Genomic DNA, 288,358 nt, shown 5'->3' on the forward strand with positions numbered 1-288,358 from the left:
AAAAGACTACCTCATTCCCAAAAGAGTGAGTGGGAAAATGCAAGGTCCTGGAGAGAGTAACTATCACAACAATGGTGAACGACAGCCCTGCAACAACACCCGCGCTTTGTGCCACTTCAATACAAATAAAGGAGGTTAACTGCCAAATATCTTCTGAGATGGATTTCTCTCTTGCAGGCAAGACACAAAGTAAATGAAGCTGCCAGATGCACATAGGGTTGTGCTGGTTTTTTTTGAGAGAGGACAAGCACACACACACATGCACACACCCTCCTAAGGCCTCATATCAAAGCATTTTCCCACCATTCTCTGTTGATTTAATGGCATCATTTCTCCAGCGAACAATAGGAACACAGCAGAAGGGGAAAACAATTATGTTTGAGAAAGCAAAAGCAAGAGCTCTGGGGTCAGAGAGAAAAACAGATACACAGCCCTGGAGTCCCAGTCTTTCCTTGCTGTTTCCTCTGCAGAAATGGCTCTTTGAGCCACGCCATCCACAAGAGCCAGGGCTGGGCCTCTGTGCCTACAGCTGAAAAGCAGAACGACCACACCAGGCTATTGCACTAGTGCAGGGGCAGAACAGTTTTTTTAAGTATCCTGAGTATCAGGGTAGGCTGGCAGAGCCTACAGGAACATCATTATTGATTGCTAGATTTCTTTCTTACTAATCTTGCTCAATCCCTTGTCCAGACACTGCATGCAGTCCTTATCCATCCTCCTCAAGGTAATGTGGAAACACCAAGAGGGAGGATCATGCAGCTGAGTCACTGAGCAGTGTTGATGCAGCAATGTGCAAACCTGATTTTTTTTCTCTGGAAATCTGCTGTTTAATCATCAGCAGAGAAAAGTGCTAAAATTTCCAGTACTGGTGCCCCCCCCAGAGAAAAATCTCCCTGTCCCCCCAGAAAAATTCCCCCATCTACAGACATCACTAAAGACCAGAGTCCACACTCCTTCCCAACAAGATTCAAAGCAAACCAGTGTTCACTACACTTCAGTTTAGGGTTAAGAAGCATTTAGTAATACTGTGAAGAGGTCAAACTACAAACCCTCTTGTGCCATGAATCCCCACTGCTCAGAGAGTACCTCCCAGCTGGGACCCAACATCTGCCACCAAGGGAGGCCACAGCTCTCCCACGTGTGACAGGAAGGCAAACCTGCCAGGTGACCTGAGGACATTCCTCACTCTTGTATTCAAGAGATGACACCTTTATTTATCCCTTTATTTCTCCAAAATGATATTTCACTAAGTCAGGGTGGTAGAGCAGCCTCCTAGGAACAGGCAGCTCCCCTGTTTGCTATGGATTACCAAGACATGAGCTCCCACTTGTCTCCCTACAGATCCAGGCCCCACATGGTGTGATCTGACTCCAGGAACACAGACCAGAGAAGCCACAGACATTTACCTACTGAGATGAACAACTTCTGCAGTGACCAAATGGAGGGCTCCTGGTTTGACTCATGGTGACAGCCCTGACCCACTGCCCATGGATGCTTTACTCCATGGGGGAACCTCTTATAAGGTGAGGTAGAGGTAAGCATCCAAAATTCTGCCAAAACTGAGCAATAAACCTTGATTTACCATCTGCACCCTGAGCTTGAGCTCATCTCTGAGCAGCAACAAGTCAGGCTCACACAGATGCCCTGGGTGAAGAAGAGGCTCAGGACAAGATCACCCCATTGCACCTATGCCACCCTCCCCAGCAGAGCCTGGCAGGAGCCCAGCGGGGCTGATGCAGTGGAAAACCAGGACAAAGACCTGCATTTCTTTTTTTTTTCCATGTGAATTGGAAAACTTCTCCCTTCCTATCCTGACTGTGAGGCATGGGAAACGAAAGAAAGCGCTTAAACCAGCAAAACAACAATTTACGGGATAAAAAAGATTTTGTTACTTTGTCTGTCTTGCACTTTGTTTACATGAATGAGAGCCAGTTATCCAGACTGGGAACAATACGCCGAATTAAACCTCTGAAACCCACTACATAAATATGCCAAAGGTATCACTAATCCTATCACAGATTTAAAAGTTAGATCATTATTTTCATTTACCATCTCAGCAGAAAATTTGTGACAAGAAACTGCTGATGAACGAGTTCAAGTCCTTCCAGCAAATTCAGCTTCCTTGGAGCTTTTCTAAACGCACTTTTGACTCTTTCATCCCCCTCTTAAGACATTTAGGAGGCATCCCTGTAGTTTGGCTATAACCTACCCAGGCTGGCACTTCTCTTTCCTCAGCATTACATGCTAATAAACACTTATACCATCCTTGGTACCCGAGGATCCTTTGTGGAGCAGTGGTTTGGGATCAGCAGCTCGTGCCTGGCTCCCTGCGGTTGGGGCAGGCCCTGCCACCCTCACTCCAAACCACACTGCTGTGCTTTCCATCCACAAAATGAATAGAATACAGTCCAGTGTTGACACCAGTGAATTAATAACCTTTAATGAGAGTAATAACTTGAAGGAACTCTCTGTTTACTCAGTGCTAAGTGCAGCCTGACTAGTCCACTGCTCTGCCTGCAGCGCTGGAAACAATTCAGTCAGGACACGAGGAGCATCTTGCATGCAGCAACTGCCCTCAAGACAGTTTTCTAGCACTCACAGGCAAAAAGAGGTGCATATCCTCACCAGTGCCAGCTGGTAAGGCACGGCCAGCCCAGCAGCCTTCTTGCTTTGCAGGGAAAAATGCTGGCCACTCATCTTGAAGGCCAGAGAAAAAGTGGAGCAGTACATCTTGGACATGGCTCAAGAGAGATCACAAGCTGCCACTGCAAACCTCTACTCAATCTTTTGTCTTTCCTTCACCAATTCTGAGCTTAAGCCCCAGCCCCAAAGGCAAAGCCATAGAGTCTTTCAATCTTCTTGGGTTAAGAAAAACAAAATGATCACTTCTGTTGTGGTTAGTTGCAATTTCCCTTGCTTTATTGCTATCTGTTTACCCAGCCTTTCTAAGAAAGAAACAGGCAGATGAAGGAAAGACAAATGACTGGGAAAACACTCCCCATTTCTAGGACTAGGCACAGTTTGTTGCAGAAGACAGTGAAACAATCAAAAGTGTGGGTGTTTATAAGATACAATACCAATACTATTGATTTAACTCATTTGTTTCAGGAAAAGTGACCAAAAAGTAGAGGAGGGAGGAAGAGGTTAGATCCCTGGGGCATTTGTCCTCTCATCCTTACTTCCAAGGTGGTGGATCGTTAACCAAAGGGATTTGAATTCATCTTCTCTGGAGGCTCCTTCACCTGCTTACGTTGCTACAGAGGGCAAAAAGCACCAGTTTGCTACCAGCCCACACTCACCTATGTGAAAAGCTACCCAAAGGGGAAAAGTGCTTGGCCTGGCAGCCAGGTGGAAAGGGCAGGGAGCAGTGATTAGCTCCAGCTCAGCCTTCAGCAGGGACATCTGTCCCAGCCACCTGGGTCAGCTGCTAAGCAGGTCATACACTGCAGAAACTGCAGACAAAAAACACAGAGACAAGAACTTGCAGGCTCTCAAGCACTGTTCAGGCCATCTAACTCCTTCATCATGGCATTCAAGAAATGTACACTCCAAATTTCCTCTCCATTTTGAGTAACACCTGCCTGAAATTTCCATGTGGGACATGCCAACTTATGCTTCTACAAATTCCCTCTCCTGAAGGGCAAAGCAAGTGCAGAAAACTGTTTCAAAGACATAGAAAACAAACTGAACCAATAGGACCCTCTCAGCAACAAAATAATGCATTTAATTTTCCCTACCCATGATTATCAATCCTTATCCAGAGTTCTTTGGATGCAGTGCTCCAGCACATTTCACCCACGTCCTTTTGTGCATAGCTCAGAGTAGCATATCAAAGGGGCATTCGAGGCTGAGTGTTGGGTGTTGGTATAGAACAGCAGAACTTAAATCCCTGTCAGGAGCCCTTAGTGAGGACCAGGGAACCCATCCCTAGCTGGGTGCAGGCAGATGTAATGGGGGATAGAGGGAGTGGAAGGAAAGATCAGGCAAGAAAAATTCCTTTGACTACTGTATCCCCCATTGCCACATCATCCTCCTTGCCCTGGGCTGGCTGGTGTGCTCACGCAGGGCAGCACCACACAGAGACCATGCTCAGGTGCTGGAAACATCATCTCAGGACAGCACAGTGCTCAGGAGCTCTGCCTCTCTGCTACTGTAAGGACCAACATCAAACTGCACACTCAGTTTGGGCAATGCTTGGTTAAGTTTATTCTGCAAACCTGAAAAAGGCTACTGTGTGTTAAACATTCCAGAGATTTTGCAAAAGTCCACTTTCTTCATTTGCCCTTCATCACAGGCAGCCTTTTCAGCCAAAGCACATGACTCCAGCGATGGGGCTGATAATCTAAGCCTTGGCAAAGATACACACTCAGCACTCACTGATGCTCACACTGGTTTCACCAAAATGTATTTTTCCCTTAACGCAGCTCTCTGCACCCAGACCTCTGCTTGCCACCTTGGCCATCACCCTTTGCAGATTTTCTGCCCTGTGTGAGGTGCCTGCAGGAACTTGCTCTCCTGGCTGACACGAGGTGCACTACCTTTCTCGCATGAGTCAGCAGGCAGCAACAGGAAAGCCGTTCTTTGTACTTGAAAAAGAATTAAGTGATTTTGAAGCAGTGGAATGTTTTGGACTAGTTAGCTGACCGACAGCATGAGCGCTTCAGAAGAGGCTGCATTATGAGAAGCAAACTTCAAAAGGAGAAGTGACAAGGCCAGAGTGTTTGTGGTGCCTGAGGAAGTAATTAGAATTTAAAAGGGACACAGATTGGACAAGTACACTAGGCTAAGAAAGATGAACTGCTGCCAAAAAAGTTTCTTTAGCTTTCCCAGTTCTCTCTAGCCTACATTAGAAATGCAGTTTCATGAGTATCTCTGTCTCAAAACAATTTTACAGAAAACCTTTGCAGTTGTTGAAAACATGAGAAAGATGCCACCATCAAAAGCTAGATACCTCCTGCTCCCATTTCTGTTTTCAGCTTATTAAATAGCTGTCTTGCTTTCATCATTCCCAAACAGGAGAGGGTTTCTGCAAACCCCTCAGAGATAAGACATTTCTTAGACAAGGGGTTTTGTATACAGCACAGTTTATCTTCCTTCATTGCAGGGTTGTTTTTTTTTGTTTTCTTCAAGCAAAAGCTTCAAAGGCTTGCAGGGTCAGTGAGCACTGATGTCTGCTCTGCTGGTGGGTGACCTGCCAAGTCAAGAGCACTGCTCCAACTGGAGAGGTGTGATGTTAGTCAGAGATCAAACTGCACACAGAACTCAATGGTTTCCAGTCACCAAGGATCATTGCTGAATTTCTGCTGCTTTGAGATCTCTGCTATGGAGGCTTTGAACTGGTGATTTGAAATGTGAGGCTGCAACAGCAAAGCCACAGCAGAAATGTCTGTTTTACTTTTCCACAAAAAGCTGAAGAAGCTCACAACAAACTCTGCATTTAGCCCCTTCCACCAGGAGGTATCAACACTTTGGGGAAAGCAAAGGCCAAAACTAGAGGTCTGCAATAAAATCCAAGGGCAGAAGAAGTGCAGCTTTGGAGTGAAGCCAAATTTGGTGCTCCACCAGGGCCCATTTCTTCCTAACAACTGTTCTCTACCTGAAGACATTAATGCCCATTTTCTTAAAACTTTTTCCCTTAGAGACTCAACAATTCATATTCAGACAGTGACAGAGACAACTAAAATGAGTCAACAGCTCTCCGAAGTCAGACAGAGCTCTGTTGTCTCACCAGGTGCAGGTGAGATATGGTGAGTCAGGTTGGAGGAATGAGCTTCAGCAGCAGCACCCGGCACAGCCAGTCGCTCCCGACCGCCCCATTCCCAGCTCGGTGGGTCACTGCAGTTCAGGCTCTCAAACTGCTCATCTGTCAAGTGGGTAAGGAAAAAAGATAGCTGGGAGTTTGGCAAGCTTAAACAGGCTTCCAGTAACACTCTGAGGAAGCTCACATGATGTCATAACATGAAGTATTTACTGAAAATTGTCTCAGCATTCAAATGTTCTTTATGTATTTAGATCAAGCTGTGTTGGATTCCATCTGCCTCACGCTTACGGGTGCAACCATAATCTCAAAGGAATAAAAGTTTTCACCCTATGATGTCACTTATGCCCACTAGTAGCATGGGGACTTTCTTTCCCAAGATCCTGACTCAATTTTGAGGAAAAAAGAAAATCTTTGTACAAATGCAGCTACCCCTCACAAGAAGGTCTAAAAAGGGTGCAATGTTTTGGGACATAGAGGTAGACTGGCAAAGCTTCTTGCTATGGAAGTGAAGACACTGCTTCAAAATTTGCTCATGGTATCAGTGGTACCATGTGTGGTATGAGCCTGGCCCATACAGAGGCAGCCATGTGGGTGTTTGAGCTATGAACCAAAGGCAATTGGACACACAGCTCCCCCTGCTCACCTCTGTAGTCAGTGCCAGGATTTGGGTGTCAGCTGAATGGGCTGAGCTGGTCTTCCTGGACTCCTGGACTTGCACTGGAAGTTGGAAGGTTGTGTTTAGAATATGAAAGGAACACCCTTTTGAGAGCACAGAAATGCTTAGAGGATACACTGTACTGCTGTGCAACCACCACATATCTACTGGAGCTGTACCTTCATCTCATATAGATCTATGCAGCCCCACTGAAGCTTATCTGAGCTTGAATTTAAGTCCAGAGAAGGATACTCTTTTATACAGAAACTCCAGGTTTATGCAGACACAAATGGACTGTGCAGAAATTTCCCAGTTCACATTAGATGCAGATGTCTAGCTCTGGGGATTGCAAAACACCAGAGAAAAACCAAGATGAAAGCGAAACAAGTGCAAGCTGCGCTTCATTGAAACAGGAAACCTCAAACCGCTCCATGTTCAATGGGAAGCCCAAACTTTGGGATTCTGTTTGTATTGAACAATAAATCCCACCAGGCCAGCAGAGCCCTCCTCAAGGGTGGGAGGGGCTGAGGACCAAAACCAAGCTGACATTGTGCAGCACCACAGGCAACCCCCCTGCACACAACACCAGCTCCTCTGGAGCTGCTCTCTCCCATTTTCCCCCATTTACCTAATTCCCTATACATACATGGATATATGTTATGCTAGTGTTCCTTGGGGTATGAGTCCCTCAGGCCTGGGAGCCTGGGTTTCCTGAGCACTACCATCACCACAAAGGCTGTTTTTGAACGGAAATACCAGCCAGGACCCAAGGAACTTTCCTGAAAAATACTTCTGTGCAGCTTCACTAAGAAAAAATAATAACTAAAAAATAAATTTTTAAAAAAATATTAAAAAATCACTATTCTGATGGGTCAGGATGCAGAAAAATCTTCTACTCATTGTGTGAGGGAATACCAGGATCAGACTTCTTCATGCCAGTGGAGTTCCCCTGGGTGACATTCATCAGGGCAGCTCCAGTGACTCCATCCCAGAGGGTGCTACAAAGCCCTGACAGCTCCTGTAAACTGCATTAGCAGACTGAGTTTATGGCTCTTTTGCCCAAAAAGCACAAAGCAGCTGGGAATTACCAGGGACAGCCACAAGACTGAAAACCAATGTTGAAAAACAAACAACACCCAAACCAAGAATCACAAGGCAACCTTGAACTTCTTTTTGGAAATATTAGGCAGGATGTCTTGCTGAGCTGATACATCTGGTTTCCAGAAGGACTTCATCTGGGAGCTGTGCTGGACTAAAACTTTTCAGGATGCCACAAGAAGTGGGAAACAAGGAGGCTGGGACAGACTTTCAGAAAAAAGAGGAGATGTAATTAGAGAGCCCCAAGGGGACAATTCCCATGGCTATCCCTGCTCTGCAAGGACTTGGACATAACTTGAAGCGAAGTTCTCTAGACCCTGCATGTACCAAGCACAGTGGGTGGGGATGTGAAGGCTGTGTTCAATTAATCTATTTCCCTAATCTATCACTTGCCCATCTTTTGGCAACTTGGAAGGGCAGACCTGTACGAATCACTGTTGTGACTGACTTGTTGATGGCCCTGGTCCAACTAAAGATGTCATGCACATGGCTACCTCCATCCCTTCACAGCACATCCTTGACTTCACCCTGAAGCAAGTCTGTAGTGGGTTCTGAGCCTGTGCTCAGGCTGGGGATGTCTCAGCAGCAGAGCAGGCAGGAGCATGCTTGTGCTTAGTCAGTTTAAAACCTCCCAAAGCATCCAACCCAGCTACAGAGAGGACAGAAGAGGAGCTTCTGAGATGTACACAGTGCTCATACCTAGCATATTTCACCTTCCAGTACAGGCAGGAAGCACGATCCAAATTTTAAATAGGACAAAAATACCTTTTCTTTCCCTTGTTACACAAAGTGTGGCTTAGGAGCACCAGCCAGGTGAAAAAAACAGCTGGTACCTGCACCAACACAGCCCACCCTGCACACTTCCCAATCAAACAGGCATTCCTTCTGCAAAAAGGGGAGAGCTGGGTCTCTTGCTTTGTATTTTGTCTCTTGCTTACCTAATAAAAAGATCATAAATCACAGCAGTTTCCAGGTCTTCATTATTGTCCTAGCAGCACTAACAAAGGCAAGAAGGCAAACTCAGCACGTACCCAGGGGACCTGGAAACACCCAGCCATTCCCAAAATAGGAGCAGCTTGGCGACTCACAGCTGGAGCACAGCTGGCCCCCCCTCTCAGCACTCTGCTCTCCCAGGCAGCTCTGCAAGCAGTGGGTCAGGAGGTGCATTCCTCCGACAAAAATACTATGAGAAAAAATGACCTAGAGGCAGCACCAGTCCGCTGCACAAGCCACTGGAGCTGCACTGGTCCCGTTCATCTGCAGGATGGTAGCAGGGCTCAGGGACCCCTGGGAACAAGGCTGCTTCTCACCACATCCCTGCAGAGTGCCTGGCACTGCCTGCAGCGCTTATGGGACGATGCTGCAGTGCCAAGAATGTGCTGAGATCCTGGTTGCATCAGGAAGAAGGGAGATGTGCAGCAGCACTCATTCAAAAAACAAAAAAACACACTGAAAAAAAGGCCTAAAATCAGCACAAACCCCAACAGCAATCAGCTCATTGCCATAGGAACAGGTTTAGTGTTATGGCAGCCAGACAACTGGGTCCTTCTGGTAACCTTGGGAAAATCATCAGCTTTTAATTACAAAACTGGGGGAACATCGGATATTAGTGTTTGTATTGCCACGTTACATCTTGGCTCTGGTTAAGGCTTCCCTTGGCTCCCAAGGTGCTGGAAGACAAACATGTATTTTCTTTTCATTTCAAGATAGCTGAAAGTCACAGCCTAAGCAATGATGAGAACTGTATGTGATTAGGAATAAATGAATAAAACATTCTTAAACAAACAAACAGAAATCCCCCGGCCTCAAATCCCCAACCAGGACCCTGAGGAGCCAGAGAAATGCAGCAGTGGTGGAAACCATTGAGCCAGCAAGCCTGAATCAATAGCTGGTGCTCCACAGCAGAGTGGATTCCCAGACAGCACCTATGAAACAGCCAACAGGGAACAGGGTCTGCATCAGCACAGAAATTTCTGGGTCTCAGCACAGCACAATGTGCAGGTTGATTTGCCCAGATGCAAGGCAAGATGCAGACTGACTGCTTTGAGCTCTGACAGATTTAGGTGACAGCCAGTTAGCCAGCCCTTTTTACCAGCAAGGTTAACAGCAGGGATCATCTGGCCTGAGCACCACATCCCACAGTCACACTCACAGCATGTGAAGGAGCCCTTTCCTTCATTCACTTCCCATTTCCTGCCCATTTCTTCCAGCAGCAAACTCCCTGTTCTCATAGGGTGTGTGGGATACATGGAGAGGAAAGGAGCAATCCCTCCCCTCTGTACTTCTCCCTTCCACTGTCTCTATTTCTCCATCCCACAGTATCAGGATCATGAACTGTTTCACCCTGCTCCTTCCAGGAAGGGGGAAGATGTGCAAGCACAGTCCTTCTGTTGAAAACCAGCTTTTCCAGAGAAAGCATGGACAGAATTAACAGCACCCGCAAGCAAGGCTGGACGTGCAGTTTGCACACACAAAAAAAATCAATCCAACTGTGCAGGGGGAACTGCATCCCCTGGGTAAATGGCACCCCCAGGCAACTTTGCTCATTAAGAGGAGATCAGCTTCCAGAGCAGGTGGAGGAAGGAGAGACCAGCACAATAAACGAAACCTCTCTGCTCTTTTTTTGTTATCCAGGAGGAAAGAGGATGGAAGGGAATGTGAGGAGGCTGAAAAACAAGCACTCAACCCTAAGCACAGAACCAGGCTGGGCTCAGCCCCACTGTACCACAGCACAGGCTGCTCCACTCCAAAGTGACCCCAGGAGCAGACCTGGTGCCCCCTCTCCCTTACCCTTATGCAAGTGAGACCAAAGTCACCTTGCTGCAGGCTGTAGCCAAGGCAAGCACCAGCCAGAATGGCCAGAACTGCACAGGCATCCCCCACCTTGGGTACTGCAGGGTGAATGCAACCAGACAGCTCAGCTTAGCTGTGAGCATTACAAATCTTCAAAGTTCTCTTGTGCAAGCTTCTCCTTCTGCCCTGAGCTCATGTGTGAGGTTTTGTAAAGAAGAAGAAAGCAAATTAGCCCAGCAGTTTGATGCCTCATCGATGGTTTCCTTGAACCAGCTCCTACTGATCACCTCACAGTCAAAACCTGGTGATCTGAGTCAACCACCAAGCCTGAGGACAGGAATGGGGCATGGGGGGAAGCCACCATCACTGGCCAAGATCTTCCAAGTGCTGGCCTTTCCTCGCAGGCTCCGCAGTGCTCCAGCCCTTCTGATTTATAAATACACTCGGTGCCAGATGAGTCAGCCCTGCTTCCCCTCAGGATTTACAGCCGGGACACGGGCAGTGGTGCAGGGGAAGGTGCAGGGAGTGGTTTTACACCATGTGAAAATAATGTCATTTGTTTTGCTGGGCACACTCACACCCTCCAGCAGGAACGCTCCAGCTGGAGAAGCAAAGCTGAGCACAGACCATCCTCCACGGCTGGCTGTGCAAGGCCCTTTGCAAGGTGCATCCCGCACAGAGCTACAGCAGACACGTGGATCCTGCCTGGCCAGGCCCTTCAGCAGCTTTCCACCAACACAGCTGTGGGTGTCAAAGACACTGACTCAATATACTGTCACTTAAAACAAAACTAATCTCTTCAGTTAAAAAAAGAATCATCCTGAAGATTTACTTTCCCTCTTCTCCTGAAAAAAAATCAGAGATTACCAGGCCTTTGGCTAAGAACAGCTTCACTGGAGGGGTGGAAACCTTGACAATGGTCACACTTAAGGAGTAACAGATGTTCCCTTCTTACTAAAAGTTCTTCCTTCCCAGCTGAACTCCAGTGTAGGAGACCTAATGTGCCAGATACTCTGGTGAGGAGCATCCTGGGGACATTTCCAGACCAGCAAAAGCAGAGAGCAGCCAAGGAGGACAGACGTGGCAAACACTGTGCTTGGCTGGACTGGAGTGTAACCTGGCCAGCAGCTCTGCCCACATCAACCATAGCTGGCCAGGGGTGGGAGCTCACCTTTTGTTCACAGTGCAGGAATGGAAAACAGCAGCTTGGGAGGGCCTGGGAAGTGACCAACCTGCCAAGAGAGACTTCATGCTGAAGCAAAAAAAATAAAGTGATTTTCCCCCAGCCAAGCAGAACTGCTAACGAAACCACCTTTCTGCATGACACATTTAACAGTGCTTCGAGGAAATCAGGGAGGCAGTAAACCCATTAGCACAGAAAATCCTCATCTTCCAGCCCTGGCAGCAGACTGTCAGCTCTAAAGACTTTCATCTGTAGAATAGCTTCAGAGCCACAAATTCACAGATACCTGGAGTGTTTCAAAAGCAGATCTAGCAGAATGGGATGGCTGTTCATCCATGCAGCTGTGCCATGTGTTAGAGGAACACAGGCCCTGCTCCAAGAAGCTGAAACTCCCATGGCTGACACAGATAGTGCCACTATGGAGAAGCATTGTAGGATGGCTTGCGTCAAATTAGTTTAAAAATTCCTCCTTCATTTCCGAGGCTGTATCAAACACTAGCATGTGTCAGGACTGGGCTAATGTGTGCTCCCAGATTAATGCATGCTCCCCTGAGGCTGTTGGCTTGCATGAGCGCACACTGCTGGCTCATGTTCATCTTGGTGGCTTTTGAAGAGGTGCATTCTAGTTGGTTGGCCCAGCACATTATCCCTGGAGTTATCCCTCCTCAAGGGTAGGACTTTGCCCTTCTTTCTGGAACTTCAGGACATCCCTGTTGGCTCATTCCTTCAGGCTAGTGAGGCCCTTCCTAACAGCAGCACAAACATCTGGTGCATCAGCCACCCCTCCTAGTTTGGTGTAACCTACAAAACTGCCCTGTCAACCAGGTCATTCATTAATGCAGATGGAGAAGTGACTGGCTTCCAGCTGGATTTTGTATCTCCAGTCACAATCCATTCAGCATGGCAGTTCAGCCAGTTTTTGCCTCAACTCACCATCCACTTCTTGGACTTGTACTTCACCAGTTTGCCTAAAAGGATGTTACAGGAGAGTGTTGAAATTAAATCAGTAAACACCGACTGCTCTCTCTTCGTTTACCAATCTTGTTGTTGGAGTTTTACACACATCAAGACTGTTACATGATAAGGTGTAATAAATTAAAGCAAACATTTTCCCAAGCTGTCTACTCATCACAACCCAAACATAAGTAGTAAGGTGTGTTTGGGGTTATTTAGAGCGAGCAACATTCTGTATCTGTGGGTTGTTTGTATTTCTGTTTAAGGATGAAAATACAGAGATAAGAATACCCATATATCATCAGACAGACAGAATCTGGTTCTCTCACCTGTATGTCTAGATGCTGCCTTAAAACAAACAACAGATGCAGTAGATAGATACTGTGCAGGCTCATTTTAATCAGCATTCACCTGCATTCAGTTTACAGCAGAAACATTGGCACTGTGTCAAGTTATATCACACCATTTTGGCAGCATCTGAATGCCTCCCACTAATGCATCAGACTTTCTCTCTTGGCCTTCCTTTTCATGGGGTTAGAAGAACATCTTGTTCAGAAGATTTGTATAGTGTATACAAAAATCATACAAACAGGTTGATGCTTCTTTGTTAAAGTCTTGGGCTCTTGGCCTCTTGCCTGAGCTTCATCCCAAGAGAACAATTCACTCCACATTAAAGCCTTGATCTGAGTTTCACCGATGGACAGGGTTGCTACAAGCAGACTGACCTATTCCAACCAGAGGAAGGAAGTCAGCTTGGAGAACTCCTGCTATACTGACAGCCCCACAATCTTTATCCCACTGTGGGAGCCACACACGAGCAGCTCCTGGTGACAAAAAAGAGACAAATAATTTCTGTCCTGATGTGCATGCAGGACTCACAAAATGGCTAAACACAGCTCACATGGCCTTCAAACATTCCCCCTAGGCAAGGGCCATTTCTCTACACTTGAAAGGCAGGAATTCAGGTGGGGCACAAACCACAGTCTTTTTTCTTCTTCAGCCTCAAAATTTAGCCAGTTCTTTACCTATCTGATGGCCCACCCCCTTGGACCATAACATCCCAGTCTGGGCACAGATTTGAGCTGGACAAGACCTTCGCCATGGCTGAGGACTCCCATGCATCCTAAGCCAGGAAATATCCAGTTTTCCATCCAGTGACAGGCTTTAGGACTGGGGCAAACATATATCTTTTTAATTTACAGCTGACAAAATCCTTGCTTTATGACAGTCAAAATACTTAATACAAACTTTTCTGTATGTTGTGGGTAGGAAGAGAGCTGAAAAAAAGCAAATCAGAATAGTTTACTCAGTGAAACACAGAAATTGCATTTGCCAGCACAAAGTTATTTTGACAGATCTTCTTTTTGTCTTTCCTGGTTTAACCCAGACTGACAAGTCCAGGGCCTAGTGTCCTTGAAGTCAGTGAGAGACTTTCATCAATATTCTTAGAATTTGGTTCCCAGATGGAAATAACACAGATTATGTATACAATCAGTCAAAAATGTAATTTAAGAAGCAGTTTTTCAGGTTGAAAATTGTATTTCAATTTCAATTTCAATATTATCATGATGGCCTTGGAGGGCTTGGACAGCTCCAGCTGACAGGCAGAGCATAAGAGGTCCTGTGGAAACAGGGACAGTAAATTCCCCAAAATGAGTTTATTTGTTGGCAAAGGCAGCACAATTCCCTTCTGATTTATTTCTACACTGAAAAAGACATTCAACAGCTTCCCAGCATTAAGACATTTTTCACCCCTCAGTCCAAGAAGGGTTTAGAGCTACTTATACCCAGTTACTGTACATTTCCACAACAGTGTGGAGCCTTGGCAGGCTTCTCAACCAGCTGGTGAGCCTCAAATCCACCAAAATGTGAGGAATAAAATATTTTTCCTCCCAAATATCTGAGCAGCTGTTTCTCAGGAAAGACACTGCCCACTTTCAATAAATCTGCAAAGCTTCTGGGCAGGAGGTAGACACTATCACTTTAACTTTGCTCAAAAAGACAGGGGTGTCTTCACCTCTCTAACATAATTTTAGGAGGGATTATTCCATATCACAGAGAATATTTATTGAGCTAAGATAAGCAGGTTTTCTAAAAATGCAAAAGAAATGTGTAAGGAACTGTTTTCTCTCTTGGTGTTGTAGTCCCCTCTGCATCTTTTCCAAAAATTCACTTTGGGAAACATCAGGGTTATTTCACAGACCCATAAACCTTCCAAGCAAGGAAACCATAGAGCTATGGAGACGCATGTGCTACTCTGTCCTCTTCCTTTTCCCTGCCTTTGGTTACACTGCTTCAGCCCTTCCTTGCACTCACAGTGGTGTCCCCCACGAGCTGATGACGAGCCACATCAATTCTCATTCAGGGGAAGATATATGCAGTAACAAAAGGATTTGTTTTTGTTTTGTGGGTGCTTTTCCCACCATCAGGCTGGCCAGATGAATTAGCTCAGAGGGTGGTCTGACTGACAGAGCCAGCACAGAGCAACCAGCAGCAGCCAGAGAAGAGCAGGTACTGCAGCTTTCCTTTCCAGGGCTTGAGAAGTGTTTAGCAACTCAGGTCCTCCACTCCACTTAGAAATCTCTCTCGGTTCAACCTGCCCTTAAGGCTCTAACTGGACTGGAAACTGTCAAGGTCAGACTCTCCTCCCACCACTTTTTATTTCATTTTTCTCCCTACCTCTGGCATCTTTTAATTCAAAACCACCCACACACCCAGTTCATGTGACAGCTCCATCCACTAACGTTTAACAGCTGACATTTTTCCCTAATCTGTTGATTCAGAAGCATGTTTTTATACACAGTAACACTCCAGAATATCAAACCCATTTCATGTGGGGAAGTCTCTCAGGAAGCCCATTGCTACCTGGCAGAAGGTCTCTTCTAGTTAATATGTGCCTGATGTTCATTGCTCAAAGACATGTTCAGCAAGTCCCAGTGCAGTGTCCTGATCACTGCCACAGTGTCCAAGGTACCCAGAGCATGCACTTCTCACTAAACCTGTACATACTGTGCCTTCCCTGTTATCTTCACTTACAAGCCAAAAAAGAAAGCCATCAAACCCCAACCAACCATAAAAAAATGCCCACAAAACCACCACAATCAGAACCTCCCCAGGACTTCCTCCTGGCTCTCAAACCAGCAGCAAGGATGCTCATCTGGATTCTCAGCACCAGCCAAGTGCCCGACAGCCAGTGGCCAAAGGACTGCTCCTGCTTTTCCAGGCAGCTTTTCCAGGAACGAGGCTCTTTGGCAGGGTGCACTCCTGTGCTGCCAATTCCCTCACACTGCCCAGAGCACACATGTGCACACCCAGGACGATGAACTGCTGCCCCTCCTTCCCAAGGACAGTGACACCAACTAGAGCATGCTCATGCCAAGAAGCAGGTTCTGCTGTTCTCTGCACAGCTGCCAGGCTAATGATGGCTTCTTTTCAGGGACAAGCTCCAAGCTCAGCTGCTGCTGCTGCCAAACCCTGTCACAGCAGATCAGCAAGCACAGGACTCTGCCAGGTGCTTCGGCTGCCTGCCCTCCTCCAGGAGCTTCTGCTCTGCACCCCTTCCCCACCACATGCTGATCCACATGATCCCACACGGGATCACAGTCATGCCATAGGAAGGTCAGAGGGTCTTTGGGCAGCTTTACAATGCTATCAGTGTCCAACACTTCTGGAGTCCCCTGCCCTGGGCATACAGGACACCCCTCTCTCCTGCCAGGCAGAGCCCCTTCCAGTCCAGCTGGGGGTTTGGGCCCCTACCTTGGCAAGGTATTTCCAAAGCTGTAAGGCCACTGTGGCCCAGGCTGGAGGGAAAGACAGGTAACCTGCAGTGCAAAAGGTTCAGACAGATGGCAAAAAAAAGGCCTAAGTTTCACCCTGAACAACCAGTATGAGGTACATGTGCATCCCAGGCTTCTTCTGTTTGCCACCTCATACAGATCTTCTACCTTCAGACCCCAAATGAGTTTCAGGTTCATGGAACACTTATTTACTTCTGCTGGGTTTGGATCAGGCCCCTCCTAGGTCAAAAAACCCAACAGTTAATGGACATGCGACATACATGGAGCTTCCTGCTTATTAGCAGGTCTCTCTGAGACAACACAATTTTCCACCCATGCATTAAGCCAGTCCAATACTGACATCAGCTCATTTCCATTGATCCTGATTACATAATAGTGACTTAATTCTCCACAGAATTGAATTTTCCATATGTTTGGATCTTTTGCAGTTGCTACAAGACTTCCTTTTTCCCTGCTGAATTTATAATTTATTATCTCTTTGTCCAATGCTCAAAAGGTATGGCCTTTGCTGCAAGCAGAAATTTCTACAGATATTTTTGGTTTTTTTGTTTCCTAATATGTTTATCATATCAACTTCCTTCCATCTAAGAGAACTCCATAACCATACTGCGGTATGGACACCCCTATAGCTTCAAGGACTGCCATCAATTCTGGAGTGAAGTTACATTAAGTTACAACATACATTAAGAGTAGCTAATAACCATTATGGCACCCAAGTCCTTTAGGTACATTTACTGCTATTTATAATTCATAAACATCAATCTTATGTGATCTGAATGTTGTCCAAAACCCCGTTAGTTGTAAAGGTTATAGTTTTATGGCTGCAGATGAAAATTCTCACTGCATGTGTCCCGCCCAGCAGAGAAGAATGTCTGTAAAACTATCACGGTCCCTCAGCAGCTTCACTCAAAAAACACCCGGTAACACCTCTGGTTCAGTCCATTTCCTGGAGGACTGGCGCCCACATTTCCAGTCTCTTTGAGAACAAGTATATTTCCAGAGCTACTCACAAGAAAATTATTCTCCTTTAACATTCATGTAATGCCACTGGGTAAAGCTATTAATTTTCACAATCTTCTTTTATAGCCAAGGCAGTTCTATGCACTCAAGACAGGAGTAAATTGGAACAAGGGAACATCAAAAAAAACATTTTAAATTATTTTATTGAAAAGACTGGGTAAAGACATAATCTAAAAGAAGGATCCCTGGGTTGAAGAAGTCTTTTCTGTAACAGGAGAGCCACTGCCCACAGTAAGACTATTAAAATATAAAATTAACCATCTGCTCCTTCATAGAAGGGAACCCCTTCTGCCTCTGCAGATCTTTGAAAATGGGTGTTAGTTCCTGGAAATGCATCAGCAAACCAAATCATCGTAATGGTATGTGCAAAGGGAAGCTGGAGAGGAAGAGAAGGATGTGATGACATCTGGGAGCTCTCAGCTCTCTCTACTGCAGGACAGACAGCAGGTGCCATCTCACTCCCACACAGCCCAGGATGAAAGCACCTGTGACCCTGCTCCTTTCTCCTTGAGGAAAGGGCCCAATCCTTCAGCCCTGTCCCACACCTGCCAGAGGTCAGTCCCTCACCTGCACACCCTGCCTGGTGGGGCTACCCTGGATGCATCCCCAGGAGCTGCAGGGAGCAGAGAGCCCTCCTGGCATGGCTAGTCCCTGGTGCCTACCTGAAGCTCAGCCAGTGCTTGGCCAGCACCTTACTGCCCTCCAGCCACACTCTCAACACTTTCTGTTTTCAAGCCTTGAGCTTCTCACCCCTCTCTAAGCACAACCTCTGCTCTCACTCTCACACCAGCCTGACAGATTGCACGGTGACACTACAGTGGGACAGCCACTGCCTGCTGAGTGCAGGTTGGCTGTGACCCAGAGCCAGGACAGCTCTGATTTGGTGGCAGCATGGAATGTGGGTAGCTGCATCCTCAGCACATCTCCTGATACAGACACACTGTCTCCAGCTCTCACATCACAGCACTGGCTGTTCTTTGGCGTCAGTGAAAATGGCTTTTTGTTTGCCATGCCAAGCAAGGAAACGATCTGATTCTTCCATGATATACATCCAATCTCAGTAATCTGATGTCCTTACACATCACACCCACAAGAGTAACAGAACCTTCCAGACCATGCAACAATCCTTAGAAGAACTGAGGCAAGTCACCTCACTGGGAATATTTTGCATTTAGATGCAGAGAATACCAGAGGATTCACACTCTCCAGACCACAGGATGAACTAGATGATGTAAAGGATCTTTTCTCTCTCTAGGAGGAGGTATGTCACCTCCAAACCTGCACAGCTTGGGCCACCTAATCAGACTCCTATTTTGTAACAGATTCTGTGACCAGGGCTATGAGACAGACCGGGTGAGTCCTGCTCCCAAGCATCACTGAAGGACCTGCACATCTTCAGCATCCCAAGTGAGCTCACTTGACAGAACTTTGCTAGCCAACCGACTGGTTCCCTGCCCCAGCACCCTGCTCCCATCACTGTCCAGACAGTCAAGTCAAGCCAGCAGAACCCTGTGAAAAGTCAAGAGCTGTCTGCTGCTGAGAAGGGGAACTAATGCCAGAGATGCAGGTGAGGAGGTGGGATCATGAGACTGAGGAGAAATAACTCCTCAGCCTCAGCAGAAACAAACTGTTAGCAGCATGATACTTCACAAGGCAACTGTGCAAAAGAAGCCCTCATCACCTCCTTCATGCAGCCACCAAAAAGAAACCAAGAAACATTCTTCAGGTAGAGACCCGTTTGTTCTTAGTCTACATGGGACAGTGGCACAGAACAAAATGAAGGTCAGGGGCTGGATGTAGCATAAAGCTGCAGAAATAATGAGCACCAATGACACTTTGCTTTCACACTGGGGACTGCCAGCAGCCCATTGTGTGGAGCCAGAAGTGTTTCACCACACCACCAGGACACTGGCCACGCCACACAGCTCTCACTCCACGCGGGTGTGAGCAGCAGGCGCAGAGACCCAGCCGTGCTCCAGCTGTGTTTGTTTGGCCAGCTGCAGTGCCACAAAACACAGCTGCATTGATCGGGGCCGGTCACCTGGCTCCAGATAAAAGCAGCTCAGTAGCAGGAATCTGGCCATCCCTGCTCTGGGATGCAACTGGAGCCAGCCCAGTGACCGAGCGGGGTCTGACCGCGGCCACCTTCTGATGCAGAGTGCTGTGAGAGGTGGCAAAGGGGAAGATGTGTCGAGGCAGGGTGAAGAGCGGGCAGCAGAGATGGATTATGGAGCCTGACTTGAGGCCAGGAGATCCCAATTTTCATCCTGGCTCCACCTCTGGCTTGAGCTGTGCTGCAGGAAGTCTTTCCCCTTCCTGCTTTGTCCACACTACTCATTATTCCTATCTAGGAATAGGAATGATCTTACCACACCCCCAGGAAAACTCTTGGCAACCAGTATCAGAAATGTTTTTTCTCTTCAGAAAAGCCTCCACACTTCATTTCAGATGTTTATGGTTTTCATTTTCACATAATATATTCTATGACTGATGTGTCAAAGCCATCATAGCCTAAATCTTCAGGTTTTATTCCTAAATGCACTATAAAGAATTGTTCCCTGCTACTGACTGAGTCATCTCCTCTAGATCAAAGCCTGTCCTGCTCAAACTGAAACAAAACAGTTTGGTATTTGACTCTTTCATCTAGAAGCCAGTTCTGTCTGTGCTAAGCAGCAACTCCCTTTCCATATTCAAAACAGAACATTTTCCCTCCTTCTGCCAGTGTGATGGCAGAGCAGGCCTGCACATTTGTGAATAACCAACAAAAAGCAACTGCATGAATGAGGAAAGGCAACTGTACAATCAATGGGTGAAAGAAAATTTGAAATTCCATCCCAGAATCTAGGATAAGCAAGAATTCCCAGGAGCACCATTTCATCAGAAGCTGGAAAGGCTTCAGCCTAGAGGATCAGAGAAGGTGAAGATGTCACTTGCTGAAGTATCTACAGATGATTTGGCTGCATTTTCATAAAGCATGTCTCCAGGGTGGTAGAATATCCTCATCTTTCATGGTCCAAATAACTAACACAGTCCAGACCCTGGTCTGGAGCAAGGATCAGCCACATCAGCACTATTAGCACCTGGAACTCTGAGCATGTCTGCTTGGCTAAGGAGCTGTCAGTTCTACATCCTTCTCTATAACAAATCAGCTTTAATTATATTGAATTCAAAGGCATCTTTATCAATTGCACCAGAAATACAGTTAAGTAATGTATCAGTAAAAACTGGTAAAACTTGCAGTCAATCCAGGGTAAATCTTAGACCCAGTCTGATCTTTGTGGTCAGCCCATTGACTATGCTGGAAAGACACCAGGAATTAATCTGGCCCTTCCCACCTCATCTAAACATGGGCCAACAGACATGCATGTTTATCAGGACAAACAAGAACATATGCTGGAAAAAAAGCATTTCCAATAAAAACCTCCATCCAGCATGGGAACAAAAGCAAACTGCAAAGATTTTGCAGCTAATCAGAATGTCAGAATGAAATTGTGTGATCAGGGTTAAACGTTAGAAGAATACCTTAAAGAAAGCATTGAAGCATTACCCAGACCTACACATTTTTTTAATGAAGACACCAAGCAGCCAAAGGTGTGACCTGGAAGTGGTACCCAACAGCCCACAGATCTTATTCTGGTTTTGGGGCAATGCCAGTTTCAAAGGGACAGCTAACAGCCTAAGCTAACCACAAGGATGGTCCATTTCATCCCCTGCACAGCACTAATAGGACACCCCATTTATGATCCTAAATCCCTCTCACACAAGTACTGTTCTCAGCACCCAGCTGTGCTCCTGTCAGTCCCCAAGGCTTTGGCATTCCTGTGGGAGCTGTAACTGACCATCACAAGAATACAAGACTGACCATAGCTGAAATGGTAGCAGCAGCAGATGAAAAAACAACCCAGCATATAAGCTTAGGGGATGCCATTATTTAGGCCAAAGAATTGCAGGAAGGCTGACGTAGCCAATCCAAAGAAACACGAATGTGAAATCCTGTGCTGTTTAACACAGATTTCCAGCCAGAGTCAAACCTTGCCTCTGGGTGCTGCCCCTCCAGTTCAGGCCTTCCTCTGGCTGGGCTGGACTCAGCAGGGGTCAAATGTCTGGATGAACCTGCCCTCCTTTCCTTCAGCACTCCAGGTGTTTCAACCTCAGCATCGCCCAGAGCTTGATGCCTTTATTTCTAAGCAGTATAATAAAACTGTCACTGCTCTTTTGGTTTAAGAGCTGCAGTGAACTATCAGAATTAAAAATAAATCATTTCGTTTTGGGGAATGCTGAGCCTCCTGGGTCTAGAAAGCATTTGTTTCTCTTCTCAGCCAGATGTGAGAATTCAGCCTTTAGGATAAAGTATGGGAATTTTGATTACCATTTCACTTTCCCCCCACTCTGCCAACTCCCACTTCAATTTCCAGAAATAGATCTCTTTTACACTCAGAGAGTATCTGTTTGAATAACCTGATAGGAAAACTACATTCACTGAAGTTAAGTAGCGCAGGATGCCAACAGGCACAGGCTTAAAGCATCCTCGCCAGGTCTGGCTTCACACATTGCCAGCTTACACTGGCTCAGTATAGACAAGAGCAACCCATATAAACCCATACAAATAGCCTCAATATTTTGGAATAGACAGGTGATTAAAGCAAGAGCTTTGAGCTGAGAGCGTGATGAGCTACCACAATCCAAGTGCTCAGATGACAGACCACATCAACAGTGTCTCCAGAGCTGTGGATCACAGTCAGAGACAGAATTACAGTTCCATATCCCAGAAATCAAGAGTATATTTTGGCATAATTAATACATTTTGTGATTGATTTAATGGTGAATTTTCCTAGACCTTGGAGTTCACACAGACTCAAACATAAGCCAAACCACACTTGGAGCACTGATAATTTTCTGACACGCTTTAATCAGTTACAGGGTCTGTACAGAACTGCATTTGGACAGCCAACACCAAACAAGTCAATAATTCCTTTCAACATCTGGAAAACAACCTAGTTTTCGAGAAGCATCATCTCATGAGCGGAACAATTTCAAAGCTCTAGCTATAGCAAATTAAACTGATGTGGCACGTAGGCAACTAGATAATATCATCAGCTAGAGTTGCTTATTAGAGAAAGGCAAGAGACACTGTGTGTATCCTGTAACATGATTAGTAGAGAGAAAATGGAATAAAGTTGAAGCAGTAATGAAAACCTGTGTTTATATAAAATAATACCATGCTTAACTCATGAGTAAATGATTTACAAGTGTTGCTTTGCCGAATAGTTTGGTAGCTGACTTCCGTTGAAACAAGACAGGCCATTGCTAGCAGAAACTGATTATATTATTAACTCATTAGTGCTATGATTACTTAAGTTATAGACAGAATCCAGTAACCCTTGATTAGGAGCATCATGGGATGTTTAGTCCTCATGTCTTCCTACAGCTTTCTCACAGCCTGGCCAACGGAGGTATTGCTGGATGACCTGGTGGGTGAAGGGTGAAGAAGCTGCTCTGCAGACATGACTCATTTATTCCAGAGGTCACTTTAAAAGCTTTTAGGGCTTTTAAGGTCACTGTGACCCCACACAGGCTCACCAACAACTACATTCAGCTCTGACAGCGCTGCTCAGAGGAACAAGAAATAAGTAAGTGTTGAGCACAAATACTTGTGTGGGAGAAAACCAAAAGCACCCAAAACTGTCACATGCACATTTCACTGGTGACTGCACAGCTCTGGGGCACCTGTGACCATCTTCCAACCAGACAGGTGAGGCTGATGAACTCCAAAAGCACCTGCAGGCCCAGCACTGGCTACACCTAGAGCCCCAGGCACCAAGCACAACGTGCTCCAGATGAGGTAAACAACCCACATGGACTGAAAAACGTCCAGGAGAAAAAGCACGTAGCCACCGTGCTGCCCAGCACATTCCAGACCCCTGCAGCAGTGGATGGTGAAGCCAGAGCCACCCTGCCCAGTGTGCCCCCAGCTGTCAGGCTTGAGGAGGAGGGCTCCTGACCCCTGGAAGCAGCCAGGCTTGCCTGCCTTTTCCTGGCACCTCCACTCAGAATTAGTTTATCCAACTTCACAAACAGTTCATATCTTAGCAAGAGAGATGCACCCCTGTGCATGTGTACTGAACTCCTGATAGGGACCAAAAACCTGGCTGTGGTTGGGTGATATGAATGCACATCCCACCCCTCTGCCCAGGTAACCACTGCAAGGTAAAGACAGCTCAGCTGCTTTGCTAACTGAGCTCAATTCGTCTGAGTGTTCTCCTCTTCTTCATCACATTTCAGCAGCTACCAAGATCAGGCAATCCTTTAGCAGATGTGGAACTGTACACTACAATCCAGCTCTCTGCCTGATGCTGCATTCCCCAGAGTCATGGAGAAGTCTGAAAAGCATGACAATAAAAAGAGCAGACTTTCCCACCGCTCAAGACTACGTGGCACATTTTTAGAGACTGCAGTAGAACACAAAAGATCCTTGAAGATGCTGGATTTATACAAAGGAGACAGGACATGCTCCCCAGCCAAGCAGCCTGGACAAAGCTGGTGATGGGATGGATGGAGCAGACGGCCTCCAGCTGTCACAAGCTGCTGCACAAGTCTGGGCTGGCCACATCTCTACTTTTAAAGTAAGCCCCAACTTCCAGACTTGTGATATTCTGCTACTACAAGTGTTGGCCCCCTAACTGCTGCAACCACATACCTGTTACCAGCAGGCACCAAAAAGTCTCTCTGCATTCTACTGATTTCAGCTCATTCACAGCAGGACCATCAGAAGTCAGAGCTGCTTGGCACAGGGACTGTCTGAACAAATACATGAGTTCCTTCCAGAGATGACAGTGCTACTGGAAGGCTCTGGGGCTGCAGCTGGCTTGGTTGCATTCCTCAGCAGAAGAAAGCCCCAAATTTCACACACACTTGTGGAGGACTTTCAGCAAAAGCCACTTGTGACATCATGTAACCTTGTGCAACTCAGGTTCTCTGAGCCAGCTCTTTCTTCTCAGCCTTAATACTTGTCATACTTTGCAGTGACAAATAGCAATGATGAGATCTGCAGAGCGACTTCGATCAGAGATCTCTTTGCAGATACCTTATCTCACAGGAGCTGCACACACACTTCCCCTCACCACCTGCCTGGGCTGGCTGCCTCAGAACATGGGCTGCAGGACAGAGATCCCCTCCTTGCAGCAGACCAAGACCTGCTCCCCATCTCACTCAGTCCAAGAGGGAAGGGCTCGAGCCACAACTTGAGCACGAACTGTAAGAATCTCCTGGCTCAGACCCACCTCTTTCGAAGTGCTGCTGCCAAAGTGTTATGCAAACTTCTTCAAAAAACATCCCAACTGCTTAGCAGTCCACCTCTATGCCCCAAACACAGTGCCAGCTTTGGAAAGCCTCATTAATTATTAGCAAGATCAGGAATCTAAAGATATTTTTTTAAAGATTCAGTCTCCTACAACACAAAGTAAAAAACCCATGTGCATCACACCAGTACTGGGGGCAGCTACTGCTCCTGATTATCTCTAGAGGAGATTCCTACACTCAGAAATAAGAAGCCCACAGGCTAAACTGCCAGCTAAGACTTGAGAATCCCTATTTCCCAGGCTTTTTCTAAGCTTTGTACTATATTTTTATCCTAAGCAGATCCTAAGTGTAAAAAAGAAAAAAAAAGAAAGAAATACATGAGAAAATCTTTATGCAACACAGAGCACAGTCCACCCAAGGAGGGGAAATACTTTTATTAAATTGCAAGAGGCCAAGTCTGTATGTTATGTGGGAGTTTCAGTCTGATCCCATAATTCTGAGATATTTACTTCCAGACAGAGCTGTTTACAACCAAAGACAACGTTGCCATGCTCCAAACCATCCTCAGGCTTGCTTTCTATGGAATTTTGCCCATGGAGAAAGCAATAGGTCAGTGCAGGGGCGGAGGGGAAATATATTTTAATAAGTCCTGGCCCTTGTCCTTTGAACTTCAGACTAACCCAGCACATTTCTCAGGCCTCCCTACCACAGCACCCCGACACACCACAGCTCCTCTGGATAGGGACACAGTCCCTCCCTGCAGCACAAACAGCCCTGCTCTCAGTTCCTCAAGCAAGGGCTGCTCTCCCAGCCCCAAGCCAAACCACTCTGGGGGGCTGCAGCCCTGGCTGTTCCCAAACCCAGAGCAAGGAGCCACGTTTGGAGTGAAGGCTCAGCCCTGCAGACGGGGTGCGGGCGGGAACAGTGCCAGCACCGCTCTGCTGGGCTTCGCCAGGGCCTCGGCTCCTCTGGCCACCCTCAGCAACTCCTGTTTGCTTTGGAGGCTTTTCCCTCCTAAAGCTCTGCTCCCTGATTCAAGTAAATTTAGTAATTTTATTTTTTAAAAGAATAAGAATGTCGGGTACCAGGAGATTGTGGCTTCCTACTGAACACTTCTGAACAGATTTTCTGTTTGTGAACTTCTACAGTCATTCCTCCAGTTCACACAAGGTTCTTAGCCATGCACTGCAGCACACAGCAAGAAGTTCCTGAATTTAACCCCTCTTCTTCACAAGGCAGCATCTTACAATGGAAATGCCCTCTCTCAGCTACTGCAGAGGAATTTGCCAGATCACTGACACTTCTTCCAATCCACCACCAACACAGCAGCTCCAGCCCAGAAAGTGGCTGTATGAACACCTGCACCAGCAGTTCCTTGGAACAAAGCCCCAACAGACATCTCTGACCCACAGAGCTGAGCTGACAAGCTGCAGCACAGACTGGACCAGTCTGTCTTGTCTGTTGACCCAAAAGAAAAGTACAAATGACTCAACTTCCAAGATGAAGTAAACAATAATATGCAGGTCATCAAACTGGCTGTGTGACTGTAGGATCCAAATTCATTTGTTGGGTCTGGATCTGTGGTTCAGCCAGACAGCTTCAAAGAGAACACCTATGCCCTGGGTCCACATGCTCTGCATCCCCTTTGATGATAGGTGCACCTCTTATTTTTGGTTCCCAAAGACGTCCCCTACAGCTCTGGGCTCTCTGGTTGCTATTGCCTGAAGATTCACTTCCCTGCCTTCCAGAGGGTACAGCAAATTAGAGTTTACAAAGACTTCTCAAAAGAACAGCATCCCTAATTTCCCTTGATCTAGGGAGGATGGTTCCAAGGACAGCACTGGCCATTGGTGAAGGACCTAAGGATTCAGGTCCTGAATTTGCCATGAAATTTTAAGGGATTCAATCAAGTCACTACATCCTTCCTATGTACTGTATGTTGAGATGGAAACATTGAGGAACAAGTACGCAGCTGAGCAGGTGTCCAGAATTCAGATTTTAAAGCCTGTGCTGCTTTGGTGCACAGCCTGGGTGACATGAGCTGCCCAGTTCCCTGCTTGCCCCCAGCCCACCCTTGCTGCTGGGAGTTGAATGCTCCAGCACAAGGCACTACAAGCATTTTTGCATAGACACTCCCTGTGCTCCTGGCTGTGGGCGTTCAATGAAAGCGATCAGTGAGAACCCAGGAACAATAAACTCATTCAGGCAGTGTCTCCAGTCCCCAGCCGGGCACACAGAGCCAGCTTCGAGGAGAGGTGAAGGTGTGGGGAGGGAGGGGAATGAGACTTGCTTACACACAAAGGTAAAGGAAGGGCTCCTGGCCTGTCTGGAGCATTCCAAAAGCAGATGCCCAAAGACTCAAAGCTTGTGAGCTAGCTTTTAACCTCTCTTTTTTTCATCTTCTTTTAGGAAGAAAGCTTCTCTCATGGCTTTAGGAGCAGGGTTCTTGGCAATTTCAGTAGTGACACAGCTGGGGCACAGACCCCAGAGCAGCAGGGCTGCAGGGGTACTGCTCCCCTGCCCTGCATGGATCCTGCCCCTTACTCTCAAGACATGGAGCCAGTCCCAGTGATTGTTCTGGGGGTAGCAAAAGGAGCACCCCAAAGCTGGCAGTTACACACACCTCCCAAGGACCATCACTACTCATGAAGTGGGGCTGAAGCCAGCGTCCCTACAGCCCATCTGCAGTGAGCCTGTTCTGCTGTGGAGAGCACTGGAGAGCCTTGTGTGCACGTAATACAACTCAGAGCATCCTCACGTGCCCTGCTAAAACAAGAAATGCAGCTGTGCTAGAAGATACAGAAGTACTATACTGGCACAGGTGGGATGGCTTGGAAGGGTGGGCATGGCAGATGTTTGAGACAGGCTGTGGTTTCAGTTGCAGAAAAAAGGCTTCATGTCCTCAAGCCCTGCAGAGTAAATAACTCTGCACTCCTGCTGCCTATTCCCCTACGGAGTCCTCTCCATTCTCCAATATCAACCAGGGGCCCTCTCGCACAAGTGAGAGTTACTGTGTAAGTTACGAGGTTGTGCATGACACTAATTTTCATCTGCATTTAAAAGAAGGCTCAGCCCGACAGCTGAAAGTTGTACTGGATTTGGCACAGAGCAGTACATTGCCCTGCTTTCTCCAGTTGCCACACCAAGACAATGAGTTAAACACAACAGCTGTGTGGACAATCAGCTGAGGAGAAACCACATATGTCTGCAGAGAGCCCAGATCTTGTTAATATGAATCAATCTATTTCCAACTCTAATTAATAACAGTTTATAAAGCACCTCAGATTGTTGCCAGGGCTCATGTCTTTCACTCACGTCTCCACTTTTCAGTCTAACCCCAAGCACATCCCTTTGTATGTGCAAGATCATGTGGAAAAGAACACGTGCCCTAGTCCTAAACAGACCCACCCCCTTTCCCCTCACAGTTAAAACACCTTAAACTTTGCAAGCAAACACTTCTTTCTACCAAGTCACCATTTTACTCCTTATCAACACTAACCTGTTGGCTTCTGTTAAGAAGACAACCTCTCCTGCATGGGCAAACAGTGTTCATATCCATGGGGAGAGCACTGCAAACACTTCCAAGGACCCTCTGACAAGGAATGTGAGCTTAAATCTTTGCTCAACAGAGATAGTAAAACATAAATGCCAAACACTGCTCTTTGAAGAGCTGGGCTGGAAGTTGCTCTAATTTCCATTACAGACCTCCAACACATTTAAAATGCAGTGATAATCTTACAGAACTCTCCAGGCTTATACCACTTGACATTTTAGACCATGAGCATAGGGCTGCATCACCCATGACTGCAGTGACAAGTCAGTCTGAGAGGACTTGAGAGAGATGGTGTGTAAATGAAGGTGTCACCAACACATCCCTCACTGGTAACTGCACCCAGCACCTCTTCCCCTCCCAGGGCCTGCAGATGGCTGGTCACACAGCAGCCAGCCATGTCTGATAAGCGTGGTAAAGAGCAGGCAAGAAGCCATAATGCCCCTAGAAGAGGAAGTACAAATCGGGACAGTTGCCATATTCAAAGGCAAAACACATGGGAAGGGGGAGAGAGCCCTCACAGGAAATAGAGGAGGAGCAAGAGCAAGAGACAGCAGCTCTGTCCTCATCACCATGCAGCTGTGGGTACAGTGACCACTCTTGGTCACCCCTGCTCTCTGCAGATCTCCCTCTTGTCCCTTTGGGCTGCTGGGTCTGTTGCTCTTTATGCCTCACACACACTCCCAATCACAGGGAGAAGGTGCTTTTTTAAACAGCATCTTCACCAACAGCAGACATTGTTTAGGGCAGCCTAGCAGAGAAAAACAAACCTCGTGCACATCAAGATTATCCTTCAGAATTTCAACAGCCTAAGAGGAGTCAAAAGGCAGTGCCCTCCTATGCAGCTGGCCTTCCAACCTCCTTTGCAGTGACTGGGAAAGGAAACCCATTCCCAGGAGAGTTTCACAATCTCTCCTTCACTTCCCACCACACAAGTCCAACAGCCTGAGTTCTTCCCACTCCATGGGTGCCACCCTGCCAACCACCAGCCCCATCCTCCCACCCCACCTGGCTCTGCACGCTCCACCCAACCAGATTCCTGTGGCTGCTTCACCTGCCATTGGGAGGTGACACTTGCACATGCCAGCTTAGAGTCGGGATTATTGCACATCCCTGCCCGTGTTTAAAATAAAGATGCTGCTGTCTGCTGATGCTTCCAAACTTAATTTTGTAAGTAATAGGACAGATCTTGCAGTCAAATTTGTTTTCACAAAACACCAATTCATTGCTCAACAGCCCTCTTTGAGTCCATCCACCTCTGTCATTCCAGGATTTCCCTGTCTAAGCACTCTGCCTGACTAGTGGCAAGGATGAAGACTTCCCATAGCAAGGCATCAACAAGTTAACCCCACCAGAACTGGCACAAATCCCCCATGCTTATTACTAACAACCCACTTGTCTGCCTTCTCAACCTGCTCCTAAGGCTCCCACGTCCCACATGTTATCCTCCAGCCCAGCCTTTCTCCCAGAGCTCCAGGTGAGTCCAGTCACCCCCACACTGGGCACACCTCCCACACACTGACCCAGCTGTGCCATCATCTGTGGCTGCCCCACAGGCTGGCGGTGCCTCATTACCACCCCCGCTCCCACACTCAGCACCAACACAAAAAAGCACTGGCAGGGCTCCGCGATCAGTTGCACTCGCTATTTATTCATCACACATGTGCAGAACATCCCCGCTGCTCTGAGGAAGCAGTGTGCATATTTAAAAAGACAATATACAAAACATAGCTGAATCTTAATGAATCTACTGCTTTGCTACTGGAACTGAATGGAACTGTGCAGACCCTGCCAGGATGGAAAAAAAAAAAAAAAACCAAACCCAAACCAACTACACAATATTTGATTTGTAATATAATCCTTAAGATCACTTTTGCAGTGTGTTATTATTGTGCTTATCAGGCCTATAAAGCACCAGTTGTAAGGAGGAAAAGGATCAAAATGCAACAGGCAGCACAGTGCCAGCCCTGTCAGAATGCTAAAGTTCTGCACAGTATAAAAAACACACAGTCCTGGCAAAAGTTAACTTCACACAGTATGATACCTCAACATATGGAGCCCCCACAAAAGCAGGATTAGGAAGTGAGCTATTAGCTCAAATGCATCTACTGAGGTCTAAGCAAACCTTTCTGGTCTGACAGTAATAAGTACAAACAGGATCTGGAAGAAATACATTTCTTTAGTACCAAGTTCCCCATTTAAATGGCCGAGTTCAGTGAGGAGGACAACAATCACAAGTCAAGTCACATTTCCTCTCAACAGGTAAAATTTACCGCAGATTTACTCCATGCTGCATGCTCCCTCCTGCGGGGGAGGTCTCTACACATCAGCAGGAGTAGAAATGACGGAGCACCCGCACACATCCGAGTGCTCCGTGCCCGGGCACCTCATCCCACCTCCTCCCCCCTCAGCTGGCAAGGAGACCTCATGTTTGAAAAGTATCCACATAGTGCCCGCAGCAGCACGGACCTGCGATGTGCCAGTCTGGGTGTTCGTGACCAAGCAGCATCACACAGGAAGCGCCAGAGCCATTGATTGAGGGGAAATAAATGGGCTGTGGGTGACAGCCAGCCCGGATGAGACCTGCCAGGGAGAAAGCCGGGAGCTGCTCACCTACCCTCCCTAACCACCAGAACTATTTGCGTTTAGAAAACAGGACACTCGATGCCTGTTCAGCCTGGGAGGGTGGGAAGTCCACGCAGATGGGCAGTTTAGGAGGAAAGACGGAGCGGGCAATGCCAGACAACCGAGCGGCTGCAGAAAACGCAACAAGGCGCTGCTTTTAAGCGGCAAGACACGGTCCTGATCTGCGGACCGGGTAAAACGTGAAATTTTCTCACATCTCCCTCCTTCCCTTCCTAGCGGGGCAGGCAGGCAGGGATTGACATCCCCGGATGGGACCTGCGCTCGCTGCCCCGCACCTTCCCCATCGCTCCCCTCACCCGGCCCCACTCGCGGGCACCGCTTCCCCTTCATCCCCCGAGCTGACTCCGGCCCCACTTGCGGGGACCCCGATCCCTGGCCCCACTCGCGGAGCTCAGCTCCCCAGAAGCCATTTCCCGTCCCCACTCTCCGTCCGCGGAGCGGGACCCGGCGGGACGGCCCCTCCCGGCCCCAGGCACTGCTCTCGGCCCCCACTCGCAGGGACCCCCTTCCCCGCAGCTGATGCCGGTCCCTCTCTCGGGAAACATCGCCTCGGGAGCTGACCCCACATCCACCGCCGCGTTCCCACACGGGGGACAGCACTCCCCGGGGCCCGTGTCAGCGGCTCTGTCACCCCCCAAGGACCGCTGTCCCCAGCGGTCCCCGAGCGCGGCAGCCGCGGGACAGGGACACGCCTGACCCCCTCTCCCCTCACCTTTGTACTTCTCCATGGCGATGAGCGCGGCCGCAGCCCAGCACTCCCGAGGGTCCGGCACACGACGCTGCCCGCGCTGGGCTCCGCTCCGCAGCCTCCAATTCCAGCAGCGCCGGCTGCCCCGGCCGGCCCGCCCCGCCTGCCCGCCCCGCCCCGGAGCCGCGGAGCCGGCCGGGATCGGGCTGTGGGCTGCGAGCGGCACCTGCCTCTGCTCCGGGAGCGGGGAGCTCCCGGCGGGGCCTCCCCGCGGGCCGGGCCCCTCAGCGGTCGGGCCCCTCAGCGGTCGGGCCCCTCGGCGGGCCGGGCCCCTCGGCGAAGCGCCGGGCTGGGGGCGGGAGAGGAGGACAGGGGGCGCTGGAATGAGGGGGCGGCTCCGGGGGATCCTCGGGGGTGCCCCGTGTTTCGGATGGTGAACTCTGGCTGCAGTGCCCGTTCGGAGAAAGGCCCTGGTTATCCCGGCATAGCCATGTGTGGTCCCGGTGCCATGAGCCCAGGCTGGAGCCTGCCGGACCCACCCCCTGCTCTGGGCTGGCAGGCTGGAAAGTTGGGCTCTGCTTCCACCCCTGGGGTAGCTGTATCCCGGAGCCACTGAATTTGCACTGAATTTGCGCTCTTCTTTCCAGTGATTTCATTAAGGCTTCCTCACAGGACCTGGCTCCTGGACAGAGCCAATCTCACAGGAGTATGTCCCTCTCCTTGGGTTGCAGTGACAGTTTTGCCTGATTTCTGCCATGGCAGCCAGAACTGTCATCTCCAAAGTGCACAAATGGAGAAGTGGGCATCCAGTCTGACCTCAATATGAGGCACAGGTGACAATCTGTCCTCAGGCTAAAGTTTTGGAGACACTGAAAGATTTTAATGTGTATATCAATAATGAGAAGACTGAAAGTAACAAAACAGCAACGTCTATGAGGGTTATAGGGGAAATACTCTCTTCAAAATTAACATTGGTGTGAGGACAAAGGAGCCATACCTGCCTATTACAGGGCCTTTATAGCAAGAGGTGAGGCTAAGGTGTGCAGTTCCACTGTTCCTGTGGAAAAATATGTAACCATTACCTAGAAAATGAACTTCTCTCCTTGGTACCTGTTAGATAAAGCCAACAGAAGGCTCACAGAATCTGTATTTCCCAGTTTTTGGACCTGTCAGCCCACGAACCATCCATGGTCCAAGGTAGCCTGCTTTTTGTAGGTCTCATGGTCAAGGTAGGTCACTGCTTTTTGTGTAGAAAAAACCCCAAGCCTCCAGCATATGGCCCTCCTTACATTTTCTGAAAATAGCCATAAGCAGGTTCTCTTGGCTCACATGGAAAGCAAGCAGCTAGGCTGGATGGAAGAGCACTGTCCTGACACTCCGTGGGTCCCTGTGTGCCCCTCCTGTCCCCACCCTCCCAGGCTTGGCGGGGTGACCCCTCTCAGAGGATCTCTGTGGAAGCAGAAAGTGACCTGTGTGAACTCTCCATACAAGAACAAGGTTGGATAAAGAGCTATTGCCACTCAAGGAAGCTGATGCTGGAGTATCTCTCACCTCTTGCCAGTGCATACCCACCACACAAAGAGACAGGCAAGCCAAGTGCCTGAACCATCAAATCCAGCAAGCAGATAACAGTCTGCAATAACTGGAGGAAAATAAATAAATATGCCTGCCATGTAGGAATACCTCTTTCAGAGATCTTCCCAGCATCTTCTTGGCTATAGCTTTCAAAATCTAGCAGGGTAAGCTTTGGTCTTACAAACCTTTGAGGTGTGCCTCTATCTTGAAGCAGATGAGCAGGCATTCTGAACTGAGCAAGGCTAATTAAGGATAATACCAGTTACACAAACTAATTAAAGATGATTTGAAAGATCAAAACATCAGATACCTGTGATTCCTGTCTCGAGGACCTAGAGCCTTCATATTCCCTGCTTGTCCCTTCCTTCCCCTCCCATGATAAGGATGCTCTGGAATTCCAGGACTGGTGGTTAGGCCCATGGCAATTGCTGGACAAGTGACAATGGGACAAATAATAATGCCAGAGGAATACAAGTTCTTCCTGTTTGCCCCCTTCCTCATGCAGTAGGAAGCACCTAAAGTACTTTGGAGTATTCTTTTTCAAACAGGTTGTTGTGTTCTGGGGTTTAATAAAACTGGGGAATACTCAGACCCTGCTTAGAATGAGGAATAAACGTTCCCAGTGTTGGTGCTGAAATCTAGATGTTTACCACTGTGCTCAAGCAGAACAAACATTTGCAAACTGGTTTTCCTGGTGGAGCTTCTTGAAGCCAATAAAAGAACACCCATCTACCTGTACACCCATGTATTGCTTACCTTTTTCCTTCTTATTATTAGTGATACTTATTAACAATGATGATTATTATCACTAATGATGACTCAGGTGTGAAAAGCCTGGAGGGCCAAGCTCATCTGGTTTAATTCCTTTTTTATGCAGCTGACATCCTATCCTTCACTGCACAGGTTCATACTATAGTTGACATGTTTTAATCCTTTTTTCCCTGCATATTCATGCTGTATTGATAGTCTGCCTGCTAGTGAAACTGGCACTTTTGGCTGAAGTTTTCCTGTACCATGCTGTGGCTTTCAGCTGATGTAATTCTGCTTCTCTGGACTTACTACCTTTAAGCTCTTTTGCTTCCTGTGAAACAGAACAGGAGTCAAGAATAAATTTAGAAGCCTAAACAAACTCTATAAACAATTACAATGATTTGCTCAATACTTTGTTTAGTAGCATGGTCCTGATCCTGTCTTTTCTCCCCTGGCAATGTCAAACACTTTTTTTTTTCTGTAATTACTAAGCAGTTGTACATTGTTTCATTAATGTTGTTGATTAATATTGGTTGTTACACCTACCTTTTGTATCAGCAAAGTCTTTATTATCTGTATTTTTCTAAATCTTTGCTATGACTTTCTTCTCTTAGCTTGCATTTATTTTGCTTTTTCCTTGTTTTAAGCGTGACTCAAAGTGGTGAAAGTTACTGACCTCTCTGTGGTGAAAGCCAGAGGGAACCCTGTCGTGAGAAATTGTGTGCAGGTGCCCAGAGAGGTTGTGCTTGAACTGTCAGGAAGAACCACACCTGACCTGGATAGTGCAGAGCTGCTCTCTGGGGTATTTCCTCCCAGATATTGCTCATTCCAGTTGCAGCAGTCCCTACTTCTTCCTTTTTTCAGGGAAGGTATTCCACCTGGCAGAACAAAAAGTGGAAATTTCCTCCACACTTGAATGTTGTTTCATGAGGCTTTTCTTTCTCTCTTCCCCATGCACTTATCAGTGCTGTAAAAACCGAGTTAAGGAGTTACTCAACAAGACCAAGTTCAGTCAGAGGTAGAGTTAACTTGGTTTTGTTAAGCTCCTGAAAGGTGGAAAGTTGTGTCAAATTCTCCACTTGTACAGGCACCTGGAGGACTAAGATGGCTTGGCAGACTGGGGTTAGCAGGGAGATCTTGGATCAGTGGTGTTGCACTTGTGTCCTCTTTTCTTCCAAATATCATCTGGGATACCTACTTAGATATAGGTGTATCAGTGGACAATTGTGGTCAAGCAGATCATCAGTCAAATCTCAGTTTTGAGCAGAGGTGGGTTTTGTGGCAGACCTGAGCTGAGATTAAAGCTGAGGTGTGTCCTACAAAATCCCAAGGAACAAGGAAGCCAAAGACTGCTTCACTCTGGAGTCCCTGGCTGCAGTACTGGGCTGTAATAATCTTAGGTGTGAGAATTCCTTTTGTCCATTTGTGGATTCCTCTGAACAGCAACACACAGGTCCCTGTGGACCTAGGGACAGCTGAGTCAGCAAAACAACACTGGTGTCTCTGACAGGGAGAAGTCTGTCCTTCCCCTGCTTCTGGCCAAATTCTCTCCCTAGTGCCATTTTCACTGGCAACTGGCAAGTTTCAGCAACTTCCACACTGAAATAACAGAAAACTAAAATGGCACGTTCATGTAACACCTGGGGAGGATGAGTTGGGTTGCAGAAGAGCCAGGCAGGACTGGGAGAGGACCAGGTAAATGGCAAGCACCTGCAGCTGGATGGAAGGAAGAGACCACTGAGCAGCTGGGAACACACAGCTGGGACCAGATAAAGCGATCATCAGACACAGCTCAGCTGTCTCTTTGAAAGTCCCCCCAGTCTTCCTTTTAGGTGGGAGTACTGGCAGGAGATCAGGATGTTTATGGAGCTCCCATCAATGTCTTTGAACCCTGATCAGCTGCATCCTGCTGGATTTCCAGATTTTCTGATTTAAGGGATGAAGGGAATGGTTGGTTTTGGGAATTTGAATGGAGTCCTCTGCTTATTCCACAAGGAGTTCTAAATAGCTAGACTCTGCTATTCATGTGATCAAACACTCTGCATCCCATGCTGAAACTCTGAGCCACCCAAGCCCTGAGAACATGATTTTCTGTGAAAGGATTGTGATAAATGGCATTGCTATATGGCTGAGTGCAGAAAAATGTTAAAGATCCTGGGCTACCCACTCAGGAGCATGAGCAGCAATCTTTCCCCAGAAGTAACCCCTGTGGGTGCCTTATAGCAGACCAGACCAGTTCCTTGGTTCCAGAAAGGCACTGGGAGCCTACCAGGGTTCCGTCAGTGAAAAAAAGGGCTGGAGGAAACAGAGAGGCAGACGGGTCACTAGGACAGCATGGTCATTCCAAGCAAAGCTGCTCACTAAAATAATCTGCTGGAGAGCATGAATCCTTCACCTCGGATGATTTGCAAGTATGCTGTCTATGGGTGCCTCTTTTGAGGTCTTTTTCCTTCCCTGTGAAGCATTTCATGATTCCAGCCATAAAAGAGGTGACCAAATTCTCCCCCAGCTGAAGCTGGCCTTAGACCACTGTGGCTCCACTGACTTCTGTCCAGCCATTTCTGACTTTCACCGATGAAAGGAAAGACAATTGACCCTAACATAAACAAAACCAGAGCTGTTTAGCTGTTCAGCTATACAAAAGCTTCATCACTGATACATTCCAGCAATGTTTTGGATTCTCTCAGACATTAACTGTTTCAAAAGAGTGTGGCTGGGAAGAGGGTGGCTGGAGGGAGGGGGGATTTCCCATTAAGGACAGCAGGACCAGATGTCTTTTTGATGAGCTCCTCTTGGCTTCCCATTCTTTAACATTTCCTTTTCAGTTGTCAAGTCCAAGCTGCTTGTAGGCCAAATTACAGGGAGTCCTAATAGCTCGAATTGTTTTCTTTCCCTTGACAGATAGAATACCTTCTTGTGGCCAAAGTATGAGGCATGCTGACCAGACAGTGTGCTCAACAGCCACAGCATTTGTTCCTCCTGAAGCTATTTCTTCCTTGTACTTTTTTACCACCCCAGACCCTCTTCCCACTTCAGAGAAGCCCCTCAGCTTTCCTTTGACAATGTCCAGTATCAGTTAAAGGAGTCCAAATCATTCTCTGTTCCCCTTCCCTGCAAACTCCACATGGGGATGCTCACACCAGCAGACCTCTCCCGTTATCAGTGCACTGTATTGCAGCTTGGAACCCTCCCAGGCACCACAGGACGGGCCCATCAGCTTCCCAAGAGTTTTTGATATAAAGTTCTGATGCATACTTAGCCCTGTGTGGTGGTGCATCATCCCCCCCAAACCCCCTGGCCTATGATCTCAGAAATGTTCTTTAGGTCTTGGCCTTGAGGAACAGCAGGGCTGAGCTCCTCTTGAACTTATCAGAAACATTGCTACCAGGAATTAGTTCTGTCTAATGAGCTTCTGTTTTTTACAAACAGCCTTGGAAACTTATTTTTCTTGCCTGAATAACAGCCCAAGTGGAACAGCATTTTTGTAATTGAACTTTCAAAGAAAGCCACTGACCTGAATTGCAGCCAGGATGGAATACTATGTGACTGAAATCTCTTGTGACCCTATAAACAGCAGTCCAAAGGGAGGCCCCCTGAGCTCTCCTGGAGCACTGTGGCTGCCCCAGCACCTCCCTTGTACTGGGGCCTCTCAGAGCCACAAACTCCCACATTTGCTGTTCTTGGAGGACCAGCACCAGACAAATCCTGGGCTGATACCCCCAAATCCTCGAAGGCTCACCTGTTCAGAAGATGCAAAGGCATCCAATACGAGTGCTTCCCTGAAATTGAGGGGAATTCTTCCCAGGGATACACCTTGCACAGACTCCTTTAGACCTCCGTGTGTGAATATGCCAGAGCAAATGCACTGGGAATGTTGCTCTCCTAGACTCTTAAGTACTTTAGATTTTTAGGTAAGCTAGGCCTGTGAGTTGTTGTGCTTACAGTAAATTCTATATGAATGCTTTTTAAATTGTTTAACTCGAGCTATAGATTAAGTGCTAAATTTAAATGCTTAATTCACTGTTGGTGAATTTTGGGGCTCAGTTTGGCAAGGGGGTCCACTGTGAACCTTGTGACTCAGGTGGAGGGTGCCCCTTATTCCTTTTTATCCTTACCCTTTCCTATCCTTATGCTTTCCCCAGCCCCTCCTCCCAGGCTCCACATGGATAATTTTGTAATTGATTTTTGTTTTAGATTAATTGACTTTAGATTTCAGTTCGCTTTTTCTCTGTGTACTTTAATCACCTAGAACTACTAGAGTAGACTTTGCCAGTGAATTTTGTTGCACTTTCTCTTCTGTATTAAACCTGCTTTTGCTGATGCCTTTGCTGGTGATTCTTTAAGTGACCAAAACACTCATTCATGACAACATAGTCCTATTTTTGAGGGGATAGGATATGAAATCATGGCTTTCAGCTGAATTAGGAACTTCATCCACTCTTACAGGTTTTACCAGTAAACCAGCATTGAGCAAAATCTCTCCCAATTTAGAAGAAAAAAATCTGTCTGGACTCTCAAGCCGTAGATGGAGGACTTGCCTGAACAGAGCTGAACTCTTGGCACCTTTCAGCACCAGGAAAACTTACCTGGGTGAGAAGAAAAACTAATTTTATCAAAATATGGGAAAACATTAATTTTTACATCTTGCTACATTTTCACTGGGATTTTTTAAGCCTCCCCCATCATCACTGCAAAATGTGGTCTGATGTCAGCTGTGAGCTTGCAGAAGGCTATTTATTCTGGCATTTTCCCAAAAAGTGTGTTTTTCAGTCTGCAGCTTTTCTTTAGGCATTAACCAGTTCTGTTCAGTGAAAGTGAAGGAGCAGAGCTTCTGTGGTCAGCACTGCTGAGGTGGGCAAGGAGAAAGAATGAGAACCTGTGGCCATACAGCACCAATAAACTGCAATTTGTTTCAGTGGAAGCTGAGCACTATGGAGGAGTCCAAGTTTCCTTTCTTTCCTGCTATAAATAGATGTTAGGGTATGCCAAACTACCTGCCAAAGTGGAATTAACTACCAGGTAATAAGCTTCACCCATGTCAGTTGAGTCTTCCACTTTTTTTTTTTTGTTCCTATGAAAAGAGATTTAATCAAGAATCAAGAAATCTGCCTTGGTAAATACGAAGAAATGCAGTTTCTCTTTTCACACATAGAGCTGTGGAGCTAAATTTCTCCTGCCTTCCTAACCATCATTAAGTATTCTGTTTAAATAGGCCAGCTTCATGCCATCTATAATGAAGTTATAGTGTATTGCTCTGTTATGAATGATGAAGCTGTTGTGTCCTACGGGGAGAAAAATCGCTGTAATCCAACTTTCCTTTTGAAAAGGCCTAATGTATCCACATGAGATCTTCTGGCAGAGACAACTGAGAGAATATAAATAGAAGCTTAAAAGAGGAAGGAGGGGAAGGGGAAAATAACTCCAACAGGGCTGAGTAGCTGAAATTCACAAGTTTAATAGGAAGATGGATGACTGAAGAGCCTGTTCTGTGACACAATTAGGACTTTATGTAGGCCTTTTTCAATTATTTGTAGCTGACAAAATATCACACAAAGGCTGTTTCACACTGCAGGCCAGGTGCCCAGAAATGGTTTTTTTGGAGGAGAGGAGTGACTGGGAGAGTGGCCCAGGACCATTAGGGCTGCCATCGGCTGCGCCAGGGAATGGCGTGTGTGTCACCTCGTGTACAAGTGGCAGGAGGGAGGAGTGCCCTGCAGTGCCTGAGGCCCCTGCACACTCAATGCAGCATCTGCCCATCCCCAGGGAGCAGAGAGCTGCAGCCACAACAGACTACATGGGGCAGGAGATGACTCTACAAGTGCACATGGTCCAGCCTGGACACACCTTTTTGGTCTCCCCGCAGACAGACACAGCAAGGGGACTTGTGGGTTCCTGCCACAGGACGAGGCTTCTGCTGATAGGCAATTCTCAGAACTGAAGCTATTTCAAGAGATCTTTCTTGTTCTGTCCTCTACTTGCTTCTCACTGGTCACCCACCAAGTACTTCTTGAAGTAGCCTGCAAGTGTTTGCACAGTGTTCACATCTTGAGAGGCATCAGTGCTGCAGCTGTGGGAGGTGACATAGCAGAGGACTGGTGGTGAACTGGTGACCCACAGCAGCTTCAGCATCTCACAAGAAACCTGCAGAACATCCTACCAAACTAAGACTTCAAGTGCCTTAAATTTGTTTTGGCTTACTCCATTCCACAGTGAGCTAATCTAATTAAAGGCATTTGGGGTGATGATTAGTAAATTTAGTTTATTTAAGTTTAGTTAATTTGGGGTGAACTTTTCTGGGTGTCCCCATGAGAAGTCAAATCCTGACATCTGCAGGGGGGTAAATTGTGCTTTGGTGAAACTTGCCACTGAGTGGCAATGCCTTCCCTCATCCCTTCCTTGTGTCAGCACTGGCAGTGGGTGGCTGCATGTCGAGGCTGACAGGCTTGCTGATATGATTTAATGTTACTCGCTTTTTCTTCCCAGGGTCGATTTTTCAGCCAGCTTTACCCCCCAGGTAATCTGCCTACCCTGGTGGTACCTCCATTTTCATTCAAACTGGCCAGGCCCAGGAAAATTCTCTGAAGGGTCCTCTACTGGGATTGCTCCCAAGGGAGAAAGCTCACAAATGTAATTTTCAGGAAGCTGAACAATTAGTTAGTTACGGAAAACCCAAACTTTGAGTGCCAAGAGGTCAGAACAACATCAGAGCATTGAAGCATTATGCTCTGGGCTGCCTAAGCACCATGGCAAACCAGTTATCATACAATCATTCATATGATCCAATATTTACTGGCCTCAGAAGAAGCTTATTTTCAATTACCTACTATTGTTTCACATACCTAGGTGGCAGGAGATTTTTTTTATTTTTGGAAAGGGAACAGTTAGAGAGAACAGCAATAGCTGAAACATAAAATAAAACACACACTTTAAAATCATTCAAAATATCAAACACTGTCTTTCCTCCTCCCACAGTATCTGTGGTCTTAAATGCATCATTGCGAGGGGAATTATTCATGTAGTCTCATCAATAAATCTTACTAAAGTCCTTTATATTGCAGCCCTCATTCATCTAGCAACTCCTCTGTAAATGGTAATTAGGGTAAGAGCTGAGATACCACAGAGTTTGCTCCTGGCAGTCATTGAACATCCCGAGTATATCAAGGCTGTAAAGCAGGCATTTCTCAGCAGCAGTTCATTCATTGTGAGCCCTGATTCAATTATTACCTTGTCTCCTGTTTCACAGCAAACACTTTGGTTCACATAAAGCCTCAGAGCCTGTGTCAATGAATTCCTTGAATGGAGTCAGCTGCATTTTGTCTCCTCTGCAGTATCTAGCCTAAATCCAGGAGAGGCAGCCAAGGGGGAGCCCTGTTTCCCTTTGGCAGCCTTGCTGGGCTATTCCTGCTGAGAGATCTGGTTCTACCATCGACTCTTCCCTCCACTGCCTGGAGCTGTGGGGGCTGGGATAGCCCAAATTATGGGAAATAGATGACTCCCAAGTGTGGAGACCCCAAGCAGCAAAATCAGCCTCCAAATCTGTCAGTCTGTTCCTGCCAGACCTGGGTCATCTTTCCATGTTTCTTCACTGGCTGCCCAGGGATGCACTAGAAATTTACATCCAGCCCCTTGCTCTTGCCAGCTTTGAAGGCTGGGAGTTCACTAAGAGGAACTCAACTCTGTAGAGATCATCTTCTCCTGACCTATGTCCAAAGGGTTCTGCCACAGTTTTAGCAAAGATATTATAATACAAAGCAAGTATGCCTGGCAGGGTTCTATCCCAACTGAACACCAACCTAGCACAGACCCTGCAGCTCTCAGGGCTGCACTGGCGTCCTCTGCCAGCAGAACAGCCATCTCCTCCAGAAGGTGCATGCTGAAGGTGGGGTTTAACCCATCCCTTTCCTGCCCCCTGGGGCAACAGCTGAAACACTCATGACTTTGCACAAATACCTGACTCCACAGTGTGACCCTCAAAAGTCTTGAAGACAGTGCTACCCTTCTAAACTGGCAGTCACAGAAGGTGTGGTGGTACTGCTGGAATTGAAGGGACAAAGGGAAAGCCACCAGCTGTCCTCTCTGCCATGGACATGAGACAGATTACATGACACATTGAGTGCAGTACCTTTGTCAGTTTACTGTGCTCTGCTTTTACTTCAAACACCACTTTTCTTCTGTGCCCACCCTGTTTTTCATGCCCAGCACAATTATTTTGGGAGGCTAACTCAAAGCAGGGAACTGACTCAGTTTAAAAAGATTTAAGAAAAAAACCCTTGACAACGCTGTGCAATGAAATAAAAAGTAAAAAAATGTTTTTTTAAGTGGGATCAGTTCCCGAATGTCACTGAGAGTGACCCCACAAGCAGTCATGCTGACATATCTGATGGCAGGAAAAAGCTGTGGGGGCGTGGGAATACCTTAAACTGGCTGAACAGCCACCCAGTGCTTTGTCTTATGAAATCCCAGCCTGAGGAGAGGCTGCGTTCTGCTGTTTTCCTGCTTCCCCTCTCTTCCTTTCCCCCCAAACCCTTGGGCCTCCCTCAGTGCCATGGCTACATCCAGCCTGGGATGTACATTTTAATCTGCAGTGTGTATATAAAAGAGCTGGAAGCAGTGGCTGTCTGAGACCCACCTGACCTTTGGATGTACAGCAAACTTCCTGTTCCAGGGCTGCCGGCTCTTTAATCTCCCAGCCTTTAAAAAATAAAAGTGAGCCTATGTGAAAAAATGCTTTGTAATGGGGACTCCTGGAACAACTTCTCTCTCTTGCCCTCTGACTGAGCCATAGAAAACAGTAAATATCTCTCCCAAGAGTCCTTTTTTTACAATAGAAAAATGTCAGGCAAAACTGAAGTTTCATTTCCCAGCCTTGGACTCCACAGCAGACAGGCACAAAAGCTAAAGGAAAAATAAAACAGCAAAGGAAAAAAAACCCCTCCACTCTTGTTAATTCAGAGTTTGGAGAGACTTTTGGTGGAGAATAAGCTTCTTTTGGTGGGGAGCAAGACATACTTGGGAACTGGGTCTCTCTTCTTGCAGGAGGAAGTGGTCTTGGGCTATACTTGACAGCAAATTAGCATTGACATTTGACTTGTTTTGATCTGAGTTATTTACAATGGTATTATCTGTGTATTTTTTACATGCTGTGAAGATTCCCATTGCCAGATGCCTCGGGATGGCTGTAGGATGCAGAGCATTCCACAGTCATTACTCAGAGGTCATAAACTTCACATTACTTGTGGGGAGGAGGGGAGCAGGGGGAAATGGGCTAACAATTAAAAAAAAAAAGAAAAAACAATCCTAGACTTAGATTTCAGTGGGCTTGTGTATTTAACTGGAGAGAAATTAAGAATGTGCTTGGCTGGGCTGGCACTGTCACACTGTGGGGCTGATGACTGGAATGGATGCTTCTGAATTGGCTCTACACAGAGAAGTGCAGTCAGAGATAATTTCCCCAATGCTCTGGTCTGGAGGAAGTGCAATGGAGCAACTGCTCCATAACACTGCCAGGTCAGTGATCCCCAGCAGGGGATTGCTGCTTGGGATCTTCAGAGCTTGGGCTGGCAGGACATGTCCCATGGCACTACACTGTGCTGCTCTTACAGGGAGGGAGCTGACTGCCAGAGAAAAAGTGACTCAAAAGGGAGACTTTGCATTTTGAGTTTTTTCTGTTTGGGAAAATTTCAAGGGAAGTTCCAAGGCCAAATCATCGACTTACACTTGTGTATTTTTAAGCAGGTACTTCATGCACAGACCTTCCTTACTTCCTAAAGGAGTGAAGATGCCCAGGGAGGTTAACAGGAGACGCCCAGAGGTGCAATCCAAAGAAAGGACACCTCTAGCTGCCACCAAGTTGTTTTGCTGGATTTGTTCAGAGAGAAGTTTCTCTTGTGCAAGTCACAGCACACACACAAGACCACAAAAATGCAGGCATGGCCTGGGCAGTGAATAGGGCAGATATGAGCCTTGCTAAAGCATAACTTCACAGTGGTATCAAATTCCCCAACTGTTGCTCTTCAAGCAAGAATCTGAGTCCTCATCTCATCTGAGACTCAATCATTAAACATCTCAACACAGTACATTGAAGTAAAACCCTGGGAAGCCTTACCTTTGTCACGAGAAAGAACCTGTGTAGAATATCAAGGTAGGGCAAGGAAGGGGGGAGAATCTCAGAGGGTTGAGGAGTGGGAAAGAGGATGGAGAACCCTGTATGTGCAGGGCATGGATCCTGGTGTTGCAGGGGCTTTCTGGAAGCTCAAGGACTGTGCAAGGTTTATACTGCATTGCATCCTCAGAGGTACTGTGTGCTGAAGTCTGCTGCCACGATGGTCTGCTGGACCCGAGGGGTTCAGCACATTATGGGTGTGATAAACACCCAATTTCCTTGGGTGGCATCATCCCCCACCTTCCACACCCACACCAAGGCTAGGCAGCTTGAAACTCCAGATGATTATCCAACACCTAACTTATAATAGAAAACATTTTCAAGATGGGAGCTAACATTTTATCTGAATTTGCAAAGATCAAGAAAGAAAACCATTTAGCCTTTGAAGCCTGACAAAACCAGCATGGTCTATTTGACCTTGCTGGTATCTCGGGTCATTTAAAACCACAGTTGACAACAAAACTATGTGGTTTGCATGAATACCTACTTCTAGTGGCTTAGCTACATGAGACCTTGTGACAATTTTCACACCTGTAGCTGTCTTGCTCTGATCACTCGTATCTCACCTCTGAGAGCTCTCTTTGTGAGAGCACATCCTAGTTTGTAGGAGAACTTTGTTATAACTTTGCAAAATGAAAAAGAAAAACCAAAATTAATGAGGCAACATGAATCCAGAAATTAAGAATAAAGCTCCAAACTTTATTCATTGACTTGAGTACAACAGTGATGCAGATTACAGTGGCACAGGAGTGCAATATGTGCTGTTTGCAGTATGACAGTGGAAACACTAATTGTACAGAACAGCAACCCAGCTCAACTTCTCATTATGCATATAAGCAGACTTACTGTACAGACAAGACATTGATTCACTTTTACAGAGACTCAGAAAAAGAGACAGATGAATGGAAAACAGGGACACCTCCCCAAAACGCTGGTTTATAACATGGAGGGAGGAGAAAAGAAAAATAAAATAATAAAAAAATCCTATTGCCCAAATCTACTGATTTAAAGGAAAGTATACCTTTAAAAAATTAGTTTCAGTTTCCAAAGCTTAAAAAAAGCCCCCAGCTGTAAGGCCCCCTTACAGGAAGAGTTGTCCACAACAACCAAGCCTCAGTGCTTGGACAGGGCCGCTCTGGGAGTGACACACCGAGCTCCTCACTGTGGGCACACACAGCAGCCAGAGGCTTCCCTGGCTCCAGGGGCACAGTGCCAGTGAGAGGCTCCACTGCTGCCAGTGGGTTTGCATCTGGGGGGGGAAGTGCATTCTGAAGGTGTTCAGTGACTAAAGCCCAGGCAAGTGTCCAGTGGGACCTGTCAAAGCATCCTAAGGGAGCTAGAGACTCAGCCTGGTAAGGCACCGCTGGGATTCCCATAGCTGCTTCTGCTGCTGAAATGCTGCATCTCCTGATGCCCAGGGCAGGGTCCTGTGGGCCTCAGCTCTGCAAGTCCTGGGAGCAACACAGTTCTGACTGTGGTGATCCTGACACAACAGGTCACCCTTTGCCTTCGGTCATCTCTTTTTTACCTCAAAAGAAAGACCACAGTGCACATGGAAGTATTACCTCTTCACAAAGAGGAGCATTTTTGAGCAACCCATTAGCAGAAATCTATTTCCCTGTTAGAAGCCCTTTGGGCAACAACTAATTTGTTTTGCATACAGGCAAACAACATTAATGGCCAATTACATTCCCACTTCCTGCACTGATGCTTACATTAAAATTAGTAACACTTCTGCAAATGTGGGCATTACATAGCTCCTGCCAGCAGAGTGAACTGAAAACTCAGTATCTTTGCATTGTGATTAATTTTTTTTTGTGTTGCTTCTTGTTTTATTAAGCACAGAAAAGGTGTGTGGGAGAAATCACAAGGCAAAACTCACCAGCCAGAGCAATGCTGTAGCCCACAGTGATAGGAGTGTTTCTACACTAAGCGAAAAAGGTGCATTGTGCTACTGTCACAGTGCTCAGGAGCTCTCTCCAGCTCTTCATTTTGCAGCAATGGGGTAAAAATGTACCACATATTGTCAAGACCAGCCCTTGCTAAGCATCTACCCTGAAGACTATGCTGGACTCTAGTGGGTGTGTTGACAGGGCCACAAAGCTTGACAGGGCACAAACCAGACCAGGACCTGGGAAGAACTGAATGGGGAAGGGGGCAGTGGAGACATCCTCCCTAAGCATGGAAAGATGAGGGGCATTTTGGACAGATTAGTTTAATTCTTGTTTCCTGCAAGTGTTTTATTGCACTGTCATTACCACTGACTGGTGTTCCTCAGTGCTGAAGGTAACATTCAGGATGTGGACATCCTCCTTCACAAACACATTCCAGAGGAAAGCAATGAATCATGGAGTGAGAGAAAGGGTGGTTTTTGTTTGTCTGCCCAACGAGACTATGGATCAAATATGCCAGCATCTCCTATTAAGTCAGGAGGAGCCAAGATAAATCATTCCCAGAAGATTTTAGAGCATGTTCATATTTTTACCATTCTGGGGCCTAATTTTCCTGTTGCTTGTTCTAACAGCTTCATACCATTAATTTCAGTGTGGGTGCTCACATGCTATGAACTCCAAATTGACTTCCCCACAGTTTGAGACAGGTACTACAGGCTCATGCCAGTGTTTTCCTCCAATTCTGCCAAACATCACCCTGGCAAGCCCTGGAGAATTCAAGTTTATGCCAGCCCTCCTCCTTCCCAGACCTTAACCCTTCTCTGTCCATCGATATTACCCTACCAGGAGACACGGGGATTGTGGAAAGGGATTCACTTCAAAACATGTATATATGTATTGCTACTTCAATGTAGCAAACTTTTCCAGAAGAGGCTGCTGCTGAACTCCCTTGAACAGCAGGACATCTGAACTGCTGGCTGAGAAAGGAATTCCCATCTACAACAGGAAAAGGGCAGCAAGCACTTCAGTGCCAGGCCCACAGACTATAGGACTTGGGAAGAGAGATGTCTTGACAGAAGTAAAAAACGCTACTGGGGCCACAGAGATGTCTTGTCTCACATAAAGCTACTGAGTTCTCCCAGCCTAACCTTTCACAGCACACTGCAGTACATCCACCACAATCCACAATCCACATTTAATGAGCTCCAAATAGGGAGGGTGTGTGCCACACATGCACCTGTGCTCAAGGATCTACATCTGTACATAACCCCGTGTGTACTTAATCCCATGTGTACAGGTGGGGTTATTCTGCAATGCTTTGACTGGGCCTTACTCTTATATCACTCCTAAAGCAGAAAAGGAGAAAAAAGAAGACAAAAGAAATCAGTTTTTAGTCCTCTTGGTAATGACATTCTGTTGACAGCATTGAAGGGATTGGATTTAATTAGAAGCTCAAACACTTTGCAGGAGTTAGAGAAACACAAGCATGTACTTAAGGCATATTCATAGAATCATAGAATGATTTGGGTTGGAAGGGACCTTTAAAGATCATCTAGTCCAACTCCTGACATGTCCCAAGGGAGTATCCAAGAGGGGAATTACTAAGAACTGCTACTCAATGGATACCAGGAGAATGATTAATTGCTTACAAAGAAAATTCCCCCTGGGGCTACATTGTGTTTTCATTAGGTGGGAAGACCAGATGAAGGAACAGAAAATATTGCAGTGACAATCACTAAGAGCCCACTGCAGAAATCCTCCCTCTTCCGTGGCTGGCTGCAACGTGGGTTTTGTGGACAGATGATCCCTTGGGTGTGTCTACATGTAGGTGGTTGAGAATTAACTGTAGGCATGAAACTGAAGCTGGGAAAACCCTTCATGTTCCCAGTCAGGAGGAATAAAGCAGTAGTAAGTCTAGTGTAAAGGGCTGTGAAGTGACTGACTGCTCCACACCAGTGAGATGGGAGCCAGCAGTGGCCCAAAAATCCAGTCAGAGATGTTTTTGCAACATCTAAGCTGGCTTCTCTTCATTCCTTCCCAAGTTTAAGCTGCAGTTTTAAATTCTCAGTTGATGAGGCAGATCCAAATTACCATGCCATTCTTCACAGGCTAAGAGGCCGAGTTGTTTTGTTTTGGGGGTTTTTTTTTTTTTTTTTTTTTTTTTTTTTTTTTTTTTTTTTTTTTTTTTTTTTTTTTTTTTTTTTTTTTTTTTGCATAGGAGGGAGAGGTAAGAAAACAACCTGGCTTAGTCATTTCTGAAATGACTGGGTAGTGTGTTCATAGGTGCTGTGAGAAGTTCAGTAGTAACCTAGAGATGGGGACACAAAAATGCAGATTGGCAGCTCACATCCATGAGAGAGCAACTCTTCAGGTCTAAAAAGGGTATGGTCAAGGCAACTTGAACTAAAAGACCTGTAATGCCTCATACTTTGAGTGTCTGTAGGATGTGTGAAGACAAAATGTGGAGAATTTTAATAATTTAAATGCATTAAAATTCAAATATGTGTCTCAAAGTTAAGCCACACCTTGCAGGTGACCAAACACTGAATTTCTAAGACCCTAGCAGTCACAAAATCTGTGAGTGTAAAACACTGCTGTTCTTTCACTGTATGGATTTGATTTCAGCAGTCACTCAAAAATGGATTTCAACCTGCCTGAGCCCCTGACTCTCCCATTTACTTCTCAGAGCTCCTCTAAGAACCTTTCAGATGTGTGTTCTGAAAAAGGAGGTGAAACCCTGATCCCTGCTGCAGCCTCGGAGCCACCCAGAGAGCTCACTCACTGTGTGTCACAGTGTCCCCAGGGACTTCTGTTGAGTAGGGATGGTGCCAGATCCTTGGTGGAATGTTCTGCAGCTTGTCCCACATCCCCTCAGCTCTAGGGACATGGAGCAGGTGCTGAGCCCTGGTCTGTCTCTCCCCTGCTGAATCTTCATCTCAGAAAGGAACCGCAGTGATCTGTCACAACAGGACTTCCTAAACCAGCAATGAAGAGGCAGGGTTTGGGCTGTCCTGCACAGTTTATGGTGAAATGTCATTTGGTGATGCAGAGAACTCAACACAGTGATACTGAATCTCAGAAGTACAAGGGACTGTTTCCTCTTCCTGACTTCAGATTTTAACACCAATGTCTCATACAACAGAAAATACAAAGGTTCTGATGTCTCCAGTGCCTGAAGGTTCTGCATTAAAAAGGAAACCTTGATATTCTTTGACAGACACAGAACCTAAAGGACCCTCTCCTATCAGGAGACAGGCTCATTAGTGCAGTTATGCATTGGCAGTTAAGCACCAAGGAAGAGAAAAAGCTGACCTGGCAGCCACAATGCATCCGTTCAATTACTTTGGTGCTCATGTCCTCCTCTGCATAGGACTTGCCCAGAAGCAGTTAAGGTATATACAGGCAGTTTTTCAAGCTGCAGCATATTGGAAGAAGACTGAAAGCAAGAAGGAGTTCAATGCAGCTCAGAAACTGTCTTGCATGATTACTCTGTCTTCAAAAACCAAGTCAGGCACAAAGGGAAATTAAAATAACCAAGGCTGGAGCTTTGATGCTTCAAGAGAGGAAAAAAAAAAAAAGTCTGTGCCCTCTTTTCCAAGCACAAGTGAAAACCTGCATTAACTAAAATGAGTGCTTGGCCCCATGCACTGTGCCATATTGACAACAGCTACTGCAGTTTAATCAAAAAGCCTCTATTGGCAGAGCTTGGCACCTTGATGGTACCTTTTAATTCAGAAACATTCCTCCCTAAGAGGGATGAATTTGCATGTTAGCTTGCAGAGAACCATCCTCCCTGCCGTTGTAAAATCCTACAACTCCAGTGCAGCCCGATGAGCTGTCCTAGTAATTACTAGCAGGGAGTTCGTCCTGAAATCTCTGGGTGCAAACCAGGGCACACTTAAAATAACATTTTCTCACTCTGTCACTCCCACCCCCATCCACCCACCTCCTGGAGTAAATTACAAGAAAACTGACTCTTCTCCATCATTCCCATTACTTAGGTGATCTTAAATTATTCAAAGGACTGGTTAAGCTCCAGCCTTATTAATTCAAGCAGAAAGTGTGGAAGAGAGAAGACTGACAACACACACACAGCAATTCACTTCTTATATCCTAGCAAATATTTACAAGGAGTCCATTTTCCAGAAATCCAAGTGGTGTGTCCTGCAGGTGAGCAGAGTGCCCACCACCACAGGCTGTGTTACACGAAGAAGACACCGTGTCAAAAGAGTGCCAAATAAGAAACAGTTGGGTGAAAGACTTAATGTGACCATGTGGATAAGTTACAAGGGGCTTCTCCTTCACTACAGACCTATGTCCCTCTCCATATATACACACATTAATACACACATACACACACACAGAGATAGATGGAGAGATATAAATACAGGTGTGCACACAGGCAAACACGCATACATATATATATATATATATTTATATATGTATATATTCTCTTCCAGTTCTTGGAGTGGTTACAACTACTTTAGTCTACAAGGCATCCTAAGGGCACTTCCTGGCTCTAGCAATAATGTCCATCATATTGTGGAGAGAAGTAAAGGGAATATCATTGAGGGAGAAGAACAGAACAGTTTCCTATCTTGTATAATATCAGGTAACAGGTTGGCACCTCTGAAAACTATCATTGCTGTTTCTGAGCTCAGATATTTTCTCCCTGCATTCCAGGAGGGCAAATGTTCATCTTGTTCAACTGCAGAGGTGCCACTATGTTGATTTTCCCTTTTTGGTGGATAAGTAGTTGCTTCCAAACAGTTTGGATTGTGTGGTACAATATTCTGCGCATCATTTGCTGTTGGTTTGTTTAAAGGGAGATTAAAAGAGTTTTGCTTTTTTCTTCATGTCGTTGCGTCTCCAGAGAGGTAACTTGTCAAACTCCTGTATCGTCATGCCAAATATTTCTTGAAAAACTTCAGGTGCTAAGTGACGCTTTAAAAAAAATTTAAAAAAAATTAAAAAAAGGAGGGGGAAAAAAAAAAGGAGAAAAGGCAATGGTCAGTCAAAGCCAGAGACACAACAGGAGGTTGGAATGCCTTAAGGATTTCATGTTGCTGTGTAAGAGTAATTGCTGGAAAAAATAATGCTTTGGCAATACACATATCCAAGTCCCCATGGACTTGGGTGCCCAAGGAGCCAATCAGGGAACTGTTTCATCTGCTGAATAAGCAAGAGACAGACAAATGATTGGTCTGAAGCCATCCAACAAGCAGTGACAGACCAAAGAGCAGGACCAGCTCCTGCACGCCCCTGTCCCAGGCTTTAGCAAGCCACCTCTGTGTACAGAAATCCAAACAGACCCTGGGTTTTCAGGAGTGCTCTGCAGAGGGGCTGCAGCTTGGCATGCTCCAAGTGCTGACAAGGAAGATGTCTGGCCAGGGTAACTGTTCAGCACACTTCTCTACTGCTGATGAAACACTTTTTGGTGCTGTCCTGTGCACAAGTTACTTCTTTACAGTGCACTGGATGGGGAGTCTCCCTGTGGCACTAATCTAGCACAGCATTGAATTCTGATTAGTGACCACATATCTAATAATAAAATGGGCATAAATCCAAATTGTTACCCATATTACCTGCATTTTTGTGTCTCCTTCCGTTCATCTTATCAGAAAGATTAACTGACAACAAACAACTTAAGCATCCCCAACATTCTACTGGGCTGCTTAAGTCTTCCTAATCCACAAAGTTGTAAACTATATTTGTTTGTTGGCAGAGATTTAGATCCTCTTATTTTTGGATATCAGACAGTCCTCAAAGTAAGTCACAGGACTCATGATGAGTTAAAGAAAGTTAAACTTTTGATCTTCAAGGATGGCTGACACTGACTTAGCTAAGACATGGTCCAAGATCAAACAAAGTATTGCTCCATTTCAATATGGATCTTATGAAACTTGTGCAATTTTGGGCTTTTATCAAATCTACAAATATATAATGAAAGGCCTGAAAACATAAGGGGACTGTGAGAAGCTCAGTCTATGAGCAGGGAGACAAAGATGTGGGAGATTGAGGGATGCAGTTGCTTCCTCCCAATGTCCGATTCCTCTTTCCCTGATTAGTGCTGAGAAATCTTCCCACATTTCTCAGGGCCCACATTTCAGTGTTTCAGCTTTCACAAACAACAAACAACTTCAGCAGGAAAGAGCATTTAGGAACTTGCTTCTCTTACCTCCAGCCTGGTTCTGTCTACATCTTTTAGTATTTTATTTCGCCCTCTGTTGGTCACCATGAGAATTTCATATGGAAAAATCTGTTAACAACGTATAAAAAGGGGGGGAAAGAGATATTTATATTTATAGTCTAAAGCAGAAAAAAATGTGTCTCATTTTCATAAACACACAAATATTTGTTTTATTTTTCAAAACAAGTATCAGTTGTTGGGGTTTTTTTCCTTATCTTTTTTTTTTTTTCCTAAAGTTGTATGGAAAACAAGGTGATCTGGACAGAACCAGAACTTGCTTATTATTGAACTACCTCATATTGTAAAGCCACAATTTTTATGGTGTATATACCACACCAGCTGGCTTTGTTCATGCAGAATCCTTTCTAGGCAATATATTTCCTCATCCATCAGTGTATAAATTTATTAAGGTAATTGCATTTGTCACTCATTGGTCTCAATAATGGTTGCCAGAATGTGGACAGCCCTAAGGACAGACAGTGAGTGGGCTTTAAAAACATAAAAATACATAAAAAAAAGCAGCATCCCTGAATAAGCAAGACATTAATTAGTGGGAGCCACTGCATTCAGTAGAATTTATCACATGGTCTTCCTTGCCTTTTGGAATAGTTAAAAAATTCAAACAACTAACAGAAAGAGTACTGCTTGGAAATTATTTCAGAAAATATTAAAATCAGTTTCTGGAATCACCCCTGGCAAATAAAACTCTGTTGTAAACTTTTCCTTCCCTTGGATAGACACTTCCATGCCTGGAACGACTTAGGAGAGCTCATGTTCTGTCTGCCAGAGCGTCTCCAGAGCCCTTCTCATTGCGTGTCTCTGCGGAGCAGGAAAGCAGCATTCCCAGAGCCCTCATCCAACCCCTGCTAATGTCAATGAAGTTTTTCTGGAAACTTCAGCGGCAACTGGCTCAGCCTTTACTGTCATTTATGGGTCTTGTCTTAGTTGCCCACTGGGAACAAGAGTTACACCACCAAAACTCTCCTGGAGAGAGCTGAGCTATTGTCAAATGCTATTAATTCCATTATTTCGGCAACAGAAGTTTGACTTAATCAACTTTTGCACAGTACTCAGCAATTAAGTTCATTCCATTGTTAACAATTATCCCAATGAACTTTAAAAAAATATAATAAATAACATTCAGGCATCAATGAACACACCATTGATTTTATTGTAAGCAATAATTTAAATAATGTGTGCTTACATACCAATTGTAAGATATGATTCTTATGAGATTCTGACATTGTCACAATTGTACAATTAGGTCTATACTTGGAATTACATTTTTTATGTTTGATACTAGAAATGGCTACCATAAACAGCATTATAGGAAACTAAAATGTAACTTTCCATATTTAAACAGGCAGAGTTTAAGTCAAGATCTACGGTCATAAGTACATTTTTATATTTAAATATTAACAACAAGGCATGTCTCAATGTGGGCTGGTAAGATGCACAAATTCTGTCCTTTCTGGAGAACCATTTGGTAATATCTGGTCATTCTTAGGATTATTAATTTTTATTTTTCATATGCTTCATGCTGACTCTGAATTGGCTTATTTTATTTTAGCAGGTGTAAGTTAATGTTGGAAAATTGACATGAACAAAAACTGCTAATTCACACATCCTGAGAGTTTGGCATCACCTTTATAAATAGCAACAGAAAGTGATCTATTATCTCAATAAACTTCCCATAAATTTTATAATTAAAATAGCCATTAATAAATAATAGATAAATTTTGTCATTAATAATACTGACAGAATTTGTCACCCAAAATAGCATCACAAATCATTGGGTACATCAACAGCAGTGGTGACTGTAAGAAGTTCTATTGCACTGAAAGAGAAATTATTTGGAGTACAAAGTAATATCTCAGGAGTCCCCACATTTTTATTTATATAATATATAAACCACATGTAACTGCACAGTGCACTGGGGTCTCAGCTTATAAAGCCAGGGTTATTGCCTTGTACAGTTTGCCTGGAGGTGACTTGGAAGCACAAGAAGCAATCTGGTTTGCAAAGTGAGCTCCTCACTTAACTGCAGAAATTCTGATCCCTGTAACTTTGGCAAAATCATGATTTCATGGAAGGTTCACCAGCAACAAATGTTAAGATTTAAAACACAGCCCTGGTTGAATTCCCTTTATATATTATATTCATTTTTGACTCAGGCATCTCTAGATATAGCTTTAAAAGCATTTTAATTTTTATCTTAAATTAAAATTAGCAGACATTGCCTCTTTTTCCAATAAATCTCCTGAAGAGTTTCTCATACTGGGAATTCAACTCTATGGACAGGTCTCAGGTAACCAGTGCTGAGAGCTAAGGAACAGATCCAGACAGACATGTAGGCATCTTAGTTCAAATCAAAGATTTTCCAAAATCTTTGGAATTAAGACAGCCTCACCAGTGTGTTGTGAGCCACAATATTCTGCAGCATTTTTTAAACTGGACAGGTCTGAGACCTTCCCATTGAGGTTGGCCTGGTGCTTTGACTGGTGAAAGCTGACAGAGAACCAGCTATGGAGCATCTTCCATAGCCGTCACTTTGTCCCTAGAAAAGCTTCCTTAACCCTGGAATCACAGCTGGGCTGCCCTCAGCCTGCCTGAGCACTAACACCTGCAGAACAAAGTCCAGAACAAAGGGACAGGTTTGGCACGTAAGGAGCAGGGACTGAGGTGACGTAAAGGAAAACAAGGGAACTAAGACATTTCCCATATTTTATCTGCATTTCACAGTAAAACCTTCAATGTCCTGAAGGAAAGTGAATAACATCTGCACTTGCCTTTGGCTCCAACATGTTAGGCATAGATACTCCTCTGTCCATTCTCATTCCAGGGACATGACCATCCGGGAGGGACTGCATCGGATACAGGTACACATCAGACACAAAGGTTACACACACAGAGGGTAAAGGCACTCAAGTAGTGGTGAAGACAAAGGTCAATTTTTTTCCCTGAGACTTCCTTCAAGTCTTAATTATTTGTCTTATTATTTCAATCATTGCCATGGCTACTGTTCACTCCTCCTCTGAGGCAGGCAGAGGGATCCTTCAGTCCTCTCAGCCACCATAGCTCCTGTCCCTGCTCAGGCTGGGGACAGCCCCTCACTGAGCTGACTTTCCAGCTTTCCAGGGGGACTTGGGAACCCCAAGAGAGTGGTGGGCCCTCTCCCACCCCAGTGACTAGGTGTTCTTCCCTAGTTCTTCCTTAGCGTTAATTCAGATCCCGCCCAACAGCACAGAAAGCACTCTTACACCTCTGGGCTTTCCTTCTTGTAATTTACTGTAACAGCTGAGGGATTTGTTTGGTTTTTTTTTTTGTCTCTACAATGGGAAATTTTTACTATGAACACAAACAGGGGTAGGGTAAAAAGGTGCTGTTTTGACACAGGTATTAAATCTAAGGAAGTAACATTTGGGGAACAATACATGGACAGCTCTGCTCCCCTCCCATAACCTTATTCTCTTTCCAATCATCATGATTTTGATATGTCATTAAAAAAAATTATCCAACTAATTAAACAATTTCTTAAATTGCCATTTCATATTGTGATTGTGCTGAGGAGCCAGGCAGACTCAAACCATTCTGAAAAAAACCCTGCAGGCAGTAATTGAAGTATAAAGGTTTCTATTTGCAAGCACACTTCTTTCTGGCTCATCTGCGATGGCAGCACTGTAGAAAAATTACTGACCAGCCATCTTGTCTGGAGAGCAAATTCCAGGGTGAAAATGAGGAGTTCAAAGCTCCTAGTATGAGAGAAAATTTCCTCTGGAAGAGACTTTCTATGTGTCTCTGGGGTCAGTGCTAGAGAGGCTGGAAATAAATCCACCCTCCCATGTCCAGAGAAGACCATTACAGATAACTCATACAGGAACAGACAGTGGATTTTACAGAGCAAGTCACAGAATGGGTGTGAGCTGTCTCAACTCGGTTCTGGGGAGGTAACAAGGAGGAATCCGAGGCTGTGCCTGTTTTTTGTTGATAAGGATCTACATTGGTGATTATGCTTAAACATGCAGGAAAATAAAAGCTATTGTCTTAAGAAACCCTTTCCTGTGGCAGAAATTCAGAGTTGAACAAGTAGCTGCTTTAGGTTCTGCTGTCAGTTGACTGATGAAAACCCGTACTCTACCTGGAAATCTGAAAAGCAAAAGAGAAATCTCATCAGCTTTAGAGTGTGGAAGGACAGGAATCAGTTACAATCTACCAGAGAATCCTTCTGTTTTCTGGTCTTCCTGATTTTTCCAAAATCACATCTGATTCTCTAAGGCCAGCAACATTAATTTTGGACTTAGTTTGTAGAGTCAAACTCTTTAAGTATCACAGTTATTTTCATTACCTCTTCAAACTTTCATAAATAATACTGTCAATTTTTATTTGGCACTGACTGGTACCACATCCAGCTGTAAGTCATAATGAAGATCATGAGCAGCAATGGGGATTAGAGGGCATAATCTCCCTTTCTTCACTGTGGCCCATTCTTTCAGACTGCACAGTGGATGGTAATTTTCAGAGAAATAAAACACGAAACTCACAGAAATCAGTTCATATTCCTGATAATGCACACGTTACTTGCTTTCCATTTGATCCAAAAAAAGTATGAACAAGGATCAGTTCCACATAACAGATTTAGCAAAATAAACCCAACATTTTTAACGGGTATTTGAAGTGCTTTGAGTTAATTGAGTTTGCCAGAGAAAATTAGAAAGTACTGAGCAAATACAAAGTAATCACATCCACAGCCTTAATGTAAAACAGCAGAAATGATCAAACATCACAGCATTTTTACATTTATTACTAATAGACAGTAAAAGTCTCCTCATCCTTACCTCTAACAGCACCACTCACATCCCCATAACTGTTGTACTGACCAAAGTCCGTAGAGACCGGCTGTAACAGGAAAAGAGGGACAGAACATAAATTCACAGTTCATGAGTTTACAAGCAGCTTGGTACATGGGGAGAAATAAATCACTTTAATTTTTTTATTTCCCCCTCAATTTTACAACATTTCTTGCACTGCTTTCTTATCTTTTTAACAAAGTAGTTTGTGGAAGGGGAAAATAGGTTTGGTCTGCCTTCAGGTGGTTTTATAAGAAACATTTATCAAACTGAAAACCCAAAACAATTGATATGGAAATAAATATGGATAATAAAAGCCACCTTTCATTTCTCAAAATCACCATCTTCTTACCCTATGAAGTCCATTTTTCCCATACCCAGGGAGAGAAGAGGTTTTGGAGGCTGAAGCATGTGCTGTGGAATGAGGAAGGGAAAATATTTTACTGGAAAAATCCCATGGAAACTAAGATACTAAAACACCTGAGGAATCACCTAGTACAAAACACACAGTTAAAAGAGCCAAACATACACACAACCATCTGAGACACACTGACTTTAAGAAACTCAGTTCCAAACTCAACACAAATTTCCCCACTTTCTGTAAGTTACAAACAGCTTTATCACACCATGGTGGCAGGCCATTAATAAGGGACACTGATTTTTCCAGGCTCAAAATCAAGGTGGTCTCCACTGGATTGAAAATAATGCTCACGGATCATCCATGGCATCAGCTTTGGCATCACCCCTGATTCCAAAAGGGAATTGATGACTACACTGATTATCCCTGCAAAGAGGGATGGACACATCTCAAATAAAGGAGTTCTCCAACTTGTTCTAAGATTAATAAAAAAAATATAAGCTCTGAGTTGGCAGGTAGACTCTGGCCCCATAAAAATTAAAGAGTGAGTGAGATTCACAGGAACCCTCTCCAAGGCCATCAAAGTAACACACATAAAACAGGGAACACAAGCAATCTTAGTTTGCCTGGCAGCTGCTCCAGTGGATGACTCCAGAGAGACTCATCTTGTCTCTTCTTGGCTCAAAGTACAGCTTCTGTATTACAATGGCTGGTGAATGAAGAGAGTAAAATAATACCCCCAGCCCTTCTCTGGAGATGTGAGTAGGCCACAGCTGTACATCAAAATGTGCAAGGAGGCAAAGAACCTAAGTCACCAATCTAAGTTAGCTTTAGTGCTTTTGCTTTGGAACAAAATACACCCAATTAAAATGTCAGCCCAGGTCAAAACACTGTCTGTGTTTGGAATATACAGCTCCACTGGTCAATAATGCTGGATTTCTGCCCCTGAGAGAAGAGACTAAACAGGGATATGAACCACCAGTGTAAGCAAAATGTGTTGTTGTAATTTAATAACCCAGGCTATTAGTGTGTGTGTGATGTCATAGTCACGGAACATTTCCCCCCACTCCTCATCTATATTAAAGCAGCTCTCTCCTCAAAATTGCCTGAAAATCCTCAGCCTCATATTTTTTCTAATTAAGAAACAACCACAACAGTCCTCCCCTCACCAAAACCAGGTGATGAATCAGGCCACTCTTTCAGGGCAGATCACCACATACATACACACATATCAAGCAGTCTTCCCAGCTGTCTCTCTTCTGGGACCACTGCTTGGTATGTGTATCTGTGGTGTTTACTCCCCACTGTTCATGATTAGCTTTATTTCCTCCATGAATTACCTGGAGAATCGTAACGACTGGCAGAAAGGGCTGACCTACCGCGACTCTCCTTTTCCATCTCTTCCTTCAATATTAACTGTCCCAGACCAGAGTTGAGCTACAAATGGCAATTAAAAAAACATATCAATAAAATAATGCTGACCAAGACAGTGGTAGGAATTGCTTACAGAAAGCAAAGGGACACTTTTTGGATGCTGTTCAGAAACAGCATGAGGACAAGCTTATAACCACCTTCATGAGCTGCTCCTCCTGCAGCTGCCGGCGTCTCTGCAGCTCCTCATCATCTTCCTCCCTTCCACTTGATCTGCGTCTCATGTCAGCTCCTGCTTCCACAAAACCACAGCACAGAGAGAGCTTTGTGCATCAGTTCAACTGCAGCTCAAAGATTTCAATGCTAGTCAAAGTCCTGGTCAGTTGGATTTGCTGAATAAACTAAGCAGTATTTTCTCACAAAGTCAAAAGACTTTTTCAAAACTCCTTTTTAATAAAACTCACGTAAGTAGCCTGCCCTATGGTTATCAGGCTTGTTATAAACTAAACAAGAACTTAAACTACACATGAGTTCCAAAACAAGCAATGGTCCTGGATACAGAAGTCATGATTCACCATAATAGAGAAAAGTGCTTATGTTGCTGGTTCCAGAAACACAAGGTTTAGTAACACCAGCAACTGGATCACAGCTGAAATCCTCAATTCTGATTTACATTTACACTTTTATCTAGACTCAGAGAAGTAAATCTGAACTAACATTTCAAATGGAAAGTTAAACTACATTAGTCTCCTAAATGAACACTTGTATTTGAAATAAACAAGGCTAACTGGTTCTAGTCTAAAACGGTTCTAGTCTAAAATGAAGTAAACTAATCTGATCCATTGTATTAAGCTAAAATATATTTAGGCACATGTGTTCTACATTTTAGTTCCTTAGCTTCTATTGAATATTTTTTATTTTCTTGATTATTCTTAAGAAATAATCCTGTCTGGATGCCAGGACAATTCCATGAATACATATGATGTGTCATTGCTGCAAGCATTTAGACAGCAGTTCTATTTTTTTCTGCACAGGGCTTTATATGATATAGTTATTTACCAACCCTGTGCTAGACAAACTCAGGGTTTAAAATATGTAGACATTTCAAGTATGTAGATGACACAGCTTCAAGTATGTTGATATTATTCCTGTGACTCAAGGACTCTACATGTTTGTCAGGTTGCAATCTCAACTAAAGGGCATTTTCAAAAAACTGCTGCTGCATGTGCAGCCCCTTCAGTTGTCTCTGAGCTCTCCCACCCTGTGTCTCCTCTCCCAGAACTTCTGAGAAAATCCCATTGTTATGGAAGCCATACATTCCCTCACAGAGACATGAAACTAGCAACACCCCAGTGCTTCGGACATGACTTCAGGAATGAACCTGGCTAGATCACTTATTTTATGCTGTAGGGGTCAATAAAAACACAACAGAGGAAAAAAAATACAAAGAAAAAAATTAAATTGATGATGCACATGGATTAAAGAAAAGAAAATAAGGTATGTGTAGTGCTACAACACAAAAGAATAATACAAAGTCTGTAGAAACAGTAACTCTGAAAATCAGGAATTATTTAGTCTGTTAATTGTTCCAATTCAGTTGTTGCTTCTTGCCATGAAATTAGTCATGTGGTGGGAAACAATCATGTTTTCTGTGGGTTTTTTTACTATTAGCTTAGATAAAAGATTAAATAGAGTAACTGAAAGAAGTCAGGACTGTGTGACACACCACACTTTTTAAGGTACTGCACTTGAGTTAAAAAAATTTGCTTATGGGTTAATATCTGTGTGATAAATCCCAAAAAAGACTTTTCTACTCAGTGCAATTCAAGAGTTTTAGATTCAGATACTCAGTGGTCTCCCCAGGAGAACTGCACTTTGGTGTGAGCATCTGGAGTGGACACCACCTCTCCTACACGTTTTTCCAGCTGTGCTGTTTGTGTCCCTTTGTCACCAGAACCTTCCGAGCCGCAGAGATGAAGGGTTTGTGTTTTCATACCTATGGCAGCCAGGGAGGGAGGGCCTGGCCAGTGGTCAGTCTCAATCTTTGGTATCTCGTTGGGTGCTGGTGCATGAGCTGCTGGGAACTTGGAGGACTTGATGATATCCTCGGAGGACTTGCTCTGTGCTGCCAAGGCAGCTGCATCTAGATGGTAATCAGGGAACTTAGCTATGTAATAATCTGGAGCAGCACAAAGGTCAGCCTTATTTTTGGCAAAATTTCATACTTTTCAAGAAGTTAGTTTTCAAAAGCAAACATTTTCATGTTTTGCTTTTTCAACTTCAGTTTGAAGCAGAGTAATGACTTTCTCTTGCCAGTAGATTAGAATCAAACCTTCCTCTCCTCCCACAACCCCACCCCAAAATAACCCCAAATCAGCTTTGGATTTTACTAGGATTTCATAGTGTAAGAATGATTAGGCAAGAGTGAGAAAATGCAGCCTAACAGTATTTGGGAATTTCTCCTAAGGACAGCTGTTTATTTATGAACTCAGATTTATGTACTAATAAGTTTTTCCCTCTAGGGGAAGCTAACTAATAGATCAGAGTAACAGTTCAAATTCTAACACTACTGATGCTAATTATTTCTTATTGTATCTGTGAAAAGCTGAAAAACAAAGAAGAAAAGAAACCTGAAACAAATATGTTTAACTAGGGATTTTTTTTCGTGCTGCATGCCCTTGCTTAGAACATGCAGTAGTAGTAAAAGCAGATATGAACTTATCAATAAACACTAAACTCCATTAAGATCAACTTGGCAGGGCAAGGCACTTACAAAGCAATGAACCTCACCAACAAAATAGCTTGGCAGTGGGGCTTCCACTTAAATTCCAGTTTTAAGCCAAAGCCTTGTAAAAGCATGTAAGGATGTGCATTATGGCTTTCTCTTCTTGACATTAAAAAATAATCTAATAGAATTCAGTGTACATTAAACGTAACCTTAACTACCTCTGAGCTGGAAAATGCTAGCTCAAATCACCTTTGCTTATATGAGGCTATTGTATCAGAAGCAACAGTTCCAGAATTTTCTTTCCTTTTTTTCTTTTTTTTTAAACAGAAAGACATCTTTTAACAAAGTGATGCACTGTGTTGCTCATCCAAGACATTCCAGGTAATTAAGCAACACCAGTGCTAGAAATCATTGGGAATTCTGAGCAGCTGATGACTGGAAAACTCTAAGTATAATTGCAGACATGGAGGAAGCTGGTCAGAGTTTACAAAAGCATGACTTCAAACAGTACTTACATATTAGAATTGGTGATGTCAGTGGTTAAACATTCACATGTTAATGGGAGGTGAGGAGATACATTAAAACCATAAAAATAAACAGAAACAATGTTAAGAGTTTTGTTTTTTTTCAAAATGAGCATATGGTTTGAAACTTAAAAAAGAAAGAGGGGAAAACCCTTATGTGACACCAGAGCAGTGGCAGCCTCACTATTCCCCTCTCTGTGACATCACACCAATGAGGGAACCAATTCAAACCTCTATGTGACACCAGAGCAGTGTAATGTGCAGTGCTCACTCCTGACTACAGAATGGACTTGTGGGCTTTCCTGTTCATCCCAGCTCAGTGGCTCTCAGCCAGCTGCTCATCTGAGCTCTGTAGTGCTGCTGATTTGCTACTTAACCCTAAATACATTTCACTGGATAAAACATCTGCAAAGGGATAAAAATTCAGAGTCTATAAATAGTGGAGTCATCCGTCTTTCACTGAGGTAAATAAATGCCATCTCTGATGCATATTTGTGTTCACAGCAGGGGAAGAGTGAACACCCTCCTTTATAATGCAGCTTCCCCTGTGGAACTAAAGACAGGCAAGGCTGTGGGCTTCTGCCATCATTGCCATTTCAGACTTGCTATGACAACACCAAAAAGCTTAGAGCACTAACACTGCTGTCCAACTCAGAACCCAGACACCTGGAAAAACAAGTACAGCAAACTACCTGAGCTGTATCACAGGGCTGAGAGTCAAATTAGCCCTGTCAGTGATAAGTCACCTATAATATCTTCACTAATTAAAGATTCCTCTTTAAAGCCACATTAAAGGTGCATTTGGAATTCCAGTCTGACTATAACATCTCCATCTTTTCTGTTGAAATAAATTATTGTACTGTATCTGTTTAAAATAAGGATATTTTGTGAAGTCCCTGTCAGAGATCAGGCTACTGTTAATCCATTTTAACATCACCAGTACCTGTACTCTTCAAATATATACCTAAAGAAGAGAAATGCTGGCAGTTGTCATAATGCAAAGAGCAAAATCTCAGCTAATGGCAGTTTTGCCATTAAGATCCACATGGCAAGATTAAACCATATCAATCCAAACAAAACATCAGGCTTTAAAACATAATCACTTTCCAGGACATGCAATTACAGCTGCTTCAAGCTTGGAAGCTACTAAATTTTTATGCTTACAAACTGAAAAGTGAATGCTTTTCACTAACTGCACACCTTTTAATTCAGCTGACACTCCAATTTTGAAATAAAAAGGGAAACATCATTTACCGTGTTGTTTGTAGATGGGTGGTTTCCTGTAAATGTTGACACCTTGATCTGTGATATTAAGAAACAGAAAAAACGTGAATGTAAAAACTACTTCAGTTGTAGAAAAAGATAACTCCACCACTAAAGCAATAGATAGACCAAATCAAGGATGTAGCACAAGAAAAAGCCAGAAAGCTATTTCTAGTATTATAGAAACTCAGATTATTTAAAGAAAAGAAAACATAAGAACAAGTGAAAAGTCAAAGACATGTGGTATGAAGTCCTTTGGAGCTGATTCTGTAACATGTGGATGCATCAACTCATGAACCATCAATTTTAAAGTGGAATAAAAGAGAAAAAATGTAAGCAGGCAAGACATTTCAATGGTGAAGATACAAGCCATTTGGGGAAAACTACCCCAAATAACTTTTGTGGAAAATTGTGCTTCAGTCAGAACAGCTCAATTTTCTTTCCAACTGACTGGCTGGATTGAACAGAGGAGAATGCAGTGAGCCTACAATACACTTCAAAATCCAGAGAACAAAATAGCAGCCTAGGACACTGCTTTGAACAGGCAACAACAGCCACACTTCAGTGAGTCAAAGGGATTCTTTATGCAGTGTTCACTGATATGCTACTAAATCTCAAACATAAGGACAGATTTTCTTTCTTTTTTTCTGTAATTTTTTCATACAAGGCCCACCATATTGCATATTGCCTATATTAATCAGAATAAAAACACTTCTCAGAACTCTAATGCAGTAAATCTATAGTATGTCTAAATTATACCATATTTTTCCAAATAATAATCTAACCCAGGAACCATTTTGTTCTAAACTACCTTCCCACCCCAGCCAACACTTCATGTATTCAGCACAGCTACAAATACAAAAGGTAATCCAAAATCAGCACTACAGTGCAAAAATGTGCCAAAATGTTATTAGAAGAGCAAACTGAGCTACAGGGAGCTAGAAAATTAATGTCAGAAACCTATTTTGCTACTTTATGCTGCCTGAAGAAAGTTTTCAGTTACATCAGAGTGAAAGATGAAAAGGAATTTCAGAAACACATGTGCTGTATCACAGATCCAATTAAAATGTTATAGGAGACATCTTTGCCTTTGGCATTAAGGAAAGTTAAACTTAAAATTGAGTTGCAACGGAGGCAAATCTTACTCTGCAGAGCCCTACATCCTTAAATAAAAAGGCAAACTCATTGCACACAAAGACTGTGGTATTCCATTCCTGTGTGGGATCTGTTATGGCCACTTGACCAGCAAACAGGTATGAACATTACAAGGGCAGTCATGCAGTCCTTTTGCGCACACGGACACCAGAAAGCTCCAGGGAGGATGGGAGCACAGCTCCTTCTGTGGCTGCATGGCTCCAGCTGGCCAGGAGAGCTCTCCCACCATGCTCCAGGTCATTTCTCACAGCTATTCATGCAATTAGGCTTGAGTTTAGGTGAGGCACCGAGAGCCAGGTGAGCTTAAGCGGTTAAAAGAGCTGACCTCAGCTGAGCCAGGTCACCCTGACTGCACAAACTGTTTATCTGCCAGACTGGAGGAGAGGAGGAAGGGCAGTAACCTCTGGCAGCGAGGAGGAACACTAGGCTGACAGGAATCTGAAAATAACTGGATAGAACAAGGCTTTCAGCTAGGACTGAAGCAGACAGATGCATGTTCAAACCCTAGGGACACACAGCCCATCCCATCAAAATCCAAGACAAATGGTCTTCTCAGACACTGGAAGAACTGTGGAGCTCACTTTGAAACAGAGACTGCCCTTTGTAGAAAGGACATCCTAAGGCACATGTATCCTTATGGGTCTGCAGGTCTCTGAGGACACCAAGCCATTGCACAAAACAAGAAACAACCTCACCTGCTTTAAAAAGAAAGGGGCACTAAACTAGAATTTTTGGGTTCAAGACTGAAACAAGTCACAACAATCTGAATGAACAACATACGTAATGGCTCACTGGCTGCCTCTTTTCTGCCTGTGAATCAGAACCAATTCCTCTAAAATTAGCAGAGCTATGCTGGTGCTCAGCTGGTGCAACTGGGAGAAAAATCAAGCCTCATACATAGCTCATATACAGCTCACAGGCCATCAACTGACCCTGAAAAATTAAGCATTCTAAGAGTAAAATGCCTGACCAAGAGAATAGGTAAAAATCACAATAAACCCTCACATTTCTTAAGGCACTACTCCTCTCAGCAAGCCCAGAAACAGTTCCAAACCCTGAGGGTGCAACCCATGGTAAACGGTGTGAAAGGATGGAGACAAGACAGAAGTTACAAAGGCTACATTCTACACTGTGACAGGACAGCGAGACACACACAGTGCCAGCTCCTACCTGGAACATGGAAATGTTTAGGGGCCTGAGCGTAAGTTGGAGTGAGAGGGCGACTGTCAGGCCGATAGGGGACAGGGGAGTTCCGACCGCTGGACGGCTCATTGCCTCCAATGAAAGAATGGAGAAAACAAAATGAGAAGAGGGAGAGCAATAAAAAAAAAATAATAAAAAAAAAATTTAAAAAAAGCAAGCCCAATCAAACCCAAGCAAAACTGGTGGAATCAAAACCTCCAGGGAGAAAAGAAGTTGAACCAAATGTATAAATACAAACAATAAGGAGAACTGGTAGTAACCCTGGTGACTTATTTTTCCCCCCTGATATTCCTGCAGAGACAAAAATTCATGTTCAGGCTGGAGTTGAGGTTTGAGCAGCTCAGACTCATTCTGACGGCATGCAGGCAGGAGCTGTGCGCTCGTAGCTGGTGATTAGATGGGCAGTATAGAAAAGAAGAATGGAAGGTTACTTGGCAATGATTTTTTAGTACAGAGATTGATACTTGGAATTAAAAGGCACAAACACGGAGCAGAGTAGTTGATAAGCAAACCCAAAGCAGATAGAAGCAGATGCTGGCAGTTACTACAGTTCACTAAACCAAAAGTGTACAGAAACCAGAAACAGAAAATAGCTGTTAGGTTGCTTGGCCCATATCAAAAATAATAACTATTCCTTACACACTCTTTCATTGGTTTAGGAAAATTCTGATATGGCAAAATAATTTGTAAAGCAGTTCACATCGTTCATGGTGTGCCAAATCTCTGTCAATGTAAATTTGGTTCTGTTGACAATACTTCACTGCTGATTTAGCAAATCTGAATCTTAATACCTGAAAACCTTAGTTCTAGCTTGCACACACAGTTTGTTCCATTTGTAGGATTACTCTTACTGTGACTCCCCTTTGACTCCTGACAATGCACCAGAGCAATCCAACCGTCCTGGAAGTTTCTGTGTTTTGTCAGGGAGTGAGGGCTGCTGCACAAGCACGATGGTGGATCCCAAGTAACAAGACTTAACAGCCAGATATTCATTCACATCTCTGTGTGTGTACCTCGAAAGAATGCAGCTGCCTCTTTCATTGTACCAGTCTTCAAACTAGAGCAAGCTCACACAAAGAAAAATCATCCACACAGGTGCTTATTTCACATGGGTGTGGGTGACCTTAGTGAAAAATAGGAAGCATCAAAGCCCTTCAGTTTTTTAAGGTATGCAGAAGGGCTTAAAAAACCCTAGAAATGTTGGCTAAGAAAGCAGGAGAAAAAAATGGAGGGCAGAGGAGGGAATGATAAAACAGAAGGGCTATAAAACGTAAGAAAAAAAAAATTTCAAAATTTCAGGCCTGTTTCCTATGTCTTGTTAGAGGACACAAAACCTTATTTTGCATGCTATTTATCTATTTGGTGTGGGGAAATAGGTGTGGGAGAAGGATAAAAAGTTTCATTTAGAATGTACACAAAAAATCCTCTTCTACTTTAACAGTCATCTGCCAATCTAAAAGGCACTAAAGGGGAAAAAAAATGCTCTTTACAAACCATGCTGAGATGTGCCCCAGAGGCCTCAGTCAGTATACAAGTTAACTCACTGCATATGAATGTTTTAAAAATTACATGCATCATTCAGGGGGACTGGCTGTACAGAATTTGTCCTGAAGAATGCATATGCAAAATTCTATATTTAAAACCTTGACATTTCAGCCCTAAGTGATGTGATGTTCTTTCAACCACATGAATTGATGGCAGTTTATTCTATTTTGGCTGCACTGATGCTGAGCTTCTGGCCAGGTAACAGTAAGGGCTAGGTTTGCTAACTCTGAAAAGCAGCATGAATGATTAGTTAAACATTATTGTTATATCTCAATCTATGGCCCTTCATTTTGCAATTCCAATATTGTGTTCTACTTCGCCACCCTTTGAGATACTGTGATGGTGAAACTTGTTTTTACTTATGTTTTTTGGTTCTACCAATAAATTATGAGTTACTTTTCAGCAAAATAATTGTTTTATTAAGAAAAAAACCTAATCAATATGTCTCAAGATACAGTTAGCTGTTTATAGAGAACATGTCACTCTTTTTGCTTTTTTGCTTCCTTTAGCAATTACACTCAGTGGAAGAGGGAAAAAAAAAAGGGATTTATTGACCTGTGGACTTGGCACAACAGGGGAGTCACAAATACATTTTACCTGTTGGGAACTGGTAGGCTAAATGTGTGTCTGTTCAATTTGCAGTGTTTCTTTGACCAACACTACAGATACAGGGAAGAATCCCTTCTTAGACCCCTCTCTACCTCTAGACACAACTAAGTGTGCTCACACCCATAAATGTATGCTGGTTGGTCTTGCATCTGGGACACAGATAATTTGTTTAGAGAGAACTGGAAATGTTGTATAATGCACTCTGTACCAGGCAGACAATTACTGTGGTATCATCCTGCACGTGATGCTTTACAGATGTCTCTGTTGGCTTGTATTTCCTGGGGTACCTAATGACTCCTGCTAGTAGTGAGAAATATCTCCCCTTTACACTTCCTAGGATGGCAGCCTCACTGCCTCCAACCTCTGCAAGAGGGAATGGTACATCTACTTAGAATCCCATTAGGCCGTCCCTGAGGAACTCACTCATGACGACGTTTAAGTGCTTGGGATGCAGCTGCAAAACCAGCCACAATTTACAGAAGCAGTGCCAACCTCTGCAGAATGTGCACACACACAGAGGAAAGCAGAGTTCTTGGCTGCCTGTACCTGTCTCCTCATGGCCAGCCTGCTTGCAACTTCACATAAAAACGCTTTAAATTTGGGTCCCTTGCCTGCACAGAAATGTCTCACTGTCTCAGATATACTGTAACTACTGTTAACTCCCCAAAGCAACAAGAGCACTCCAGTTCACCAACACTGCAGAAGGAACTAAATTCTCACGCCCTTGGCATGAAGTTGAATATGTCTCTGTGTAGGTGGGGGATGTTAAGAGATAATGGAACAAACTTAATCTAAAAATTAATCACTAGAGCACAGCAGAAGGGAAATTCAGAGGCTTTTTTTTCTTCTATTCTCTTTGCTCCATCAGGTAGCTGTTTTTTACAGTTGAATTTGTTAGGCAGGTTGCCCTAGCAGCCAGGAATAGAATTGCTTACCCACACACAGCCCACTGTAATGCAGGTCCCTGCTGTATTCTGAAGTGCTCACCACTGGGCTCACCGTGGGATTCACAAGCTGAGCTCACAGAATCGGGCCAAAAAACCCATATGCAACCAACACTCAGCCTTCTGTCAACTTGCAACCAACACTGAGCCTTCTGTCAGCTTCCAGTTTAGTTGCTCTGCTTCTGAGTAGACATAGGAAAACAAGCTCAACAGTACCTGAAACCCTTAACTCCTGTTCAGGTTTTGTCAAACTATCATTAATCTTCTTGTCCAGAAGTCTAGCCTTTATTTCACACACAAAACTGAAAATCATGAAAAAGCCAATACACAACTGTCTTTCAGAGCAGAACTTCCACCTGCATCCACAGAACCCTGGAAATAGTTACCAGGTACAGAAAGCATTTCATTTCAGACATGCCTCAGGGAAGGAAAGAGGGAACCTGTGAAAACCAAGGTCCAAATTCTCTATGAAGGTGGGTAGATTCCTCATGGGAAGGTCTGTGAGCAAAGAACTACACATTACTTTGAAACTCTTTTACATGGAAATCTTATGGGGGCTTTGCAATATTCTTGAATGCCTCTGAAAAATTCTAGGCATGCAAGATGAAATCCTGACTCTCAATGAGAGTTTTGTCTCTGATTTCAGAAGGGTCAGGGTTTCTTTCATTCGTGGACTTGTTTTGATTCTTTCATAGCAAAGACAGTACTTTATTGAGACAAGACCAAATTCAATGGAGAGTCCAAATTAGATTAAATGAAGTCTAAGCTGATGTATATTACACACTCTTCCAGCTTTTTCAACATATATGTTACATCAACAAACTCACTCTGAGCCGTGTTTAGTCCCTTTCACTCCTCCAATTTCTTTACTTTTGGCTGTGTCTATGAGGCTTAATCATTATGCTTCTTTAAGCCTTATGTTGTATGAAAACACACTGAAACTGGTCTAAATGTCCTCTTTTCTGGCTTGAGTATACAAAATAACATGGGTGTAACATGTCACATGATGCTTCAGTTATCTTGTTATTTCCCAGTTATGCTGCTGGGAAATCATGCCCCTTTACCAAAGCAGTTGAGATATGGTCTGTATTTTCTGACTCCTAAAGGGAAAAACCCCAGAAGTTACAGTTTTGTGAAATCTTTCTTACAAACCAACATCAAGTTCACCTTCCTGCTAAAAGTACAAGTGAGAAAGGCTGAGCCAGTAAAAAGATCACATGATGCCTCTTCTGTCACAGTGATAGGAATCTGAGCTTTCAGGAGTTTGGCTGAGTAATGACACATAAATTCTATCCAGGCCTTCAGAAAATTGAGGTTTCCTACATCTTTCACAACGCATCTGATAAAACTCATACCTCCCCCCACCTCCCGCCATCTACAGCGCTTGCAATCCCACTTGGCCTTTTCTACCAATAACTGAAAAATATACCTGATCTACATGCCAGGTGATTCTCTGAAATCTGAAAACAATAAGCATGGATTTCTAATAGTTCTTATCATTTATCTGTTGAAGAAGCTATTTTCTCAACAGAAAACAAATGAAAATGCCACTTGAAAGAGTGTGAGCATTAATTTGGATTTACAGCAAAGAAATGTTGAAATTGCAAGGGCTATGAATTAACTGCATGCTGAAATGAGCAGTATAGCTATTTTTAAGGGTCCCAATCTTTTAAGGTGAGATTATTTTTTTAATAGAAATATAGTAGAAAAGCGGACAGTGCAAATTATCAAGAATCATCTTAAAAAAGGCAAGAAAAAAATTAGCAGTGGTGATCCGAATGGTTAAAAAGCTATGATGTTGAGATCTACTACCATTTCTTGAAACTTCATGGCAACAGCTTTCTTGCAACTGCTTCTGATTATCTCCAGTTTATGAATATATACATTAATCAGTGGTGTCAGATTGGAATGCATTTTCAATTTACTCAATTTTCTCTTTTTGAGCTCTTGTAGGTGATATGAGCTATGACCTTCTCCCCCCAAACAGAAGAGATGGCCCAACCAAGTGCTCCAATAGAGCTCAGAGTAAATCCACATAGACAAAAAGCAAGAAACAGAACTAAAAGATTATTGAGCTAAATGAGTTCCTTGAGGGGACACAGTGAAAAAAGAATCCTCCTTCAAATCAAACCATGGAAAACAAAAGATTGAAAAAAAGACCAGATCCTCAAATAATGTAAATCCTCGCAGTGCTACTGCCTTCAGCAGAGCCTGCTGATTTGCACCATTTGAAGAGAGGCCTAGAGATTTTAATTTTATTTTGTTGGGCCCTAATTATTGCCAAGGTGAATAACAAAGATCAAGTTCCTTGTTGCCACTGATCTTTATCATCTCTTTTTTTTTCTTCTCCATATTTTGATCACCTTGTCCTCATTCAGGAAACTCTATAATCAGTTTTTTCACTGCATGTTTTAAGAATGTGGTAGTAATAATTAGATTTGATAAAATAGCTGCTGAAGGGATTGTTGAGTACTGCTTTAGAAAGAAGCTAAATTAGGCACATACAGGTTCTGGTTAATAAATGACAATGCCTTTCTGTGTTTTTCTACCAGGTAAATGCTTGGTGACTCTTCAGCTAGGGCCCTTAGAAATGACATATTTCCTCCAGAAAAAAGGACATTATGTCTATTCTAAACGTAGTTTTGAGTGCAACAGCACATTTCGAGGCATGCTCAGCTACACAGCCATAGGCAACCTCCCAGAGACACGCCTTCTCAGCTCTGCCAGAGCGCTAACAAATCTCCAGGCTGGAGGGTACTCCCTGGAGAGAGGCCTGGCTCCTTACCTTTGACATGGGGGATGAAGTGGTGTCGGAATGGGGAGTTGGGGCGGGAGTCATGGAGCACAGGGCCGCTGGTGCGCGGGGGTACCACGCGCTGCGCACCCAGAGCCAGCAGCTCTGCGGCAGCGGGGAGGCGGGGGACAGGACAGAACGGAGACAAAGAAAAGCAATAAGAGACAGGCAGGGAAGGAGGCTTCGAAGGAAGGAGAAAAAAAAAGGCATTGAACAATTAGGATTCTGGAAAGAAGGAAGGAAGGAGAAAGAAAACAAAACGGTTAAAGACGCACCAAAGGGCCCGTAAATGTTAAGACAAAGTTACAGGAAGCGTTAGAAGAGAGGCTTAGGTTTGAACCGCATGGCTAATTTAGCATAACATCATTGGCTTAATGAGCTTCTGACCAATGCCTTGCTACCAGAAAGTAGCCTGCCACCAGCATGCAAACATCACATTGACGCTCAATTAGTTAAGAAAGCAACTGGTTTGAAAAGTGCCTGACCAAAAAAATGTCAGTCAAGAGGCATGCAAGCTGTTTTCTATTGTTTTAAGACATTCCAAAAATGCTGCCAACATCAGCTAGGGCACCACGGGAGGAAAAGGCTGCAAACTTTTTCAGAATTTGTAGGAACTCAATTTTTGAAGAACCTTATGCTGACAACATCAGTACAACAGTACACTTCTCTCTCAAGGGCTAGCGGGGAGCAAAAGAGAAGTGATCTGGGGCCACTGGGTTTATTCAGAGAGAAATTATTCTTTTAAAATAACATGGTGAAAAGAAGTGTCATTAGGAGAAAAAAAAAAGTGTATTTGTGCTATTATTCAATAAACAATTACTGGAGGAAAATTATTAAAGTAGCTTTAACAGTTACCCCAAAACAGGGTAGGAAACATCAAATGATAAATTGTACAGAATTGCTTCTGTGTCATATGAGGATCAGTAACAGGTAAGCGCTAGATGAGATCGTCTGAACATAGGTAAGTTTGAACAAACATCTCTCCAGAAAATCCTTCAGGCTGTGGACTTTGGAAGATTTTACATTGGATCACAACTATAGCTTGAGCCCATCTGCCCATCACAAGAGTTAGATAAACAGAGATTGCTTCTGGGGAAAGTCTTTGAACACAGACTCAGTTACAGTTAAGTCTGGAATAGGGCCTGGATTTGTTCATATCCCTAAGACAGGAGATAAAAATGGAAAAATCTCCCCAGAATTGGAGAATCAAAGGAGAGAAGTTTGCAGCTTTTTCATGTTTTCAAGTATCTTTCAGTTTCAGTTGTAATCATCATCTTAAAACACAGTCATGTTGTCAGCACTAAGTATCAGACACAATTTGCTTCTGTCCCACCTCCCTTGGGTCCCTTAAATAAGGCATTCACTGACAGACACAATTGGAAGCTTTAACCCACCCCCACTAGGAAATGGGTACAGCATTCAAGTTCCACAGTGGTGGCTCTATTACAAATCTTTAATTTTAAAAATGCAGCTCCTATTGCATATGGGCTTTTGGCATCCCAACTGTTCAGCTGTAATCACCAAGGAAGATGAAACCATGAGATTGCATCACTTAATTTAAAAACAGATCACAAAGATTTAATTCATCACCATACACAATAAAATCAGTCTTGAAAATTCTTCAATGAATAGCATTTAGTGATACGTTTTTATGCAGTTTGGGTGTGGATGAATAATTCATTTTCATATCTTGCTTTTAGATACATAACCAGTAATTTTGATGGCACTGGGAACCTGAATGACCTGTACATTTTCTATATTGTACCTAGGACTTGTACATCACTGCTAAACCAGAAAGTAAAGTTTATATTTTCAAGTGCTCCCAGGCAATTGCCTATGGCTTTAATTAAAAAGATACCTTCTGAGTCCATGTTTTAAAAAAATTACTAGAAATTTAGAACACAGGGGTGCTTTGCTTCTGAATATGAGATTCTGTGTCTGCACCAAGCTTTAAAGAAATTTTTTACAAGGGACTAAAACTAAATTACTAACTTTTGTACAGTCAAGCCATAATTTTTGTTTCCAATATGTGATACTTTTCCCAAACTCCAGAATGAAGTTTTCAATTCACCGCTGCAAATTTTCGCTTGCTTTCAGAAACATATAAATATTTTAAAAAGAGCTGATTGGAAACAAAACCAGAAGATGCATATTAATGATGCAAGAAACAGCCTAGTGCAAAAGACTATGTCAATCCAGAACAAAAAACCAGGTAGAAAACAAGACATTTAAAATACACAACAATTTTTCAATCCTAAACTTCCATTTCTAAGAGAAAGAAGCGTGTCACTGCACCACTGAGTGGCATATTAAAGAAATAATATTTTTGCATGTGTTTGTAATGCAGTTGCCCTTACCAGGTCTGTGGAAATGCTGGGGGGAACGTGACATGGTGGGGGTGTAGCTGTGCCGACTGTAGACGGGAGAGTTGATGGAGCCCTGGCTGGTAGACCTGTGAATCATGCGGTCCCGAACGTCCTGGTAGCCCTGCAGGACAGAGGCATCCACTGATTAATGTAAATGCACAGAACACATTTTTAGCAGCACTTAACTTCCATGGATCTGAAGGCATCAGCAGAAGCGACTGAAATAGCAGCATCCCTTAAGCTTTCAAGCTACTTCATTAGCACTGCTCTCCAAGGATCTGCTCCAACCCATTTTTATAGTCAGAATTCAGTCTTGGAAAGTTCCAAATCCACCTGTAATTTCTATTAAACTATAATAATCCTAGATTTTCCCACATACCCTGACTCCAAAAAGGAAGCTGCATCCAGAGCATGTGTGTCCTGCAGTGTCCTACACAAGACACACGACCTGACCATCAGTGAGCTAACTTAGAGACCAGCAAGAATTCAATAGCTGCAGCACAGAACTGTCTGTGGCTAAATTCACCGTGTGTCACCAGCTGCATCAGCAGGCATTTATATCCAAACCAGATTCCCCATATGCATCTGAAAACATGACACCTTGTAGAGCAAAATTCAGTGTACTTGGACTCCTGAGGGTAAATAAAGCCAATAAAAGAAACAAACAAAAAACCTCAAAACAAACAACACCCTTATCCCCCCACTCCTCCATGAAGCAAACTAAGCCAGGACAAAGAGGAAAGGACTGATTAATGCATGAAGACTTACAAGAAATTTTATAGTCTCTTAATTTTTAACTAGTAGCAATAAGTACAACTTTTATGTTGCAAATAAGCAGCAGGACAATGCAATGATAATGGCTCTACAAGAGCATCTGTTGTATCCTGACAAATGACTTCCCAACTCTTTCATGTTATTATGATGTTCAAATTAACTCCGCTGGAACAGCAAAACCAAACCAGACCATAGTTATCTTTTCTTCAAGACAAAACTGCAAATGTTTCAGTAGCAAACATGGGTTATTATTCAGATGCTTAGAGCAGCATTTTATATCCTGTAAATCCTGCAGCTCTCGAGATCTGAATCTGCCTGTGCCACAAGGAGCAGGAATGTACCAGAAGTGACACCTGCTGGAAAAAGGGCTCTGCTTTATAGACAGCAAGAGGGAGGAGTGGCAGCTCCAGTTTCTGTACAATCTCTCAAGAAGAACTTCACGTTTTCTTCTTAGAAATATTTTTTGTTAAGTTTCAGCATTGAGAAAACATGCCTGTGTGGTAAACAGTTGGATCTGACTGACAACAAACCCAATGCCTGCACTGCCTTGAGGGAATGATTCTAATCACAGTAGGACACTGTCCCCAAATCTTCCACCGAACTTACTTCTGCAGAAGGGGTAGGTGATAATGTCCTTGGAGACTGCAAAGACATAAAAAATAAGGTTATGAAATATCATTGCATATGCTGGGCTAGAAAATGGTAATCTACACATTGCTGCAGATGTTCTGACGTATGACAATGTAAAGTGGCAATGCAGAAATTACTGAGGCCATTCTGGCACTGGAACCAGCTTTTTCCACATGGCTCAGGGACTGGTCTGTAAATCATTGATGTTTAAAGTTTCTGGGAGAATCTTTATAAGCATGATTAATTCAGTCAAGTATCATGCAAAATCATCTTAGTCATCTAATCATTGTGGTAATTAAAACACAGCTGTAAAGATCAAAATCAGAAAGAGTTATTAATTTAATAACCATGCCTGTCATGAAGAAATCCTTAAAATGGAAATCAAAGTAAATAAACTTAACTCAGAGTTTTGCATGGAAAATCAAAATGCAGAATATCTTTCAGGATGAAGCATCTTTTCCCTCCAACACACACACTGGCAAAAATTTGCTTCTCCCCAGGGCCTTACATTTCATACCCTTGCAAAGGAGCACGTAGTTGTCATCAGCATTTCTTTGATATGACCTCCTTTAGATCTCTGTGTTCCTCTATGGTTACGTAAGGAGAACAGACAGGAATTACAAGCATTTGTATTGAAAGAACTGCACAGAGGCCAGTGGGCAGAAATATGCACAATATTATGAAAAGTTTCTGTAACACAGATAGGGAAACTGAGGCAAGAAATACCTTTAGAAGAAACAAATTATTATGCATATGCTGATGTTTCAAACAAGAATAAAGGCTATGTGTAATTACCAGTTACGTGCTCTCCAACCACCAGACAATTTGAAGTTGGGAGATCAGGTTTTAATTATTTCCTTTGTGCACAAAACTCCAATATTATTTGTCATAATAAATTGGGAAAGAGATTATGCTTTTAATTAAGACCACAATTATAGACTGATATAGTTATTAAGATAATATCTCAGAACCAAAACTGCTGATTCTTGTCTAACTACTACACTAATGTACAGCAGCAGTAGTGTAAAATGCACAGAGTGTCTGGTAACAAAATATCCAGCTGGTAAATATCCATAAATTTTGGATTGAGAGATTATTCACTCTCATGGAGCTGGTGACACTGGGAATGCTAAGTATCCAAACAAAGGAGCAACATTTTTTATTGGATACAGGACATCTCCTTTCCATCTTTAGCAGCTTCCATAAAGCTGCTAAAGACTGCTTTTGCTACTTTCCATCAAAGCCTTGAAAGTCTTTTACATTCATATTTTCCTAATTCCTATCCTCTAACAGCAGCAGCTGTAAAAACCTTGCTCCACATGAAACATGCCATACACAGTGCTTTGGAACAACATTCTCTACAAAAACTGAGAGCTAACCTAAAACTTTCAATAGGAATGAAAAAAACACATGTTGTGACGTGCATTCCCATGTTTTTCTGCTAGCAATTCATGTGTTACTCTAAATAAATGCATTTCTATCATCTGCTGGGGTTACCTGGATGCTGAGGTAATGGCTATAGTGAAAGGCAGTCATAGGAATCTAAGACTGGGAAGGCAGCCCAGAAAATAGCATGCTGAATCCAGGTGTTTTTCCTTTCATGTACTTTTGCCCCATCACTAGCTGGCACCATCTCATTGCCTTTTGGGAAATGGAACCTCGCTCTGCAGCCAAGTCCCTGTTTTATCATGCACAGGTGAACTGTCAGATCTCAAACTCTGAGCCTGCCAAGGAACATTGGGTTCTCCAGGTATTTCAAAACCTGGTCTATCCCAGAAGGCCACACTATGATCAGTTTGAAACACACTGTACAGGCAACTGAGGAAATCACCTCCATTCCAAAACAGCAAGACAGTAGAAATACAGTGATAATTCCAGATGAGGAAGGGGAAGGGAAAGAGGAAAGGGAAGGGGAAGAGGGCTCATCAGACCAAGCTTTTTCTACTGTAATAGGCTCAGTTCTCTATTGCTTTGAAATCTGAGAGTCTGCTCTGATACCTGAAGTCACACAGATCACTCTGTCATCTGGGAAATTCCTCCTAAGTTTTACAGGTGTCATTCTGCAACGTAAGTTTCAGCATTTCACACTGATACCACTTTAGCTGTCTTTGAACTACCAGGTAGGATCCCTGCTCCATTTTGAAGCATGTTTCATGTTAGAAAATAAAATCCTTTTTTCATTTCATGTCTGCTCATTAAGTGAAAGGTGTTTCAGAGCATTTAGTGCTTTCAACAAACAGAATACTTGAAATAAAGGACATAAAGTGCTGCTTCTCGGTATATACCTAACAAAAGTTGGAGCTGCAAAAGGGCCACTTCATAAGGCTGCTGCTCCCAGGGCAGAAGCGACAGGTCCTGAAGAGCAGCTGGCGGTTTCTGTAACTTTCTCCGTGTGCAGCAGATTTCCGCTCAGCTCTGTGTCCAAGGCAGCCCGCGCTCCACGAGAGGGCGCCGGGAGCGCGCGGGACCGAGCGAGCGGGAGAGCGCCCGGGAGCGCGCCCGGCACCGGCAGCGCGGCCCCGCGGCTCTGCCCGCTGCCGTGCTGGGTTAAAATGGATCGATTTCTTGTAGCCCATTCCCTAGAATTACCTCTTGTGTCCACCTCTGGATTAACTTTTTATTGGGTTAACTTTGGTGCCTCTTGCGCATCTCCCCTTGTACACCCAAAATTCTTTCTTTGCTGAGACCAGTGATTTTTTTTTCTTTGTAAATCATGGTGAGGGGGCATGTCTAATCTACAATCATAAACTGAGGGTCACCTGCTATTTAACACCATCACATACACATCCCTTACAAAGAGAATGCAGGATAAATCACTGTCTGTACTACTAAACGTGCCACCTTCTTTGCTTTTTAAAGATGATGGGGACTGATGTACGTTTTACCAAGATTGCTGTCACTCCATTACCACAACACAAACACAGGGTAAGGGATCACTCCACCCCAATGGGCTTGTGTTCTCATTAGGGCAAGGGAAGGGACGAGAAACAGATACAAAGAGGTGAGGTAACTTGCCCAAGGTGACAGAAGTCAGCAGTAGCACTGGGTTAAAACCCAAGATCTTCTGAAAAGAAGGTGAGAGCCCCTTCTGTTTCCAGAACAAATTTCTGTAGTCACTAGAAATTAACTGAATTTAATACTGGTGATAATATGGTGTAAGAAAACCCTGAAGGCTTTTGCTTATTCCCAGAACAACCATAAAAAGCAGACAACTTACACCATATTGCTTTATCAGCTCCCAAAATACTGCTTTGTCGGTAAGAAGCTTCCCTTTAAGGATTAACATAAAGTTCACTTTCTCTGGTGAGATTAGTTCCCCCTGTGTAACTAACAAGAGACATGTTTGTAGCAGGTTTTGTGGAATGGGTCAGGCCTGTTGGAACTGGTCAGAGGTCACCACTCCATCTCAGTGGTTTTGAACCAGATGCCAGCTGGATTCACTACCAACATAAATTGGAGGGGAGAAATTCTGTAATGTTCTGACCTGTTAATCTCTTATTTTATTCCTGAACTGAATTTCCAATTCATGATTTAAAAACCTAACTCTATAAAACATTAAAGAACAAAGAAGAAAAAAATGATGCAGTTCTGACCTGCTGGAGGGCAGAACACTGATAAGAAAGTAGATTATCTGTCACACTGATCTGGTCATCTACAGACCACTGGTGCCTGAATGATTTACTGCAATTCTTTCTTCTTGAATTTATCTTCATACTCAATTCAGTTACAGTCAGTATGGTCGCTGAGATTGCAGTGGTAAATCCATTTCCACGTCCATTTAGATCTGCATTCAGGAAGTCTGATTCACAGACAGATGGTATTACATGACAAAACCTGCTTCACAGACTGCACTGGAATCATGTAAATAGTAATTGCAGCTATGGAAATTCACCTGAGAAACCTGGGGACCGACAATCTGAAAGATACCTTCACATGCAAGTTTACAAAAATAAATGACATAGCTTTTTCTTGTTGCTGCCTGATACAAGAATCCTTTCAAAACGTCAGCAGGTTAAAATGTGAGGCAGGTATTTCTATAACACAATAAACCTGCTTTCCCAGGTGGAAGAGCACTTCATCCTGACACAATTTTATCCAGTATGTCTGGCCAAGTGCTCTGGAGATATATATATATTTTCCTTCAGTATCTGTGCGATAAGTATCCTGCTGCTCTTAGTCCATAGACTATCATGGTATTCCTCCCATTCCCTTGTGAATATTGGTGCTCCACAGCACAGCAGCACACTGGCTTTTGCCTCACGTTCTGGACCTGGCCATTCCCAAAGATTAGGATATCCGTGGGAGTTATGAGGAAGCACACAGAGACAGCCTGCAAGCCTCTCCCCTGGTGTTAATGTAAGTGGCTAATCCTGCATTTCCGTGAGTGTTCCCAGTACCCCCAGATCAGACAGACACAAAGCAGAGTGAACAGCAGCAGCAACGACCTCCAGGAGTGCCAATGGGAAGCGAAGCAGGCTGTGGATGCAGTGCACAGTGGAATGAGGTGCTGGTGGGTCATTACCTCTCCAAGACTCTGTCTCTCCTGTCTGTCCTCGTAGGCGGAGGTGTAGAATGGCTCATAAGTAATTAGGTCTGGACGTTCAATGTCATAAATGGCCTTGACTTTGGGAATGGCTGCTAAATCCTTGTAATCAAGGATTTCATTGTCTACTTTTGCCTAAAGGTCAAAGACAGAAGATAAATTAACTTACACAAATGCACTGGCAATTTCTGTTGTATACAATTCATGATTTTGTGTATTTGTTGTCACACTGTTGCTATGGAAACCCCTTTTTGGCACCCTACACGTGGAGTGAATGCTTCTTGTTCCTCTCCAGCAGGCCTCCTCTGCAGCAGCTCACAGTGCTTTCTCTTCTTTTGGGGAAGAAAGAACATGGCATATATAGATCTAATTACAAAAGTTTTTTATCCCCAGTAATGAGCTGGAAACTTCAGCTCTGCCAATGACTCACTTTGTGGCCTCAGGCAAGTATTTTCACCTTTCTGCTCTTGTTTTCCCATATGTAAAATGGGTGAAAACATCAATTTAGTTTGCAGATTACAGAGATTACAAAAGGATTTCATGCTAAAGACCACAGACAGATACTCAATTTATAACTGTGCACACAAGAGGAAACAGAACTTATTGGAAGGGAATAAAAAGACAAGGAGGACTGTCAGGACTGGGTATCCAAACTCCCAAATAAAATAATTACATTGCATTCATCACTCATCCTATGCCCAAGCTTCTGACTAAGGCATCTGCTCCTTACCAACTACAGGGTGCAAACATGGACTATTTTTTCCACTAAGATTGCAAGGAGATCTTGACTAATTAAAAAATAGAAGTAGGAAATACATTCCCAAGTCAGCTGCACCCATTACAGGGAGATAGAAAGAGGCCTTACATTTAGTTTAGATAACTAACATCTTTCTTTACTTACAGTAAGACTTTAAATAAATCATCATACATTTTTACCTACCTTACATAAATACATTGATGACAAAAATGGAAAGAGGATATTCAAATTGTTTTTAAACACTTCTACAAGATACTTTATTCATAGTAGATTGCATAAGGAAACTTACATTCAGTTCTGTTCTTTCTGAGTGATAGCACCTAATAATTTCAGATTAATATGCATTTTCCTTTGCAAGCCCTTTAACAACCACTGGTCTTGGTGGTTCTTATGCAATGCCTTAAACTAGAAACAATACAAAACCTTTCTTGCTAGAGAAGCAAAATTTGAAATATTTAGGACATTCAGTCTCTACAAATAGACTCAAATCTCTTTAACTTTTAATTACCAGATACAAAAACATACCTTAAGCCATTTTAATTCTTACAATATCTATCTATAACAGTATATGTTATTTCTATAGTATTTTTATCACTTTGTTAATGAGGTGCAAATATGTCTGGATACTCTTAATCCAATATAAATTATTACAGATATTTTTGTAGACCCCAATCGAGGCTGCCATGTTGCTCTACAGATGGTGATTTGAGCAGCAATTAATTTTCATAAGCTACAGTTTATGAAGTTGATATTACCCACAGAATGGCAGTTCTCCAGGACATGCTTTGTCTTTTGATATCTGCAGTGTCAACACTTTTCATATATCAGCTTATTTTTGTGGTTGTTGAAATGCATAGAACTAGAGTTTAATTCAGGACGTGAGATTTGTAATTTTGTACATTTTTTCTGCCTTATTATAAATTTAACTGCAAAATTTCCGTGGTTTACTCTACATTTTCATCTATATAATCTCAAGGTAAAAGATAAAGATAAAACCAGTAATTTATCATTATGCCTAATAATGTTTTTTTCCTAAATTAAAAATACCTTTCCTTCACAATCAAAGAAATCTGATTTCTGACTTGGAAGGTGTTGGATCAGCCAGGCTTCTTTTAGTGTAGCTGACCCTGCTCCCCACATTTCCCAAGTGAAGAGAGAAGAACTCTCAAAAATTGTGTATCAAAGTGCACAGATCTCCTCACAAAATCCTTACAAAGTCAAATGACCCCTCTGCCCTCTGTCTCTCTTCACACCACCAAATGACATCAAAAGTTTTACTGTACCTTTCCCAAGAGAAATGTGACCTGGAAAAGGCCTACCCTGCTCTTGAAATCCTGTAGCTATAAAAGCTACATGGCCAAGCTTTTAACAATTTAAGCACTAAAATAAAGCATCAGTATAAAAGTGATTTATTTCAGCATGAGTGGTTCATGTGCAAGCAAAGACTCAGCACCTTATCCATCAGAAGGAATACTTACATAGATAGTGTGGCCTGGAGAGCCAGGTATACTGGAACCTGGTCTGGAATAAATGCTCTCTGATGATGTTCTTGTAGGCTGAAAAACAAAAGGGAACTTTTGAGAGCAATCTGAAGCCATTAATGCTGGCAATTTTAAGTGAAGAATTCTGCATACATCTTGAAAATAACTGAATTTAGGAAAAATGTCAACACAAATGCAAGCATTCTGGCAAATTCCACAATCTTGTGAGGCAAGTGGGGTTTTTTTGGGCTTTTTTGGTTTTTTTTTTTGGTAGAGGAAGGAGTGGTGTGAGAGGGGAAGAGGTTTTCTAAATCATACAGTGTAAAAGACTAGACTGACAACAATAATGAACAAAATCAAACAACACCTGCCAGAGACTCTGTAGAAGCCATACAAAGAACCATCCAGGATAGTCCTGCTGGTCTCTTTAGCAACACGTTAGTTCACAAACCACTGCAGGGATCAGCAGTCCAGCAGACAAAACTGTTGTGAGGAGCACAGCACACACGTTATCTCTTTCCAGGTGTTCAATCCCTGGATTTCCATCAGGAATGAAGTCAGCAGAACTGAATTCAGCTTTCCTAAGTAAAAGAACCTGAAATCCTTTGCTTGGAGCTGTTCCCTACATCTGCAGCACAACCAAGATGCAGTAAGGAAGTCAGATGTTGGTTGCAATGTCACGATTCCCCATATGCCAAATCCATGATGTTTAATGACAATAAAACACTCTTGTCCATACAAAGCCAGTGCTGCTACATTTATCAGACTTTCCAACACTTTTTCAGGACTAAATAGACACTAATGCCCTGGAGGAATTTCTGTGAGAGAAAACAAAACAACCGATGACCAAGATGTGGGGATCCTGAAAATCTGATGCATTTGAAAAGTATATTTGATCAAAAGTCACCCTGGTTATTTTGATGATTACTCCTAAATTTGGCACGCAGCAGATGCACAAAGGTAGTCAACCATATCCCAACTGCAACTGAGAAACCATGAACAATTTTTGCTCCTACCAAATCCCATCACAAAACTTCATGTCAGCACATGAATCTGATGACACCAGTGCAGTTGGATACTTCAAAGTCACTTGAAATCCTGGAAAGCAGTCCTTACCTCATCAGCTTGTGACATTAGGTCCCCTGGACTAAGGGACCTTCAGGCACATCTGGAGAGAAACGAGGCCTGACAGCCTGGCTCATTGTTTCTCAGGAAATATTGGAGTGAACACAAAAAGGCTACTGGACCTATCTTACCTCTCAGCATACATTTCCTGATGGAACCCTTCAAGTGACCCCAGAGACTTTCTACTTTTAAGTTCAAAGCCAGCGACACTATTGGAACCATCTGTATACAAAATGCTGAAGACTAGTCATGGATTATACAGCAAGCTTTCTCTGAACTTCACTTTTGAAAATCAAGTCACCACATTCAGGGAGGGTGAGAGAAGCAAAAGGCTTTGGGTATGTTCCACCAAAAAATGTAAGATTCAGATCAAACAGAGAGCAGATGTAGCTGTGGACTGACACAGTCACAAATCCTCTCCAGAGCATGTTTGAAAACACTTTCTCAGCTGGACCTTTACATGTTTCTTTTCTTTTCTCTCTGTAGCTGCAAATTCCTACATCTCAAAAGGGAACAGAAATTCCTCATCTGCCCTTAAGCTCCTCCCAAACCAAAAAACCCAACAACAAGCACTTGTTTCATGGAAATGTTACAAGAATTGAGCTGGAAAATCTGGCTGCTGTTGAGAAACACTTTATTCCCCCTTCCATTCTTTCATTTCACTCTGTTTGAGTGGAGACACATGTAACGTGTTGCTGCAGTTACTATGGAAAACAATTGTTTTCATTACAACATAGGGAACAGTATTAAGTACTTGAGGTACTATTAGGGGTGTCTCTGTTACCTCTGGTTTTTGGCAGACATACTTTGAGAGTTTTGTCTGCTCAATTTTCCCTGTTGTAGGAAAACAAGTGTTACAGGCAGTTATGGCTTATTCCCATCTGGCAGACCCTTTGGATCCTTTATAATTGCCTCAGAAAACAAGAAATTCTCAGTCCTCACTCCAGCTCCTTAGTTTCATCTCTTGGTGTCACTGCTGAAAAACCTTTCCATTTAAGGAAAAGTCACTTGTTTTTATCACTTCAGTGAATTTACTAAATAAAGTTAGACACCTTAAGAAGATTGTTTCAGCCATATCCTGGTAATAACTTTCTTAGGTGCTCCTAACCCCGGAGTACAGGAGGAATTGTCAGATGGACTGGCAAGTTGTAGCACCTGTTCTTCATTTCCTCACTGTGTTTCTGTTCCAAGTTCCTCTTCACTATCCCATTAACAAGGCCACGAGCCAGAAATGACACCCTTTAAACCAGTTTTCTATTTTCTGTTATTCTTTCTGTGTACATAAATTTTATCTTCTGCCTACTGCAAAGCTCCCCACTGCCTGGGCAGGACGTGCTGCTGCCAGCCACAGCCCAAGCACACTCTGCTCCTTTCCTGAGGAGCTGAATCCAAGCAGACCTGCTCCTCTAGCAGCTCCCAGTCCTGTACTTTGCTTATGTCTAAACATACCCCTGAACACAGTGCATGAAAAAGGACTCGTACATCTACTCTTACCCTTCCTGCCTCACTTTGCCCTATTTCTTATTTTGAGTTACACAGGCTGTTTCCATCACAGATGGCTCTTTCCTACCCTGCTTCTTCCCATATGGTCTGGAATCCTTCACAGCTTTGCACTTTCGCCTAAAGACAATTGCATTGCATTTAAGAACATTTATGCTGCTTGCTTTAACAAACATACACCAAAGACTCCTAGATAAAAGCTGCTCCTCTGGCATACTTTTAGTTGCTATGGTTGGCTCCTCTCCTAAGAGGCCAATAAAGGCTCCTGTTTGAAAATCTGTGACCTGGTATGGCTGTTATTAGATTGAATGTTACACTTTCATCCCTGACCCTGAGTAACACCATTGTGACTCTGTATCTTAAACAGGTGGCAGGAGACACTCTGGAGGTCAAGTTCTCTATAGATGTAACTGCACTGGGGTGTAAATTCCACCTTAGCGAGGAGCTGATCAGAGCACAGCTAAAACAGGAATATGGGCTGGCCTTGATGTATCCTTTAACACTGGAGATGACACGAGTGCATCTCTTTCACAGGTTATTTAAAGAAAACAGGTGAAGAAAGAGGACACAATCTTTAATATGAATGCAATAATTTGGAGGTATTTACTTCCATCACAATAATCCTGTGACAGACATTCTACACTCCCAGCAACAAAACAAGTTAAGCTGCCTCAATCCTTCTACAAAGAGATCTGAAAAAAAAATTATATGATTGTTCTTTTCCTTGAAAGGAATCAAATACAGCTTTTTATAAAGGCACCACTGTGTAGAGAAATGTAAAGGAAATTTCTATGAAGAGATAATTTATTTTTTTTTTCTTTTCTGGTGATACATGGCTTCTCCACATTTTCTGAGAGTAGGAGAATCATCTTTTTTTTTTCTTTCCTCTTCCACACAAATGGATGTAAAAGTAAATATATCAATATAGGATGTCTGCACCAAATACAAAAAGTCTATGAAATATATGAAAAAAAAATCAATAGAAATTCAGTCAAGAAAAATTCATGCATGTCATTAAAGGAGCCAAAGGAAAAAACAGATCACAAAGCATCTAAAGTACTTGCAAGGCTTCTCATATTTCCCACTTTATCACAGACTTCTTATTTTTATGTTTTTGTTCTTCATTCCATGCATTTACCTTCAACACAAAAGTTCTTTACCAGTTTCATTTGCAGATTGATGGAGATAATACCAACTGTCATGCTCATCCTCTAATTCTCACCGTGAATTGAGTGCTCAATTATTCTATCACCCATGCAGATACCCCAAACTGATTAACTTGATATTTCAGTATTAGACTACAAAGCTTAAGATGTTCATCTGCATTTACCCCTGTTTGTCATGTCATCATGCATGGTACACCATCTAAATAAATAACTTCTCAAAAAAAAAAAAAATAAAAAATCCCCGCTAGAGCCATTCACATCATCCCAGTGCTGCTACAATGTGGTGGCTCCGGCATTCTCAAGTACAGATGTTCAGCATCATGCTCTGTAAAAACTTACAGGTGCAGGCAACCAGATCAAAACTGATCCCAAGAACATCTGGCCAAATGGATGCACTATCGTTTTACAAAGGCATCGTCACCATTTACAGTACCTGCCTTAATTTTTTGATAGAGTTCATTATGCAAGGCGGTGATAATAGCTGCAGAAGAATGAATATGTTTTCACTTAATAACATTTAACATTATAGCATAAGAAAATTCTCTAAACCTCAGAAGCTACTTTAAGTGAAGCATATTTATAAATAAACTAATAGAAGATTAGGATGGAATTTCTTATACTGGGCAGACTTAGCAACAGTAAGGGATTTGACTTTCTCAGTACAACACTTTTTTCCCTGACTGCCTGCTCTATCAATTGCAAGGTTTTACAGTTGATTAGGATTTGGAACCAGGGCTCATAAAATATAGATTTCCTATGGATTTCCTTAATTTTCAATGGCTGACCAACAAAGTCCCTCAATGTCAGCATTCCTTGTGCCTCTCTGCTGTACCCTTCTCCTTACAAGGAGTTTCCTTCAAATGCATGCATTCCTTATTTGTCCACACTAAATATGCATCAAGACAAAACTAGTGAACAGGTTTAGTTCAAACTCACACAGACACAGATATTATTGGTTACAACTAATTTTTCTTTCCTTTCTGGACACAAAGGCCAGAAGGGAGAATGAATTTTCAGCACATAATCACTGAAGGTATGTTGGTACCCAACAAACTTCTACAATACTACTCATGCAAACTTAGCCTTCATCAAGAGTAAGTTAAGTGGGAAGAACAAGAAAATAAAGTGGGAAGTCCAGAACACACTGAATTCAACACAAGCTTTCAGAGAATTCAGAGGATTTCACCCTACTGTTTTCTAACTACCATTTTCATGTAGATTCAAGCCTTCGGCCCACTTTTATAACAACAGCAATGACAGTACTTTTGTGTCTACTCTGTAGAAAAAGACATGAAGCCAAAATCTGCCTTGAGTTACACTCTGTAGAATCACCATGTAAATCTAAACAGAATTTAATACTGACCAAATTTACACAAGAGGATATTCATCTGACCTTAAGCTATTTGTATCCTACACAGTCTACAAAGCAAGAAGGAGGACATAGCTTTATTTTAACATGGGCTGCTCCTATTTTGCCTTGCATATATTTCTAATACATTGATTAGGATTTGGGCTCTTAATCCTGAGGCTCCTGGATTTCAACACTGGAAACTCAGACTAATTTATGTTAAGCTGAATGCAAAAAGTCACTACACTGGCCTAAAAGATGAGTGAATGGTCCTACAGCTTGCTGTTCTCAGAGTCCATGATTTTATCCCATAAAGCCTAGGACTGAAGAGACACTGTTCTCCTTAGGAGCACTGCTAACACTTATTTATGCTGCATTTTCTTGATACACAGACCTGTAGCTAACAGCAAGAGGCGTTAAGTGCATTAAGTAACTAAACCATTGTGTAGGACAAAGGGTAAAGGGCTTGCATTAACCCCCACTGAATCACAGAATTAGATTCCACTGCCTAACCCCATCCTGCAGGCTGGATCTCCCACAGACACCCTGCCCTGGCTGACATTTGACTGCATCTACCCTGCAATGAGAGATGTGAAGGCTGCACAAACCAAAACCAAGGAAATCCAGTGGCATGGACTCTGCCTGCTGCCAGCCTGTGCCAGCCCTGCCCCAGCACCCTCTGACCTCATCACCAGGTGAAAACTACCTCAGGTGCACCTGCACAGCCACACATCCCATGGCAGACACCAACAAATAAACACTGCCCTGACAGAGAAGAAATGGAATTGGGTGGTGTTTGTAGGTGCAAAGCAAACTCATTAAAATCTGAAAGTAGAAAGCTACTCCAGAGCCAAGTGGACAGAGAGGACCTAGCAACTCACATGTGGCTGTGCACCAGACTAGAGAGGCAAATGCTTGCAGGCAGCACATAGAATATATCCAAACCTGGGATTTTTAAAACATTTTCTCAACTAAAGTATTCATGGATAGTTGGTCAATAGATATAAAAAAGGAAGTGACTTAACTGATGGCTTTTTTTTTTTTTCTTTCTAACAACCTAAGTCATTATTCATGGAAAACTATTTCTTTTTAATCATTACTTTAAAGTCAGATATTTTTCACCATTTTCATTTGCTCCATATTTGCACTCAAATTTTTTGTATCAGAAGGAAAACTTTCTGGAATACTGGAAGACCAATACTACAGCCCCCAAAAGCTCATCTGAATCTAAAATAAAGAAGTTAATTGTAAGCATTTCATTAAACAAAATAAAAAAAAATGTGAGAATTATCAAGCAACACTGAAACAAGTGATGCAAAATACAGCGTCAGTGCCCATGGTGGCAAGTGATAGCAGGAAAGCTGTGTGGCAGGAGTAGTAGCAAGCTCAGCAAATGACAGTAATGAAGAATCTTCTCAGTAAAGAAGATCATTATCAACACTATGAAAACACAACAGCAAACCTCTGCAGAGCGTGGCCTGCGCAGAACCAGACTCTTTGGATAAAAGAACTCAGATGAGGAATGCTGTCATGAAACACAAAAGGGAAAAATGAGTGAAAAGGAAAGCAGTTTCCCCAGTTCAGTGGTTAAGCTCTTTTTTTCAATCAAGTTATTATCATTTACTTGTGTTATGGTATCTGTTACTGACCGCTGCAGAATCATGAACAGCCAGACAGTTGTAAATAAACACCTAAACAATATATATTTTTATAACACTCATATGGTTGCTTTGTTTTCTGCTTGTTTTGTCTTTGTAAACTTCCACAAATATCCGTGGGGAAAAGATCTAAAGCAACCATTGCTTTTATGAACTCCCTCTCAGATCTTGACCAGCTCAAATGCTGGTTAGTTTATATCACAATTCAGTTACTGCGAGAAAACAGAACTTGCTGAAAGCTTCTGAAGTTACTTCAGTGATAAACAGGTTTTTGTTTTGCTTTCTTCCATAGGGAAAGAAAACCCAGCAAGCAAATAGGCAATGGCACTGGCTTTTTGCAGAACCACCAGAAAATCTAGGCCTGACTCTGAATAAAAAACTGAAATTCAGTCAAAGTATCAAAGATCCAGATTTAGTGCTGACATGCTCAAATAGCACATAGTTCCCCCCGTTTTGTTTGTTTCTGTACCTACCTGTTTGCTACTGCCTTCATTTGGGTCAACAGGATGAAGCACGTGTCAAAATCATCAAAGTGAATTCCAGCTGATTTAAGAATAAAGTTCTAACTTTGCACCAGAGTACACAGAGACTATCTATGATGTACCATAGGAGCTAAAAATGGTGCATCCCAGCCAGCTTCAGTATGGTGCACTTATCAATGCCTTTTAAGGACCTTTTAAACCTCTGCACCAAAGGTCTCCTCCAGGAGTGTGGTGCTGCTGGACAGCTGTGCTGTCACATTGCTCAGATGCTCCCTCAATTTGCCTTCTTCAGCTTCACTTCCTCTTCCTGCAAGAGCTCACTTGGGCAAAGCCCTGCAGGTGAGTAAATCCACTTACTTCGCTCACTTCAGTTAAAATTAGCTGAGGAGGGAGAATACTGACAAAAAGGGAGATACTTGAAGAGGACTACAGCCATTTCCATGGGGAGTGGAAACAAGCCAACTGACTTATAAGGTCAGCTGGAGAAGGCTAATAAGGACCACATTGTAGTCAGGAGTGCTTTGATAAAACTCCTGGGTCCAAGTGAAAGGGAGCTATTGTACTGCAACCAAGTACTATGAAGGCACAAGCATTCTGACACTTAAGCATGGCCAAAATACTGTCTTACATTCAAACTGTTAAATGAGGAAGAAAATCCAGTCTGGCATAATTTTCCATTTCCTTAGAAAAAGTCAGGACAGAACAATGTCAGAATGCTAGATGGTACCTGCACTGAGGTTTGGCCATTCTAGACCACATGCCCATCTAGGGCCAGTTATGTTTTTGCCCACACTAACATGAACTCTTCTCAACAGGAATTTATCTGCACATTACCTATGACAATAATAAATTCTCTGTGGGGGATGTTTTACAGACCAGTAGTAGAATAATACATTTATTACTAGAATAAATGCAAAAGGATGTGGCTTCCTGTGCATGAGACCCACACAGAATACAACCCACAGGATGTCTTAGGTATCTTCATACCAGTACCTCTTAGTTTCCTTATCTGAAAGACAATTTATTCATTTGCAGTCTCTAATATTCATATCCTGTTAAATTACCAAAATTCAAGAGACCAAAACTGAGACATCAAAAAGAGAAAATTGTCCAGAGGATGAATCAGTGAATAAGGGCTTAGAATTGCCTGGTTCATGCAAAAAGCCAGGCTCTAGCATTTATCAGTGCAGCATTATTGTCATAGAGGATTTGACACAGAAAGTTTGTCTGAATATGCTGATGTAACTCCAAGGGTAACTGTGGCTCTTTTTGGCATTAAATCAGGATAACTTTAGTTTGAGGCTTACTTGGATAGCAAAGAAAGAAGTGTTCATCTTTTCTAAATGCTGCAAATAACCACACAGAACAGGGGATAACTATAGAGCAATTACACAGATGTGCAAAACCACTAAAATATATGATAGCATTTGCCCTGTTCATATCTTCTCCTTAAGAATCTCTCTCACAACAATTGAGATATGAAATGAAGTGTCTTAGATACTTGGCCACGTCTGTATGTCAGTAAATGACACTATCTTTAAGGCAGTGCACTGAGACAGGTATGTGAAGGTGGTAAGCCTAAAAATCAGAGCAATACCTCTGAAGTGCCTCCACTGTATATTCTGCCAGAGTTGTGACAGCTATGTGAAAGAAACATGGAAAAAGTCACTCTTTTAAAAACAACATTCAATTATTGTGTGTGCAAAATGTACGGTGTGTCATTGAGCCATGAATTCAGCTTACCCGGAGCTTCTCTTCAGTCTTAGTGGATTGCTTACAGTCGGGATGCCAGACAGTGGAACCTGGGGGAGGAGAAACACATCTTCATTCAGAGCAAAGCAGATGACTTCTGCTCATGACAAGTCAGTTATTAAAGAAAATCTCTTCATTGCATCAGATGCTGAATCTGTATGAACTATGAAAGTAATTCAGATTAAAGTCTAGCTCATGGGAAATAAAAGGGAAACACAAAAAAATATTCAATTCCTTGGTATATCTACAGCAGCTTTGTCCTGAGGCTGCCAAAGCACTTTGCACACATTCTTAATTAAAACTCCAGCAGCCTCAAGCAGCAACAAGGTCAGTGAGCACCAGGTGGAGAGACTGAAAGAGGAAGGGTTCCTCTGGCAGGATGGAGGGTAAGAGCAAAGGAACTGGGCCACGGTTACCTGATCTGTTCTCCCCTTATGTACTGCCCTGCACATAAAAAGGAAGTTCTGATTGTAAGTCCATTGAGCAACAGGTGTCATACACAGTTACTGTAAAGTGCTACTCAGATCACATCTTCCCTCATGCAAAAGGAAAAGCAAAATTAAAACATTCACAGTGCAAAAGCCAGGACTGTGTGACCCACTGGCAGTGGGTGAGAGGCCAGGGTGGCAGCTGGTGCAAAGCTGCACATGGGAGAGCCTCTCCCTTGGTCCCAGCACACTGTACCTGCCATTGGCACACACAGCACTTCCACCTGGCATATTCCAGCTCTACATCCTACTAAAAAAGTCAAGTCCTCTGCTGCTTGTTTCCCAAAATATGAGATTCTTTCTTGTGCTGTGAAGTAGGAATATCCTGCTGTCCTCAAGGACTGAGCGATGTCAGGGGCAAGAAGCATTTCCATCCCATTTCAGCTGTCCTTTGAAACAGAATGTAAACTGTGGTCACTGCTGGAAAGCTGCTGGCAGGTATTGGCCAAGATAAATGGAGCAAAAACCGACACTGATTTTTAACACTGACTGCAGCTGCAGTCAAATTCATCCTTCATTCCAGTCACCACAAAGCCAATCCAGAGCCCTGGCCATCTGCAGGGGGGAACATCACCGCTTCACTCTGTCCACAAAGAAACCAAACAGAGCTAAGTCCAGGTCTCCTGCTGGTGACTATTAGCTCAAAAGCGGCCAGAGGAAACCCCACCCTCAGAGAACAGGAGAAGGATGGGTCAGGCCCCTGGAAACTTTCTTGTAACAAGCCCTTACACGGCTTGGTGCAGAAGATCAGCAGGAATCATTTCACTTCCCAGCAGTACACAGCAGAGTCATCATCAGGAGACAGGAGAGAACACTGTGACTCTGGAGCAAGGGTCTGAGGTGTTTGGCTGTGAGTCTAAGCCGAGGAAGAAGAAACTGTGCATTTGGCAGAGGGAAACCATCAGACAACAGGGAGAAGTGCACTGAGAGCCTTCTCTAAACAAACAGCAGCCTCAGAGCCAGGACCCCACAGAGCCTGCGAGATCAGGAGGGAGCCGTGCCCTGTCCATGCAGGAGGAAGAGAGTTCAGGTTGTAAGGCTGTAAGTTCATGTTAAAAGAAGTGATCTGAGTAGTACTCCTCTGAATATGACACCTATTGCTCAAGGGTGAACTAAGAAGATTTTAGTTTAAGTCTCAAGTCCAGCTGTGAGCTTCCTTCCTCAATGGCCCTGAAAAACATAATCCCTGTTCCTCTGTACCTCACTGTTAGATTAATGGCAGGAGATTATGATCTTAGGAGTCTTCCCAACCTTAACAATTCCATGATTCTTTTCTGTTAAACTTTCCCTACAATCAAAGAGAAAGCTATCACTGCATTTTGGGCAGTATTTATCACAAACTGGCACAATCTAGGGACACCCTGTGAAAATGCTGGAAATGAACAAGAAATGCAGGAACATGGATGTCATTTTCATGGTGAAACCTAGCTAAGGGTTGTGGGTTTCCTTTCACAAAATGATAAGAGATTTGAAAGATGCGATATTTAAAAATCAGGGCAGGCTTAAGTAGTTAAATGTACATATTTTTCATGATCTTGAACTCCAAACCTATGTTTTGTAGATACTATCCATCCAAACATGTCAATCTATTTTGAAATGCTTGCAAGGGTACAAATTCCCAAACTGCATCACTCCTCTCTTTTACTACTGGAAACAGTTCAGCAAATTGTGATTATTTCCATTCTTAATGTATGTTTGTTTGCTCACCTGGCAAACACCAACTAGCATGCTCATTTATTCAGCTTTATACTTTGCACATATCATTATTTCAACATCAGCATCCCTGTAAATACTGGGTAATCCTAGCTCAGCAACAGCCTTGTGAGGCAGCCCATAAAATAATGTATTACCAGGAAGCCAATGGGAAAGAGAAAGTTTTTGATGCTGCTTCTTTTTCATTTTCATGTGCTGGAGCAGTGCCAAGCCAGAGTGTTTCTGCTGGCATTGTTCCAACCATCCTTAACATAGAAAGCCCCAAGATAGCTTGTTTGTCCATGTTCTCCTTTTGCAGGTTTCCCACACATTTCTAATACAAGTTTCTACCACAGTCCTGCCAGGCTTCTCTATTATACAAAGCAATGCCAAGACAGTGTTTTCATATTCTAGGGAGAGGACAATTAGAAGTGAGATGGAAGCCACCTATTTTCATGTATTTTATCAACAATGTGATTTTTGTTCTAGCTTTATTGTTGTGGTGTTGTATTTCTATTTTGGAGAAATGCTTGGAATGCTGTTATTCTGCACCCTAGGGTCAGTGATTTGGATGGAGTCAGGATATGCTGTTCAACTGAGAGCTTTGCACAAGAAAGGCTTTTAGGTCCTCACACTTACAAGCACGCTGAATTCAGCAAGGAAAGCTTTGGCAGGACAGTCTGGAGCACACTCAGCAATTACATTATTTAGTCAGAAAACATCTTGTGAACAATAAAGCAATGCAATTTGAGGTGCTCCTCCCCTGAGACGGACTGAGCACAAGGAACATTGATTCATAACCACAGAAAGAGAAATGCACTAAGAAGAGAACAGCAGATCAAGCTGCTGCCAGGTTTCTCTCCTCTCCCCTTCCCTATCACCTGAACTTGTCCAGGACAAACTCCAGCCTAGTTTAAGTAGAAGTCATACCTTCTGTCATTGATCTGCAGAAATTTACACCAAAGCCTGCTCAATTAACCCAAAGTCCCACTCTCTGCTAGACTGGTGCAAATGACAGCAGTTGGAAATGGTTGTTATTAATTAACGATGGCAAAGGATGATCTGATGCTCATTTTGAACTTTGCCTGTACTTTATCATACCATCATGTGAGGAAACTAAGATTTGCCAGGTGCTTTCAAGTTAGTCTTTCCAATTTGCCATCAGGAAGCAGCACCTCCCACCCAGCCCTCTTCCAGCCTCTCCTTGCTCCTGCCAAGCAGAGCTGCTACACAACTTCACACTCTGTTCTGGGCACAGCTGGAATAAGATGACTGAGGTATAAGGTCAGGGAGAGATGAGAGAGAGGGACTGCAAGGAAGGACAAACCACAAAATAAAACAAGTTATCTTTAAAAGAATGCCTTAACAGTATTATCTTATTTTGGAACTCCTCCAGTAAGAACCTCTCTTCAGGATCTCAAGAAATGGCTGTGACCACACTTTTATAATTTTTTTGCTATTCTTCTACATTCCTTTCAAGTACATCAAGTTTTCTAATTTAAGTCCCATGTATAAAATCCCAACATGTGTCTGCCTTATTCATTTTTATTTCTGGCTTACATAAATGGGTATTATGCATCCTTCCACAAACAGTAATACTACAGCAAGTAATAAAATAACTTAATAATTATACCACCCTCTCAGAGAGTAGGTGGGAGTCAGATCAAAGATACAATCTTTCCAATCAAAGAAAAGAGCATACTCTTTCTTATGTGAAAAGATCATGAAAAAAACAATAATTGGGAGTGTGAGACTGTTAACAAGAAAAGGCAGATGAAAATAAACATACAAGAAATCGGTGACTAACGTAAGATATAAAAATTAACTACATAGGAATAAAAAGAGATGTGACCAGATAAAAGGGAAGTAGGCAAGGGAAATAAATATAATTAAGAACTGGAAGAGACACTCTGTCAATGTGCATGAGGAATGAGGTCTACATGGTTCAAAACAAATTCAGTGCAGCTTCTGAAGATCTTCCCTTGCCTTTTACAGTTTGGAATGTGGTCCAGAATAGCACAGAAACTGATCAGCAGAAATCAGGGGCAATCCCTTCACTTTGTCTGGTATCTCATGCACCACTCTGGGGCTAAACTATCCATGAGATGTCGAATTCAGAGGCAGCCTAATAAATTTCATTTTTTAGCAAGCACAGGCTGCCTCAGAGAGGGTGCAGAGTCCCTGCAAAGTCACAGTTATGGCCACCTAATAAAGCAAAAGGGTATCAAGTGAAAAAAATACAAGAACACTATTAAGGACAGGAGGACTATAGTCCTCCTTGGACATATTGCATGGGTTTATAAATTCTTGAGGTCTATGACAGAAAAATCACAATGTCTGATTTTCTTGTTTTGGAATGGAGACATCCTTACCTTGCAGATACATTTCTTCTCCTTCTGTGAACATTTGGTTGCATCTGCTGCATCGTGCACAGCTGGGATGATAATGCTTGTCACCTGCCTAAACAAAAACAAAGAAAGAACATTTTGGTGACAAATGCATTGAACTGCTTTCTGAGCACTCATTATTTGCTGACTGACCATTGCCCTTTTTCTTCTAGTTCACCTGTTTTGATACAGCAGTGCCCTCATGATGTGACAGCAGCACTGAGAATGTAAGCTCTGCCACGCTGCTTCAGCCCTGAGGTCTATCCTGCCCTCAACAGAGGCCAGCAGTGACTGCTTGGGAAAAACTCCATATGAGAAAAGACAACACAGAGCATCCCTTCCTCTTCACACCTTCCCATTCAAGTAATCAGCATCTTCCTGGATAGCAGCTACATCATAAGGTACCTGTTCTCCTTGATTTGACAAACATCCTCTTAAATTATCATCTACCTAACAGTCCAAGGCAATGAATGTCACACTGCAGTTAATTTGTGTAAACCTGCTGCCTCCTCGTTTTGCCAAACATCTTTTCTCAATTGCTCCATTGTTATGGAAGGATTTAGTCAATCAATGAGTTTTCAACTTGCCATTTCATTCCTTGGCCTTCTTCCCTACACTCCTGATATGGGTATTAGTATAGAGAGTTTTCTAGAGCCACTTGTGGGCCCATTAATTTAATTCCCAAATGCCTGACTTCAGAAGCTACACCAGCACAGACAGCCTGGGCTGAATTGGAACTACTGATGTAAAGGTCCTAAATACCCTAGATCCTGTTACCCAAATCCAAATCCACTGAGTCATACAGTCTCTTAAATACATTGATACCCATAATAAGTAAAGCTGATCAGATTTCAGGCCTCTGAGGACAGGAAAAATCAAGGCATAAATATTAATGCGATTTCTTCTCCTTAGGAGGCCAAAACAATCAATACATTAGCTTCCTCACATCATAAACTAAGCACAAAATGTCCACATCAGGCTTCTAAATAGAAAAATATTTAAAGCTAGAAAATGACCGTTCATAATGACAAGTAAAGAATTCTAAAATTCTTGCAATTTGTATCTAGCTTTCCAAACAAATTAACCTCAAGTCCTTTGTCACAAATATTCCCCATTCACTGAGATGCTATATGCATGAAATATCTGTTTACTCTATAGCTGACTTGTAAAATGTCATCAAAACCATCTCCTACCTCACTATACTATAAGACTGAAACGTTACTAAATCCAACCTTTCATTTTGTCTGTTGAGAAGAATAACAACATTTTTTTGGTTTGACATTCATTACAGAGGCTTTTTATTTAAACATATTTATATAAGAAGATGAAGTACATGGATTTAAGTACCTGACTACCAGAAGATCAGCTTTACCACCCAGCCCTTCTACAGGTGAATTTTCAGCATTCATTTTTAATAACTCCCATCCAGGAATTTCAGCAATACAAGGCCAGAGAAGAGGACTCAGTGTGATGTTAGTTTGGTTATACATTTCACTGTTCAGCTGCCAAAAGCCTGCACTTCTCCTAATCAGATCTTGTATTTACTGTTGATTCTTGCACTTCAGGGGCAAAATCCACCAAAGGGAGAGTAATGGGATTTAAAAATGCAGTTTTAGTAAAGCAGATTTAAAGCTATCAGGCAAAACAGGGTCTCTGTTAAAAGGGAAAATGAGGAGTCACTACAAAATATGTTCACTGGAAGAAGAAAAGCTAATGAGGGAGAAAACTGATGATTGACTTGCAGCAACAAAGCCAATATTAAACTAAGAAAGAAAATGAGTTAGTACTAATTTTCAGCCATTTTCATTACTGGCTGCCTTCTTCATCTCTGATTCTCCCTAGCAATTATTTAACCTCTGAGGCATTCCATTAGTTTCATTCAAGACTGGAATTTATAGGATAAAGAAATCCAGAATTCATCACATTATTATGCATAAACCTGTGGCTTCTCTAAAGTTTTGTCTTCCTGGAAAAACTTCGGATAAGCTACTATCAAGGGAATATAGCTCAAACCATGTACACTTGCCTCTTCCAAACACCCAAAGGGATCGATTTCAAGTTTATCAGGTTTCTCCCTGAGATTGAAACAACTGGCCAAATTTTAGCCTGGTGTGAGTGATGATGAATGAACACCACACCCCAGATAACACAACCCTGCAAGTCGAAGTGAGAACACACCCTGCATTGGAGAGGTTTTGGGGAAGTCACATACCAGAGCAGCTGCTCTTGTTAAACACTTCCAAAACAGTTTATTGAGTTTTCTGCCTCTGTAATATTTCTACAATTCATGAGTGGGATCCTTCCTACAGCAGATATTTGCTGGAAAACATTCTGAATCTCAAGTAATTCAGGAGTCATCTTGCTATGCCTGACTTGCTGTGATCATCTGGGAAAACAGTTGCTAAAAGTCATTTATAATGTAGGAGGACGAACATCTACAAGTCAATGAAATATTCACACTTTCTAGACATCAGCTTTTGCCCTTTCAGGGCTCCTAAACCCCCATTCAGTAAGTTCAGTGTGCAGCTTTCCAGGACCTCATGCTACTGTGCTGCACATTGAAAGGTTTGCATCTCAATCCTCATGGCAACAACAGGTAAAATTGATTAAGTGCACATTTGTTCCAAACATCCTTAAGTCAAGGTGAGAAAAGGTTAAAGGCTCTTCTCACTGTGCTGAATTCTCCTCACCCCTTCCAGGTCACATCCAGAAATCCTCTGCAGTTCTCAGTGCCATGCAGCTGCTGGGATCTGATCTATCATACTGCTTGTGGTCCCTTCTGAATGATTTCACTTTCGTTGTCAGGACTATCCAAACCATAAAGCACAAACTGTGACCCATATCTCAGAGTACTGTCCCTAAAATAATATGGCACAAGCTAAATTAATTGCTGTAAATACCTTGGTTTGCTTAGGTAGATGTACTAAAAGCAACCAAAATAATATTTAACATTTTTACTTCAAATTCTTAAATGGAATTGAATTAATTAACAGCAATTTATTGTCAAATGAAATATTAAACCTGTGTGTTGCTGTCACTGCCTATAAAGTCTCTGTTAAATTATCAGACTCTCGCATGTGCTTTAAAAGCAAAGAACATAAGTTATCAATTAATGACAACATACAACCTCTTCTAACTTGCCTATTTATCTTCTACCCACATTGAGAAATCTGAAATAGGTTCTCAGATAAAATCCCATTTAAGCACAGCAAACAGTAAGAATTAAATTTTAAAAAGCAGAAGTACATTCTCATTTACCAAATACTTCCAGAGCTTTAGATCTGCAGAGTGAAGAAACAGCGATCAAAGGAATTCTACAACCATAATTATAAATGTAGATAAATGAATGCTAAATTTGAGTAGCTTTCTATGGCTCTGCAAATCCCACTGATAACTGACTAATCAAAGATATAAGAGTTTTAGTTATTTTCTATATACTACAGACATATATATATATACTGTCCACAATATGCACATTATATGCATGAATGAAATAGATACATTATTTTAGATATTATTAAGGATCTATTTATTCTGGTAATTTCAAGACCTAAACTGGAATCAAGTCTGTATCAACACTGACCTTCAGTTTCCCAGTCTACAAAGCAAGTTAAATTACATTTAATGTCTTACATAAAATACTTTGGAGATACACTACCAAGGAAAACCATTATAGAAATGTATTCTTCATAACCAGTCTTAAAAATAAATTCATGTAATCACATCTCTAATGCTTGTGAAGGACAGCTGGAGGCTCAGTGAACAGGATTCATGGATGATGGACTACACAGGGAGCTGGATGTGTTTATTCTGCAGAGGACATGTCCCAAGTACCATGAGCAAAAGTATAAATTCTGTTACATATTATAACACCAACACCTATCACAATAGTTGACAATAAGAAACCACATTTTTCATACCAGATTTTTCATTGATCACCTTTTCAGACTCAGATGCTATAAATTTCCTGCCTTTTCCCAGCATGCTATTCTCCCAAATGACTTCAACTTGGATATGACAAATCCTCCTTAGCTAAGAGCCTCTGTGGACTGTTTAGAGAGCTTTGAAGGCTCCCTCTAATGGGGTGGGGTAGTGACCCTGCACAGTTGTCCAGAGTGAGAGAGATGGCACTGGGTTACACAGTGTGGGCACCCAGCTTAGAGACCTCTGCCAGTTTAAAAGGTAAACTAAAGGTAGGGAGATACTTGAAGCAGCATTCTGTGAGCTCCTGTACAAACTTCTCACCCTGCTGATGCTCCAGCCTACTCACAACATGCACTGTGCTCACCTGCCTTCACTTTATAAACTCTGCTTCTTTGGGGAGCTCCTGAGGACAAAAATGTACTGTCACTCCTAGCTGTCAGGGAAGGCAGTGGTGAATTATTCCAACCCAGGAGCTGCAAATACACCTGCAGACAAGCTGACACAACACGTACCAAAAGTGCAGCTGAAAAAGGACCTGCACTGAGCTCACGTCCAGCGCAAACCCTGGGGTAACAGCACTTCAAAAGCCAAGGACTGTATCTTCTGAGTCCAACCCCTCTGCCCCCACTTCCCACAAGACTAACTTCTATTCTCTGAGTGCTTGTAAAGCTCTAGGCTGATTAAATAAATGTTTTCCTCTTTGGTGAATGTGAGAGCTTAAGATTTCCTATTACTCATGCCTTCAGCTCTGTCCTTCCTTCCAGAACAACAGCGAACAAGAGCCAGAGAGAACAATAACAAGAATCCCGCTAGGAGAGCTCACATGCCAGTGGGTCTGGTAGAGGAAGAACTAATTACCTACAGACATGTTCTGCTGGCCAAAAGACACAATTAAGTGCATATTTGTTGTGTTACATTTGCACAGCTGCACTCATTCACTCTCCACTCAGAGATAACTTAGCAGTCACCTGACAGAGAGCTGTTAAACACGTAGAAAGCTTTACTTTTCTATTTAAATACTACGAAAACAATTATGGAGTTGAAAGAGTACATTTGAGAGTAAAAGCACTTTCCTTTTTTCCTTTTTTGTTTTAGTTTTTATGAGAAGTTACAATAGGCCCATTTGAGAGACAAACCTATCTGATATTTATTCCTACAATGACTCTGAGGAGAATGACTTGATTTCTTAACTTAAGGACTATGGAGAAGCACAAAGACTAATTCAGACTCATCTTTTAAACCCCTTAAGGAATGTAATGAACTGTAAAACAGGAACTGTGGCAGTAGCCTAGTATTTTCCAGGGAAGCTTTATTTTAATTACTTGCAGAGGTCACAAAACCTTCAACCCTGTTTGATGTTCGGTGTAACATCAAATTCCATTGTTTCCTTCTCTGCAGGCTTCTGTGATCTCATGAGTGGCTGGAACAGCATAAACACTGTGAAGACCAAATTTTGCTTCTAATAACATCCTGACCCAAACTGTCCACTCGTTTTTCCCAGGCTCTTATCTGTTGAGCAAGTGACTACAAATATCTGTGCTCAGAAAAAAAAAAAAAAAAGAAAAAAAAAAACAAAAGAAAAAAAAAAAGTAGTCTCTTTGCTTCCAAAGGATTTCAGAATCTACCATAAGTTTCTTTATTACTACCAATGGAAGGAAAGTGTAACAAGTTTTTTTAAAAATGAGCCCTTGTCTAATATGCATCTCTAAAATTTGGACCTTCTAAAGCTGTTTTTTACACTACTGTCACAGCACCTCAATAGAAGCAGCTCTCAGCACAGCCTCTGTCTCTGTTCAACCTGCGGGAGGATGGAGCAGCAGGAAGCAGAGCTCACACTGGCAGTTCCCAAGCTGATGGAGCCGTAACAGAAAAGTCTGGGGAAAAGTGGGAAATGGAGCGTGAGGCTGTGACTGTAAATGTGAGTGACAACATGCATGGAAGAGACCCTCTGAGCCCACCACTGATTGCTGTGCTGCCTTGGCTGAGACAAAACCCCAGCTGCCCTGCTGTTATGAACACTTGCACTGTTAATTCATGCCCAGTGTCTAATTTTATACAAAAATACTTCCCAGCATTACAACAGTGACTGACAAGGTCATGCTAGTGTATTCCCTAATGGATGGACTGTAATAAACTTTGTAACTTATTAATGTTAATTCTATCAACACACAGTATTGCCACACATCAGCTGCTGCTGATAGCAGTGCAAGTATTCACTGCAGGGAATACAGTTTTCCTTATAGCAAAGATGTGAGTAATCATTCAGGCTAAATCCCCAGCTGTGAAACTGCTCTACTGGCATGAAGAGGCAGCACTTGTGGCAGCTGAGTACCAACTGGACTTGCTTTAGCAAGGCCCTAGAAGTTACTTGTGATTGCACTGTCAGCTCTCCTTTGAGAGCTTTCCTGCAACACCCAAAGTTGAGTAATTTGCACACACAGGTGAGATGTTCAGCTATCAGTTATGGTCTTTATGGAGCTGTTCATTCTGACTTTACAGGGAAAATCTACCTATTGCTACACCAAAGCTGAGAATTCACGTTACCTACACAGTTAACAGCAGGTGAGTACAAAGAAGGGAATCCCACTCAAGAAATGCACCCACAGGAGCCCAAAGTGACTGGCTAGATTCTTATGGGCAGTACACAGGAACAAAGCAACTGCAAACACAGCTTTACTGCCAAATGCCAGGATTTCAGCACCATCTCTGTTAGGATCTTATGTTAGATTTAAGCACAAGAAACCTAATCCCACTAACTGAATAAGTAGTTAATCAGAAGTAATGTAGAAGAAATATATGCACTATATTTTATATTTTGTAAAGTTTCATTTGTATCTAATTATAATACAAATCTGTGAATTCACTGCCTTCATTACCCTTATTTTAGGTGCATATGAAGGCAAAATCCAGCACCCACCATTTCATTTTCTTTTAAGCCTCATTTATTGCAAAGATTATTTTTTAGATTGTTAACTCCTCAGCAGCAAGTATCTGACACAAATCCCTTCTCTATTTCTCAACAATGCTGGAACAGGTTCAGTTTATAAGTACAGGTGTGGGCTTTCTATATCTTCTGTAATCTTCAGGCTTCACAAAGCATTAGATAAGTAAATATTCCTTTATCTTGTATGCATTTTGTCCAGCATGATTTTTGACATGGAAAGATACTTCAGAAACTGAAGGAACTGCTTACAGTCACATTCATATTGCTGGATTAGTTTATAATTAGAATTAACCATCAAAGCTACTTTACAGTAACTCCACCATAGTGCCAAGGACCTTTTCAAACAGCCTGATGCTGGAACAACTGTAATTTTGACTCCAGCAGCCAGTAAAAAATCCTTTTTGTGTGAAGGATAGGTGTACTGAGCTGTAGGGAGTGCCCCATGTCTGCAGCACGGTGTGAAAGCCCCTCCAGCTCCAGCTTCCAGCTTGCTGAGAGCAGGGCAAAGCCCTTGGCATGGTTCAGTGCTGAATGCCAGCTCTGTGACACAAGTGAAGGGACAGCAGGGAGCCCCGGGAATGGATTTTGTACCGGATGCACACAATATCCAATCTTCCGCAACACCGGGAATCTCCAGCTTTCCAAGTCCTCCTTGTGTTTGCTTTCTTTAGGGGATGACAGAAGCACTGAGTTATCAGGAATATGGGAGTTGTGGAGTGAGACACGACCCTATTTCTCCTTTTAACTCTTCCCATGAAGTGACTGTTGGTCCCTCGACCCCTTCCTCTGGCTGGACCTCAAATTACAGAACTCTGTGTTTGTGCATTAGCAGGTCTCATCCACTGCAGCTGCATCTGCAGTGCTGCAACCACAGCTCCAAACAATGGGAACTAACTTGAACTGGAAAGAACTTCTTTAATTAGTAGAAATACAGCTGACTCCAACCTGCTGAAATTTAACTAGAAAAGTCAGTAACAAACCTCCTTTGTATCTTAAAAAAACTTTCTGAATTGTTTCTGAAACTGAATTGTTTCATAAATAAGAAAGTTTTGCACCTGATAGCAGATGATAAATACTGGACCTCATCCTAATATAAAAAGCTTTTTATCATTTTCAAAAATTAGCATATATCTCCAAACATGATTTGATTGCATGTATGGACAAACAGAAATAGAGAGCAGTGTTGGATATGTATATATAATTATACATGCATGTGGCATTTGGAAAGAACATACATATTCCTGGATCTTAAAGAAAGCATAAAAGGAAAATCAAACCATTTTTGAGACATTCTGCTGCAGGTCTCAATCATAAGAACTGAGATAATATTAACTAGAGAGGAAAAAAAGGCAATTACTAAGTCATTAAATTAGAAATAAATATAACTAATAGGACAGATAAATTTACCAAAGCAATAAGTAGGAACAGTATGTTTAAAGACAATAAAATCTTTACTACAGCATGATGTGAAAAAAAAACCAAACAGATCAGGCAAAATTCTCTTGTGATCTGTAGATGAAAAATGATGAAAATTGACACAAAAAAGGCAGGAGTATTCAGAATGTGTACTTTTAGGGTCTGTATTTGACAATCCAATTTCCTGTTTGATACTGTTTACTGAGCAAGATTTATTTTTTTTTTAATAGTGTTTTTCACAAATCAAAGTTTACAGATTATTCAAGACCTGAATAATTTGAACTCAAAGAGGCTTAGGAAAAGTGTAGCAAGGCATTGCTCAGACAGATGGCTCTGATAGCAGGGGAGGCTCTGCTGAGCCAGATACCTCAGAGATTACTTCCTTCAACCCACAGCATGAGGTACTGCTGGCCAAGATAAGAACACAAAACCTTCCCTGGTAAATCTGCTGGTGACTCACAGGCAGTGCTTGTTTAAGCCATCTAAACCAACCAAGTATGTTCTTAGAGACTGATGCAAAATGCCTGCAAATCCAGAAGGCAAGGCCCTGTGAGACTCAGAGCCATGTTCAACAGCAACTGACAGAGGCACTTGGGGAACATCATTAAAATCTCCCAGAAAAGGCTGTCACAGAGTACCTGAAAGGGCCTGCTCTTCTGATCATTTAATGTATACAATGAATATAAAGGAAAAGCAGAAAAACTTTTGTAACACCAGTGGGTGCATACACACGTATTTGAAGAAGGGAATTGAGTGGAGAGCCATCAGCACGAGGTGAGTCTTCAGCTGTGATCCTGAAGGACTCAGAGTCAAATCATTACTCAGATAAAGGCTTCAGAGGGGACTAGATCACAATGACAGGTGATTAAAAGCAGAGAAAGGATGTAATAGCAGGAAAGAGCAGGAGTTTTTCAATCCTACTGAAAACTCTGTGACATCAAAAAGCTGGAATTAGACAAATTTAACCTCAAAACAAGGTGAAGTTTCTAAAAAGCAAAGGTAATTTAAGCAGCATGAGGGAAAATTTTTGGCCTTGCGATTGTTCTGCAGTTTTCACGACTGGGTAATTTCCCAGAGGACAAGCTTTCATTTGGTTTCTAGGGAAAAGCTCTGATTTTGAAAAGAGAAGGTCAAGCAAGATTACTTTAGTAGAGTTTCTGACCTTAAAATTCATTCCAATGGGCATTACATAGAAAGAAAGACGATTTTACAGATGCATCAGGCAGCTCCTAGGGAGCACAGGTCACACTGGAAAGATTCCCAAGAGAGTTAAATCAGTTCACTGAGACCTGGCTTGGCTAAACAGCAGAATTCCTGGTATAGCAGGGCCCTGGCAGCTAGAAGGCAGCTTTGGCTGATCTGACTTTTGGCTCTCTGAGACATCTCAAGTGCAAGGCCAGGAGAGGTTCTGGGGTTGGGTAAATTGCATCAACCCCAAAATTGCTACTGATCCTGAGAGCTCAGTGCTGTGACAAGGCTCTGTGCCCTGGGGAAGGCTGGGAGAACAGCTCGAGGAAAAACTCATGTTAAACTGTTCAGTGGGCACATACAAACCACTTTCTGACTGGTGAAGACAGTGAGAGCTAGAGAGTTTAAGCAACTCACCTAGGACCCAAATTAATGCTTACAGCAGAGCCAGGCAGAGCAAAATTCTCAGAATCCCAGCCCCATACAGCACTAGACCTAAGTAACTGTAGCCAATTTTCTTGTTCATCTCACACAGATGAACAAGAAAATTGTTGCCTTTCCCGTTGTCTGTCAGAAGAATGATTCAGGAACGATGCAAGCTTTGGCATGTGATTCAGCAAAGCCTGGGCTCCATTCTGATATCTGCATTCACTTCACAGGGAGTGTCCCAAAAACAACAGAGAAACAAGAGTTGCAAGGGCCAAAGGAGGGGAGTAAGCAACTAAGCATGAGGTCAGACTCAGTACATCCATAGAAAACAACTAGAGAATACAAAACAAAAGTAGCCTGTAAGAAACAAAGTACACATGTAACATGCAATTTATTTTGTATCACAGAGACTGATGGATTGTTCTGATAGGGAAACATTTTATGTGGGAATTAAGCCAGGAGTATTTTTCTATTAGTGGCTAGAGCCTGCTCCTGTAGGAAACTGATCCTATTGCAACCAGTCTGATCTGATAATGCCTTAAAAAGTCTAAAGAATGTGTTTTTATCCTTGATTAACTGCAACACTACCCACTACCTTTGGAAATCTCTTACAGCAAGAGGTCACAGCAAACAGATGGCAACCTAGGGAAAGGACAAATTTACTTCTAATATTTTTCTTCCCAGTCACTCCACAGTCATCCATATCTGTTAAGAGCTTCTATTTGACAACATTCATTCTCAGAAATCTTTGTTTTGTAATTCTGGCCAAAGTACTTATGTTACACTAAATTTAAAATGGAAATAAGAAAGGACTTCAGGGTAACCAGGGGATTCTTACTGCAGAGAAATAGTTGACTCTTTTGACTCTTTTTCAAAAAGAATGACTTTGAATAAATGTCAGACCACCAACACGTACTCTGCTAGAAGCAGAGCCTTTTCTTTTTGGCAGAAATCCTTTTTTTTTTTTTTATCTTTTTCTATTTGTCAGTCTTCTAACTTCTGATAGACATGATTTCCAATTACAGCTGCAAAACTATGCAAGTACATTTTTGAATCCTTACTGGCAGGAATATCCAATCAAAGTATGCATGTTGGAGCCAAGACACAGTAGGGAATTTACTCCCTATCTTGTTTACTTCAGCTTCATATAAAAATCAAGATTTCTAATTACCACAGAAAAACTTTTCCCACATATTACTGTAGTGATGAACAGGAAAGAGCTGATGGACATAAAGCAGAAAGGTATATCTAACAACATTTGACACCATTTGATCTTCAACTGACTACAGCATCTCCATAATTTTGCCTCAACAGCAGTAGTTCAGGGATGATGGTGAGGTAATTCTGCTTAAAGTTTCTTACTGCTTCAGTTTTTACTCTCCTCACTCCTAGGAAAAGTTTCCAGCCAAGATGCCACTGCTTTACAGAACTCTTAGCAACAGCATATCCATCTTTAGGCATAACAAATCTTTCTGTCCAAATCCTACATGTAAAAGTCAATTTTTTAACATTTTAAATTATACTCAAATGATTTCCAAGAGTTATTTCCTTGACCTCTGCAAACCACAAAAAGAGTTTAAATGCCAGAGTTTGCTGGTGATGAAAAGATGCATCTTTTACTGTGTGCTATTTTTTCCTCTTAAAAAGGCTTGTAATACATGTCACACATCCCAGATAGCTATCCAAAGAGCTTTCAAACCTGTATGATCTTCTAATATAGCACGAGCATGTAATTAAAATCTACCCATCATGTACTTCAGGTGCTCATTTCAAACATTTCACCACCCATAAAATACTCCCATGATCATATTTCTCCATCTCTAAAACCACCTGCTCAATAAAGACAGGTGTTCATTCTGTGGACTTCAAAATCCCTAGAGATTCCAAACATATATTTTGGATTAGTATTTGTTTTTTTTAACCTTTTTTTTCCCCCCTCAGGAAAACACCCTGACAAAGCAGACAAAAGAGAGACTGAGTCCTCACAGAGTGAATGCTGAGCACAATACCCAGATGGAACCTGCTACAAGCAGGTGACAGCTACAGGCTTGCTCCAACAGGCTCCTCTCCACTTCTCAAGTTTCAAACATGTTATTGCTGCATTCTTCCCAACAATCATTTTTTATGGGAGATAGGTGTAAGTTCTACCCTTGCTTTCTAGAAGTCAGTTGTAAACTTTTCACTGATAGGAAGACTTAAAGCAGGACTTAAAAATGAAACATCAGAATCCTGAAAAAAATATTTCACCACTTAATCCATTTTTCATTGTGATCTCAGTCCAGGAGGAACAAAAAGTAACTGGCTGAAATAATTTCACATTGCTGCAGAGTGCACAGCTACATTCCACTGTCACCACGTCCCAGCTGCCAGTGGGGCTGCGATGCTGGAGGAACTTCTGGTTCAGTCTAAACACTTTGGTGCAGGGATCGTGATTAATTTTATCTCTCTTGTGGGTGATTTTGGCAGGTAGGACTAGCACAATGCAAAGGTTTAAAAGATGGATAGAAGAAGCAATGGTGGCTAGAAAATAAAAATAGACTATTATGTTTTCCCTAAAGTCTGCTCCCAGAGAACAAGATGTGTTCTGCAATACAACAACACAGTTATCTAACACAATGCACTCATCCAGGTAAGATATCCTTCTACTAAAAGCTTTTATGTGTTCTGTGCACATCTAAGACATGAAAAAGCTACTTATTTTGGCTGTTCCATGTTACTGGAATACCTGCAGTGGCTATTTGTCACAAAGGCTGTTGGTGGTGGCAATAAGCTTTGTGATCATATAAATGCCTCTATTGAAATATTTTTAAAAAATTTGATCAGACTGCTTAAGTTTTTTAGCAATATTTAGTACAAGAAATACACTAGAGAATTTTTAACTAAATCAACAATGTAGACAGTAAAGATGCTTTGCTAGGATATGTAGATCCTAATCAGCAACACTGTACTCACAAAAGCAATTTATAAAGATAAGCCATGACTTTATAAGCACCTGAGAGATTTCACAAATCCCTTTGTGGCAATAAGGAAGCTTTAATTGGTTATTTTTTCAAATTACTTGTTACAACCTGCTCTTATTATTCAGCATCTTTACATCCTTTTAACATTCCTCCCCTTCCTATTGATGTTCAAATTGACTGAAGGATGGTTTCCAAACCACTGCTGAGAAGTTAATGCCTTGTGATTATGCTGCCATAGCAACTAACTTCTGTTAGGGCTCTGTCAACTTCAGATACTTTTTTGTCATCTTTATAAATCAAGTCTTTCCCAATTACAGATACCCTTCCTGCCAAATTCAGTCTTTTGATTGGGGCCAGGGGATTCACTAAAATCCTGTTAGAAAGATTTTTACATCAAGCTATTTATATTATTTTTCTACAGGTATATTTATTCTAGATTTTGGATCTTGTGCCTGGTGTGGTGTTCTCAGTAATTACAGCAGGTTATTTTTCAGCATGGAAGGGTAATCTAAATAAAGTTAAATCTGTGCTGCTACTCAGCTACATAGGCAACCTGTCTCAACCACTTACCCGTATTCTGAGTTATTATTAAACTTTTAATTTCCCTGCGTTTATCCAAACAAACCCCACATTAAAAAAAAAAATAAAAATCAGCATTCCATATTAACTGATAAAACACATCTCTCAGCAAAAACGCAGGAAAACTAGAAACAAATGATAACCTTATTTCTATGCAAAAAAATCTCCAAAGTGATCAAAAGAGCCAAGAAACTCTATCAAGAATTATTTAAGATACAGAATCATATTGTTCCTCCACACAGCAGCAATCAGTTCAATCAGAAACAGCCCAAGCTCTGTGCCATTCTCCTCTCTTCCTGCCAGTTTAAAAATATGTGTAGCTGCACTCTCTTTATCTAAACCACAGAATTACACACAGCCTTTAAAAATAATCCTTTTTGGTGCACAGCAACAAAAGTACAAGTACCCTATTATGATCCCCCTGGCAAGCTATTCAGTCCCATCAGAAAGCTGCACCACCTTCCCTCCCCCAGGAAAGCCATGACCCTTTCCAGCTCAGCTCCAGTTTCACAGGAAGGGATTTACCTTCTCACAGGGGTTTTTCAGTCCAAGTCCATCTCCTCCTCAGCTCCGCTGAGGCTCGGGCAGGAGCACAGCGCTGGTTCTGCTCTCCCCGAACCGGCTCGGCTGTGCCTGGAGCTGCACCCAGCCCGGAGCCCTCCTCCTCCTCCTCCTCCTCCCTCAGCCCTCTCCTGCACACACCCACCAAAACCAGCAAATAACCCTCCCTGCACATTCAACCCACTCGGGCTGCGACTCGGCCATCCCATTCTGGAAAAGCAAAAGGGGAAGGACACCGACCCAGGCAGGGGCAGGAGAATTTCTCACCACTTTCGTGTGTCACTATTTGATGTCGACACAATTCACAACATTTTTCCCTTGGGGAGAGGCGTCTCCTGTCTATGAACTCGGCTCTCTCCTCCTCTGGAAGTTATTAAATATTACTTCCACAGCTTCTGAAGAATTTATACAGCCTCCTGGGTGTTAGTCTAGTTTTGTAGAAACACGTAGTTTATCTGAGACTGTATTGTAGCCCAATTCAGACTGATTTGGGCTAGCTCAAGCACTGGGGCCACTTCCCACGCTGGTACCTGTATCCTTTATCTTGTTTGCACATTTTGGAGTGAGAACATGCTGCAGTCACACTCTGGGAACACTGGATGAGTTTTCAATGTGCTCTGTGCTCTGACCCTATCTGATCTCTCCCAGGTGTTTTCTGTAATGAAAAAGGTCTTGTGCACCTGACTAAGAGGGCAAATGAACACAGCATGTGCTTCTGCTTTTGTTATCATTTACCTGGGACGTTCAAGCAACATGGTCACGTTTTCTCCTTTATTCTAAAGGCAGTAAAATTAAACACAAACAAAGCAAATCACAGAACAAATCATGCACCAGACTGTGCTGCTGCCTCTCATATGCTCTGTGGCCTTTTTCCCTGGATTATTGTGCTGTGTGTGACTGGGAGACACTGGTTGAGAGCAAAGTCTCTCCCAAGCCTGTAAGACACCTAAAGCACAAGATACTTAATGCTATAAAAACAGAATGGTACTGCATTCTTCAGGGATATTATTATCCACAACTTTAACATACCCCCAAACCTGTTTGGATCCATCCTATCATCAGTCTCTGGTTCATCAATTGCTTAATTTATAAAAGTGTTTGAACTTTTACTACACATCAATCTGTATTACCAGTACAGATCTCATCATTAAAATACAGTAAATTAAATATTTTGTGATACTTCCTGTATTACTGTTATGAAAACAGCCTTGCTAAATACTTCATTTGGCAGAAGAATATATGCTACTTTTTCATTTAACATTTCTGAACAGAATTGAAATAAATGTCAGTTTAAGAGCCACCTGGCTTCTCAATCTAGAAAGTGTTTTAAGAACACAGGACCAGATACGTGACTGTACTGAAGTACCTAACTATACTCTGTCCATGGATCTTTGCAGAGAAGAGTGATGTTTTCATCACATGAGCTATGAGTCCCCTTAAAATAGATTAGTTAAAAATGCAGGCTGCTGAGTGTCTCTGAAAGTCAATCAACTGAAGCATCTGAATGCTAATACTCACATGAGCAGAGCTGCTCACATGGGTGAGTGTTTGCAGGAGGCAACACTTCAACAACTTAGACAGGCATTGTTCAAATAATTCATTTACAGTTTGTATGGGAACCAGCAAGGTTGTTCTGTGATGATATTTGTTTATTTATTTAGTGTTTAGAACAGACTCACTCATCTCTAAAGAAACAGCAGAATCTCCCATGAATCCCTCACAGCACAGGTTTCTAAATCTAGCTCTGAAAACATCTGAAGAAACTTTCAGGCTCTTCTGGGTCACATTCTTTGCCTCTTAAATATGGATACAATTTTCTTAAACAAATGTAGCAGCTTTCACAATATGTTTGTTTTTCCCCTCCCCTAAGTACTGTTATTTCCTTCAAACTTCAGAAGTCAGGGTGTCTCAATTGAAATCTTGCAGAATTCGTTACAGCACAGATGAGACATCTTAAAATTCTGGCAATTAAATGAACAGTATTTACAAGTACTAAACTTCAGTGGTGTTAAGTACCACATCTTAAATTACTACTCCTCTTTAAAATCAGAAGAACCTCAGTATAAATTACTATATCACAAACATATTTAGAACTTGACCTGACCTTGCAGTCTGAAATCAAGGGAACCTTCTGGTGGCCTGGACTCTCTTCAGGTCCATCTGTGAAAATGGCACTGTGCCACTGCTTACAAGGTGGGGTGCAAGATTCAACAGTGCACAGGAAGCAAAACCAGCGCAGGCAGCAGCCCCTCAAACAGGAACTCGAGCTATGCACAGCCAGGAGAAATAACACAATAGCCTTTTTTTTTTTTTTTTTTTTTCCTCTCTCTGTCTCTCTGATGTTGTTACTCTTTTCTAGCATTTATGAAAAAATTTTGGAAAATTTTAACATTAATTTTGATAACTCTAAACCCCTGCTTTATAGCCTTTTTTTTTTTTTTTTTTTTTACAATTAATATTAAGTGAAAAGCATTATAAAAATAAATGTGTGGAATAGCAAGATGGTAAAGGCACTTGAGACACTGTCTCTAGATCATGAGATCAAATCCTCTTCATATCAGTTACAGCTGGAAAAGGAGAAAAATGTAAAAACTCTATCTTATTCCTGGACTTTTTGTATGATTTTATGCAAAATATCCACTTTTTCCTGCCCTTATGACTTTTTTGTGCAGAGATAAAAGAATATTTCCTAGCAGTAAGACATTTTAGATAAGCAAAGATGGAATACATGGATTCAGGCATGATCCACCATTCTCTGAAGTCAGCTGGAAGCTTCTCAATCATTTAACATATTTTGAATTAAGCCCTGGAGTAGTAATTATACTGTGTATGAAAAACACATTAGACAGAAATCATTTAGGTAGACATCTTTCAAATGGTTAAATACATGATCGAATTTACTTAGATTTATGGAGCTGCACATGTCTACACAGAAGTTTGCAGGTTTAGGATTAGATAGCATCTTTCAAGAGGCAAGCCCTGAAGCTATAAAAACCATTGCTCAGTGGAAAGTGTGTAGAAGTGCTCACTCTCACTATGCTGTTATTGCCTGCTAAAAACGGGGTTTTTTTACCAGAGTTAATGGGAAATGAGTAATTTTCATAACTAAAGATTCCTTTCTGCTAGAGATATCCAAGGAAGAGCACTGATCTCTGTTGCCTTGACAACATTTCCTGAAACACTCAAGCATTAAAGTATCCAGTACGCTCAAGAAAGTTGCAATATCTATTTCATATTGGACATTTAGCACATTTATTGTGTTGGCATGCCCTCATCTATCATCTGTGAGTATTTGTCACAGAAAGCAATGTGCCAAATAATACATCAGAAATATCTGAGCTGACTTAAATACACATGGTATTTTTCTTGACTATTTCCATGGCTACTGAAAGTTGTTACATCTATGGCCAAGAAAAAAAAAAAAAAAAAATTCTTCCCTGATTTGTGGATATTAGTAAAATAAGTCCTGTCTTCCTCCTAATGCATTCCTTAAATGAGCAAAGCGATCACCTCTACAGAGTGGCTGGAGGGAGTCCATCCTTGAATCTGAGAGTCTGAATCCAAACCTTGGCTTTTCTGGTGGGTTTTGTTGAGGGTGCTCCAGGGGCACCCTCTGAGGGTGCTTCTATAGCTGCTTCTGAGATGAAGACTCTTAGGTCCACATGAGGAGTGGCTGTTCATTGTAGGAGACTGAAAAATCTGACTTTCTCAGAGGGGCTAAAGCCATACTGAGGGACAAAATAAGCAGGAATTACAAGTCTGGAATGTTGCAAAGAATCCCAATTTCTCTTTAAATAAAAATAGATAAATAAGTGAAATAGGCTTTTAGTGGTAAAACAGGCAACATCAGCCTCTGTGAACACAAAGCTAACTTTCATGTTTTCATCTCCCTTCAGTTTTTCTACAGACTGCCTTAGATGTAATAAGAATAAGCAGAAAATAAAGCAGCACCAAAATGGCTTGCTGCTAATTCTTTCTGATCCATTAGAGGGAAGTGTTTGTACACAATGTGCCACAGAACTCCCTTCAATTGCTTCTAATAATTTCTTTGGATGAAGATGATGAGATAGCATACTCTGCTTCTGACATAATGAATTATTTTATTGACAAATAAAATGAGATCTACAGTTCATTGTATTTACTACAGGACATTTGCTATACAATCATTTTTATTCACAAAGGCAAAATATAAAGTGTTTTGGGTTTTTTTCTAACTGCATGTTAGTAGGTATAATTTGGGCTGGGCAGACATAACCTCTACCTAGACAATTCCTGTAAGTGTGCTACTTCACACCAAGAATATGGTTTCCTTGTCAAGGGGCAAACAGCAGGACAAGAGACAACCCACAAGATATAAATCATCAAAACCACCCAAATTTTCCAAAGCAACATTGCCAAAGAAAACAAAGAGGGAAGATAGTAATCCTTTCATGAGAATCTCAAGCTTCATCTAAATTAAACCTTCAGGTGAACTGAAAGGTTGTGGGTGATTTCCAGTACAGGATAAGGAGATTGTTAATTGTCCTGCCTCAAACAGGTCTGCAGCCCTCTCTGAGCTGTGGCATCCTGTTCTGTGAATTATCTCCTGTGGCTGCTTCCGACATCTCATCTCCGTTACTACCAGAGGATTTATGTCACGCTCTGACCCCATCCTTTAGACGACCTCTCCTGCCCAAAGGGGACACTTGTGCTGACACACAGTTTTCTCATGCTAGCTTTTGACTTACTAGTTCCTTGAGTCATTTTTAGAGACATTTTTAAACTGCCCCTTTGGAACTGCGCATCTCTGACAGCGACAAATCATGAAACAAGCCCACAGTTCCCATAAACTGCTCTGATTGTTGAGCAGTAGCTGCTCACCTGTATCTTCCAAACTTTTCCAGCACCACTTAAAAGACACTGAGTGTCTGAATGTCTCTCCTGCAGCTGCATTCCCAGCTGATACTCTGAGAACTTTTATCATGTTTTATCATGAATGGACTATCCAAGTTGCTAATACACACTGAAATTCAGTTAAGCCAGTGTCTGAATGGCCCCCCTGGCTACACAATGCTATTTTTTTTTGGTGAAAATTTCTAACGACTTGGCCAGGCTACACCTTACAGACAGCAGTCAGAGCAACACTATACAACTTCTATAGGCCTTTGAGGAGTTTGGCCTGTTATGTGCTAAGAACCACTGCTGCCCTCTGCTGCAGTATTTTGTGTTGTGTCTCTGATAACCAGTGAGAGCCATAAATATTCAAGTAAAATTTCTAGTCTTAACCAGAATTTAGCATGCTTAATGTTTCCATTACTGACAAGATCATTCAAAAGCTCTGTTTCTAATTCATCAGAAAAGTCTGATGCTGCAGGGGCCAGGTCAAATAGAAAAAACTATCTTTTTTATCTGATTTTGACTCTTAGAAGAGGAACACCCTTGCAAGAGTTTGGACATGCTTCCTTTATGCAGTAAATGCTGTCTCATCTTCTAATAAATAAATAATAATAATAAATAGCCATAGAAGTATAAGAACTATGAAGTGAGAAACTCACCTTGGGGCCAAAATGAGCACTAAGGTTCTGCCCTGGATACATCTCTGATAACTTGAACGTTATCTTAAATTATGATGGACAGCCAAGTTCCAGGTCAATTGAACTAATCTTTCCTTAGTCTCAGTTTATCCAGTTCTGATGGGATACAACTCATGATCCCTCAAACAACTGTTTCTTCACTGATGCTAGGAAGAGTAACATGAGTGCAACTTCGCTATATTCAACTATACAAAATGGTCCAGACAGAAATAGTTTATTTCTTCCCAGCTCTCCACAGACTCCAAAAGCCTCTCTTTTGTCATTTTCATCTGAATAGGTTGCATTGTTTGTAGGTGAGAGCAACTGTCATGTACCCCTAAAATAATTTTAAAACTATCTTATGTTTCTCAATCCCACAAATATAATTAATTCTCTCCTGCAGTGCTTCCTGCACAGCATTGCAAATACAGTGTCTCCAGTCCATAATGATAAATTGCAAAAACTCATCAGTAGACAGGAATAGATAAGCAGATGGTGGCAGGCCAGAAGAAGAAAGCCAGAGACACAGCCTTCATGCTCAGGGGACAACTCAGGCTGCTCTCAGTAATTATCTGTGCAAGTCTCCAAAGGAATTAGATACAGATTTCAAAGGAGGCAGGCTAAGAGTCTGGCTAATGAAGGAACTGTACATCCTTCCAGTGCATCCTTCAAAATGCACATGGTGTCCACACGAGCTCTGAGTCCCTCATGGTGACTGCTTCATATTCTGAATGCTGAACCAGAGAAACCTCCACAACTAAAACCACAATACCATTTTATGCCAAACCTGAAACTTCTTACAGTAGGGCTGACACAGTCTTACATTTGTAGTAGATGGGACACAAAGAAGGGAACCTGTAACACACATTCACTAGCAAATTCCAGCTGCTTTATTTTTTGTGATATTTTCAGGTTTATTTTCAGTCATTCAGTGAAAAACATACACTCCAGCTCCTGAGCTGAGCTCAAAGCTTAGGTTCTTTCCACTGAGCAGAGTCTCCTACAGGGACAAGAAATAAGTTTTGCTTCTCATATCTCACTGACAAAGAAGGTCCCCTGCATTTTGGTCCCCTAATTCAATAATGACACAGAGGAATCCATGCATCATTCAAGGATTCCAGCTCAAAGAGGACTAAACACAGCCATGAGAGATGGAGGCTGGTACTGACATCTCTAAAAAGATTTGTCTGGTTTCAATGAGAATGTTGAGGACTCCAGTAAGAGTCAGCAAAGGAGATTATTCAGATGGTTTCTGTCTTCTCATTTCTGAACACATAATTTACCTCTCCAGCACATTTCTCCCTCTCACCTTCTCAGCATCATTTAGATCATGTATAAATCTCACCTTGTAAGTTTCGACAAACTTATGGTTGCCAAACTCAAATTACTCAAATTACTTCTGTAAATGTATCAAATCTCACATAGAATAAGCAGAGCAACAGGCTTTGCAGATCACCATGAAAAGAGAAAAACAGAAACCACAGATCCATAGAAACTAGTCCAATTAATTCCATATCACACACTTTTCCTGATGACAGCAAAATGAAAACACTGAAAATAATTCTGAAAATCAGCAACTTTGTTCTAAAATCAGCAGGAAGCCTTTATATGAGAATTTTTGTATTCTCCACAGTTGCATGAGGACGTAATGGGTGGCTCAATTCTTCATAAACTCTACTTCACAAAACACCTACCTCTAGGACTTTCCCAGTAATGAACTGGTGACATGCTTCACACTTGACTCCAAAAAGAACTTGGTAGTCCTTCTCACAGTAAGGAGCACCATCTCTGAAAAAGAAAATTAACAAATTACAAACCACTTGTTATTAAACAGCATGACTTACACTCTTCCTTTGTCTTCAATTGGAACTCCTACACACAGACCCAGGTAAATGGGGAAGGTTCAAGGGAAACACTTTGTAGTATAAGAAACAAAAATCATATTTTCACTAATGACTCTTAGAATTATTCCTTAAATTTTCATCAAGAGAAGACATCCAGGACAAACCAGTGAAGTAAACCTCCTTCTTCAGAGCAGACTCTCTACACCTACAGGGGGTGGAGTTCCAGAGAATCAGTGTAACTGTTTCTGGGGGTGAGAGGAAATCACAGTCTATCACAGGCAGACAGTTTTTGTTCACTTCAGAAAAAAACCAAAACCTTTGGTAGGCTGCAAGACTATAAGCAGTTACTTTCAAGTGTAAGGTAACGTAGTACTTTAGTATGAAAAAGGAACATACAGTAAAAGTGGAAACACTAGGCAGCCTAGGAGCATTTCTCAGGCACTGGATTTTTTTTTTTTGAGAAATTACAGATGCTACCTCTTATAAATATTGTACACTCCCAAATGACAGGTTTGTGAAACATACACTGTTTCCTTATTTTTTTCTCTTTGCTAAATGCTTGAAGGGGAAAAAAGAAACTGTATCTTCATTTCCTCTTTTATCTTTTCCGTATTCTCTTCCTCTACACTTTCTTACACTTGAAACCCTCTTCATTAGTTTTTATATGGAGATGAGAAATACCATCAGGTCAATCACATCAACACATCTATTGCCTAGAAAAGGTAAGAAATGGACAAATTCCTACTTCTTTTTTCCTCCAAATCACGTGTTGGAAAGCAAAATGACACAATTCTTTATCTGCTACTACAGAAAACATATGCAACAATCCACCTAATTCTCTACAGGAATATGGAATTAGACCTCTTTCAGACTGGTATTAAATATAGACTAGTATCATTAAACATCACCTTTCAGTTGCACTTTGCAGTTCACTTTCCCAGCTCAGCTATCACTGGGAACAAAGACTTTGTTGTATATGAAAAGGTGGCTGAAACAGGATGTCCAGATGTGAATTTTACTGCAAGCAGTAAAAACTGCTAGCAGCTAAAACTGTGCCATGGCTTCAGAAGAGAAGCAGAGGTTACTCACTTGCTGATGTATTCCCCAGTTAGGACCTTCCCACAGGCCTTGCACTTAAAGCACCCCAGGTGCCACTGCTTATCCAGGGCTAGCAGTGCCTGTCCATTTTTGATGTCTCTTCCACAGCCAGCACAATCTGCAAACAAGCAAACAAACAGATGCATTTGTTGTCAGCTACTTGGTTCATTAACCTTAATTAACTGCCCACCTGTCACAACATTTGGTAGCCAAAGGGATGAAGTACACAGCAGTGCAAAGGTACATCTTCCTTTCCTTAAACCCTTCCTGGGTCCTGTACGGAGACTCAAATCTTTCTCATTACAGACATACTCAGTGGAAGAGGGAAAGTACATCTCCTGTTTTTCACGCTGTTTGTGATTCAAAGACCACCTGGCAAGCTCTGTACAAGTTTCAGATTCTGTCAGGAACGAGTTACAAGAAAGTCCTCGCTGCAGCAAGTTCCTTTTTTCTACAGCCATCAGTGTTTGTCGTTTTGCTTTCAGCGAGAAGCTGAGCGCTCACACGGAGCGAGCGAGGCCGAGCGAGCAGCACCGGGTTCGGCCCGTCCCCGTTGGGGGGCAGCAGAGCCCCGCCAGTGGCACAGCCAGAGCGGGGACAGCCCGGGACAGCCCGGGATAGGCCGGGACAGGCCGGGATAGGCCGGGACAGACGGGGACAGCCCGGGATAGGCCGGGACAGACTGGGGACAGCCCGGGATAGGCCGGGACAGCCCGGGATAGGCCGGGACAGACTGGGGACAGGCCGGGATAGGCCGGGACAGCCCGGGATAGGCCGGGACAGACGGGGACAGACCGGGATAGGCCTCCACAGACTGGGGACAGGCTGAGGACAGGCCGGGGACAGACCGGGATAGGCCGGGACAGACCGGGGACAGGCCGGGGACAGACCGGGACAGGCCGGGACAGACTGGGGACAGACTGGGGACATCCCGAGCACAGCCCGGGTACAGCCCAGGGCAGGGGTGACAGCCCTGTGGCTGTGGAGAGGGCAGGGCATTGTTGTCTTCCAGCCGCAGGTATGGCAAACTGGTCTCTAATCGGCAAAAGGGCCCTCACTCAGGAATTCTGGTACTTTCCTGGTAGTCGTTTCTCACTGCAGTCCTGGAGGAGCCTGATTTCCATGCTGATGGCAGAATGGAAACCAGAAGCCAGCAGCACTCTGTCCCAGAGGGTGCCATGATACCTCATGTTACATCAGAAATCTCTAGCTCAGCCCCAAGCTTCCATTCCTCTCCCCTTCAAACATAAAATACTCAAAAAGATTTCCCGTTAAGGGGCAGTCCAGCACATGGTAAGATCTGAAGAGACTGATGTGGCAGACAGCACTGAACTGCAAGGGTTGTGCTTCTGTGCCCAGCCTCAGGGGACAGAAGGACTGAGGGAGAGGAGGGCCTGGAAGCCCAGTGAAGTGGAAAGGGAATGCCCATCAGCTGAGGCACTCATGGAAACCACAGAGGAGACAGCCTGGAACAAAGGATTTTCCAGATATTACTATCCCCAGACTTGGTGTTCCTTTGGTGAATGCCTGAAACATCAACAAATAACGACAAATGGAGACAAACAGAACTGATTAATCTGAGCTCTTAAACCCTGGGCAGCAGGGAAAATATCACCCTGGCTCCAATGCTCAAGCTGACTGAGCAGGTACAGCCTGAAAATCTTCATCTCCTCATGGGTTTAAGCCCAGGCAACATCATGCCTTGCAAAAGGGCAAGTCCAAGTGTATTATCACAACTGATAATGAGAGCAGTCAGTCCTTCTGACTAAAGGGCATGACTTTTGTTTGTTGGAAAATGGGCCAAAAGAACCCCAAATATGTGCTGCCCTTTCCTGCTATCCAGGAATCCACCATTCGCATGTTCCTCTTCCTAGAGCATCCTCCTTCTCAAATCCCTTAAAAAAGGAGGGGAAGGGGACTAAGCATTGTGGTATCTTGTAACAAAATGTGAATCACAGACTTTTGACACAACTTGGACTTGAAAAGCAGCCCTGCGATGTCCTAATATCAGGACTTTGCTCTAGAGGACGTATGTTACAAGCTGAAATCATGAAGTGACAAGGAGTGACACCGTGTAATGTATCCCTCTGCTCTGCCATGACAGCTGAAGGCTCCATGCCAGTCTGTGATGACAGCAAAGGCTGGAACAGGTCACTGAGGGAGGCTCTGGAATTTCCAGCACAGGGCTGAGGAAGGGACAAACACGTGTCAGAGTGGCTTTGGCATGCTGATCTTGGTTTGGGGAGGATACTACATCATCTCTTGAGGTCCCTTGCAGCCCTCATTTTCTTAAGTTAAATCAGAAACCATGCAACATGACTTTGACTGTGAGAACAAATGAGATCCTTCCCCCAGTTCCAGCATGTGCTGAATTGCAGTTTTAAAAGAGCACCCATTTCTCAGCTCTCTAGCACTGCTGCTTCTTCCAGCAGCTTCCGCAGCCAACCTGGGGCCTGTCACACTGTGATGTATTCCCTGCTCTATTTTCCCTCAAAAAATCTGCTATATTTTCCGTGCTTCTTTTTTGTTTTTATCTGGGAAACATCAGTGAAGCTGAAATTTCCATGAAATTTCTTAGAAATTGAATCAATGAAGAGATTCTTTAAACAATTTGTGAGGCAATGGGAGCAGAGAAAATGCCTTACAAAAAAAGGTCTCCCTAGTGCAGCATCTTTATTGATGCCACAACCAGATACATGGGGGAAGTAGGGATCCGTGAAGTACTTCTAACTATTTAATTGCTTCTGTGTAAGCCAAAGTCACAGTAAGTCTGAGCACCAGATTTAGTATTATGCTCATGTTTAATACAAGGGGCTGGCAAGATCCATTTATTATTCTATAGCACCAATGACATCTACACTCTTTCTGGGTTCCTTGAAGTGTTTTGCTAAAGGAAATTAACATCATTTCCATTCTGCTAATAGAACAGACACAATGAATGTCTAGAATCAAAGTAAACTAATAGCCCAGTCCTGTTGTATTAGGTTGAGATGGCTTTTCAATAAATCTGATTTTAATTCTGGCAAAACTGTTTGGTATATACATGAAAAGCTAGCAATTATCATTATCTCCTAAAATAGAAATCAAATAGGGCTGGGCTGGGCTAAGAAAAGACCATTTGTTCATCCAAATTCTACAAATAAAAGCCATTATGATCTCAGGCCTGCATGAGGCACATTTAAGCCCCTGGCTGAATGTCATCAGCGTATGCAGGCAGGATCTCAGTATCACATTAAGCACAGTCTGTATCTGTCTAACCTATAACCAGCACATGCTGCAAATAAAAGGGCTGTGAGGTAAGAATAGTGGTCCACAACCATATGTCAGAGCAGACTGAAAAATCTGACAATCCTTCCCAAATTTGTGGACAATGGTTCCTACCATGGTATTCTCTGGCTTCATACCTGGGTCTAACAGACTGCAACCTTTGAATCTGAGCTTTCTTGCACTTTTTTTTTGCCATATAACCTGGATTCTCCCTTTCTGCCATTCCTTGCACATCACACATTCAGCAGTGCCAAGATAACAAAGAGGAGGAGGCAGACAGTGCAGTGTGCTGGTTAAAATTCAGAGTGAGCAGTACAGCTCCCCTATGCACTTAGATATGTGTCATATTTGACATGTCTGGGTACAGAAGAAAATGCCTGGACAAAAGGACTGTGCTGTGGAGTCATCCAGCCCAAAAGCATGGGAAAGTCGGGGGACAGGGCACACCACTGTAATATAAAGTATGATTTTGACCTCCACTCTCCAGCCACCTTTAGCAGCCCCACTAAAAGACGCAGGTCAGGCTGAGCTGCCACCCATGACACCTTGCTTGTAAAGATATGAGAAAATGTGTTTCCCTTTTTAGCACCTGCACCACCCCAGACATTCAGGAGTGAAGCACCCTGCACAGCAAGGCATTTGTCACTGTCTAAATAAAGCAGTGGATTTTCTGCCTTAGCCTCCCTCCCCTGCTCTCAGCCAATAGTGCACAGGTGAGCTCAGAGCTGATACAGCTGGATTAACCCTCAGCACACAGAGTAGGACTTCACCCACTCCCTTTTGGATTGCTTTAAAGATTTAATAACAAATACAGCTTTATCCCACGTTGTCTGCGCATCTCATATGATTTATGAAAGAGAAACCATCTCTATGTGGTTTTGGCCTAATAAAGAGGGTTATGCAAAAAAAAGTCATGTGAACGATACACCAATTCTGCTCCACACAGGGTTAGCTCTGTGAACAAAGCTAATACCAGTCTGATTTCATGATGAATAATTAAATCACCAAAGAGTTCATTTCAATCCTGATGGCCATCAGAAGCCCATATCTAATAGATAAAGTCTGAAGGTGCCACAACCCCCATGAGTCACAGGTATTCTGTACTCTTATTACACTCCTTTTGTAACTCTTTTCCCTCCTTATAAAACATTGATACGTGAGTTTTACAAAGATGGCACCAGCAGGCTTCTGCTCTGAAACAGGAAAAGCAGGGAAGAGCTGGGGGGGATTTTTGTTATTATTTTAATACTTAAAAGAAATTAAAAGTTTTCATGGACTTACACAGAAATACATTGTCAAACACAGTTGGACCTAAAGAGCAAGTGATTTGAAAGTGATGAAAGAGGCAAATATTATCACTGGAGTCAAGGTCAAGAAATCTCTTAAGTATAAATAGCTCTTAGTCACCTTGAAAAACAACTTATATCCCAGTAATTCTTCTGTGGCAATTTGAAGGTTGTGCAATTACAATTTCTCATAGAGGTAGGGAGACCAGAGTTCTTTCTCAATTACCCTTTAACCACAGATCAGGCAACACCTTCTAAAGCCTTGCATTAAAATTGAAAGGTTTGATGATATCATGCAGGCTTTTCCAGATCTTCAAGATATTTCTGTCAAAGCTAAAAATACAAACTCACTATGTTCACAGCATGACAAATGTTTTCAAAGTTTAAAGCATAGCCATTTGGTCACTGGGGCTGTGGCAAGGCCTGGAAGTCAGAGAAGGACGTACAATATTGGGAGGAATTGAATCTGAGCATGTAACTCAGGAATCTTCTGCCAAACCCCTACTCTTTGCCACTGCAAGGATGGGAAATGTTTGTCAGAACAAATTTGCTATTGCCCTTTTGCTGAAGGCAAAACAAACCCACATAGGCAGCCTTGTATTCCTGAAATCTAACAATGAGAGGCTGGGCACATACAATGGAGGGAAGTAAATTTCCCATGGGAAGTGCAGTATAGCTTTGACAGTTTATTATAAGTGGCAAGTTGGGAAAAACTGATATTTTCAAAACAAGTAGTTAAAGAAAATAAAACTATTTTAGTGATCAAGTAGGGAAAGAAATCCCAATGGCATGAACTGGCATTCTTTGCTTGCAGCACAAGTCCCTGGAAGCATCTGAGTGCCCAACACTGACTTGTCTTTTTAAGAAACACATTATTGTTCATCTTGGATGTATCATTAGACCAGTCACTAGAGCTGTCCCCCAGGGACCAGTATGGGGCTCAGTCCTCTTTAATATCTTTATTCATGATCTAAAATGTACCAGGGTAAGTTTATGTTGGACATCAGGAAGAATCTCCTCAGAGAAAGGGTGATCAGCCACTGGAATGGATGGCTCAGGGAGGTGCTGGAGTCGCCATCCCTGGAGCTGTTTAAGGAAAGCCTGGACGTGGTGCTCAGTGCCGTGGTCTGGTTGACACAGTGGTATTGGGGCATAAGCTGGACTCAATAATCTCACAGATCTTTTCCAACCTAAATGATTCTGTGATTACTGTAAATTGCTGTTTCATCACCTGATTTAATTTGAAGTGATTCAGAAGGTTGAATGCTCTTCCCCAACTCCATTTGGGTCTGTACTGATTTAAGCGTTTAACAGAGAAAGGCAATTCCTTATTTCCACATCTTTCTACTCCTCATTCCCAAAGGAGGCCAAACCAAATGACCTTCTGACAAACTACTCCTGCAAACTGTCCCTGAAAAAATCCTATCAGAAAGTTAACCTTTTTTCGCTTCATCAATCCCAGGTCCTTCTTCAACCCAATCTTTCACACAGGTATCTGAATTGAGAATAAGAGGGTGGATGAAAGAGCAAACATACTGCATACAATGAAAGAGAAGTGTTTTTAAATGTCCTATAAAAGATAAAGTTTTTGAGTTTCTTCCCATCCCAGCCCCCAGAGCCCCACCTGTAAAACTACTCTAAAGGATAAACCAGGGCCAGGTACATATGAGCTGAGGTCAGTCTTTTATACCATCATTTCTTTTACCACATTTCAGTACTCAGGTAGCTCCAGCTATTCAGTTACAAATCCCACTCACAGTAACCCAAGGGAATTGCACCATTATCTCAGAGCTTCATTGTTTAATACCCAGTTCATGGATAGCACATTGTGTCTCTTAATTTGCAGACTTTTTTGGATAATTTTCAACTGTTACTCTGGGAAAACAAGCAATTCCAACAGGGTGCAGACTCCCCAAAATAGAAATGAAACTTATGACATTCCTTTAGGAAGGTTTTTATGCCCAGATAACATATGGCACACTAAGATCTAACTAACAGCTAATTTGCTTTTCACATTCTTTTGTAGTGACCTCTGATTCCTGACTTAGTACCTGCAGGCTTTCTGAACATGACAATTCCCAGATACTCCTGTCCCTGGGGATCTCCTCTGTAATCCTGTTCTCCAAGCTAGTGATCCCTGCTCATGCAACACCCATTTACTGAGGAATTCCTTGCACCTCCCTCAGAACTTCCCTCAGAATTAGCTCTTGAGTAGCACTTCTCCAGTAAAACCCAAGGAGATGGATGTGTTTTGATTTCCAAGTTCAAGATGGGGTTACACTTAGGCAAATAAGAACTGATACATATTTAGTACTGTCCAATTTACTGTAACAGAAAAGCATCCAGAAGAAATGGGGAAACTGGACTGCAAACACCTTCCTGAAGAAGAGTTGTTTTCTGAAAGGAATTTTCTTATACAAAACTCATAAATCAGAAATTTCCTGCCCTGACACAACTATATTTTAAATACAGTTGCTGCTATCTTTATCACTCAGAAGTTAAGTTTCTAACAAAGCTTTTATACCTTCAGAGAAGGATCTAACACAATTTATAAAGTGGCATTAAAATACCAGTCCCTATAAACTAGGAAATAGCTGAGCAAATGGAGGCTATTTGAGTAATTTACCCATTTTTCTGAGTGAGGACATAAAGTGAGGACTAAAAGTAACCCTAGAAAGTAATTCAAATTATGAAAATGCCTCAAAAACAGCAAGCATGCTTCAAAAGAATAAATCATCTTGAAACAATCATACAAATTGGCCAGTATAATGAAAATAACTGCATATTCTTAGGCACAATCTAATGGCTTTTGCCAGAAAGGAACTCTGCTTGGGTTAGCATCATTTCTTTGAACTTTTATCATGTCATGAACATTGACTTGCTTCTTTTATTCTTAAAAGGGGGGACGGGGTAATGTGTGCTGTATTAAGTCATAAATGTAGCTGGCCTGCAAGATTATTACAACCAAACCTGGACTAAAGAAATGGAGTATTAAATAGTGACATTAAAAAAATAAAATATTTAATTAAATTTTATTTTTTAATTTTAATTTAATTTCTGAATTTAAAGTTTTAATTAAATTGAAGTTAAAAATGGGATCTGAAAACACAGGGAATAAACTTGGTTTCCTTTTTCTATTTATGAGCAAAATTAGGGTATATAATATGTGCTACTTAAAAAACTTCTAAGGTCATGGTGATCCAAAGTAACTGCTTTGAAGCTACAGACTCTTGAAAAATATAAATTCTAAAACTGAAATATATTTTAATGCATTTACATTCTTCATGTGTGCAGCAAACTTCTGAAAGTAAAAAAATATCCACAGATACTTTACGCACTCTAAATAAAATTGTTACTTTCATTCAAATAGAGTTTGACAACTCATTAGCAAAAACAGTTGTTAGGAAAAAAATAGAGGTTAAATAATATGATGACTTTATGCAGAGCTATATTAGTTTAAGTAGATGTGTACAGATATGAAGCACCCTCATGTTTATCAATTAGTATTTTATAATTAAAAATCTAAATGTAATCTAAGGTTACAATCAGTCAGTCTAATCATGGTTTCCTGGGTTATTGAACAAACCATGATTAAAATCAATGATTTAAATCACAGTGCTTGAAATCAATCAACAGTGATGTCCATAGTATGCTTTTATTCTATGGTAAATTTAAAAAAAAGAGATATATAGGACTATGTGTGCCCCTTCTGTCAAGTTCCCCAAATCCTCAACTGAATCTCCAGTAGCTAAACACAGGCTTGAATGCCCCAGAGATATTGGAGTGTTTCTGCTTATGTTAACAGACAAGCCAAAAATGAAATGAGAAAAAATTTGTGTTACAGCACGCAAGAAATATTAAACACTTCAGGCTGAAAATTTTTAAAATTTGAAATTTAAAAATGCAAGTACACAACCAAAATTGTTCAGCCTCTCTAAGTTCCCCAGGGCACTCACTGAAGTTATGGCTGTTGTGGGTGAATATTCCTTAAGACAAACTGAGTCCAGTGTCTCACACAAGGCCCATCTCTGTCTGTGCCAAGTACCCCTGTAGCTTTGACACAGTGTGAAATTGGAGAATATTTCCTAAGAATAAGCTCAAAATCACATGTTGGATGTTGCTCAATACCTTTTAAAGCCAAAAATCAATGCAGATATCTTGCTTAGCAACAGTCAGCCTTTCCCCTTCACTTTTAAATTATTTATGGAATTGAAGTTTTCCGAGAGCTCCAGAAAAAAATTATAAAGAACAAAACAGTGAAAAATTAGTCAAATGTGGCTGAACAGTTACAAATCCAAGCTGCAGACTTTTACCAAGAACTATGATTAAAAGGAATTTTGTATCCATTTTAGCTAACTTCAAATGGAGAAGTTTGTGATGCTTATACATCAGCTCTGACATTATTTCTGAATACTGGTAGCAATCACCTATATTTTTATCTAATGAAAGGACATTTATTTCCTGACTATGGGACTGCATTAAGAATTAAAGACCCTTTAAAGGAGGACTGCAAACTAAATTTGCTTCTCCATTTTGATGCTCTGTTGGTTCAAATATAAACTCACTTTCCTGCACTTTCTGGGCACTGAGGCAAAAGCTGACTCCTGTTTTTTCCTTCCCGCCTCCTTTTTCTTCAGCAGGTATGGTATGTTGGCTCTGCTTTACTTCACCATTACCAGAAGCTTGTTGGAAGTTTCAGTTATTTACTGGGAACTTTACTGCCTGCATCTTTTTGAAAGAGATAAGGCTATTGAATAATTAACAAAGATATCTTTTTTCCCCCACAAGTTCATTAAGCATTAAGCTTATTATTTATATCACAATAGAGCAAAGATCCCCAGTTGTGAGGCAAAATCCAACCCTGTTAAACTCTGTACTTGATAGGCATGAAAGCATTTGTCCTGAAGAGCTGACATTCTTTTGAGCCAGAACATAATGTGCAAAACAGACAAGGACAAACACACAAAACATGATGTGAAATCTCCACGTGGACGCCGGCTGGTTGGGGAACAGCTGCACCAAGGATTATTCATGCACATGGAACACTCTCTCGGTCAGTTTGAAAACTCTGGTCCACATCTTGGCTGTACTGTAATGCTCTTAACTCACTCTCTGAGAGGAGAGACTCTTAAAAAGAAAGGGAAGTTGAAATATCTTCCCTCTGCTCCTTTCCAAACTGTATCACTACTGGGTACCTCGGCATTTATAGGACACGAGGGTCTATTGCACTGAAAAGAAACAATGGTGAAAGTCTTCGTCAGCATTTTGGAAGATGAATTTTTCAACATGAAAACTCCTGTTAGGTGATTGTAATGCTCCCATTTCTTTTGGATAGGGAGGTTTGTCCCAGAAAACACCCTTTTCACTTGAAATGAAATTTCTTAGCTAGCTCATGTACATCACCAAAATGATCCAACCTTTCAGCAAAAAGATAATCAGAAATAGCTAAAGCTTCCAGACCAGCTCCCAGATAAGGAACCAACAGAGAAAGGGCTCAACCGCAAGTGGAAAATGACATAGCTTTCTTATTACTGAAGGGCTTTACTGTGGAGTGAATTTCTCAAGGGAAAAAAACCTCTTCTTGAGGAAGAGGGACTAAACTGCATTCAAAGACATGTAGCCTCCTCTGGATTTCAATGATGCCTGTGCCAGAAGAGTGCTGGCTCGAGTCCCTCAGCCTGCTGGCACCACCTCCTGTGCCTGTCCCAAATGAGGAGATCTCTGTACAGCTGCTCTGCTCTCTGCTGGACTTTTCACACCACCTCTTGTGCATTCAAGAAAAAGTGGAAGCCAATGTTGGATCTTTTAAAAATGAAGATATGACTAAACTGGAGACTTTTTTTTCAAAGTCTGCATCAGTTCATTTACCAGCTGCCATGGGGAGAATTCACTGATAAAATGCCCTAATGGAGGGCATTTTATGCAACTATGCAACTGCACCATTGCAGTTTTGCCCTAAATTTAGAAATAACAGGTGCCTGCACAACTGGTTTTCTGGAGAGACAATGTGGACCTTAAACACACTGTGTTACCCTGCAGCCAGAACACAGCAGAGAGCAGGAAGAACTCAAGACAGTACAAACCAGGCAATCGTACCAAATACAAAACCTGGACACTGTTTCAAACATAAGTAGCAATTACTGGGACACATTATTGAATTATTCCTTTATTGGGCCCCAAAGAAAAAAATATCATTTCTTTGACCGCATCTTGAAAACCCTGAACTATCCAAGGCATCAACACCTTGCTTTTAGTCAGTGTTATCTACTTGTCCCCTGTTTCTGTGCTACTCTACATCTGTCCCAGTCACTTTGCTTTATAGCTCACATGCCATTTATCAAGCTGTCATATGAAATAAAACAATGACAAAACCAAACACCACTCATTTCATTTGTCTGCAAAGTTATTTACAGGTATTTGTTATTAGATTTCCTGCTGACTGAATGAAAATCCCAAAGTTAGTGCACTGTGTATTTCTAGCAGTAGCCAAGGAACAGGATTGATTCAATTATAAATTATGATTACTCTACAGCAGCTGAATAATGAAGGAGACTTCTAAAAATTTAGAATAACAATGGAGTCACTGAATTGGTTCTTCAAGAAAATAGCTGTAATTTCAGGTAACATATGTGCAGTGTAAGAAATATTAATATAAATAAAGTAAATAAGTACTACGGACACAACTAATACTAAACAAAATAAATTAAAATTAATTATTTAGCATTTTCCCATCTGATTTTCATGGTGTGCACTACAATAGAGTGTAACAATATTCAGGTTCCTGTTATTAGAGATGTTAACCCCTGTACTTTTAGGCATTTGATTTTCCTTGAACTCATCCAAGCAAAGCTGTCAGTAAGTTTTCATTTTTGTGAAGTAATAGACACCGGAAAATGACATGTCAGTATTAATGCAGATGTTCTAGGATAGAAGGCTTCCTATTACATTACACAAACCAATCAAACCTGATATATTTGCAGTCTACTGAATTCCCTCAAACTTACTTTGTTTTAAGGAAAGTCTCCTCCAGTGACCTACTTGAAAGTAATCAGGGGAAGCTGACAGCAATACAGGACATAAAATAAATGCATAGTGTGAATCAGAGTCTCTCCTAAAAGAATATGTATTTTAAAAAAATCCTTTCAAATAATGGCAAAGCATTTGAAAAAAATTATGTATTAGCCAGCAGGAGAGACCTGGAAGTAATTTTAATTACTTTACACTAATTAAAATTAACTTTTTGGTGCCAGCAAGATACTGTTCTGTATCTAAGTCAACTTTTGCACAAAGCTAAAGTAGCAACTGGCATATCCTTGAAGAAAGAGGATTCTTCACTGATTTTTTTTTTAAATTTATTAGTTCTGAACTTATAAGCTGTTCTCATTTTTATTTGTCCATTTTGGAGAGTTTTGCACTAAAAGGACCTGAAACTCTATATGACACATTTCTACAAGTCTTTGTCCATAGCAGAACATGATGCACCAATGCACCATGGCAGATGCTGACAGATTTCAAAGCAGTGCACTCCAAGCTGTTGAGATCAGGAGCTCTCTTGCTGTGTGAACTGGCAAACCAGTTTGTCATCAGGACACAATTATGATTATAAACCCCAATAAATCTCATCACAAGTCCCACGAAATGTTGTTTTATAATCCTTGCTACCTATGACTTCAGTGTGGAAGCCATTCAAGTAGACACCATGGCTGTGGGGAAGTGACTATTGAGCTCTTTGACTTGCTAAGTATCAGACAAGTTTAACCTGTCATTTTCTAGGGGTATTCTGGCACCTGGAGTCAGGGATGTGGCAAGTGCCACACTGCTGGACAGGTGTGTCAGCTTTGGAGAGCCAGATCTAGATTTTTCTATGCTCTGGCATGCTTAAAAAAAGAATTTCAGTACTGTTCAAGGTCCCTGTGCCTTGTAGTTCCTTGCCAATTATGCCAATTGATATTATTGAAAATATCAATTTTCACATCCTTCCTCTGTCTCAGAAGGATTCTCTGGGTGCCTGAAGTCCCTCATAAATTTTTATGTTGCTTTTTAGGTCTTGTAAGCCATTTTGCAGGTTCCTAAATTCTTCATTAACTGATTAGGCCTGTGCATTTTCATCTGCAAATCTACAATTGTAGTGGCAAAGCATCACTTCTCAGACAGAGAGGCATGGAAACAAAAACTGTCTCTCATTTTCCCTTTGTCTAAGGGTTTGATTACATGTTCTCAGGCAAATCAGATAACCTGAGATTCATTTGACTCATCCACTGAGCACAAACATTATTTATCTTTGTCTTTCCATAGCACCTTATAATCCAAGGATCTCAAAGCCAAGTACCAGGAGAAAATACAGTTTCTCCCTGAAGGAAAACTACCCAGTGTCACAAGGAAAGCTGCAGCTGTTTTGATTTACAAACTACACTGGGTGAATGCTGAGTACAATCCAGCAGTCAGAGAAAGAAACCCCAAAGATTAAAAGAATTAACTACCAGAGGCAGAGATTAATATCAGTAATTTACAAATTACCTTTTAAAAGTGTTAAAACCCAACAGCAAGCCAACTTAACTTCCCTCCCAAACTTTCTTTATTCTCTATCTCTCCCTTTAATTTGCTTTCTGTGTCTTTTATAATGGTTTCCTGAGGTTCTGATCACACTATCATTGTGGCATCAGTCTACTGGAAGCATAATCCTGGAAATACCCCCTTTAAAAGATAATTTAATTGAATTCTTAAATAGGAGAAGAAAATTAATTTCCTCTGACTTCATCCTCTTTTGAATAGTTAAACTTATACAATCATACATTAAAGAAATAGAATCTACCAGCTTTGAAACCTCAAGTTTTATCATTAGGTACTTTTCTGGTGCCTATCAATGCAAAATTTAAAAACAAAAACTTTTAAAAAATCCAGTCACTGGGGAAAAGTCATTTTTTTTCACACTGAAATGTCTAAGTATCTCTTCCCATCTGTAGTAACAGGCACTTAATAAAGAGAAAAAAAACCAACACAGAAATTCCCAGAGATAGTTCACTTTTCTAAATGTGAAAAACAATAAAAACACCAAAGGACTGCATTATGCTAGTTTCAATCAGATGTTGATGAGCCAAGAGAAGTGAGAGGTTTCAGAAATGAGATGGCAACTTACTGCTTGATGCAGACAGTTCTCTTGGGCTGGAGGACATGGGCTGAGCACACATCTGACACAGACAGTCCCTTCCATTAAAGGTAACTCGATCTCCTGGTGGAAATGGACGCCTGGAAAGTTCAAGAGAAAAACATATTTTTGCAAAGGTTATGCCAGAAATTTTCCTCTGTTCCTCATGCCTTGAGTTTTCTGCCTTCCTCCAGCGCAATCAGTATTTTACAGAAACTCAGGCCAAATAGTTTCTGCAATGTGGCCTTGGCAAAGCCAGGCACTGGAAGAAATCCAATCCATGGATGCAAGCGGGGCAGAGGTTAGACTTGCCTTGTATTTTCATTTAAAAAAGATTATCAAACAAGTTTTATCTGAATAGCAGAGACAGTGGAATCTGCTAAGACACAACAGCTACATTTATGATGGTCTCAGTGTGATGTTGTGGATAGCAAATGATACAGAAGAGAACTCAAAGAATAGAACTGTTCTTGAGGCTGGTGAAGGAATGTGGTGCTAGTCACTCATAAATGTTAAGAATGTGTGTTAGGCAGAAGTTGACATTGCTGTTAACTCTTATTTGGTGCCTAAAGCAGAGGATAAGCAATATTTAGTAACTCCAAATTTTTAATAAGGGGCATTAGCTGCTGAGTGCAGACCCCTGCTACACCCCACCTCACTCCAAAACTGCTTAGCAAATGAGCAACTGCTGATTTCAACAACAACAAAAAAATGTTTCAGGTGTTGTTTCCTTTGCACAGTCATCTCTAAGTGGGCCAAAAATAAATCAGCAGCAATACTGAATTTCATTAGTCTATTTCAATGACTCATCTTTTGTTCATTCAACATAAAAAGACTGATGCAAGTCAATGTACAGAAAATTGATGTCACATTTCACACTGTCCCTGGGAAATAAAATGGCAACATACACATTTTATGATTACCAACATGCAGTAAACTCACACACTATTTAAAAACAGAAAACAATCAAAATGCTTCAGTAGAAAAGGGCTTGAAAAATGTACCAGGCTAAAGGACAGAGTCCTTCAACTACTCATCAGATGCAGGAGTTTAAAATGCCACCTCTCTGCCATCCACAGAGCTAAGCTAACTCCTTTTTACTTTCTGTAGAACTGAAGACTGGTTCTCTTACTGGGAACAAGAAAGAATATTTGGAAAGAGGGGGAACCCCAGCAGTCCCAAAGCCACCTGCTCGCATGTGATTGTTTGACTTGTCCTGAGAGCTCAAATGTAGCATCCAGAATTTTGTTTCACTTCTCCCACCAAGCTGGGCTGATCACCTGAACTCAACTCTACTCCATTATCTCCTTGTGTGTAAGCCTGACAATTCTTTCAAACATGAGGACAACTTTCTGAGAAGGGAACTACATGTAATACAAAAGCCGTGTCCCCCAAATAAATGAGCGGCATTTTCAAGACTTTTCAAGTCAGACTTTTTATAACAAAATAAATGCATCCTCAAGAGATGTCTTGAGACTTGTGTCTCATGGCAATACCTTTCCTTGTGTTTTCCTTGAACTGGGTTCCCACCACATTATTTGAAGGGGTGACTTACTTGCAGAGAGTACAGGCAAAGCAGCTGGGATGATAAGTTTTTCCCAGAGCTGTCACTACTTCGCCTTCCACGAACTCCCCACAGCCATTGCAGCGGGTGCCGTACATGCGCTGGTAGTCCAAGGTGCAGAGATATTCTCCATTCTTAATGAAAAAACCTCCTTGTGCCAGGTCACAGCCACACACTGGGAGAAAAAAACAAACCACAGAGATTAGGAAAATATCACTAGTAAGGATGTTAGCTGCTCAATTGTATCAGTAAAAGGGTGAAAAGCCAGTCAAGGATTTCTGTGACTTGGCAGTCTTTCCACTGTAAAATGTTTATTCACTCAAACCAGAACACATCACAACCAGGTGCCTGTTTTGCTTTGAGAAAATATTCAGAGTCCTACATTGGCATTTCTGGTCAATACAGAGACAGAAAGCAATCCTACTTCTAACAGCCAAACCCCATGAAGAGAAAGTGCCATGGGAGATTAAATTTCACATTGTGCCTTTAGCTTGGATTGAATAAAGAACTCAAAACTACCTATTTAGTGCTCCCCCATATCACCAAAAATTTATACCCAGCTGCTCCCAGGCACTTTGGTTTCTGGCACTCCTCCTGCTCCTCTGTATAGTGCTGTATCTGTGTAATTCAGTAAGAGAAACCACTCTTCACAGCAGTCTAGCACGTTAAATTAACTCTGCAATGAATTCCATCCTTCGTAAGATTCAAGTATATTCAGATCAAGTATCAGAAATATTGAATATCAGAGATTCTGAGTATTAAGGAAAAATAAATAAGCAGCATATTAGGTCCTTGCAGTTACAAAGTCCTTGAGAAATTAAAATATGAAATACAGAAAGATTATCAGGGAACTGGATTCAGTTCCTCTTTCTGCCACAAGTCCCAAGCACAATACTGTACCAAGCATTCACTCTCAGCCCTGTTAAAAGGGGCTAGTATCTCATCAGCTACCTGTCTTAAAAATTAAAATTGCAAGGAATTTGGGGCAGGAATTGAGAATTTCCTTTCTTTTTTCCAGCCTTGGAGGTCTAATGACTGCTACTGTAACAATAATTAATAGAACAACAATAAACAGTACCAAAATGCAGCTTAGAAGGAAAGCAGTATCAGTACCAGCATTTTTCCGGTTTCACATTTCTGCGTGGAACAGCGATAATATTCCATGTGCAAACAAATTACATTTCATGGTGGCATTAAATCCACAAGCAGCCAAAACTCAATTATCAGTGACTGAGGAGAATTACAAAGAACTACTGTTAAGGCTCTGTTAAAATGCTGCAAAATGTTCCAAGCTGGCTTTTTAGGTACACCTCCAGAAAAAAAACACTTTCAGTCCTTCTTTTTCTTCTATTGATCTCCATTTTTTTTTTAAATATTATATTCAGACTAACAGTAAAATATCCCATAAGGCAAAAAATACAAGTGACTTCTACACCACAGCACCTTAGAGCCCTCCGGGGTTGGGAACCAGATAGCAATTTTCCATGGAGGTCCAGAGGTGAAACCTCAGCCTACTTACAATAGGTTTGCTTCTCTAAGTTACTTTGGGCAGATCCTTACCATTAAACCACATAGAAATTGAGAATTCTGCTTTAATGTTTAAAAGATGCTTTAGAAGCTGCTAAATTTTATTAAGTGCTATGGAGTACTCATGTGTCTATGTGATTATTTAAATTGTAGTTTATGCAATTAATTAGTTGTATAAACATTGTATACAATTATTTAAATTTTAGTTTATACAATTAATTGTAATTTAGACCTTGTAGATTTAACATCCAAGTATATCTATTTTTCAGCCTCAAGCTGAAGGTGCTCAGTGTGCTTGGGGTTTGCCTCAGAAGCTGCATTTATGAGCTCTCTGGCTCTTTACTGTGAACCCCAGTTCTACCAAAGAGTCACTTTTTGAAGAATTCATTTGATCATTGTGGTTCCCTTTACCTGCCTAGGCAAGGATCTAATAAGCTGGGATGATCAAATGTAACTTTCAATACTACCTCTGTTCTAGCTTCTTCTGAAAGGCCAGATTCAGCATCATAAAGAGGTGGCAGATGATTGTTTGCAAAAACTACTACAAACTTGGAAGGAAAAGGTCCATGTGCTCACAGTTATTAGGCTCTACCCCCTTTGCATGCATGGCCACAGGGATTCAAGATGAAAGTGGGGGCTAAATATTTCACAGGTCTTTTACAGACAGCTATTGCTATTATCAAAAACAAGCTCCTTCTACTGCCCTTTTCCTTATGAAGTCTTCTTTCTTCCCAATCTCTAACTCATTTTGCAAATAACCCAGAATGTCTGAGTTAAATTCTGACACTGGCAATCCACGAATTCAGGCCCAAGCAGAAGTGCTCATGATGTGAGCCCCCAGCAGATTCATCATTTTTGGCATCCTCACAGCAGGAAGCACACACCAATCTGCAAGAATTAGAAAAGCCCTGGCAACCCCACATTACAATGGATTTTTGCAGTCAATTTAGCACATGTGTTCCTGTCCCTAATCACAGCTTTAAGCTACATGGGAAAAACAAGGGTCACCCAGACTGTTAACATCCATGGTTGCAAAAACGCTATTCCAGCTGGCTGCTTTCACTTTGAGTCAGAGATCAAACCAGAAAGGACAAACATGATTGTACCCACACTCGGTGTACAGTGTGGTGTGTAACAGGGAAGGGATTTGAACAGATCTTGTTTCTTACTTTTTTCTGCTTTTTACAACTGTGCATTAGTTGTGGCTCTGACAATGTATCCCCTCAAGCTGACACATATTGCCTCAGCACATATATATGACTGCTATAGGAAAACCACAAAAAGTAGGGACAAATTGAAATTGTCTTTTATTAAAAAGAAAGACCATATGCCCACCACTGTTCATGCCTCAAGGAGCAGAGGCAGTGAAGAGAAATCAGCTGTGAACTCTATATACGTACAGTGCATTCTAACTGTGTGATCTAAACAACTGCTGTGGAACACATATCATGTCACCAAAGAAAAATTTATACCTAAATGATGGCAGTTAAGCATAAACATGAAACTATTTTTTTCCTGTACTGATGGGGAAAATGACTTTGAAAGAATTGCTTTGTGGAGCCAATAGGGATGCACCAATCATGTTTGAGAAGGCAAAAAGCAAGAGATATTATCTAAACATCCCTCACAGAAATAGTTCTACAGAAGAAAAACATTTCCCCAAGATCCTTCCTGCTCAGTATGATTGAAAAGTTCTGTTTTACATGACCAAAACCCTCTTTCTGAAACAGGAGACACTGGGGAGCATTTCTGTTCCCTAAGGTACCACAAGCATAGAGACAAATAAGCCAGCTTTTTTTTTTTTTTAATGAAAAAGAGAAACCATTATCTTCAAAAGCTCTTGGAGGAACTCAGCCTTTCTCTGAGTCTGTATATCAAAGAATTTCATATTCCAAACAAACCATCCTGACTCTCTTGTGAATGGAATAAGCTGGAATACAGTTCTACCTCCCACTGTATGGAAAACACCCACTCTCTAGCTTTTTCTGTCTTTTACTCTCTGGAGCTGCTATTTTGCATTCTTGGAGCACAAAAAAATCAGAGATACTGTCAGAGCTTCTGTCAGCTCCCAAAACTACAGGGTCTGCTATGGAAACCTGGGATGCTCAAGACCAATCCAGTTCCCTGTGGACCCAAGGGACATCTGGACCATTCCCTTAAGCTGAGTTACTTCCATGCTTTAATGGTGACGACAAAAATGAAGAGATCTGAGTTTTCCAAAGAGAATGAAAGCAGGATTTGATCCTACTGAGCATTATTTAGGATTTCCTTATTGTCAGGGAGAGTTGAACTCCATGTTGATGTTAAGTAAAAATTGTCTCAGCACTGAAGAAAAAAAACCACAGGAGAGTCTATGAATCTGGGCTCTCAGTCTGCAGAAGTGAATACTATTCATTAAGAAAATTCTAATGATCTACTTTGTTACCCTGCATTAAATAAGGTGCAAATTCAATTTCCTGCTGGGGTTTTATTTCTTTCTTGTATTTTTTCAGCTTCATAGAATAATGGTGCTGTTTTCAAGCTTGGAAATAGTCATACAACAGTTATTCTTAGGACATAATGGGTCTCTTGTTTGAAGGTAGAAAGGAATTTGGAAATGTTTCCATTTATCACCTACATCCAAACAAATACACTGGGAAAATCTGTTTCTTTTTTATTCACGTAAGAGCTTAACAAATCCCATATTGATGAAAGCAAGGTTCAAGTTCTTATTAAAGTTTCTGCATTTCAAGTGAACCAATTCTCCCTCTGCCTTTTACTCCTCCTACCAACACTTTTCTTGATGGCGTAAATCATTTAAAGAAAAAGTATACATCCAAGCATCATCAGAAGAGCACATAAGAACAGTACATGTCAGAAGCTGTGCTGCAGCACTGCCCTGGCAGGGAGATTGCCAGGCACCAGTAAGAAATGCATCCAGCAGTTTGCAAAAGCTGTAACAGAGACCCCAATGACCATTTGTCACACTCCTGTCACTGGAGATGTTTTTCTCTCGTATGCTGATGACAGATGCATTTTGATTGAAGCTATTTGGAACCGTGTTCAACATTCCCAGTGGTTCTGGAATCTCTTCTCATTTCAGTAGATTGACTTTAGAAACAATGCTGGGAAGCCAAAGCACATAAATATGGAACAGATACAGGTGACCTTAAAACCTGCTTTGATAACTTGACATCAGGTAGAAGACAGGTTTAGCAGCTAAAACACCTCCTGAGCAAAAGACAAGATTGTATTTCTCCCCTCTTCTCCTAAACTGTTCTGAGATCCCCCTTGGGAAGCATCCTCTAGCCTCCAGTCAGGCCTTTCTCCTCTTTCCACCAAAACCCTGATGCTCCACTTCAAGCATCCTGCCTGCACCACTCCTGGGTGAGCTGTCATTGTGAAACAAGTAATTTTCAGTGGGGCACTTGCATGAAATCCCTGGGAATTTAGTGCAAGCATTCACTCAACTGAAACCAAAAGTGAATTCTGAGTCTCAGATGAGCTCAGTTTTAACTTGATCAACTTCCCAGTCAATGCCATGACCTTGTCTTCAGTCCTCCAACACTGGAGACACAAATAACGCTGCACTGGGAGTTGTTCCTGTCTGCACCTGACTTGCACAGATTTCAGTCTTTCTAGCAATCCCACAGCCAACAGCTCATACCTGAGCTCAACAGCAAGCACAGCAGCTGTATGTAGTGTAGCAATGTGACAGCTTCCCCACTTCCCCACTGAAATATCACTGATTTGTGCACCAGGATGGAAACCATGGCAGGAATCATTCAACCATTTAAAACACCTTTCACATTAAACTAAGCACGAGGTGGAGATCAAAGTCATTTACAGGTCTGTGGGAAATGAACCTTAAAGAAAAGGAAATCAGTGGAAAAATGTCAAAGTTTAGCCTCGGATCGCTTGACTGTAACTATCTAGAGGAAACATCTCTCTAAAAAGATTTTAAATAAGCAAACCAGGAATTTAAGGACAGAACAAACCCAAACCTCATCCAAGCCAGGCAAATGAAGGTTGCACAGACCACAAAGCCAAGAAACTTTCTGTATTCTTGTAAGGATGCTCTGCCCCACTCACCAGGCACCTGTTAAGCATCCTGCTGCTCCTCTACTTTCAAAGGGATGCAGTAGCTTTTTAAAATCTGACATGGCATCTGTCAGCATTCATCAGAATCAGCCAAGCAGTGCAATTAATTTCATTTCCAGTCAAATGTTTGGTCCCTGAAGAGACCTCAAGCCCAACTAAACTAAGGTTGGTATCAATCACTTGTCATTAATAGTATTCTAACCCCAACAGAAAAGTAAGAATCCACTTCAGAATGGGAAGAAATTGAACCTGAAGAGAAATGCCAGTAGGAATCACTGCAAGAACAGTCTTCAAGACACAGCAGCTAAGATTTGTAAATGCAGAAATGGCAATCAGTCTCACAGCTGCAACTGAGGTTTGATTTCACATCAAGCTACCTGAATGCATGAATTCACATCTGAACACCATTCCCTGGCATGGGAGAAATTTTAGCCTCTGCTAGCTTCCCCAAAACAACAGATTCCCATTTCTACCTGGATCTTGGTTCAGTGAATCAGAGCTTCTAGTGACCTCATGTAATTTTGTGATGCTCAGGAAGGAGCACGTTCCACCCACACGTGTTATCACATTCACACATCAGTTTTTCTTACAGAAGAATTTGTGAAAATGCAGAGATCTTTCAAACACTGCACTGGACATCTACTACAAGAATGGCCTCAGATTTAAACTTTCCATCCACTGACACTGAACTATTTATAGCACTACCCAGCAGCCTGTTTGCAGTCTCCTCCTGCTGCCGCTGAAGGAATCTGATGACAGATCAAAGGTCAAAGAACTAATGATTTAAAACACATTCCAACCTGTTGATATAGTGTCTGCTTACATGACCCTGACTTCTTTCCAGTTCAAAGTCAAAGGATTACAGAGCATCCCAAAATTTAAACTCAGGAAGCCTCCTCCTTCCCTGTCAGGCTCATTAACTACAGATGATGTAGCCTTTAAAAGTCATTACATAAAAAACCCAGACCTGTGCCTGGAACCTAAACATACCACAAAGGATTCTGCAAGTTAAGCTCAAGAAACATCTAACTGAAGAAAGAAAAATTACCACATTTATTCTGTAATTAAGAAACTGCTTTATGCTGTTTTATAACAATGTTTTAATAGAAGCTTTAATTTTTTTTCCTGTGGAATACTCTAGGTTTGTGGATGCTTCCTGGATGTCAAGACTTGGCATTATAATGCCTTATAATTAGCAAGGTTATTAACAGTAATTGCCTTTTGATATTTGGTATCACTATAGCATGTGAAATATTGTTAGACAGTAAAACATTTTCACCTGACCCTTATGCCACATAATTGCAGATGTCCCGTTCCTGGAAGTGTTCAAGGCCAGGCTGGACACGGCTTTGAGCAACCTGGTCTAGTGATTTGGCAACCTGGCACATGGCAGAGGGGCTGGAACTTTATGATTTTAAAGTCCCTTCCACCTCAAACAATTCCATCACATCATGTGATGGTGAGGACTAAAAATCTTAAGAACACCACTCATATTCTTACAGCAGGATTGCTTATCTAGGAGATTAAATTTTTGTTTAGTCTACATCACTATAAAAAACACTAAGTTTTCCAATTCATATTCAACATCATCAACAGGGACATTCTCTACTATTTGAAACACTCCTACCATAAACACTACACTATCTTGCTCAGATAATTCAACCAATCTCTACATGTACCAAAATCCATCTATGTAAACTTTCACATTGTTACTATGAAAGCTTAAAGCTTTTTCTGTTAAGCCATACAGTGTATTGAAACCAGTTTTTCCCTCTAACCCAAAAGATGAATCACAGGCTTAATAATAAAGCCTTATTATAGCAATTTTGCTAGCCTCAAAGTTTCCTCTGCTAGTACATGCAATAGGGTAAAATGAACTGTAATCAACTGACAATGGTAGAAAATTATCATTTGTATCAGATCACAATTTAAATTGAGATATTAAAATCTCTGCTCATGCACATAGTAATTTGGGGCCTGATCCCACACACATTTACATATGGAACAGCATTGCAGTGAGTAGTCTTAGTTTTTCCAGAGAAGTTATTCATGTACGTAGATGCTTGCAAGAAAAACTTTTACTTCTTCATAAGCCACTAATTAATTCTTGTTAATGACAATGTTTATTTGAGACAAACCCAATGTCTCCAGCTCAACCTCTTCATCTAACCTTCCCTCCTCACAGCCTGCTGCTTCCATTTCCTCATAAAGATTAACAATTTGGTATGGTAAGAGTGGTGTACTCCTGCTAAAACAGACCTTAAATTAAACTTATTTATTACACCTGGAGGAAATGCAGAATCCTATTAAATTTGCATTTGTAACACAAACCAGTGTAACTCCCTAGCAAGGAACTTTCTTATGAAACAGCCAAAGACAACTGCTCTGAATGGCATTCCTAGAGCTGCACTCCTAAATGTTCTTATCCATCCTCTGTCCATCATTCCCCTGTTAACTCCAGCTCCGAGTCAGCTGCTGCCTGCCTGAAATTCTTTGCCTATCGGGAGGATGGCAGAGCTCACCTTCCTGGGGACAGCCACACCATTTTCAGCTTTTTGTTTTCCTATCAGCTCTTCACAGGAGCCACAAATAGAACTGGCCAGCCCTGCCAGGCAGATAGGACACAGCAGCTGGAGACACATGGCTGTCCAAAGCAGAGTCCCAGCAAGCTCCAGCTTATCATGGGGGCATGGGAACACGTCAATCAGTGGAGGTTTTACTTGTCATCCTTGGCAGGAAGCAGTTCCTCTGTTCTTAGAAAGATTCCAGAGATGGACAGAGCACCAAACTCCTGGGGAGGACGATTGTCTGATCACATTACGTGACACATGAGCATGTCCTGAGCTGCCTGATGCACATGGAGATGTAAGGCACCGTGCTCCTGCAGTGCCACAGCCACCACTGACATGCATGCCAAGCAGTCATGGAGTGCCTGAGAGCCTCTGACACCACCCAGGGAAGCAGGACTAGAAGCATATCAAATACACTTAACAGTATGATGTAACATAAAGTTGAGAGCGTGGATGGCAATAATAAAAAGAAATGTCATACAGAGCAAAGAACAGGATCACACAGAAACTCTGTGACTATAGAACTCGTGTGACAGCCTTATCAGGAAATGGATTATTTTCACATCTTCTAAGTCTATGGGCAAAAGTTTAAACACTTTCAGCAGGTATGAAAACAGACAAGTGTGAGCTTGTTCAAGCTTTCACACTGTAGATGTGAGCTGCAGTCTTGAGAGCAAAGTTTAGTACACAAAAAAGAAGATAACCAAGCCACCTGTAGATGCAGCTGATATGTCCTGGTCCCAGTATCTGTTGGTTTTGCTGCCTAACAACATAGTTTATAAACAGAGGAGGGTCTAACTCCACCTCCTGTAGAGTTGCAGTCATGTCAAATTAAAAACCCATCAGACTAAGAGGGGGAAAGCCACTTACTTGAACAGCTGTGTCCCACTTGTATAAACCATATGGTCAGACAACATGCAGTATGAGTAAATAACTTCATGGCTTAAACAAAAAATGCACTCAAATAACAGAGGCTAACAATAAACAAAATCTGCAGTTCAGGTAGAAGAATCAAAACAGGACTTGAAGCAACCTCTCATACACACCCCTTTCCTTTCTGTGAAGACAAATGAACTCTTAAAAGATAACACTCATTTGCTGGCAAACCCAACTAATAAGGCACAGACTGAATGAGCAGCATGAGAAAAGTCTCTAACATTGAGCTCTGGCCTTCTCAGTTCAAACTGGATTTACTTTCCTTCATTTCCTTAACAAGCTAATGGTACAAATCATAGTTTCATTTCCCCCAGAGAGTTATTTCTATAGCCCTCCCTTCTCTGGTGATCTTCATGCAAGCACTCCTAAGGTCAATAATATTATAGAATCTTTAACTGTCATCAGCTTGGAAATATCTCTCAAAACAGAAGCCACAATAAGTTTAGACATTCCTCTAGGGAAGGAAAGAGCAAAAACACAAAAAGCATTCTAGTAAATCCAGTCTTGCAACAGAATAGTCAAAGAACAAAAGCAGCTTATGAGTAAGTAACTGAAACACAAGTGAAAGAAGAAACCAGACTTCAACCCTCCTAAAAAAAGCAAGATTAATGTGGTGCATTCATCAGGACAACAATTCCAAAGCCCTGCTCCATCTGCCTCCTCCTTTATCAGGAGGTCCTAAGGACCTGGCCTGAATTACTGCTCTCCTTCATGACTCAAAGGGTCTCAGGTGGCCTGATGCTGAAAATATCCTAATCCAGTGTCTCCTGTAAATTGAGACCACTACTCACTATGGACAGGAACAAGACAATAAACAAATAGTTGCTGGTTTTGAACTGCTTGGGGATTATATGGCATCAAGTCCTGCTTGAAATACAGCAGCTGTAATAGAGAAAGAGATACTCATTTCCCCAAGAATTCCAGTAACAGGGCAGACAGTGCTCCACTCTGCCCACTGGGATGGGCTGATGCCACTCCAGATGAAATATGTTAATATCTAGGAAAAAGGGAAGCATTTTTTTTTTAGTTATCTAGCTGTATTTAACTAAAAACCACAGGTAACAAACAGAATTTCTTAGATTCTAGAACTGATTTTTCAGCATACAAGTAACTCAAGTGACCTTTAAAAAAAAGCCTTTAGTAACATAGGAAAACAACTATTTCTATTTTCTGCTATATTCCATATATCCAGGAAGAGGAAGAACAGAGCAACCACACAACTATTCCACCCACATTTGGAACGTGAGAAATACAACTGAAGCTCAGGAATTGTGCTGGAGACACTTTAAAGTCTGAATCTGCAGTGAACATGCTAGATATGGACTTTCAGAAGCGATAACTTAGGTTTAATAGAAGTGAAAAACGATGTGGTATTGATTCCATTCCTGTGCTCTAATTGCCCAGTTACTCTGATTTTGCCACCAGCTCTGCCATGTTCACCTGGAGCCTGAATCCCTTTCTGTGCCATATCAACCCTGTGCTAAGCTGGGACTGACTGTGGCAGTGGTTGAACACAGACCTGGGCATTTCTTTTTATTCTCACCTTTCATCCTAGTTTTGTGGTTACTCAGTTCAACCAACTCTGCACTGTTGTTCATTAAACAGAAACTCTGTGAAGGAGCCAAGATTGCCTCCTGCTCCACAACATTCATCTTCAAAGGCAATGAATTCACAAAGCATAGTTTTACAATGATTTAACGCTTCATTAAACCTCTGTTTTGTAAAAAAACACAGTGAGTCTTTGTTGTGGTCACAGAGGGCTCAGTGGCATGAGCTGGAGTTGCCAAGAGCCCCTCAGGTCCTCTCTCTGTGGAATGGGCAGCACTATCCCCATTCCCAAGGCAGCTCCATGGCACAAAGCCTTAGAACACCTTTGCAGAACCTTTTAGGTGGGTTTTTTGAAAGCAGGTACTTTCAGCAGTCAACTGAGTACAAAAACCCTTAATTTTCATAACTAGCCCCAATGAAAGACAGTGGTTGCTATCAAGAGTTTAAAAAAAATTTCCAGATCCTTGAAAAAGTACTTTGACCAAAAACTACAAAAATACAGAATTTTCTTAAGTATCACCACCTTTTTTTACCCTTCCCACCCTCAAATCCTTCAAGTACTGAGCAAACAGAGTATTTGTAATGGGTTGATGGCAGGAAGAACAACCTTCCATCAGTAGTTCAAGGCACATTTGCACAAATGGAGTAATTTCTAACATGAATATCAAGGTTTTACCTTTGCAGGTGAAGCATTTGATGTGGAAGTGTCTGGCTTGAACACGGAGCACTTCACCTTTACAAGGCTCCCCACATTTGTGGCAGTGGATGACTGGCTTTTCAGAGGGGTGGTGGGGCTCCTGAGGATGGGCCACTGTAAAGCAAACAAAAAATATTTAAACAAAAACAAAAAGAATATTTTCTTCACCATGATATTTTCTTTTGATCAGGATACAGGTGTATCTAGTCACATTTTATGCTCATCTAAAAAGTTACCACCATTTTATTTAAATACAGTCTTTTCATAAACCAGTAGTTTAAGACATTCACATCAACTACTACTTCTTTCCATAGAGGCTGCTACAGAAAAACGAGGAAAAATTCCCTCCCCAGTGTCAGTGCTGAAAAGTGTTTCAGAATGCCTGCCATTTTCTTTCCAAGAACACAAATGTGTGCAAACCATAGGATGAGCACACAAGGAAACAAAAGCTAAAATAATTTAATCCAAGAAAGAATATAATCCAAGCAAAAAGGATTGAAGGAAAGTAATTCCAAATCAAGTTCTGGGAAACCAGATGAACCAGATAGTCTGTATGCAAATGACTATACTAAAAATAAACTACAAACATGTCTTTTGCTACAGCAGATACCTAATGCAGGGAAAGCACTCCTGAAGAGGAAAGAAGCCAGTATTATTTCTCTCTACTGCCATCAATTCTAGCAGAAATTACCCTGAATGCAAATTAGAGATACTGTGAGTAGGCAGAAACTACCCACGTATTTGCAATATTGTCAGGGAGACACAATTCCAGGTAGTGGTAATCAGCCACCCAACCACCCATAGCAGAGCTTGGATAGCAACAGGAAAAGTTAGTGGATTTCATGGTCATAATAAAAGTTTAATTGCTCCACATTTGGCTTCTGTAAAACATGTTTAACTTTCTCTTCAGATGTGGCAGCTTGGGGCCCTAACAGAAGTGCACGGGAATAAGCTGGAGCAAGATTTAATCTCAACTGAACTGTTTGAAGTGGAAAGTATTACCCAGAATGTTCCCAAACAAACCTATGTTCCTTCAATTCTCCCTCCCACATCCCATTCTAGCAGCAGAAAGCTTTCCTCTTTGTAATATTGTTCTCAAACTAGTGGTGCTCATCAGAACATTTCAGAGAAAACATACCTCTACCCACGCCTCTGTCTTTATACCATTTCTGTCCTACTTTTCCTGGTCTGCAAAGGACTGAGTGCTGATACATCACTCTCACTGTCACTGGGAAACATCTTCGTTATTTTATCTCAGTTTTCTCGAGATCTTTTCCTTTCCTGATCAGTTCCTGGCATCACCCCAGCAAGGACTATGTTGTTTTTCAGGTTACTGCTTATTCAGCAATATAACTGATACCTTGCTTATGTATTTACTGCAACAGATTCCTCCCCTTCTTCAATGGATTTCTAGGGGAAAATCCCCATAGCTCCAGTCTTCTCCATTATAAATGCCTTATTGAAGAAATGCTTCTATAATTTTGCATTACATAAATGTAAGATTAATAATAAAAAAGCTGAATATGTGATATGGGGAGTAACAACATCAATAATAGAGAATAACAAATAATCTAAGCAATTTCTATTATATACATCCAGCCAAACTAATATTGTAATTGTCATTCTCTTTCTATCACCACTCACATCTCCCACCCCAAATTTCAAATGGCTGAATTCCTCTACTCAAGCTTGAAGTTTTTAATACCTCCTCTTCTGGTAGCCTCACTTAAATTATTTCCCCTGAACAGCCCATCCTGGTGAACAGAATTCAGCTGCTAATGCCAACCAGTATTTCAATTAGCAGCTCCAGTGAAGTAAAAGCTCACTGAATGCCTTACCTTGAGTGAACCTCATCTGACAGTCTACAATGCAATACTCTTTCTTTCTTATTCTTACAAACAAAACTATTCACTGGCAACCAAGGAAATATACAGGAAAGAAGAAAAGAAAGAAGGAAAGAAAGAAAGAATAAAAGACAAACAGAGAGAAGACAGCTAACAAATTAAATTATTAGGAGCAAAATTCCCTCTCAGATCCAGACAGCCTGAGATGGGTCTGATGCAAGCTGAAGTTAGAGTGTGCACTTTTAAACTTGCTCACAAGAGGAAATAGATAAAGAATTTGGAAAATGCTCCCTAAGATTTATATGTTGCAATGTGAAATCTGTACCTGAAACATTCTGCTTATTCCACCTCACATGTGTAGGACACCCTGACATTCCGCACACCAGGTTCCAGATCTTCTGGTATTGATCTGAAACACAAGCCTCTGCTCTTTACAGGAAAGTAAATAACTGTTTTCAAGGCTGGTCCAATGATGCAGCTTCTTTCCAGTTCTGCCTTTAAAGCCATTTAAATGAATACAAATACTGTTAGTTGCTATTTACAGGCTGATCTCTTAAGTGAAGCTAATTATGGTGCTTGTCTTACTGGCCTCCATTTGGCATTGTAGGTCAATATCGAGTAATTGACTTTCAGGATGAATGCAATACTCACAAGGCTTTTCAGTGGCAGAGATGACCTTTCATAGTTACCAGTGAGGACAGAACAAGGAATTAAAGAAAGAGAAAGATAAATACCTTTACAAGCAGCTTATTGAAATGTTTCTGACTGAAGTCCAGCCAGCTCACTGAACATGTCAGTTTTAAGCTGCTCTGGGTCTGGAAAGGTCTGAGTCAGGAGATGGGTTCATCTCCTTGCAGGGATTTCACACCTTGAGAGAGTCCATATTTCAGGATCTGCCTGCACCAAGCCTCTCCACAGCAACAACAGAATATCTTCTCAGGCACCACGGACTGCACACGATGCAATAAGGCAACTCTAGACCGTGTCTAAGACAATTACAACAGACTCCAGACAGCCTAATCAGTGACAGGACATAAATTTAGAATCTGGATAACCCAGATCCCAACCTCTGCTCCACAACAGATCTCTGGGCTCTTTGGATGATATCCCCTAACCCTAAAGGAATAAAGCCATACGATTAAGTTCAGCTAAATCACTGAGCCTGGGACCTACCAGCTTCAAATTGAGTTATCTGAATGTTTTCATTTCTCTGTGTCTTCAGAGTCTGGGACTGTAAACCAGGTGCAAAAGCACTGTTAAGCTCAGCCTGGTGTGAGAATAAATACCATTTCAAGGTTCCCAGGGACAGGGAAGGAAAGAGTCACATGGGCACCCAGGACAGTCAGTCACGTTCTTGGTTCAGTACCAGAGCTCACAATTGTCCTCACACCAAGAAGTGCTGCCCACAGCACGGGTGTGTGGCTGCAGGACACGGAATGATTCACACAGGCACGTTCAATGTGTGATAAGGAAAAGGATGATTTTGTTTTGTGACTCCAGTATTTATAGATTCTTGACAATGACCAGGGATTGGATAGTTAGGTCACCACCTTCCCAATCACACTGGTCGTGCGAAATGTCCATCAAAAGACGCTTCTTGGAAAGAATGTATACACATCTATGTTTATAGTTACTTTCCTGGGAAAGTGACTAGAAACTATGAAAACAAGATCAGAAGGCTTAGTTTTCAGGGCGACAGGGGTGTGTAACACAAACACAGTAAAGTGTTTGCCAGTTCCAGTATAAGGATGGGAACTGATGCCTGTCACGTCCCAGTTTAGCCCAACCAGCATGACAAGGAGCATGGGTGCTTTCATGTAAGACTGCTGGGCACTGCCTGAAGACATTTTCTTTCTTTAATTAATGAATAAAATCTCTGGTCAGAGATATATAAAGAAGAGCTTTTCAAGACAAGCTAGGCTGAGACTTCCACTCCTGCTTTCAAGACCAGCTTAAATGAATAATCAATGAACAATTAATGCTTTCTTAAACTCATTTAGGTTTCAAATAAGACAAATCAATGTCCCATTAAATATCCAATTTACCCAGAGTAACACATACACTGGGGATGTGCATCTGACTGGGCAACTGGGAAGCCTGGATTACATAATTTAAGTCAGGGACAAATAAAAAGAATAGAAAAAAACTCAATAACACCTTCATCTGCTAGAAAAAGTCTTTGTTACTGGAGTGTTGCTTTGTGCTAACATCACTCTGCAGACATCTCACCATTATTTTTGTCATTCCTTATGTTTCCTTGTGAATCAAGCAATGTTGATTTCATTATTTTTTGCAGCTGCACTATATGGATGTAAATTCAAATCAAATCTAACAGCTTGAGAGTACTTGTTACTGCATTTTATCTAAACATCTCAAAATAATCCCAGACCTGCAAAGAAATAATTAAAAACAAAAGAAGGTAGTAAAGACTACAACCCAATGTTCAAATGAGAAACCAAAGGCATTTTCTGAGCAAAATTAAAGACTTAATTCACTGTGCAAAGTTGAAAACTGTTCTGTCAGGGTGTTTTCTGTAGAGCTGATCGTTGTCTGAGGGTTTAGAAACAATTATTTTCTGTTGCATCAGCTAGAAATTAGACTTCAGTATTTGTAACAAAACTTTCTGAAATGGAAATTACATCAATTATCTGAAGAGTATGCAGCTGAATAAAGAAATAAGGAAAATAATGAAAATAAATACTGCAGCCCTCTTTATTGATGATTCTCTCCCTGAACATAGAACTGTTATGAAATCAAAGGCTCAAGCTAAGGGATTCTTAGCTGCAGATTCTTGCTGGCAAATCTCCATGTATCTGCTGCAAGCCAGGAAGTACCTTGGCTTTTAACTGGAATCAGAAAAGCTTCTGGGAAACACCTCACTATAGGAATGCTGCAAGGTGGAGCCACAACAAAATATTTTTAGTTCAGTTCTACTCTAAACTGCAATAAAAAAGAGCTTTCTCTAAATTTAAAGAAGATGATATGTGGTACTGCTCTTTTAAATGTGAATTTTTATCATATTTGCATGGATACCTCCACAAATAAACCTGAAGCTGTACTCAGTCAACTCTACCCAAGTTGTAGGATATGTAACTTCAAGCTTTTTGCCAGGATACAGAATCTCTGTGATTTACTGTAGCTCCACACCCTCTGGGCTCTGTTGAACAGCACTGAGAACAGGCTGTGCACACTGCAGTGTGGGCAAGAGGATTCTCAGAATGTCACAGCTTTGCCCTTTATATCTTCAGAGTGGCCTGACACAGACAGCATGCTCTCTGAAATGCTGATTTTCAGTTGCTGTGTTTCCTTGGCTGAAGACTGGACTATTAAGGAGGAAAAATAAAGCCCAGATGTAATGGTGTGAAAGTACTCCAAGTTTTTTGCTAGCCTGTTTTAGAATTTCCTCTCTCCTTTCTGCTTTCAGGAGTAAAAGTAGAGGACTGTGCTTGAGACTGCCACGGCAGGAAATGCAACCAAATCCTTCTACAGACAACTCTCACTCTGCCCTTGTTCTCTGTATTACCTGATATGGCCTTGGAGGCTATGATTTCTTCAACTAATTAACAGGATTTGCAGTTCAAAACTTGAAGGTTTAAAAATAAAATTCCCTCATTATCTGATGCTGCCAAGCAGCTCCGCTGTTAATGCAGCTCCTTGCTTGGGACAGGACAGAGGGAGGCAGGTGGGCACTGCACAGAATGACAAGCTGGGAAAAAATGTGTTCTGAGCTGAAAGATGCTGGAGAGACACCAGAGAATCAAGTTCAAGAATGGAACCTGCCTTATCACTTTTTCCTCATGCTCTATTGCAAAGAGAGAAGTAATTTTCTCCCATCCTTTGTATTTCTTTCAGAGATAAGTGTCTGTAAGCCCTGCTTTGTAAAGCCTGTCTGTCTATAGCCCATACAGTCTCCAAGGAATTCCTTTTTTGTAAAAGCCCAGCACGGTGGTGACTCGAGAAGCTACTGAAATTCCTGTTTAAAATAGGGGTGAAAAATGCAGTGTCATTTTGCTTATCTGCAGACTCTTGAGTTCTTGAATCTCTAATCTGTAAGAATCCTATCGTGTAAGGTGACCAAGCAGTGACTGAGATGGAAATCAAACCTCCCAGCTGCCAGGGACTGATAAAGATATTACTGCAGTCATTAGCCACAGGTATCTGACAGGGATCTTCAGGAATTCCAGGAAATCCTGGAAGGAGGCACTCCCATGAACAGATACTAGCGAGCTGCTTGCCTACACATGTATGAGAAAGCCTAAGGGGAAATCCTAGACTGTAGCTAGCTCATACTACTGCCATTCAGATCATATCTGAAGAATCATTATAAAGCTCTTCCTGCAAATTTATCTGTATCACTCCTACAATGTGCCAATTTGTCTTAAAAATATTTGTGCTGTCTATAGACATCCAGAGTAGCTATTTTTAAAAACAAGGCAGAAAAAAGATCTTAAACTCAGTAGCTTTTTACCACAGTTTTGAAATGTTTTCTCACATTTTCCATAGAAGTATTATCATTTTCCCCTTATAATTCATCTGCTGCCGAAAACAGCAGATGAAAACAGGACCATGGCAGTGCAGCAGCTCTTTTTGCAGAAGTCAAAGACTCCTGATCAGATCAGACCCTGATCATGGTGAGGTGTGGCACTCACACCCATGTGAGAGCACAGTGGGCTGACCAGTGCATCCAGTGACAGCACAAGGCTCCAGACACTCCAAACACCCCATTTTACATCACACTCCTTTGCTGGGGTGTTGGTGGGATGGAAGTTACAGCTCAGCAAGCAGGGCAGCACGGTGAAGAAAGATTAGGAGAGAAAGTCGTGTAAAGAGGGACAGCACAGCCCAAGTCTGCTCTGCTTTAGAACCAGAAGGAATTTCTGCCAATCCCCCAGTCCTCTGTCTCTGCTCTGACTCTCTGCTCATTTAACAGAGAAGACCTAAGAAAAACTGATATTTTTCTTGTGTGTCCAATTCAATTCCGATCACAAACAATGCTTCTCAGCCTCAGTTCTTCAGCTACAACAAACAAAGTATGCCAGAGCTATCTGTCCTCAAAACAGCATCTCATGACCAGATGTGGGGCTGACTACAAGACAGTCATGAACAGACTGGTATCCATTCCCTCCACCCCATCCTCCACATCTCTTGGCAGTTTCTGCAGGAACTAAAAGATTTTCACAATTTTCAATTCACAATTTTTCACTCCTAGCACAAAATGCTAAACAGAAGACATGGCACATATCCAGTCTAGAAAACAGGTGTATTACTTCCTCAAAAAATGGATTTTTTAAAAGAAAAAATAAACCATAAAGACATTTACAAGTTTAACGAGATAAATTAAAATGATAAGTTAGGGTGTCTTCCAAAAAAAAAAAAAACAAAAAAACCCCAAAAAACTGAGAAAACGTTATAAGCAAAGATATCAAACTTATTGCATGAAAATATGATGTAAAGACTTCAATACCAGAAAGTAAATTTTAAAAATAGGTGATGAAACATACATTATTTTTGAGAATGGAAACCAGTACTTAAATACTTTCCTATTTTCAGATATACAAAACCCATGGATAGAGCTAATGCAGCTAAAATAATGAAATATAAAAATTTAAGAGATATGAGTGCCAGGCAATAGCCCAGCTGTGAACTGTAAATGAATGAGAGACAACTCCTATGTTATTTACAAATAAAAATAAAAAGCTTTGTGCCACACACACCAATGTGTAAAAATGCAAGGAAATAATCAGCTTTAAAAATACAGCACAGAAAAAAAAATCACATTTGTTTCAAAGTTTCAGAACACAAGTGCAAACATGCTTATTTTCTCTCTATTTTTCCTGCTGTTTCCTATCCTTCTCCCATGCTTCTTCTGCTATCTCAAGCTTTGATACTGCAATTAATTCCCCACAGAACAGCATACAAGATCAGGGCCTAAGGCTTCAGCCCTATAAAGATTTATGCATATGAATGGTTCAGTATTAAGTGAAATATTTAACACCAGCACCTGCTTGATCCTATCTGAAAAAAGATCACCTCCTACAATATACACAAAATAAAACAATGTAACTGTGATGGTTCTGCCATTAAAAATGTGTTTGGTGGATCCAGTTTTCCAAGCCTTTGATAGCGATTGATAGGTAAAGACAATTTGGTAGTGTTTATGTAGGGGCTATACCCTTATCTGGACACTCTGGGGATTTCACCACAGATTCTCACAGTCTATAGCTTTAGTGTACAATGTCCACAGTTTCCCAGTGACAAAGCATGAATGTGACTGGGTAGGCCCTTATGGCTGAACAGGAGCCCTGGAATATCCTACCCTTGCTTGGAACCCCCCAGGAGCCTGAGTGCTCAGTTTAGGCAGGTAGAAGCAGACTTCAGTGCTAACTCAGCTCTGCAGTCCAGGGAAACCGCAGCAGCTCTGCTGATGCTCTTTCAACACAAAAGCAGCAGAGCCTATTTAGGAGAGTTTGTCATTCTCCAAAACAGCAGCAAGGAGGAACTTCTGCTACGTCTGTCCACACATGTTTGCCTTTGATCACTTGGCAGGTGAATAAAAGCACATTCTAGAGCATCATCTATACTTAGTGGGAACAAAAGGACTTGACGAAATTATTATATTTATATTTGCTTAAGAAAAATTATAATCCTTTCAAAGAAGAGTCAAGAGCTTCTTAACTGAGTATGGTCAGGAGTTGTTTTAAGCTCAAACAGAAAAAGCAATAGGGAGTTTTAAAACTATTTTCAGTAATGAAAAGGCACTAATCTTGCAATGAAGTATGCAGCAAACTAGGACATGCTGAGAAACAGATGATGATCAAACAAATGTTGACTAAGCCAAGCCAGTCTTTGAATCAAACCTGCATTCCTGTATTACTCAATATGATTGTTAACAGACAGATTGCTGATTAGTGGTTAGCAAGCCAAAGGGGAGAAGCACAGAGTGAATTTATTCTGCCATATTTCTACATTAGTACAGAGTAATTTTTGACAAGACAGATCACCATAAACATTGGGTGATAAAGAGACACTGAATCCTGACTCTCTTATCTGATGTTCTGGGAATGTCCTTCTTGATCTTCATCACATGCACTAAGGTTCTCTCCATAACCAACTTACTGAGGGACATTATTATTATATATCATATATTATTTCAAGATAATCAACTCATCCTTGGAAACTCCTTGCTGAAGGGCTGGAAGATCATGCTAAACATTTGCTTCTTACATCCAACATCTGCAAGTCTCTAACATGTAGTATCTTTTTATTAGCCTTGTAAGTGGCAAAAAATAATTGAGCTATGCCTTCAACACATCTGACATACACAAGAGAATCATTCATTATTTCAAAAGAATGATTTTCTTCTAACATAGGACAGAGGTAATTAGAAATTCAAGAGCTCCTCAGCATACTCTGTGGAACCATCTCATACACATCACTTGATGTCTCAATCTTAAAAAAAAATATCACAGAATAGTCTGAGATGGAAAGGACCCACAAGGATCATGAAGTCCAGTATCAAAACCTTACTCACAACAACGAATAAACAGAAGTGTCAAATTATTCAGCGAAAATCCTTAAAGATCCTCAAGTCTACAAGAGAGCAAGTTGCTGAAGTTAGCAGAAAAAACAATTGCTTTTTCCAGACAGCATGGAAATTCTGGCTTACTGATGAGTGGTGGTTACCCATAATAGCACTCAAATGTCTATCAGGCCTCTCAGCTACCCAAACAGCATCCCACGTGGGGATTCTGGCAACAAACTCATCACAGTTCCCCTATGCATCCTTTTTATAGGCTGCATCAGTATTCCATGCAGTAAAATGAATTAAATTTTCTTCTGAAGTAAGTCAATATAAAAATGCTAATTATTTTAATCAATTCTCCCACTGTTCACCCTGAGATTATCTGAGGAGGAACACTGACCTGCATAAGTCAGTGGTCTCCCAGATCCTTTCAAAACAGAATCTGTAGTACAATTTCTCAGTTATCACCAGGAATCTACCCAAGGGGTTTTTGCAAGGACCCTTGCAAAGGAGAGAGACCTGTCCTCAGCCAACCCCTTTAAACCACAGAAGCTCTGTGCCCCTTGCTCAGAAACCCTCCTTCAGTCGAGGATCTCGTAAATGCCCATCATTCAGTACTAACCTCACTTCTGGCATTTCTAAGGACTGAGCTACACAGCCTTAAACTAAAACAAGATAGCCACATTCATGAGCAACGCAAGTATTCATGATTTCCTCACACCCAGGAGAGTTTGCCACGTACAGAGCTGATAAACCACACATTTCAGAGGCCCTGCCCTGTGCTTAACTGCCCATGTTGGCACCCAGACCTTAAAAACATTGCAGCATAGAAGTCAGTTTCTGAGGTATATTATTTCAATGGTAAATAATTGTGCTCCTAAAGAGCATCAAGTGTTAACATCACATGGCAAATGGACGGTCACAGGGAAAGCACTGACCAGTATCGTACCCCTGACCACAGGCTGTTCCTCTGGCTAGCACCTCCAGTGCTGGATAGCCAGGAGACAACCTCAAATCCATCAAATCCTGTTTTGAGGTGCCCTTGGAGAAAAGAAAATACAAATTCAACTGCTTCTTTGAACAAACAAGTAATTAATTCATTGACTCTTGTTCAATCCAGAAGTAATAAAAAACAACACTCAGTGCTCTGCAAGGCTTCATTTCTATTTGGATCACTTCTTTAATTTTATATAATTTTAAGATACTGCTTCTGAACCAGATCCTGAACTAAAACAAAGTTCCACAATACTGCCATGTAGATTATACTGACATGTGTGATGCTGAAGTGGAATTAACAGCAGTGGGAAATGGGGATTCTCACCCTGTTGAGAGTGTTTCTAGAACCTTGCCTATTATTCTCTTGTACAGCAGAAGAGCAACAACATTTCACTTCTGAACAGTATTGACAATAGATCATGTACATGATTGGCTGACACAAGGCTTCTGTCATTTCTGTGTTTATACCACTTTATGATCAGCGCATATAAAACCTAGAATTATTTCTCTAGCTGTCTCTTACAACACAAAATGACCACCATTAATAAAATACATGATTTTTTTTTCAAAAACAGCCTCTAAAAATTGGGTCCAACTGTGGGGCAATACTGAAGCACTTACTTAGCTTTAATTCCCAGTGATTCAATTAGACTCAACAAGACACTCTTCTGAACAGAACAGGCTTAAGACAATGCCTAAGTGCTCTTCTTAGACAGATCCCTAGTGAGCCTGAAAGTTATCCAGGCTCAATGAAGGCAAGAATTAATCATTCTTTTGGGGACACTGACTGTCCTCTAAGTGGAAAACCAACTTTGTTATAAATAATCCTTTTTAAATTAGTTATGGATTGCCCCCAGAACAAAAAAAAATTCCTGTTCTCTTTTTTCTCCCCAAAGGGCACAAGACATTTTGATTAGTGGAACTTGGTCTTTTCCCCTGGTATCCATTAATTTTTCTATAAAAATAATTGTCTCTCCTACAGTAGCAGGCCAAATTATTATCCTAACTTGTAAATTCTTCCCTACCAAGATTCTTACCTCCCCCTTGGAAAAATATTTTTCTGCCCTAGCTTCATGTATTTTAAAACAATTTTACTATGCCAAGACTATCTATAGTAGTGTTGCCTTGTGAATTCTTATCCAAAGAAAGCAAAAATATAATTTTTTATTCTGCTCAACTGTATTCACCATAACCAGCAGGGCTCTGGTAGTGATGGTGCTGCAGTGGTGACTTGTGTAGGATGTGGCCAAGGATGGGACTGTGCTGGTCACTGTTGGTCCAACCAGCTCAGCAAATGGCAAGACTGACCCATTGCACATGGAAACAGAACCAGAGGAGCACAGAGAACCTCTGCAAAACACAGACATAGCAGCAGGTGGTAAACATTGAAAGGACAAACAGCAGGAGACACAAGAGAAAGAGCAGAGCATTTCACAGTGCACTGGCACAGATTACCCAGAGAAGTCATGGAGTCTCCCTCACTGGAGATATTCATGAACCATCCAAGCACAATCCTGTGCTCTGTGCTCTGAGATGACCCTGCTAGAGCAGGGAGGCTGGTCCAGAGGAGCCACTGTGATCCCTCCCAACCTCACCCACTCTGGGATTCTGAGGTACAGGAGACAATGCCAGGACAGAGAAGACAAATCATGGGGAGGAGAGAAACCTCACCCACTCTGGGATTCTGAGGTACAGGAGACAATGCCAGGACAGAGAAGACAAATCATGGGGAGGAGAGAAACAAAAATGATGCCAGGGCAGGAGAAATGCTGAGGCAAAGTAGCTGCCCCAAGCACGGGCAAAGAGACCTGGGAGGAGGTACAGCTCCAAAAGGACTGTGGCCAGCAGAGAAACTCACGTGGAAATAACTGAGCAAGATAAAAGGAGCAGCAAATGGCCTGGTACCAGTGTCCTGCCCCACCCAGGCCTCACCAAAGGTACAGAGGACAATGAGTGACATGGACTGGAGACCAGCAAGGAGAAGTGTCCAGAGAGAACATGAGGTGTGCTTCTCTGAGCATATGTTTGCCTGCTTTTATCTTCAAGACCAGAACCAGCAATTAGAACTTTGTTAATTGTGAGAAAATTAAATTGATTGAACCTCCCCTTTTCAAAACTGGGGGGATTTTGGCTCACACCACTCACTGTTTCAGTTGGAGGAAGTTCATGGTTCTACCACCTGAACCCATGAACTCTATGTTTTCAAATTTATGGACTAAACCCCCTAAGTCCTCCCCTCCAATGAGATCAATAAGTTCTCCCATTTCTCAGTATACAATATCTGCCATCATATCTTCAGAGAGCTGGCTCCTACACATAGCTGGGATGCTAGGAATGTATGGAATTCCACTACTGAAAAACATGGGAAGTGGTCAGGCATGGCAGGCTGTGCTTGCCCAACCCTTTGGATATGAGTATTTGTACCCTCATGTGAACTAAGTGCTATAAAAAGAAAACTAAATTAAAATCTCCAGTAAACATGCAGCGCCTGAGCTGGCATCTCTTTGGTTATTTTTGTTTCTTTCAGTATCAATGCTGCACACCAGAACTGCAATTTGAAACCTAATATTAAAAATAAATTTAGAAAGAGAAAGTACATAAAAGCAATGCCATAAATGTGCCAATAGAAACATAATTCCTTTACAATTGCATTGCCTTTTAAAAGCAATAAGATGTTTATAAGACAGTCACATAGCATTGGATATTTATTTTTTTTTGTACAAGTAGTGAAATCCCAACACTAAGATTGCCTTGTTACAGCTATGAAGGAAGGTGAAAGAAACTCTGCTCCAAAGACCTCTAATTCAAATAATCAAGAGAGACAAGAGCAATGTTCTTATCCTCATTAACACAAGGAGAGATCAAATTACCTCCCCAAGGTCACCTTAAGAGCCTCTAACATAAAACCGTTCTATTGTTCAGCACTTTAACTACAAGTATATTTTTTTAACATCTACTGCTCTGCATAGTTGTAAAATGCCTTTTCTGTGGTTTGTACGAGGCAGGACATGCCCTTATTATAAAAAAAAAAAAAAAAAAAAAAAAAAGAGCCAACTCAACAAAGAGGCTGCTGTTACTGTCTTCTCAATCCAAATTTGAAACTAAGTAAACTGAAGCAAAAAGAAAATTAACTCCTCAATCCTCCCCCTGCCAATGTGTGATTGCGTAATCTTGTCATGTGCTCCAAAAGCAACAAACTTGGAGACTTTCCCAGGTCACCTGGGGTTAAAAAGTTCCAAAGTCATGAGTTCAAATCAAGACTGTATTTTATCAACGACCATGACACTGAGACAGTGTTAGGGCCAAATCCCATTACTCAACATTTTCCTGATTAACACAGGGAATAGATGTTAAGATTGCAAATACACAGAGCACTGGAGAGACAAATTCCCAAGAAAGAACACATTTAAATTAGCAGACAGGTAACATTTGCATACTCTTCAAGGCAAGTCCCATCTACAGCAGTTACATTACAACTACAGAGAAAGACTAAAAGCTCCTTTGGGGGCTCACAGATCTTGGGATTGGCAAATGGAAGAGAAGGTTGGAGCTACTGCAAGCATAAAACCAGTCCTCTTGGGCAAATCCTGAAGGGCTACTGCTACCATGCTTTATCAAAGGTATGAAGAAAAAACAGAGAACAAAATCTCTCTGCAAGACCAAACCAGACCACGGGCCAATCCATATTGTGGGAAATATGTTTAACATTTTGGTAACCTGCACCTTCTGTGTGGCTGCCTGGGAAAGCCAGCACCACTGAACACCTACAGAGAAGTTGTGAGAACATGAAAACATGATCAAGCTCGCTGAAACCGGTACCCAGTAGGTGCCAGCACCTTCTCTTCAGCAGAATCAGTGTATGAGGAACAGAAATCATTAAGCCTGTGTGCCTCCTTCTTTAATCCAAAAAAATCTTCAACCCTTCATATTTTCTCCTTTTATCCTTCCAAGCATGCAGAAGCATGGCATGAACAGTTGCTAATCCACTTTCATAGGTTTGCCCATGGATGATCCTGCCCAAGATCTCATCAGGTACAAAGCTGATTACCAATATGCTTTCACAGACTAGCACTTGAATGCCAGGGCTGCCTTCTCATCAAGTTCTCAAGAAATCAAGAATCAGGGCTAAATCCTCAGTTTATGTGAACTAATGGGGTCAAAAATTAAGCTACAACACTTGTATCACACAGAAACCTGGCTAGCAGGCTCCCAACCCACACACTGACCTCAACACAGAAGCAGTAAGAATTCAGATTATTCAACATGGGCTTTAAATGGCTGGAGAGAATTAATAACAAGACACACATATGCACATATAAACTTTCTTTCTGTTAAAGCATAAGAAGAAAGTTGCCCTTGGATGCAGCACAATGATAATAATTGAGCTGAGTAACTAGATAATAAGGGCTCATAACTGGAAATAGATAAGTACACAGCGACATGAAAATGTGGTATCAGTCTGACATAATTTAGGAAGCGCCGTTTGGTGTCAGCAGAAAACACCCTGGCCTCAGGATTTTTTTTGTGTATGAACCAACCAGGCAGACACTGAAATCATTCTACAATATGAGCATAATGAAGCATGCTAATTTGCTAAAAACTGTTACCAACCATTTTGCAATTCAGTGAATTGGAGTTGCATTTTTCTAGCTGAAACCAGTCCCTCCAGTGCCTACTTAATGTGTCCATGAAATGACACTGGACTGACCTGCATTTTCAGCCTGTTGAAACCACAGTTCAGCTGTGGCTGGAAGGGAGGGTACCAGCTGTATTGTACCGACTGCATTTTGCAAGAGTATCACTGTAGAGAGTGACATTTACAGCAATAAATCCTGACCTTCTGACTAAAGCAGGGGAAAAAAAAAAGTAAAAACAACCAAAACAAAACAAAATCCCAAAGAAACAAAGCAACCAAAAAAACCCACCAAAACCAGGAAAAAGAAAATTGAGACAGAAACAAAAGAGTAAAAATAAAATTGTTGGGGCAATTATTTGATACCAGTAACATATAAAATCAAAATATTTAACAGATACTATCATTTCTCCCTCTGCAGCCATGAGATATGAAATATCAGTACTTGCACACCAAAATTAAAGAGAGCATTTAGTTATTTTAGTCCACTATCTCTGTGAACAGGAAAAAAATATTTATATCCAACATAAACATAAAGAGCCATTTTTGATAATGCATTAAACTTGGTGGGGAGGGGAAAGGAAGCAATTTAAACACAAGTCTTTTTCAGATTTTCAACCATTTATTGTCAATTTCTCCTGCTATTCTATGAAGCTTTTTTCCTGCCATTTTTTCCTCCCCAAAAATGATGGGCTTGTTTTAATTTTTTTGAAGGTAAATGACAACTTTCATGGTGCAAGATGCTAAAACTGAATTTACAGAGTGTTCCTCAGGTACAACCCCACATAACACAGAGAGTCCAAACAAGTGAATATCAGCTGGGGGAGAGGACAGGAACATACAAAAGGACAAACCTGAATGCTACACATATTTTATGTACACTTCAAGAAAACCAGTGGCCCTGCCTTAAAATGCATCTTACAAAACAAGCAACAGTTACGATAAACTGAATGACAATACTTATTTTTCTGAAAATATGACTGATGTAGTTCATTCAAATGATTCTGAAACCTGCACTTTCCAGGATTTGGGGTGAAATTCCTATTTAAACCATGTCTGGTATGGCTCATTGATAGGGGTAGCAAGTCATCAGCTCATGACTGACATTATAAAAGTAGTCCTGTAAATCTGAAATAGGAGATCCCAAAGCTACTAAGTAGCCAATAAAATTTTTGTTGGGTCACTGCCTTTCATCAACAAAAATTATCTATAGACTAGGTAATAGTTATTACTACAATCCTCCAGATATGTGTGACAGTGTGGCAGGGCATTTGTCATATACAAGGCATTTGTCCTGCTCTCCTCAGTCTAAGAGTCTGTGAAGTTAATTGCACTCACTTTTTATTTTCATTTTAAAAAGTCTTAGCATGAGTGTTCAAAGCTGCAGAACTGCTCACTCTTACTCAGCTTTACTCCTTCTTATTTCTATTTCTTCCCTAGTTTGAATTTCTCCCACGTTATTTCTTACAGAATACTCAAAAGTGAAGAACACAGACTCTCCTCTTCACAGAAGAGACTGAATCTGAATCTGTGATATTGTAATGCCCCCAAACCACATCCAGTACACTCAAATACAACTCAGAATGTGTCTCGCATCTTCATAATACAATAAATGACACAGACCAGTATTACTGAAAGGAAACACCCCACAAACATTTCTAAATTCTTTAAACTGGAAAATTCTTCTGTAGGAGGCATAAAATGATATGGGAAACTGAAACTGATATCTAATTTACTACTGCAAAATTCAAGCATTTTGCAAAATCCCATATGATCCATTTATCCATTAAAATGTAAAATATACCCTCTCAAGTCCAGATTTGAATATATCAATATTTATCTTTAAAATTTTCAACTAGCTGCTGCAGTAGTCAGAGCTACTTGAACTGTAGCAAATACAGGTAAAGAACTGTCAACTTGGGTTAAATCACAGAAAAAAAAAAAACCCCAAACAAACATGTACACACAGAAGGGACCCTGCTGTGCAGACACACTAAATTAGATGTGTTCCAGATTCTAGCCTTATTAAAGCAGGTACAATGATGATCAATGCAATCCACTGCAGGGATTCACACACCGTTTTTTACTGAAAGGAAAACAACAACTGCCAATCACAGCATGCACATCTTAAATGTGAAGGTTTAAACCTCAGGTGACTGTGGCTGGCACATTAGGTTTTGGCTCCAGCCTATCAATAAACATAATTACCTTTTTCTTTCACCATGGCAAATAATTTTTCTTCGTAGTAGAAGCAGCGAGAATTAACTGAAGTAATTTAAACACAATCTCTTTTCCAGCAGTGTTTGGCTGAGGTGGATTAAAAAAAAAAAAAAAAAAAAAAAAGAAAAAAAAAAAGAGAAAAAAGAAAAAAAAGGCAGCTTATTCCAGACAATAATCTCCCCTGGTCAGATTTCCCACAAGGTCTGATCAGGTCCGATTGCTCATCACTGTCTCTTTGCTTCTCGTTTCTCTCATCTTTTCCCCCTGTGGTCCTTTCCCGTGGCTCACGGCAGCTCCCGCCTGCCCGTGGGCTCTGCCCCTTGTGCTGGGAGCAGCAGCCGCAGCTGCCGGGACAGCAAATGCAGCAAATGCAGCAAATGCAGCAAATGCTGCATCCCCAGCCCCATCCCCAGCCCCTGACACCACCTTGCATTCCTCTGCCCTCGCACAGCCCGGCTGCCGCTGCTATCCGCTCCCCAATGACTGGCAAAAAGCTGCAGAGGGGATGCGAGGGAGAGCAGGAGAGCTGCTCCACCGAACACACAGGGCTGAAGTGGTATTTATGAGTTTCCTATTATTTTATTTACTCAAACTGAGCCAGGATCAGGAGGGGAAACAAAGATGAGCACAGGAAAGCACTGAGGCAGGCTGCAGCACAGTGGCTTTTCTATGGTGAGCAGTTTATCTACTCTGGATTTAGCTTTAAAGCAATTACTAGACTACAAAACATGCTAATAAATGGTCTCTCAATGCCTACTGACCATAGAACAGATTAGAGTAACATACAGCCTGTGCAAGATGGGAATACCTGTCTATTCTCTATTTCAAACAACAATAAAAATAATAAAAAAGAGAACTGTCACTGTTCAGTGAGCACCTGGGTTCTGAAGCCAGGCAGTGCTATACAAATGTTTGCTGTGGGTCAAAGTGCTGTATTCTGAAATAACTGTAAACAATAACTTCTCCTAAGTTACTCCTTTGCAGATGACAGCCACAGGTACTCATGGAACTGAGAAGACAGAAGTGTTTTGAAACAGCAGCACTGGGGTGGGAATTTCACTCCCCAACACATCCCCAACAAGACCAAGCACCAGTGTAGAATGTGAGCATCAAACCAACCTCCCAATTCATGGTTTTCCAGGCACTAAACTGTACTGAGAAAGGACTGGTCAGTAAATTGATGCTGTAAACAAACAAGCCAATCCTTTAGAATATTGTCAAGTCTCATCATCATATACCAAGGTTCTGCTTTCTATAAAAAGATGCAGGTCGGAGTCAGGGGAAACAAAACTTTCCTTTTACAAGCAAACTTTTATTCACAGTTATAAAGAAAAGATTGGAAATATGACTAACCAAAGTCCTGAATACCCCTTAAAAGCCTCTTGTAGCTTTTAAATATGTATGTACTGCTAGCATCAAGATTTTGGAGAGCCTCTATCACTACAACTATTACTGAGTTCTTCATTTTATCTAGCTACCAGTGACTTCCCCAAAATAAATATGTTATTCATGCCTTTGCCTAGAGAGTAAATTTTATATTTGTGGTTTAAAGGCAGAGAGAATGGCAAATGGAAATGAACTGACTTGTCAAAGACAGAGGTGATCTCAGCAGCAGAGAACTAGGTCAAATATAAGGATATTCTGGGCTAAATTATGGACAGATTCATTGAGCAAAAACTTCAACTTGACCAGAGCTCAGTGCAAAATGTGCTTTTTGTTACATGACTGAAGTGAAATTACATTCATACTGCACCCTACACTTACACTGCTCACACCTCCACAAGTGAATTCCCTCTCCACTCTGCTCTATGTAGGGAGAGAGATATTAATGTAAAGAAACAAGCTGTAGGCATCAGCCAGACAGAGCAGCAGATGGCTGATACCTGCTGGAAAAAAATCAGACCACGCACACAGCGTTAAAAATATTTGCAGTAAATAAATTCTAGTTGTTTTGTATAAATGCCACCCAGAACAATAGAAATAAATTAAACAAGCCAGTCTGCCTCACCCAGAAGGTATCTCTTATTCAGTGACATTCTTTAATAAATAAATCACTGAGAGAGAGAGAGAGAGAGAGAGAAACAGCCAGAGATAGAGGCACTTGCATGGAAAAAAATAGTTATTCTATTCTAACAAATCTAGGCTGGCTTTCTATTGTTAGCAGTCCAGCGTGTAAGAGCAGCACAGCACAGGCAGTCTGACATTCTTGCTTCTATGACTCAGTCTGTTACTATTAATAGCATCTGAGGCTCAAGTGGGGAGCTGGGCTGAACCCCACCAACACGGAGGCATAAGCCATGATGTCACATTTCTGACACATCAGAGATGTCAGGTTGTAACTCAACCTGGCCGTGCTCTTTTTGGAGCTGTATTTTGTAAACAGTTAGGGGAGAGCCTCCTGAAAGGGACACATCTGACCTTCATTCATAAATACTTGATTTGATGTGCAGAGCACAGCCTATGGACTCACACCCATGGATGCTGTTAACCCCTTCCTGGGATCCTCAGACACTCTCAAAAGGTTTGCAGTGATGATCATTCTTTTTTTTTTTTGTTCCAGCAAGCTGCTGACACAGAAGCTGCTTGTTGGTATGTGGACTTTCTGTTCTCTGAGTACATTCCTCCATTTTTCACATGTGCTAGAGATTAACACTAGTGCATCTCACATCATTCAGCCATGAGAGCTGCAGTGCGAGACCACAGCAGCATGCACATGAAATGTAATTTAAAAATACAGGCTGCAGTAAATTATATTGGAGATTTAGGAGTAAAATGTTATCTACTCCAGAGTAAAGACATATGAAGAGCAGAGGCTAGTACTGTAAATAAAATCTCTTACATCAGGATGGTTTTTGGATTTAATCTCATTGTTCTAAGTCAAGGCTAAAATTTTTACCCTGCTGTACAACTTAGAATCAACTCAGATATCCTAAACTAGAGATGAAAAAGGAATAGGCAGCATTCTAGAAACAATCCCTTGGCACTTATTGTTATTTAGGAGTACCTATTTTAAAGGAAAGCAAAATAACTCTTTTTCTTTAAATACCTTTTGCACTGTACAAACTAAATAAAGTCTTCCTTGAACACAGTGTGGGTGGAAGAGTCTCAATGAGTACACTACAGCTAAACAACATGCTCATGTTGCTGTTATTTTCTGGTGAAATAATCTTGTGCATTCAGTGAGAGGCATGACAGCAATACTGAGATCAATCCACAGGGGGAAAGAGTTAAACCAGTTTGTTTTTCTGATTCTTGTACCTTGATAATATTGAAAAAGTATGAGTAAGATACTAAGCTGTTTAGCTGTGATTTAGGGTTATGTTATTCTCATTTTAAAAGCTGGTGTTCATATTTTTATCTTGCATTCATTCTTCACAGATGAGATCATGGCTTAGAAGTATCAGCATACAGTTTTTGTACAATTTCTTCAAAACTGAACTGATCTCTCTTGTTCATAAAGAAATGAGGAAAAGGCAGGTAAAAACCAGAAAAATAAAGGGAAGAAGTTGTTCCACTAAATAATATCCAGGAAAACATAATCTGTTTAATATCCTTGCTTCCAGCTAAAAGCCTGGAACAAAGTTTTGACAAGAAAGAATGTCCCAGGCTTCCACAGCTTAACCACTGTCCAACCTAGGTCTATTGAGAGCCACCACTTCTATGAAGTCTCAATTACAGCATTTTGCAAAATGCTCCCTTCTCCAGGAAGGAAAGGCCACTCTCTCATGACCTGCTCTAATTGATATCCTGACTTACCTGTGCCTGCTCAGACCAACACCAGTGATGTCAATTTGGGATTTCTTGCAAAAGCCTCATGACCCAGCAGTGGTCCCGCTGCCCTAATGGGCAAGCCTACACTTCCCCGTTTTAGGATTCTCAAAAGCTTTGTATTAACCATTTCCTGGTTTCTCCTGGCCACATGCTCCTCCAGGATGCAGTGTTTCCCTCAGCCAGCCCATTTTCCATCTTTTGGAGCCAGCTGGAGCAGCAGTGCTCCTGAAGGGCTGCAGCACAGAACCAGGCAGGCAACTGATGGGGAACTGATGGTGCTGGTGGAGTTTTCCAGATTCACCAGAACCCAGTGAGCAGAACTCAGGCTGTATCTGACAGAACTGATCCCCACACCAGGTGTACTCAGAGCCTTCCAAGGCTTCAGGCACTGGTATTCTGTGAGCCATCCTTGAGCCTTTCCAACCCTCCTCAGAGCTTTTGCTCTGTAACAACTTCATCCTGCAGCTTGTGCAATGCTCTGAGGCTGCCAAGCCCTCCTCACCCCCATGTCCTCACCACACTGCCCTGTGTGGAACCAGCAGGAAACTGAGGAGCTGTGAAGGTCCCACAGATTGACCTCCCCACCACAGACCCCCTGTGCTGCCCCATCACAAGTTTTGAACAGTCCACAGGAGCATACACAGACCCACCAGAGAGGAATGTGGTTCTTTCTCAGCATGTACTATGGTCCTGCCATCCTGCACCTTGGGATCACATTGTCCCTATTGATAAGACTGATCTTCAACAAATAATGCCTGAGGGATTCTAACCAATACCTTCCTGCTGTGCTGGGCTGTTCCCTGTATCTGTGTCATACCATTTCCAACAAGATCAGTCTGATAAATTGGTGTTTGAAATCACATGCCATCTTTCTTTCAGAGTAAACAAAATTAAAATTCAGAAAATACATCTCTCACTTGATTCAGTAAAATGCACAGTGTAATCATTCTGATCTACCAGGATTTGGGGGTTTAGTGCTTTTTTAGAAATAGAATCATTTCATATTTTTCAAGTCAGACTCCTTGGGAATAAAATAATAATTTGTTAGGTTTTGATCTATTAAGATATCTGGATCTCTTAAGAAAAAAACAACTGATTTTCTGAGATTCTTGAAAGCAGGACTTTCTTAGTACTCTGTTATTCAGTAGAGTAGTAGTAATCTGCAAAATAAATAGTAAGACTAAAATGTAAACTGTTGCAAAACAAAATAAGAAATGAGTATACTTGTCTTTGTTCTAAATATTAAGAGGCTTAACACACACACTTATGTAAAAAAGCACCTGAAACCTTCAGATTATCTTTAGAAATAGAAGAGAAAAGATGGCTACATTCTACTGCTTTGCCAGTATATATAATATAATATACTCCAAAAACACAGAATCTCACTAAATCTTCTGGCTGCAGGTATGTACAAACATTTATCTCTGAACATACATTTCTGTTATTGATGTAACAAGCTACATTCCAAACAGCTTCTGCTATTGCTAATCCTTGGAAAGGAGATCATGTTTTCTTCACACCTGTGTGATCTTTACAATATGCACACATAGTTTGCACTAAATTGAGATGTGGTACAATAATATGAGTACAGAGAGTTGTTTAAACTCTATATTTTTAAAAACTACCATATAAAATCATCACTGTTCACCTGCTATAAATTGGATTTATTGAGCTAATTCACAAACACAGCCAATACCGTTGCTGATAGAAACATAATAACTTTCACTGACAGTCACCACAGTCAAGGCTGAAAATTGCACAAAGGCAGGAATCCCCAACAGGAAAGCACACATGCAAGTGTCATCCTTTACTGTGCATGCCTAAGGTTAAGGAGATTTGATATTGAAAATCCACTTCAGAATTGGATTAACTGTGCTGAATAAACCCCACAGCCTGTCTTGGGAGTTTTTGGCTCAGTGAAATCAGCAGGAATGCTGTAAAGAGTTTCTGGTCTAAAGAACTTCTCCCTCAGAGGTCCATGAAACACCAGATTGAAGCAGCTTCCTGCCAATCCATTTATTTGCAGAGTAAAGCAACAAGTTCTTTGTTTTGCAGAGCTGAGAGATGTGACAGTCTCTCCACTAAGCACTAACCTTCAGTGTGTGCCTCAACAATACAACATCCAGCAAAGCATTCCACAAGTGCACGGTGACTGGAGATGAGGCAACCCACCATGTGGGCATTGCCTACAACCCACCCTTAGATCAAGCTGGTCTATTTCATTGTCACTGTGCCAAATGACAAATTACTCCTCTTCTGATGCCACACTAAACTATAGATAGGACTCTCAAAGGAGGCACTTAAATCTGTCCTGCAAATGTGTCTCTCCCAACCAGTGTTTGCCAGTCCAGTGTCCTATCAAATGAACCACAGAGGACCTCAAAGAAAGCTAAAAAGATGCTTTAGACAATTTGACTACATAGTGTAATATCAATATATTCAAACAAGATTTTACAGCAAATAAATTTTTATCACCTTAGTCCAGCTTCTGGGATTTTTCTATTTGTGACTGTGATTTTATCTGCTAGCTTGGGAGGTCACTTGTTTCAGCATGGAAAACCCTTACATACTGCAACCTTTCTCTTAAATTATTTGTTGCCATTTCAATAGTAGGATCATCATAAAAGTATTAAGCAGACATAAAACAAATTAAGAGTAGGCATAACTGATTCCAACCTCTGCACCAACTGGAATTTCTAAAAGAAAACTATAAAAGCTGTTTTGCTGCTGATCCACAGGGAAGAGTCAGATATTTTAAATCATTCTTCTTCTTAAAGAAGAGTTTGCCAACTTTAAAAATAAACAATATGGCATATCATCCAAGTACTGATGTATACTGATAAGCTGATTTGGTTTGTGTATTTTGCATTTTACAGTTTAATGTTTCTATGTTTTACATTGAAAACTGCACACACAGCTGCACCATCTAATTCACATGGGAACAAACTAGCAATGAGCATCCCCTGGTACCACATGTTTCTGCACCCACCATAAGGATTCACTCTTTAAAGGAAAGTAACAAAAATAAAAAGCAGGATAATGCAAAAACTGTAATCACATTCATTCTAAAATTGTCTTCTTTTCCTCTCGGCTGCCCTGTGTCTGCATGAGCTGGGTGAAGAACTTTCCTGATTCCTTCTCCTCCTTTCTCCCCCATTAACTATTTCACCACAGAGATTTAGCAAGTATCTCACATAGAGCCAGTTTAAGGTCCCTGTATACAACAACCTACCCAGTGACACCCCCATCTCTCAGGCATAAAGGAGAAGAAGCCCACAGCCATTATATTCACCTTTTCCTTACCCATATGTGAGGGATGGATAGGGGTGGCTGAAGCAAGGGAAACCAAGCCCCTCTCTCAGTCCTACTCCACTCCCTCCAAAGCTGCAGTGAGTGAGAATGGCCATTTCCTACGCCTTTCTCTCTGCTCAGAAATTTTCCCACTATTTCACCTAAGCAGACAAGCCCAAGGAACAGCTTCCAGATGAGAAGAAACAGCAACTTCTACCTCTGTTTTTCCCGTCACAGTGCCACCAGTGTCTTAGCCAGTCAGAAAGCCTGGAACCTCTTCAGCTTGGAAGCAGCTCCCATTCCAGATTTACCTGAATCCGTCCTGCCTGCTGTGCTGGCTCTGAGCACCCCAGACCCCAGGAGGAGGACACCCTGCTCTGGAGGGGAGCCACCCCTGCTGTTCTGCTGCAACCCTGCCCAGGAAGGGGATGGCATTCCTCTCCAGGTTGCTTGATTAAAACACTGAGGTTATGCAACTGCAGATGACGGACACAAGAGAGGAAGTCTCCATCAGATACAGAACAAAGGCAGGACTCCCTGAAAACAACACTGCAGGGAAGTAGCCAAAATGTGCCCTTTCCAGCCAGAGCACCCGCTGGCATTATGGAATTACACAGTAGGGGAGATCTTTGCCTCAGTTTTACTGAACAATCTTCACACTGCCGCTATTGCCTATTTACATACCATAGAGGAAACCACAATATTTTCATTATTTCTTTAAATTTACAGCTGATTTAGCTCATATTCCTTGCTAGTGTCTACTAACAGTAGGAACTGCAATTTTGTTCTTGTGTATTGGATTACAGATAAAGAAGAATTTAGGAGAAGGAGCAGTGAACCCTACAGAGTTGAATTCAGTTGCTCCAAATGATGCTACCTTAATGCAGATTAATGCTAAACCACTGATTTACTACTAAACCAATTAGCTTAGATTGATCCGAACATTGACAACCACTTGCCAGAATTCTGAAACAGGAAGCCAAGGGCTACAAAGACATTAACTGTTCTAATATTTTAAGTAAAAATACATCAGTGACGAAATTGTGGTTAAGATATTAAAAATGTGCACAGGATGAAGAATTGATCCTAACTTATTACTTCTTCATTTCATTTTCATTGAAAAAATCAGGCTAACTCTTCACACTTTGAGAACTAAAGATTATTAAGAGCTAGCACAGATGGAGTTTCAGCTGTATTTCTTACTTAACACAAAACCACTACTCAGTATTTTTCACAAGGATACTTCTCTGTGCTTCTCAGGACAATGTAGAACACATCTCCATTTGAGAATCCCTTACTCAGCTGAAGATTGTCTAAATCCCACAATTATCACCACTCTTCCGGATTGAGAAAACCTAATTCCATTAATCTTTTCTTATAAATCTTTTTTCCTAATACCATTCCCACTGCCTTCCACTAATTTTCCTCATGATTTATCAGTATCTTTCGAAAATACAATGTCCAAAGCTAGAGACAGTATCCAGCAGTCCTCTTCAGTAACAGGAACAGAGAAAAATTATCCAACTGCCATATGTATCTCCTGCTAGCACATCCCAGAAAAAGAATGGCAGCAGTATTATACAGTCAATATTTATCATACATTACACTTATAATAACTATATATTACAGTTAATCTGTATTATGGTAAGTATTATTCTCCATGTGTTTTTCGGGACCAGTGTGTATTCCCACTTCTTATCTGTGCAAGTCCACATTTTACACTTGTAGACACTGAAATTCAACTGCATAATTTCAAACCATATTGCTGACTTATGAGGACTATTCTGAATTACAACATTGTCCTGCAGAAGAACGAAATAATGTTTCTAAACATTATTGGATTACCACACATTTTAAAAGCATTGTCCCTATTCAATCATTAAAAAAACATACAGGGACTGAGGCCAGTAGAGATTGCTCACTTGAAGGAATTAATTTGAAAAGCTGTCAAAAAGAAGACTTACCTTATCTGAAGGACAGGAGAAATCTGATCAGCACCTCTCAACACCTAAGGACTACCATCTACTACAATGCCAACAGAACCTGGATTTTCCTCTCTCATATCACTGCTTGCCACTTTTGAGATTGCATAGAATTTGAGACAAAACACCTGACAAGTTCACACAGTACCATTAAAATCCTACACTGATGTGACTACACACAAGTCACATCAAGTATCTATTCTATGGGGAGCTACTAGGGACACCATTAGCAGGTAAGATCCAAGATTAAAACAGGAATTCTTTTTTTTTTCCATTTTTTCTTCTTTCTTTCCAAGTAACAGCAGGGATTAAACAAACTGCAGCCTGAGTGATCTTGGGCACTCCTTGGTACTAAGAATGGAAAGTAGAAATGGGATATAAAGAGTTTGTTTCCCTAACTAGGGCTCTAACTTTCTTGCCATAGCACAGCAAGGAAACCTTCCTAATGCAATGAAGCTGATGTGTGGGATCTCAGATGTAAAAGTGTGGGCAAAGGTTCAAGTGTTTTATGCTGCAGCTTGTATTTTACAACTGGGCCTTTCATTTCAAACCTGCAAAGCCCATTCCTCTCAAGAACACCCTACCTCTATGTCTTCCCTCATATTACCATGTTGATCTCTTGGACTCCTCCCCTCTGCAAATGTACACACAGAAAAATCAGACCTTCTTTTCCCCAGAACCCCGTTTCTCATACAATAAAAGTGAATAGACTATTTCAGTTGGAAGGAACTTACAATTAATTATCCAATTCAGCTGCCTGGGAGCATCTCAGGGCTGACCAAGTTATTAAGGGCACTGTCCAGGTCTCAAACACTGACGGACTTTGGGGATTGACCACCTCCCTAGGAAGCCCAGTGTTGGACCATGTTCTAGTAAAGAAATTCTTCCTAGTGTCCATTCTAAACCTTCCCTGGCACAGCTTCAAGCCGTTTCCACACATTCTGTTGAAGCCCATCCCAAATGGCCCCAGCCCATCGATCCAGCCTGTCTGGACCCCTCTGCAGAGCCTCCCTGCCCTCCAGCAGATGAACACTCCCACCCAACTTGGTGTTGTCAGTGAACTGATGGTGCTGACACTCACTCCTCTCATCCAGATCATCATTATGAAAAGGGACTGGACCCAGTGCTGAGCCCTTGGGAACACCACTGGTGACCGACCTCCGACTGGACTCCAGTCCATTCTCCACCGCTGGTTAGTCTCAGCCACCCAGCCACTTCTTTTACACAGTGAAGACTAAATGGGATCTTGGTGCTTCATAATTTTTCCACCACCAGTCTAATTTACTTCCTGTCTCATCACTGGACTGTATTCATGCTCCCTGCATTTCCACCCATGCCTTTCTCATCCTCTTAGGTTGCATCTGTCTCCCCTTACATGCAGCTGATGCAACAGAAGCAGCCATTCTCACAAGTGATGCTTTAAATACATATGGTTACATAAAGAGGTGCTAACCTCATACAAGGGGTCAGTTAGGTAATGTGGTGTGCATCTCCTTTCCCTCAGGTGTGCACTGTCACTTTGCAAGGTTGCACAAGGTGACATTGGTACAAGTGACAGGTGACAGTATCTTCTGTGAGAAGTTCCAAGACCATTTTCTCTTCAGAATTCCACTGCTCTTTTGCAACCAACTTTCAGGTTTTGCTAATCCTGAAAATCAGACATTTTCCCACAGACTCCTTTGCATCAGGGTCTGGCCTCAGAGAATCAAAGGCATGTGCTAAACCAGGCCTTCTAGGGTAAGACAGATTTTGTTGCAGCAAACCATGACTGGCAATCTCTCTCACAGGAAGCATCCTTACACCTCCCCAGGATACAGAAGGGAAGGTGGCTCATAATCCCTTGGCCAAATGAACTAAAGACAAATGCAGAATGAAGACTTTCAGGGACTTGAGGACACTTTCAAGCTCCTTTTTTTTCACATTTTCTTCAACTTTTAGAGTGCTTTTAACTGTCAGTATGATGCCACCATTTAACTTTGTGAGACAAGTTTAACCTCCCACATTCCCATTATGAAGGGGATGGAATTTCAGTGCTAAGTAAAAACAAGTCATGGGTTAAATGGATGATACTCCAAAGGCTCACCTTCTGTAAAATAATAAAGTAAATAGCTCTGCACCTGTTGATAATTCTTGACCTTCCAAAAACCTAAAATATGGGCCTTTCCTGATGTTTATGATTCCACTTATGATCAACAAGGAAAATAATTACTGAGTCTCCAAATGCTTTGAACAGTGTCATTTCTAATCTGTTTGTAACACCAAATAGAGACAGCAAACTGTCCTTCAGCAGGGTTTATAAGCTGCTAAATCTTGCAGTACTTGAAGGACCATAATCCCCAAGCAGCACATGGCCTAAGAGACAGACTTACGTGTTTGGCATCTTAAAGTCACATACAGCATTTACCCTCAGGCTGTTTTCAAAAGGCATTCCACTGCTTTTATTCCAAGTGGGTGAGATTCTGATTCCAATTGTTCTAATTTAAGTAAAGCTGCGGCACCAGCCACCTTTCAACCTTGCATTTAGCATTATACATGGCACTGGAAAGCAGGACCACAATTCCAACCTTTTTGAATAGTAGCACCCATACTGGAAAGTAAAAGAAAAAAATCTGTAGTGGTTATTTGCATTATCTATTGCAGCATAATGCTAAACAGAACCTGTCCCACTATCTTTGTGGTTGCTTACACATGAGTGAAGAGCTGCAAAATTACAGATTTCAAGCTCAATTTAAGCCCCATACAAATTAGAAGACAGCTCCTGGCCTGCTATGATGGCAAGAATTTCATTGGAGTCCTGCATGGATTGATCATGTAGCTGGTCACTGTTCATCCAAATAATTTCCAATTCTAAATTGTGATTTATATAAATGCTGAATTGTATGTAATTTTTTTTTCTCTAGAATGCCAATGGGAAACACTGCTGGGGCTGGCAAGGCAGAATGATATTTGCTTTTTCCCAGCTAACAGCTATATTATATATTTCCCCCATGTTTTAGCATTGTTTTCATTGAAATGTTACTTTTAAAATAATTGATCACTCAGAAGCAGTAACTATCTGCAACAGCATATGGGTTTGGGACAGTTATTCTCTTACAAGGTCAAGTTCATTATGAACAAAGCTGACTAGCAGAAAGCAATTTGCACAGAAGAAAAAGTGTCATATACCAAAGCAGATCTTTGAAAAATACTTGCCTACCAAATACAATCACTCAGTGTTAACATTTTGAGGAGCTGGACAGAGTGACAAGCATATAGCAGCTTTCTTTGTCTGCTTAGAACAGACAAAATTCCAACACATAAGCAGTTTGGGTTATCAAAACTGAAGTCCATAAGGCAAGTCTCAGAAGATAAAATCTTTGAAATTTATCTGGAAGAGATTAACATTTATAGCAAATTTCTCATTCACAGACAGGAGTTTCCAGAAAACTCTTTTTTTTTTTTTTTTTTTTAATTTGTAATGGACTGTAATAAACCAGTTAAGCTGATGGATTCCAGATATAAGTCCTCCCACCACTAATAGTCCTACTAAGGAATAAGCTAAAAAATGTTCAGTATTAATTAAAACACAACCCTAATTTTAGAGACTACAGGAAGGAGCAAAGAGCATCGTTATGACTCTTTACATATACCCACATAATGCTACATGATGAATGCAGTTTTATTCCCCAATTTTTCAAGAGTTATGGCAAAATTAAGAAAATAAATGTAAAAGGATAATCAAAGGCATGGACTGGCTCCTGCACAGAGCATCTAAATAAGTTATGACTTCTTATCCAGACAAAGGAGGTACCTGGATAAAAGATACTAAAATACACAGAAGCCTAATAAATTCACAAATGACAAGGAGGTGATCACAGAAAGACTTTTAATCACTTTTTCCAATTCAAGAATGAGGCAGTTTCAAATAATACTCCTTGACAATAGGTTGAAAACAAGCAGAAGGGAACAGTCTTCCAAATCCCATAGGAAAGCTCTGAACACACTACTTACAGAGTGCTGTGCTTTCAAAAGGCACTTTTCTAGCTTGAATACTCCTGAGGATTAAGGTCCCCTGTGTCCCAGGATGGACATATTGAGAGAGCTGTACCTATATCCACCAACTACTTCCAGAGTCTAACTTGGCATTTTATTTTTCTTTCCCTCTCTCAGTGATAAAGTATTTCTCCACACCTGAACACACTTTCTGTCATACAGTATCTTGCTGCTACACAAAACATAAGTTAACTGTAAAACAATTTAGCCTATTCACCAACCAAAAATCAAAATCTGATGGCAATCCTGACTTACCCAGATGCTCAGGAGTGTCATATAACTGCTCACACAAGTAGTAGTCATCTGGATTCAAGTAGGGAAGTTGCTTCAGCAAGCTCTGCTTGGGAATGAGATACAAGACCTCTGCAATATCCCCATCCTCAATTATTGACATCCTTCTGACAGAATTTCGAAATTTCACTTTTTCCAGCACCAGTTCTTCTCCTGAGCCACACAGCTTCCCAAAGCTGTTTAAGATGGGGAAAGATGGCATTTCTATTCAGAAGAAGCTAAGGAAAGCAACCTATAGTGCACACAGTCAGTCTACTACTCACGGCACACTGCCCTTTCCAATCCTTCTCTTTTTCTCTTATCCAGCAAAGGAGATTAAGGAAGATATATTTTTAGTGATTATCTTCAAGAGATTAGAACAGTATGCTTGATCAGGTGATTGCCATCTAAAACTATTGTAATCAGTTGAAACTCATCCCTGCAAATGCAAAAGTCAGAAGCAAAACCAAAATGAGTATCTGAAAATCAGATTAATATTCAGGACAAGAGAAAGAACGTAACTGAGTTACATAAGAGGATTAGTTTAAAATCAAAAAACCTTGCTGTGTCAAAAATCTTATTATAGAAGAATCATCATCATCATCATCATCATCATCATAAGCTACAAAAGCACATCTGTGCATTTAATCCAGCATGGCCCTCTTCCACACCAGGTCTGTCGGTGTGCTATGGAGAAAAGGCTGTAGCCAAGGTAGAGCACGTTGGTCCTCCTTTTTTTAGGAATGTACAAGCACTGGCTGGCACTACTTCATAAGCAGATTTCTTTGGAGAAATCCTTTCTGCAGCTTTCACTGCCTATTGCAAACAAAAGCACTTAAGCTTTCCCCTAACCATTAAGGATTGGTTCGCTTCTGCTCTTCCTCTCCACCTTCCTGTGCAGCTGACAGCAGAGGCTTTGCAGATACTGTGCCAACCCCTCCTGCTTCACCTACAAGAAGTATTTACATTAATCCAATTCCAGTGACTTGCTAATCTAATCATCTAATGAATATTTCTCCCTGGGTAAAGGCAGAGTTAATCATCAACGGGGCACTGGAAAGTCACAGGAAATTCCAAAGTGAAAGAGCTAAAAAAAACCCCAAACTAACAACATTCATCTTCTGTAAGAGAAAGTTACAGGTAGACCCCAGACCTGGACATGCTCAGAGGCAACTTCAGGCTCTCTACTCAGTGAAATGCACAGAGACAACTGTGCAAACAGTGTCTGGCCAAGACTTTCAATTCCCCTTAACACAGAGAAGTTAGCTGCAGCTGCAAAATGACCTCGTGTAATCATTGCACTGCTTCCAGTAAAGCTTTTTCTAAATTAGAAGGTGACAAAAACTCTACCAATAGGCTTACTGGGCACAGTGAGAAACTGTCACTTAATTCTCCCTCAAAATCAGAGCTCAAGTACTGACTCCAGATGGGGATAGACTTTAAAGAGAAAACTGCTTTATTTACTGTTTCAAAGAGAAAATACCATCTCATAAATCCAGACTTTGATCATCTATTATTACACATCTCCTATGAGGTCAATTACTTTATATTTTCCAAGTAGTATGACTTTTTTACTATTTTGAAAACAGGTGTGCAATTACAGTTCCCCTTAAACAGACACGCTCCTGGATTTTCTAATCAATGGAGAACACAATAAGATAAACCAGAATAAATCTGTACTAATTTTAATGGGGTGATGCTAATGTGTATTTGAGGAAGAGCTGGCTCAATAAATATAGAAACTCCAGTTCTGCCTTAGAGTATCTTGTATCAGATCAGAGATCTCAGCAAATGATGAGTTTTAAGCATTCCTTCTAGGATATGAAGCTTTGCAGCAGTTTTTCAGTCTCTTCCAGATTTCTCAACCTGCTGACCTGCACTCCACAGCCCCTCAGTGGAAGATGCACCTCTGAAAATCCCAAAGCTTCTACCAGTGAGCGTGGATCTCCATTCAGAGCTTAAAGCAGAGGGATGACTCACAGGAGAGGCTGGATGAGTCAATACAAGGATCTCTCAGTCTGAGAGTGCCATTTGTTGGATAATTGCTGAAGGATGTTGACATCTGGCAGCAGTGCCAGTGCTGGCCATCCAGCCCCTCTGACGTGTCCAGGTGGACTTTGCCCTTTGAGATGAGGCAAATGCACACCTTGCCCAGACATTAACTCCTGCAGAAGTTAATCCTCAGAGAGAAGAAAGGTGAGCCCTGCAGAAACTGCTCCAAATTTGTTAAAGTCTGGCTGCCTAATACCCAGAAAAGTCACTTCAATGGAGTTTGAACACGCTGGTTTAAAGCTGACTCCACATTTTCTGCTGTGTCCATGCTGATTCCAGCCTCCAGCTCTGTTCACCAAGATGTTCATTACACCTCATTACAGCTCTTGCAGTAAGAACTAAACCAGTATGACCTGTTTATCCACTACAGAAGCACTCAGGCTGTGACCGCTGCAGAAGAGTCTGATCTATCCAACAGCGCAGCACAATCCAGTGTCCTTCCACCACCAAAACACACGGGACTGGTGTAGGACGATGGATCAGGATTTAGTGACCCTAACATGTCCCTGCAGAAACATCCTGCTGAATTAAAAATAAGATCTTACTTCCCCTGAGACAGACTTCTCCAATGCTGCCTCTTTCCAGCCCTGGTTATTGCTGCACTGAGAACTGCACCTTCGAAGACTCCATGCCAGCTGCTGCTTAATAACACAAAGCAATGTGATTTTTGGATAGTTCACTTTTTTTCAAGTACAGCATTTGCCTCCAAAGCCTCAATCCTGTCAACATTAATATAAGAGGACAAGCAGTAGAAATAAGCAAAACAAGACCAAGAAGCATTGCAGTGGCTCCCAAGTCAGATAAAGGACTGCTTGTAGCACATCCTTGTGTCCAAGGAAAAGGACCAGGCCTGAGACAGCTGCATACAACACAGTTACTAAACACTGGGATTCAGCATCAGTCTGAATCAAAAATACAATGACAATCTCCTACCACTTAAGTCAAGCATTCAATTAAGTGGAATACATTGATTTCTGATGTTCTTGCTGAAGAGAAAAGAAAAAGGCAGGAGTCACAGGGGCACAACCCCGTCCGTATGTTTTCTGAAAGAAAGTCTCCGGAATCCAGGGCGCTCAGCTCAGAACTAGCGTTGAGGAAATGTTCTCAGGACCTGCCAAGTAGCAAAACCTGTTTAAATCACTGCCAATTCCAAAGCCATGTCTAATCCAAGTAGTCAGTGCTGGGATCTCAAGCCTTCACAGAGCACAGTGTGAGATATGGGCACTTTCCAGACTGACAGTTTTCACAGGGGGCTGGCTGGATAGGCGACAGGAATTATGCAGAATAGCTGCTTTAAATATTTTATCTCATTTCCAACTTTATAAATATTTTATTTATAAATATTTCCAGCCATCTCAAGACCATTTCTTATTCAATCCCCTCTGAATTCACCACACCAATTGGCTGCCTGGATGATAAAAATACATGCATGTTTCATATGCAAGCATCACTACTAATGCTCTGAGAGCATAAGTACCAAAAAAATTTGACTGCAATCCACAAATAAATTAAAAAACAGAATAGCAAGCAAGCAGTGAATAATAGTAAAAAACAGACAACAAGGACTAAATACATAGAAGAAGAACTATCCCTCCATGTTTCAGAAAAACACTGAGGATTACACTTGCCCTTCAGCAGAAATGTGTAGTGCACTAATGTTGTCTTAATTGCTTCTGCCATCACAGTTAAACTTCTTGCAAATGCATTTCAGCGTGACCTTAGTCTTGCATTGAAAACAACAAACAGCCCAGTTAGAAACCCAAGAAACTGAAATCTGTCACACTAGTTCAGCAAAACTTAGCTGCAAAAACTAATCAAAACAAAAATACAGGAAACAAGGTAAAACAAAACTAAATTTTCCTTTTGCCTCATCATACCACTTCAGAAGGTAACACATCTCTTGCACAGGTAGATACCCCCAAAGAATGTTTCATCCATCTGTCCAAGGCAACAGGATTATCAGGATCTTCTGACATAATTACCAGGACCTTCTCCATATAAGAATTCTCAAAGATATTCAGAGCAAGGAGAGGAAAAGAAGGGCCTTCACCTAAATTAAAATATAAGCAAGCACTCTATCTACTTTTAGATCTAAATAAAGTTATTCAAGCAAAAAAATAACTTAACCATCAAATGACAGAAAAAAAAATCCAACATTCAAGTTCACACACACAAAAAAGGAAGGAAAACTCTGGCTATGGCAAAATTACTCCACGCATTTCAGCTTTTTCACTTTTACACCCACTATTTACTTACTCAAGACTGCAGGTTGATGTACAAACACTCAGCTATTTACTGTAAACTTGAGGAAACACTTCATCCACACAATGAAGACCAAAAAATCCACATGCATGTCTTAATTTCTTTACCTAAATGTCCAAAACAGGCAGTCATCTTCTGGGCACACTGACAGAAGCTCTTCACCCCGTAGGGCTCCTCACCCAGGACCTGCTCACTCATGGCTTCAGCAGGAGCTGCCTCTCTCTGCAAAGTCAACCAACTACTGCTTGTTTAAGGCTGATAAGACAACAGATCTTCCTCTTCCAATTTATCTCCATTAATAATTCAGGTACTACATAAAATTTGCTGAGCTTTAAAAACCGGTAGTGCAAAGCTATTTTGTGGCTTTTGAAGTAATCATGTTTTAGTCCTTTAAAAAGTATCTCAGCTATTATATTCCAATAGTTTACAGAAATTATTTTCAAATGGAAATAAAATCCATTCCCTTGCTGCACAAGAGGAAATTTTGTGGGGATTGTCCTCAGGTCAGAGAGAAATTTAAATGTTCCCCTAGCTTAAACCCAGGAACAGAATTACCACCGCTACTAAAATGTATTATTATGTACTGATCAGTGTTTTCACCAATGACAGGGACTGTGGGATCCAGTGCACCCAATGAGGGTAGTGAAACACAGGTTTCCCAGAGAGGTAGTGGATGTCCCATTCCTGGAAACATTCAAGGCCAGGTTGGATCAGGGTCTGAGCAATCTGATCTAGTGGAAGATGTCCCTGCTCATTGCAGAAGGGTTTGACTAGGGGGCCATTAATGGTTCCCCCTAACCCAAAGGTAACCCATGGAGTCCATGATCCCATGATACTCCTGCAGGCAGGCATGTCCACTGCTGTAACACCACTGGTTCATCCCATACTATCGTGCTCCACTTCTCAATGCTGCACATCCTCTGGGGACTCCAAACCCCAACAGAGCCCAGGTACAAACACTGCTGTGTTTTCTGATGACTTCCAGCACGCTACATTTCAGAACTAAGGCACCACAGCCAGGAGCAACAGGAACAGGGCATTTTCTCAGCTCACTCATTGGAGCATGAGGCCCATCTAATCTTGTTATCTTGGCTGAGAAGAAAACACACAAGAGCTGACTCAGCAGTCCTGCTGCCAGACAGCTGCAGTGGCCACACATACCTGTCTCTGTTCTGCTCATCCACAGAAATCCACAACCAATCACACTGATGTCAGTGAGATCTGCTATGCTGAATAGTGCAGAATGATGGCTTTGCCTGTATTTTCTGGACTCAGGTGGTGATGAGCAGTGAAGAATAGGTGTTTCTCACAGGCAAATATGCTCCTTCTGCACTACACTTGTTTTCTGCCCACTCAACAGTTGCTGCCTCCTCACTGAGACCATATCCACTCATGAAAAAATGTTTAGCAGAGCTCATAGAAGTACTGCTGATGGCCATATAAAGCACTGGTACTACTAAGCAGACACTTCAAAGAGAGATCTATGCTAGTACATCTAGATGCAAGTTTTATTCACAAGAGATTGAAAAGCCTAGTTACTAATACTTAATATTACTTCCTATATTCTAATATTTAATAGTACTTTAACAGTTTGGTCTAGAAAAGCATAAAATATAGTAAAAAAACAGTGATGGGGTTTTGCTAACTTTTATTGTGATAAAGGCTATGAAGAACCTGCTGAGGTAGAAATTCTAGAGTCTACAGGTCTCTTTCAAGTCAGTTTAAACCCACACAAGGTTCTCTAAGGTAAGCTGTACTACTGCCTGTGGCAGGAGGAACAGAAAGACCACAAAGCCACAAGGCTTCTCTGTACAGGCAAAAAAAAACCCAAAAAAACAACCCGCAAAAAAACCCCAAAAAAACACAAAACCAAAAACAAACAAAAAAAACCCCAAAAAACCAACAAAAAACCAAACAACAACAACAACAACAACAAACCTGAGTGACTGACTGGAAAGGGCTAACTCAGGCTAAAGTGGTATCAAAGGTAAAAAGATCTGAGTTATAATTCAGCTGAGCAATATGATTAAGCATGAGTGTCCCATACAGGCTCCTTATTAAGCTGACACATAATATTTCTTTCCACTGCTTTTATAACTGACCTTTAAGTAATCATTAGCCAAACTCCATCAAATGCCTCTTTCTGCAGCACACACATGCAAATTGAAGAACTGCTAGAAAGTCTGCCCAGTCCATGAAGTCTGTGAAAGTCTGTGTGAAGGACAGTATCAAGTTCAAGTCTGACTAGGATTTAGCTACATTTGTATCTAAAGAGTCAAACTTCTACTCTGAAAAGCCACCTGGGGATCTCTCCAGGTGGGACACTGAAAATCAGATCTGATTTATATATCAACAACCAAAGATCTGCATGCACAAGCCATTCTGTTCAACTAACTTGGAAATAAGAAAACAAGTGTTATTTTATGTATTGCTTTCTTGGTATTCATTCCAAAACATACATGAAACATCACTTTGCCCTTTATTCTCCTGTTACAACTCGTAGCTGAGAAATACACAAGAGAAAACACAACTGCATTTCTATCTCAGACTTAACTAAGACCACACTGTGACAATTTCCTTTCCCAACTGATGACATATGCAAAATCTTTCAGCTGAATTAAAGCATTGTGCTCAGCTTCCTGTTATCAACTATGTATGATAACTTCCATGGCACATGAGCCTTTGGTAACAAAAGCCCTGCTTTGCAGTGCATTGTAACGCTGGACAGGCAGCATAACAAGCTCTTAGGAATGCTTTTCCCTCTGCTGTGTGCTCAGAAACTGACTCACTTCCCCAATTGCCAACAACCACCAAGTTTATCCTTCAGTGAAGCAGCAAACAGAAAGATTAAACAAACAAAAATATCCAAACAATATGCTTGAGATTACATCTAATGATCTTTTTCTTGGACAAAGGAGAGCAACACCAGCCATTTACCTTCACATGAAGTTATCAGCTGGGCTGAAATAGCACAAAGAAAAAGAGTACACAGAAAAACCAATCACCAAATGAAATATTTAAATTACATGAGGGAAAATAGCCCTAATAATGTCAGCTGGTAAAGCACTGTCTACTACCACTGGAAGCCTTAACATAGGATTTGGGAAATATGCTGTCTGTGCACTCCCACAGACTTGCTGTTCATCCCTGAGCCATTCCCTTAATCCCTTTCATTGTTTTTCCCCCTATCACTTTCCCCCTCACAAGGGATTTGTAACAATAGGTACATTAAAGACTGAAGTTTTCAGATTCTGTGATAATGGAAACTATAGAAGTACCACAGATGATAACGCTAGGGACTAACTGGTCAGCATTATAAAAAGAGGTCATGTAAAGCATAGCTGAGTGCTTCTCCTTGATCATCATTAACTTTATTACTGTATTACTCAATGGCTTTCCAATAAATTGCATTCCTTATTTCACACTAAAAGTGCTTATTTTCCACAGAAAACCAAATCATCAAGAAAGTTATCAAAAGAGTTAATTCTGTACATCTCCCATATGAAAATTCCATTTTTAGTTATTCTCCCCCAAACAAGTAAAATCACTGTTACTGTGGTTGCTGTGAGTAGAAGAGTTAGGTTATGACAAAAGGCCTGATTCAACCCAAAGATATTTACCTTACTTTATCTGTTCCAATATTTATTTCAGAGTAGTCATGGAAAAAAAAATATCCCTGTTTACATCTATTTTCAGACAAAAAATAACAATCTGTGCATAAATGGATCTGTCCATTGCATTATTAGAAGAAGAGGTGGCTCAGCATTTTATTTCCTGGCAGCACAAGGCTGATCTATTGATCTACAGTGTCAAGAACATTGCACTATGGATTCTTACAGCAAACCAAATCCTTTTTCCTTACACAGAGAAAAATAGCCAAGTGTAATTGCTGACAACTGATGCAATTTCATAGGCAAGATATAGTGAAAGCAATATGAAATATAAATACAAAAATTGCTGCACCCCCAAGACTGTATGATTGACTCAACAACAAAATCCAAGTGCTTGCCTGTTCCAAAGTTTATAAATAATCCCACCACTTCTGTGAGGCTGAGCTCTATGCTTGAAGTCAAAGAGGTGCCTAAGCCACTCTGGGGAACAATTAGCCAAAAGGATCCTGGCAGAAGCTGGCAGTCCTTCAGATCTTCAGTAGGAAGCTTTTTCCCCTACTCCTCAGCAATGTTTCGGTGTCTTTTATTAAAACAGAGCAAAGACTTTCAAGAGAAATGCAATTCCTTTAATTATACTCTTTTCTTTACTTCTCCTTTCTTGAACTTTGACATTTTTCTTCCATCTGAGAGGAGAAAATCCTTGTAATATCTTCTTCACAGTGTAGACTTCACAGTAACTGAGATGGAAATATGTTGGGAAGCAGAGATCAAAGTTGAAATCTCAAAGATATTTAATTCCTCAGTTTATTTCCTGTACCTTTGTAAAGAGTGACGTGTTACAAGTATGACATCAAAGAAGGCACCACTCCTCTTGTCATATATTGAAATAAACTGGATATCACTATACTCTCTTCTGACATGTCACATAATTATAGAAACATACACGGTAACTTTACTCAAACGTTGAATTTGAATAAAGAATTACACCAGAAGACAGTCTTCTCTAGATCACTGCAGGGCTTCCTGAACATATTAGTTTAACTTTGCCCATTGTCTCCTAGCACTGGGTCTTCTGCTGTAGATGTAGCAACTGCACACATGATCAGAAGAATTAAATATTTCTCTTGCTGCATCCAACTCCCAAATTCTCCAACATCAAAGCTGTTCTTGGAGCATGGCATAGCTCTAAAAGGAGAACTCCTGCAGTCACACTGCCCTCTTGTAGCATCAGTGAAGCTCTAAAAGGGAGTCCTTCTTTGTACTATAAAGACTAATTTAAGCCCCTACCAGAAGCCAGCAGAAACTGTTTGTCAATGTCCATCACAACTAAGAATAGGAGGTTACCTTTCTATAGAGTGGAAAGTATGGCACTGCTACAGGATGCCAAAAATGACATCAGATCAGTTCATCCACTGCCAACATTCCTCATAAAAGCAGCTTTAAATATGCTGTGCTGGCTAACCTTTGTTTTCTAATTAAATAAATCCTACTGCACTGTTGAACCCTTCCTCTTGTGGTCAGCACTATCTTCTGGCTAAATCAGCTGCACACACACACAAGTGATCAAGAGCTGTGTTAAAAACTAAGAAAATGTCAGTTAAGCAAAATTATCACTCTGTGAGCAGCTCACTTCTCTCACAGGGATCATGTTCTGTACAGGCAAAACTGAGGCAAGGACACATCTGAAAATGCATTGATGGGACAGAAAAAACACTTGGATTTTGTTTCCACTTATTAATGGCAGGAAATTACATGTAGCATATGCCAACTAGTATTTGATAAAGAGAGGTTTTAACCCCCTTGGGTATTTCGTAACTACACAAGCAGTTTGCTTTTCTTTTACTGATAATTTAGTGAAATGTCCTCAAACAAGGGCTATCATCTGGCAGCATCAGGAAAAGCAGCAGAGGAACACAGCAAACTTCTCTTTGATTTGACAACAGGTACAGCTGGGTTTGTTCTTTACCAGTGCCACTCAACACAGCACAAGCCATATCTTGGGATATTTTTCTGACTTGTACAAACTTGTGAAGCTGTGCCTATCAAATCCATGGAGAGTTATTCAAAGACAGCCCTAAATCAAGGGTCTTGATCTTGCTGTGGAAGTGGAGGGCACTCACAATCCAGCAAGCTACAGTTTTGAAAGAGGAAGTAGGAAATAAGGTCTTACAATAGTGGGAAAAATCATTCCAGTGATATCATAAATTACCGGAATGGTGAATAAGTCAAAAGAAGCACCTACAAGAATTTAAGACCACTATTTTGACTGCTTGACTGATATTTACCGTACTGTATTTGCAGCAATGATTTACAACAATATTTCTTCAGCAAGAATTTCTTGATCTTATCCTTCCACTGCATGATCAAATGCCATAAATTAAGGTTCAGGGTTTTTTAAGGTCTAACAAGTCATGAGCTACTAAGAAAAGTAATTTTTCCAACAGCTGAACTTTAAACACAAGTGCAGGACTTAATTTTAAATTAATTGTAACTTGAACATAATGTAAAGTCAAGATGGCCCTGGCCTTCTTTGAGGAAGGATTTCTGCTGCATTCTTAGCCATCAGCACAGAGTCTCTATACTTCCTGGTATCAAAAATGCTTTAAATAGTGTATCTACACAGTTACTTCATGAGATGCCTGATTCTTTTATTTCTGTACAATGTAAAGAACTATTAACAGTATATACTAGGAGGGTGGTTGGTTTGGGTTTTTAAGTGTAAACACTCCCTCAGCCTCGAGCAAAACTTAAGTTTCCTTCTATTTGTGTTGACGTTACCACTGTGGTATTTGTTTAATACACAGATTTACCACTGACACAAATCAATGACTAAAAAAAAAATCCTTTTTCCATGCAGCTTCAAAATCCCTTCTGGTATTAACACTCTCTAGGCATGTTCAATTTTTTTAGTCAGAGTTTTGCCCTGGTTTGACTGAGAAATAGTTCTGCAATTAAGAATAACTAAGCAACAACAAAAATAATTAAAGAAAGCAGGCAAGCCAGCCAACCTGTCAGGTTGTGTGAATAAAAACTGATTGATGAACTTCTTTAAGCAGCAGTAAGCAAAATTTTCAGATGAATCAGTTAAAACAGGTGCTGATCACAACAGTGTTTATCAGTAGAAAACCTTATGTTCTAAACATATGTTGTGCATATTTTCAGACTGAAACTAGTTGTCAGCTCCCAGTTATGTCCTTTTTAACTATGAATGAATTAGAAGATAATGCGCCATTTCATAGTGGTTTTCTGATTGAGTTTCCCCCCCAGCATTTACGCTCTCTTTGAAATCCAGATCTTCACAGTACTGTTCCTGGAGCCAATGAATTAATTCCAAACAAGTAAAAAATTTCAGTTCTCCTGCTGCTTACTGGGTTACCATCAGAATGAGGTCAAGCCTTCCACCTCGAAATAGACAGCTGACAAAGAAAATTGGGGGATCATTTTTCTAGAATGAGAAAAGCCCACTTGTGAAACTGATTAAAAATGGAAGTCAAACTAAACAACCTGTTTTCATTACTGACTTTAATGAGATGAAAAACAATTATCTCTATATATATATTAGATTTCAAGACAGCTTGACTCCCCTACTAATGCTAGGGAAGGGAAAGCACAAGCACCTACAGGGATACGGATCAATTGTCTCCCCTGTGCTTTTTTCAGTGTGGCAATCATGACTTTATCTGCTAGGGCCAGCAGAGAGAAGAGATTTCCATTCCCACCCAGGAGATCACCAGCACCAACCAAAGCAGACAGAGGTACCAGCAAGGTTTTCCCAGTTCCCAGTGTGTCAAGTCAGGAAGAGAGAATCAGAGATTCAGCCTGACCTCACGATAATGAATCCCCACAGGACCAGGGGATACATATTCATTTGATTAAACCCACATAATGATGTGGTGGTTTCCCACATCACAGCAGTATCACAGAATCAGAGAAACATAGAATCATTTAGGTTGGAAAGGACCTCCAGGATCAGGAGCACTAAGCATGTCCCCAGGTGCCACATTATGAATATACAGAAACAGCTGATTTTAATCAAATGCTCAATGTTAACCAAATGCATACTCTGCTGAGATTAATTTATATTAATATAATAAATATAAACTAGTATTTTAAAAAAATGGAAATAAATAAGGAAGGAAAAAGGAATTCTGCACACCTAATTCAGCCTAAATTGAGAGAAAGAAGAGAAATAAAATTACTATATCTAAATCAATATCAGGTTATGTGTTTGGCCTACAAAGACTAACTGGCAATGGAAAGAAGCATAATTTTTTGTTATAAAAACTTGGCTTGTATTTTTCTGCTGTTCTGTTGGGGTTTTCTAAGGTAAAATGGCACTTTTCATAGAGAGGTGTATACAGTTTTTCAGTGTGTCTACCTGTACATTTTTTTAATCTCTAGACCCACAGAGATTGTTTTTAAGAGTCTGGATTAGACAATGCAAAGAATAAAACAGGACTTTACTTCTTCCACCTCTAACCCCTGAAATCATATGGGCACCCCAAGGGTTTATTTGTCTGTGTCCAAGCATAACAGAGAAAGCAACTACCCACGCTTGAGTTGCCATGAAAGCTAAATATATCTTTTTGTACTTCTGCCTCTTCCCCCACCTTTATCTAAGACTGTGATATAAAAAAAGAGGAATGTTTACTAAACAAATGAAGAGTTGCATGCCTCTTGGATGCAAGGAGCATTCACTCTGTATCCCCTCACCACCAAAACTGTGCTGAATGTGCATTAGGTGTGTAGGAGTGAAGTACTTTGGGTCTCACCTCGTTGCAGGCTGCAACATCTCGACACCCTGTGCTGCACAGTCGTACCTGAACCAGGAAAAGGCAGCACACACCACAACAGGCACTGAACAGCCACCCCTCCTGTCTGCTGTGCGGGGACAGCAGCAGGGACAGGTGGCTGCAGGACAGAGCAGAACTTGTAGGTGTGCTCAGTCAGTAACACACAGATTGCACAAGGCTTCCTGAGGTTAAACAGCAAAGAAATCTGCCCTCAAAAGCACCCTGACACTGATGGGTTATCAGCTTTTCTTTCAAAGCATCAATTAGCAATACTCTGAACTCTTATGCCACCTGCCACTACAGAACTCTGAAACCTCTTTTTGCAGAACTCACCTCACAGCAACAACATGCTGTCAACATCTTTAGCTAGAAGATGGGAAACTTCAAAAGACAGCAGTGAATTATCTCTTACAAAAATACACAGGGAGTCAGAGCTGGATAAAAGCCTGTTTAATTCGCCTGAGTTGTCCTCTGCTCCCTATGCTCAGATATCCATTCCAGAGGAGCAGCACATGGTACATGCACACACCGTTCAGCCAAGTAACAAAGTCCACTGTTCATAAAACACACCAGGCTGGGGAGGTGTTTAACTCTTAAATCAGTAAAGAAAAACAAACTGAAATAAAGAAATTGCTTTTCCTATCAGAAAGATCCCAATTTCTGTCCAACAGAAGTTCCCCAGCCTGATTTCCCTCTGTAAATCCAAGAACCAATGTCCTGTGGATGGCTTAATCTGTCATTTATCATTAGAGATTTACGTAGCAGAGCAATAGTCCGGGACAAACCTTTGCCGTTTGCGGAGCTCTGATGTATTTCTAGTTCCATTTGTGCTCTCAGGCAGTATTGTTCCTGCACCTCAAAAGCTACAGCCTCGCAGAGAACAGAAGGCAAGCTGGAGGAACAAGTGAGAGCCTTCAGAGGTGGCTCTGTGGCTGCACTCCTACTATTTCCTGGGCTGAACAGTATGAAAGGGAGTGGCCCAAGCAGAATAGGTGTGTCTGTGTTCCCAAACAGTTTAAAGGAAGAGTGAGTGTTTTCCTCTAGATATTATTCCATTACTATTCGAGACCTTGGTATGCTGTCTTTTAAACAATGGCATGTCTTAATGTCCTGACCATCTCAAATCAGCTGATATTATTGATAACTTTCATACAAAAGGATCCTAACCAGTGGCCTTAAAGGTTGACTGCAACCAGAGATGATTTTGTCCTGAGACCATTTTCTGTCTATTTTACTCTGCATCTCACCTCCACTCCACTGCTGCTGTTTTATGGCTATACTGCACCTAAACAAAGGAGGAAGAAACTGTGAAAGAAACACTTTTACCTATTTTCACACACATTTAGAACAGGGAAAACTGAAGTCCCAGGCATCTTCCCTCTGTTCCCACAACTCCCCTCCCGGACAGAGGCAATTAGGCTGACTGTAAGTGCAGACTTCCAGGCATTTCCTTCTACGCAGTTGCACATACCCAGAGACAAGCTGTTCCTTGAGCAGCTGAATTAATGAATCTTTTTGTTCTGATTGATTTGCGTCCAACATCCTCAACACCCATCGGGTATGCCCTACCTCCTTGTAGCGTCCTCTTGGCAACACCATTTCCAAAATTACTTCCAGTTCCTTTCCATTTGTCTGCTTTCCCAGTTCCTTTCCATGTCCATTAAATCATCCACAGACCCCTTAAGCTGTCATCTTTAACTGCTCCAGATTATTTCTGAATTTCTGCTCACACCTCCTGAGCTGCACATTCTCTTCTTTCCCTCTTTCTCCCCTGTACCCATGCTAATGCTTAGTACCTTTCACTTCTGTTCCCCTGGAAAGAGGAGAGAGGGAAGACTGGAAGAGAGCTTGTTTAACCCTTGTCCTAGGAAATTTGACTGAAAAGCAGCCAAGCACAAGGTGCAGAAACTGACAACTTGTAACCTGAAGCCCTCTCCAGAACACACTTACTTTGCCCTGTACATTGTGATAGACTTTTGCTGAAACAAGAATCCCATTTTATCATGGAGATTTCACTTCAGATGATAAAAAATTATCACATCTCTTCCAAACATGAATGAAAAGATACCAGAAACATATATAAACTTTTGGCTTCTTGGTTGGGAACTGCTGAATATGACCAAATTTTGGCCAAGTACTTTTACTCCCTCCTTCAAACACTGAAATTTCTGGACTCCTGACTTCATTTTTCCCACAATGAATTGTCATCTTCTCAGCCAGCTTGTTAAAAATACAGTCATTCAGATGCACAGACAAATGTAAACATAGGCACAGAACCTGGTCTCTCTACCTTTATTCTCAGCCTGACATTGTTCTCCTGTGGTTTTATAAACTTTATTTGCTGCCAAATTAAGTGGAGTGCAGGACAGCGTGTTTACTCCATTTGGATTCTGACATGCCCGACTGAAAACGAACAGGTCATCAGAAACACTGCCTTCTTTCCATCCCCATTCTTCTTTTTAATAATCAAAGCACTCCACATTTTAATTACCATTACTAATCCTCTGACGTGGTAAGCAGATACAATTATTCTTGTTCTACAGACAAAAAGTTAAACTACTATATTCCCAGGAAGTGTTGACCACTAGAATTTATTTATTTGCTTCTAGTTATTTATTTTTCTGCTCCTAGATACAACTGCATTGTTGTGTCTCTGTCCTAGATAAAATGGTGAAAAGGAGCTCCGTGGGCCCAGAAAGTTCTTCTGTGCTCATCAGGAGACAAGTTCCTCAAGTTCACCAGTGTGGTTTCTTCTGTTAACTACATTTCTGTATTTCTTGTTTAGGTGAACAAAGAAGTGAAGAAGGAAAATGAGTATGATTCAATACACATCTCCATTTTGTACAAGTCATCATGTTGTCAGTAGCTGAGTATTATTAGTACCTATAACATTAGACATCATGTTTGAGACAGGTATAAATATAAGTCATTATGCAGCTATTTATGCACAAAACATCACCTCTCTATTACATTTGATTACATATTCACCTTCATTTATGTCCAGATAACCAATCATACCTTGTAGCTTTGTACACCACGATCACTTCTCATTGCACAAGTTCTGAGTTCCATCTCAGGACCTTTTGTTTCCTAAAGCTGAAGGTCCAGTCTCCAGGAATTTCAGGGTGTTTGACATCTGCCAGTGTGCTGCCATAAACACTGTATGTTGTCCTCATGAAAAAGAAAGCTGCATAAACCTGCCAAGTGACAAGACTTGGAAATACTGCAGTCTATTATGTTCAGCAGAGAGATGTTTTTGTTGGCTATTAAAGCTCAGCTAAGACTTTCTGGCCATTAGTTCTCCAGCAATTTCATCGGATTTAGCTTATTCCATCCTACACAGTTCTCAGGCTTATTGTAATTCCTACAAAGTGACTGAGAATAATCAATCCCTGTGCTGCAAGGGATACACAGAACTGCACTACTGCCAGAAAAACAAAAAGACAACAGCATTCTCCACAACTCCATCACACAAACCAACAATCTGACATTTCTTGAATTTAAAAGTTCATTGTACAATTTCCCTTTTTTTTCAATTTTCCCTTTTTTTTTTTTCCTGCAGTCTTCATATAACCCAAACAGAAGCTCCCACATTCATAAACCATCTACTATCAGAAAACCTACTAATCTAGAATGTTATCAGCTACTTCAGAAAACCATGAAATCCATGGTTTCTAATTTCTAATTCTAATCTAGAATGTTATCAATCCACTTCAGAAATCCTTGAACCAGCACATTCCCATGGCATCTAGTGGGAGACAGGCAAGGCATCACAGGTTTTCCTTCAAGTTTCAAAATAACTTCTTCCTAGATGATGTTGAAGCATCTTAGCTCAGACTGCTCCCTGGAAGTTTTTATCACTGTTGAGATATTCTCAACAGGAAAACACTGGGCAAACTGAGTGATCCTTCCAGGACAATAAATTTCTGTGCCCAGCTCAGAAACTGAATCAAGGTCTCATGAATCCCAGCCCAAAGGTCTAGCCATCATGCCTCCTGTGTAAAGGAAATTATTTATTTTTTAAAAAAAAACAAGCCCCAGAAAGAAAAACTAAAACAACTTGGAGACTTCGAAGGATATGAATAACTTCTTACCAATGGAAATTAACTTACCCTGCTCCCTCATCGTTTATCTTATATGTTCTCACTTCAAGTCCCATATAATGGAAAAAGCTCCTACACAGTCCCTGTGGGTGCCACAGCCTTTTCACCAGAGCTGGTCCATAAGTGACAGTGCCACAACCAACACATCACAGGAGCAGAATTACAAACAGACTCTTCCTCACTATTTCAGCAAACAATTTCCCTCACCTCCCACTATAGGCTGACTCTCCTGATTGCTGGTAATTCTGCTCATTTAGTTTCCAAGGGTGATTACTACAGATTTTTTTTTCCCTGTTCTTTGAAATTATTACATTAGTGTCATTTTCTCTGCCTTGCAGAAGAAACAAATTTACAGTAACTTCCTCAGAGCTGGCACACAGCAATTATTTTCAAGTGTAACTGCTTAGAACAAGTATTATGCCACGTCTCCTGTGCTCCAGAAAAATGAAAGTTTATAGGCACATGAAGTGTAGCCAAGCAAACACTCCTTTCTTGTGTGTTTCTAATTGCATCCTAATTATAGCATTTTACATGTATTTATGTACCTTTCATCCTAGGGTATCCCAGAGCATTTTGTAAACTGTCACACGGTTTTAAAAGGAGGTCTATATTAATCCAGAGCTACTCCTAGCAGACATCTCAGAACCCAGTGCAGCAGCCTGTAGACAAATTCATTATGAGAGAGATTTGGGCCAACGGCAGAATGCTGAATCTCAGTAGTTAGATAAAGACCCTCCCTCCCCCTTCAGACATCATTTGAAATTCTTGCATATCCATTTCATTTGATGGTCTCAATGTTTTAAAAGCATTAATTAACTTGTATAGTATTTTAATTAGTTAAGGCATAAACAAAGTTCTAAAACCTGCAATAGGAAATGCCTAAGGGAAAAAGCTTTAGAACCAGGGTAAATACTCAGAGATCTTTCTAGATTCTCTCTCACATTGCAGCAAAATGTTGATTTAGCTTTAGACTACCTCCAGATCAGTGTTTAATAGCTACTACTGCACCTATTTTCCACATTTTTTTTCTAATTCCTTTTGGAATATGTCCCTGCTTTTTATTAATCTACACTCTGAAGTAGTGAGCTCCATCCTGTATTCCACTGCTGTATGAAGAAAAGCTTCCAAAAGAGCTTTTGTTTTGATTTGATTAGGTTGATGCCAAAATACTTATATCCTCAGGAAAAGAAGAAAAAAAAATTCTCTACATGCTTTTTCTGCACAAAGATTCTACAATATTTTATCATGTCTCTAAACACCTCTCAGTTTTACAGGTAAACAAACATAGGAGCTAATTTTTTCCAGCAAAATAATCTGAAACAAGGCTTCACATCTGCATGAATACAAGCTGTTTATTTTTAGATGCCTAATTTTAGGCAGCTCGTTTTAAAAATTCCACCCATACAGACGCCAAGTTATTTTCCGAGGTCACACATTGAGGCAGCGACAGCCCTGATGAAAAAGCCCAGGCATCCTTGTCCTCACAATCACTATCAGAAGGCAAAGAGAAGGGGTAAACTGCACACTCCCCAACATATCCACACAGGAAGGAAGGAGACTGAGTCAATTCTACTGGGATTTCAATCTATGCCTGTTAGAAATACAGATATTCCAGTTGGGATACACTGAGCTTTAAACAGTTTCTAGACTAAAATGGCAGCCTCCCATTAAGATTCATTTTGAGATTTACTTAACAATTTGCCTTTCCCTAAGCTAAGATAGGTGTTTGTAAAGCCACAAGAACATGTAACCTCCCTCTGCTTTTCCATGCTCCAAGGTATCATGGAAACTTGCTGATACTGATTGCTTTCCCCTGACTTGGCTTTAATTCAGGCGCCAGGCAACGGATCACGAATGGATAACATGAAGATAAAATATTTGGCAGACAATTGACTGTCACACGCTTTCTGTTGCCAAGAAACAAAACAGGATGTATTAGAATTATCTCATTAATTAACTTTTCTGTAATTCTATTTTTTTTTATTGGTCTCTTGTTGGTTAAGCAAATGGCTTCTCCTTCAGAAGGAAAGTGTGCTAAGCCTAAACAGGGATTTTTAATATATCAGAGGCTGGCATTTAACAGATCTTTGCAATAAATAACTTTGGGCCAGATCCTCTGCTAGTTATAGTTGATTTTGCTTCCTGATACTAAAAAAAACCCCAACCTTTTCTTTTTGAAAGAGATTAGGTTAGTGGAGAGACCAGTTTACATCATCAGAATCCTAATTTTCTGTTATCTCTTCAGGGAGTTACTAAATGATTTACTACAGGACTGAAATGGTGATTTGTTGTTTCATTAATTTCTTTTAAGAAGTTGAATGCAGTTTTTTTTCAGTGCTCCTAATTTTGATACAAGTTAGTGGAAACTGTGATCTTTGCAACTGTGATCCACTTGCCAAATAATTCTCCTGGAAATTAAAAATATCCAGATTCTGTCAGTGACAGAATAAGGTTTACATCCTTAGGTTTTTTCCAAGGAGGACTCAGCCTTACAAAAAGTCAGCTAAGACCTAAGACCTGAAAGGCCTGGGGATTAATTCACAACAGCTGTAATGATTGTCAGACAACAAAAAATTGGTCTTCATTACATTAAAATAAAGCCTATGTCTGCAAGCACTGTCCATGAAAAAAGCTCCCACAGGTCTATTAACATGTGAATGTTTGCTACAGCAAGTTAAGCCAGACCAGAAAAGCTGAAGACTACTCAGTGTACACCACTATGAGCCCAACAGTACAGTTTTGAAAAAGCAGATGATTTAAACAGTGCCTCCACTGTTATCTTTAATGTCAGTGAAAACTTTTCTTATGCCCTGAACAAAGTGAGGCAGGGCTCTGTTTATGCTCTGCAAAGAAATGCAGAAAAACAGGGAAAGTAAACCAAATTTTCTCTGTAAATCCTGCATGAAAATGTAGACGTTTCTAGCCCACAGCATAAACAGCAATAGGCAAAAGTCAATATTGCAAATGTTCCTCAGCCTGAACAAAAGCAGCATTATCCATGTCAGGATTTTTAGAACAACACATCAAACACGACTGCCAGCTCAGGAGCTCCTCAGGCTGTGACATGATACACCAGGACATGAGCAATGCTCAGTGTTATGGGCTCCTGAGACTGTGCCCATGCTCAGCAACTGGCCTCCCACATGCCATGGTGGGAGTCTTTCAAATGGAAGTTTATTTAATTTAACAGTGTCTCTGTGACATCACATCCTTTGCAAGAATGAAAAGTGCTTGTTAATGTAATCTCTGAAGGGAAGAGTTCACTGTTCTTTTGTATAAGAAATTGAGGTGTGGGACTGAGAGGAAAAGTATCATCCCAGAGGGAAGGAATGGATGCAACTTCCCAGTGTATCACATCTGGCTGTCAGCAATCACACATCTAACACCCCACAGCTCCTCACAGAACCTGATGGAGCTCCAGCTTAACTTGATCAGGTTCTGAGATTTTGTGTAGCAAGGTGGGAACTGGACTCTTCTCCCGAGTAACAGACAGCAGGACAAGAGGAAATGGCCTCAAGTTGTTCCAGGGAAGGTTTGAATTGGATGTGAGGAGAAGGTTCCCCAATGGCAGGGCTGTCAAGCACCGGAACGCTGCTCAGGGAAGGATGGAGTCACCAACCCTGGAGGTATTTAACAGATCTGTGGATGTGGACATGGTTTGGTGGTGGATGTGCCAGCACTGGGTTAACAGCTGGACATGATGGTCTTAAATGTCCTTTCCAACCTAAATGTCCCCATGATTGTATGTAATGCTTACAAGTTCCATGGGAAAGCTGGTGTAGGGATTAACTTTCCTTTAGCTCCTATGCTAAATTTATTTATGGGATTTTCATAAGCTTCTCTTGTCACAACTTCATTCGTTATTGAAACTAGCTCCTTTTTCTCCCTTCACCTGTATCATGCACTTTTTGATGCATGTCCTAATGAGAAATGAGGTACTTTTCTCTTTGACTGAACTGAAGCAACACATCCCTGTTTAGGGACCTACCCAGCACCATCCTGTCATCAAACAAGGCATCAGCATTCTTCTCTGTCATTCACACCCCAGTAAACTCCAACTGTATGGAAAAAATCCTTCTCAGTCCCCAAGCACACAAAGGTCCCTTTCTAGGTAAAACTGAATTTCAACCAATTTGTAGAATCCACAAGACAGTTTTTGTTTGGTTTAAGTGCAGATGCACCTGATGGCAATATTAAAAAGGAGAAAAAATGAACAGTGTAGCCCAACAAAAAAAGAAGTTGTCTCTTCAATAACTTAAAATTGCTTAGACAAGTCAAAAAATACATCTAAAGACCAAGGCTCAAAAATCTGCTGGAAGGAAAATATCTAAGTTACAGGTTTTTATAGTCCTGCATTTGCTTTAAGTATTAAGCACTGTTGATAGGTAAGAGTATTGGAAGAATTCAAATAATGCTTTATATCTCTTTTTTTTTCTTTGCTGCAAGGCAATTTTTATCTCAGCCTGTTTGATTGTATTAAAAATCCTGTCATTAAATTTTTATCACCTCTGGTATTTCTACATATGAAATGTGACGCTAGACTAAGGAATTTCTTTCTTACCATTGGGATTAAAGCAAGGTGATACAGAAACCTAAACAAAAGGAGTTTTTTAAAACCATAAATTTAACATGTCTCATTAACAGGCTCAATGGGAATATCAGGATGTTAACCAGTAGTGAATTTGAGAAGATAATGGTGGGGGGTGGTGGTGTTTGTTTGTTTTGGTTGTTTTTCTTATTTTGCTATGGTAAGCTGAGAAAACTGAAAGTGTTAATGTAGCAGACATCATCAGGAGCATCTGCACTCAGTTATTTAACAAATAAGCACTAAAGGAAGTTAAACAACCAGAAATATGCAGGACTAAAATCGACAGCAGGATTAAAATTGATAGAGGTTGTTAAGACAGAAGAAAGGAAGATTTATTCTTCTTTTAATTCACATTCTCATGCTTTTATACCTGCACGTTTTCTTTAGAAGTAGGGCAATGGCAGTTACTTCCAGTTAAAACACACAAGGGACACCTCACAGAATCAGTGGTTCTATTTATTTATTTATCACCTGTGTTTCAAAGGACAGAAAATGAGAACTATGTCCGCTGTTACCTGCCATATCTAAGTGGCAGTTCCACATTGCTATTTCTGTTACTCAAGTGCTCCATGCATTATAAACCACACACTTGGAGCACAGAGGCCTCATCTGAGTACAACTTCTTATTCCATTCTGCCCAAATTTTCTGCTACAGCAAGCAGAAATCTGTCAAGGACTTACACGTGGGACAAAGAGACCAAAAATATTTAAATTCACATGGACCATCACTCATTTGTCAGGTCACTCACCACGAGGAGGACAAAGTTTAAAAGGAAGAGCCCTGACAAGCAAGAGCAATGTTTGGGGGATGGAGAAGGAGATCATCGCTTACGTGAATGCTGCAACTCTCTGATGTCAGATCCTGCTCATACCTAGTGCTTGCTTTTACAGGCAGCCCAGTGATAGCCTCACTGTCACTTAAGATATGAGTAAGGATGATAAGATTTCAACCTAAAAAAGTCCAGCCTGTGCCTACTGAGTGCAGACCACAGTGTACAGGTTGAATTGCTGAAGGGCAGGAGCCTCTACATTCAGCAGTCTACTGCCATGAGATTCCCAGAGCCTTAAGAGAGAATCACAGGGCAAATCCAACTGGGAGGAACCTCTGGAAGTCTCCAGCTCAAGCTTCTGCCCCAAGCAGGGCTAGCTCCAAAATCTGATCAGGTTGCTCAGGGCCTTTTTCCATTAATGTCTAAAAATCTCCAGAGACAGCACAACTTTTCTGGTCATCTTATCAAGGGTTTGGACACATGCATTGTGAAAAAAGATTTCCCTCTATTTAGTCAGAATTTCTTGGTGCACTTTGTGACTGGTGTTTTCTGCCCTGCACCAAGGAGAGTGTGGGAAGTGGTTTATTCTGAAAACATGGATCTACCCAGGTAGCTGAAACCATCGATTTTACCTGCCCTTAGCATTCCCTTCCCCAGGCCTACACAAAGCCAGTGCCTTCAGCTTTCCCTGTAGGTGCCAAGCTCCAGATCCCTAATCAGCACTCTGTGGCAGTTGCTCACTTGTCAGCATCTTTTTTTGCACAGGAGGGTGAGTGGAAAACTGGAAAAAAATTGGAAACTATTCCAGAGGAAGCCCTCAGTGCTGAACATAGAGGAGCAATCACTTTCCCTATTTGCCAGCTATATTCTGCCAATTCTTGTAAATCTTACTCTACTCTGCAGCAAGCTTTCAGAGTCACCAGGACGCACTGCTGACTCATGTTCTGGCCCCTCAAGACCTGCCAGTCTTTTTCTACAGAGGTGCCACCTGGCCAGCTGCTCCCAGAACGGCAACCCCATCCAATGTGCAAGACTCACTGTCTTTGCCATCACATAGTCCTTGCTGGCCCATTCTTCCAGATTGCTTCAGTCCCTCTGAATGGCAGCCCTGTTCTCCCTGCAGTGCCCTGTTTCTCCCAACCTGATGTCACATTTTAACGTGCTAAGGGGACATTCTGCCCCACCACGAGGTCACTTGATGAAGATGTTAGACAGAGCAGCTCCAGCATCAAGCCCTGAGGTACACTGCTTGGCACAGGCTGTTAGCTGGACCCTGATACTTCAAGCCTCAAGGTCTAGCCAGTTTTCCACAAACTTTGTAGCCCACCCATTTGGTCTGTAATCCCCAGTCTGACTACAGTTATGCTATGTGAAATCAATTTCTTTGTGCAGTGGCTGGGAGAATAGTGAGCACACTTCTCAAAGCTGCACCCCTGCTACACACCAAAGTCCAGACAGAAATGGAAACAATCAGTGCTTGTGTCAGCAGCTGGGATTTCCTCACTTTCCCCTGTATTACCACAATAACTTACTCCATCTTTATTCTATTATATTCACAGAAGGGATACCAGCAAGGCCTTTTAACACCTCGTTCTCCTGTTATTAATTAATCTGCTCTCCTGCAAAGAACAGAAGCAGCTAAGAGGTGGTCTGTTTCTTCTATTTAAAGAATGGGCTGTTACAGTTAGCCATCCACCCCAGATGAATCAGAAAACAATTCTAGCCTTCAGCCTATGAGAACCTTTGGAACAATTTTAAGAATAAAAATTAATACAAGCAAATGAAATTAAGATGGCATTTAACTGAGTATTTAGTTCCAGTTTATGCACACTGGTGACACCCACACACCAATTCTACTAATTTTTATCATGAGTTTTACATTCAATCCATGACAAATTGAAAGTGAAAAAAAAACCCCACCCAACAAATAGCTGGCCTTTTAGCAGGCTGTTTATGTGCACTAAAACTGCACTCAAGGTCAGCTGTGCTGCCAAAGCAGGCAGCTCAAAACAAATTCACCTGGTGTACCTGACTGCCATCAGCAATGGGAAAGGCTGAATAACACATTCCTTAAAGACACCTGCAGTGGAAACATAAATCCTTTGTTCCACTCTGAGCAACTGTGCTTTTTATTAGACACCTTTACATGGGTCACATATTCTTGGAAGCTCAGTTTCCAGATAACTTTATTACAGTGTCACTAATTTTTCCAGCTCGGAATTATTTTCAGCTTCAGATCAAATGCTATTTTTAAACTTAAACCCTGGCAAGAAAATTACCTTGGTGTTGTCTGGACTAAATTTATGATTGGTATTATTTTTTCATCCATCTAAAATACTAAAATAATAAGGAACTATGGTGTTATCCGCCAATGAAAAAAACCCAAAACCTAAAGATTACCTTAAATGCTATACAATCTTAGACTCCACATTTAAGAGAGATCTTTTTGTATCAAAGATCTGAGACTTTATTTTCCTTCTCTCTAGGCCACCCATAATTCACTCCAAGAGGAACCAGAACATGTTAAAGAACTGTCTTTTAAAAATCTCCCTCTGGACATACCAAATCTGGACATCTCTATCTGGACATACCAAATCCTCCCCCCACCTTTTTTAGTCATCTGTCCCAGCAAAAATAGACGTACTCTTCAGTAGGATGATAGATTAATTTGCAAAGCAGAAATTCCTGGAATTCTATAATGAAATTCCCATTTTCCAAAAAGTCACATTTAGAAAATTTGAGAGTACAAATAGCTTCCAAACTAAACTAATGAGCTGAGTCATCACAGAAGTCATTCCTACTGTTCTTCAATTATAAACATATAAGAAAACCAAAAATCTAATCCTGGAAATAATCAGCAGTACCCCCAGCCCAATATGCATTTTACACTGTCAGAAATTAAAAACCCTGCTCTTCTATGCAAATGATGTTACTTTTGGGTAAAGATACATCAAAATCAGGAGAAAAAATAGCCTAAGAGTTTCTATCCCAATTAAGTTGTTTAAAAAATAAAAAACTTCTAGCATATAATGCAATTAAAGCAGATGATAAACCCTGACTCTGTAGAAGGCACTGCTTCCTACTCAATTCTGCCATACCAGAGCACATGCTCCTTTCCAACACAAACACACACACCCAAATGTGAAGGCATCTTCTCATAAATTTAAATACACATTATGAATAAAACTACTGTAAGGCAAGCTGACAGAAGACAAGTTGGGAATACCTTGGAAATATTTTAAACAGCTCCAGTGCCTTGGAGAGGTAATTAGCTGTCCTGTCCTAGAACTAAATAATACAGGAGCTAAAATGCATATTTCAGAGCTGCCTGCAGTGAAACTCCTATTTGCAGCTCAGAATAAAGAAGCTCTATTTAAGGAAAAATCTACTTGAGGGGAGGATGGCTCCAAATCCTTCCTTAATTGAATTCTCACTTAAACTTCTTGTGTAAGTCCCATTACCCACTGGAGCAGTAAGGTCCCAGCAGACAAATACACCCAGGCTGACACACAAACTGGCATTGTTGCCTGTCCAAGTGACCTCCAGGGTATGGCCCTGGTGTCCCACAGGGGTTAGGACACAGCTCTGTTGTCCCTGATGGTGCTGTCTATTCCAGAACAGGGGACAAATGCCTCTGCCTTTTAACACGTGAGGGAAGATCTGTGTGTCCTCACAACAGTATGACAGCCATCTCCAGAAGCCCTGCTGTGCTCCAGGAGAACTTTGGGAAGCGAGAGGAGGGGGCCAGGCTGGGACACTGATGGCACAGGGCAGCTGCTGCAGGCCAGCACAGCCGGGCACCGCAGGCACAGGGACAGCTCCACAGCCTGCCCCGACTGCAGCTCCTGGACAGCATCCACACACAGCTCTGCAGGGGCTCAGCCCTCAGCCTGGTGCCTGGCTTCACAAACAAGGCATGAGCTATCAGAGCAGCTCTTCAGTTGTGACCCTAATCTGTGCCCTTGCAGCAGATCTCAGATCTCTCAGATCCATGGCAGTGCTATTGTGGAAACAATCGATTCAATAGCAAGGGACTAAGACTCTTGGGAAGTCAATGCACTTAGCAACAGACAGGACTGAAAATAATAAAATCACCTCTGCATATTCCTCACAACTACCCCATAAAAGCAGAGGCCTTTTCCAGGTGGCTCCAAGTATAAAAGATCTCATGTGATGCCAAATTAGTGCTCATGACCAGCACAAACCTTTAAAAAACCCCTATGACAGGGCCCTGAATTTGAAGAGGTGTTCAAACATCCCTCTTCAACCATCAGAGAAAGGAGTCTTTCAGAATACTGTCAGTTTTTCCATGTGGCAGAGTGGCACAGGCACAACATAAGAGTGATCTTCAAGCTGTAATTTAGAGAGCGAACATAACAAATAGCTCAGAGCAGTTCCCATGCACCCGTCATTTCCTCCTTTCTTTTTTACAGCCTTCCTGAATTTAGAAGGGAGATACAGCTTTTTTAAAACAATCTTGGCTGAGTCACTAATAAGAACAACAGCAACAACAAAAAATTACATGCTGGGACTAACTGGCAAGATCTGGCAGTACAGGAGGCCTGCAAGGCACAGAGCCAGACAGCTGGAGCTCACTGGCCAGGTGGTGCATTCGTTCCTTGGGGAACCTGGCATTAGTCTCACCCAGCAGCTGAACCACAGAATAATCCTGGCTTAAGTGTTGGAAAAAGTGTTTAAAGTCTTGCTCTCTCAGCTGTGGGTGAAGGTGGCGAACATCAGAGCCAGGGTAAAGCAAATGTAAATTACTGCACTGGGAGGAGGAGGTAGGTAAAATGTACCAGATTTAGAATGAGTCCTTAGTTGTGATGCAGGCTTGAGGCAATGGTTTCCCACAGAGGAGAAACCTGAACACTGGGGACATGGCCCACTGGGATATTGCCATGGAACCCTCTTTGCAATAATTACCTGCTGTGGCACTGAGGATGTAGACAGGCAGAATTATTTTTGAATGCTGGCAGTCTTTACACACAGACTTTAATGGGTTTTTTGCCTGCAGACATTTCAGAAAATTAATTCAAATTAACTTCTGAAATAGATTACAGAAACTATTTCAAAGCTTTTCGTGGACACTTTCATTCATAAGTAAGAGTGACCTTTATCAATTTCAGTTAGCTTGTTACAAGAATAAATTAAGATCAATCAGAGCCCCTTTAACTCTGAATTCACTTCTTTATTTAATTTGGATTAATTGTTCCTATGTCCATCAGACCATGTCAAACTATGAGAAGAGATGGAAATAGAAATTAAAAGAAACAAACATTCCTGCTATATTTTCCTGGTCATTACACTAAGACCCTGTAACATAACACATTCTCACATAAGGTTGTTACATTCTTGCTTCTAACACCAAAATAACTGTGGCTGTAAAACTCACTGTTTTGGATAAAGGGAACATATCCCAGTAATATCTGAAAACGATACAGAGACACTGGATTGCCCGGACCACTTGCATTGTTTCACTCACATATTTTAGCTTCTTCTCCAGGGCTGTAACATCCACAAAAGTTCTGAGCACGTTTAACACACCCAGAAGGCCTCAGGAATAGTGAACAACTGATAAATCTGTCATATTTAAAATTCTTTTGTCATCCCACTGCGCTATTCCCTAAATCCCATTACCAGAGAACTGGTTTTGTATTGGTAACAACACTGATGCACATGGGACGGCACAGCCAGGTACCAGCTGCAATTACAGCATTACAGAAAACTGCAGTATTTCCCACAAATATTTGGCAGCACAAGCCTTGTGTACTCCCGAAAAGCAACCCTTGGGATAGCTAGGGGCAGCCTTTCTCCAGCCCCAGTCCCCTGGAAAGGTTAGGTTATGGCTGGAGGTCAGTGAGGGACAAGGAACACAGGGTGTCAGGAATGACAGGGTCCCATTCCCTCACATCAGAAAAAGCAGCAGAAGCAAATGACGCATCTGTCGGGCCTCGCTCCAAAGGCAATCACAGCGGAATGCTCTGGATGCTGCCAACTGTGATCTGAGCTGCACTCGACAGCCCTCAGCTTCTCCTCAAGTGCAGACTATGTACAGAGACTACTGAAGGAGCTCAAAGCAATGAACCAAAACACCCTGCATTCTACACAAGTCCTCAGAGCTGGAAATAGGCTCAAGGATCTGGTAGCAGTCGCTGAACACTGAGGCTTTTCCACATAACCAGGGTTGCCAGCTGCCTCACTTGTGGACAGGAATAACTTGTTTTGACAGATTTACTGCTCTTGCCATTTCCCCCCAAACCTTTAATGAAGTTGTTATGAACCATTTCCTTCAAACACCCTTTCACGAGTTGACAATGCAAGGAAGTTACATTTGCAGAGTGGAACAAAGTCAAACAGACAGATGGGAGGCAAAACAAGCTGAGAAGAAACTCACGCTGCTTGCCAAGCATCTTCCTAATATTTTCCACAACAAGCTGTAAGTAGTATTCCCCACTTTCTCAAATGTCACATTTTCCCTAAGATCACGATTTTTAAGCCACCTTCTACTCTCTTACAGCATTACTAAAAGAACAGAATTAGTCAGATAACCTTTTTGCCTAATTGGAGGAGTAGTTTTGTTATATATGGCAAGAATCTGTATTTATCATTCATGTACCTAAAGTGATGAGCAGTGGAGGAACTGAGCTGCATCCCACTGATCCAGCCAGTGCAACATTGACTTCCTCAGGAAAATCAGCCCAGTGCCTGTGTGTTAACTGAAGGCTTCAGCAGCTACTTTGAAATTCAGATGAGTGTAAACCTTTGGGACTCCAGAGACTGTCGGTGAAACCTGAAACAGGCACAAACCAAGGCGAGTTTGTCCTTGTGTTGCCACCAATTTCAGTTACTATGGATTTGCAATATGTGTGCACAAGGAGGGTGTGTGACTGCAGGGGGTTACCATGATTTTCTCTCCTTGTCTTTAGCATTGCTCACTGGGTGTTGCTGTAAAAGTGCCAGCATTACCAGCACACAGCTATGAGCAGAAAGGCAGCAGGAGAGAAGCAGGGAAGAGCAAGAAGGAGGCGGTAACGAAACGCCTGCAGTGGCATCCAAGATGTCTGAGCTCAAATCACACCTGTGTCAGAATTCTTCAGGAATCTTGGGCACACCATGATAAAATGTTAAAATGAATGTGCACTGGAAAACAATGGTTGTTTCTACTTGCCTTATGTCTAACACTGAGACTGACAAAAACCTTAAAGTCCTTTGCCGCCTTTAATTGTGCGTTTCCTGAAAGTCCTTATGTAACACTTGTGCAGGAGACAAAAGAGAAACAGACCAGACTTTATGCTGCCTTATAGAGTGTGCACCAGCCATCCACTCTGTCCTCTGAATTATACATGTAGCACCATTTGTCCCAAAGAATTCAAAGAACTGTACGACCTTTAGCGCACTATGAAGTAGTCTGACACAAAGTCCTGGTACACAGAACTCCCACTTCGGTAGCAGGAGGGGTTTTGCATTCAGAGGACCTGTTGGATAGGACTTGCCAATGCAGTGTTGCTTGGGGGTAAATCCAGACCCTGAGAGCACAGCAGATTGTCTGAAACCTGTGAACTTCATCCTGTGATTAAAATAATTACTTTAAACTGTGAACAGCTTTTTCACTTTGTTTTACTCTCCATCTACATTTTGTAATAGAATGAAAAGAGACGCAGTATTACAGAAACTTGTGGGTACCCCTATGCTCTTCAAGACAAAATAACCTGAAGACATTGCAGGGAGTAAAAGCAGAGATGAAGAGATGTGAGAACAAAGGCAACCTGTACTTTGCTGAGAGTTCTACTTGCAAGTCCACAGCTTGATAAAGACAGGCTCAAGGAAGGCGGCCTTGTATGGGATGACTTCTATCAGTAAAATGGTAACAAAACAACAGGAAACAAACTGGTGAATGCAGTAACTGTATAAGCAAACTGTAACACTTCAGACTAGATGCTGGCTATTACATGGGATACAACTTCTTGCAACACTGAAAGGAGAATTGGAAAGCGCCAGAATAAAGTAACCAGATCCTATTACCTGTGTTGAAAAACTTACGGATACATCTAAAAATACAGCAAGCGGTTAAATGTGGATGAGGAAAACAAGTAACAACTACAACATTAAACTTTGATCACAGATCTCTGAAATGGTTTCAGGAACTTCAATGCAATCAGAATCTTGATTTCACAAGGTATCAACCAGCACCTTCACAAGCAGCTCACTGCTACACTGCACTGTATAATTGACAAATATCCAGTGTCAATATCATTGATAGGCCAAGAATCCATCATACTCCTTCCTCACAGAAATTCCCTGATGAGAGCTAAAAACAAAAAGCTCAAACTAATATGTTCTGTGTAATAGTGCAATGGAACGAGTTTTCTCTCTTCCGTTCCCCATCATACCTGTTTATTCCGGTACATAAGTGTGTGTTTCTACATTGTCACTGGGCAGGCAAACACTTGTTACAAGTGCTGCCTCCAGACTGACTGGCTTTGCTACGCCAGGACTTCGCAATAACTTTCTCCTCTTGAAAAGACTAAACAAGGAAGGAAAGAAGCAAGAAGGGGAACGTAAAATGCTATTTATCACGATGGGGCCTCAAGACAAAACAGTAAGTTCTCTTTTAGTCTGTTGCATCAGTAATTTGTGAGAAGTCCCAGTCTCTAAAAGCTCTCCTGAGCACTGCTGTTATTGCCGGTTCCGAAGTCAAACTCATTTGTACCTATTGCCTTCACTGGAAAAGAAAGAGGTGGTGGAGTTCATCTGCATTAAGGAAAATACATGTGATAGTGCTCCTCCTTTCACCTTATCAGCAGTCAGCAAGTGTTCAGGTAAAACTGATAAGGAACACTGCTCAAAGGTACAGATTCATCTTAGGATATTTCTGAAAGACAGTTTCAGTTGAATAGAGATTATTTATTCAGATAAAAGAAGACTGACATGTCTGGATACATAGTCCATACTTTTTTAAAGTATTTGGTTTAAACTACTTTTTCTGTAAATGAATCTTTATACAGGACTGGATGAGAAGTGTGCCTAGAAAGTGCACCAGATAAAACCCCATATTCACATTTCTGAGGCTGTTCCTGATACTGCTCAAAACAATGCAGAGTGGTAAAGGAACAAGACAGGAATGGCAACAGAAATGAAAAACAGAATTACAAATTACAAATAACTGAATCTCTTGTTTTATCTGATTAAAGATGGTCTCTGTGCAACCTCTCAAAAATCTAGTTATATCTAAAATTTGCACCCAAAAAACTATAGTACTTGAATTTACTTGGTACCCTAAAAAATTAGCCAAGTATTTTTCAAAGTCTTTTTTAAGGAACAGAAAAGATCTATCCTCACCATTCCCTTCCTGTTAAACCAGCACTCAAGATAAAATCTTCACACATGGACAGAAAAATAATTTGAGAGCATTTACTTAAACACTTTAGTACTCCATCTTTTTCATTTGTAAAACGCCACTCTATTCCCTTACAATTTCATATAGCACTGCCACTGAAGAATCCAATTACCAGAGTACCCAAATTTGTTTAAACCAGCTTTCAGCAGTAAAATCTAAATTCAAAAAAAATACCCAAAATCTTTGGAGAAAAGAGACACAGGCTTATCCATATTGTCCCAGCCCCATGCTGTATTATTATACACATATCAGAGCCACACACTTGATGGCAGCTACACGCTTCAGTAGCAATGGATTAAAGCAAGTTGCATTTCTTCTAATTAATAGACATCATTTTTAAAATGAGAGAGAAGTCAGAGTCATCAACAATGGCAATTCAGTGGTTCTGAATTGAAGAAAAGTGATGCTAACATCCATCTAATCCTCCTCCCTGTTACAGGCATCCTGGGAACCCTGTGGGGGAACACCAGGGGAATTGTAACAGCAGAAAGTAAAGTTTGATAAATCTGGCATTAAACTTGTACATCTTCACTCGTCAGGTGAATTTTCTGGACAAGATAAAATAACATTAGGCACTACACACACAAAGTCTCATAAGGAATATCTGCCCAATTTAACCAGACAGCCAAGAGCAGGGGAATATTCCTAAATCTTTCTGGTTTTCTGTTCCTCAGCTGACCCCATCAATTTGCCTTTTCTCCTGTACAAATTCTAAAGTTTTACCTTGGCTTCTTCTGTCACTTTTTAAAACTTAATTGTATGGCAAAATGCTGACATCTGCTCTTTCTGTTTGATTTTTAAATGGCAGAAACACTTCATAGCTTTCAAAACAAAAAGATAATTATTAAACACATAATTTTTGTAAATCTCAGGCTTTTGAACTTTCAAAATGGAAAGAGATTTTCCACAGTAAACCTTTAAAAAAAAATACTGCATGAAGATTATTCTCTTTTAAATAAGCAAATGTGGTCTTTATTTGTATAGGATATGGAGTCTACACTGCAAAGAATCCAGAAAAGTCTAGGCCTCTTTTATGTATCACTTTGATGATTACTCGGAAGCATAAAATAAAGAGGGCATAAGAAATGCAAGGTTTAAAACAAAAAATACTTTCAAAAGAAAAAATACCTTTCTAATGTCAGTCTCCTCTACCACCTACCCATGCAGCTTCTGTACAGTCTGCCTTTTGCCAAATTCCTTTTATAACTAGTAAAGGAAATGCTATTCATTTGCATGCAGCTGCAAAAATAAAGAAGGTAAGCTTCTTACACTCATTTGAATATGAAATATAACACAATGGTTTAAGAAAAAAGAATCTTGAGATATTTAAAAACAGGAACACATAAGGTATTATTGATTACCTAATGTGTTGCATAGTTTAGAGAACAACTGCAGCAACTTGTAGTGAGGTGTGTCTACCATGGTCCCAGGTCTCATGAAGCTTCTACTCTGCTGCAGAGTGAGCAAAAGACTGCCATGAGAAGAAACAGATGCAAATGGCAGATGTAATGTTTATACTCTTCCACTCCAATGAATCCCAGAGAGCATTGAAAACTTCACTAATTATTTGTAAAGTGTCCCAAATCTTACAAATATTTTGCTAGCAGTGAAGTCATCTTTTGGCAAAGATGCTGCTGCTACTACAGGCAGCTCTCCCTGGGCTAGGACAGTATGGCAAGCTCACTGTACTTACAGTTTCTGTATAAGTAAATAAAACAAACAAATAAAATCAACCAGAACACTGGACAGTGTTTAGGGAAGAGGATTGAAAAGAATATATAAATAGTTCTGCATCAGAAATAGTCCAGAAAAGAACACTCTTCTCCCTTTTATCAGACAAAGATCAGTAAGAGGTTATGGGAAATAACCACAAAAAAGCTCACTTTACCTGTAATTTGAGGCCCTGAGATAAATAGTAATAAATGGTAGTAAAAGAATAATAGTATTAATTAAATTAAATTGTAGTAATTAAAATTACTTTGAAAATCAAAGGTAAGTCAACATTGTTGACATTGCTGCCCTTTCATTTCACTTCTTGTATTGGCAATATCAATTATTTGACGCAGACATATGTACAGATCAGTAGCTAAAGCAGGTTTCCAAAATTGTTTCACACAAGGGAATTCCATGAAGATTTAACCTCTAGAAGAACATATAAGTAAATTAAATACACTTTGCATTTTCCTCTTCTCTGCTCACAGTTCATCTTCATGACATTTGGAAGCTTCGAAACCCTACATGGAAAACTTTTAAATGCTACTAAAAGAACGCAGGCGATACAAGTTAAAGGTCTCATGTGGCCCAGAACACACTTCCTCCACAGCACCGAAACAGAAATGAGAGACAGGAGAGGACTGAAGAATTCAGCAACTGCCAAGACACTTCAGACCTCCAGCCAGTGCCCTGTGCATCCCATGTCTGGGCAGTTTCTGGACCGTCGCTCTGGCAGCCCCTGCAGCGCTGTACGCGGCAGTCACGGCACACCCAGACCCTCAGGGCCTCGTGCCAGGGATGCCACGCTCATGTCCACCCACACATGCACACATCCATGACATGTCTGTGCTCTGCAAACACAGCTGCCTTTTCCACAGGCTGAGGGTGAATGCACTTGGAAGGTGGTAACAAGATTAATGCTGCTATTCTATTGGAATAACCCAAAAACACTGACTGAGCAATGTGTTCTAGAGGTGATTAACATGCTTGCCATCACCTGCTTTTACTACAAGGTTTGTTTTTTACAATACTTCCACAAAATATAGTTTATTTTAGTGAATTTAGAGGGTTGGCAATGAGAGGATTATAGGGTGCCTACCAGTGAACTGGAATTATGTTCAAAATGCACACCTGTGAAAAGTATAAGATATCTTAAAAGAACTGTCATAAGGCAAAAATTGTGTAAGTGACATTTCCAAACCATATACACCAATTTGGTCTTGGGGGAACAATAAGAGAAGAAAAAGGTTGGTTTTAAATGTAAATACTATATAAATACATATATATAGCCTTTCTTTTACAGTAATCTTACTGGATTTTACAGTAAGTTCTTACAATGAAAAGGAAAACAACCAACTTTATGAAGAAAAGCAAGAGATGTACAGAATTTTTCAGACCAAAAAATACTGCACTGATGTTAATATTCTCTAGTGATAATGCTTTTAATTTTTAATAGGACAACAAAAGTGTTTGTGCAGGAAAGCAAACTCCTAGGACAGCATTCCTGGCAGTGCAGACAGTTACATAGCTCCACAAAGAAAGATGATTTGAAGATTACCCAAGAGGAGAATATGGACTGGAATTTATCTCAGAAAGAAATGCTGCTCAGGTTTGGAGAGTCCTAGAAGGTGAAGTGCCCTGCCCAAGGCTGGTCATGGTGCAGGTATCAAAAATCTGTTTGCTAGGACAAACTCCTGTAAGTTAAAAACCCCAGTGCAATACCACATATAGGTACAGCACCTTCCCTTATCTTCCTCAGTCTTACAATGATCTTAAGATAGTGAGCAACCTCTCTCTGACCTCAAACACAGGACATCAGAACCAATAGTTTTCTAACTTCATTAAAACTAGGAATTTGGATGGATTAGTGTCACAGACTCAATTTCTTCATTGATTTCATTTATTTAGTGATTTCATCAAAAGTCTGTTGCAAGGCTTTTGAAAGACTAACCAAGCACTCTTATTTTCCCTCCCACAGATTTCCTGTGATTTGCATTTAACTGAGCACCCTGATATTTTTAAGAGTAGAAAAATAGATGTTTCTTATCTATCTCATCTATACAATTTATAATTTTAGCAACTGATATGACACAGAAAGAGGATGAAGAATGGTGCCTAAGACAATAATCCCAGGGAGTTTAATCTTTCATCATGGGTTTCCAGCTCAGATCATGTTAGCCTCTTTTTTCTGAACTCTCTGGTTTGAGTCAAAGGAATTAGAACTGCAAAATATTCCAGAAAAACATGTACCACCAACCAATAGAAATGAACAGTATTTTTTATATGCCACATTTCCTGTTTCCTTTCACCTGGCACTTTGGTCCTTCCAAGCAGCCTGAAAGGCAAGGACTTGAAAGATATTAATCTGAACACAGAGTATTCATGATGAATATTTAAGAGAAAAGACGAATCCTAGTTTTCATATTTTCAGCTTCTACTGTACCGCCTAGGCAATAGTAAACTATTTCTAGTAACAGCTGCTAAGAACTTTGAAGAGTATTTTTAGGATGTAACCAAGCTCAGGGTATTTTTAATCTATGATTATACATTGTCTAAGTCAGATCAGCATCAGTTAGGAGGTTTAGCCAGACTCTGTTCTTGTTGTTATACCCTCATATAACCTGAGATTACTTCAAACCAAATCTTTATGACAGGCCTCTTAAGAAAGTGTATAACGGAAAACATTAAGCAGTCCTGCAATTTCTTGGACAGAGAACATCTTCAGGAGAGTTTAATCTCTTTTACACTGCAATAATAACAGTAATACAACAGTAACTGCAGATAGACAGTCTGGTATTTTCCTAACTTCCATAAACCCTAACACCACTATTTTAGCCATACTGGAAAAATTTCACTCGTTTCACAAGGCTATGTCAAATTTTCTCCAGTACAGCATGAGATAATAACGTGGCTGGTCTGATGAAAAATGCAGAACTCTGCAGCCTTCAAGAGGAGGCACTGGGTATTTTCTCACTTGTTTATTTCCTCACTCTCCAAACATCAAGCAGCTGAGATGACAGAATAATGTAGCTTCAATCTTTTGCTTGTATTGCCAGATTCTGCTAGATTAGAGATATTATTTTTTTCTTATCATTGGGATTCTGAGAGAGCCTCTCATGGAAATGAAGAAGTAGGAGGTAACTATCTTTGTCAGAAAGGCAACCCAGCTTTGCACTGAGTAGTAAGGGTATCTTTTCCACCTCCACATTAATTACTTTTCACTTTGCGCAGTATTATGTAACATATTGCTGTGAAACTGTCTTGCAGTTTAAATTTCTCTACCCAAAACAAAAAGGGACCTGCTCCCTTACTGCCACTGAAATTGTGCACTGGCAGGAAAATAGAACAAATCAGTTGGAGGTTTCCAGACTGCACTGCTGAGAGGAATGAAAGAACAATTTACTGTTAAATGGCTGCACGACAGAGCAAAGGGATACCATCCATGCCAGTGTGTTTAACCCAACCAAGAGATCCAAAAAAATACTGCTTGCTTCTCTCCTGTTAACACAGAACTGAGGGCACAGGAAGAAGGATCTCAGCAGGCCATCGACTCACACTGACAACAGGAAAAGCAATATAAGTGATTTTAACCAGCCTTCTCGCACTCTTGTCCACCACAAGCATAGAAACAGGATGTACTTACATCCAAAAAGCCATGTAACTGTTATAAATTATTTATTGGAACTCTACATTTTTTCCTCTTCTGCTTTTATTACACCAAAGAATAGTAACAGGAAAAAGGAAATATAACAAGGGGAAAAAAATACCACTGTAGCAACAGAGACACAAGTACTTTGATACCTTCCCCATCCTATTGCTTCAGTATGACACTATCTGGTATTTCAGAACAATTTCAGCAAAGAAAGTCTGACTCAATGGGTAAAGAATAGGGAAGTCCAGCGAAGTGACAGTGTTTAATTTCCATTGCAGCTGCCTTACACTCTCCCCTGGAATCATGAGCAATTTCAGAACAGAGGGGAAGGGTGAGGGCACCAGCCCAGCCCAGCCAGGCAGACGCTCACCCCTGACACCTCAGTGTTAACTGGGAAGAAGCACAGATGCTGTAGCAAATTACTCCTACCCTGGGACACTGACCCTCTTCACCAAGGGAAAGAAAAAGGGTTTACATTAGTTGGGAGAGTCAAAGAAAAGCACAACTCTGGAAAAATAGCTGGGATGTGGATTCCCCACTCCAAGACTAAAATGAAATTGTGAAAAACTGCAGAGCTCTGTAGAACCTAAAGTTCTTGCATATATCTAGTACACTGTGAAATAGAATAAGCCTATTGATAGAAGAACTGACTTGCCTGCTTCTTTTTCAGGTGAAGCCTGTAATTCCAGAGTCATCAACTGGAAGAACACAAGTACTCAAAGGAGCTCACACCGTGCAATTAAAATCCTGTGATGTCTGGAGTCAAAAAAGACCAAAGCTCACCTGCTCCAGGGCTAGGCCACTTATAGATACAGCTCCAAAGACTTCAGAAACTGAAGACTTCAGAAACATCAAGCTCCTCTGGACAGAAGAATAAGTCACTTCAGCTTTCTATCATTTAAACCCATTTTATAGATAGGAATGCAAAAGCAGCAGGAGTTTGGGGATGGCTACTGCCAATCAAATCAGTACCTACAAACAAACCAGAACACACATTCATTTCTTACTGAGGAGCACTGATTACACACGAGAACAGCATGAAAGCAGAGTGATTAAACTGAGTGGAAATACAACCATAGGACTGCAACTATTTAGTGACACAAGTTCAAACCTGGTGAACTACTACTCACAGATGTCCAGAGTTCCAAAAGCCTTGCAGATTGACACAGAGGAGGCTGAGATTCAATGCAAAAGCTTTCTGCAGTGATGTGGGCAGGCTCCACATTTACCCAGGTAAACACTTGCTCCGAATGATTGTTCAGAGTAATCAGAGAGAACCAGCAAAGAGGGCTCAGAAAGTTTGGTACAACACTCTGAGAGGTCAGTGTGTGCAGCCTCCTATCCATATGATCCCTTCATCTCAATTCTCACTGATACCCAGTGCTGAACATACAGGCAATGCAGGAAAAAGATTGAGTAGGATACAGCTACGAAATGGGAAATTCCCACTAAACAAGGGCACATTACATTGTGTATACATTCAAACCAGTAGAACCTAATGATCTTAGAACAATGAAGCATAAAAAGTCACAAACTACTTAAGAAAAAAACACAATAATCTATTCAGCAAGAGGCATATCATAAGAATATGCAAGAAAAAAACATCTTAACTATGGTTATTCTTAACAGAAAACAGAAATCCAAACAATTCTAAACCCAGGCTTCAGATTTAATGCAGAATCTTTTTGAAAAAAGTTTATAAAAAACAGAGTGTGGCTCTGTATCCCTTTGGATAATTAATTTTAGGTGAGGAAAATTCAGTACATGTAGCTTATGAATAACGTTTTTATTTTTGCTAATATTAACAATTTAAGCAAGAATAACCTTTGCCACAAATAAGCATATTTAGAGACCATGGGAAAATTACAGGTGAACAAGGAATCGAAGGGAACAAGAGGTTCTGCCAAAGGATGTGTGAGATGAACGGCAACAAGAAGCTGAGACCCTTCTGGCAGCAATTTTGGGTGCAAAGACGAGCGGTGAAGGCTGAAGAGGAGCGGAGTGGGAGGCTCCGGGGCCGGGGCACTGCCTGGAGCTCCGGGCAGTGCTGAACCCCCTTTTCCCTTTCCCAGGGACTTTCCCAGGAGCGACTGCTGCCAGTGAGAGCATCCCGGGCCGGGATGGCCGAGCGCTCCCGGTGGGACAGCGGGACCCCGCAGCAGCGGCACGGAGCGCTGGAGAGACGGGAATGCGACTGGGAGAGACGGGAACGGGACTGGGAGAGACGGGAACGGGACTGGGAGAGACGGGAACGGGACTGGGAGAGACGGGAACGGGACTGGGAGAGACGGGAACGGGACAGCCAGAAGGGCTGGAGAGACGGGAATGGGACTGCGAGAGACGGGAACGGGACTGGGAGAGACGGGAACGGGACTGGGAGAGACGGGAACGGGACTGGGAGAGAGATGGGAACGGGACTGCCAGAGATGGGAACGGGACTGCCAGAGGGGCTGGAGCCTGAGGAGGAGCAAGTGAGGGAGCTGAAGCAGCTGAGCATGGAGACAAGGAGACTCAGGAGGGATCTGTCTGATCGCGACATCTCCCTGACACAAGGATGCAGCCAGATGGGGGTAGGGCTTTTCTACCCAGTGACAATTCCCAGGACGAGAGGGAATGGCCTCAAGTGGCAGCGGTGGAGGTTTAGCTTGGATATTAGGCACAATTTCATCACTGAAAGGGTTGTCAAGCACTTGAACAGGCTGCCCAGGGCAGTGGTGGAGTCACCACCGCTGGAGGGATTTAAAATCCGAGTGGAAGTGGCACTTGAGGACACAGCTTAGTGATGGGCTTGGCAGTGCTGGCTTGATGATCTTAGAGGTAATTCCCAGCCTCCCATTCCACAGTTCTATGAATGCCAGTGTGACTTTTGCCCCAGGCCCATCAGCAGCTGTGCCTGAGGATGAGGGGAGCTGGTTTGTGGTGCTCCCTGTTCAGACATACCTGCCTCGACCCGTTCTGCCCGCAGCTAACTCATATTGAAGATCTGATAGACTGAGTAATTACACTCACAATTGACCTAAATTCATGGCCACCATCTGAGGATGGCAAATGGCCTCCATACATCAGTTTCTACTTCCAGTTTTTGAGGAAAATATAGATAGATCAATAGATTGATAGACACTGATGGTCTAAGTGATTCTAGCTGCTTCACTAAAGATCAGCAGGAACACTGGATCTAAAATCAGGCAAAGTGCAGTTTTATTTCAACATTATGATCAGAATAAACCAAAGAAACTTATTTAAAATGCAGGTTTTACATGGATTCTCTATGTAACAGGCTGCAATAGCAAGGCAGCAAAATTAAAAACATGACAGACATATTAAGATGTATCTCATAACCCTCCTGGTGCAGCACACCACCACCACATACCTCTGATTAAAAGCACTCCCTGAAATATGCACGGCTCTATTTAGCTGAAACAAAGAGCCAACTACTCTGCCATGCAAAGTGAATTTTATTAACTTGATTCAGAGTCTGTCACTCACTTTCCAACATCTTACATGTACCTATAATATATGTCATGGTTAATCCATTTGATGGACTGTGTTTGTGCTTCTCTGATGAACTCTTGGCAATTTGCCTGCCAGTACAAATCCTTTACAACAACCTCTTGGAGCACAAATTAGAAAAAAGGCTTTATATAGCTTGCTTTATTAATAAATAAGTAAAGAAATAAAGGCTAAAAACTGTTTCTCTATTTCTGCTGCCTATTTAGGTTAGCAAGGCTGCAGGCACTGATCTTTCAGTGTGTAAATTGTGCTTAGTTCAATGCCCATCATTCACCCCAGCCTTGCTGGACTTCCCAGTGCAAATCTAATAATATAAAGGCTTTTTTTAGAACAAGATTCACCTTATCTATCAGTAGTTGCACAAAAGATAAGTATCTCCTCCACACTAAATCATCAAAGCTTTCTCTCCAATTAACATTAAAAGCTACCCATAGACAATTTATCAGCCTTGTAATGTATCTTTTAGGATAAATGAAACTTTTTATCACATTTTTTTCTTCCTCAACAATGAAGTCCTGTGACATTACCAAAAAGGTATTGTTCCTCCACAATTTTCTGTAATGAGTTCTTAAATTCATATGGCAAACTTTTCATGTTAAGTGTATTTCTGATAACCAAAATCCAGATCTTTAACAAAGCCTGCAATTATTAGTTTCATGACTAAAACTATTTTTCCCTTCAGCAACTGACATTTTCAAACTCTAATGCAGGGAATAAGAACATACCATAAAGCGGTCTACAGTAAAAGACTAAAACCAGGAGCAAAGGGAAAAGCATTTTATATTTAACTCTCACTTCCACACTACAGCAAGTGGAAAAAAACAAAACAAAACAATTGTAAAAAAACAATCAAGGCAGGGTTGGCAGCACATTTTTGGCCCTGGCCAGTGGTCCCATGCTCTGCTTAGACAAAGAACTACCATGGAGCACAGCCAGACACAGGCTCTTGAGGTGGTCTGGCTGCAAAGTATCTGGGCAGCATTTTCACACTGTGAACTTTCAGTGTCTTCACCTGCTGGGCAAGTGCTCTCTCACTGTCAGAGTCTCTGTGACCTTGTGAGTCAGGCTTCCTTCAGGCATAAACTACAATTTCACTGTATGGGGCCTAAACTGGATGCAACCAAACCAGCCAAAAAGGGCAGTACTGAGAAAATCACTGCCTTTGTGGATCAGATTGGTGTCAAAGAACTGACAATGGTTTGGAAATCTGATGGGTTTGTTTTTTTTATTTTTAATCTCTTGGTCTTGATCATGTTCATATTAATAAAATGAAATTACTGCTTAAAAGGAAAGACATATCTAAAGCAATACAGCTGCAAATGAAGATAGCTCTGGATTACAAGAAGCTCAGGAAATGCAGCAGCAGTTTCCTCCAATATCCTTCTGGAAGTCTAGATGTAATAAGATCTACAAATATTACTGGGTTTGCAAAAACATACACCAGGGCCCTTCCAGCAGACACCAGAGCACCCTACAAGGCAGGAGGAGGCCAGGTCACTTTTTATTTTTATTTTTCACTTCAATGCAGCTCGCCTGTAGCATGATTAAATACATCTTGGGGAATATTCCAAGCACAGGGCACTGCAAGAGCTTTTCCCAGATCAGACAAGGAAGGTCATTCCAGACTCAGGTGTGCTCCCAGGCAATGCAGACAGCTATTATAGCCACAAGCCTGTCGTGAAAAATCACTGGACACAAACCAAATTCTGCAGTGCCCTACTAATAAAACACAGCTCTCCACTCTCCACAAGAATTCCATGGAAATCAGGTAATTAACAAATGAGGAAGAACATAATTACAAGATTGTAGGGTATCCTTATCCCTGTCTCTTATACACATCTAGGAATTCCATGGAAATCAGGTAATTAACAAATGAGGAAGAACATAATTACAAGATTGTAGGGTATCCTTATCCCTACAAATATGTCAGCATATTTATCACTGTTTCCTGTCACCACATACAAAGAACATGTCTTTAGTGCAGTTAGTTTAATTTACAAGCTCAAAAATAATAATTTCTCACCCCTGTTGACATTTCTAGAAGTTATTTTTGTCTTAAAACATTACCATGTGGATATGTGAGGCACATTACACATAACAGCTTGAGGCTTTTATCTGCCTAAACAACCAAATAATGGTGTTAGAATTCTGCTCCCAAGCATGTTCAGAAGCAAATTGCAGAAAGCAAAAGAGTGACCCAGTTCAGCAATGTAAATACATGTCACCTCACTGGCTTTCAAAGTGTAGCTGAAATAACGTTCAGCTGCTGCAGCCTGCACTTCAGACAGCAAAATCCATAAATATTCCCTATGATTAACAGGACCAGATAAAGAGACAGTGCTGGTTTTGGCTGGGGTAGAGTTCTGACAGTCAGATCACTGCAGGGTTGAACTGACAGGTCACTCCAAAGGCCATGTTCTTATAGCTGTGGCTTTGCTAGGGAATCCTATGAGCTGTATTTCAGATGCACGGCTTCAAGCAGCAGGTCAGCAAGAGACACTAAGGAAAGACTAATAACCTACAGTGAAATCAGCATCACCAGAGTGTGCAAACTACTCCCAAAACCAGGCCAGAAATAATCTATATACATTTGCCTAAGAAAGCCACTCTGGGTATCTTCAATTTGTTCCAAAGAGAATCTGTCTTCTTCACCTGTGCAAGTTATTTAAAAAGGTTATTAAAGCTGTATTAATTTAATTCATAAGGTCTCTTCCTATAGCTGCACTGATGAGACAAAGATGACCTGCTTTTGCAGAGTTTGATGTGTTTCATGTTTCTTTTTTGGGAACAAGCACTACAATTCCTTTGAAAACATGGACACATAAGACCTGCACATTAGTCTGAGGATCCAGCAGCCCTCACACTGTGAAACAGCTGGAAAGGACTCCTCAGTTCCCAAAACCTTTCTCTACAGCTGTTTATAATGAGAGCAAAGGAACACATCTTTCCAATCCAGCCTGGATGATTAATTAACTGATACAACAGCAATGCTGCAGCTGCATTTGCCAAGTTATCATCCTCAGGACAATAATTAACACAGAGGAAGTTCCAGTGGGAATTAGGCTTGAATGACATCAGTGGTAATAATTAAAAGCTTCTGAAGCTTTTACGGCGCTTCAGAGCAGCTTCTTCTCTGAGCAACCCTTCAGTTCTGCCAAATGCCTCTTGGAGGCAGCTACGGCTCAGTTTGTTTTCACTCTGACCAGCAGAAACCTCTGACCTCAAGTTTTGCTTCTAAAGTAACAGTGCCTTGATTATATTTCCCCTTTATCCTCATTTCTTTCATGTAAGCAATGAAAGCACTAGAGGAAAGTGCACAACTGAAGCAGGAATTGGGGCAGATTTTTCCCTTCAGCCTGCCTCTTGGATTTGCTGGTGAATTCCACAGTTCAGGAGGCGAGAAACCATAAAGTTGTCTGACTATACTTAGCTTTACCCCAGTGGAGTTTCGGCTTTCTTCTGCCTCTCTCTAAAACTTCATGGCTCTGAGCTGTGGATATGCACACCTCATGGCATAAAACCCAAGCACCAGAATGAAGCAATTAAATTAACATAGTGGATTTTAATATATTTTGTCTTATCTAGTGGAGATATTCCCATTTCCACATTTGATGCACTGATCCAGTGTGCAAGATTTCCCAATTCCTCCCAGAGACATCCTCCTACCCACACACAGCAGCCCCTAATGAGGCAATACAGTTCTCTCTCCTCTGAAACAAATGGAAAGAGAGGACATCCTTGATCTTTTATTGCCTAAGTGTTTCTGGTGCAATGATCTACTTGCAGCTGACATTTGAAACTTGAAGCTGCAGATGGGATTTGAAGGTCATCCAAACACAGCTTTAAACCTGCTCTATTTTTCTCCCTAACGTAGCCTCCATACAAATCTCTGTAAGTTTTCCTTAGTAGATTCTTTTCCTCCAAATTGATCATCTGTTATATCCATTTGTGACTGGGTGGAGAAGAGCAAAAATACTTTCACAGAAATTCTCCTAATTATGTCTCCATTTAAAGCAGTAAATGTGAAAAACTCAATTTTGTCTTTTGATTTATGCCGTTCAAAGAAGAAATAAAATTTCTTTTTCCTTAAAACCACATGACACTTTGATATAAATAGACTTACATCATGAAATGTAGTGGTTAAATATCTGTTGTATCTTTTCAGCAAAGTGTGTTAGAGATACTGTGACATTCCCTAGGCTACTACATCAACTCAAAATAATTTGTATTTCTAATTCTAACAGCTTTTTATACCTATCTACATTTATACACTTATACAGTTATAATTATCTACATTTGAGCAAAATGCTGCCTATGTGTTTGGATAAAAGCTGACTACAGTCCCATGCAAAGGATGAGCCCACATCTGTATGACACTTCAATATACTTAAGCTTGTTCAAAGTATCATTAACATTCTTCTTACACAAAAAAACACTGCTCTGGATTAGGTAATGGGAGACATGCTTGGTGTGCTGGACTAAATGACAAAGGAGGAACAACATGGCATTAGCAGGTTATGCTATCATCTGTGCTTTCTATTCCCCTTGGGTGCACCAGCCTCTTCTTCCATAACCTCTCCCATACCATGGCCTGCACCTGCCCTCACAGATCATGCTAACCACTGGAATCTGCAATGCTGAACCCCAGAGCAGGAGAGAAGCTGTAGCATTGAGGAAAGGCTGAGCTGGCCTGTACTCAGCAGTGGAGCATCACAGAACTAGGGTTCAGTGGCATCAGTGGCAACACAGATAAAACTTCCTAATTGTGGTGCTCTGAATCCCATTAAACACACTCTCAGTGACTTACTATAAAGGCCTAACCATTTTAAATTACATATTTACTTAGCAAAACACAAATTTAGGCTCACTTATCCCAAAAATCTAGTGATGCAAGCTACTTCACACAGCAAGCTCCAGTATGAATTTAAACCATGAGAGTAAATACTGCCAGACAAGGCCTTGAGCCATCTCATTTGTGCCACATCCTCAGCAGGCAGCTCTGTTCACTGGATGGGCTTGACACTTCACACTCAAAGGAAAAGGCCAACTTACAGGTGACAACAGATGGCCGTGATGGGGAGAGGCCATGCTCAAAATGTGTTTCCATGACTGCTGCCTCAAATTATTTTCATTCCCCAACTCACTGATTTCAAGGCATTTACAATTACCCAGTCTGAAAATACCTTTTGTGATGGTAGATGTAAGTCTCAGGAAATGCCTGCTGACCAGATACTTCACAATTCATTCTTCCAACAGTGTCACCATGTTTTCTCACTGATTTTGTATGTGGACTACCTCCGGGATTCTTCACCTCCCACTTCTTAACGTTTGTCCTACAGCAAATCTGAAAATCTGGGAAATACCAGGGAGGTGATTTTGTAGAGCAGCTTCTGCAATGTCCCTGAACATTTCTCAGAGCAGCTGAAAAGGGAAGTTGTTCTGCAGCTCCTGACCTCACCATATGGCAGTGCTTAAACGCAGCCCTCAGATCATCTGCACAGTAATAAAAGCACCTGTGTCAAGACAAGAATGGCTCTTTTGGACACCAGGAAAGGCAGAAAACCACCGTGGGCAATCATTTGAATTATTAAAGAACCTGCTTGCCAAATGAGGGAACATTGATTTAACAAAGTTCCTTTACTTAATTGTGCATTAAAATCATTAATCCACAAAGCTCTGTAAAATGGACCAACACAGCTGTTTGTGAGCAGCTGTCTTCAGCAGGGAAACCAAAAGGCCAAGACGAAAGAAAGTCACCAGGTGTTATCTAAAGTACATGTTAACAAAATCGAGGTAACACCTGACACTATATACATTTATAATCCTGCTGGTTTTTATTCTGTACAGCTATGCCACACATGGAGAAAATGTTCAGTGACAGGCTGGACAGCACACTGGGCAGCCTTTTGCAAAAATACAACCAAGAAGAATGGAGGAATTCTGAAATTAATCTCAGGGGCTAACCACGGGGCATAACCACAGCAGCAGTAGCCATACCCAAGCTCCTATGGAGCCTGAGAAATAACAGCAATTCAGTCATGGTGATTGGGATTTCAGCTCTATTCACCAAAACACACAGGTTCTTTGCCAACAATTGAGCCACTGTGACTTCTCTTGTGCTGTTCCCCAAACGATCCCAATTAAAGATGTTATGTCATGTGACATATGGCAAGTTCCAGTCACACCTCTGATGTGTAGACAGCAGCAACAGAAGGCTTTGATTCCTGCATACCTGGACTTCATCAACAGGAATGTAGTTCACACTCCTGTAAATGGCACCATTCCCAGTCTCCTAATCAGACCCTATCTTCAAGAAACCCCGACATTTCTGCTTCTATCAAAACACTCATGGGGACAACTTAGCAGAGGTAAAGCACTGTGAAAGTAATGTTCTGCCTTACATGGAGATACAGCTACAGCACTGAGCTCAAATGCTTCAGCCCAACTCAAAATGGAGAAGAATACAAGATTCTCTACAGTCAGCAGATTGCAGACACAAGCCCCTTGCTGCCCTGATCCAGGAGGTACAAAAAGCTCTTATGGGCTGTTCATGTGACCCAGAGAAAAGCCAGAGATCACAGTCATGGCAGGAGAAAATCTCACCAATAATAATGCTGTGGAATATACACTTTTGTCCAGAAGTGTGTTGGCAGCCTCATTTTCAAGGAAAAAAAGGTACTGTTAGACAAGGAAACCTGTCCACTGTGTCTAATGCCATCCCCTGTACTCAGGACACAAAGTCAGCTCACAAGCCAACAGTGAATCAATCAACCATCTAATACCACTGTATTCACTAACTTCTGGTTTTGGAGCCATCCCTTCTGGAAAAGCTGGGGCAGAGAAATACAGGAACACAGTGCTTGGGGGAATATCTAGGGAATAACCTGCACCCTAAATGCAGCCTAAAAGTATAGGCTCTGTCAGCACAAGCTCTGGGCCATTTGCAGGTCCCAAGTGCCCTACAGAGCACTACCAAGAGAGAAATACTTATTTGGTTTAACCAGGATAGAAACTAAACTGGACATTATTTGACTGGTGTGCAGCAATTTAACCCAGGCATCCCAGGTATCTTCACACAAAGCTCCCTCAGTGCTGACAAAACACCAAGGTATTTCTCAGTAACCTGCATAGCAAACAGCCATCTGATTGACCCAGTGCAACCCCAATGTAGCTTTGCTAATTCCACTGTGCTGACTTTAGAGCTGAATCTGTCCCCTGGTTGCTACACTGTTCCCCTTCACACAGCTAATGTGTGTGACTAAAACTCTGCTCAGCTCCAGATGGCCAAACGCGAAAGAAATTGAAAAACAGAGATTGCCAAATCTCTGCTGAAATATATATATATATATACATATATATTCTTCTGTGTATATATATATATGCAGAAGAAATATATATATATTCTTCTGTAGATATATATATACAGAAGGAATCAAAGAGGGTTCATGAATTCAGTATCAGAACATAATGCAGTGTGCTGTCCTCTGTTTTGTAGCTCAAAGTATTTACCTTGTAAAAGGTAATGAAAAGGTGCAAAGGTCATGGAAACCTGCAATAAATCCCTGCTTCTGACTACTGAACAGCATCTCACCTCTCTTCATCCTGCTGACAGTGTTGATGTCCTCCAAGACAAAAATCCACCATGATTAGGGGTAAGACCTCCCTGCCCCTACTGACACACAAGCAATTCCAAAGACGTATTAAACCTGAATTACAACTACATTCAGGTACTCCATGTTCTTTAAAGAAGGTAAGGCATGACTACAAAATGAACTATGCACATTACAAAAAAGGGGTGGCCTGTGGTTTAGTCAACTGGATAAAAGCATCTCTACACAATCTGGGGAGTTCCTCATGTTTTTAGCAGTTTCCCAGTATGCCAGGATGGCAAGAGAATTCATTGGAGATACTCAGTTCAGCACACTGTTTAGCCTGGAGAGAGAAAAGGAGAGAGACAATGGAAGGGACAGCATATTTTGATTAATATACAGAAATGGAACTCATTAAGAGTAGGATCAATTTCAAAGTTCTATACAATTTCTCTTCACTAACCTACATCTGACATCAGTCACAACACTCCAGAAACAGCTTAAAGTAATTTTCACACCTTCCTTCTAGGACATCATGTCCTAGATCAGATAAAGTAGATTCTATATGAAATACAGATTTTACCTAGACTACCTAGTAATTGCCAGGATGAATGATTCCCCAAAGATCACAATACCCACTATCATTCTTTCAAATAGGGGAATGCTTGTTCAGCTTCACGTAGCTTATGAATCACTGTATACAATTAACATTATTTTAAACATTCCAAAGTATAACTACCTTCATTATCAGCTGAATTTTGCAATAACTATGTATTATTGAGGCTTTCTGTTCTGCTCATATATATAACAAATGTGGAAACTCCCCTTGTTTTGAAGTATGCTTACAGGGGTTCAGACTAAACACTCCTGAATAAAACTGTATGTCCCTTAGCACAGAACCCTGTGCAGTAACAGGGTGCTGGGTTTGGCTGGGGTAAAGTTCATTTCTTTGTGGCATCTAGTAGGAGACTATGCTTTGGATTTGGTGTAGATGCAGTGTTGATAACAGAGAGATGTTTCCACTATTGCAGAGCTTGCATGGAGTCAAGGCCTTTTCTGCTCCCCACCCCACCCACAGCGAGCAGCCTGGGGTGCACAAGGAGCTGGGAGGGGACACGGCCAGGGCAGCTGACCCCAGCACAGGGACAGGCCAGCCCATGCAGCATCATGTTCAGTGTAGAAAACTGAGGGAAGAAGAAGGCAGGGGCACATGTTTGGAGTGGTGGTGGGATGCCTTCCCAAGTCACCATTGTGCATGAGGGAGCCCTGCTTCCCTGGGGATGGCTGAACGCCTGCCTGCCCAGGGGAAGCACTGAATAATTCCTTGATTTGCTTCACTTGTGTGTGTGGATTTTGCTTTCCCTATTAAACTGTCTTTATCTCAGCCCACGAGTTTTCTCACTTTCACTCTTCCGACTCTCTCCCCATCCCACTTGGAAGGAGTCAGTGAGTGGCTGAGTGGGGATGAGCTGCTGGCTGGGGTTAAACCACAGCAATTACAAACTGCTAATGGTGAAATGGCCTTAAAAAGGCTGTGTGCCTCGTCCTGCCTCCAGGAAACTGTCCCTGCAACCAGTCCTATGCTCAACATCTTCCTCTTCTTCATACCACAACAAAAATATGACCAATTCTTCTCTCTGACTGGCACAAATCTGGAATTATTCTGTTGGCCTCCACAGTTAGTCCAGATTTACACAACCAAAGAGAATACAGCTTGTCTTCCAAGAGCTCCACTACCAAAAAGTACTTTTTGCCAATATATTCTTTGCCCATAAAATAAGCATTACAGTTTTTAAACAGTCATTTGGGCAAGAAACAGATCTGAAATAAAAGACATGCTGATTATTTTTTGTAATGCTCAGGAAAGATTGCTGTGTCTGCCTCACCCTCTGATACTGCAGAATATGCTCAAGTGTAAGCACAGTACTGCTGGACATTTTCAGAATGGGAAAATAACCATTTTAGAAAGGCTCTTAACTTCCAGTTCCTAGATGAAATTCAATTTGATTCTAAATATTTGTGGTCCAAAGACCAACTCTTAAGAACAGAATGTTACAAAACCCATAAATACTGGTGATAAATAATGTTGGACAGAATGAAAAGCTGAATTGAAGATTTCCTACTAGATTATTTTGCATTACAGAAATGAAGGAGGGTGGGGCAGAAAATTCAACTTAATAGAGTCCAAAAATTATTTCAGTCCATGATGAGTATTGTTTCTGGAATTCAATCTGGGAATGAAACATCGATTTATGTTTTACTAAGGGCTCTTCACTTTAAAGAAATTCTGAATAGGCACAGTAACATGAACTATAAATGCAGAAATGCTCCCCCATCATGATGTCAAAACATTTTTTATCCTAGAATCTGGAAAAATCCCAGACAAACAATATTTGTTGCTGGAAATCAGAAAATGAGAACACACAAAGTAAACTGAGCTTTCCAGCCAGCATGAAGGAAGACAGATTCTGTCTAAAACTGTCAAATTTGGAACTGTTAATAACATTACTGGTGTTTAGGCAGCAGCAGTGATTCCTGTGGACTTTATCTTCTCTTCCTGCTATTTTTCCTGTCTCCCCAATTTCATTTACATGAAGTGTATTTTGTAAACAGAAGAACTACTGTTACACTCATGGAAACACTTTTGATCAATTTTGCCTGCAGGTGTGGATGCCTTTAGACAAGTCAGAAATCAAAAGTACAACGGGTAATTAACCCATTCCCAGTGAGTTAACACTGGACTTCTGTTGGCATATTTTCCAGTTTCTTTACATGTCCCAGCTGATGGGGTTTCCTCATTGCCCTAGGAAAACTCCTAATACTTCTGTCTGAAATAGCAACTTGCAGTGCAATGAAAGCATTAGTAGAAAAAAATATAAGTATGTATTCAAGGAAAGGAGCAGATCCTCCTGTTAAGTAGACCGTGTAACTCGGGAGGATAGAAACACACCAGGGCTGGAGCTGTTGAGTCTCACTTGAGATTAGCCCTTTACTAGGAAACATGGCACCTAACTTAGCTTTGTATTTTTCCTCCCAAAATTCATATGCTTGCACACGTGTTCCCCACTCCCTTTCCAGGCCCTATGCTTGTGTGATACTGCTAGAGAAGCATAACTTCATAAACCTAATTGCTTAAAAATAGGATCTGGCAGAGCACCAGCTCCTAGATCAGTCTGTGAAGCGTTCAGAGGTTTTAGGCAGCAGAGTTTTTCCTCAGGCTATTACATTCCAATACTTCCCTCCACTCCCTCCAGAAAATCACAGAAATATTTGCAGCAATTCCATGGACAGTTGCTCCAGCACACACTCCCCTTGACAGACTGCTAGGCTACTTGGGGGGCCCAAAAAATAAATATAACCAAAAATCTTCTTGACACCAGAGCACTTAAAACTCCTTTCTGTAACTCTCTAAATGTTCTTTATTCCCACTTCTTTTACTCTTTTTTAGATTCAGGGCCATTCTGTCTCTGTCACTTCTGCTTCTGTAACAACTTGAAGAAGGATTTCCATACGCACTCTCTTGTCTCTATTGTTTTAAATATGTTTATTTTGCTCACCATTCTCAGGTGAGCTCTTCCACTCTCCACAGCTTGTGAGAGCTCCTTCATCCACTACTCTCATGGCTTCTCAGTCTCCAGAGGAAAGAGTAGGAAGCAAATTTAGTAAGGGTAGAAGGCTGAATCTTGACCTGCTTCCTTGGAAAACTGAGTCATAATCTAATAGCAACATACAGATCTCACTGGGCCTGTAAATTTGGAGGAAAGGTTCAGCTATGGAAGCTGAGTATCACAGAAAAAACATTTCATGTAACTCCACTAATCTTTCAGGAAAAGAAATTGTGAGCATGAACTAATCCCTTCCCCTTTCAAATGGCTGCACAGGTGGTTCCAGTTTCTTTATCTGCCCTCCACACAGACACCCAACGTGTCTGTGTGTACACATCCACATCCCTGCACATGCACACAGCCACCAAGGGGATCTCTGCTGGGGTCAGCCCTTCCCTGCACTTCCAGCCACTGGACCCATTAGTTCTGGCTGGCTGCTCCTGACCTCCCCTCTCCCAGCCATTGCCTTGGGCAGCAGCACCAACAACCTTTACTAAAAATACCTCCTGAGCATCATAAATAGCAAGATGGTAGGATTCTTAGTACCCCTTCAGGCACGTAGCCTTTTTGCTTTTGATAAATACAGAGTGGCAACAATGGACAGAGAATAAAATGCATCTTACAGTACTGGGCTGCTTGGCCTGTGCCTTGCAGAAAGGAAAAACGAGGACTCCCGATATCCACAAATGCTGTCAGCAGAGGACAAGAGAAAGAGGGGAATATTTCTATTGCAAGAAGTCACAAAGTCTCCCAAACATAAATTTTGAACATTTTTAATTCAATAGGATTTATTGGCCAAACCACAAGACCAGTGTTCCCAAAGAAAACCTTAGATCTGCAGAGTACCTGCGTCAAGCAGGGAGCCGTCAGCAGGAAAACTCAAAGGAAGGGAAAGGTTGGCTCTTGCCCTGCTGAACTTTTGTACCACCACAAGCTGTACAGAACAAGCCAAATGCACAGTGCCAGGCCAGCCTGGCAGAGGGGAGAGCACGATACAGCCCTTTCATGCCACTTGACTAGGAAGCACTTAGGCAAATGCTACATGAACCTCTCTACACCCCTGCTGCACAGATTTGAAAAACCCCTGCACTACCTAAGGACTGAGGTCATGCTGTCTGGAAATAAAAAAGATGCTAAAGAACCTAAAATCAATTGCCATTTAAGTTTCAGTTCTCAGCTGTTTTCCTTATTGAATCTATTGGAGTAGAAATCCAAAAGTTCCCTACGAAGTCCAGTAGTCTGCAAGCTTTGTTGACACCTATAATTCCAAATATTCAAAAATGCTGACATACAATAAAAAAATGCTATATGGCTGTTTTGGTTTTTTTACATTCTTCTATGAGTTTTATAATAATAAAGGTAGAAAATGTTCCTCTGTCCAGCTGCAGCTCTAAAGCAAGAGCATCACAAGTGCTGTTTCCTGCATAAACATGTAGGAAAATATTTACTATGTTGCAAGCATGAAAACAAATACAGAATCACTGTGGCTACTATGATACAGTCACAGACACTGGCAATTTAAAATATTTAAGAAGTATTTTCAGAAAGATAGCAATTAAGACAATGGTAGCAGAATTTTGTTGCAAATGAATCAAATCATCTACGAACATAAACTGGTTAACCAGACCCTTTTCCTTTGAAACATAAGACTCCAAATGTGCACTGCACATCTAAGTACACAAAACATTTTTGTTATTCATCCCAAATATCAAAACATCTGGCAACAGAAAATAGGAAAAAGTATTTATAGACATTTTTGGACAGAGATTACTTCAGGTCAAGTCCAAAAGCATCCTTAAGCTGCAATCATCAAAATCTTTTATCAGTGATTTTGGATTTAGCTAGTGTTACTAAGAGAGAAATATAACATAGGCTTTTTATAGCAGCTGCCAATTCAACAGTGATCAAAGTTTTATTATTCTTCCTTAGATCAAAGTCTGCACCGAATAAGTTTGGGATTATCTCCGGCTCATAAAGTAGAATAAACAGTTCTGGATAACCACATTATTATATAACAATACAGGCTTCTTGCAATAAGTTTTGTTCTTATTTACATTTGCCACAAGTTTTTAATGGATTGGACTATCATTTAATTATTTCATTGGCTTATGAGGACAACAAAAGAGAAATTTTTACAGCAGCAGCAGAAGGCCATAGAAACATTCAAATGGTGTCTTGTGCATCTACATTCATATGAAGAAGACATTAATGAGAATAGGTGAAACAATGATTAGGAGAGTAAGACTGGGCATACTTCCAGTGAGAGGTAATAGGTTTTACATCTCTGCTCATTATAAACCACTCAAGACATCTGGAGATCTCCTCTTGCAGGACAGAGGCATTCACACACACCTTGGCAGCCTGTCCACACCTGTCCACACCCTTCCAACCAGGATAAGGACCTTCCTAGGTAGAGAAAATCAGGATACTCACATTATGTTGGCTTTCATTAGCAGGCATAACATATTGCTACATGGACAATACTCAGCACAATTCTTTTACAACTAAATTTAATTGTAAAGGTGCTTAGATTTGAGTTTCACTCAGGTGTGCTTTCATTCAAGAAAAATAATGTTTTTCTCCTTTGGTTTTCATTCTGAGAATACCACTGATTTCCACACTGTCTGTTGACCACAGGCTCAACAGTGTTCCTGTTCCACTGAACAAGATGTTTACTGCTTTCTTCAGTGACACAGCAAGTCCTAAATTCATCTCTTCTTTCACACCCTAATTCTATGAAATTCATTCATTTTTCACAGTCCTTCTGGAAGTCAGCTCTCCCACAAATGTTGATTAGGAGAAGTAGCATCCCAGGAGACCAGAGAAAGCCATTAGTTTGGCATAAACTGTTTTACATGCTCTGTAAGCAGGTCCCAGTGTTAGAGCTGGAACATCTTTTTCAGACCTGTTGTTATTACAGGCTCTTAGCTTTGTTTCTTTATCATTAACTAGGTTTCAGCTCTTATATAACCTGGTTGTCTCCCAGACTTTCTAATGCCAAAAATAAACTGAAAGCTTTCATCACGAGTTAAAAGGAAACTGTAATTTGAACAGCAGTTTTGCTGACTTCTCTGTTGATCAAAGATGCCTCATACGAGCCTGATGCAATAGAAACAAAATCAGATTTATAATAACAGTAATTAAAGCAGAATCCTTTCATTGAGTGAAATCTCACAGTCCTTACTTGTATAAGACTTTTACTGGAGGAATAGATAAAATGGGAGCCCATTTATTAACTTGAGGTATCAGTTACAGCAAAGGGACAGACCATCTTATCATGTCCTTCCTATTGAGCCCTCTGTGCTAAGACCATCCCTCTGACTGACCTCCAAAAGGATAATTTCTTAGTGCCATGGCAATGAGTTACCAGGAGAAAAGTCTGTGAGAAACAGAAAAAAACACTGTTGGCTTCATCAATGAACAGTAACATGTACTGCAGTCCTCAGCATGCTCCAAAGAGAGCTAAGCACAGGTCTAAAGGCTTTAGGGAGTCTGAACCTCACAATTTGCTGGCTGGCATGCACTGGTTTTCTTGTACCACCCTCTCAGATGAAACTGCAAATACACCACAGGGGATAAAAATACCTCTTGCCTCACCTTTGGGAACACCATCTTCTCAATGTTTCTCATTTCACGCTTCTCTTCAGAGTGCCCTCAGTCACAGCTGCACAGAGCAGGCATCTCTCCTGTGGACTTCTCCCTGCAATCCTACCAGCACAGCAAGAAAACACCAGCAACCTCCTCTCAAAACATTCTGGCTCATCACACTTTTTTTACTGACCATTTTTTTTACAATGGTAAGACCAGACCTTCCTTCCACTTCAAAATGCAGCAGTCAGAGGAGCAGAGTAATAGTTTTCAATAAACATGAGTGCATACCATCTTTTCTATCCATGAAGAAGTAACTCCAAGGATGTGTACGTTGGCCACAACAAACTTTGCAGCAGCACAGAAGCCAACACAGGCTGCAGAACCCACACAAGAATTTGGGCAGGTAGTCAAAGGTAGCTCCTATTCAGATCCCACTAAAGCTCTGCACTTTAACTCAAATATGTACACATGAACAGCAGGCACTGCACTGTGGATGTGGCTGCATTTCATCAGTTACATGCAGCAAAATGATTCGCCAAAGCCCTAATTCTGGATTAAATTCTGGATTGCAAATAGAAAAAGGAGGTAAAAACACCACCACCTGTATATACCTTGTTAAAGCCTGTCTGGCCCAACCTTGTTTACAAACTAAGAATTTCTCTCCACATGTGGGATTCTTATTTGCGTGTGAGCTCCTGAAAATTTATTTCCTTCTGAAAACATGACATAAGTGTTTAAAAAAATGCATGTCTCTCAGTTTTTCTCTGCTATTGCTGTATAATGTTTAGGAGTTTTCTTTAGGTTTTAATGAATAACAACACTTAATTATAAAGATACTTTTGCCTAAACAGGATGCAATAAAAAAATTTAAGGCTACTTGCTGGTATCAGAACTCACAAGCAAAAGTCTGCTTTCCACAGTGTGATTCTGCCTTAGCACTGCAAAACTAAGAAATACTACACCAGTCACATGAACTAACCATGTGTGGTTTTCATCTTCAATTACTAACAGATTAGATTTAAAAAATAATTTGAAATAGTCTATTCAAACCTATTAAAAGGAAAAATAGAAATCCCCAAAAGATTGTTTTCAGAGACTGTGAAACACATGAGGTCCTGGTGTTCCTCACTAAAAGCAATTTTGCTGCTTTTCCTTCCATAAACTGATGCTTATTTTCCTTCTTTGCAATTCCTTTCAAAACCATGCATCTAAAATAGACTCTACCTCATTGTCCCAGTTTCCTCTTGTTGTTGCCATTAGTCTATGCAACTTTTTCCATGCATTCAGGACTAATTTTCTTTAATCCCAAAGGTTAAACAGCACAGATTAAGCTTTGTTGAGAGGGAAAAAAAGATGGGACAAGGCATCAAACCTTAAAAAGGACCAGCTTAACAGAGATACTGCTGTTTAAATCAGTCACTTCTGTAAAATATATATTCTTCCTTCCCTCTGAAATAAAAGCTCTGCCAGGCCTAAAGATTCGGGTGCAGCTACTGGTTCTCATGTACAGACACGTACTGCTTTCAGTGATTTGATGATCCAGGTGCTGATTCTGAGCTACTTAAGGCATTAAATTGAGGTCCAAACCCTAAAATGAGTAGTGAAAAAAGCATAAATCATTATATGCATTTAGAAGAAATAAATAGAAAGTACATACAGGATTAAATAACAGAATGAAGTCAGTACAGAAGAAATTTGGGGCAAAAGCTGCGGAGAGAAAAGCTCTCAGAGCCAGATCCAAATCCTGCCCTGCATAGGTATTCTGAGAGGGAAACAGCTGTGCAGGCATGACTGCACACCCAGCCTGCCTCAGGTAGTGCTGCAGAGCCCCAGACCCTGCCAAGAACGCATTCCTTCGGGCTATGGAGCCTTGTAGCAAGGAAAATGGGGAAAATCACTAGGACTGGAAACATTGAAACTATAATAATTAACTACCATGAACATGCTAAAATTCTCAACTTCTAAAATGAAGGAAATGTCCATCCAGTTCACACTGCCTCACTCCCAAGTCACTCAGAGTGAGAGCGTTTGGTAATAGCCATGAAATAGTCACATCATGAATTAGGGACATCATGACATGCCTGAAAGAAATACCACTGACAACAAGTAGAAAAAAACAGCACTAGATTTCACAAAAGGATACAGCAGCCACCTCCTAAGTGGCTAGCTCCTTTAGATAAGAGCAATTTTACCCTGAAAATCACAGACTGTAATAAAACATTGACCAGACGCTCCCAGCAGCAAGTTTTTAAATCCCTCAGTATAGACTTCAATCAAAACCATTGCTGCCAGCAACAGCAGCCACATCTACAGCTATCTGAGGAGAATGAGAAGACTTGGAAAAGAAACATAAAGACTGTTAATGGTAGGAACTCAATATTTAGTATGTAAATTTCTCATTGAAAAATTGATGATTTTCACACAAAAGTTCCCAGCTGTGAGATAGATCAGCCAAGAAATGTGCAATGTCCAGGAAGAAAGAACTGCTACTAGAGCACAACATAATGAGTTGAAATTTGTAATCTGCTGTTAGAACTCTACTATCAAATTGTGTAAAAACACAATGAGGAGCTTGAAAAGAGGCCCAGAAGGCAGAAATTTCCCTGTTCTGACTTGACCCTCAGACTTAGGGAAAAGAAGAAAAAAATGTCCAGGACTTGTCTCACCTGATGACAAAAACATTCTCTCACTACTGTCATGATGATTTATTTTTCTGAAATGAGAAGTGTTTGATCTACATTTGTTAAAAATCATATAGGAAAAAACAAGGATTGTAGCATGAAATATATTCTTAAGCTAAACAACTCTACTACTTTGACTATTGAGCAGGCAAAAAACTGCACCTTCCTTCTCTACAATACCCACATTAGCAGCATCAGGGTGGCACACTACAACTTGTTAATACTGGGCAGCAATAATATTTCTTCAACACTAGCTCCTGTCAAAATTCAGTGACTTTTTCACAAACAAACCCACACCAGTCTTGATAAACCTCCTATTTCACACGTCTTTGTTTTCCTGAAGCAGTTGCTACTGGACTAAATACAGTTCATGCTAATTCTTTCAACATTTAGGGAAAAAATTAGCAAAGATCTTTGTATTTGATCACACCAAACACTCTCATTTGTGTCTGTTTGCTCTAGCATAACTGAAGATTATAATAGTTAAAAATAGCCATTTTTCCATTAACTTAGACCTTCATGATAACAAGTAGCTTTGACAGTTTTTAAGCAGTGTGAGATAACATGCACAAGTAGGTCACAGTTATACTTGGCTTTAGAAAAATGTCTTTCATCCAGGGAATTTACAGCTCTTTGCAAACAAGCCCTTAGGTAAGCAACAATCTATAAGGCTTACTCCAACACCCAAATTCACTCATGTATGAGTCCTAACAGCAACTACTTAACAACAGCTGAAAGTAGAATATTAAGCCTTTTGCAAACTGCAAAACTAAAAAGCCTGACTGACGTCAATGGCAGCTCTCCACTGATCCCAACAGGCTGTAAAGCAGGACATCAAAGTGCCCTGGGAAGAACTCCAACTTGACAGGGAAGGGAAAAGTGATTTTTCAAAGTTTGTTTCAGCTCCTACTTCAGTCACAAGATTTCCAAAATCATTACTTGTTCAAGCTTCTGGGAATACTCGTCTGTGCTGCTTCATCTGGCATTTGGTCAACACATCTGCTAAAGCCATACTATTTCCTTTCCACAAGGAAAGTGGTGGAAGAATGTTAGAGACCTTTCATTTACGTAACAACTGGAGGTGAGAGACAGGTGTGAAGGACTGCAACAACAAGGTCTGTGAAGAGTGGAAGGAAAAAGGAAAGTTTCAGAAAATTCATCTTAAGTCACAGGTAAGACATTAGTCCTTATAGCATCCCCTCTGAAAAACTTAGTTACCATTATTTCAAACAAGTAGGGAAGTATAAAACCCTCTAATCTAGAGTTTTATTTAAGGCAAAACTACATGCATTTGTGTTTTGATTTATAGTATGTCATAATTTCAGTGACTATATGGGTATTTTTGGTTAAATAACAACAGGGAACTAGAGCAGGAGAGTTAAAAGGAATGGTCCAAAAGTCAAGAGGTACTGTTGGATTTCAGGAGTTTCTTCTGTCATCTGTTGTAATCAGTTCACTACACCATGCTGCCTCCTGGAGCAAAAGAGATGAATAGAGAGCTGCACAGATTGAACACCGATAATACTGTGATGTTTTTTACTTTCCCTTGAATATCCTCTGCAGTTCAGTAAGACAAATGTCATGGGTGAATGTTTAACCTTTTTGCTATGCTAGTTATGCTCACTATATAATCAACAAGCAGACAGCTCCAAGTGCTTAATGCATTCAGAATAATAATGATCACCTTTGGACATCTAACACCACATAAAATATTAACAATCAATATTCGCTGAGCTTGCAGACCATAATGATACAGTGGCTTTAATAAGACTGCATATGCATGAGGTAATCTGCCTTCATGAAGCACAGGGTCTCTATCTGGCATTTGAACAAAGCTCTAACCCCTTAAACACTCCTTACTTGTGCTACATTCTCATGAGTAACCTCATGAAGTCACATCACTTGAATGAGTAAAATAAGTTTCTATTTTGACTTTTAACAGCAGTAGTGTTTAAAATTATTAATAATGATGATAATCTATAATGTTTTACACACAAACAGCCTTTTGTCAGCACTGAATAAATCTATTTATTTGACCAGACTCATGTGTTTTCCACAAAAATCTACTTGTTAAATTTTAAAAGGATATATTGATGGAAATCAGTATTTTCATCAATTTCACAAATCTTATTCACTCCTTCCCTAAAGTCTTATGGATTGTCTTTCTCCCTCTCTCTCTCTCTCTCTCTCTCTCTCCAATTAATTACTCTGAAAAAACTAGATGGCACGAGAGGGACTGAGAAAGAATTCACTTTCCTTCTCCAGGCAGCTCTCCAGCAGAATTAAGCAGGCATCAAACATCATGTGTTGTGCAGATGAATGGGAAAGAGGGACAGTGGGGGAAGGAAAGGGAAATATGGCAAGTGGAAATGTTGTCTGGCTTCCCATTCTGCATGGTTCAGTTTTTGTGAGTCATCTGCAAAGCTGAAATTGCAAAGATTTTATGTCACTTTTTCAAATCCAGGTACCCCTTCTATAACAGGAAATCTGCTCCAGGTTATAAAGCTTTGCTGGGTGCTCCCCATGAGTACTAATGCATCCTTAGCACAGCACTGATGCTCATATACTTAGTGTTCTTCCAGAAATGGATTCTTTGGAGACCAATGTAGTCCATTTCTCCCTAAAGCAAGAAATCTACTGTTCCATGAAGAATTATGCCACTCTAACACCATTTATTATTTATATCTAAAATGGGTGTGATGCTTTAGGAGTATGGTCGTAGCCACAAAATGCTGACAACCTTTTAGGAGTCACACGATGTCTTCAATGTGCGTGAAGCTCCTTTGGATGTCAAAGGGAATTCAAGCAGATGAAAGGGCTGGTCCATGCTGAGCAGTATTCAACACATGAAGATGCAGAGAGATCAAAGGATGAACAAGTAAGAGGCATCCTTACGTTCAGGGGTTTGTTAATTTCTAATATATAATTTTTATATAGTATTTTTCACAAGTCAGAAATAGCCAGGGAGTGGTTTTACTTGTCGCTATTGTGCAGATAATTGTCTGTCTTCAGGAGATGCTTACAAGCACTTCTGCTTTGTTATGACAGCATTCAGAGAAAACTTTATGTCTCCAGTCCTTTAATTTGTACTAACTACAATAAAAACCCTAAAGCATCATTCTTTGTGCCACACCTGTGCCAGTTTCACATATTGGAAGCAGAACTTTGGGACAAGATGAGATCTGCAATCAATAAAGCTGATCAGTTCATCTCCAGCCCAGAACGGGCAAACACATAGCCAGAGTTTACACACAAATGCATGCAAAAGACAAAGGCTATTCAAGTTTAGGCCATAATTTTTAAAATGCAAATCTGAAGTAAAATTCAAAACGTTAATTGCAAGCCAGACGCAAATGTCCATCAGAGGTACAAACCGACGATTGGGTTTACCACCACACCCTACCGGGAGCACTTGCGTTACCAATGACAGGACAAGCCGGATGGCTCACTGCGCTCATCAGACACCCAGTTCCAACCCGTTACCGCTCTTTGAGCGGCAACACCCGCCGAGGTCTGACCCTACGCCCACCCTCAACACCATGTTCCTTTCTCTGCATACATCCATACGTTCCCACCGTCGCTTAACGTGTAACGAGCCGCCGCACTTCCCCGTGCTCCTACAGCTTCCCCGGGGCGCCGGGGAAGGCGGAACGGGATCCCCCGCCCCGGCAGGTGCGGAGGGTGCCCGGCCCCGGAGGATGCTCTGCGGCGTCCATCCCCGCTGCCGGAGCCCCCGGCACGGCCCAGCTGCAGAAGGGTGTCGGGCAGGTGACGGCCGGCGGGGGGTCATTCCCTGGCCTCCCCCTGCCCCGAAATCGCCGGCTCACCCCCGGGGTGCGGGTACCGCAGCGCGGCCGGGCGGCAAGGTCAGCGCGGCTCCGCCGCCCGCGCCCCGGCCGCCCGCGGGGACGCGAGCGCGGCGCTGCCCCGGCGCGGCGGAGAACCCACCTCTGGCAGACATGGCTCAGGCTCGGGCTCGGCAGCCGCGGAACTGCTGCTGCTGCTGCTGCTGCGGCGCTGGCGGTGGTGGTGGCAGCAGCGCACGGCCCGCACCGCCCTGCGCCCTCCGCGCCGCGGCGGCCGATGCGGGGGGCGGCGGCCGATGCTGGTCCCCTGTTATGCTCTGCCCTGCTCTGCCCTGCCCTGCCCGCCGCGCTGCGGAGCGGAGCCGGGGCGGCCCTGCGGGGCGGGAGCGCGGCTGTGTGCGCGGTGTGTGCGGGGCGTGTGTGTGTGCGGGTCCGGGTGTGCGTGTGCGGCGCGGAGCGGCTGCGGGGCGGGGCAGCGCCGGCCGAGCCACCGCGGCCGCAGCCGCTCCCGGGCGCGGGGACTGCGCGGAGAGCGGCGCGGCCAGGGGCGCACGGCGGGTGCGGGCGCGGTGCCGCAGAGGGCGACAGTCGGGGACAGGCGCGCCGCCGGCAAAAGCCACGAACGCCAAGGAAAGCAGCGCGGCTGAGCTCCGGCTCCTGGGAGTGCTGGATAGGCGTGTCTGCTCCCGGAGTCACCGACAGAGCCGTGCGACAGCAGCTCGGCTCGTTCGGGACCCGCCGCCGCTGAAGTCTGTGGCACAACTTGAAATTCACGCACCGAACAGCAAAGATAAACCTGCGTAACTGTATGTAAATTGTATATAAACACAGAATTTCTAGCAATGTTGTCTGCAAAGCAATCTTGGCGTTAACACACAGAAAAGAGCACTCGGCTACCTCCTGGCACCTTAATAAAAGTACCAAGCGATCAAATGCAATGCACCAGGAAAACAAGATCAGTATCTGGTGGACACCTTTACCCATGGCAGCCCAGCCTCCAGCCTAGTGAAGCCAAATATTCCCATGCCACACTAAAAAGAAAACCCCTACACCACCAGATTATTAGATGGTGGCATGAGTTAAGCAAATCAACAATCTAGTCTGTCAGGAATGACCAGTTAGAGGGCCACATGAGAATAGTGCAGTTAAAACATTAGAGCAGACTTTTATCAATTTCAGAATGGGCAACTATGAACTAAAAAACAGAAAGCCAATCTGTGATGTTCAGCAAGGAGCCAACTGAAACGCAAACTGAATGACAGGAGACACTGAATCACACTCCTCCACTCTGATCTACCATGCACTGTGCATCTTCATACTAGCAAGAAGCCTACACAATTTTTCTATCAAGAAAACACACAATTACCAGAACCTTATCTAAGAGAGGTGGTAAAGATTGCATTATCATGTGGCCACAGGTCAGGAACGGATGCTAGTACAAGACGTATCGTGGATTCTCACTGCTATCTGCAAATGCAGCCCAGCCAGTGCTCTGTCACATCCATCCTCTGGCACTGCTCACCTTCCCCCTCATGCCAGCCGAGTAGGGAGGGCATTTGTGTAGGAACTCATGGAAGCAGCAGCAGGATGGGCAGCACTCACATGCCCCCTCATTAGGGGATATAGGCACAAAAAAATGAATTGGCACATCCGTTTGCCTGGATTTGTGCTCATGCTCACACACTGCAAAGACTTTTAGTCACATCCAACTCTGTTTGCCATCAATCACCCCAGTGTTCCCTACACTTGAATTTAATTGTATTCCTTATGTCATTCTGTTTTCTTCCCCCTTGCAAATGTTTCTGAATCTGACAGCAGAAATAAAATAAATCTTTAGTTTTTCTTCTCTATCTAAACTCCTATGGCATTATCTTCCGCTGGTGATCTGACATCCCATGAAAAACAGTTCTTTTCCCTGCACCTTTTCTGAAATCAGAAGAATTTTCTATTTGCAAACAACTCAAATTTTCTTTCTTGTCTGAAAGAGCCACGGTTTTCTTCAGTCAGTGCAGTGTGACAATATTTTGTATATTTAATTAAGCCATTTCCTATTCACTTCCTCAGCGAGTTTCTATCACTATCACAGGTTCTCCGTGTAGTACTTAATAGATGGCTTTAAAAAGAAGGTTCAGGAACATGCAGAAATTAGATTTTTAATTAAGAACTTCCTTTCTTTATATTGCTAGGAAGTAGGAAGGGAAAGGCATTTGTACCTTGGGATTCTATAGAACACAAATAGTTTATTCCATTCATTGTGTAAACTCTCTGTGGCAGAGAAGTTGAACAGACATGTTGGTCAGAGAATACAAAAATGGGTCAGATACAGCACTCATTTATTAAAGTGAGCTTCTTAGCTGGGTTTCTTGAGGACCTGAGGCTGATGGAGTTTTACTTTCCTGTCTGTCCCCTCCATCAAGTCGCTTCCAAGAATTTTCAGATTTGGATATGGAGAATTTCAATTCAGATTGACTAAAAGGTATAATTTAGAACAAGTTCTACATCCCTACAAGTTTTGTAGTAATTAGCATTTAAGAAGAAAAATTAAAATAAAGGAGAAAAGCTGCAGTGGAGACAGTTACCAGTCCTGGAGGCAATGTCTTCATTAGCCACAAGTACTCGTCGGGCAATCTGCATGTGGGGAGCTAAACCAGCTCCTGTAGTTGCAGTCTGAGATCCTGTCAGCATCTAGAGGAGGTGGAAGGAAGCTGAAGAAGGTGGAAAAGGAAGGTACAGACAAGTGAGACACCATTATCATTATTTTACAGGTGAAGTTGAGTCAGAGAAGATGGAGAAGCCAATCCAAGGTTTGCTCACTCTCCTGTGCTCTTCCTCTTAGTCCAACCCGTGTGCTCCTGCTTCCCTCACTGCAGCACTGGCTTGATCCTCACGGAACTACTTTAGCTCATTAATTAACAAAGAGTTGCTCACTTTCTGTATCCAAATTCCCTACATTTGCTGTCTGAACGAAAGGCTCAGATAAACACTGGAACGTGACTGAAGGAGAGTGTAGAACTACACAGCCAGGAAGGGTGAGGAACCATTAGAGACAACAGAGAGGATCCTTTTTAGCAGCAGCAGCAGCTGTTGAGCTGTTTGATTGAGCCATTTCCTGACTACTTTAGAAGTCCATTAAGGAGCAGTGATTGACATTGTTTTATTTCAGGCATCTACCTGAGGCTTCTGAATTAGTCAGCTGGGAAGTAGGCTCCTATCTCCTGCATTTTGCTATTGACTGTACAGACTAAGCTTCTAATTCATAGTGTAAAGAGATCCATTAAGGTAATTTTTTTAAGTTATTCAGGCTTCAAGAGATCCAAACAGGCACCTCGTGATTTTTTAGAGATGCCCAAACATTAATATATTTAACTAAACAATAGGTGTTTCCAAGTCTTGTCTCAATGCCCTTGAGGAGCTAAGTGTGTTGTTCAAGGTCACAGAGAAAATCTATGTCAGAGCAAAGCACAGAACTTGCATCTTCAAAGAAAAGTATCCCAAATACTGGTCTGTGTTCTCTGTGCAGCATACCTTGCTGTCACTTAGCCATTGTGTGAATATAAAACAGAAAGTTCTCCTTTCATCACTTTTGAACCAGATTGTCTCATATAAAGTAGGACAGTAGTTTTAAAAGTAATTAAGATCCTATCAGTCATATGTAAATCTATTTTTTCCATGAAAATCAGCAGAGAATGACATAGGGATTAAAAAACAGATAAAAGTCAGCATTGCACCTTTGTCTGGTGCAGATAATTCATCAATCAGAATAGACCTATTTTTGCACGGTGCAGGATCTTTCCTCTTGAAAATCATTGAGAGAAAAACTGGATTTTTTTTTTAACAATTTCTTACAGAAGTAGGTTTCCAAGAACAACTTCTATGGGCAAGGCAAATGACAAGGATGGCCGGGATTGGTCTGAATAATGATGGAAACTATTGGATTTCTCTTCAATTTTTTCCCCATATGTTCTATCGTTATTCCACTGCCTTTTTTTTTTTAGAAGTTATACTAGAAAAGAACAAAATCTAGAGTATTACTAAGCCTGATAATTTAATCAGAATTTTAATAAGCTCAGAATAACTAGTTTTCTGTGACATGAATGACAAGAAAGCACGACAGCTCTCCTACTTTCAGTATAAGACTCTTACTAGAATTTGCAATTAGTCAGTAATGGACAAGATACTCAAATAAATACATGGCCTTTCACTGATTACACTGAGCTTCCAGGGCAGTTCCCACTAATCTTTTTGGAGAAAAGTTACCTTTTATATATTTAAAGGAGAACTGAGCTCCAGATTACTCACACCAAATATTAATAGAAATCTTTGCTTAAGTTCTATTTCTTTTCCCCTAAATATCCCACATCTATAAAGAGACTTACTATTAAAAAAAAAACTTAAAAAAACCCGAAAAGATAGGAAGTTCTCCTGAGTGAGACAAAACCCAAAGTCATCTTCCTGATTTCTTCTGATTCTGGTTTTCTTAAAACCTCCTTTCTTCTACATGTTATTCATACTGTTCTGTGGAATATGCACCTTTACAGCAAAAGTTACAATATTGAACTTAGGTTATCCTGAGTCGGCCCTGACTACCAGACTTGAATAACCCAGAAAGTTTTACATAGGTTATGTAAGATCATGCTATCACATAAATTTTATAGGTTTTATATAAACCAGAAACATTGTCAATTGTGGAAAACTAAGGAAAAGCCCTCAGATAAGCCTGTTAATGCCTACTCTATATTGCTCTTCCATGAAAATGACTGCTGTACCTGTGGGAACTTAGGACACAAAAGCCAAATTGACAAATTCTTTTCTGAGAGTCAGTTTTTGGAAATGTCATCTAAATGTTGGGCAGCATTTACTGCTGGAGAACTTCAGCATCACTGCTATGTGTGAACCTCACCAGGAAGATGCCAACAAAGAGCTCAGAGTCAGAAATTTAACCAGGTTTTGCAGCAGGTTCTCCCAAGGCCACGCATGAAGTATGTCCTGTGAGTAAGAGCTGTGAACACACATCTGTGGGAGGTGATGAGATGCATCCCCAAGTCCTGAAGGAATTGGCTGATGTAGTTGCCAGGCCACTTTTCATGATATTTGACAGGTCATGGAAGTCAAGTGAAGTCCCTGATGATTGGAAAAAGGGAAACATCGCTCCTATTTTTAAAAAGGCTAGAAATGAGAAGCCTGAGAAGCACTGAGCCATCAGCCTCACCTCTGTGCCTGGCAAGAAATTGTCCTAGCAGCTCTGCTAAGGCCCAGGGAGAACAGGGAGGTGATTTCAGAAAGACAGCATGGCTTCACCAGGGCAGGTCCTGCCTGACCAACCAAGCAGCCTTCTGTGATGGAATACCTGAATCAGTGGCTGCCTTCAGGAGAGACAGAGACAGTCCATAAACTGCCTTTGCTGCTGTCTATATACTTTCCAGAGCTGCATCAAGGAAGGGCATTATCTCTCTGTGTGTCCTGCTTTATCCTTTACCCTAAAAAATTTGCTGTGGCCAAAAATATTAAATTACACAGTTAGAATTGGTCAAATATGTGTTTTTCCACAGAGTAATTTTTACATCATGTAAAACACGGCAGGCATTTCCTTGGTCAAAATTCATTTTAGCAAAGATGCTTATGAACAACAAGAATAGCAAAGAATATTCTGGATAAGTTAGAGTAAAAATCTCTCAGCACTGCTATGTACAGTGAAAGTTTGATGAATCAGAAGGGAAAATACACCTGTGGTTGTAATTGCAATGAGCCAAACTCTGAGAAATACATTACATTCTGCTGTGAACAGCCAGGCTTGTGTGGGGTATAAAGTCTGGGACCAAAAAAAATTAATTATCTAAATCATCATGAAAGTACATCAGCGTGTAATTTGATGTCTGATCATAACAGATACTTAGGTTTCTCCCTGTATTCCTGGAATTCACACATCACTGTCTTAATTTCTCACATGCTATTTTCTTTATATGTATTTTCTATCCTGAGCTCTGTATTGCAGGGCCCTCTGGCTGAGAAGTATAGAATTGGACAGGCCTCCCTTCAGAGCATATCAAGATCATTCCTTAATTAGCTGGTGGATGCAATTTGATTTGAGAGCACAAAGTACTGGCTCTTTCTCAGGAACTGAATGCCTTGTTCCTTGTCATACTAAGTCAATATATCAGCCACTGGTACCTGACCTGGCACTGCTCAGTTTCATAGCTAAGGCAAATGCCTGCATGTAGACACACCCTCCTAGACAAAAATCTTCTGGAAATTGTGATGGCTGCTTCACAAGGACTCAGGACACACTCGGGAAAGAACATGGGCCAGCCAGCCAAAAGCACAGTCCTAGAGTCATGGCAACAATAAACTCAAGTCCTGAAAGATTCCTGAAAATATTTGGAAAAGAAGAAAAACGCTTTTCCTGTTAGTCTTGCCCTATATGTTCATGTACACAGGTTCCGGGTATTTTCTTTCTCTTGCCTATTGACATATACCAATAAATCTATCTGTTATACATGTAAGGTATTTAAAGCTCAGATCTAGATGAGTTTTCTCATGCAATATTTTTCTTTCAATGTGTTAAAAAAAAAATAAACCAACAAATCAGAAAGTTTAATTCAGTCACGCTTTTTTTTTTTAGTTCACTTTTGAATCTGTTTAAGCTAAAAGCTGATGCCAACTCTCCACAACATTCAGTTGTTTATTCCACAGCAAGTCACGCCGATAGAGATGCCAGCAGATGACTGAATTCCCAAGCACATCACTGGAGTAAAACACAGGGTCAGGCTGCCCTCTGCGGGCTGGGATCTGGATCTGGGACAAGTTGTTTTGCAACACCACACAAAAACTGATTATAGTGAGTAAAGGATTTCTACATCTGAGCACAGAATTTTGGTTTATGATGTACACATAATGCCAATATAGCAATTGGCTCTCTGCTGCCTGGTTGCTGCTGCTGGAGAGGAAGAAGGAAATGCAGACTGAGGTGTCCGATGCAGCAGTCAAGCACTCCAGGTACAAATAACAGCTCACTCTACACCATCTGGGAATTCCTGGGAGACCCAGAGGATAACAGGTCCTGAACATAAAACCAGAGAAACTAAATGCCTGGAAAAACTTCACTTGGCACATGAGCTGCCAGGCAGGAATCAAGCACAGCGTATTCCAGCACCACTCCAAGATGTAATCAGGAACAGGTTCTTTTATATTAGCTATATTACAGACACAGGTCTGCTTACTTCAGCATTTCACAACATGAGGCCTGAATGTCAAACTAGTCCAAAGCAGCCTGAGGCAAGAGAACAGGGATGAGCAACAGAAATATTCCTACATGACACTGGGTCTACTACAGACTTCATTTTCTTTGCTCATTGTCAGTTGTGCCTCCAGCTCAGTTCCTTAAAGGCTTCATCCAAGTACAGACACTCGTTCCTACAGGGCTGATGACTCAGAAAGAAATTACAAAGGATTGAGCTGTACAGACTTTTTCTGGAAATGGAGCTTGGCTCAGAGTATAGCTTCTGAACATGAAATTCTAACAGGAAGTGTTCTGGCTCTCCCTCTACCCACACCCACAGGTAAAATAATGCAATACTGATATTCACGGTCACTCTCCCCTCTGTGAGAACCACAGAAGAATTCAGTTGTAAGGAAAGGTCAGTCTGTAAATGCAGGGCCCTTCTTAAATTCGTTGAGGTTTAGTTGTAATAAAAATGACACAAATATCACGTGGGATGTTAGAGCCTTAGGGGTTAGTCAGTGTCTTTGTAAACTCAAACCAGTCCTGTAGCTTCAAATAACATCATCTGAGAGCCGAGCAGGACAAGTGAACTGCTACACAATGGGCTGTCAGGTGTAGCAACCAAGGCTTTTATAAGCCAAGTAGTACCCAGCAGTTAAGCCCAGAGGTAACATTACTAGCTGGCACATTCCTTCGATTCGGGATACGCAGGAGTATTTTTCCCCAAAGAAATACTGTGAGGGAATCGCTGTGAATCCGCCTTTTGTGCCGGAGGTGAAGCCGGGTCAGCTGCGCCCTCTGCTGTCGAGAGCTGGAACAGGCGGAGGCAGCGGCCCCTTCCCGGTGTAACACCTGGGGAATTCTCTCCTGGAACTCCATGGACAGCGAACGCTGGAGCGCCCTGTGGCACTACAGTTTGGGCCTGCCTAGGTAATTGTGCTATCAATAATTTAAAATTAATCTCGAAGCCACTACCGAGTGGATCATAAATATTTCAGACACTTGCTTCAAAATTAAGATGTTTTACAGTGCCAAAATTTAATGTCAGGCTCCACAAGAGATTTCAATTATACCTCAGGACAAAGATATGTGAATTTAAAGCCTAGCAAAAACCTACTTTTAATTGTGGACTAGTGAGAAAGAAAGCTCTGCTGAAAGCCTCTATACTTGCATGGTAGTAACGTGCCTGATTTAATTTGCGTAACTCATATGGACTATCAAGATCAGCTTTTGCTTATGATTAAACAGATTATCTGATGACATTTTAGGGATCAACAGATTATAGTCCTTAATCCAAAGATGTAAGTAACAATGAAATCTTATTATTAGAAAACAAACAATGCAGTCAGAGCTGATCTGAAAATGACTCAGAAATCTTAGTAGGGTCAAGGCTAAGCACCTAAATTCTCCCCAGAAACACACACAGATTCTGGTTTCCAGACTTCCCTCTCTGCAAGTACTCAGATGAAAGACTGAGGGAACCAATTTATATCAGGTAGACCACTCAATTTTTTTCCCCCAGTATTTTAGGGCAAAATCCAGTTTTATGTTTATTTATACCACATGCAGACCCCAGCATTCATTGCAGTTGCAATATAGCATAAACCCATTAGTTTATCTTTAATCTCCCTGCTTCAGCTTCCACTACCACAAGAAAAAGTATCCTTGTGGTCCTGCCAGCCTGTAGACTGCAGTGAAACTGGCTAAACTCTAACTGATCAGATCTGAGTGTATTTTATCTGCTTTCAGTAATTTATGATATGCTAGCACTTGCAGATACAGTGCTACTGTATATGTATATGTATACTGTATAAATATATGGCAGAATATCCATATATTTACTCACAGAGGAAAACCTGGATTTAATGCTTCCAGTGGAACAGAAATAGTTGAGGAAAACGCAATGTGATTGGAAAAGAAATCTCATTTTACTGATAATATGTACTTCTGACCTCCTTGTGGTCTCCTTTACAAGCCATTACATAAGGTAAAGCAGGGTGGTACAGAGAGTGTAAGTGAAACACAAACAGGGAATAGCTGCTGGGCAGGCAGTATTTGCCCAGTGCTGTGTCCTCCACAGCAGCAATGAGTGCTGGTGTCAAGAGACTCTTGCAGATGTGACAGGTAAGCACTCAGACAATAGAGGAATGACTGGGAAGTTTGCAACCTGGCAGAAAACAAATGAATGTCCCCACAGAAGGAGCAGATGTGCAGATGTGGAACAGAATGCACAGGCCAGGAAATGCCTGAAAATGGGATTTACAAAATACTGCATGAGCTGATTACATGGAGCTGCTAGCAAATCAGCAAGGAGGGAGGTGATGTACATGGCTGAGAGCATAGAACCAGAAAATTCATGACAGAAAATTACTTCAATTCCACTGCATGCTCTTCAGTGTGTGATGTGCAGCATGCTTGCTTTCTGCAGTAAAGCCCAGCATAAGAAAGGTCTGAAAATGATGTTCAATATCTCCTTAGCCCTGCTCAAAAGCAGACATCATGCTGAACCCACTAAAACTTCATTCTTTATTTCATTCAAGTAGTCACTGAAAACACAGATGTCAATCTGATTATTACAAACACAATAAAATTCTGCACAGAATATCAACAGATTTTTGGTATAGCACTAACAGGAAAGTTTTTATCTAGGGTGAAAAAAATTCACCAAATCTTCAGGCTCTCTGAAGCAAAAGTCCAGACTGCAGGAACTTCTTCTGTAATGTAGACAAATGCATCCATTAGACACTGGCCCGGTGCCATCAATCCAAATAGCAGAGAGATTTTCAGATAGAAAGGCCAGCATATTATCTCACAGTCACACACCATCTAAATTGATTTAATCTAGACAATTTCATTAATTTGTAAGAAAGAAGAAAGTTCCCAAAAGCTCTATCAATTAGAACAGCTTCACTTTCACACTTTCATTTCTCACATTCAAGCAAAACACTAATTCACTGCATGCACTTTTCCAAAAAAAGAACTACCTTGCCAAAAAAACCACCCCAACCCCAAGCCAGCAGAACTGTGCTCTCAGGGGTACTAAAACAGTTAGTAATACTTGTGTTTATTTCAGTGGAAACAACATCAAGCATGAGCAGCTGAAGATGTATTGTTGCACATGACATGACATTGGTAGCCCATCCATAACTGCATCATCTCCAATTGAATCCTCCCTAATAAGAACAAGAAGAATCCAAACAAAATGTAACCTCAGCTGAGTTCTTCTGCACTGACACTGGTGAAATATTTTTTCCATTAGTTTCCAGTGATTTGCACTACTACTGGTTTGCCAGTATTTATCCAATATTCCCAGCAGTGAGAAATACATACATATGGTTGAGAAATTAGAAACAACTTTAAAAGATCATCAATAAAAATATATCTACAACTTGCAAAACATATAAGCACCAAAGACTGGATTCTGCACTATAGCTACAGATTCAAGCCAAATCAATTGGTTGGTAAATGCAGGGTTATATGCAGAGATTCAATTTGTTTAATAGGCTTAGGAAAAATAATTTGCATGTAATATTTTTTTCTTTTTCACTTTACTGCAAGGCATTTCACATTGAGAAGTCTTAGTAAGAAGTCACTTTTACAACCAAAATCTTAATTTCAACCACAATGAACTGTTCTGTTTAAATAATAATGCATTTATATACATCAGTCAGTCTTAGAATAATAAGAGGCCCTCAAGCATTACAAAAGCTTTACCTCACCATCTGTGATTCTGTGAGTTATGATTTCATAAATTGTTAAGTACAATTAGGAATACTCTCCCAGTTATAGAACTGTCTCCTTTTATATCTTCATGATATCTTACTGTTTCTTTATTCATTCTGCTGCTCGGAGATGGGAAAGCCTAAGCACATTTAAAAGATATTTTTGCAGGAAAAACAGACTCCAAAAGCATCTTAAATGAGCATGTTCTCTTAGACACAGATGTGCAGGCACCTTCCAAATGCAGCATCTGTCCAGTTAATATTTACCTAAATAGAGAGATGTTTCATTATATGGCTACCCACATAGAAAATTTACATTTCCTATGAACATGTATAGAATATAAGTGGACAAATAGAGAATAAGCAGATTTTAAGAAACCAAACATAATTACCTTTTAAATTGATATCAACATATTGAGACTTCTGGATTTTGTGAAGGAAATAGCTCTGCTCTTTAACAACTGCAACAAAGGTGTCCACATACAAGTACTATTTACTTCCACAGAGTATTTGGGCTGTAGCTCTCCATGCCTGCAAAGCACAGTGGTAGCAATAGTAATCAGTATAGCAGAATCATTACTAAGACTTCATCACAGCATTGTCATAGACTTCCCAGGTGACACAATTTAAAGAAAAGCAGTTAAATAGTAGCTTTGTCATGTCTTTTGAGTCATCTCTCTCTGCAAGTTCCTAGCATATAAAGAAGCATATAAGGAGTTCATTCCTCTCCAAAAATTAATGTGGAAGCTTTCCTTCATTTGGTACTACAGGTCTCCTCCCTTTCCCATACTGGTTTCTCACCTTCCCAACATTTCACTCTGATACCCAGTGCCAAAGCAATCCTGTTCTCCTACGTCAATTTGCCCAGTGTCCAAACATTTTCCCAAAACACTATACTGCTTGCCAGCTACACCTATTACTTCTGCTCACCCCACTTCACCTCCTCTTTTCCTGTGGTGCCGCAAAATGGGAGGGATGATGCTTTTCTCTGAAGTATTTGATTTGAAGGAGAAATGCCCTTTGTCTCCTGCTCTCTGTTTGGAAAAAAAAAACCAACAAAGAGTGCAATGGGCAATGTGCACATTGCCACAAGCCATCTCATCTGTGGTACCCTGCAAGGACCATGCCACCCATGCCATCAGCCTCTCGCTCAAAAGCAACAAGACAGGATCATTTATGTTTGGAAAAGACCTCCCAGACTGTCAAATCCAAGCTTTGACCTAATGCTACCATGTCCACATCACAAAGTGCCACATCCACTCATCTATTGAATGCTTTTACGTATGGTGATTCCACAAGTTGTCACTGACTTTCTGAGCTCATCACCCTTACATTGCTTTGTGAAGAGTTATTTCCTTGAGGATCTCATGGTCCCTGTTGATGATGACAGATCCAAAATGTATCAGCAAGCTGGGCCTTCTGCCATGCATGCCAGGGTTGCTCTGTATCCATGCCATGCTGGCAGGAGGGTGGACACAGCTGCCTCCCCACCCTCACAATTCTAAGGGACTTTTGTGGACCTTTGTGGAAGTCTGATGGCAGCCTCTGGGCAGAGGGACTGAGGAGGTGGGCACCCCTTCCCCTCACCTGAATCGGTGTGTGCCCAGGCAGGCACGAAGGCCAATGGCATCCTGGCCTATCTCAGGAACAGTTTGGCCAATCACAAGGGAAGCGATTGCCCTTCTGCACCACTGAGTACTAGTGAGGCCATTTCTTTTGTGCCGTGTCCAGTTCTGGGCCCCTCAGTTCAGGAAGGACATTGAGGTGCTAGAATTAGCCCAGGGAAGGGCAAAGAACCTGGGGGAGGGTCTGGAGTATGTGTCCTGTGAGGAATGGCTGAGGGCACGGGAGCTGTTTAGCCTGGAGAAAAGAAGGCTCATAGAGGACCTTATTATTCTCTGTAACTCCCTGGCAGAAGATTGTAGCCAGGCTCTGCTCCCGGGCAACCAGCAGCAGAAGAGGACATAGTTCTAAGTTGTGCCACTCGAAGTTTGGGTTGGCCATTAGGAATAATTTCTTCAACCAGAGGGTGATTAGACATTGGAATAGAATGCCCACGGAGGTGGTGGAGTCAGCATCCTGGAGGTGCGTAAGGAAAAACTGGACATGGCACTCAGTGTCTGGTTGACATGGTGGTGTTCGGTCGTAAATTGGAGTCGATGATCTCAAGGTCTTTTCCAACCTAAGTCATCCTCCTGTGGCTGTGATTCGCTTCCCTGCCCGGGAGCTGCCCGCAGAAGCGGGGGCTGGCTCGAGGCAGAGCAGTGCCCGCTCGCAGCCCGGCAGTGTCGCGCATGACCCGCTTCCCGCCCCGCCCGCACCCTGGGGCCGGCACAAGCGGCCCTGCCGGGCGGGATCGCGGCGCTGCCGGGCCGGGCGGAGCGGAGCGGGCCGGGCCGAGCCGGGCCGAGCGGCGTACGGGGGGTGGCGGCCCCTGCAGGATACCCGGGGCCTCGGCAGGCACCGCGCAGCCGGCGGTGTCAGTGCCACGGTGTCCGCCGGGGAGCGAGAGGCAGCGCCGGCGTCCGCCCGCCCGATCCCCGCGGCCAGGCCCCCGCATGCAGCCCTCACCCTGGAGCGGCGGCGGCGGCGGATCGAGGAGCTCTCGAGGTCCTCCCGGCAGCGGCTGCTGCAGTCGCGGGACAGGATGTTCTCCAAGTTCACCTCCATCCTGCAGCACGCCGTGGAGGCGGTAAGGCCGCCGGTGGGCCCGGCCACGCCGCGCCGGGGATGCGATCCGGGCCTAGCGCCGAGCGCGGGGCGGGGGCTCGGGCCGGGCCCGGTGCCCCTTCCCCGCTGCCCCCCGGCGCTGCTGCCGGCGAGGCCCCGCAGGGCGCGCATCCGCTCCCGGCTTGGCCCTGCCACGGGCGGGGGAGGCGGAGGCCGAGCTGCCCTGACGGGCCCCGGAGGGAGCACGGAAGGGAACGAATCGCCCCAGCGAGGCCCTGGAGAGCCGGGGGTAGCGGGGGAGAAGGGAGCGACTGCTGCCCGGGCGGCCGCAGCACAGCCTCCGGCTGTCACCGCCGGGCACTGCCGGGCCTGAGGGCAGCCCTGGCCCGGCCCTCACCCGGCCGTTGCCCGGCTGTTTCAGCGAGACAAACAATAAAGGAGAGGAATCGGGAAACTCCCCAGGATTTCCATCTCGTCGTGAGCACCAGACAATAGTCGGCGTCACCGGTGCTTCTGCAGGATGTTGTCAGTTTCAAAGCGACGCTTTCCATGCCTGGTTTATTTTGTGGTCGTGTGGGGGTCAGGTTGGCCGGGGGACGCGGGGCTGTGTGTGCAGCGAGGTTCCCTGACCGGGACTCGCGCAGTTGTGCTGGGCAGAGGAAGCGGGGCCTGTTCGGAGCTGCCATTGCTGCAGGCCGCGCTCGGCACTGCCTGGCCACACCATTTATTTTTGGCTTTTCAGTGAGGCGGGGTCTTGGTAGTAATTCCCTGCTTTTCAGCGCCTCTCCCACTAAGCCAGCACATCAGGAGACTTGACTGTGAAGAGGTGGTAAAAATTGGCAGTGAAATACTGAAGGTGGAAAGTGTTGAAGAAAAAAATGCCTGAAAAAAGAGCTTGCAGGCCAAATACAAATGATTGCAATAAGAGCCTGCATGCCAAATCCTGCCTCATCTGAGGGGCAGCCTTTGTGCATTAATGTATGCTTCGATGCTGCACTTCAGCATATACCTGTCTTTATGTGAGCCTGTAGTTCTGCAGGAGTATTCCGGTTTAAAAGTTAAGCATGTATTCATTAATTGCAGGCTTCTGGTTTGCTTTTTTAATGGTGTAGTGGCATTTAGAATGAAATGTTTTAAATAATGATGAAATGTTCTATTTGAAAACATTCTGACCACATGTGAATGCCTTCAATAGACAGTGCTTTCATTGGTGAGGAAACAGAAATTAGTGCCTGCCTGACTAAAGAAAGTTTGTTGTGGTGAGCTGTACCACGTTTTGAATAACAGAAATAAGAGTGGATGACTGAGAGATGCAGGAGGCCTACCAATTTGAGAGGTCTAATAGAAGTTACTCTTATGAGGGTGTTTACATAATTGATGTGTACAAAAATATATACAAAAATAACTGTATTTATTTGAGATGCAGTAAAAAATAGGAAAAACAAATTAGCTGAATGGAACAGGAGAAAAGTAGAGATAGCAGGGACTAGACATTCTTTTTTCATAGAAAAACCCAAACAAAAATACAGAAACATACTGATACCATCATTTTGCAAGTGAGTGCTGTCCAGCACCATGCTGTTTGTCCTTGCTCACCTCTGGTGTCCCTTGTAGAATTGCCTCATCCTGCTAACACCACCATGGTGGATCTCCTGATAAATACTGCACTGTTGCATTTACAGGATTGTGACAGCAAGAGCCACATACTAGGAATGAAACATGGAATTGCAAAAGCAGGAAGGTACTAAGAATGTTCCATACTTTATAAGTTTGATCTGCTAAGATGGAATTGAGAAATACAGATTTTTAACCAGTTTGGTGCTGTACGTGGCACCCAAGTTGTTTCATTCTCCCTGTTGTAAAAAGTTGTGGTCTGCTTAGCTTTGTATGGGGAAATGAAAACTCTTATAAATACTAAATATTAGCTCAGTCCACTTTGATGCTGCCTGCTGTTTTCAGAACCAAGGGATCTGGAACATGATTTTTGCTTGCTGTTTTTGCTGGGGAGCAAGTATAACATGGGCAGCCTCAATCAGATTCTTACTCCTGAATATCAGCAATAGAACTATTAATTAAGGTATCAGTTCTCAAAAGTTTTGGGTGCCTACCTCAGAGTTGGTAGAATTGCAACTGTACAGTTTTCAGCTGAGCTGGACACTTAAATACACTTGAAGAGCCTGGGTTTAGCTTTCATGGATGGGACTTCCTTAAATCAGAATGGTTTGGGTAGCCCTTCTGCCCTGTGCTTTCTCCTGCACATCACTGATATAATGCCCCTGCCCTGCCTAAGGGCCCACAGGCCTGCAGACTTTAGAGAGATGCATTTAAATAGTAAGGGTTCCCATGCTATTAGATAATGGTTGTTATCTTTCCCTCAATATGCCATCCCTCTGAACTCTGACGAGGCGTTCCAAAGGTTGACAGTCTGATAGACATGGCAGTATTTGCCTTTTACTTGTTCTGTGTATCACTCTTGAACTGGCTGCCCTTGACAGGACTGTGCTTGAGGCAAACATAAGGGATCAGTTGCTTTTTACTCAGTTTTTTTTCTTACCAAGGTTTTTTCCCAGAGAGGTTGTGGTGGTGGTCAAGACTAGCCTGGATGTGGCTTAAAACAACATGGCCTGGTAGGAAATGTCCTGCCTATGGCAGTGGAGTTGGAACCAGGTGGTCTTTTAAGGTCCCTTCCAACCAAACCTGTCTATGATCCTGTGATTCTGCTTGAATAACTCAAAACTTTCAGTATTTTCTGACTGAATTGCCCAAGTGTTTGAAACCATATTCCTCATTTTCATTACCGTTGAATTCTAGTTTTTTGCCACCTCTCATGTCAGTCCTGCCAATATTTTAGATACTTTTCGCTTTTCGGATTTTTCTGCAACATCCAGATGAGCAAGCACCACTGTGTTACCCTACCAATAGAGCATCCTTAAATTGAGTTGGATGTGTAGTGAGAATAATGGATAGGACTGCTGTCTTTGTTCTGTTACTTCAGGGCAGAACAGAAATGCTGTTGCTTCATGGGGTTCATATTATTAAATCTGTGACAGTTTATATATGGCTTGTCCTCAAGATGCTTTCTCTTTGCTATGCATTTCTGATACACTTTCATCCCAAAGGGTTATCCATGAGCACTACATTGTCAGCAACAACAAAATGTAGTGTACAGTAACAAAAGCAGCAAGTTAGACTTATTTTTCTTTTTTCTTTTCACTTACATTTCCCTAGACAAACCTAGACAAAATAGCTTATCTGAAGTGCCCATTCAGTGTTCAAAGGACTTACTTTGTGTTTGATTTGTACTTTTGGATGTTTCACCTTAATAATCTGTTCAAAGGGATGTTTTTTTAGCTGTGTATCTTGCAGGAAAAATATAATTTTGGTTGGTTTGAATTTCGCAGTTTGCTGTCAAACAGGAATATTTGTACCACGCAATTGAATGAATGAAGATTATGGTGCCTGCTGCACATTCTTGAGACTCCTCTCTCTACCAGCCAGTTACTCCACTCTATCTCTGACACTGGTATATTACCGTACTTTCAAGTAGCTTCTGTTTGTATTTTGAAGCAAAACTCAGATTTGAAAGAAACCAAGTCACTTGGTAAAGGCAGTGTTCCAACAGATTAGAACAGAATTTATTCCTCTTAAACCCACTTTATTTGATGTAATGACGTTATATTACTCGTTGTTTTAATGTTGGTATTAACAAATTAGATGACAGAATTTAATGCATGACTTGCAAGCATTTGCAGTCTTAATTTTATATGTGAGAGCAGTGGCCATTGTAAACTCTGTGCATTCATCAACTGAGGATCAAGTAAACCTTCAAGTGTTAATCCTTCTTCACATTTTCTCTGAGACCATTCACATTGGTACTGTAGTAAAGACTGAAGGAAGGCATTAAGTGACTGTGTTAGTCAGGGCAGTGTGCATGCAGTTCCCCTTCGTTCTCTTTGACCCAGTTTCTGCTCTCTTTTTTTTGCTCTGGCATCTAACCAGAGAGTACCTGTTATTTTTTTATATGGTGTTCTATTTCCTTTGTGAATTTGCCTTAAAGATATTGAGACATATCACCAAATTCTAATGTTTCCATCCTTTCTTGTATTGAATTGCACTTCTGAAAAACATACATGAAAAATATGACAATGATTTTTACATGCACAGAAGAATTGCTTTTAAATACTGCATATACATAAGTTTCTTTGCTCTTTATGTTATTTTTTTTTTTCTGCCTAAACATGAATTCTATATGCTTTGACAAATGACATGGAATTATATTTTGGACAGGTTTTGTCATGAGCAGACTGTAGTTCTGGTCAAAGATCTGTCACTCTCCTGAGAACAGCACTTTTTGTGAAAGGAGTGAGCTTTGATTATTTGTTACATGTTGTCACCAGAAGGATGAGGCACCATGTGTTAAGTTCAGCTCACTCCCAGGAAGCCCAACTGCTGGAACTGGGCACCAGATGGAAGATCTTGCTAATCAATGGCTGCTCCAATGGGCTGCAGCTCAGTGGTGTTCAGTGAATTTTATCTAATTCATACACCAACACCTACACTGTAGGCTTGAAGATCATGGGGGGTTTTTCCCTGGAGGAGGAGAACTTCACTTTGCGATTAAGAATTACTAAGAAAATATTTAATTACATCAGGATTAATTACAGAGTCAGAGAATATTCTGTGTTGGAAGGGACCCACAAGTCCAGTTCTTAAATGAATGGCGCATACAGAGATTAAACCCACAACCTTGGTGTTATTAGCACCATGCCCTAACCAGCTGATGTAATGGTGAGAAATAACTGCTTTTCTAAGGTAACTCCTTCAAATTAGACAAGTAGCAGGAATTAATGGCCTTCACAAGGAATTCTGGTTTGCTTCAGAATCTCCATACAAGTATGAGTACTTACACAATAGAGTAGTTATTCAGGCTGGCAGCTGTAACATGTATTCCATCTCAGCTGATAGCTAATAATTCATCCTGAAATAGAAACTTTAACCTCATACTAATACTACCTGTCCTGGTAGGGTTAAAGCATGTCAGCCAAGTGTTAGAGTTTCCAATTCTAACAGTCAGTTCTTGGCTCTGTATACATATAAGCTTGGTGTCTTGGTCTTGGTCTTGACCTTGATTTTGTGTCTGAATAACTATATTCAGAGGATTGCTTGGTGGGTTGTTTTTTTTTTCCTTTATTTTGTTTTGTTTGTTTGCTTGTGGGTTATTGTTGGGTCATTTTGATCAGCAAACACTTAACTCAAAATAATCTTGCTGGGCTTACATCTCCAGTTGGTGGCAGTGCTGATGGTGTGTTCCCAATAGGCTGCACTGTCCAGGTGCACACACATGCTAATGTTATCTCCGTTTGCTGTGTCTGGCTTGCTGTCCTGATCAGAGAAGACTGAAATCACTTGGCATTTTAATTTGAAAGGGCAGGAACTATCCCTGAATTATTTTTTAACCTCTGAGAAGAGTCCCTAGAGGCATTTGTTGGGAGGGAGAATGTGTATATCCACAGTTCTCTCCCATGGTGGATAAATTATTGACGATGCTCAGAAGTGAAATCCTTTTCCTGGCACTGCTCAGAGGCACTAAATTCATCTTGAGGCATATTAGACGAGAAGAAGTGGAGAGGAAAATCACGTCAGCCAAGGATAAGTCTTTAATGTTATCTATCATGTGTTACTTTGGAAATAGAGTGGTCTGAGAGGTCTGTATTCCTCAAAAGTTGTCTCTGGGTTATTCATCAGCTGGCGTTGAGGCTTTGATACAGCATTTTTTTACAGAAATGATCATTACATTGCTTGAAATACACATCTAGTGCAGCTAGTGTGACATACAGAGCACGATACACAATATCATATGCTCAGTCTTCAGTTTGTTTGTTTATTCTTCTGAATTTCAATAACCTAGTAAATGTCACAGTAAAATAAACTGGTTTTGTGCAGTGTAGTGTGTTCAGATACTCTGAATGTGCTGCTCTGAGTGCCCAGCTGTGGAAGGCTCAGTGAGTGCACAACCTGTCAGGGAGAGGATAAGCACTGTCAGTTTGATTTCCTGGTTGCCATTTATTTCCAAGGGCACATTTCCACCCGGGATGGAAGCAGAGATAGTTGCCAAGCACCACTACTTCTCCAGAGTCTTGCATTTCAAAGTCCTGTGTGCAAAGGGCTGTTAACAATTAGCATTGCACTTACATTGGCATGGAATGCTTGTCATATACTGGGCTTTACAACTTTACCAAGATAAATTTAAGTGTCATTAAATTCAAGGCAAAGAAAAGAGTGATGTGGAAAACATCCAGGGCTTTTTCAAAGAAATCAACACCACCCAGTAAAGACCACATGAGCCTATAGTGTACTAGACTGTTAGTACATATATATTAGCCCTGTTCCCCTGAGCCTTTGTGTGCCCAAGAACTGAGACATAGCACAGTATATTTTAGACCCTATGGGGAGACACAGAGTTAGTCTCAAATGTGGCATCTGTAGCTCCTGGGGAGAAAACTTCCTTCAGTTAACCTTTCTGTGTGAAGTTAACTGACCCCTGGCACAGGTTCCTGGAGAGGCTGTGGAGTCTCCATCCTTTGACATACATATTCAAAAGCCATCTGGACATGCTCCTGAGCAGCCAACTCTAGGTGACTGTGCTGTAGCAGAGGGGCTGAATTGGATGATCTCCAGAGGCTCCTTCCAACTTCTGAGTTTCTGTGAGGGACTGGACTCCATACCCTGTCAGGATAGTTCAACTCCTTACCCTTCCAAAACAGACACACCAGTTTATACTTGGAATTCTTTCTGTTTGCCCACAGGGGTCATTGCTGCCATCCTGTCAAGTGATAATCCCCTATTTCAGGATGGCCTGTAAAAGAATGACTTGAGGACTTGATGGTCAAAAAAAAAAACCAGCCCTCAAGCAAGTAGGATTAGGCCTCAATAACAACAGATCCTTCTATGACCTATTGAATTGTTGAAGTTTTCCCTATAGCATTTCTGATTTTACCAGCTCAAAACATTCATGGGCACAAATTCAGTGCTTGTCTCAGTCCTCACTTTGGAGAGCAGAGTGGTGAAATGATTGTGGTCCTTTTTTCACAGGCTGCCTGTGGTGTAATAGGCCACAAGCCATCTGTGTCAGTGGGGAAGGAGCAGTGCTGATGATGACTTTGTGGGGGGCTGCATTTCCTTCTTTCACAGCGTTATTCCTGGATGCTGCTCACACCCAGCCAGCCATCCCAAACTCCTCCAGGAAAGAAGAAACTTCCTTTTCTTGCAGAAATGAAGCAAGAAACATATTTGTCTAAAAAAAACCCAAAACAACTTGCCAAACTCTGGGTATGGGCCTAAAAAAGCAAACAAAAAATGTGCAAAAAAGAAAAAGCGAACAAACTCAACCTAAAAACTGAACAAAGATCTTTTAAAAGAAGTTATGAGTAACAAGAAAAAAGGCATGGCAAAAACTGGATAAAACAACTAATTGGTATTTTTAAGGGAGCAGACAGAGAGAACAGAGCGTACAGAAAAGAAGGCATCAAGAGCAGATGTAAAAGAACATTTTTTCCAACAGGATAAAACTGTGGTCTAAACAATACAAACATACATTTCTAGTGTTGCTTTGCTGTAGGAGCAATTGCTTTTGCTGCTTGAAATAGATTGTCTGGTGATAGAGACATCACAGAGATTATTACTGATGTTTACAAGGCAGGCAGTGTGGCATGGGGCTCAGCCATGAATAATGAATGTAGTCCTTGTTAAAGGTAAAAGGGCAGAGAGTAACAATTGTAGCACTATCTGCAGCACTTTACTTCCAAGTATAAGATAAAATTGAGTTTAGTCTCTGAGCAAGTATGTTCATTCCAGTTCTAACTGGTTTTTGTTTGTTGTGTTTTTTTTTCCCATAGCTCGCACCTTCCCTTCCATTACAAGAAGATTTTGTTTACCACTGGAAAGCAATCACCCATTACTACATAGAGACCTCAGGTAAAAGAGGAAAGCACTCTGTGTTTGTTTTTTTTATTGTGGAAACTAGAATTCACTATTTCAGTGTTTTTAAAAAGTAAAGATTAAGAAATCCTAAAATGAGTGATGTCATTAATTAAAATACCAACAATAATAACTAATAATTAAAAATATCATGTACTTCCACCTGTAAAAATAGGCATGAAAAATGGTTGAAGTCTTGTTTCCTGAGTACCATGTAGAGAACTGCACTTTTTACATCTGACCCAGTTTCTGCCTTCACATACTCTGTTTAATCTAAACAGACAGCTGCAGAAATGCAGTCCTGCTGTTAACTTTTTATCGCTTTGCATCGGGGATTTTCTTTTTCTTTGCAAGATTTCAACAAAAGTAATTTTGTGGTCATAGATTTTACCAGACACAGATGGATTCCATGTGCTCAGTATTAGTTGTTTTTGCTTTAGTGTCTTGTCTCAGCGTAAAGTACTTTGATAGCATAGACAAGTTTTGTTAAACCTTACTTAGATGCTACACTGCTCTTCTTAGAAATGGATATTATGATAAAATATGGCTGTAGTTGCTTTGTTTTAAACTCTTCTCTGTTTTGGGTTTTTTTTTTCAACAATTATGCAGCACATAAAATTTTAATTTTGGACCTAGTTATGAAACAATTATGTTTTAAAAGTGAATGTTGCCATGCTTTCCTCAAGCATATTAGTTCTGACCTTCTACTGCAAGAGCTGTTGAATCTGTTTTTGTGTCTGATGATCTTGTTTATATCAATATTTACTCATAAAACTGCAACATGACCCTTGGTTCCAAATACCCATCATTTGGAACACTATGTGATGTTTCCAAAGGTGGAAATGACAGGGTGGCAGAGAAAACTGACACCTGCAGTGACGTGGTGCAAAATAAAAGTGACCTCTCTCACAGAGTTTCAGCAATCTTTTGAAAAACAAGTTTCCACACGGTGGATATATTTCTGTCCTCTGCAGTAGGAGCAGAATTATGTGTAGAAAATTCAAGCAAAAACACTCCAGGCTAACTGGAGGTTGTGGCCATGACCAAAATCACTCTGACATGGCAGTTTCCCTGTGTGATCTTGTTGCCAGTTGCATGCAAGTGACAAGTTATTTTTAGATCATTGCATAAACAGTAGTAACCATTTCCCTAGGATAGTTGTTCAAGTAGAATTCAGCTGAAAAAAAATAAAGAGGAAAATCTTCATGCGTGGATATGGTCTACACTGTGTGAATGCCAGCTCCAGTGGCATAAATCCACTTCAGTTTCATGACTTTAATATTATAAAATCGACATCTTACCCTTTCCTTCATAAAGTTTGACGGACTTCTATTTCAATGCAGAAAGTACAAAAGAGAAATGTAAAGGCTTTTGGAGAATAAGCAGCATAGAGTTTAAATTTTTTTTGTTGTTACCACAGAAAAGCCATTTATTTAGTAATCTAGTTTATAAAGGAACTGATCAACTGCAAATTAGGCTGATGTTAGGCAAATTTTGTCTCAGTGTAAAGTACTTGATAGCATAGACGAGTTTTGATAAACCTTACTTAGATGCTACACTGCTCTTCTTAGAAATGGATATTATGATAAAATATGGCTGTAGTTGCAAACTGATGTTTGCAAATTAGGCAAATGAGGCCATTCACAGATTCAAGAATACTGTATGAAGGGTCAAAGAGGAAATTATCATGACCTAGTGCATACTAAACAGAAGATTGAGAGTTGTACCTTTCCCTCCCTTGGCTTGCTGTCTACCAGTAGAAATTTTCCTTTTTTGACTGTGTTCTTAATGCATGTTTTGAATTTTGGCACTTCATCTTTTCCCCATTGCAAGGTCAGATATCTGTCCAATGCATATTCCAATGTACATGTTCATATACAGTTCTGAAATTTTTCTGTAAGACATGTTAAAAACTTGCACTGTATATATGGTTCTTTAAGTGGATGTCATGTTTATGTCAAGTTTTAAATTTGGAACTGAACTTAAATATAAGGGCAATTTTTACATCATTCTTAATTGCCTGTTTCTTTTATTTAGATGACAAAGCTCCTGTGACTGATACCAACATTCCCTCTCACCTGGAACAGATGTTGGATATTCTAGTTCAAGAAGAAAATGAGAGGGAATCAGGTGAAACAGGGCCATGTATGGAGTATTTGCTACATCACAAGATTTTGGAGACACTCTACACACTAGGAAAAGCTGATGTATGTATCTCTCAGCTTATCTCTTGTGTGAACTCCTAGTTGTGATAGAGACTGAAGTTCTACAGTAGGTGGTAGTGTGGGACACTGAACTCCAGCTAAGAGCTGCTTGATTATATTACAAATATACCAGTGTATACTACCAGCATATTACAAATAACAGCCTTTTACAGGTGTGAGCAGGGAGACAGCCCTGAGGTGCTGGCTGAGACAGAATCCTGAGACTCACCACTATGCTGACAGTGCAGCTATAGAAGCAGGAGAAACATTTTTCTTCAGTCTGGAGTTTTTCTGGCTACTACAAGACAGTATTATCCCTCTCTGTCCCTTGTTAAATGTTGGGGGATTCTTGGGTGAAAAGTGCTGTGTTAAATACAAATTTTTGATTAACTTTTCTGAGTATGTTGAGCTATTACTCAGAAAGATTTTGATAGCAGAAAGCGTTAATTTGGGTTGATTCCCAGAGAGGTTTTATACTTTGGCAGCATTGTCTGGTTCTCCATGTCTGCTTTGTGGCACACAGGAATTTACCTTCATGGTCTTGGTCCATCCTTGCTGCTGTCTTTCTTGGCAGACTTGTGAGCTAAAATGTGTGGGGTTGGGTGGATCATGGGGTGAATTAGCTTGGCAGCCCTTGTGGTAGAATGTTTTGTATCACAGTGCAGATGCAGTTAGGGAGGTATGGTTTATCCTTTTCCAAGGATAAATGGTGCTCTCCAGGGTTTCCTTCTCAGCCAGTCTTTTACACATTGTCGTGAATTTTTAATCAATTTTACATAAACGGGCAGCACAGGACAGTGGCTGGCTTAGCCTGAGACCTTCCTTGCTCTGTAAGAGCCAGAGATCTGCAGCACCTATTACTGTACCAGCTGTCCTACAGTCAGGCTGAAATACCTGCTCCAGTTGGGCTTAAAAACAACAACACTGCTGTATTAAAGATACTTGCTCAGAAATAAAGCTTGTTCAGTAATCTCTAAATGTTGTCAAGAAACCAAGATGAAATGGTGACATATGTGAAGTGGGTAATTAGTAGTGTGTTTCTAAGAGTTGAAAGAAGTCATTCTGTACTCATACAAATATGTCTGTACAGGCAATTCTTGTACAGCTTGTCTTTACACTTTGCCACTTGTGAGTTGATACATCTGAAGTAAACACACAGTTCAGTGCTTGCAAGATGTTGCAAAGATCTGGTGCAAAATGAATACTTCCCTTTCACAGCAGTCAGTTAGACTTACTACATTACTGTGGACCTACCCTGATGGTACATGTCCTGCCATTCTGTTCAAAGGATTGCTTGACAACTCAGCAATGATTATGGATTAAAAATCTAGAGATAATTACTTAGAAAGGCGAGCCAGGTTAGATTGTTTCCACCTCAGCTGCATTCAAACTTGCAGTGAAACAGATGAGGGAAATCATGTGAGTTAAAATTAACAGCATTTATTAACATGGTAGAACACATTAGTTTGGGGAAATTTAGCTAGAAACAAAGGTACGTAAAGGCCCACAAGCCATCAGATCTGGAGATATGAAAGTCCTTTCGTGTGGTGCAGTGCATTAGGGACAGTAGAACAAGGGTCTGCATGCTTCACAGATATTTATGATTTATATTCTGCTCAGGGAAAGCAACAGCTTTCTCTTGTCCTAGACCATCTGTGCGCTTTAGCTGCCTAAGGTTAATTGCTCGTGACTTTAATAAACCTTCTGTAGGTATTAAGATTTTTATAGTTTATCATTCTGTATTTGTATGTACTGACTCACTGAATTGCTGGATTTTGTGGCACAGTACCTTAAAAGACATCTGACCCGTAGCAAATTAATTCCAAGTTAATTTCCCCTTATCACTGTAATGATACAGAATATTTTCTGGAAAGATTGGTAGAAGTTTGCCCTAGAGCAATTAATTGAAAGTATGAATAATTTGAAAGAGAAAACAGTAATGAGATGCAATATTTGTTATTGATCTCTGTTAATATTGATAAAAGTAATACGTTAACAGATGATGACTTTGTAAAAAGTACTTTTGGTTAAATTACTGCTTTTTAATTAGCCATTCTGAGTGAAAAATTTACATCTGTATTTTTCTCCACATTTATTGTATTTTTGTTGTTGTTCATCTGATTTTTTCAGTGTCCCCCAGGAATGAAACAGCAAGTTCTGGCTTTTTATACAAAACTTCTTGGAAGAATACGGCAACCTCTTCTTCCCCACATAAATGTGCATAGGCCAGTGCAGGTACTGTTCAGATTTTAGTAAACTATATTTTTGCATGACAAGTTTCTTTTATTCTGCTGTCTTTATTTCTTTAATAATCTTAATAAAGAATTATTCCTTTAATTTTTCCATTGTCAGATGAATTAAGGAGATTGCTTGGGTACCATATCAGGGTTTTTTTTAATGTGCTGATGTTTAGCACCTTGGACTGCCACTGCAATGCAGGTCATAAAGAAAATTTGTTCATAGCTGTCTAAATCCAGAGCAAGTGTTCCAGTCAATACTCATACATAACTGTAGTGTGTATATAGAAAAATAATTCAGTCTATTATTCCTAGAAAAAGCAATAACTTTCTGTCTTAATTTTCTTTATGTGACAGAAGTTAATCAGGCTGTGTGGTGAGGTTCTGGCAACACCAACAGAAAATGAAGAAATTCAGTTTCTCTGTATAGTATGTGCAAAGCTGAAACAGGATCCATACCTGGTTAACTTCTTCCTTGAGGTGAGTAAATCAATTCAGAATTTTACAGGTGTATTTACTGTGTCATATGCAAAATCTAGTGGAGAAGTGGTGCTGTCACATTGTGCTTCATAGCTTAGTTTACATTCCATCTGTTATTTTTTTATCCTGTGATATCAGAAATCTTGTTCAGATTTTTTTTTTCTCCCAGAGACTTTATACATCTGATTTTCACAAGAATTTAATTCATGGCTTACAAATACACCTGCCCATGGTCCTTTTCTTTGGGAATGAAAGTGCCTTTAGAGTAGGGATATGAATTGCAGTGTAGAACACTCTGTGAAGGAGACCTTGGCCTTCTTGTGTTGTTTTTGTCATCCCAACAAAGACCAAGGGACAGATTGCAGGGGGCACTGAAACCTTGCAAGCTGCTGAGTGTTCTGCAGGATTGGGCTCTTATTTGGTAGTGGCACATATGTTTGAGCTGCAGTGCCAGCTCACAGTCTACAATACAGCACCATCTTCTAAGACAGCCTGTAAGTATCTGTACTGCCTCCTTTAACATGTGGCGTTATGAAATCAGAGTGGGAGGATAAACAGTTTCTGGACTGACTTTCAGTTCCTATTTAGAAGGAGCATAAAAAAATTTGGTTTGTAAAAATCCATTTAGAAATGCCTTTTGCTCCCACTTTGCTGTTTCCTATGGTCACACAGTCTCTATTAAATACGTGCTACTTTCCTGAAAAATATTCCTTCAGGACTATTTCACAAGCTTTCCACAAACAAGATCTCTGACAGAAGAGGCTGCTAAACTGCAAAAATATGTTATTTTCCATTAAGTATGTGATTATCATTTGTATGTCAGTAGTAAGAATCCATCTTAAGTTTTTTTTAATTTTAATTAAGTATTATCCTGATTGCCATTGTATCCAGTGTAGTTATACAAGCAGCAGAAATGGTATAAGGATTGAAAAGTTAATGTTTAAACATTAGAAGCACTCAGAAGCAAACTACTGCATATATTACATGCAAGATATGGTAGAATTCTAAACCAGGATTACTTTTAGTGTTATTTGTGTAAGTTGTATGGTCTAAGCCTCTTAAATAGTGCCCTTGCAATCAAACCTGAGAACCCTAGTCATAAGAACCACAAGTGTTTTGTCCTACTTTTATTAGTGTTCTTCCCCAAAACAGCATTTTAAGATTCCAGTATTAAAAAACAGACATGAAGAAACAGATGATTCCAAATTTCAAAGACTCTAGATTCACAAAATGCTGGCTATGGAGTTCAGGCAAGCTGGCAAACATTTCTTGTAGCTCCTGTTACTTCACAGATTATTCTAGGTGTTGTAGCCTAAAGCATTTGTCTTCATGACTTGTGATGTTTTTTTTCCAGACCAGTTATGTGGGGTGCAGAATTGTGCTTCATTAGAATAGGATATTCTGGTAGTTCACATTTGGCCTCTTAGAGGTGCTGTTGTGACTTGATCACTTTCAAATGCATGAAAGGGTAAATTTACAGAATTCAGTGTGGCATTTCTATCTCCAGTCTCCAACACTTTCAAGGTGAAATGCAGATGGATCTCTCCAGAGAGTGTTAATATCTGTTAGTTTTGCTTCCTTCTTTGACTGTTTCCAGTTGGTTTATACAGGATTTTTTGAACACAAAAAACTGGGTGTCTTCAAACTCACTTCCTTTGTATAATTCCATATCAAATAGTTTGTTGATAGAATGCTGGTTTATATTTTAAATTTTATTTATATATATATAAAAATATATTGGTTAATCAATATAGGTGAAATCTTTAACTTACAAGATTTAATCAGTAAGTACATGGCATAACTGTATTGCTTGGGCAAGTTATGTCTGTTGTGGAAATAAGAACTGGAAGAATTTCATCCTACTTTATTAAAACTTTAGGATCCCTATACTAATTTTATTTTGTCTTTAATGTATCCCTTTATTTTTTAACTGATTTTTCCTAGTTCTTGTGCAGAGAGAAAAAATATACATTGTAATGTTTATTTGTCAGCTCTGCCTCAGTTATATTTTAGGGTCAAGTTGCCTCATTGCATCTCATCCCATTTTAGGTGAGATACTCCTTGCAACTGATTGTTTCTGGCAAAGGGACAGTTAGCTCTCTGTGCTTCAACTTCAGCTCTTGAGACCTTGAAAAAGTTCTAATATAGTAGCTAAATAGTTGTATCTTCATTTTATAAAATGAACAATAGTTTCACTATTCACTTCTGCTTTCAGTACTATGAATTATTACCTTTTTTATTTCTCACCACAAATTAAGTAGAGATTTCCATCAGCTGTGATATCTCTTGATGTTTTCACAGAACTCTTTTTAAATCTATCAGAATTTAGACATGGCATCATTCACTGCAGATTTTAAAACTGATGTTTACTGATCACAAAAATACAAAAGTGTGGTTTTATATTATCTGCTCTTTGTTAATTCTGAATTCACAAGTACTTTGTTTAGAAAGCATTGAATATGTGTTTTATGTAACCTTTTCTATTAGGTCATTCAGGATCCTGTTTTGCACCTTTGCAGAAGGCAGGTGAGCAGCTGAGCTGCAGAATTGCATGATTAAACAATAGGAAGCTTCAATACACACAAAAGTTCTGCCTTTGTGTTGTTCAATGTACAAACTGCTTTGTGTCACCTGCCAATGTAAGAGTAATGAGCTATGGACACATTTCGAGGGGCATTCATACACTTATATATTTTAGTTCTGTCTTCACTGCCTTGGCTAAATAAAAAATGGCCTTTCAAATGGCAGAAGAATCGAGACATGAAGTAATAAGCCACTATAAGATAAAATAAGTATTTTACAGAACATTGCCCAGTTTTTGGAGAAAAAAAATATTTTTCCCTCTAGCAACCCTGCCTGCAGCTTGAGTGTGCCAGCAACAGTGCAAAGTCCAGGACTGAAATGCTGTTCCAACCTTTATGTGCAAGGGTCACTGTTGTGATTCAGATATTTCTGTGTGTTGATGAGGAGGATGGGACAATACTGAAGGATTGCAGAAGCTCTGGTGATAGACAAACTTGGTTCAGACAGACATCTTTTTGTTGCTTTGCTAGCCTTGCGCTTTTCACACTGTAAAAAAAACCAAAACTGTATTGAAGCAGTAATTTTTCTACTGCATTCAAAGAGCATCCTTATTTTATAGCATGCAGTCTTCTGCTTTTACCACTGGTTTGCTTCTCCAGGGAATTGGTTCTGAGAGTGCATCACAATGCCCAGTGCAAATTCCCCTCAATGAATGCACAGCACTCGAGCAAGTGTTCACAGCAGCTCTCCAGTTTTCTGCCTGACTGTCATGTACTCAGTCCCTGCTGGTTTGTCTGAACTAAAATCCATTAACCCCAAATGGTTAGTCTTTTAAATTATTAATGCTTGAGATATATTTGTAATAATTTTGGTGTTAGCATAGAGAAGGGAACCGTTTGGATTTATAATCTCAGTACAGTTCTCACTTGAAAGTAATGTCTTGTGCTGCATTCTAATTTATGATTCCAATAAAGTATTCTTCACCTGCGCTTATGCCAGAAGAACACTGAATTCTTGCCTTTCTGTGAGTTTCTTCATGGTATCTCAGAGCACAAATTTAAATGTCTTTTTATGTGCTGGAGACAGATTTATAGGAAGACAGATGGGTTGCCTTTTTACAGGCAAAGCAGAGATGGTTTGGAGCTTCCAAGGAGGTTCGCTGTGACCTTTTAGAGTATCCAGTGCCCAATGCTAACTTGTAATATCTTCTATCCATTCAGTCCACTCAATTTTTTCTTCTTGAGAAACACAATTTGAGAGTACTCTGCTGTCAGAAAAGGTGTTTCTTTCCCTTTCGTGTTGAAGGTAAAATCTCAAGAAATTTAGGATTATTTTACTTGTGTGATTCCAGCTGGAAATAGTGTTTCAGACATTAGATAACTGTGAGGCCTTGACACAGAAAGAAATGTTTTATAATGTGCTAAGTTCTAAAAGTGCCACCCATAAAATAAATTTAAAACTTCCATCAAATTGTGGGCAAATCAAGCGAATATGTGCCTTCAGTAGTGAAAGAAAAAGCTGCCATCCTTTTGTAAATGGCATATTCTGCCTTGAAGCAAAATGTATAGGGCTTAAGAAAAATTTAAGCAGATTTAAAAGTGTCCTAGGTTTATAAAACACCCACGCTCCCACAGCCCTTTTCGTTTTACATGGTTACTGTATCCAGCCTTGACTACTTCAAATGTTGATGTTAAAAAAATTGCTTTTAGTAAACTCCTGCTTCAGAATGAACAGTAATTTCAGCTGTGTAATTCCAAAAAATGCTTTGCAGAGTAAATTGAAAGCAATGGCTCTTCAAGGATCAGCAAGTGTAATCACTGAAGACATGATAAAAGACCAAGAGTCCGTGACAACAGACACGGGGCAGCCTGGCCAGCCTGAGGAGGCGCCTGCTGCTGCCGGAGCCGAGCACATGGAGAAGGAAGATGAGCTTCCACAACAGGCAGATGAGCTCTCTTTCAGTCTGGATGAACTCAATGTCACATCACCACCTGAGTCCTCCACTGCTTGTCCAAATCAAGACTATAATTTAGTGAATTCTCTACTAAACCTCACTAAAAGTCCTGTGAGTTGGTTTGGTTGTGTTTTTTTGTTGTTGTTATCATTTGTTTTTTGGGTTTTTTTCCAGTCTGTGATAAAATGAAATAGTTAGATGCTGTGTGAAGTGGGCAGAGGGAATGAATAAACACACTGTATTTTAGCTATATAAGGTGAAATGAGGGTTTTTGCAGGCACTTTTTTAAATTGGTGATTTTCTTTGCAAATTCAGATTAAAGTAAAAATACTATTTTAGAAAATTAATACTAAGCTTGTTGATGGTAATATTAGTGGGTTTTTTACAAAACTTGTGTAGAGTGCTGTACGTTTAACAGAAAAGCTACACAGGATAATCAGAAGATTAAATATATCACAAGACAATGTTTTTAAAACTACTTTCAATTGTTCTGACTTAACCAAACCCACTCACTTTGTAATGGCACTGAGCTATCTCTAGGAATGGGTTTGCTTGTTAAAAAGCCTGCTGTATGTCTTACCTTGCTCAATCCTGAAATTCAGACTTAGATTCTTTCAGAAGTTTTAGAAGAAGTTTGAGTAAGCCTGTAATTGCTGCAGCCGTACTGAGAGCAGAAAACCAAGTCTACCACTGTATCTCATTATTGCTAAGTTGAGGAGTTTACAGGATTTGGTATCTTGGTCTCAAGCTGACCTGCAGCTCTAGTTCTGTCAGCTGGAAGGCTGCAGCTGGCATTCTTGTATTTCACTCAGGTGAGATTCTTTATTTGGTAGCATACAAATTCACTAGAGTTAATGACTGAAAAGACAACAAAAATAAATGCATTCAGTCACTGTGGGGGAATTGGGAGGTTTTTTTTTGGGAAGTGTTTGCTTCTTGATTTCCAGTGACCTTCATTCTCCCTCTGATTAATTCTTCCATGCCCTTCTGCCAGGACGGCCGGATAGCAGTGAAGGCCTGTGAAGGTCTCATGCTTTTGGTGAGTTTGCCAGAACCAGCAGCTGCCAAGTGCCTGACTCAAAGCACTTGTTTATGTGAATTGTTGACAGACAGGCTGGCCACCCTCTACAAAGCCTTGCCTCAGTCACTGGATCCCTTAGACATTGAAACAGTGGAGGCAATTAACTGGGGGTAAGAATTTTATTTTTGTATTTAATACTCAAAGTGACTTTACACCCCTCCCTGAAACTAATTTGATAGGCAGATAATGTGTATAAAATATTCCCCCCCCACACTGGCTAAAACCTCAACGGCAGAGCTAAGATGGAATTGCAGCACAGTGGTGCACTTTGGGTGTCCACTGTACCTGTGATTTCTGACATGGGGCCAGGTCTGCCTGCCAGTCCCTGGCAGAGATTCCTCAGGGGGCAAGTTTTTCCACTGGATTACATCAGCAATTTATAGTGGTGTCACTGTAGAATCAGTGGATATGGATTATATTCTCATGCAGATGTCAAGGATTTAGGAAGCATAAATTTCTCACTGTACACAGTGAGCATTACAAGCTGCTGCAAGGGGCAGAAGGCTCTATTTGTTAACAGGCTGTTGTTGCAAAATTTTTGCAACAAAAAAGAAGGAAAGAGTTGCATAAGTCATCAGCATGAAGCAAAGGATACATGCCTGTTATCCTAACTGCTTGTAATTTAGATTCTTTAAACGTTTCTCTTCCCCACTCTACCTTCATTATTATGAATTGCCCCTGATCTATTAGTGCTGAATCAAAAGTAGATGTTTTCAAAATACCTGGCAAAATTTCTAGTGATTGGAGTTTGAAATTAGAAGGGGAAGACCCACAACTTTTAATTGTGGGATAAATAAACAGTGGAGTTTTTTACCAGAGAAAGTGGTGTATTTGTTATCCCTTAGAGCCCTTAAATTGAGATAGATGTTTCTTTCTGAAAGATACAGTCTAGTTCAGGTATACACTGTGTGCTTTTGCCTGAGGTCGCGTACAGAGTAGAGAAGAACAATTGCCTTCATTTTATGGTTCTGTGACTACAAGAGTTACTGATTCATTTTCTGTGGTCTGTGTTTCTTGGGAGAACAGACTTGGTGATCAGTTTTCCCTTCTGACTCCAGAAGCACTTAACCAGAGTTCCTGTGCTGTACATTCTGTATATCCTTTAGCATGCACTGAATACGTGTGTTGTGATGGCACTGCCAGATCCATAGAGACAGGCAGAAAAGCTTTTTTAATGTTCCCTTCATTACAAATAGGTCATTAATTATTCTGTTAGGTTCAATAAGAATGGAGTCCAAGATTCTTCAATTACTTGTAGACTAAACAAATATTTTTGCTCTGTGTTCTCTAGCTTGGATTCCTATAGCCACAAAGAAGATGCATCTGCTTTTCCAGGGAAAAGAGCATTGATTTCATTTCTTTCTTGGTTTGACTACTGTGATCAACTCATCAAAGAAGCACAAAAGGTTTGAAATGTGCTCAGATGGTACAAATATATTCAGAAAATAAGTAATTGCAGTTGTTTCCTAGTTTCTGAGTTTGAGACACACCATTTTGTACTTTTGTTTCAGACGACCGCTGTTGCTATGGCAAAAGCTGTGCGGGAACGATTCTTCATTGATGTTATGGAACCTCAGCTGATGCAAACGTGAGTAGCATCCTGCAAGAAACAGCAGAGCAGAATCTGAATCAAGCTGATTTTTGGGGGGTGGAAATCCACTCCACATCTGACATAAAAATGTTTCATTCAGTTCAGAGATTGGAATCCTCACGTCAACTGCACTATTGCACCGCATTGTTCGTCAGGTGACTTCGGATGTCCTGCTGCAGGAACTGGTGTATTTTATACTTGGAGAGCACAGAGAGCCAGAAACACTGGCAGACATCAACAGGCATCCATTGCGACACAGGCTGATCGAGCACTGTGATCACATTTCTGACGAGGTGAGGGGTGATGTGACACAGGAATGTCTGCTGGCCAGTTCTGGAGTGGAGAGTCTGTAAAGATGCTGTTGTGAGGACTTTCATATTTGTGTTAAGTAACGTTTTTTTGCCAAGAAAGAGAATTCTAGCTCCCAGCCCTACAAATTCCCTTTAGAATATGAGGTCAAGCTGTTTTCTCCACCTAGAATGTTTTTTTTTTATTTTTTGCTAAAGATTTGATAGATTTGTGTGTCCACTATGCATATCCAGTTAGACTTGCACGTCTGTAAGAGAGTGAACTCAGTTTCTGTTACTGCATTTTAATTTGTCATTGTTATTTTCCATGTTGTGTCAATTCTGTCTCACCATCATATAAGACACAGATAAAAACTTGGGGTTTATATAAACTAGGTGTGGTTGCAGAACATATGCAATGCCAATTAAAAGATGATGTGATAACTTTAAGCTCTTTACGTACAGTAAGCATCATTAAAGTAATTTATTTCAGTAAAATCCCTCTTCAGAAGTTGCTTGTATTCATTTTTTCCATGAAACAACCTCAGCCCTCTACTTCTTCAAAAAAAAAAGCCTTGCCTGAAATACAAATCCCTACTTTCCTATATCCATTTTTTCAGTATGCCTACCTGCTCACCCTGTCAGAATGAATTATCTCTGTAAATTAGTTATCTTTGCAGAGCTAAGCACTCTCAAGCAGTCTTGAAAAATTATCTTTGTATTGCTTGAAGTCAGTGTTCTTTTAAAAGCCTGCATAATGTCTCCATGTAAAAATCTTAGCCTATAGATCTAGTCATAATATCTCAGTATTACTTTCTTTTATTCTGTGTATTTATTGCTAACTTTAAGTCCTGTTGTGGGTCTCATTTGCACAATGATAACTATCCTCCAGCATGGATCTGACTGTAGAACAGAAAGTTAAATTTTGAGTTCTCTATAGGTTTTTTGTATTGTTACTTTGACATATTTCAGAATCATTTTTTTTAACAGAAAAACAAAAAATGCATTCCCATATTGATTTTCTGTTGCAGATCAGCATAATGACTTTACGAATGTTTGAACACCTTTTGCAAAAACCCAACGAGCACATTCTTTATAATTTGGTTTTGAGAAATTTGGAAGAAAGAAACTACATGGAATACAAGCCTCCCTGTCAAGAAGATAAAGATGTGGTAGAGAATGGACAGATTGCTGGAGCAGTGTAAGTTTCATTATGAGAAGTTTTCACAACAAGTAACTTGGATCCTTATTTTTAGAACAAAACAAGGTTTTTTTCCACTAATTGAAAGAAAAGTGAGCCTGGAGAGCACTTGAGTGCTCTATGTATTAATCCATATCCATAAAGTGATGCAGAAATTCCTACATCAGCAACTTACGGAAACTCTTAGAACAGGAACAGAAAATTTAAAATTACCACAAGCCTCTTTGCAGGACAATAGACACTCAGAGGTCTTTGTGTCTCAATTTATTTATGCATCTACCAAGCTTAAATCTGTGCATATTTTACTGCAATCAGTGAGAATATTCTTGCAATCAATAACTTCAGTGTCTTGCTTACATTTATGTTCCTAGTTGGTTTTGATGGAAGAACATTTCTGAGGCACAACATAAAATAAATAAACAAAATATTGAGGCACTACACAAAATATATATGCTAGGTAACTCTCATAACTCAATATTTTAGCAAAGGAGAGGTAAGGCCTGGCCACACAAACCATTTTAGTCATCTAGAATAATTTAAATATGTCCTGGAGTAGAAGTTGCTCATGTGAAAAAACGTGGCTAAGAAATTTTAGGTGATTTGATGCAGTAATTTTGTACAAGACAAAGATGTCTCGTCTGTTGTTCAGATTGTTGGGTATTTGCAAAGGTTGGTATTTCTGTATATTAATTAGGTAATACAATGTGGATATTGTTACATTCTGGAAAACATCCTCGTTCAGAGAAGATAAACAGCCTGCCTTGTGACCCAGAGATTTTCCTGCCTTCCATAACATTCTGTGGATGATTGTTTTTGTCTAATGTAATTTCACAGAGATCTGGAGGAAGATCCATTATTTACTGATCTGTCTCCAGATAACACACTGTCAGCTCAGGAGTGGCTCAGTGCTTCTCCACCTGTCAGCCCAGAACATCCAAAAAATGATGGGAAGACTGAAGTTCATAAAATTGTAAATAGGTGAGTTGAAACAAAGACTTGAGGAAATGTCTGAATGTGTGGGTGTCTGCACACACTGTGCAAATTAAATGTGTACTCTGTAATGGATGTTATTCTGTGCCAGATGGGAAAATGACTCCACAGAAGGAAATTATGTGGCATTTTATCAGAAAGCTACTTCTGAAAGATTAGAGCTTGTATGAATTCAACATAAATGAGAAAAATAGAAGAATTTCACAGCTAATGGTTGAAAACTCAGAATTCACGATGAAAGCCTTGTTAATTATAAAAGTTGCTTTTTGCAGAAATATTTGCTGTACTTAAAATGCTGCTGTAGGACTTGACCTTTCTGGACAAGTCTGGGGAGTCTTGCCATAAACCTTTCAGGGAAAAAAAAAACCCTCAAACTTACTTAGAGCTTCAAAGTTTCTTAAAACACACACATAAAAGGAAATAATTGCCATAATAATTGCTAGAGATAACCTTCTGTTCCCTGAAAGTCAGGAGCACTTGTGTCACCTGTGACATACCTCAGTGCCTGTTAGATTCACTGCAAATTGGATATCACAAAGCAGACAGGCTCTGCTCTAAGCAACTTAGTGATGGTAATTCTCTTAGGAACTAATATTAGGACGAGGGCTGTTTGCTCTGTCAGTTCTTGGTAGCGAAGCAGCACTGGTGTGTCATTGCTGACCTATCTGCCTGGCCAGAAATAATCAAAGGTGTTAGCCAAAGGAAGCAATCAGCCCAGGGACAGCCAGAACAGAGTGACATCATCACTTCTTGCCCTCTTTCCCCCAGTATTGCTATTTATAGTTTATGGTGGTCATGGTTTGGAGCAAAGACACAAAGAACACTCTCCTAAATTCACCTCGTGTAGCCTTCATCAGGGAATAGAAATGTTTCCTGATTTGCAGTGTTCTGCAAATTTGTAATTTTTGAGATAAGATGAACTCCACATGAAAAGTCAGCTACTACATATTTCTGCTTATAAACTCTGCAGGAGTGTCCAGCAGTTATTGGGGTATGGTGAAGGCTGAAATTTGGAATCAGGATCCAAAGACTGGGTTTTATTCTGCTGTCCCGAAATTTTAATGGGTTTAATTTATTTTTTTTAAGTCACTAAGATTATTCAGAATTTCCTTATGCAGTTTAGGTCAGGTATCAGTGAAATAATAAGGACAGAGTATTTGACTACACACCTGGCAAAGGCAATTATAGTTGTAACAGAGACATTTATATGCAAATGCTCCTTAGATTTTTAATTTTTTTTTTTGCCACAGCAAGCTGGTAAATAAAACTACCTATGAAGTAGGTTAAAAAGAATTTTAAGTGTAATTCTTCTTCTCTTTTGACTCATTTATTCCCAAGTATATTTCGTTTTAGCTCTAGTAAGGTGGAGTCTGACCCTTAGCGAATACTTGACCTATTTAATCTCCATTCTGTCTGCTGATTCTCAGAAAATGCTTCCACTGATGACTTTACTTCTAGTGCCAGATACAAAAGTTCTCAAGTATATACCTTATTATTACAAACAATAGTTGGAATAGATAGGCTTAAACAGATTTTGTATTCTTTGTTCTTCACATAAAGTTATGGTAGAGTCTGTGGATTAATTGGCCAGACAGCTCAGCACTGTGAGTACACTGGTACAGATGATGAGAAAGTATTGATCTGCTGCTCTGTGGAATATAGTCATCAATGTACTTTTTTTTCTCTTCAGTTTTCTTTGTCTTGTACCTGATGAAGCAAAGTCATCATACCATGTGGAGGGTACGGGTTATGATACTTACCTCAGAGATGCCCACAGACAAGTAAGTCAGTGAACTCTTCCTTACTCCTTGAGAATTTGAAATGCTGGTGAGAATATACAAATGGTTCTGTAAATAGTCCTATTAAATGCATCTTTTGGTAATGGAAGATGGGAAAATTCAATTTTCATTTTTAATGAAAACTTACCTTTAGAGATCTTTCGATGATGAATTCACCTTGTATTGCACTAGTGGGAATAATGGATGACATCAAATGCATTAATATTCATATAACAAATAACACTGAGAGAAAACCTGAACCACAGATAGATTCTTAATTTGCTTCTGCATTTATCTGCATTCTCTTGGAGAATTGACTGCCAAGCTGTTTGAAAGAACTAAAGAGAAATTAAAATGCTGCATAGGAGTTATGCAATCTGGGACTTTGCAAATAAAGGCTCATCACAGGGGGAATGCACAGCCTAAGGCATTCAGATTTGAAGTTGGGAGGTTGGGTAGGCAGGGAAAGCTTTATGATTTACTCTTTAGAAATAAATGCAGGTTTTGCTTTTACAAACATAAAGTTTCCTTGGTAAGAGGACAGTCACTTTTGCTTGCAGCTTTCTTACTGAAATCCTGTGAATCTTCTAGAATAGAAAAATTTATGCAAAGGAACAGAGTAACTGAGAGCTATATTTAGTATGAAATTCAAAAATTCCATAACCTTGGAATTACGTTATCAGCTGCTAAAGATGGGAAGTTTGGATTTCTGTATTTATAGTGCTTCATCTGTCGTCTCTCCTGAAAAAGAAAGGGAATAGAAAATAGAGAGTAAGGAAACAAAGGTTGATATAAAATTCCCCTACATTCTATTCTTGGATGCCAGAAGCCACTTATCATCTTTGTCTTTCTTTCATGCCTTGGGAAAAAGTGTATTGGGAGTTATTAGAGAGTAGAATTGGTTTCTGTCACTTCTTGACGATGATATGGCTACTGTTAAAATATTTTCCCCCTAAGAGTAGCCCTGCCTGTTGCTGTTATTACATCCAAATAGCTGTTCTGGTTCCTTATTGCTATTTCTGGAAGCTTGCTCAAGTAGGTAAGCTACAATCAATGCAGAATTTTTGAGCCTGTTTTTTGACTCTTTTGCTTCTGTTTCTTCCTGTGTTCCTTATTTTCTCTGCTTCAACCTGTGCTCCATTTAAGGTGTAATTCCTTGCAAGTGAGGCATCAGGCAGCACACAGCAATTATGAGGCAAGGTAGAGAAAGACTGCCAGGGGTGTTAGGAAACAAAGAAAGGGAAGAGGAAGCCCTGGAATACTTCTAGTTTGTATGTTCTGCATGTAGACATGCATTTCCTGTCCTGGGAATTAGGAAGCAGGATGGTTTGGCTAGCAAGATCAGCTATGCATAATGCAGTGGAAGTGTGGTAATTTACTCTCAAGAAGATGTTCAAAAATGCAATTCCTGCCTCAGAAGAACCCTGATTAGGCTGTGTATTGTTGGTGTCACTTTGTGTTTTGGCCCCAGCTACTTTTTGGGAGCTCTGTTCTCCACTCACTGCTTCTCAAACTATCCTAGTAGCAGGAATATCCCCAGGAAAATGAAGTGCCTGCTGATAGTGCTTTTACTGATGGTGTTTACTTTAGAATGATTGATCCTTTTGAGCTTAGATTTATCATTTAGCTACAGATTATAGTTTTAAGGTGTATGGACTATTAAAGGAAATCAAATGGTTTCTATGGAGATTTAAGTCTGTTTTCCTCACTACTTTTTTACAGTTCCGGGATTATTGTGTCATTTGCTTACGGTGGGAGTGGCCTGGATCTCCCAAATCTTTGGAAAAGTGCAATTTAGAAGCATCATTTTTTGAAGGACACTTCTTGAAAGTCCTCTTTGAAAGAATGGGCAGGATTCTTGATCAGGTAAGAAAAAAGAAGAATTCCATTTCTGATGCTTTCATCACTTCTAAAGAGCTGATCTCCCATCAGGTCCTGTGGATTCCCATTACTCCCTATTTTATAGTGTTATTGTGTAATGTTCATAAGCAGGACTAGAGCCATTTGCACATACTAATGCACAGGGAGCATGCACAGGAGGCCAGGAGTAGCCTCTAGGTCAGCTCTGTGAGTGTTCATGGGAGCACTCATGAATCTGTGATATCAGAAAGCATTGCAGAGGTGGTAGCTTTCACTAACCTCATTTCTGACAGAAGACAGCTCAAGCACACAAGTGAAGTAACTTGTTTCAAATGCCTCATGACTAGACTGGTACTAGACTCTACATTCTTCCTCCTGCTGGTATTAGAAATTTCTGTAGAACTGACTGTACCCTAAGAATTTTTTTTAATTTCCTGAACTTCAAAATCTGCTGGGTTTAATCTTTTTAGCTACAGGGAATTTTTTTTAGGATTTATCTGATATGGGGCCATTTTACTGAGTCTGCTGACACATGGACAGAAATAAAAGCTCTGTGTGAAGAAGCAGCTTTTTTTAATGCTCTCAATTAGTTGGAATCACAACAGCAATCTGTCAGAACAATGCAGCACGTGTTAGTCCTTTGTTTCCTTGTCCTTTTGTGAACACCAGATAATGCTCATGCCTTCAAAGCTTCCTAATGAATTGGCTGACTCAAACAGCTCTAAAGACCTTCTCCTACAGTTCAGCTAGGTAGGCAGCGAATAGATTTATGGAAGGAATTTTTGTCTCTCTCTGCAGAGTAGCTCTGCTATAATAACTCAAAATGTAGTGATCTCTTTTACCTGTAACATCTGTGGTCCAGGGGCTGAAAGCTTCATTTGTTAGGAGATTGGGATGAATCTATTGCTGGAGTGCCAAGTACAGAAAAAACTGCCACTGACTGGAAGAAATAAGTGCTTTCATTTCAAAAGATTTATGAGGCAACTTTGCAATGCAACAGTGTGTGGTAACAAATTCAAGAATTAGATACCTAAATATTACTTATGTGGACACATGTAGTCAGTGGAAATTTTGTCAATGCAGCCCTAGTAGTCCCTGGGTCTCTTAGGCTGAAAGACAAGTAGGTATCTCTTTGAGGGCAAAGGGAATCACCAGCTCAGCTTCCTCAGCTCTGTGGACTGAAAGCTCCACTCAGGTGCCTGAACTCAGGTATCTGCTGCCATTTTTGTGTTGTCCAGGATATTCCCAGAAGTTTGTGGTTCCAACACAGATCTTGCAGGATCCACCCTGTGTGGAACCATCAAGAGACCAGCAGATACTTGGGAGCATCTGAGGTGGCAGGAGATGTTTGTGTGTGGGCAGGTGTATCACTGTTGACTCAGCTAATGAGAGCTTAGACATGCAGATGTGGCTAAATGTATCTGTCTTAATCTGAGGGTGAATTCATCCAAATCTCCCAGATCTGCAAAGGGCAAGAATCTGTTCTCTTATTCTTCAGTGGGATGCTAACTTCAGAGCATAAAGATGGGAATTTCAGGTCATTAAATCCTCCTCTTCTCGGTGTGATGATGCCAGTGAGGATATTACTGCCAATATGCAGTCAGAGATTAAATGAGAGCCCTGTAATCCACTTAGATCTACAAGGTTGCTTGACACAGAGATGTACCAAAGGAATGTCTGTCCCTCTCTTGTCAATTTAGTCTGTTCTGCCATTGAAGAAATGGAAGGAGGTTCTACTAGTTTGAAAATTCTGGGCTCAATTAAAATGTCAGTTTGTTTTCACTGGGATGACAAAATGAAAGATGAATAAAAGTTTTGAAACATAAAGGAGCCACGGAGAAAATGCTTGCTTTTATGGAAAAAGTTTCTTACTAGAATGGTCAAATCCTTTAAACTAGGCACTTTTTTTTTTTTCCTGGAAAATTAGGTATTGTTTTATTCCTTATAACTGACAAGTGTTTTCCAGCATCTGACAGTGTTGCCTCTCCCATTTGGTTGATTTTGGGAAGGGAGATAGACAAGAAGCTCAGAATCTCGTGCTGCTTTCCCAGCCCAGGACTGGTCCCATAGGTTTCTGCCACAAGATGGCCAGGCCTTCTGCAATGGTTCTTTCCCAGAAAACAATAAAGTAGAAGAGAAATAACGTATTAGCTGTAAACATGGATTTCTCTCTGGCAATTTCCTGAGCTCATATACTTTACAGTTTCCCAGGAGAAGCAAGCAGATGTTTAATCTAGGCTGATTCCATGCTATTTCTTTAGCTGAAGAAATGTTTTACGGGAAGAGGACTTGCCCTGCAATAAACAAGTGTGCAAAAGCTTCAAGTGGTTGTAGCAGCCATACAGATAATAATATCTAATGCCCAACTGTCATATTCACAGCAGTGCTGTTGTGAAAAGCAGAGGCTGGGCCTGTCTTCTAATATAACTTTTTATCTTTATTTATTCCTAACCCTGTGTATAAAGTTCTAGTAGTTAAATAAACATGAGGTGGATGAAAAGAAGGCAGCATGAAGCCAGAAAATAACTAAGCACTGTGTTTCCCTCTTTTTGCAGCCCTATGATGTAAATTTACAAGTTACGTCAGTGTTGTCCAAATTGTCCCTGTTTCCCCATCCTCATATACATGAATACCTTTTGGATCCTTACGTCAACCTCGCCTCTGGCTGCAAGTCTCTCTTTTCTGTGATTGTCAGGGTGAGTGAACACAGCAATAATTACACATGGCTGTACAGCAGTAATATATTTAATAACTTTGTTGTTAGTGGTAATAGTTGCTGGGTAGTTTAAGTTGGTAAATTTCGTCATTGAAAGCTGATTTTGAATCAGGTGTGGGCTTAGATGGAGGCTGCTCTTAACAATTAAGTCCTGGGTTTATCAATAGTGCCCTTCTTCTCCATTTCCATCTCTTCCTGCCAGACTTGCATCCTAGAAGTGCTGGCTGGGTGCCTGTCACACTGCGGTGTCCTCAGTCAGAATCCCTCGCTTATCCCACGCACCAGCTGTTACTGAGCTGGTCAGGAGCCTGTTAATGATGCTTGCCCAAGAGGGCTTGGCTCCCTTTCTCCCAGCAGCCCTCCCTGTTCCAAAATCCAGCCTTCACTCTCTCCCCTTGTGCTTTCACTAGGCCCAGGAATTCGCTGGTTGATTGTCTATGTCAACATTTAAAAAGACAAATTAATTATTGATGTAATTAAAATAAGGGATGCCATTTGTGACAAGAGCAAGTAAGGCTTTTGTATTTCTTTACTTCCTGCACTCACTCATCCTCTTTCTGGGCAGAGCAGCCTCTGTGCAGGTTGTTCTGTGAGCCTGTGAGGATGCCTGGGCACTGAAGCTGCCATTGAACCTTGCTGCCAGGCGCTCTGCAGAGGTGTTAACTTTGCGTGTTGATGCCTGGGCTTTGCAGGTCGTCGGGGACCTCATGGTTAGAATCCAGCGCATCCCAGATTTCACTCCCAAACTTCTGCTGGTCAGAAAACGCCTGCTGGGCTTAGAGCCGGAAGGACCCATGTGAGTAAACATTGCACGTTCTCCAGACGCGTGGCTGGGTTTGTTTGTGCCAGTCCTGATTCCCTGCAATTTTCTTCCTGTCCCAGCATTGACCACATGACGTTACTAGAGGGCGTGATTGTGCTGGAAGAGTTCTGCAAGGAGCTGGCGGCGATCGCCTTTGTGAAGTACCACACCTCAGCCACGCCCTGAGCAGCCCGGCCCGGCCACCCCCGGCTCCGGGCTGCGCTCGGCCGGAGAGCCGCCACAACACCCAGAGACAAGGTGGTGCCTCCCGGCAAAGTGACAGGGGATGTTTGGAAGACGAGTTCCCTTCACCAGATGTTGAGTTTGCAAATGGACTTGGAATATGAGCGAAGGCATTTGGGGAGAAACCAATACACATCATTTCTAGCCACTGAGTGAAGAGCTGCAAAAGCTGCATGAAGAACCACAGACATCAGACCTTGGTTATTCTGATTACAGTGTTTAGAGAGTTTGAGCTCTTGTATGTCCTGGGGCTCACATGCACCAATTTGCTCTTTGTGACCATATTACTTTTAAAAAAGCAAATTAATTTTATAACATTTTTATGTCTTAATTATTTTTCTTTTCAGTTGGATATATGAAAGTAAAATACACCTATGACTGCAATGTATGTTATTAAAAATGCAGTTCAAAAAATCTACCAATCCATATACAATAAGATACGTTAATGAGGGATCATTTTGCTTTTGGTAGATCTTAAGTACAACTCTGAGCTTGATCCCTCAGTGGTTTACTACAAGAAATCTATCAGTCTAAAATCAATACTAAAGAAATTAATCCTGATTCGGCATCACATCCATAACAAATATATCTGAAGTGTACATGTTTGTAGCATGTTTGTCTGTGTCATTCCAAGTGATTGATCTCCAGGTTATCTATGTATCTAGATTCGCTTTAGCTTTTTACATGGGAACTCTAATTTTTTTACTCATGTCACCTTTACATTGTAGGTTAATTATAGGTCATCATAGTTGTTGCTGAAACAGTATTTTTAATTTCTTTTAAATTGGTATTAGTCTGAATTGGTTTAAGAATCTTTTGTGCCTTGAAAATCGGTAGCATAAACATTCTGTTATTTTGAGAGACTTTTTTATTGCTTATCTAACCGTCACAGTGATGCCAACTCAGTTTAAGCATTGATAACTTATTTAGGACCAAAATTTGCACCTGCTTTTCACAGTGCTGGGATGCAGGAATGCCTTTCAGTGACCTCTTTTCCGTGTGAATGCCATCAGCCAGGCCAGGCACTGGCAATGTGAGCAGAGGCCACTGCAGGGGGCTTTGCTTCTGCCCTCCAGAGGGTCCTCACTGCCAGCACCCTGTGCACTGGTGGCTGTGCTGGACCTGGCAGTCACACCAGTGACCCATCCTGCTCTCCACACTCATGGGTAGGACCTCTTTCCCCTCCTCTGAACAAGCTCAGCTCCTTCCATTTACATTGCCGTTCCTTGTTTGTCTTTCCTGCCCCCCTGTTTGCACAGCTAATGCCCATTTCAGATGTCATTGCTCAAATTCAAACATAGACTAATTTATTCAGTCACTAGAAGTCTTCTGGATTTACATGACTGTACCTAGAATCAGATTCTGCTCTCTATCCATGCCTTTCAGGTCTTGTTTTTTAATATTTATGGAAGCTGGATGTTAAGAGGCCTTTTAAGATAGCAGGTTAATTAGAGCAGTGTCACAGTTAATGGGCTAAATTTATTCTTGTCACCAGTGAAGAGCATCCGACTGTAAAAGCTTCCAGTACAGGTTCAGCTGGAGAAAGCAGTTCTGGAAACATTTTGTGCAGGTAAAACCTGTATGCAGGGGCTCCCTGTACTGGGACACTTTTGTAAAAATTGTTGCATTTCTCTGGCAAACAGAAGCATGTTTTACTTCTTCACCTGTTGGTTTTTTTTCTGCATTTAGCTCCAAAGTATTTTCAGGTTCAAGTAGCATAGTGGGACAAAGTTTGAAAAAATTACACTTACTCAATTTTTTTTCTTTAGAAACATACCTTGAATGTAGCAAATCATTTTTAGTGATTGGCATTGCAGACAGTCCACATTGGGAGCTTCCTTAATACCTGACAAAGAGTTTAGAACATGTTGATGTCTATGCAGAGTGATACTTAATACATGCATTTGTTATTTATAAGGTCCCAATTCAGCAAAACAGTTAAACATAAGCTTAATTTCAAGTATTTTTTGCTTAAATCACAATCTTTTACATGAACAAAGAGTGTTGAGCAGAAATGCTGATGCCTTACTGAATTTGAGTCTTTGTTGGTTTTGCTTGAGCTTAATTACTTTTTCCTAAAATCATTTATTTTTTTTCAAGCATGTACTCCAGAATACTTCTAATGTCCCAATTTCAGTGGAAACTGGAAGTGATAATACTACTATAAACAAAAATGAGCAAAGTGTTAAAAAAAACCTTGCAAGAGCATTCCGAGTAATATAAAAATTGATAAAGCCATTCAAGAGTAGCCTGATCTCAAATGAAAGTATTAAACATCACTTCCTTTGTTTTGCTGTTTTCACTGGTACCCAAACTCATTACACTGAAAGGTGTTCTAATGCAAAACACTGCAGAGCTGCAAGCACAGCTCCTTAAGCTTGTCCATGGAAAATAAGTAGATAGAACTGTGATCACTCTTAAATTCAGCCTGTGTCTCCAGTGACATTGGTGATGTTTTCTTGCAACCCAAATGTTATTTAGTCAATAAATTTATAAGACATGGATCCATCCTCACACAAGTGAAGCAATCTTTAAAGTTGTTTTGGCCTGAACTGCTTTTGTGAGTGCTGTATACAAACCCTTAATCCCCCTACCTGATGACAATGACCTTTATTTTTGTAAGAGTGATTTAATCTTTCTTAAGAGAGATGGAACTCATTTAATTATTTTTGTGGTAATATTTTTCATGCACTTTTCTTTTGTTTTTAATGATTAGAAGTTAGTTCAGGTCCATGTTTTCACCTTTTTGATCTATGCATGTCATTGAGGAGCCCATTTTGTTTCTGTGTGCGTGTGTTTGTATGTGGTTATTTATTACCCAGAGAGGGCCAGCCAAGAAAACACTTGGCCTGAAGAGTTCATGACTTGTGCAGATCCTCCAGATGTCAGTGGGAGAGATGAGTGCTCATCACCTTAGAGAATGGGGCCACTGATATTAGATTGAAATACTTGAGATGGGATACTAGAATAATTTTTTATTTCAAAAAGCAGATCCAAACCACATTCTAATCCTGATGCACATGTGTGTAAATAGAAGCATTGTTTTATGTTTTTTTTTTCATTTATAGTATGTATTTGATTTAGACTCTGATTTAGAAAATTTTGTAATAAGCCATGTGCTAGCTCTGATAGAACAAGTTTGTCCTTAGTTTTCTCCTATGACTGTAATATTCCTGGTATTCAGATTCTGTCTGTGTAATGTTCTTACTCTATATTTGTCTGTGCAATATAAAAGCTGTGACTTGATGCACAGCTTGAGTCTGGTTGTACATCACCTATGTATATATATACATATATATATATATAAAAAAGGACCAGAATCCCGAGCTTGCTTACACTATGATTAGTGTAAAGATTGCCACACTTCATTTTACAGGGCACAAGTAATCATGGAATGGCTTTGTAAGTGCATGGTAATTTCTACCATAACTTGCTGTGCAATCTCACAGGTGACATTTTATTAGTGCTCTTTGTCTTGCTAGAAGAAATACTAACCTGAAGTACTTGGTAAGATTAAAGGGTCCTGGAGTAGACTTGGGGTTACATGGAAAATCCTTATCTGATATTGCATATCATGCAGGGTTTTCAAACCATGTCCTCAATGCTTTCTGTGCCCTGTAAAATAGTGTAATTATATAAAATATATACTCCTTGTTTTGCCTCCTGCCTTGTTTACATTAAACAGAGGATATTCAGTAAAAATTTTCTATTAAACTTTGTGTAGGTCACTTACTAACAGTGTTGCCAAGGTTTCACAGAGGTTGGAATTTCCAATGAGGAATTGTTGAAACAGCCACATTACGAGACATACAATATTAAGTTTTATGAAGGAGGGTGTGATAAAATTCAACTTTTTGTGCTAAAAATGCATGGAGGATTAAAAGGGATATTCTCAAAATAAATTAATTTCAGTGAAGCGACTGCTTCTATTATTACAGAATCCGTAATAATTTTTGTATAGGTGACCTTGAGACAGAATATGTTTTAACAATTTACATCATGCCTTTGATCCTGAAGTCCTCATTTATTTTGGGTCTGTTACTACAGCATCTTCTGGGACAAGCGTGTTTCCTGCACTGTGCTGTGCAGGGCTCGGACTGAATCAGCATGCTCTGCCCAGGAAAATGGGAAGCCTAGGGAAATGGGCAGGATGGAGTCATCCTGGGCACAGATGAGCTAACATCTGCTCTTTCCTGGGAGTCCTGATACCCTTCCGGAAAGGCTGCAGCTGATCAAGGCCTCTGTTTTCTGTTGCATTTGAGTGCAGAGTGTGTAAGTCACAACACTGCTTTGTTGGAGACAAATGTCATGGGAGTGAGTGAGCATCATTTCTTCCTTCAGGGCCCTCGAGGAAGGCTTTTATACACAGAAGTTTATATATGTTTTTATATACCTTTAAATTGTGTTTGTTGTGTGTTTTTATCTACTTTTGCTTTCCTTCTAGTTTTCATCAGCTTCTTAAAAATCTTCTTGCTCTGTAGGATCCCCTCTGAGGGCTGCACTTGGATGTTAAGCTGTTCCTCCTTGGTATTTAACATCTGCAAGTGCTCTTACATCTTTAATAAGAACAGTGCTACAGCAAGATGATGCACTTGACAGCTTTCATTATAGCTGTCTGCATCTTTCTCCCATCCTCTTGGGTCTCAGAGATTGTCATCTCCCACCCCAGATCATTTATCTGCTGTGCCTGCATGAAGCATTCAGAGATTTAGGGAGACTTTGGTTTCTCAAGCAGTGAGAAAGTTGCATCAAAATTGAATGTTTTGCATCTTACATTTTTGTCTTAGTTTGATATTCTTAAAACGACTGAATTATTGAAGTGCAGTTATCTTATGGCACTTGCATTCTGATACAAGATTTCTGGGGCTCTTGATCCTGTTGGGAGAAAAAAAAAGAGGATGCTGTCTATGTGTGGTCTCTACTTCATATTCATTAACTCATTGTACAGATTATCAGCCAGAGTTCTCAGTGTAGATACAAGTAGCACAGGATCTACTGACTTTGTTAACCTTTAAATATCAGCAGAACTGGTGCTGTCAAAGCCTCAAGGCTTTTGCTGGTTTGGTATGTGATCCAGTTGCATTAAAGTGGATTAATGCTCAGTGAAGTGAATCTGTCCCAGGTTGGATGAGCCCTTTCAGCCTAAACTGTGTGTTCCTGGTGCATCCTTTATCAGCTGAGGCTCCCTGTGAATGGTAAGAGAAAGAAATGAGGAGCAATTCAGGAATCAAGTGAAACATATGGTGGATTAAAATTTTCAGGTGCCATAAGGTTCTTGGAAATGGCAAAAAGAGGGAAATTTTACATTTTACATATTTGGACTGTTTGCCTTTGGAGTCAGATCTGTGAGGGTAAAGTGATGCATCTTGGAACATGGTGTCTCACTGGGCTACTCGATTGCCCTTGATAGGATGGCACATCCATTCTGAACTATGCTTCATTGAATTCCTGCTGGTTTTTACAATTTATGCTGCTGCTGGTATAAAATCTGCCTCAACAGTGCTGTGGAACTCACAATTTTGCCAGTGTCTTGGAACTTTGACAAAAAAAGTAGATAGTTCTCGCTAGCTTTGCCTTTCTGCTCTACAGCATCATAACTCAATAGGGGGTTTGTGTGGTGTTCCATTCCTCTGGTGAAACATTTTACAGGTTTAAAAACAAGGAAATACACAAAAGGGAGTTTTCAGTTTCTGTGCTAGGCTGTAGGAACATATTCTCTTAATCACCTTAATTTTCAAAAAGTTTAAGCTCATTTTCTGAAGTGAATGGTTCTCTTCCAAAAAAAGAGGGAGGGTATCCTGCACAGGGAGCCCTAGACAGTGAGGATAAACCTGGTTTAGTAGTTTGGCAGAAATGTCATATTTGTTTTACATGTTTGAAGATGTGTAGTATCTGAATTCCAGTTTGGAGACATGAAGCAGGTGAAAATTTAAGTCTTTGTGCTGTATAATACATATAACAGACAGGATACAGAAAGTTCTGCAGAAAATAGCAAAATATCTTATTTTAGAGAGGAGAGCAACAGAGGTAACTAAGTTTAGCATAGTTAAATTATGGCTTGGGGTTAGAGGAACATTAGTTCCCAATAAAAAGATTTGGAAGACTTAAGCAGGAAGACTGCAAGAATTATGAAACTTTAATTTATGAGAATGCAATTAAGAATGAAGTATCATCGTTGAGGCAAACTGAAACTCCTTGTCAGTGAAAACTTCCTGACCTTGAATGTTGCTAGATCAGAAGTGGAAGGTTCATATTTTTGAACCAAGACTGGACAAAAACCATGGAATGTTTCGGGAACCAGCCTGTGTTGGTGAAGAGATGAGGCAAACACAAAGTGGCGTCCTCAAGACTCACAGCTAATGAACAATTCCAACATGCCTTGGGTTTGTTCTGCTAGAGAGCAGGGAGATGGACTGATCCCCTTGAGCGTCTCCTGTAAATGAGGGAAGTTGCTGCAGTCTGAAGAAAGGGATTTTCATCTTTCCTGCCCACCACTCACTCACACAAGAACCCCTCTGCAATGCAGCACCCACCGCACGCAGCGGGGGCACGGCTTGATTAGCAGGGCAGGATCCCCCCATGCTGAGCTGCCTTGGAGAGAAGAAACAAATTACCTGTTCTCTGCATCGTCATTACCCTTCACTTGAGAAACCCACTTCTACTTCCCTCATCTCCACATCCACAGGAAGCACCTGTCAAGTTCATATGTCTTCATTTGGGTCATGAATTTTTATTTTCTAGCGTTTTCAGAGACTCCTGTTTTTACTGTTAGCAGGCTGTCCATCAACACTGCACATTTCCAGACAATTTTTCTTTCAGCTTCCTGAAGGGGGAAAAAGAAATCTTTGTATTGTTTATCCTGGCTTTTAGACTCACATTCTCCTGCCTTGCTAATTCCATCCTTTCAAATCCCTGAAAATGTATTTTGTCCTGTCCTTCACCTTGAGGATTCAGTAGTCAGCAGTTTGTGCAGCTCAGCAGGCAGGGAGGGTTATGGACAGCATGGATAAAATCAGAGCTGCTTCTGCCCATGCAGCTGCAGGATCTGTACAGGAGGAAATCCCATCTGCATAGCAAACGTGTGGAGTGGTCAGAAGGAAAACTTGGACACACAAAAATCTATGGAAATTTTGCTGTCAGTAGGAATGCACAGTCTTCATTCTCTGCTTCGCAAACTCATCATGGCATTTCTGATAATGTTGTTTTCAGAAGGAAAAAGAGGGATGAAAATTAAGAAAAAAGTAGTCACTGAAGAAAACCAGATAGCCTGGACATATTTAAAAGAAAGGCACTTAAATGTCTTCTACTGCCCTGGCAGCAGCTCTGAGCTTCCCAACAGCTGTGTTGGGTTCCAGGTCAGAACAGGGACAGAACCTGGATCAGCTCTGGAATGTGTGGAACAACTTGTTTGGGACCCAGGGAAGTACAGCAGTTTGTAACCCTCAGAGGGCATTTCAAAGAGTTACCACAGAAGTAAAGATAAACCAATGAGAGGAAAACCATATTTCTATATTTATATATTATATATATATGATAGATATGAAATCTGTGTCATATCTATAATATTTCTAATTGCTTAAAACTTTATTATTTTATGCTGTTTCTTTGTTCAAACAGTCAAACACAAATCACTAAGGAATTCAGTCACCCCTTGCTTACATTGGCAAAAGCTTAGCAGATCATATAAGATACACACTTAAGCCAGTAATAAGTGAAGTATTACCCTCTCAGAGTCTCAGAAGGCTGCTTTGCTGTTGGTAAATAAAACCTTCCATTAATAGCTTAGAACTCTGTTGTTCCCTTTTTGCCAAAATTTAGGAAAAGCAGTAGTAACAGTAGCTAAATCATACATCAAAATTGTGTGAAAAATTTCATTAGGTATAGATAAAGATAATGTCTACTTCTCTGGAGCCATGAT

The 288,358-nt window shown here is 41.4% G+C and overlaps 3 protein-coding genes and 1 long non-coding RNA gene across 30 annotated transcripts in view; 1 reads left to right on the forward strand and 3 right to left on the reverse strand.

The window, feature by feature from the left end:
• AFAP1L2 (actin filament associated protein 1 like 2) overlaps positions 1 to 31,591 on the reverse strand; it is a 63,327-nt gene extending 31,736 nt beyond the window's left edge. For all 4 annotated transcript variants that reach the window (XM_015633500.3, XM_015633499.3, XM_015633497.3 and 1 more), the window contains exon 1: positions 31,469 to 31,591. In XM_015633500.3, the coding sequence (XP_015488986.1) occupies positions 31,469 to 31,484 (16 nt within the window). In that variant the 5' untranslated portion in view covers positions 31,485 to 31,591. The remainder of the gene's footprint in view (positions 1 to 31,468) is intronic.
• A 13,018-nt stretch (positions 31,592 to 44,609) lies between these two features.
• ABLIM1 (actin binding LIM protein 1) lies at positions 44,610 to 237,126 on the reverse strand. Of its 20 annotated transcripts, none has more exons than XM_015633086.3 (24): positions 175,165 to 175,751; positions 144,598 to 144,732; positions 133,252 to 133,435; positions 131,688 to 131,797; positions 117,990 to 118,116; positions 116,751 to 116,844; positions 95,489 to 95,576; positions 90,928 to 90,986; positions 88,507 to 88,569; positions 81,903 to 81,980; positions 79,647 to 79,802; positions 75,101 to 75,136; positions 73,712 to 73,841; positions 65,430 to 65,534; positions 63,096 to 63,143; positions 60,586 to 60,732; positions 58,790 to 58,881; positions 58,559 to 58,655; positions 57,213 to 57,274; positions 56,849 to 56,909; positions 56,152 to 56,159; positions 54,803 to 54,877; positions 52,002 to 52,082; positions 44,610 to 50,767 (listed from the first exon to the last, which is right to left on the reverse strand). In XM_015633086.3, exons 1-24 carry the CDS (start codon positions 175,400 to 175,402, stop codon positions 50,654 to 50,656), a joined length of 2,388 nt encoding a protein of 795 aa, XP_015488572.1. In that variant the 5' UTR covers positions 175,403 to 175,751; the 3' UTR covers positions 44,610 to 50,653. The 20 variants fall into 20 exon arrangements, with proteins under 20 accessions (XP_015488572.1, XP_015488588.1, XP_015488585.1 ...); XM_015633102.3 differs by lacking the exon at positions 175,165 to 175,751 and adding an exon at positions 237,048 to 237,126 and having other exon boundaries at positions 50,241 to 50,767; XM_015633099.2 differs by lacking the exon at positions 175,165 to 175,751 and adding an exon at positions 188,683 to 188,841 and having other exon boundaries at positions 50,241 to 50,767.
• Positions 237,127 to 246,636: 9,510 nt separating this feature from the next.
• On the reverse strand, positions 246,637 to 250,528 carry LOC107206965. Its single transcript, XR_004498094.1, has 3 exons — positions 250,418 to 250,528; positions 248,239 to 248,377; positions 246,637 to 248,113 (listed from the first exon to the last, which is right to left on the reverse strand). It is a non-coding gene; the product is annotated as an uncharacterized LOC107206965 (long non-coding RNA).
• FAM160B1 (family with sequence similarity 160 member B1) lies at positions 250,271 to 284,356 on the forward strand. Of its 5 annotated transcripts, XM_033515566.1 has the most exons (19): positions 250,271 to 250,538; positions 252,199 to 252,257; positions 258,412 to 258,490; positions 260,531 to 260,700; positions 262,828 to 262,932; positions 263,292 to 263,414; positions 265,902 to 265,940; positions 267,709 to 268,002; positions 268,886 to 269,082; positions 270,264 to 270,378; positions 270,484 to 270,560; positions 270,664 to 270,856; positions 271,882 to 272,051; positions 272,886 to 273,029; positions 274,732 to 274,822; positions 276,542 to 276,685; positions 279,235 to 279,375; positions 280,088 to 280,191; positions 280,278 to 284,356. In XM_033515566.1, exons 4-19 carry the CDS (start codon positions 260,581 to 260,583, stop codon positions 280,381 to 280,383), a joined length of 2,163 nt encoding a protein of 720 aa, XP_033371457.1. In that variant the 5' UTR covers positions 250,271 to 250,538; positions 252,199 to 252,257; positions 258,412 to 258,490; positions 260,531 to 260,580; the 3' UTR covers positions 280,384 to 284,356. The 5 variants fall into 5 exon arrangements, with proteins under 5 accessions (XP_033371457.1, XP_033371456.1, XP_015488980.1 ...); XM_033515565.1 differs by lacking the exon at positions 252,199 to 252,257 and having other exon boundaries at positions 250,442 to 250,538; XM_033515564.1 differs by lacking the exons at positions 250,271 to 250,538; positions 252,199 to 252,257 and adding an exon at positions 253,920 to 254,039.
• Positions 284,357 to 288,358: the final 4,002 nt, after the last annotated feature.

Source organism: Parus major, chromosome 6 (genome assembly GCF_001522545.3).
Source record: "Parus major isolate Abel chromosome 6, Parus_major1.1, whole genome shotgun sequence".
NCBI lineage: Eukaryota > Metazoa > Chordata > Aves > Passeriformes > Paridae > Parus > Parus major.

Bases quoted from the DNA above. Each gene is read 5' to 3' on its own strand.
- FAM160B1 (XM_033515564.1), top strand. From the start codon at position 253,956: ATGAATGAAGATTATGGTGCCTGCTGCACATTCTTGAGACTCCTCTCT. The intron at 269,083-270,263 runs GTAAGAATTTTA...TGTGTTCTCTAG, and splicing joins GTGGAGGCAATTAACTGGGG to CTTGGATTCCTATAGCCACA. The intron at 270,561-270,663 runs GTGAGTAGCATC...TGTTTCATTCAG, and splicing joins GAACCTCAGCTGATGCAAAC to TTCAGAGATTGGAATCCTCA.
- ABLIM1 (XM_015633086.3), bottom strand. From the start codon at position 175,402: ATGCCATCTTTCCCCATCTTAAACAGCTTTGGGAAGCTGTGTGGCTCA. The intron at 90,987-95,488 runs GTAAGGATGTCT...CTCCTCCCCCAG, and splicing joins AGAAGAAATGTATCTGCAAG to GTTCCACTGTCTGGCATCCC. The intron at 81,981-88,506 runs GTTTGCTGTTGT...TTTGTTTTTCAG, and splicing joins GCAGGCCACGCTCTGCAGAG to CCTACAAGAACATCATCAGA.